Consider the following 276,240-nt stretch of genomic DNA (forward strand, 5'->3'; position numbering starts at 1 on the left):
GACCCCCTGTCTATTGAGGCCTTCAGGCCCTCCGGTGCAGCTGTGTTGTGCTGGTGCTGTTGTGGACTGGACTGGACTGGACTGGTTCAGCACACACACGTGCACACACGCACACAATCAGTCTGGGGGGGTGGGGGGGCTGCCAGTCATCTCCCCTCTATCATTGCAGGAAGACCCACCATGATGTACCTGATGAGAGCATTAACAGAGATTCCTTTACACCTGTTGCTCTTGTCGTCCTGAACCTGTATTTATGTGCGTCTACCAACCCACCAGTGTGTGTTTCAGCAAATAAAAATACATTTCATATTCTAATATAGACCAATTTTCTTAAAAGTGCTTCCAGGAGTCATGAATTTTGTGTTTTTCTCCGGCGTGGTGATGCAGGCTGCCGTTGATTTGGAGCAGAAAGGTTTACTCTCACTAGCGCCACCTTGCACCACTGTCCAGCGTGCACACTGGAGGATAAGGTGAAAAGGAAGGGGGGACTCCCAACCCCAAAAAAAAGCCCTCCATGGTGCCCCTCCCCCCTCTCCATTTCTCTTTGCAGGGCTGGATGAATTAGCCCGGGACAAAAGGCTTTGTGGACGGACCATGAAAGGCCTATTAACCATGCTGCATCCCCCAGAGGCTCTGCCCGCAGGACACCGCCTCCCAGAATGCCACTCTCTCAGCAGGCCGCAATCCCAGCATGCATCTCTTCCCTTCAGCGCTCACCCCTCCAACCCTCCCGAGCCCACACGGATTGTCATTTTGATGATTATAAATGTTGTTATGAAAGTATTGCGGCGCCAGAGCGTAACGCGGTGGTGTGCTGAGGGCGGCGCGATGTGTGCATTACACCGACAAACGCCCGAATTGTACGGCGTGGGACCGGACTTGCGTGGGTGTCGGTTGTCAGGTGTGAATGTACAACCTCACCCAGGGATGTTCACCAGAAGGCAGTATGATTTTTTTTTCCAGGGATCTGAACGGCGTCTCCTTTCCGACCCTCTCAAGCCATTGTTTGGCTGGGCGCCATGACAACGACCCGCGCTCTCCTTCGCTCCCTGTACCCTGCTGACCTTAGCAGCTGTGTCACTTCCTCAGTGTGAAAAAACCCCATATTGTGGCGCATAAGTACTAAAACCAGCAGGCTCTGCGCTAGGATGGCTAAGGTGCAGCTTTAAAAGTTTGGATTATGTCATTCTGTCTGTTTTTCTTGGGTCGTCTTAGGCGCCACGTCATGCATTAGGAGCTGAGACCAGCAGCCAGTCACCAGGAAACCAGTGGGTGAGATGGGGTTCATAAGAGAACCACGAGATTCGATGTCAAACGAGTCTTTTTAGATTAGAGCATTTTTTAAAGGACTGTGCTATTCTGCTGTGGCCAAATCAAATACATGATGCTAATGTGGTTAGCTCATACTTATAGGTAATCTTAATACTGCCTGTAAGTGTAGAATATTAAAATAGGCTATTCTTACAATTGGGTTAGCTACCGAGGCGTTTCAGTTTTGTTTTAAAGCTGGCATAAATGCGTCCGTGCACAAGGTGTGAGAGGGGGCGCAGAGATAAACACACATTCCGAATTAGGGTTAATGCCTTTTACACCAAGTTATTGGTTATTAGTGTAAAACACAATTCCACAAATGCCACCTGAGCAGCTGTTTGAGCTTCTAAAATGCTATTTTGTGCAATAACAACCAGTGTATGCCAATGACCAGGGACCCCTGCTGATATAGTTAATTATGTCATGAATGAAAACCACATAATGGTGCAGAATACATTTTTAACATTGTTAATCTGGAGAATTCGGGTTTACCACACCCAGGAACTGCCCGAGGCACCGTATTTTAGTTTGGAGAGGCGGAATAACATGAACCACTTTTCATTTTCAGTGCATGGATACGTGAGGAATGCAACAAGATCAAGCTTAAACATATAAACCTATTCTTTAAAACAACAAGCTCAAAACAAGCCAAACACTGTGGGAGTTTCAGGGTTCATCTGCGCTGACAGCAGCAGTGTGCCGCTGGTCTCTGCACAAACACCCTCAGTCATGGTTCAGCTCTCTAAAACAACCCACACATCCAACAACAGGTGCTTCTCAACCATCCCCGCGTTGGCTCCATCTAACTGTTTGCATCACATCATATGCATTTACAGTGGAAATGAATCTCAAGGGAGGGTAAAACAACAGTTCTGTGCATCATTTTAGCAGGAAGATCAGGAAATCAGACCAAGCTGCAGAGCTCACGTCCCAGCAGGCCCATCTGGGGTTCCGAGAAAGGCCTCGAATCTTCTGATTTCTCCCCGACGCATTTTCAGTCTCCCTGCATTCTTATATTTAAAAAAAAAAACAGACGGAACTCATGGGAAACTGTCTTCATAGAGAAATGAATGATGGTGTTCTGTAACCTCTGAACTGCAGTTTCAAAGACATGATTTATGTGCGGATCAGAGGAGAGTCTACACCGAACCCTTTACTTAAGACGGAGGAACACCTCCAGTTCTGCGCTGCAACTGGTACTGGTACCCAGTGGTGGGAAAAAAGTTGGAATTTACTGTATTTTTTACAAGAATAAATGAGCGGAATGTCGAAACCACTGAATTAGGCTCCACAAACTTTTAAAAATGTAACCAAACTGCAGGACTGTTTTCAACTTTTGGACCCATTTAGGGCGTTTTTTAAAATATCCTGACTCATATGTTTGATGGATTTTGAAGGAAAAGAGCATTTTAACATCAGGAAATAATATTCCTTAGACTTAAAAACTTAAAACAAGGATTTTCCTTCCCTTTATTTACCGAGGGCAGCACATTAAACCGTGGCATAAAATATTCATCGAGGATTAATAGACGTGATGACTATTTTTCTGAACTCTCCACTTTGTTTGTTCTTGAAGGCCAAAAAGGAAATGCGCAATCATTTCCACACATGTGCAGCAGAAATCTCAGCGCCAATCATCGGACGATATCACACGCCACTTGAAAGGGCAGGACAGATTTATGGCAGCGTTCTCTCAGATGTCTTCTGAACAAAAACACACACACACACACAGGCAGAAACAAAGAGTTCTATTTGAACGCTGCGCTGCTGCTGGAATTCTTCATATCCGGAGATTTGACTGGTCCTTGTCATGCTCTCTAATGTAAAGCACACTTCCTGCTGGGGTTATGGTGGGTAATCGGTTGTTATTGGTTCCCGGTTGCCAGTGATTGTGCTGTGGAAGCAGAGATCCAGGCTCAGGTGGGGTCGGACCTCAGGCGGAGTGATTGTGCGTGTCACGAAGAGGAATGTGATGTGCGACTGCTCTGATTAGATGTTGTTTTTCTGCAGAGACATGCCTCGAATCTCCCCAGAGACTTCTGCGACTGGTTTTTATTGCATGGGAGTTGCTTTTAAGAGCGCAGCATCTCCGTCTCCCCGTCAAGATTTATTTGTTTTTATTTTATTTACAGTGTTGACTTGTTTGTTCCAAGGAAATCTGGTATCTTTCCAGCGCGTCAGCGTGATTGATTGTCGATGCTCCGAGGACGGATGTGTAATTTTCCATACATAAAAGAGGCTCAGGCTGGTTGCTGTTTGGATGTTCCAATCAAATGGGATCCAATCTGATCCAGTACAGATCGTTTGCTGTTTGGGCCCCATCTATTAAAGTTGAGCTGCAATGGTTTTAGTGTTAAAGCAGCGACTGATGAAGTCAGAATTCTAGCTACAAACTTTGGCTAATTTTGTCCAAGCGCTGCCACTTGTACTGGTCCTATTTCTCAACAAACATCTAAGGGTCCTACTGGAGTGGATTTAGTGCAGAACCACCAAGCAACAGCACTGAACAGCAACAAACAGTAGAATTAGGGAATGATTTTAGAAGCCTTAAGGGTGCCCGCAAAGAGAAACTTCAAATTCTTCCATCCACTTACTTGAGAGAACCATTTAGATTAAAATTAATAACAGAATTCTACCTACTGCACAGTCTTTCCCAATACTCTTGCTGGCTTGCTCATAACTGTGGAATCTGGACCTCCTCTGACAAGAAATATAAATGCATTTGTTTGAATCCTGGCCGGGGCGATAACAGAGTTTATGCTACATGGATGCGGCGTATCAGTGTTTATCAAGGCAAATGTATACGAGACGCTCAAAGGCTCATGGTTGTTTTAAAATCTTGATTTTTCCAGTTGGAGGTAAAGGCCCCTCCAGCTTAACTCTGTTGCGGCATGAAAAATAAATCTTCCCGCTGACGACAGCTCTCCATCTCGCCGCCCTCTCATCGTGCTCATTTTATCTGCGCCGCCACGTGACAGCGCTGTAAATAATATCTGCTGTTCTAAAACCTTCGGCCCAAAAGCTGCGGGGTGAAGTGCGAGTTTTGACTCGAAGTGTAACTGCGTCCAGATGCGGCAGACAGTCCTAATTGGACCCGGAGCCAGTTAAATCCCAAACCCGCTCCGCTCAGCTCGGCTTGGCTCGGGATCGTCCCAAAACCTTAACGCATTCTGGATACATGTTATGTTTTTACTTTCCTTTAAGGAGGGTCCGATCGGGAATGAGCCATCGGTGAGGTTTAATGGCAACAGATGAAGGAAAGAAAAGGTTCCACACAGAGTAGCGCAGGGACCAGTGGAACCAGCCAAAAACCTGAAAGAAATCCGACATTCCAGCTTTTATCAAGCACCTGGTTTCATCATCCCGCATATGGTTCTATTTGGACCTGTCTCTCTATCACTCCCCCATCCTTTCTTAAACTCCCCTATCAGAGTTTTCCCTCATTCTTCCCATCATCCATCTTGGCCCCTGCCTCTCCTCCCTTATTTTGACTCCCTCATCATCTATCTACCATTCCTCCCTCTTTTCCATCTCTCCCTCTTCGACTTCCTGCTTTCCATCCTGCCAGACGGTCATAATTAACGGGGAAAACGATAGTCCCCACGGCCCTCGGGAGCCCCGCACACTCACTGCCCTGTGAGAGAGGGAGTGTGTGTGTGCGCGTGTGTGTGTGTGCATACACGGATCTCTGTTTCCCCTGTACCTCCAGACTTGGCCTATGATCCACACTCCACTCAATGCGTCTTTATACTCAGTGTCAGCGATGAAGCATGATCTCACCCCCTCCAAAAAACACACCAAATGACTTACAGAGACTCCCAAACAGGCCGCAAACAGCCTGCTCTCCAAGAGCAACACACGCGCACACACACACACACTATACATGGCATTCGCTGGCACTAACTTATTATGACTAATTTGACAAGAAAAGCAGAGAAACTTTAAAAGAGAGAGCAGAAAAAACATCTATTTTTTGCTCCATTTTGCTCTGGCCAAACTGACATGTCTTCATTTTCTTTATAGATTTAAATGCACCAAACAATTTATTGTTACAGTTGTCCATATATGCGCCTACGCCTACATGCCCGCTCCCCCCGCCATCATCCGTCTCCTCCTCTTTGCTGCAGCGCTGGAAGGCAGATCCCAGATCAGAGGCCCTGGGAGCTGATAAGAAGCAGGCCTGATGCTATCTCCCAGTCACAGTCATAGGGCGGCGCTCAGGGCCAGGAGGTCGCGGGTCCCTGGGCTCTTCTTTTTATCCAAACAAACAACCAAGCTCCTGGAGATGTTCTCGCATCTCTGACGTTCGCAATAAAAAGAAAGGCTGCAGCTCTCGCGCAGCTGATTCATTTGTGCGTTTGGCTGATTGTGTATCAAAACTGATCCAGAGCAGGTTTCACCCCAACACCTGCTTTCCCACCCAGATGTGTGTATCTGTACACACATCTGGGCGATTTCACCCCCGCCTCCAAAAGCGTGCAGGTTCACGTGCCGCCAAGTGTGTTGGTGCGCGTCGCTGCGGCACTGTAAATATTGTGTTGTGCTCGAGTAAGAGCTCTTCCTCTGTCTCCACGGTAGCAGCACGCCCGGCTGTTTATTTTTCTTCCTAACGGACGACTTCGTATCAAATAAGCAGATACTGCTCCGCAGCCCGCTGTCCGACCACGCGCTCCCCCAGGATGTCCCGCCCCCTCCGCCCTCACAATGCCGCTGCTTGTTCCCAAGGCCCCGGCCCTGGCACTCCGCGTGTACATGACCGTGATGACAATGGCTGCCGCCGTCTGCATCAACCCTCAGACATGAACACTGACGCGACGACAAACTGTTTTCCCCTCCATCACCATGGCAACCCAAGGAGTTGTGACAGGGCCGCTCCAGGCAGAGCACAAATTCATTTGAACTCTCTGCTCGGCATTCTTTTCTGTGGAACAGATATTAATGGGAAATCAGGGCAACATCTGTCGCCATGGATGCAGTTCTTCATCCCAGAAGCAGCGACCGATGCAGCCAAGTTCGCCAGAAGTTGGTCAGGTAACAAAAAAAACACCTTTTAACACATCTGTTTCGCGTCCGAGAGTCGAAAGTGTCCTGGAGCTTTTCAGTAAAAAAAACCCATCACATGATCTTTGGAATCATGTCCGCATGAACTACACACACACACACACACACACACACACACACACACACACTCAAATGTGGTAAAACATAATTTTAGTTGTGCAAACACAGAAATTCTACCCCTGTAATTCAGACACGCATGCTTGTTGGCGCTTCAGCCATTATGAACTCCGCTGCCAACCTAAACGAATATAACACAATTAAAGGCGATACAGCACAGCGCGCAAACCTGGATGGGGTCTCCACGACAAAACGGCCCGATGCATTGTGGGATGCGTAGCCTCGCGTAGCTATAACCCCCCACCCTCCCACGGTGCATCCGAAATTCGTTTTGTGTTCCCCGCACTCACAGATGTTTCGATTTATGCGTGTCCAATAGTGTAAAAACGCTCTCAAAGTATTTGTCTATCACATAATAGAGGCTGGATTTCTGTAAACTGCTGCACGCAGGATCGAGTGAAAAACCACCCAAGTCGAAGTTCTCGGAAACAAATACCTGGCCAAGAAAACGAATTCACCCCCCCTTCACTGCTCACAGGTAGAACACAAGCTAACAAAAACCACCTGGCCATTAGGATCCCGCTCCTCTCCATCACTCCTCCTCTCATCTGTGTGTGTGCGTGTGTGTGTGTCATAGATGAGTGGGAAAGCAGCCCGTGTATGGTTGTAATTACATGTTTATGTCCATATTTGTAAGTCTGCTGGAAGGCGTCTTCGTGTGTGTGTTTATATGCAGCGCTGAGGACAATGCGGGCCTGCGTGCATGAGTGCGTGTGTGTGCGTGTGTAAGCGAAAGTGTGTACGCTGCGAGTGCTGAGAGTAAATAAACGCGGCGCAGTGTGGACTCACGTGGCGTTATTATCCGAGCTCAGAGAAAAGACAAACTGTTTTCTCCCTCTGGTTTGATTCATCCCACCCTCTGCTGCTTCTCCACAAATCCTACCACCACAGCGCGCGCGCACACACACGCGCGCGCTCACAAATCACCTTATCCCCACAGCCCCGCCACTCCAAATTCAACACATGGCTTCAATCAGGGGATTATTTTTAGCACGATGTGTCTTCATGCAGGAATTCTAATCATTGCACGGTGATTGTTGAAGCTCAGGTTGCTACAAGAATAAAGATTTGGGTCCCCCGGCTACCATCTGACCCCCCCTCGGGGTGTCAAACATCAGTTTGGAAGCATTGGGGGTCACTTTCTGGTTTCTTTAGCAAACGTCTGCCGCTTGATTGCAAATGTATCCCAGCAGCGTTTGTGATAGAGGAATTCTTTTAAAATGGCCCACATGCAACGTGAACGCCAGCTCTCTGCGGAATCGCTTACTTTGATGATCCCAGGAAAAAAAATCCACAAAATAAAGTTTGGCTTGGAGACCGCAGCTGAAACACACACACACACGACACACACACAGGCTCGTACAGTACTGGAGCACACAATCGCAATTTGTGGTGCACTACGGCATTCCTCCTCCCTCCTTCTCACACACACGCATGCACACACACTAAGTTACACTCATTAATCTGGGCAGACTCAGGAAACCGCTCCAGCGAGCTGGCCGGAGGCCCCGCATGGGAGGGGTTGAGTTGGTAGAGAAGAGGCGGCGGGAGGGGGATCAAAGAGCAACAGGCTCGCTGAAAAGAAAGAGCAGAAGAAGAGAGGGAGAGGGGAGAAAAAGAAAGTTTTGAGAGGGAAGAAAAGAGAAAGGAAACTTTCTTCTGCTCTCGAGTGCTGAGGACACAGGAAAGAGGGGAGATCTGAAACCCCTCGATTTAATGAAGCGGGTGGTCCGGGTGTTTGTGACAGAGAGGTCTGTGCGAACATCTGCACTGTAAAAAGTACACAAAACTATAATCTGAGATTAATTTAGTCAATAAAAACACTACTCTTGTGTATTAGCATAACACAAACCCTTAGCTTGTTCCATAGCCTGCACGTGAGAGGAAAAAAGTATCCATTTAATCATTTTATTTACGATTTTATATAAAAATTCACAATCCATAATGCATAAATCCGTCAAGCTACGAGTGGCGAAGGTGTAATAAATGCAAAACTCTACTTTCAAATATTAGTTTTGGAGTAAAACCTTCCCTCAGAGGCAACATGAGTGTGTGTGGTTGGATTAAAGTCATTATTAGGATGAGAACATAGAGGATAAAGCATTTCTTTGCAAAAACACACTCAATGCACCCCCCAACACACACACACACACACACACACACACACACACACACACACACACACACACACACTTAAAAGCCCCACAGGGAGGGTTGACAGTCCTTAAGAAAATACTCCCCAAAGCACAAATTAGAAAAACGATGGTGCTGGTTAATAATGACCCCCCCCACCACCACCACCACCACCACCACCACCACCCCAGTACACACACACACACACACATGTGCGTATGTACGTACACAAATTCCCCCACTACCTAAACTCACTCCACCCTGCCCACCCACCCCCCAGTCTTGCAGAAGAAGAAGAAAAAGCACAAAAACAAAACAAAAAGATTCTGGCAGAGGGAGAGGAGAGCGTTCCACTGGCAGGCCCGGGTCAGGGCCCAATTTACCTACCGCAGCACCGCTCTCTCTCCCTTTCTCTCACTCTTTCTGTACAGCACTGAAATCTGACCCACCATCTCTCTCAGAAACACACGCGCACACACATGCACACACACATATACACACACACACACACCAAGAAATGGCACATGGTCTTGGTTAAAAAAGAGCCTTGGCTACAAATGAAATCCAATCTCCTGCCGCATTAATCCTCTCAGTACAGAAAATGTAAAACGGGGAAGAGCCACTCAAGAACAATTTTTTATTAAAAAAAAAAAAGACCCTGATCAAATTTCTTTGTCAGAGATGGGATGGATTTCTGGTGCCTTTAAAATCCCTTAACGCAACCAGTTTGGAAAATGGAGACAGCTGAAGAGTAATATCTGTCTTACAAATGAAACACACACACACACACACACACACACACACACACACACACATACGTATTGTGGATGAAATCCTTGCACGTCTCTGCACAATCAGAGCAGATGAGGCAGCACTCAATTTGTTTTCTCTCCGCTCTCTTCGCTCCCTATCTCTTGCTGACATTTCCTTCCTGTGCCATAGCCCAGCCCAACCGCCCATTACGGAACCGCACGGGCCCTTATTAAATGTATATATAGTCACGCTTCAGACCAGCAGACACTTTCTCACACAAACGCTCCGAAGAGCGAACGCGGGGTCATAACTCCTCTTATGAAAGAATACAGGAGCAGGGAGGGGGAATGCACCCGAGATCCAAAATGGCCTCAGCTGTGTGCAGTTTGTCGTGTCCAACCTTCCGTGCCCCCCCCCCCGTTACGCTCCCCTCCAACCCTCATTAGAAACATCTCACTTTGGCCGACTGTGTTATTTCAGTGTTTGTAGCTCGTTACGAGAGTGTTTTCCCTGTGGCGCGGCCCTCGCTGAGAGCCGGTGTGCAAAGATGGAGGGATGTGTGTGTGTATGTGTGTGTATGTGTGTGTGTGTGTGGGGGGGGGGCGCTTTAAATATGGGGTGAGAGCATAGAACCTAGAGTGTGATTCCAGATGTGTTTTTTACTACTCTGGCAGGGATGACAGGGCTGTAAAGAACCTTTCAGGGTTATGGGGGGAGGGGGGGGGGGGGCTCCAAAGCTCGGTGACTTCAGGGGCCTTTGGGATGAAGCCTGAGACAGGGGAACAGGAGACTGATTCGGGGAGGGTGGTGGTGGTGGTAGATGAGGTGGTGGGTTTGGGAGAAGTTAAGAACAGGGCAGTTTAAGAGCCTCAGGGAGTGAGATGGGGGGGTGTACAGACGCAGAGCGGAATAGCTTTTCCTGGCGGGAGGGTTTCACTTTACTGGCTCAGGTGTGTCAAACCGAGAGTCTTAGCAGGACATTCGAGTCCGATATTAGTGTCATAACAGGGAGCTGCGAGTGGAATGGAGAAACGGTGCAGTCAGCTCTTATTTTTGAAATCTGTTACATTCGAAGTGTGTCCGTCCTCCAAACTCATTCAGACCGAGGAATAAAATCCAATTACAAGGCGCTCGTCGCAGCCAAATCACTGTTTTCCCCTCTAGTGAGCTCACTTTGAACGTGACCTTCCACGCCAAGTGCTTCACATAACAGACAAACTTCAGCTTTGCTTACAACTTGTCGGATCATCTGACCTCCTGTGTGTTTTGCAGACTGTTGTTGACACAGTGTTTCCAGATGTTAGCAATTACTCCACCGAGCAGCCTGCAATCTTATCATAACCGATAAAAGCTGCGGTCGAAAGAGACTAAAATTAGCTCTTAAAAGGAGGATTTTGAAAAGGCTCTGTTGTATATCATGTAGCAAATGTGTGCAAAATACTGAGAAAAACATGTGTGTGTGTGTGTGTGGTGTGTGTGTGTGTGTGTGGTGTGTGTGTGTGTGTGTGAGAGAGAGAGAGACAGCTCTGGTTCTGCTCTGCGTTGGTCATGCTACTTAATACACTCTTTTGGAGGAGAGGTTGACAAGGAGGCATGAAATTCCTCTTTTTTTTCCCAATTATTGCAATAAAAAACATTTTTTTGAAACTATTTTTCATATCTTTGGGACGTTTCATGAATTAAAAGATGGGAATGTGAGCAACTTTAACTTAGCAGAGCATCTGCTTTCAATCTTATAGCGCCATTAAAAGTTTACCCAGAAATTTGCCAAAATATTACATCTTTGTCTTCTGGATCCATGAACAAAATAGAATATTACTTTTACAAGAACGTTCTGACAATATAAGCGTTCAAAACAAGGGCGCCACAGGAAGGAAGCACAAGCGGGAACGGTTGTAAAATGCACACATCCCATCACAGCCCAGCGTGCCCGTGTGCGTGTGACCACTCACTCGCCCTCTCCCCCCGTTGCACTTCCATACTGGCACGCCAGCACCTCCAGGGCCGGAGAGCAAGGCTTTCTGGGAGATCAGAAACAGATGTGCCTCTTGCCCCTCGTCTCTTATCACACAAAAACACACACACACACAGTCTTGTACACAAGAACCGGCACCGGGACCCAGTCGGCCTGTAGGGGCAGCGTGACCCTGAGCTTGACCCCAGCCCGCAGCAGCGCAGACAGGAAAGGGACGCAATTGGCTTCAGCTGTGACCCTCCACCCCCTCTTCACTGCCTGGGCCTCCCCTTCTCATTAAGACAAACTGTTTTTTAAGGCAAAGCAGCTTTCACTGCCATTAAAGCCAACACCCCGGAGCACGGAGCGGGGCAGGGGGGAAGCTGGAGGGAAGGTAAAAGAACAAGAAACAAATAGAGGCTGAGCAACAGGCTACAAAGGAGGTAATAAAAGAGAAATAAAGATCAAGGATGAGGGGAAAGAGAAAGAGAGAGAGAGAGAAGGGGGCAGAGTGTAAGAAAATCCAGGCTGAAGGGAAAGGGGAACGTCAGGCATATCAGTTGCAGCTGTTGCGGCCTTGTGATCCCAGAATCCCCTGCAACTCGCCACAGTTTTTCTAATGAGAGAGGCTGGTGTCATGGTTACACTGATGTCAAAACATCCTCAACAAAAGGCAGATGAAGCTGACAGTGACACCAACCAGCAGAGTTAGAACCAGCACAGAGGCGCGTCTTTGAAAACAGGGATTTATTCAGCTCGCCTCTGCTTTTGCCATCACATTTAATCCATCCACCACCCTGTCCTTCACACCCACATTCTTCATTTCCTCCATAAGAGTGTGCGTTGTTGAGACTCAGTGGAAACTCTGTGTGTGTGTGTGTGTGTGTGTCTGTTCCAGGTCGCAGCGTCTGCAAAAGTGCTGAAAACATTTGCACATTTTCATGTTTGGCAACCTGTGAAGGCCTGAAATCTCCAGCAAAGAAAGCAAACCATACAGAGTGTGTGTGTGTGTGTGTGTGTGTGTGTATAAAGTGAGAGTGGCAGAGCATGCTGAGGTGCATTAATACCACAGCTCAGAGGGGGGTTCCTGCATTCAGGGCTGACTGATGTGCATCCCAAATTGATTTATGAAAACAGCCCTTAATCAATTATGTGTGGAGAAAGAGGGAAAGAGGGAGAAAAAGGAGAGACGGAGAAAGAGAGGATCCGAGGGGGGCTGTGGGGAACCCTGGTGGGAAATAAAGGGGAGCTAGAGGATGGAGCCAGGGAGGTGGGGGAGTGTGAACGATGCGGAGGAATGTGTGTAATGGATGCCAGTTCATGCCACAGGTGTCCACCGCAGTGGACGTGACGGTTCGTCGGGGCGGAGGGATACAATGCGCCGCGTCCCGTCCCGACGCCTGCAGCAAATTCTTTAGGCAACAGACTGAGCAAAGCGTGGACGTTCGTCTCCCAGCGGCATTCAGAAGACGTTAGCGTCAGGGTTCGGCCTGTCCGCGTCCGGAAAGAGGGCAAGGCTTCCCACTCACCCGGCGGTAATAGCTACACGCGGACGGACACTAGTAATGGGATCTGTGCGGCAGCGTCATGCGTTTTTTTGTGGTTATAATCGAACTCTTCTATGCGGGGGGCAGAGTCAAGCTGCAGTTCTTTAAAAGCGCTTCCCTGTTTTGCCCATTGTGGGGGTGGTGGGGGGTCACGCTGAGACCTCGTTTCTCCTGCCTGTCAGAACTCTATCTGGGATCCAGCCGGAACTAATCAACCCCAATGGGACTCCCGATTACCCAGGGTGCAATGGGACAGAGGCTGGGGGGGGGGCGCTGGCCGGTGGGAAACAGAGAAGGGCCCCCCCCCCCCCCCCCCCCCCCATACACACCTCCACCATCAAAAGTACCACCTCTACACGCACACAAACGCTCCCACTGTGTAACACTGAAGCAATAATAAACACTTGCAATAATATTTTCTCAGCCCGCCTCAGATCAGAACCGCTGCACAGCTGTGTGCACACGGGCGCACACGCATAAACACACGTGCACGCCTTCTGACACACGCGTCACTCATCATGCGCACAGAAAAGCTGTTTATTTATACGTGTTCCGAATTTTGTGCCAGCAACACGTTGGAAGCAAGTCGAGACGCAGCAACCGACGAGCGGAGAGTTGCAGAACGCTCGTAAACACCTCCCACACCTCGCAGCATTCCACAGGTAAACAGGTTAACTGGTTACAGTTAATGTTTTCCTAACCAAAGGGCTTTTTGGGGGGGGTAGTTAAACACCGTGCAAAACTGCAAATCCGCGACAAATTAGATTTCAGATACTACACTCCATAATATCAGCCAAAGACGAAAAGCAGAACGAAATACTACAATAAATATTACATATACGGATAATAAACATTCCTGCCATACAGCCCATATCAGATATTTTGCTACTAATTCAAATAAATAATTTTGTAGGAAATATAAGCGAGCACTACATTAAAATAATGTGGGAAAATGGCAAATTAATGCTCTTAAATATCCATCACAAGAAAGATGCAGTTATTTTGCTGTTAATTATTTGTATAAATTAGTTTGCCAATATTTACGCGTCCATGACAAGCTTTCGGACCCAATATCGCCCCCATGTGGTTTTATTGCAACACTGCAGCACTGTACGGAAGAAAATAATTAAAAACCGTAATATGGTGATTAATTCAAGGTGTGAGGTTGTTTGAAGTCATGACGCAGAGAAAAGTCCGAAAACTTTTACCAACTTCTCTGCATTGCTGCACAGCAAAAGTGTCACATTGCTCATGTAACTCAGAAGATGCTTAAAGATGAACTTCCATATGAAGAGGGCTTGGTGCACACTTCCTGCTCGGGCCCCGGAGGAGCCTCTACGATGATCTGACAAAGCCTATGTCACTTTAGACGGTATCAAAGGCAACAGTGAGCAAGTGTGTGCACAAGCTTTAGTGTGTGTGTTTTTCTGAGCGACTTCAGCCTCCTTGACTGAGGTGAAGTGGGGGCAGATTTAAATGAGTAAAGAAAACAACCCCCCCCCCCCCCCCCCAATTCACCCCCTCCACTAACCGCCCACATCATTGTTGATCATTATTGTTTGTTTTCTCAGCACATTTCCCTCAAAATGATTCTTGTTTCACCCCTATTTCTATGTCCACATGGAAAGGTGTGTGAGGACAAGAGAGCCAGATAAAGGTGCTGTTGAGGAGACGATCACATGGGAACCCTGCAGTGGTCTGGAGGGGAGAGGGGCTGTCATTGAAAGCCACTGGGTTGGGGTTAATCCCCATTCACCCTGTCCTTCACTCACCCAGGCAGGTCACAAAAAGGCCCTCCTGCCTTCCCCTTCGTCTCCCTGGTGACCTCTAACCCCACATTTATGACCATCCTTGGCTTCTTTATGCCTCTATGCTGTTATTATCTCCAATATTTACTCCTTTTGATTTGGCTGCTGACCATTGTTGCAGCCCACAATGTGCTCTCGGCGTGACTGGAGACCAGAAGGGTTCTTCTTCCCACTCAGCATCACCTCCACCCCCCCAGCAAAAAAGGGAAAAACGCAAAACTCCCGAAAATAAGTCATCTTAATTTGGATTTCTAAAAGCGTTCGGTTACAGAGCAGCTTGTAATGACACCTGCCAAACGGTCCCATTCACTGGTCTGTGCAGCGGAACGTTGTGGAAGCAGCAGAACCGGTGGAACACAGCGCTTCGGCTTCGGTTTGGGAGCAAAGCGGAGATGAGAGGCGACACCAGACGGTGAAGCGGTTTCAGTTTGGAGAAACATGTAACGAGACAAAGTTCTTCTGTGGACAGCTTGTGCAGCGTCTGCGAGCCACAGCCGCCGCATCACACTCGCGGCTGTAAATATGATGCTCTGTCATTACACACCCTGTTTAATTTAAAGATGGTGCGAGCTGAACCGCTTCACTCTCCTCTCTTCTACACTCAATTACACGATGTTAAAATTACTGAGGACTCCTAAAGTGTCAACACGTTTACTAAAACTGTATAAGTATTTTACACCTAAGCACCATTTTATAACTATTTCGTTACTGTCAGGGAAAGAGGGTCTCAAATAGAATTCAATATTTAATAAAAGAATTTAAAAACATGAAAAAAGTACATTCGTAGAAGCTCCTCAGGTAGATTCTTCTTATCATCTCATGTGAGAAGACAGAGAAAACCACCCCTCTCGATGTCTCTCTCTGTCCATCTGTAGTGGGACAAAAAGGAGGGTGTGATATGGGGTTTAGGTGAGCCTGGCCAGACTGTACAGGTAGTGAAATCATATTAAACTTAAAACCCAATGATGTCAGTCAGTGTACCTGTGTTTTGCCACGTTGCTCTCCTCTAAAACTCTGCGAGGACACCCCAGGGATGCCAAATCTGAAAAACAAAGCAGATCCCATTATGAGACTTTCAATCTAATTACTAGCCTGATAGCGACACACACACTAAAATGGATACCAACTCTTTCGCATGTCTGCCGGTCTGTGACAGAAATGCCTTCTCTGGGAGCATCATGGACGCATCTGGACTTCTTCCTCCAGCTGTGAATGATTGCATAAGTGAATGTGTTTTAATGCAAATCCAGAATGCCAGAAAAAGCCGTTGTACCTGCGTATTGTGGACTGAATGCAGAGGCAGGGACGGGCGAGGCACAGGGAGAGACTACCGATGAGGCGTTTTGCTTCTGTTGCTCAATGAGCTCCAACAGTCGACCCCTCGCAGCGGCACTTTGCCTGTTTATCTCTAGGAGGCGCTGTTCGATACTGTTCACAGAGAGGTTAGACGATGATTCCTGCACAAGAAACATTAGGCTGCTATGATCAATCCGGAAGTGAGTGCCTGAGGCCCCCTTGTGGCTTAGTAATGCAACAAAATAGATTTGTATTTAATAAAAAGCCCAATGGATGCAGAAAATGTATATTTTAGAGGAAAAAAAAGAAATTTTACACAGAATGAGGTGTGTTACAAGACTCCATCTAACCTGTGTAAGTAGCATCTGTCCTTCGGTAGCCAGACCCTGGTGATTCTTCAAACCACCGCTCCTCTCGGTTTGTGTCGTGAAGCTTCCTGCACTGCTGGCCCTCTGCCCTCTCTGCTCACTGTCAGGTGCTCCTCCAGATGCCGGGCCAAGGTCTCTGGCCTGGCTAAGCTGGGCCTTGATCGCCTCGTTCTCTCTGCTAATTTTGGTGATCTCAGCCAGCATGGCCTCCGGAGAGAAGTCTGCAATCTGTGACACTGAGGAAGTGGGCGGCAGGCTGGCCAGACTGGGGGCCGACCCGCAGGCGCGGTGTGGTGGTGCAGGACCGGTCACTGAAGACGAGGACAGAGATGGAACTGGTGAATATGGCAGGATATAAAACTAAGATCAGATCTGAACTGGGCTCTTACCTGGCATCTGCTGCCATTTATGTCCCTGCCGAGGTGGGGAGAGGAGCACGGCTGGGGACGCACATGATCGTACTGATTGGGGATTTCTTTCAGCAGCCGGCGTCTGCTGGTAAACTACAACATGTAATGACAAAATTATGCACCAGTTAGGATTTAAACTGGTCAAAATGGTCCACTGGCTGATTGGTTGATTTCAAACGAAGAAAAAAAAAGGCAGGCATGCTGATGGAATATTGTATTCCTGTTTAACACAGACACACAAAACAGACCCGCAGCTTTGACTTTGGGCTCCTGGTGTATGTCATCTTGGATTTGCAGCGCTCCAAGTCCTCCCATCACCATTGCCATGGCATCCAACTTCTGCTCCATCTCAGCTGTCTGTTGTTGCAACCTGGCCTAGAGAGGAAGCAGAGAAAAGGAAGCAGCATTTGTTGGCTGTGTGTGGGCGCTGCAGGCCTGCGTGTTCTCAAATGGGGCAATCGTACCATCAGCGGTGGATTAAGACAATGCACTCTCTCACCTGCAGGGCGGCAACGTCTTTTCTCAGGGTCATCGTCTCAGTGGTGAGAGCATTAATCAGCCCTCGCTGTTCTTTCAACTCCTCCTCAAGTCTTTGTCTCTCCTGGACATCTTTGTGAATCACCTCGTCCCTCTGCAGACAGTACAGGGGGACATTTAATGAATGGATAAGTATGAAACTAACATATCAGATCAAAGAGGTCATGAGACAGTATGTAAATGCAACCTGCCATACCTGTTTGAGATGGTGCACTAAACGTCCCAGAGTGGAGACCAAGGCGACAGAGAACCCTGTCAGACCTTGTTTTGCATGTGTTCTTTGTCTATTTGGGGCTGATTCAGTGTCAAGAATCACAGTGTCCAATTCTGCCTCCACATGGCTCAACATGTCCTGCAGCAGCTGAAGACTGGTTTGGTCTCCGTTGAGAGATGAAACAGATGAGCCAGTCAATTCTGAACTCTGAGAGACACGTGTTCTGTTGATCCTGCGTGGATCACTCTGGATTTTTCCTGAAAAATACATGCAAATTTAGCCACAGGGTCATGATACGCCAATATATTATTGCACATTATGAATAAAAGATTCCATTCTAAGATTACCTGACTTGTTGAGAGTTAGCTCAGGGTTCAGGACTTGAGAGACCAGGTTTGATGGATCCTCTTTCTCTTTTTCTAACTGGTTTTGTCGGGGCTGAACACGCTGGACAGTCACTGTGGCGTTTAGCGCTGCCAAAAAAGTTGGGATGAGTTGTGCTATGGTCTTAGTTTAACTTCCTTTTTTTGAGGACACACTCCTACCTGTGGGATTTGGTGATTTGCCTGCTGTGGACGGGGTTGCAAGAAAATCCTCTCTGTCGCTATGTTCAGACTTGGGTTTGTCTTTAACTTGCTGGCTTGATTTTTTTTTGGAACGTGCCTTCATTTTTTGTAGATTGGCTCTACAAAAGCATTACAATCCCATTTTTGCAAAATGTGACACATTAGCAGTAATCAGGTTAATTTCAATTCTCAAATTGCAGACGCAGCCACCGTTTGCTAATGGAGACATCAGTACCTCTGGATTACATGACAGTCTGAAGAGGCAGTAGGGCAGGGATCTTCATCACTGCACTCTTCCTCCCAAACATCTACTTCATTTAGAGCCTGAAGAAAAATAATTGCACTTAAGAATATCAAAGTGTGACATATGTATGAATATGTCGAGGCATTTACAGACCTGCTGGTCTATCAGAGACAGTCTGGTAGGAGGTTCTACCCTCTGATGCTCAGGCGGCGGCAAGTCAGAGTCACATTTTGGAGCCATTGTCACACTGGGGTGTCCTGCAAAACCACATCTTTCAAATCTTCCAAACAAACAATTTAACAATAAAATTGTGCTTCTATTTCTGTGACTGAAGCAGACAGTTTCTACCTGTCTGCATGTGTGGAGCATCTCCGAATAAGTCCTTAACCACAGCCAGGGCTCTGTCTGAACGAGCGAGCACATCCTTTAACAGCAGCTGATCAGAGAACACCTGCAGGAGTAAAACCACATCATCATCCTTACCAATCAATCAGAAAGGAAAAAACTCTCTCAAAAAGGTTAATAGGAGCCCACAAACCTCCCTGATGATGCTGATGCTGGCCTGGTCTAAAGGAGCAGGGCTGCCAATATGTCTAAACCGGCGCTTCAAAGCTTTCTCTTTCAGTTCCCACTGAGCTGCAGCCTTGTTATGGGACTTGTGAATCTCGTGCCGGTGGTTCTGATGAAGAAATACTTGTTTAATTGTTTAATTACATAGGAGGTGGAAGAATGTAGTCAGTGTCAGTGGTTTGAGTCAAATGGCTGATGTCTGACTGGAGTGGTAGCGCTCCCTTACCAGCTCAGCATTTGTCAGCTTGTACACAGACAGGTCATTGACAGTGTTCTGAAACAAACAAGGAAGACTGTGAAGGACCACCTCGCTGGAAATTACGTTCAAAATGCGGTCGTTTCTTTATTCGAGCAGATTATGAGGATAAATGTCAAACCTAAATGGTCTGCAAGAAGGCCTTAATGCACCACTGGTTCCCAAGACAACCAAACTCTCAAAACTCACCACCCACTCTTTTTTAGGAGCTGGTGCCTTCTTTATGCGAACAACTCGTTTTCCTTTGCCGTGTGGTGGACGCCCAACTTTTGCAAACGACATCTGGTCAAAGACAACATTACATATTGGTTAAATCTCTGTAATAAACGCGTGGTCAGCTGTTTACTTGTGTTTGGTACAGAATCTGATAGAAAAGCGTCCCCCCAAAAGTTAGCAACTGTCGACCCAGCGATGCTAGTATTTGTTACTAGCCATTTACATAAAATATTCTTTTAACTGCAAGATACTCGTACACTAATAAAGTACATAAAATAGTTTTTTTTACCCTTACCTTCACGTTTCACTTCAGAGTTTTTTGTGTTCAAAAATTGAATGACGTTTTTCAAGGCGTCCATAATCCAACGTCACTTCCTCTACTGTTGCTATGGGCAACGCTTCACCGTGAAGCATGATGGGAAATAAAATACCGGGAAAGATAGGAAGCGGGAATACTAAACGGAAATACTAAATGTAGTTAAATAGAAATACATAACCATAAACGTGTAGATGTTTATATGTATTTAAAATATATAATATACTTGGAAAAAGTTCAGGGTCATTGAAGAACGTTGTGGTGTTATTACCCTGTAGCTGTATTCCTTTGTAAAGCCTCTACATGTAATACGCTTTACGTTTAATAAATATGTTTAAGAAAAATGACTTAATATAGATAAACGCGGCCACAAAAATGCTACAAAATTTTAGAAGTGTTTTTAAAAATGTTTGCAGAGGAGTGATTTCGTAATTGTCCACTAGATGTCGCCGTATCTCCTTAAGTAATCGCGGGTCAGGTGCCTGGAAGCGCAACTTTTGGTCTTCACAAAATATACAAGCTCACAGCTCATTAAGTAGTTTTAAAGTCTCTCAATTGCATAAATCGCATTAACTTCAACTGATAAATAGTTTGTCGGTTAGAATCGAATGTCAGTTCACCAGGTGACTAACGTGAACATGACGAATTAAAAATGATCGGGGGGGGGGGGGGATCAAAACCTTTTCAGTCATCAATAGAATTTTACTCCTGGTTTTGTGACACTAATTACAACAGTCATTACCACTTCTGCTTAGTTTAAATGCGTGTTTGCGTGACATTTAACACGCCCCTCTCATTCTGACGTAGACTGCGCGCTTTGGATCGGTCCATCTGACCCAGACCTGCCCCCCTCCGGCTTTGACGCTGAAGAATGCAAGGGGAGCCCGTAAAGTTTGAAAGGTTTTCTCTGCGCACGCTTCTGCCAGTGAGGGGTCCGTGAAGTGACAGCAGCCTAGATCAGAATACTGCGGTGGGTTCCTCGTTTGCGCGATTCCATTTAAAGAGGCGAAAGGAAACATGAATTCCTTCGTGACGGTATCCGAAGAGGAGATTATTCAGTTCTGGAGGTTTGAATAGACTTGTAAGATCAGTGTTTTTTCCGGGACAAATTTATTTGAGGTGTGGTTCGTGTAACTTTTGGAGAGCAACTTTTGCGGAGTCATTTGGAGACGTTGGAACTGAATTACGCACGGGATTTCTGCAAATACATGACAGCTTCTGAGTGGACCGCTTCTCCTTCACTTCATTCCTTCGACTCCCCATATTGCAATTACCCACCTTATTACTCCACTTACTAAGTCTGCTTGACGCGAGGAGTTAAATCCTTTCATTCTCCATCAGTGCGCCAGCGTGCGGCCACCTGGCCGAGGATGTACGGAGGAGGGTTCCCGACGTATGTCACCGTGATCGTGACCCTTCTCTTGGTCATCATCGACGTAAAAGCCAGCGGGGAGTATTGCCACGGCTGGCAAGACTCCCAAGGCGCTTGGAAAGAAGGGTTCCAGTGTCCGGAGAAGATCGACGCGGAGGACGCGATCATCTGCTGCGGGAAATGCGAGCTGCGCTACTGCTGCTCCAGCGTTGACGCGCGGCTGGATCAGGGCAGCTGCGAGAACGACCAGGAGGCTCAGAAACCCGGGGCAGAAAACAAGGACAATAAGGAGTCGGATGCAGGTACAAGGCCACAGCAGTACTATTTTAACTACTTAAGCTGACGTACGACTGTTTCATCCAAGATAGAGCATGTGGGGATATGGAGACTACCACAATAAAAGCACCAGTCACGCAGTTTTTAAAGGTGTTCAGAAACTGTTCAAAACTGTTTCGTTTTAGTTTAACTGAACAGGACATGTTTCTTGGGGTAAAAATGTCCCAGTTACAATGTTTTGAGGTAAACTTTTATTTCCACCCTTGCATGTTTACGCCATGCGTAAACGCAGAGCCATCACGGGATTTAATTTCCGCTCGTAAACCCAACAGTACGGCAGGATCTCCCAGTTTGGGCTCGATCTGCCGGCTCCTCCCGTTGGCAACGACAGCTGCAGGGAAGACAGGAGCAGACCCCCTTAAAAAAACACTTAACTGCACTCACAAATGGCAGACCGTGTCTGCTGCTGCTCTTATAAATAGGAGTGTTTGTTCCGGACCGTGGTGGTACAAGAAGGGGCTGGGGCTCAGATCACGCCGTCCCCACGGGGATCGAGTTTGGACTTGACCGGATCTTGGACGGTGGCTCACCGGAGGCGCTGACAGCTACTAAAATACACTGAAACACACACGCAAATTGCGTTTTGTATCACGATGTCCGATTTCCGTCAAATCCCAAACCCAGCAGTGATCCCGCAAGCCTGCCTTTAAAAGAGGCGAAAAAGGCGAACTCTTTATTCATTTAAAAAAAAAAATAACAACAACAACTTTTGGAGTGATTAGACTAAGTATACTCCACCCTGTTTGGGCATTCATCCTGCTTACATTCCTATAAATTAATCTACCATTAAGATCCTTGGAGCCACATCACAGCTGGGATTAAAGATCAACAAGGAGATAAGAGTCCTCCAGAAACAGAGCAAATTTTAGACATCTGAGAAAGGCCTTTTCCCCTGAAGGTAATCCGTCATTAATGATTCCTTATCGCCACTGGAAGACATATAAGCATTTCAGACACTGGCCCCCAGCCAGTGTGACTCAAAATAGCTCAAGAAAATCAGTTTTCCCAACAGTATTTTATTGTTCCTTCTTGCACTTGCAGCCAATAAATCATCCAGGGAAAGATACATGGGACGTCAGTGGGGTTTACAGGAAATTATTAATGTGTGCTGCACAGAGGAACATATGGTATTTAGGAACAAGAGAATGCCTGTGGGATACCCGCAACAGGCAAGGCAGAGTCCAGCCATGAAGGCTGCGCCCCAACTAGAGCTTAAGGGAGACAGGGCTGCTGCTGCAGCAACAGGTGTGCAAGAGAGAACAGCGGGAGGGTCTGCATGTGCTAATGATGAGAAACTCACACGTGGATGAAGCTCTGCATGCCCGAAACTGTAGGCTGCTTTAAAATGCCCTTTATGTTGCACAGGAAAAGATCTGTTGCCATGAAACTGATTTACTTCCCATCACTGTTAGGATTGTTTTTCAGCCCCTGACTTTAGCTCAAGTCGTTATTGTTAGTGCACGAAGCTAACACTGAAAATTCAAGCTAACTGCCAAACGGGAGCGTGAGGTAAGCGTTTAAACTGGAGCAGCAATTCATTCCTGCCTTGGACGTCAAAGACTTGTGACCTTCCAACATGCTGGGCTAATCGCCTTAGAGTAAAGCAGTTAGAACTCAGCGCTAGCAGCAGAAAAATGTTGCTTGTGCACAGTAGCATTAGCCAGAATCCAATAATGTCACATTCTGCATCAAGCAAAGGAGAGGATTCAGAGAAAATGTGGCCGTGAATGCATCCCCGCTGCTGCTTCATCAGCCCCTGGCAGCATTTGGAGAGTGTTCACAGTGCGATAAAAGACAAGATACTGTTTCTAATCACTAATCTTAGTCATCCATGAAGGGGGGGAGTGTAAGTTGAGATATTAAGATGGAGACGAGTTAAGTGCAGATTAAGGGCTCTCTCCGAGATTCCTTTCTCAGGACCTGTTTACAGAAAGGTGCGCAGATGTGAGGCGCTCTGAAGTCGACACCGCCAGGCCGGCGGAGGCCTCGGTCTGTTTCATGTGGCCCCTGGTCTTTGTCTTTTGTCACCTCGGCAGATGAACATCCCCGAGCTCTTAGCCGGCGTCATAAGTGAATCCTTTTTAATGCGCCGCTACTTTTGATGGCTGTTCTGAAGAGTTTCTCAGCGCTTTACGGATGCATTTCAAACAGACAATAGGAAACCGGAGCCGGGTGCCACCTCTCCCTCTCTCTGGCGTACGGTTACGCTTCAGGAGACGTGGGCACATTCAGGGTGGAAAACAACTGCGCCCCATGGGGACAATAAAACACTACTAATCACTTAGGTTGTAACACGGTCGTCATTGTGTCGGTGGGGTGATTGCACGGGGCCAGAAGGAGAAGGAACGGTTTATGAGGAACACCTCATCACACCAGTCAGTCTCTGCCAAGACCCATTTACTCCGTAATGATTTAAAAGAAAATGGTTTAGTGGGAGTTTGGTGCTCTGGCAACAAAGACAACAGAGAAACGAGCTGTTTACGGTGAAGAGCAGCGCATTTTGAGGTTGATTTGTTGATTTTACTTTGATTTTTTTTTTTTGCCGTCAAAGAAAGAAAAGGTCAGTGAAATAAACTTGGCCCGCCGCTGCTCGCCGCCCCTCCAGCTGCCTTAAGTCATTCAGCGGTAATTCCGTCCTTTAAGCGCGGGCCAAGAGCTGCGTTCAGCATGAGCGAGTGATTTTCAAAGAGTTGGTCATAAAGAGCCGGGGTGGGGGGTGGGATCTGCTAATAACTGGCTGTCGGTGTCACCCGAACAAACACACACACACACACACACACACACAGGTCTGCGGGGTCAAGGAGGCGGGGGAAACAGTAGGGGGCTGAGGATTAAAACAGATCAAAACAAAGTTAATAACTGCTAATGAGCCCTGGGCTCCCCGGGGACCCAGAACACCTTTCATTCTTACTCCAACTTCTGCTCGCGTCTTTTGTTCGGATCCCTGCAGAATTGTTTGATTTGATGTATGGATGTATGTTCTAACTGTAACTTCCTCTCTGTGCAGTGCCCATCTACGTGCCCTTCCTGATCGTGGGCTCTGTGTTTGTGGCCTTCATCCTGGTGGGCTCCGGGGTCGCCGTGTGCTGCTGCCGCTGCCTGAGGCCCAAGCAGGAGCTGTCATCGGGGGGAGGAACAGGAAGTGGGTCTGGCAGCGGGCGACTCCTGGAGACCATCCCCATGATGGCCAGCACGAGCACCTCCAGGGGCTCGTCATCGCGTCAGTCCAGCACGGCGACCTCGTCGAGCTCCTCTGCCCCGGCCGCTGTGCCCCGCCCCGCCGCCCCCGCCCTGATGCGGGCGCAGGCCTCCTGCTGCTTGCCCCCCGACGCCAGCGTCTTCGTCAACATGCCCACCAACTTCTCCGTGCTCAACTGTCAGCAGGCCACGCAGATCATGCCTCATCAAGGACAGTTCCTGCACCCACAGTACATCGGCTACGCCCACCCCGTGTCCCCTCCCGCGGCCTTCCTGGACGCCCAGGGAGGGTACAGACCCCTCCAATCCCCGTGCCCTCCACCTACCAGTGGATCCAGTGTCACCGGTGACCAGAAATACCCTGCAGTGACTGTGTGATGGGGGGGGGAGAGGGGTCGTCCTGCAAACCACTCTGTCACATCGTTGTGAAGCTGAGCCTGTGAGGCCTGTGCCAGAGATCAACAGAGTGGAAGCGGGAGGTCAAGGACTCACAGAACACACCCGGGCGCGACCTCCCCGGCTCTCGTGTGCGGCGTACGGTCTCCTGGCAACTTTAAGCGAGCCGAGCTCGGCCTGGGACGGATGGATAAACGACTTTTTTTCTGTGTTGTTGCAAATACAAAACTGCACATCTGGCAGCGGGTGGCGCGACGGAAACCGCGTGTGCGCGAGGCCTCGTCCGTACGCGCGTTCCCGGCTCACGCCTGAGTGAATGACGCGGCGCTGATTTATAGCAGCGGACGTGACGACAGTGGATACCGGAGCCAAACGAATGCGACCGCACGCCACGTTCACGCCGCGGCGGCCCAGACGTGAGAGAGGTGTAATGGAAAACGCAGGTGGCGTGATGGGGAAGGCAGCCTCCGTCTCCCTGCAGAACATTTAAAGCAGCCTATATCCTATACAAGACCCCCCCTATTGCCCCCCTTGACAGGAAAAACCACATAAATACCACAGCAGAAAAAATGAAAATGGCAGTTAATGGAGCTGACAAGTGTGTGTGTGTGTGTGTGTGTGTGAGGTAGCTCTGAGTTAATTACACAGCGAGGCCTCCATCAACTGCCCCCTTTGCTCATGTGAGAGGTGTGTGTATGTGTGTGTTTAACACTTCAAGCACAGTAACCTGGAACCAATTTTTCCCACTAAAAACAGTCCCAGTGAGTGTTTTTATTTTTTAACTTTAATCTGGGGGGGGGGCAAAGCCCATTTTGCCGTTGCATTTTTCCGGCCAGGGCGCTGCGCTCTCGTCGGTAACTCAGTAATGTGCAACTTGAGGAATGTGCTGCTCTGCTCCGGCTCTGAAACCACCGGCATGTTTGTGCACCTCGGCTGTGCTCTGAGCACAAGGATTTGGCAGATTTGTATTTGTAACAAAAAAAAATAAAAATCTGTATAAAATCTGTAGGAAAAGGCTCAATTGGGGGGCAGGAGGATAAAACGATGAACTTCTAAATATAAATTGATGCGTTTGGGGGGTTTATCAGCTGGATTCTATGGAACAAGTGGAACTGGGATGAAAGGTGGGATTGGTTTGGCTCTGAGCGGAAGCCCGATTTACACGCGTACACACGGGGAAATGCTGCTGCTGCTGGTTCAGACTCTCTAATTCCCCTGCAAACACAAACACTTTCATGCTTAAATGCTAATTACAGCCGTTCGCAGACAGCCCGCCACCCACAGAGGTCACAGCCAATGACGTCACCTCACCTGAGGTTGAGGTTTTTTTTTCTGTGCGGATTCCGCTGCAGCTTTTGGGGAGGGGAGGGGGGGATTTCAAAAGCCTAAATGGCATTCTGGCTCCTGTTCAGCCGTGACCTCCAATGGATCCTCCATCCCAGGGCAGCTGTAGTCGGGCTGTGGGCTGGGCGGCGTCCAGGAAGGTGGGTGGGAATGGGATCTCTAGTTGGCCTCCAGCACGCTGGAAGGAGAGGAGGGGGGTGGGGGTGGGCTAATCGGCTAATGGTCTGTCCGCAGTGACTCTCCTGAGCTCAGAGAGGGAGCGTGGGAGAGGTTTGATATCAAATCATATAGTCCAACCCTTCCCACAGAGGGGACGGCTTCTAATTAAGAGACAGAGACGTCGACTCAGACTATGGATTGATTAGATTTAATGATTAGGACTCAGATGGACAACCCCCGCCCTCCCAACATTTCAGCCTTGCATTCCTGAACCAAAGTTTTCAACAGGGAGCACAGAGTGGTCTCTACATTCAGACTGATCCCCGAGGCAGAAAAACACACGCTGGCGAGTGTCTCCATAATCAGATCCCTTTGGATGCCTATTAGCGCTAGTTCAAGTAAAATGCTCCTCTAAAACTCTCCGTGTATGAGTAAAAAAACAGACATGAATTAAAAGACCAAACGTACACTTTGAAGTTCACTTAAATAAACAAGAAGACAACGAAGAAGTCCAGTAAATAGTGGAAATCCAACAGAAAGGTGGAAGCTCTGATGTCAGGCTCGCCGTGTCAACAGGAAACAGAATTAAATATTTAAAGACAGAAGTTCTACAGAGATTACGGCCATGATAAGGAAGCAAGGGAAGGAAGCAAGAGGACGTCCCATTGGAGCTGGAGAGGTTGCGGCGAGGTGGCGGTCTGCTCTGGTGCGGGCGTTCCGCCTTAGTTGCATCTCTGCGGAGCACGGCAGTTTGGCGCAGCGCCGCGACGGGTCGAGAGGTGACGGGAAGCCTCTGAGCAAGGGTGCATAGCTCTGGCGCTCCCTGGTTCTGGTCCCTCCCTCCGTGCGTTTGGTTTGACCCCCCCCCTCCCCACCCTGCATATGATGATGGATTAGCTTAGCTCGAGACTTTAGATGAGAGGTAACCGTGGTAGCTAATGCATACACATGCACACAAACACAGGAGCGCCAAGGCGTGAAGACGGATACTGGGATAAACGCGTACGCCATCAGACACACACGCACGCACACACACACGTACACGCAGTGACATGAAGCCAACCCAGTCTGCAGGGTTATGAGCAGCAGTCTCTGGGCTCGACTCGTCATGCCTGTGTATGATTCTCATGCTTGTGCAGCTCGAGTGACTGTAAAGAATGTTAATTCCGTGAACTCGTCCCGGGTCCGTCTCTGGGTCAGTCCCTCCGTGCCACCGTGCCACCGTGACCCCCTCCCCCATTAGGTCATAGCTCCAGATAAGGCCACAGCAGGGGCTGGTCACGCGGCGTGAGGGTGTCATGTGAGTATTTCTGCGGTTGTCACCTCGACGGCCATCGCCAAGGTGAGCCAAAACCTCGGTCGGGGGTGGGACTAGATGCTGGGGCGTTGGCGGGTGGTATCATATGAGCGCACTACCTGGGACTGGGACACCACACCGTGTTCCTCCTGAGAGAAAGCATAACCGTCTACGGAGAGAAAGAAGAGACGGAAAACTTTTAGCGCTAATATACATTAACTTCCACCACATACCACAAAAAATATATAGAAAAAACAGCCCAACAAGGGGAACAAAGGCCGTATTCATGACAGGACTGTAAGGTTGGATTACCTAAGTATGTAAGGGGGTTTCTAATTTTCTGCTAACAATGCGTGCGCGCTCCTGGCTAAATACTGCTACATGAAATAAAAGCACTTCCTCCCACGCTTTCCCAGCCGAACGGTTGATACGCTTAATTAAACAACAGTCATAATAATTAACCAGTTTAGCTTCTCAACCACCACATCACCCTGCTTTCATCTCCTCCTCTCCAGTTTTAGTTTACACTGGCAGGGGCCCGAGCTGTGGTCGTGAGCGTTGGGAATGGCGCTCTCTTCTCGTCGATGACGGGCGAGCGGCGCCAGGGGGCTGCGCACGCTGCTAACGATACTTACGCGACACCGTCTGTTGCACTGAGTTTGAGCGTCCGACGCTCGAAGGTGTTTTCCTAAAGACTCTTGTCAGCAGACGGGCCCGTTCGTTTAGACTGCAGAGAGAAAGAAGCTGCGTTAAAGAGAGAATCCAGGCTGCAACGCCGCTGCGCAACAATCGCTCGCTACTTTCTGAACCACTTGACTTCCTTAACACCCAGTTATGAGCTGTGGCAGATTTAACCGCTCTTCTGAGACCTGACACAATATTTGATTTTCAGCTGCGGGATGATTAAAAACAGACCTTCAAAAGATAATCTTTCTTTCGGGCATTAGCACAGACACACGGCGCTTGTGAGTCAGCAGACCGGAGGTCAGAAATCCTGTAGGTGGCTGATGTGATTCTGACTGTACCTGACATCATGTTTAATCCAGCAGTAAGTCATAAAGGGGCTGCAGAGTAACTGGACGGCCGTGCTCCCCTATTCCCCCTCCTCCCAGTGCCCCTCTTTCCAAGAAGAAGACTGAATTCTCTGTTCGGAGACCACACGCCGTTGCAGCTCCTCTCCTCCAGCCACCAAAAATAACTAAACCTTTTCCAGATATTGCGCACTAATGCGCGCACACAGGCTTTATTTACACAGATACTTCTCTCTCGAGCCGTCACATCATCAATGCCGACATTTAGGTCTTTCCACAGAGGCGCTGCACAGGAACGCAACAATGCTTGCACCCCTGAGAGCGCCAGAGTTTCTCTTTTTTGGACTATTTAATGCAAAGAGATACATTTATCTTCTAATGGAGAGTTCCATTTACCCAAGAGGGGAATCAGAGGAACCCTGCCTTCATGGGGTTAATATTTGGATCAGGTAGTTGGATTTCTTGATAATTTATGTTACAGATGGGAATTTGGGTGAAAGAAAACAAAAGATGTCTGCTAGATAAATGGCAGTGTTGAAACTTGCTAAAAGACAGATGCAATGGTGACTGTACAAGTCAAATAAAGGCTCGTACATCGGCGTCACCTTGACGTGTCCTCTGTGGTTATATTTCTTCTGATTCATAAGGTCTGGAGAATGTGCCTCATTTGAATTCTTCCCATAAGACTCCCCCTGTTCTCATTCCCGTGTAGACCTCTCCGCCATCCAAAAAGCTACAAACACACATTCGCTTCTCTTTCGCTCCATTGCTTTTTGCCCACGACTATTTTATTTCTGTGTTTTTGTTACGTAGAAGGCCTGCGTGTTTCCGGGATTAAAGCAGGGTCAGCGTCATGGTCACCACACTTCAGTCCCAGACCTACCTATAATGGCTACTCCTTCACAGATTCCTAACTTTATTATAAAAACTATAATGATTAATTATTACCAACTTGGTTCCTCATGTTTTTTCTCAATTTTTAAAAAGATAGACACTCTTTATGATTTTGTGAGCAGTAGTAAGAAAGTGAAGTGCTAAATTAAGCTAATTAGCTTAGCTCAAACACTGGACAGGCTAGGCACATCGAATCTTCTTGGATGACAGGAAGGAGGCCCATAAAAAAACTACTTAAATATACGTATACTACGCTAAACTACACAACACAACCAGCTCTAACAAAGCTCTAAAAACACCAGGCACAGATAAACCGCAGTAAAAGAACTACAGACACATTCAGGAAACACACCAGGGCTGTACAGCAGCTCAAATTGATCCACCTGAGAAGCAACCCAGAGATGCAATGTCAGAAAAATAGACACACAAAGAAAAAAAATACAGGGAACAAGTGGCAAACAGATAAGAAGCATGAATGGAAACACACAAGGGTCATTCCAGAGCAGCCCGAGAACAGTGCAAACCCAGAGGCTACCTCAGTCAACACGTGACGGCTGTGGCGCTACGGCAGGATCTCAGTCTTGGCATCAGCGCTGCAGACGGCGCCACGCACACACAATCAAAGACTTGGCTGGTAATTTGAATCAGGTGTCCCTTTACAGTTTAATGTCCCGCAACCTTTATGAGGTTTAAAATGGCCAGTTTGATTTGAATCAACTCTATGACAGAAGGTGGAGAGATGATCAAATAAAAGTTCTTCAGCTTCTTTGAGTAAACTTCTTTATATACTGTATAAATATCACCTTTATGTGATTGTGCACATAAATGAATGCATTCATCCTAAATGTTAAAACACATCAAAGTCCCTCCTGTGGCCGTACCTGCGGCTGCTGGCGTCTCTGAGTACAGCTGCTCCTGGGTCGACGGCCTGAGCCTCCAGCTCCTGCACCTCCTCCAGCAGAGACTTCCTCACAGTGCGTCGCATGCTGCGAAGCAAAATCAGCGAGACAGACGGGCGAAGAGCACTCATTAAATAAAGAGTTGACACGCGCCCAGTGTGGGTAATGTAAACACGTCGCTGGGATGTATGGATTCCCCCTTATATTTATAAAAACGTGCTCCACTTACGCGGACCAAGTGAAGTCTTTGAGTAAACACATGGTGGGCACTAAGACCAGGCCCAGCCAGAAGTGCCAGCACTGCATCACCTTGCCAGCCTGCAATGACAGCACAGAAACTCCGTTAATTTTGCCGCTGAGTCATTTTTTCCCGAGCTCAGATAAACACATGTGGGAAAAAAGTGGAGCGAAGTTAGAAACAAAAAAGAACAGAGGCCTTTGCATACTTTACTGCCTTCTCAGAGGCTGTATCTGAGCACCTCCCGAGCTGAAACACCCTTCAAAACTACTAGTGAGTAATCAAAAATCCCCCCTACCTGATGCGGCCAGATGCAGCTGGCCTTGCTGACCTTTGACCCCCCCCTCCGTCTGTCTCCAGGGGTTAATCTGGTATCTAACCACTGTCTACATGTGTCAGTCAGTCTGTCTCCTCTCCTCTCACTCCTACAGCTCTCTTTATCCTGTGGCACCCGCCAGGCAACTATTGTTTTATTATGATTCCAACAATTTCCCTTTGACTCTCCAATTCCTTCCCTCCCAGTGCTAGTTTTCCTCAGCATGCACGTCATGTGTCACGGAGAGACAAATTAGTCTCCAGCTACACAAGGATAATCAACCGTAAATCTCTGGAATCTCTGTCCCCTTCAGCTGGATAACATCAGAAACAAAGTGGACGCTCTTGTCTTGACATTTCTGTTATCGACAGTGTGACCAGAACCTTCCACAACTGAATGAACCATACAGTCGTGCCAAAAATACCTGCCAGGAAAACTAAATGTTCAGCTATATAATGCACATGGTATACTTTACCCACTTAAAATACTTCTAGTTAAATTTGAATTCCACAATTAGACATTTGCTATAAAGATAAAGCTATAATGTTGGAGTTATATAACCCAGTATAATTTAAACACAGCATGTCTGTTTGAGTTGCTTTTCAATTATCTGTATCTGCTGTTTAAATCCAACTGCCGAGCGGAGATGAAGAACCGTAAACGCGCGACCTTCGTAAATGTATTTATTTACTGCGAAGCTGCACGGAACTGGATTCGCAGACACAAAGACTTCCCCTTCCTCCCACCCAGACAGATGGAAATATAGAATAGAGGAAGCTGAAATAAGAGAGTTAATCTGGTAGTTATGGGGGCTGGTGGTGTTTAATGTCTCTGAACTGGCAGCTGCGCGGAGGCTTGGCTGCATTCCTGATTTCGGACTTTAACTGAATAGACACTAGAACCTACTTCCTTTGCCCACTCCAAGGGCCTCCACCTACTTAGCGGGGGCACCTCTGTCCAGTCCCCAATTGCTCCCAATCAAGGACCTAACATCCCTTCCTCCCCCACCTCCTGACCCTCATCATCATCATCATCATCGTCATCAGCAGCAGCAGCAGCAGGTCCATCTCTTGAGTCAACACCTCCGCAAAGGGCCGTAAAAGCCCCGGAGCTCGGGTGACATGCAGCAGGTGCAGGGAGCCTGGTGAGAGGGGCCGGCGGACATAAATCTCTGCGATGGCTCCAGCTGAGGCGACGTGGAACACCCAAGAGGTGAGTCTGGAAGGCGCCACAGTCGCCGCCCGGGTTATAAAAAGCATCCTGAACTAAAACTTGACAAGAGATGTCTTAATATTAAATCCCATTGGAAAAGCCATCAGCCTGAATGCTGACGTAAATGTCTTGATTTGACCTTAAAAAGCACTGAATGCTTTTCATTCTGCTCAATTTCCTGACCCAATATCCGCTCTATAGAATCAGCAGCATAGGAATTGATTTTTCTTTTCCTGACCCCCAGTAATAAGTGCACCATTCCGCACCGTGACCAAACAGACCATAATTATGTCTGAACTCTGTTAAAAGAGAACTCCTTGATTACATGAAATCAGTAAATGTGCTGGCACATTTCTTCACTGTCCACCAGGAACAACTGAGGGGCAGATGATGGGTTATTTTAACCCCATTGTCTCCGGGTTAGTGAAACGTTTGACTTGCCTGGCCCCGCATGTCGGGGGCGATGGGGAGGGTGGGCCAGATGGCGGAGTAGAAGGCAAAGAAGACCATCCAGAGAATCATGCTTCCCCACACTGCCAGGTGAGAGAACTGCAAGGGAAAAAAGTGCACAGGGAGCGGAGATTAAGAGACAGAGAAGCGAGGTGGCGTGAGGTCAGGAACCTAGACGTGCGGCTCATCCGGATATGAGCAGCCTTTCCCTCCCGCCCTGGTCCCGCTCTCTGTGATCTGCTGTAAGGGGACACTGTGTGAATTCCAGTGGGAGTCTGCTTCATTACTGCCAGGCTGTTGGCTGTGAGGACAGCTGAACGCACAAGTGTCAGCGCCGTTCTGTCCGTACCGCAAATCTCCCTCCCTCCGTCTCCAACAGTATAAATGGTCCAATCCCGTCTGTGACGTGTTCATTTGGACACAAAGTGTCTGGATTATATGTAGGATCTGACGTATGATGATACTATCAACATAATCATTCAATTAAGCAAAAGAGGGGCATAAATCACAGTAAACTGATTTACTGCCCTTTCTATATGATTAATGTAACAGATGATCAGGCCAGAGTAAATATCCTGGATGTTGAAAAGTGTAAAAAGATATTTCTTATGAGTAAAGTGAACCATATTAAATCAAATCTCTTTTCGTGTATGTTTCTATACGCACTCCTCATCCAACAGATGGTAATCTCACTGTTCCCTGCTCTGTTTTTCTCCTTTTCTGGGTTTTAACTGAGCTACGATGATGTTCACTCATCTTTTGCATCTTAAGTTTCCACATTTAAAGGTTCCCTGTGGTGTTTCAGCGTTTTTGTTGTAACATCCAGCTGTTTTTTTGCTTATTTCAATCGTGTATTGATGAGTATTCTGTATGTTTCAGGGCACCAGTGAAGACCGAGGAGGAAAACCGGTGGCGCAGGGACACGCAGAGCTGCATTTATTCGGCCTTTATTTACCTACAGATGGCAACATACACAGGGCACTCCATACCCAACATGGGAAACTGATTTTAAACCCCCGAAAATCCCACTAACACCAGCAGTTAAGCACATTTTACCATTAGCTCTTTCATATTTTTATGAATCAAAATCATCTTTGCAAATGTGAGACATCTGTTAAAGCTTAGGACTTGACAAATGCGTGTTGGTGACTGTGAAATAGCACCGACGTCACTTTCACACATGCACTGTAATCCTATCTTTGCCGAGATTCCATCCAGAAGTATGCGACAGGCCGCCTGCATTTCTTTTAGCTCTCGTGTGTGAATGGGAGGACGTCCGCAGAGAAGCCAGCTAGCATGCTGGGCACTTGGACAAAAGTTTTAGGGTTTGTCTTTTTTCTACTTGAGAAAGGGAGTTTAGTGAAACCACCAGACGAACAGTGTGAGCCACAGCTCCCCCCTGCTTTTCCTGTCTGTAAAGCTTTTTATTTATTGGCAACCAAGTAAAATGCAGCACATGTGGCATAGTACATTAGAGCGTGTTACTGTTCTTACCCTGGTCCAAGCTGTCGTCTCCATTCCAGCCTTCAGACATACTGTAACTACCACATACTACACACAAACACACAAGGGAGGGGAGAGGGGGGCAAATAAAAAAATAAAGAGAATCATGTTTAGTTTGCTCCTGAGCGGAGAGATGATCAACATTAATGTTTTACAGCAATTTCTGTGAACACAGAAGCCCTAAGGACACTAATGCAACAAATAAACACCACATGAAATCCACCGGAGACTGTGGGGAGGAAACTGATAGTAAGAATGTGAAGGAGAGGAGTGAGCGGAGGGAAGAAGTGGATAAGTGTCAAGAGGAGACAGCGTGGCTAGACGAGACTGAAGGAGCCAATGCTGCTGTGAGTATAAAAAAATAATCTATAACCCTGCAGGGCAAAAGACAAAAAGGGGAAAACTGTTAGAAAAAGAGCAATTGCTTACTGTGTAGACCATGTTTCCGACAAATAGGTAGTCATTTCCCAGGCCGTCGCTGAAGGGCGAGTCTGTGAGGGAACATACATGAGATGTTACAACAAGAATTGTGAAATTTCTACGTCAGCGCTCCCTCTTCTCACCGTGTTCCAGCATTTTCAGAGGGAACCAGAAGAGAATAATGGAATGAATCAGTGCATTGATACAGTGACCCCAGAACACCTGGAAGACAGAGGCAGGAACACAGAAAAGTTAAAAAAAGGGAGGTCAGTATGGGCAAATGCCAACACACACATGTGCCTGTGCGGCCCCCCCTCCCCACGCAAAAAAAACAGCAGTTCCTCACAGTTACATATAACTTCCACTGTGTTCTTGCCATCAAAAGTTCTCTCCTGCACACACACACAGCAGGCCAGGTTGCTGGTTCACCCTCTAAAATGAAAGACTTCCTTATTCGGGCCCGATGAATCTCATTGCAGGTTGCCGTGGAAACATCCCGGGTTCCCCGCAAGTCTTGTTTACTTGCCGGACTCCCAAACAAACAGAAGGCATCACTCGGCAATCCCGAAGACGAGCCGCAAAGTGTGGCAAAATGAAGGCAGACGCGTAATAAAGCTTGGATATATGCTGCACGAGGTCAGCAACTGTGTGTGAGTGTGTCTGTTATTGGATCACAGTAAATAGGTGTGTGTACCTTAGTGTTGAAGCCCTCGGCATTCTGGGTGATTCGGTAGAGCTGTGGGAAGCGAAGCATGTTCTGCTGGCTGCACGGTCGGTCGAATATCCCCAGAGTGAATGGAGGCAGTGCAGTGAAAATCTGCAGGTTTCCACAGAAGATTCACCTCATCAAACTTGATTTTTAAAATACGAAGCAGCAGTTTTTTAAAAATATCAATATAAAGGGAAATGAAACACGAACACTGGATTATCATTTGATATCATGTGTCCCAAATGCTCCGACAGCTGTTGGACTTTAATTTTCTTACTGTAGTGGAGATTTCAAACACCTTCTTTGCTACTTTATTTCCCACATCGATCTAATTTTGGTCACGATGGAACAATAATCAAATTTCAAAGGGATTACTTTAAAGAGATTATGATTACAGAGATTAAACCTGGGTTTAATCTTGTAAAAAGTGGTCTGGATTTAGACTACACTGATAACAGCCAGGGAGAGATTAAAACAATAATGTTGGGGCACTTTGTCCTGCTCCCCAATCAGCATTCACATCAGACTGTCGGCACTAAAACACATTCCATAATGTTCCTGGAGCCTGAAGAATTCAAGACGCACACGGCTGTCAACGAAACGCATTCTTGAGCGCGCGGTCGTTTCGGGCATTCGAAAAAGAGGCGGCGAAAAGAAGACGAAGTCGAGTGAGATGGATGAAGAGATAGATGGGCGGGCAAAGACGGTGCTTGATGACAACGTTGGTGGGGGCGCACGTAGGGGGTGAAGAAATGGTGGAGAGTGAGAGGAGGCACGAGGTTGGGTACTCACCACATTGTAGAGGCCTATACACCAGCGCTCAAAAAGGATCTGCCCCGAGAACCCATTGACAAAGGCAAACCAGAGCTGGAACACAAACAGAGGGATGGGAGGCCATGGGAGATGGGGGGAGGGGGTCAGTCGGCCAATCGTGGTATGAAATTCAATCAAACAGCTGAAAAGGACACAATATCTAAATGTGACTTGGGCCCTGGGGAAGCCTTCAATTAACGTCTGCATTGACGTGCAGCTGACTGGTGAGCTGTGGCAGCCTGAGATGTTTGGGGGCTACTGGTGGGAGTTGTGGCATTCCTGGCTATACAGCAGTGTGCACACAGCCCAGGGGTAAGGTCACGGACACAAACACATGAACACACACGGCCACCACCCCCCATCCTTTCTTCATCGTGTGGACAGAGACAGCCTCTCACCTTTGACCTAGAGGGAGCCAATCATGTGAGATAATAATGGAAACCTACACACACTCACACACCCAGTGGTGATGTTTGCAAGACAGTATGGTCCCATGAGGACCTGCACCTGCTGGCATCCTTAATGTCAGAGGGGGAGGATTGGAAAAATACCCCTCATAGCAGGGAAGCCCACGAGTGTGGTATCTCTTCACCTACACACACATTAAATTGTTCAGTGCCAGGGTCTTGACACTGCTGATCTACAGACCCAATTTCTATTCCCTAAATGTGTGTGCGTGTGTGTAAAAACAGACAGAAAGCAGACACCAGGAGGGCACCCCATCCATCACTGTCAGCATGTCGACAAACAGCTGCAAAACATCTCTGTTAATATGACTCTGTGTGTGTGTGTGTGTGTGTGTGTGTGTGTGTGTGTGTGTGTGAAGCTTCTACCTCTATGATGTAGAGGACGACATTCTTGTAGAAACAGTACAGGATGCACTTTGTGACACGGTTGTAGCTCCATGCCCCGTGGACCAATAGCAGCTTCTCCAGATAGGAGAACTACCAATCAGAGGGAGGCAAATGCATTTATCAGGCGAGTACAGAGAAAAGGAAGGAGTCCAAAGTGCAGAAAACACCAAGAATGTGACTGGGGGACAAAAAAGAATCTCCAATTGAGATAAGTTGCGAGATGGATAAAGGCTAAGAGATAATCAATCAGCGAAAGTGTGAGACAAGACAGTAATTAGGAGAATCCTGATGATCCTCTTAACATTTTCAAACCGTGACTATGGGGAAACACAAACGTTAAGGACGACCTCTCAATTCAGGTTTACTTTTTTAATAATTTGATTGCCGGTACATGATTTTCAACAGTACAAAATTGCTATTTGATACTATTTACGAGTGACGTGGTTCCTGGTTGAACAACGGTGTGTTTAGGTTTGTTTTACCAACCGTGATACCTGAATGACCCTCAAATTTCCCCTTTCACGGAGATCAAAGATCAGGAGAGTGTGCCTTAAAATGAGCTGGTATGGCTGTATCATCTACATGGGCGGAATAATCTCCATAACCTCCGTGGCTGCTGTGTCTGCGTCCCACCTGTGCTATTGAGTAGTCGGAGGAGTTGGTGGCCTGCATGCCCTCGTTGCCGCTGATCCCCACTCCGACGTGAGCCGTTTGGATCATGCCCACGTCGTTAGCCCCATCGCCTATCGCCAGCGTGATGGCCTTCACGTGTTTTTTCACCATGTCGACAATCTCGGACTTCTGCAGGGGAGACACTCTGTGGAGGATAAAGAAAAAAGGGGGGAAAAACACCGGTTAGCATTCTGAGTGTGGACAGCTGGTTTCAACTGGGGTAAATTACACGGAGAGGTTGGCTGATTAAAGAATAGTGTGAGAGAGAACGAAAACAAAAAGTAGTTTTGGGAAGGGGGGGGGGGCAAGGATGGCAACCATTACCAAAGACTAATAAAGCCTGGAAATTTTAGGAATGGGAAACAGTTGAAAGGGAGAGAAAGAGACTGCTGAGAGCTTGTGGATGGCGAGGAAAATAATGATTTATTGTTCTTGTCATTAAATTGTATCATGTGTAGTTCAGGAGTAGTTCAGCTTGTCGTGTTGGATTAAACCTCCTTTTTATGTAAACTGTTGTCAAATTGGAGTTATTTAGTGCAGCTAGAGGCACAAGATGGCTTAATTAGTGTGTTATTTGTTACTCTGCCACATGTTTGTGGGTCTCGGCTCTGTTTCCACAAGCTCTCCCAGGTGAAAACGCCTGAATCTACCTGCGGGTGGGTCAGAGTCTGCCTGCGTGACAGGAAGCAGCTTGTAAAAGCTGGGAAAACATGACTCTGACCCCTGAATCATCAACACTGGATTCTCATGATGCTTTGTTCTGCCTCCACTGCACCAACAGCTGCACCTCCAGTCATCGGGTTGTCAAGCTCCTGGAGTCTGCAGGCACCGCTGCCCTCATCTCCGATGGCCGTGGCCCCACCCACAGGTGGCAGATCAACATCTGGCGTTTGATGGAGTTGTTCTTGAACTTCAGGCGCCCTCGCCATCCTGAGAGACTCCTCTTGGGGATCATCGGCGTACTATACCAAGGACACTGGCAGGCTGCACATATTGGAGAGGAGGACTGGCAGGCTGCATGGACCCCCCCCCCCCCCCATCCTCAGGTGGGACTGCAGTCCATCAAGTCCAAAGTGCCAAATCAGAAAACAGCTTCTTCCTGACAGCTGCTGGTCTCTTCAACAAGAACACGGCCCAGGTCCCCCCTGTGAGACAGCCTTCCACCCACATTCAATAATCTCACTCCCCTCATTCCTCCTTGGCATGACGATCCATCCTCATCCTGTTGTCCCGAACAACAGCGAAAACACAGCAGTCAAACAGAGAGGAATCGCTTTCAGACGGGGAGCTGATGGCTGTCCTCTGTCATCGGCCATTCGCACGTCTTTTTGGAGACGTTTGACAGTTTCCAGATGCAGGAGTGAGCTCATCAGGTGATCAGCCATTACACAAAACCTTATTTTGCTAAAACTAAGTCTTATTTCAACATAATTCTGAAACGCATTAACTTAAATACCAAGAATATCAAGTACTGATAATCTCCCCGTGTTGACGTTCTCCAAAAATGTAATTCTGGACTCACTGAGTTTTTCCTCTGTTTTCAAAACATGATTTTTTATGAGAAGGCGTTCCTGCTGCTGGACACGTGTACACATAACTGAAGCGCGCCTTGTCCGTGCTACTTGAAGCCTGTGTGGTGAAAACAAATATCTTTAAAAAAGAGAAATTTGATCCAGCCTTCTAAATTGAGGGTTATCACTCAAGGTCATTTATAGAGGACGTATATCTCAGAGCAACGTTTTGGGCATCCACTGTGGACAACGATCCAATTGAGGCAGTTCCTGAGAAGAGGAGGACCTATTTTGTGTGGGCGTAGCACACAGATGTCACTCTTTGCTCTCTTAATGACATTACAGAATTCAATTACAGGCAGCTGCATGATCCATCACATGAATGCAGTTGATTTTTTTTTAAATAAAAATGCAGCAAAATTTAATCAGCAGGAGATAAACGACCCTCCAGACCTGCAGCCCAAAGGTCATTGTCAAGAGGGACGCATCACTATCTGAGACCACTTGTGTTCCGGTCAAGCTGAAATCACTGAGCTGGGTGGTCTGGTTAGCGGTCATACATCCAAAAAGAGCCCCCTCCTCCTACACTGCCTCTCCAGCGTTTCCACGGGGAGATCTCAGCAGATGTTGCTTAAGGACGGGATCGGCTTCCGCTCTTTGTTTTTCCTGCTCCTAAAGTGCCGGGCTGCTCGTCTCGCTCTGATCACAAATCTCTCCTTTATCTGCCTCTCTGCCTCTACCTTCCCTCCAAGCGCCCGCTAACAGAGTCTGGGCCTGTGCAAAGTGGAGCCGGCGAGATGAAAGGCTCTTGGGGCAGTTTGTGGCAGAGCCGAGCAGAGAAAGAGCAGCCCACTAAGACCTCTGATAAACAAACGCAGTGAAGTCAGGAAGCCACCCTGAGATTTAAATTTAAGAGATGTCACACACGCGTGAGACACCGGCTCCCCTCTTGCTGTCCAGTGCCCACATGTTGGAAAATTTCCACAACCTCCAGCTAATGTTTCAGTTTTTTTTAGTTTTTTTAATTTTAAATGTCATTTAAAGACGACAGGTCACTGATCTATGCATTTACAGAGCTGTAACTGAACCAGCGTGGGGTAATTTTAAAGCTCACGTGATTGCAGATCTCTGCTCTTTGGCACAGAATCGGAGATTACTTCCAGATCCAGACTTTTTATGTTTGGCGCAGATGATGAGGGATAGAGGGACAGCAACAGATGGACAGAAAATCACGTCCAACTCAGCCACAATATATACCCTCCACTCCTACAGAGTAAATGCAACATGATTATAGGGAGAAGTACCCACATTATTCTCTCATTTCCTCTACAAAACGAACATAAGTTCATCGTGTACATGGATTGTTGATAGTGGACCCTACTGACGCCTTTTCAAGTACACACTCGTAACCAATGAAAGGGCTCTTATGAAAACCCTAGAGTTTGACCTAAATCTGCCCCTATGAATGGCCCCAGATATTTGAAACTGCTCTTACAGAACTATACATGTTTTCAGGTCTCCCTGGGTGTCGGCACAGATGACACTGATGTTTGGGGTTTATGCCTAACGCCTGAGAACCAACACTGATGACTGAAGACAATGAGAATGAGCCATAGTTAAACGAGGATAAGAAGAAAGACCTTTGAGTCCGGATGTGACCTGGATGTGCAGGGGAGAGCCAATGGCTTTAACTCCCGGCCGAGACGCATCCTCGCATACGTGGACAAGAGATGAGCGGAAAGACTTTTGTTAAACAGCACAGCTGGCGGTAAGGACAGCAAGGGAACACCGCCTGCTTTGTTCTGATGGAAATGTGAAAGGACTCAGGCTGTGTGTGCCGGTACAGCTAACGGTGCGTGACTCATGGCTCTGACATTAGCATGCAGAGCTGTGTATTCCACAGCTCCTGTGGTGATATAGGATACAACCTTTTCAAACATATGCACAGTAGGACGCAGGTCTGCAGATGTATGCACACATACGCCCAAATCAAAGTGAAAATTCATCTGTGTGTAATTACGGACATAATTGATCTCGTAAATGTTTTCTTTACAAGCCGCCTGCTGTGATTGGCTTAGTTTGCTGACTTTATTAAAAGGAAGTTTTTAGGCGATTTAAACTGCAGTGACACCCAGAATTACCCTCTCCTGCCAAAAATCACAGCAACCTCCTGGATTTGCACGGTTAAAAAAATAATATGCAGAGGTTAAATAAAGACGCAGGAAAGAAGCGCCATAAAGTGAGCCCTGTTGGAAGGCTGCAGCGTTTCTAGGCAACGAGTCGGTTTCTCACTCTGCCACCTACCTGCAGCAGATCACAGCTTTACAGGACAACGCCAAGTCCAGGAAGGCCTGGCGAAGATCGAAGGACAAAGCGTACTTCAGAGTCTGGCCGTCAATGATTAACGCTAGCTCATTTTCTTTCCCTAAGGAGTCGCCCAGGGACGAACAGTGAGCTGTGAGGGTGGCACGGGTTGCCTGCAAGGAGACAAAAACAAAGAAAATGAGTATCGTGTTTCTTAAAAATAACCAATTTCAACATTGTTTCTGCATACTGAATACATACACACCGTACATCAGGCAAGGCCATCAAGGTAAAAAACACCATAAACACACACCTCACCCCTAACTGGCAAAACACTTAAAATCCTCATCCAAAGATAACAAATCACAACTCTACATGTCAAATGGCTAATTACCTTGTCTTTCAAGTGGCACACTTAGAGATTTTGTGTTTTGAAGGAGACACTGCGGCCTCGCAAGTGCACACACACACCAAAACACACAGACCAATTTGTTGAAAGGTAAAAACCACCAGCGCTAAATAGGAGACATGTGTTTCCCGTTGCACGCACCGCTTTCATCTAGGGAAGGAATTTGCTTCTGAGTGCACTTAGCAATTAAAAATGGTAATATAAAGTTCACAGTTGCTCCAGACGTCATCCCAACGCATTGCTATAAGGTCCTGGAGGCACAAATGTGCCCAAATAAGGCCCCAACCGGGTGAAATGAATTATTTATTCCATGTAGCAAAGTGTATCGGTTAGCAGGAATGCCAGTTTGCCGGTGGGGCAGTAGTTTGGGGCAGTTTTGATGGAGCTCTCGATAATAGAGGAACAGGGATTAATAGAGAAAATAAACATCTCATGGATTTGTAATGAACTCCATGTGGAGCAGCAGGCATCTTGCGAGCTACCACAGAGGCCACACACCCACACACACACATAAACACACATGGGCTTTAAACATCTCAAAGTTCAACGTGCGCAGTGCTTCTCCTGTGGTCCATCTGTTCATCATGGATCTGTTCATTATGAAATGGATGACTTAGCCCAGTTGACTGATTTAGTAAGTTCAGGTTCAAGTCTCCAAGTGACGACAGGGGACAGCTCACAGGAAATGCTTGTAGAACCGTGGAGGATACAACCAAGAACAAACAAAAACTAGAAGAAATCGCTGATTTAAATCAGCTATTTTCCAGTGGGTTACTGGTTATGGGGCCAACGATGAGATAACCAGTCCTTCCATGATCAGGTCCTGCTAACAGACACCAGAGTGAGCGCTCACGCTCGTTTATACAAGCACGCACTGCAATCACATGTAAAAAAAAATCCTTATCTTCTATTTAAATCCAGACGCGCACACATTTGACTCTTTTTGAAAGTTCCCCGCTCTTGTTTTCCAAGGCTGATGGGGAGGGGGGGTTTTTCTTTGCGTGTCGGAATTCCTGTTTGCATTCACCTTTTTTTCCCGCAAATAGCGGAAAGGAAAACAAAAACAGAATGAAGGGATTAAAGGAGATTATAGGTTGTCAGAGTCCTGAAACTCACGCGTGTTTGTAGGGAAGCTAAACATGCGTGCGCACGTATGAGTGTGTGAACAGAGGCTGGGTGGGGGGACGCACACATGTGAGCCCTTTTTTCCCTCCTGTTTGTCCTCACCTCATCAGTGAGTAATAGCTCGGCAGGGTAACTAAACATGGAAAGAAACAAGCAAAAACTGTATGAAAACATGACTAATTCCTGGCTCGTGGCCTTTTATGTTGAAAAGCTTGCACAATGTTCCTCATATAACTGCAACAGAGCCCGCATGGGTCAGTGTTCAACAAATGCTAACTCCCCGCAGTGAGACTAGACGCACCACATGACTTGTCACAGCATGTTTAACACACACACACGCGCACACACACACACACACACACACGCACGTGGATACCCACTTTGTAAGGCATGCTCTGAGGCCCTTCTGTGCGGAATTTTATCAGTTTTATATTTAGATCACAAAAGTGGGGGTAAGAAAACTTGAAACTCCCCCTTCTCGCACTACATACGTATAATATAATACATAGAACCCTACATATGCATACATACATATACAGTATATAGGGAATATTAAACAGTGTGTGTAGCATTAAAATAAATTAAGTATAGCTATCGTTAAAATCTCAAGAGAAATTAAATATAGGGAAACATGGTAAATGAGAATGGAGCAAGAGTGACGGAAAAGAGTGACGACTATTGGGAAAGGAAAAGATCAAGCTGCTGAGTGAAAAGAGAAGAACATGCTCGTATCTGAGGTGCAGATTCTGTCACCACTGAGATTTAATACACCGTTTAATTATCTGACTGTGCATCTGTGTAAACACCCACATCCTCTGCTGCCTGAGCCAGCCAGCCAGCCAGCCAGTCAGACACATGCACACACACACACACCACACACACACACACACACGCACACACTTGTACCTTGGCCCTTCTGAGGACCAAATAATAGAAAGACATGTTGTCTTTACAGTGAAAGGGCAGATTTGTAATGAAATGAGCAACAGCAGGAGTGTGTGCTTGTGTGCGTGTTCTTAAAGATGATTAATGAGTGGAAAAGTGATAGTGTTTGTTTAAGAAACTTCAGTACGAGAGCAGATTACGGGAACTTTCAGGAAAGAAAGATTTTTCTAATTTCTAACCAGTCCTGAGCTGATCAGGTCAGGAGTGCCTGTGACACATTCACGGACAATTGGCAAAAAAACCCAAAAAACGGTAATACTTCCTGAGCCATTTTTGAACCACGCGGTTCAGCTTTTCAGGTTATACTGGTAACACGGAAAGCAACACAGCCACCGATCCAAACATTAATCACTGGCTGAGTTCAACCTCAGCGGTTAAAAAGGAAAGTTTACATTGGGACACTTCTCTGTTCTCTGGCATAGAATAAACAGCAGCGGACGGAGCAAAGTTGTGCGTCAGGTCTGTGTGTGGCGCTCGATCCGTGGGTGACAGATGGCGCTTGTCACAGCTTCAGAGGCCACAAACCCGTTTACCCAGGAGGCATTGCTCACACGCTTTGTTTTGATGAGCAGAAGCACCAAAAGGGGATTGCGTTACCACTCACTCATCGTCCTCACGTGGCTCAGCCAAGTCTCCCCCCCACCCGCTTTCTTCTTCTTCTAACCAGATTGTCCAATTCATATACTACGTAATCCAGTAAACACGTCCGTTGCTCTGTGCATAAACACTCTTCTGTGTTCACTGACATAAACAGGGATTTTCTTTTGCTTCCCCGTGCTTTGGTACAATTCCTTCCTTCCTGCCTGTAAAGAGGCTGTTGACAGATGCGGCGGCTCGGTTCGGGTGGGATAGGTGGCCGACACGGGGAGAGGCCACGGACACAGATGAAAGCGAGTCGATGGATGACATTTGAAAGAAAATGTTGTTTAAGAGGTCGGGTTCTGTTTTCACTCACATGCTGGTCACACTCTCCAACAGGCCCAACGAGCAACGCTGGGCCTGCAGTGGGTATTTAAAGTGCATGTCAGATAATGTGCTGCTTTGAAGCGGGTGTGATTTTTCATGCCCACACATCGATGGTCACAGCTAAAGGTCACGGTGCACACGAGGCAGCTACGGGATATTCATATACAGGAGGGAGCATTGTTTTATTTGTTTTATGTTGAAAGGGTCTTTACACTTCCTTCACTCTGCTCCCACGCTGATGTCCAATTATTTCCACCCTTCTTATGCACCAGAGAGGTTTGTACAGTAGCAGATTGTGTGGTTCTATTAGTACAAGTTACTCATTTTTGCACACGGTCAGGTGCAGACATGCGGGACATAAAGCCAAGATAAGTGTCCCTCTGAGGACAATAAAGAACATCTTATCCCATCTGAACTTAGTCTGCTGCAGTTTCGAGTCCAGCTCTGTCTCGTAGTACTGAAATATATCAATACGATGACTGTTTTAAGACCATAATAAGACTATTGGGAAATCAGAAGTGTTTTTTAAAGTGTTTGTCTAGTGTGTGTAATGTGTATGAATCATCACAGGTAAACACAGCAGCAATCTGATGAATATGTTTCAGTGTTCCATGTTGACTTCACACCTACTTGCTAATATGCTGCAAACACCGTACAGTTTGACGGAGAGCATGCAGACGCCACGTGAAAATTCCCACGCTTGGCTTATGTTTCCTGTGAACCAGCTGCCTCGAAAAACTCTCTTCCATATCAAACATATCATATAAACTGATTTCTAAGGATAGCACAATTCAAGATGTGCTCCTGGGACCAACAAAGAAAGGCATCATAAACTGCCTGAACTGCAAATGTGCAACTTTTACATTATCAGAGTCAAATGTTGTATCTTGTGACCCGCGTGGTCTTAGACATTATTGAAATATACAGTATGTGACCCTTCCCAGTGAGCAGATTTCAAAGAAAATCATCCCAAAAGCATTACAGATGATCCGATTATGCAAATGCCATTGCTCTTCTAACTTGCGTTTCTTACGAAGACATTCGCTTAGTCGGCTCGGTTATGTTAACGTCCATTTGGTCTCACACAACCGGAGCTTTGACTCTGCAGCTGCATACAGAGACACCTGACAGTAATACTCAGGCAGTCTGGGTTCAGAAGACCCATGTGAAGCTACACACATTGCTCTAAACAGCCACGGCAATGTAAAGTGCGTGCACGCTGCTCAGTATGTAAAGTGCTACTGTAGATGAATTCTGTCAGAAACAGAAGAAGCCAGAAAGAAGCGAGCGCTCAGTGGTCTCCTTTCATCCCTTTCTCCCAGGAGACACCAGACACTTTAATTACCTGGACCTGTGAACACACAAAGAACCCCACCTACCAATCTGGCTACGGAACACACCCTGGTTCCCACGGTTATGTGTTTAATACCCTACAATATATCAGACTCTCTCCTGTCTGCACACGGTCACAGTGTAATCTGGAGTACAAAAACCAACAGGTGAAGCGAGTGAGAGGAAGCATCTACTCACATCCAGAGAGTCCTCGTTGACAATGATATGGGACATGCCATGTGTCACCAGACGACACGAGTAACCTGAGAAACAGAGACAGATACTTGATGGGAGGCGGACGGGGGATGGGAGGGCAGATTAGATTCACTAAAACCCAAAACACAGGTGAAAAACTGGTTTTGCGTACGACCGATTCTGAAAATCCGGCTCCATTCTCACAGTTATCTGACTCCGTTCTGCTCCCCTCAGCCTCCAGCCATCGTCACACCTCATGTGGTCTATTAAACGCAGTAAAACGGCTGGCTCTCAGCTTTTATGAATGTTGATTAGATCACTCGAACGTTTGTGGAAAGTGCTAAAAAAATCTTTTGTCTTTTTGTTTATGTGGACATTTGACACCACCTTTAAATGCCAAACACACTAATGTCATTCCTGTGGAACATTTGCTGTTCGACCACTAAGACTGGAGAAATGTCTGGCATTTTCAGCCCACATAAGGCCCTTTATTCTAGCAGCCATGATTTAATTAACTCCACAATACTCTCTCCTTCACTTGTGCACATCGGGTTGCAGGTTCACTCGTCAGCGAAACCTCATAGTGTCATACAATATAGTTTTCATTTGAAAGGCTTTCACCTATGTTGATGGCCGTCTCCTGTTTGTCTCCAGTGAGGACCCAGATTTTGATGTCGGCCCTCATTAGAGTGGCGATGGTCTCGGGCACGCCGGCCTGGAGACGGTCCTCTATGGCCGTGGCGCCCAGCAACATCAGGTTCTGTTGAGAGAGACAAATAAAAACATTTAAAAAGCACATTTCAGAAGCAGAAAAAGCTCCAAATGTGTGAGCTTTTTTTTTGCAAACTTCCCAGGCATTCGCCGCTAACATCCTCAAAAACCAATTAAATATTTCCACAGCATCCTGACTTTGCATTTATTGGACACCTTAAGAGGGAAATCAGAGCATGTGCTGCAACTTATGAGTAATGAGAGCCTGCCACGTTTGGAAGGAGGTAATAGAACCACTCTGCCCCCTGCTGGTAGACATGTGTAAGAACCAGGCTATCTGTCTGTATTTTGGAAAAATACTGTCATTTGAGAAACAGGAGAGAAGAATGTGTTGACCTTCTCCAGCAGTTCATAACACTCCTCCAGTTTTTGACTACGGTCTTTCAGCACGGTGCTGGCACGGTTGTACTCTCTCAGCCACTCCTGGTAGGCTTCTTCCTCGAGGTCGACATAAGCAAAGCACAGCGTCCTCAGTCCTGCCATATGAGGACAAATCAGTCACCGATTTGGGACAACGTGGTATCTTTATATGGACTCTGTCTACATTTTTCCACAAGTTGTGCAAACAGCCACAGAAGATAAAGAACAATTCGATTACCCTCGGTAGCAAACTGTTCCAGATGAGCCACAGTTAATTCTTTGTACTGGGAAGCCTCAGTCAGCCGTTCAAAAATGACATTATCCTAAAAAAAAAAAAAAAACCAGAACCAGAAAATAGCTATTAAATTTGAAAATGTCAAAAGCATTTGAAGTTTTATGCTTAAATTTGAACAGCATAAACTTACAGCGCCTTTGCAATACAGCCGGAGGGTCCCGCTGGGGGTTCGGACCACCACAGACATACGTTTGCGGTTACTGTGAGAGACAGGAGCAGGTTGGGTTTCACAACACATTATAATCTTATATTACAGTGTAATTACCTAACTGGGAATGATATTTATGGGAGAACTACCTGGAAAACTCCAGAACATTCAGCAGCTCGTAGCTCATCTCCTTCCCCCTCTGAAACACACATATCAGCTTCTAGCATTTCAAAACGAAGCGGTTTCAGCTCTAAAACACAGACGCACACTCACAGCTTCAATAATGACTGAGTCTGGGGTCCTTCCGGTGAAAACAAAGCCCAGTCCTTTGGCCCCTTTGACCAGCGCTCCCTCGTCTGGTGAAGAAGCCTGGTAAATAATCTGGTTATCCTCCCTCTCCGGGACCACCGTGTGGCACACTGCCATCATTGTCAGGAACTCGCAGATTTGAGGTGAGGTCGGCTAAAGGACACACAGAATCAGCATGCGGCTTTTCTGATCAGTGTTCAAAGAGGCGTCGGCTTCAGGAAAACCTACGTGGTTCCCCTCGATGTTTTGGATGAGAGTCGGGTCGTCGAACTCGGTCGAGTTATTGCTGCTGGACGGCAGGTTGCTGCCAGACAACAAAAGAAACCCAATCAATTACAGAATTTATTAACTTTTTCACCATCAAAAGTCTACAGCAGGTTAAATCACAGCGTACAGTCCACTTACAAGTCATGCGGGGACTTAATAATAAATACTAGAAAGGGAAAAGCACCAGGGGGGAGGTCACTGACCTGAAGTCCTCCATTGAACGATCACAGTCTAGATCAGGGAAGTGGCTGCAGCGATGAATGAGTTTTTGTGGCAGAAAGAGTGAATCAGGTGAGCCGATTAGTGCATTTGATTGAGCGTGAAGGAATTAAATCAGCTGAAATAATAGGTTCTAATTCTGTAGTACAAGGCAGCGAATGGCATTAATTAAGTTCCGCCTAATTCTATTAGTGCAGGAAGGCTCTAGGTGCTTAGAGGAGAAGGCAAAGACAAAAGAATAACACACGTACGCACCCATATGTAATTCCTGCAATGGTACACTTCTTAAAGTGCATGATGTTACAGGTCAGAGTTCCTGTTTTGTCAGAAAAGAGATACTTCACCTGGAGGAGAAAATCATAAAAAGGATGCTTTATTATGCCTTCGTCAATCTAACCTACACATTTATGAGGAGGGGATAACCTGACCTGGCCAAGTTCCTCATTGAGGTTGGACGTTCGAGCCATGGCCGGTGTATCGGTCTCTGAGTAATACATCTCTACATCCTGTGGGAAATCTAGACAGTCAGCTGAGATATGTGGCAGCAGACATTGAGTGCCTTTAAACAAAACAAGACGTACCCAGTTAATGAAGAGAGCCTGAGTGAACTTGACCACCTCCAGGGTGACCAGCAGGCTGATGGGGATCAAGTTATTGTACAGGATGATGAATGTCAGCAGGTTGTATGCAAAATTAGTAGAGATGTCACCTGCACAAACACAGACACACAATGCTAATGATTATATTTCTATGTTGTGCCTTGTAATGGGCGTGTCTGTGTGTATTCCTACCAGCACGGGACAGGTACCAGCAGGCGTCTTCAGTGTGTTCTCTGTTCCAGATGGCGGCACCCACAGAGCTGATCAACGCCATCACCAGCAGGATGCAGAACAGAACCAAGATCTGCATGTTGGTCACCCGCTCCACGTTTGAGCGCTTCAGCGGCGCCTTGGTGGAGTTCTGGAAAGACGGTTAGTGAATGCGGAGGACACTCGCTGAGATGGGAAAATGTTGTGTTTGTGGACAGCATCATCAATTCCACCTGCATCAGTTTGGAGTCATGGCCGGTGTAGACAACAATTCCCACAACCCACTGGGTGTTTCTGAGCTGGGCACCGCGCAGCAACACCTGGTCTGGACCTAAAGGAGCTGGACTGAAGATGACAAGATGTAAAGGTTAATGCCAAATAAAGAGAGATGACTATCAATAAAGGAACAAAGAGGAAAAAATACAGGTACATGTGTCTTACTTATGGTTCTCCAGACGCAGTGTACCCGTGAAATCATACAAGTGTCTGTTGGGGCCTTCGCACTCTAAACGACCCGACAGACCCACCAAATCATCCAAGGTCTGAGCACCAGCTGTCAGAGGGAGACCCTGGAAAAATGTATCAAATGGAATCAATTACCCTTTTCAGGTAGAGACTAATGTAAAGTATTAGGTTACAGCAGAAAATTGTCCATTAAGGGAACAAAAAAAATGACCTGTGATGTCTAGCATCTTGTATCGATTTACTCAACTACACCACAAAACAAAAAGCAATTGATTTTGGATTTTTTTAGAAAACACAAACTATAATAAAAATACTGTATATCTTCTCAGATATACATACCTGTATACATACCTGTATCATGATACATACCTGTCTGATCTTTAGATTGGTTTCTCCATCCAGGTTGGACGTCTCTGTGTAACACATTGCCTGTGGCTCACTGTAGACAGATGACATCAAAACAGTTGACAGAAACCAGAAAATTTGTTTCTAAACCGATAAAATTCATAATTTGGCATTGTGGTTTACAAATAGATTTGTGATGATTAGTTGTGGCTTTAAAAGGCATTAAAATGTACAAACGATGCGTGTAGCACAAGTTATTTCACACACACGCACGCACACACGCACGCACGCACGCTGCCTGACCTGGAGGACACAATGACCATGTCAGCTGGAAGGTGCTGGCCATTGGTCACCTTTACAATGTCTCCTACTGCCACCTTACGGCCAGAGCGCAGCATTGCAGCAGCGTGCCATTGATACAACAGGTGGGAAAAAGCAGAGGCAGAGAAAAAGAGGAGAAGAATGAGGGGAAGAAAGAGAGGGAACATGAGTTACATTAATTAGTGACCAAAAGAGACGCAGCCAATCAAGAGAAAGCATATGACTTCATCTGCTTCTGTTGGGCTGCAATAGAAAGACAGAAGCTTTCAAGATGCAAGATGAATGACGTGTGGCAATATTGCAGCTTCATACACTTAGTAAACTCACTGACATGATAAACTCTAAGATGGTAACAGGTAAAGCAGTGCTCAAACGTGACTCAGACATGGCGTGGCTTATGGACATTCCTGCATTAGCAAAGCAGCACAAAGAAATCCCTGCACCTGTTGTGCCTCCAAATTATGAGGACAAATTCCTGCGCAGCAGTGATCTCTTCTCATAACGAGGGCGCAAATTCGATTTGATAAGACCCGCTGGAGCAGGACTGGGCACAGCTGGACCTCTGTTAATGAGCACGGCTCCTAAAAAGAACTAGCATGCTTGTTTTCCTCGAGACAAGGATCGACAACATTTGCTACAATTGCGACGGCCCAGTTCTGAGTGTCATTGAGACGGCACATCTGTCGCAGATTTCAGCTTTTGGTGATTTTGTACCACTGAAATGAATTGGACGGATGCATGCCCTATTGCAGCGGTACCCAAATCCAGTCCTCCAGGGCCGCAGCCAAGTCGGGTTTTTCTTCCTAGGAAAGGGATCCAAGGTAAAAGTGAGGTCTACCTGGTAGTACAGAAAACGAGGACTGGAGGTTAACCCTAATGTAAAAAATGACCAGTGGGGAAGCAGTTGCATTTGTCCTCCAGCTCAACGCTGCCACAGCCTCCTATATTCCGCACATGTAACTTTAATGCGGCAGAGGCTGCACTCGTAGCTGCAGGTCATTCGATCGGACTCGCAGGTTCAGATGATCTATGAACCGGCACAGAAAACCAATTACTCAACTAATACGATTTGCTGATGTGGAATATTGGACGGATCAAACTCAATTGTCATCTGGGCCAAAAACCTCTGTCTGGAACTTGAGGAGTATCCTTTTTCGAACAGGCTTTCGAGAAAAGGCTGCGCAACATACTTGAAAGTGTTGGAGCGATGATCTGAAATAATCAATCATCGCAGCAGCTTTTCCCGATAAACACTTGATGCGAGGTGATAATTATGTGTCAGAGGTGATCTCGGCGGTACCTGTTTCCAGATGATCGTCTGCCAAGCTCCGTTCCGCAGCACTGAAAGACGAGTAAGGCGCAGACGTTAGCGGGGCCGCTACAGTACGGCCGCGCTCATGCAGTATTCATAGCGACTAAACTATTGTGTGCGTACTGAGTGACAGACAACAGCTATTTACTCGGCCATGAAAGAAAAACAAAAAAACCCCACAAATAGATGCGGGCGCAGAAAAGAGCAGCCGACATGCAGACACGTGCATACGATACCTGTTGTTTTCTTCTTGTTGACCGTGTTGTCAGCTTTGTGCCGTTTCTGTGAGGACAGGGAGATAAAGGCGCACAGCTGTGGACGCTTTAAGAACCAGAGGCTGCTCTTTCCTGCAGCATGGGTTGTTTTTAACCTACGCATGTCTCGCTACGGACTACTCACGTAGTCCTCTATGATCTCTTTAATTCCAGCCACTGTCAGGATGAAGATGAGCGGGACCAGTGTGGTGTAGCGACCCGTCGGCGATACATCGGGGATTTGCTGAGGAGAGTCACGAGAGTTATATCTTTGCTAAGATTTTTGGACAACCTCCGTGCGTTTCCACAGAAATTACTCAGAAAACCTCAGTAATTTACCTAAGTAATTAAATTCCAGAAAATAAAAGTGCCGGGAAATTTTGGTGGAAAAGGGGCTAAAGGTCTAGCGCCTCGAAATAATGATAAGGAAGAAGCCGATAGAGCAAAGGAATTGATAAAAAAATCTGAAACACTGCAACAAAACGTCCTATAAACTGCTCCTACTGTATGGAAGAACTTATGGAACTTGCTAATTTACCTGCATGAGCGCGATGAACAAGAAGAAGGCGTTGGCGGCCCGTCTGATCTGTTCATACAGGAAGCGGGGCAGAAAGGTGAACACCCCGTACTTGGCAGTACTATAAAGAAGAAAAAAACATTTCGCTGTATTTCTGTTCAATGCCTACAATATGCATGCATTTTTATTTTAACATAACCACACAAGAGACCTTCAGCTGGGCTCTCAGACCAAAACGCTCACACAAATTTAGCCCCAGCTCCTCCAAAATAGTCGCACAAAACCCCTTTTACCTCAGCTGTGCCTGTCAGTCGGCTGTATTGATCAGGCCACTGTATTGATTCACCTTGTTACAACAAGAAGTTACAGTAAGTGCTTTTAGAGAGGCTAAAAATAAACATTAAAAAAAAAATCAACCTTCAAGTCAAAGTCTACTTTCCCCCCACTTTCCTGTCTAAGTGAAAAGTAAAAGCTCCCAAAGTGGCTTTTGTTTAATGGATAGTGTGTGTTCGTGTGCCTACATGGGAGCACGCATCATTATTTCCCCCCTTTTCAGATTTCACCTACAGACAAAAACTATATAAAACTATACAAAGATCAGGACTGTACACACACAGGCGTAGCCACAGCTGTCATCTGTGTCTTTTCCATGTTTTTCATATAGATGAACTTGCTGGTGGGTTCCCAGATGTGAGCTGCGGGAGCAACGCTCCCCTGCTGACGCCACTGAGTCCTGTTTTTTATTTTTAAGTGAAAAGGTCAAACTTCATTCGTTATAGAAAAGAAAGTGCTGGACTCAGATCAGAGAGGTTCCTTTTGTCAATATCATAGGGACTAAATGCATGTTGCGCTCTGCATTTGTGCACAGGAAATGGACGCTTTATATTAAAAAGAACTGTTGGGGAGGTGGGAAGATCCTGCAGAAGTTGGAGAGCAGCGGAGTGCGCGGATAAAAGCTAAAGGGCTTTAATCTCTGGGGGAAAAAATCAATAACGCTATTGAACCTCCGAACGTAAACTGAAAAGTTCCAGGAACGGGAGGGGCGGGGTGAGATGCTCTCGATGCTGCAACAAACACGCAGGAAGGGGCTTGAACGCCACGAAGGATCCAGGCAGGTGGGCCCAGCAGCGTGGGCTTTAATCTGATTTCAAGAGCTGAAATGGGCTCTTTTCAAAGTGGAATCAAATCTTCTAATGGTAGGACGCTAAATGTCAACTGAGTAATGAGGAGCCATCAGGAGAACATTAGCCTGGCGCTAATACTGAGGCAAGGAACCATCAGGCAGGAAAAATAAAAGGAAAAGACAAATACAGGTTGTCTTAGACCTCATCTGACAACCATCAACAAACCCCTAAAACAGGGTGTCCAAATCCAGTCCTCCACGGCGGGAGTCCAGCCGGTATTTCTGTCCTACCGGGCAGACGAGGCTTTCTCCAGTGTGAGCGTCATGGTAGGACAGAAATCCCGGCTTGACTATCACCCTTGAGGACTGGATTTGGGCACTGCTGCCCTAAAATCAGGTTCTTGGTGATGGGCTGCTCATAACATGCTCTCCATGCACCGTTTAGCCTTTGACGAGGAGGAAGGAACCAGTTATCAACCTCTTGCAACAAATGTAAGTAATTTTAATTGTAGCAAGGACTATTTACAACCTTCATTAGGGCATAATGATTAAGCAACATCACCATAAAGCCGTTCAGCCAAGCATTTTGCCACCGAGAGTCCGAGACAGGCAGCAGGCGGAAATAAGGCTCAGCCTTGCAAATAACCGCTTATTAGCTGAGTTATTAAATATCTGTATGACATATTTATGGACACGTTTTGGCCATTTTGTAAATGGAAAACCACTTGTTCGAGATTGAATTAATAACCTAGAGAACGACCGGGAGAGGTTCCAGGCGGTGCAAAGGTCACAGCGCTCACGAACATGAAAAAGAAACAGGTTGTAACGTTCTTGAACCCTGCACCATGGGTGTAAAGCCCCAGTCAGCAAACATCCACAAAGCTGGAGTTTTCTTGAACTGAACTCTGACCACATTATTAAGTTGAATGCAAATAGAACCAGAAAAACCATTAAATGCGGAGAGAGAATGTGGATCAATAAGTGCAGCCCGTAAATAATACTTTTGTCATCACCAATAAGGGTGTTCATTTGTCATAAAGAGCAAAGAAACCGGAGTTAAAGTTGGAACATAAGAGGACTCTACCTGACATGGTTGTCGCAGAACTTGGTCGCCTGGGGCCGGTTGAGCAGCACCGTCCTCGCCGAGGCGTCTACGGGCTCAGCCTGGGAAGTGGTTCCGGACATCTCATCATCTGCCTTGCGGTAACCGGCAGACGAGCACGCTGGTCCTGCACGGTTGGAGTGATGGGAGAGAGGCGAGGCTGGGTGAGTGAGAGGGGGGGAGACGGCCAGGCAGACACAGAGGAGGAGGAGGACGGAGACATAGACGCGCTTCACCGTCCCACCGCGTCCGAGAAGCCACTATATGCTGATGAGCAACGGGTCGATCCGGTGACGTTTCACCTACCAAAAAAAACCCCAGCCCCCTCTTCTCTGCCCGCGTTATTATGCAGGTACTGTCAACGCGTGCACGACGCGCACGTTCCGCGATGGACTCGGGACCCCCTCGTGTATAATGGATGTGCTGAGTGATGCACAATGGCGAACAAACACGCCGGGTTTGCTCGTTTTATCCGCGGAGGGACGCGCGTTAGGCACCGAGCGCAGGTTACCCGTTAAAGAAAGTGGGCGAGGAGGATGCAACACGCCTCTGCTGCACCCCCTGCCGCCCCCACGACCCGGCTTTGTCGTTTCCGACCACTGGCGTCGTGATCCGCGCGCGTTCACTCCCCCCCCCAGTTATCTACGTGGTTTGTTTCCATGTAGATAACTGATGTATTTATGTATCCTTCCGCTATCTTATGCGGTCGGGAGCAACGCAAACAGATCTCGAGTCCAGCTGCTACAACAACGGAACGGCGAACCTATGCAAGGATGGATGCGGCACCGCGCCTCTTCTCTCCTCTTTCGCTTCGGCTCCCGCCGGTCCCGGGGAAAGATCCCGGCGCACCAAGCTCATCTGGCCACCTGCCACCAAGGGGAAGCCGCTACCAGGCAAGATTTGGACGGTCGCCCCCCCTCCAGTTTGACGCGGAGAGGCTCAGTGTTTCGTGTCCAGACAACGAGTGGAAGCCATATGGAGCTCCATCCGTGGAGCGGAGGGGGGAAAGCCACGCCGGGGCTCCGCTTTTAAAGGGACAGGAGCCCGATATCAGGGCCTGTGGTCGGCTTGCATGGCTCAAGTGACAAATCCGAATGCGGGAGTCATGTATCGGGCATTTAATGCGTGCAGGTACGTGCAAGTTTACAGCAAACGTGCAGATTTACTTCCTCGCTACTATCAGAGAACTCCATGTTAAATACCAGGCTACCATTTACCTCTGGCGGCTGTCAAAGGAAGCAAATACCGGTTCAAACAAATAAGCTTTGCCTAGTCATACCTTTTTTGGAGTTTGGCATCGCGCTCGCCATTGAAAATTAAGTCCCTCTTAACCAACCGGTCTGCAAAATGTACACACATGTCAGGGAGCAAAGGTCAAAGTCTATCCACGTGAAACGATAGCAGCTGATAGCAGCTCATCTCCATATCTGTGACCAGGCCTTTACTTCCAGGACCTGACTGAACTACAGATCAGCCCTCCACACTGTTATCTGCTCTGCGTCTCACTGAAGATAATAAGAAACAATAAAGGACAACAGGGGTTAAAGGTATTAAATGCTAACGCACGCTGTCACCTTGGCGTGTTCGTTCTCTTTCATATGATTTCAGTACCTTGATGGGGATCGCACCGCCCGGTTTACATCTAACCTGCGGATCAATAACATCTCTCTCAGCAGCCCACTTTGTCTCAGATTCTTTCCCCAGAAGGGATCAATTCCTGGGTTACTCATCTCGGATGCAGAGGAGCCGCGGTCGCCCCCGTAACTCATTAGCGCTGCACCTCTGATGAGTCAGCGGCAAACCCCACCAAGACCCCACCAGGTGAATTAAAGATGAAGCAGAATCACACAGTCTGGTTCGAACCTGCAGCAAGAGCAGGTAAAGAAGACACCGGACCGGAACCGCGGGGAATAAAAATACTCCGATCTCATGCACTGCTGGCAAGTGGCCATTTGGATGGCGAGGCTTAAATGACAGGTGCATAAATGATGAGGATACAGGCCTCTTATTTTTAGCTAAAACAACATGCTCCAGTGTTGTTTCAGCATTCCCAGTGAATCATCCCTCATTATCAGCTTTGCAGCGATGTCAAGTGAAGTTATAGTGAAACCAAAACTGCCCTGTGCTCAACTTTACGAGGCTGGCTTGGCTGCTGAATAATGGATCGCAACAGGCTGCATAATTTATTTCCCAGTATGTCTCGAGCATATTCCACCAGTGAAGACACCGCTCGCGTGTCGGCTGCTATCGCCGCATCTGCCCGCAAAGCCGCACCGATTAGTGGCAAATTATTTTTTTCAAATAAAGCTTTACAGGGAAAATGCAACAATGAGCACAGATACTCCAAAAGTTTCAGCATTTTTTTTATTTCATTAATAAAATGCCCAAACGTTTTAGAGGCAAATGTATTGTACAAATGAAAAATGAATGGGTGAAACAATTGCCTAAATATTTCAAGTTTAAAATGCCCAAATTTTATCCCGGCAAGCAAAGTTCTGTCCCGGTGTCACGGTAACAAGAGCAAAACAAAGACATCTGTTATACTGCGCGTTACCAATGGAGTGTCTCCTGTCTGGCTGGCCCCTACGTCCCATGCTGTCCTGGTCTGCGTGACCCTCAGGCCTTACGCGCAGTTGACCTGGTCACATATGGTTCTGGCAGGTCCATTTGTCCCACTAATGGATTCGGGCTACTCCCTGTTCAAGAAAGCTTCTTATGGACCAAAGGAGCAAGCGATGATAATCTCCTCTATGTCTGCTCTGCAACTTCACCTGCTGCTAATCCATAACCTGCTAATCCCACAGGTGAGACTGCGACATGCACAGAAATGCATGTTACACTCAAGTAGGTCCACATATGCACGCGCACGTCAGTGGCATTATGGACACAGACTGGTGAGCACATATTTTGATGGTAGAAAACACATAATTCTCATACATTCGGTAATATAACTGCAGACATATGAGTGATATATGCATGCATAGCATCCATGTGCACGCTCCATTTAGGCATGGCATGTCCATGGATGCATGGATTATGATTGATTGCATGCATTTGAACTCTAAATGCATAGTGACCTGTCTTCGGTGTGCAACAGTGATCACCTATCTATAAGCACATGCAGTGAGATGTTACTTGCATCCATCACTCCTGGCCCCAAGTAGCTACAGATTATCCAGGGTCCATGGTAGGAATGTCATACTTCACCCTTTGCAGACAAGAAGTAGTCCATTTTGTAACGTTGTAGCTCTAAAGGGCCCGGGGTCGGGAGTCACCTGGTCCAAGCCAGCATGGCCACATGCATCTTAGGGCACATAAAAAAGGGCAACATCCACTCTGATTTAAGCAAACTCACGTTTGTCAAACGTGTCTGTGAGGCAGGCACGCATGGTCAGACCTTTGCCTTGGCCTTGGTCCTGCAGTTGAGAAGCATCTTGCCTAATAGGGGTCAACACTAAATGCTCTGTGGAGCATCAGAGACCGCAGAAGAAGAAAACAACACACATATATACAAGACAGCAAGTCAGCATACCTCACAAAAAACATTAATTGGCCTTTGTCTTAAATGTAAACTATAACATTTACGTCACGTCCTTGTGTCCTGAAAGATGTAGAGACCGAGAATTGCTTGTCAACGGGCGCCATCTAGCGTCTAATTGTGCGAACAACACCTAGTTGAGTTATTAGGCCTCTGTATCTCCCAAAAGGCATCAAGAGTACCTTGACGACCATGTCATTATCTTAGCAAAGCAAATGCTTTATTGACAGTCAGCTAAGATGTAGCGCTAGCATTAACTAAAACACACCAAGTGTAAAAGCACTCCTGCGTTTAAAAAAAATCCTTGGAAATTTCTGAGTGTCTACTCTGTATAGTAAATAGTATCCCAAGCTATGATAAAGTACATCTAAAATCTTTTTCTTTCTTTTTTCCTTTTTTTAATATTAAACTTGTCTTATCCTGTGTAATTATGTCTCTTAATATTTATGTATAGTAGAGTCTTTAGAAACATGAGCATATGTGTATGAATACAGTGGAAAGTATTGTTCCATTCATCACGTAATTGTAGCAAGCAGGTTACAGCATATGTCAAAGAGATGCACGGTGTACTAATGGGAACAAAGAATCAAGAGGTCAAGCTCCAAGAGATTACAGTAAAGGCCACACGGGGAATCCAAGGAGGGACGATTCTACAAACTGACTAAAGTACTAAAGAGGACTCCTCCAAATCCATCCCATACTTTAAATAGTGCAGCTGTGATCAGTCTTATACAGCTTTCCAACCATATAGACAAAAAAAATCCCCCAATACATTTACAACTTTGCAGTTATAAATCAATCATAAACTACTAAAAATTTAATTATTATTTTTTAAAGAACACATAGTTGAGGGTATTTTTAAACACGATTTCTAAACTCTGGAATGAAGACAGTGTGGCCCAGTTGGCACTGGAAATTTGCCCTGCTTTCTATTTCTGGAAGCTGCAGAAGACACGTACCTACCCCCCACCCCCACCCCCCTCCAACACACACATACAAAGCAATATTAAAAGCTCTGGATGAACAAAACATATGGTCCTCCCTTCCAGGACAATCTATCCCAGTGTCAGCGCGCCATATGTGGAATCATCTGCTTGGAACAGTGTAAACATCCGCTTCACATTGGGTCTGAGGGGTTGATTAAACATCCCGCATTAAAATGCACAACTCATACAAACCACGTCCTTGGTTTGGATTTCATCCATCGACCTCTTTGCATTATCAGGTTTATTATCAGGTTTATTATCAGGTTTTAACGCTCGGGTTCTTGTAAAAGTTGAAAGCGAATAAATTCATTTCCGGGAAAGCTGACAACAAACGCTCTCGCGACGGTCACGTGGCGGCGGCGGTAATTGGCTGTACTTTGATCTGATCTGACGCGTGAGTTGTTTGAAATAACTTGATTTTGCGATATTGTTTTACGTAGATTCTAAAAAAAACAACATGAAAGACCAATCGCACATATAAATAACCCAGGAAATCAACTCATAAAGGATTTGATACAGAAGCTCGTTTTGCACAATATTATGTAAGAGCAGCGTTGAGCGGAACCTTGACCCTATAAATGCTTAGGCGGTGCACCTGCGGGCTACCTCCGCATACCTGACCGGTGCCAAATGGATGGAGGCTGAAAGAGTGACCCCACATTCCTGCCGCAGTCCAGGACAATCCCCGTTATAATGCCAAGCACATCCAACGCGCCCCGTGAGATGCAGGCCGCTGTTCCAGCCCCAGAAATCCGAGATGTCACAAAAATGTAAATCTATCGACGGCTGATGGGTCGGGAACCAGCTGGCAGCCGAAGCCCCGAGTGTGTGTTTTTATTTCGACTGCGTTATTAATCTTACCTCCTTCACTGTGTATCTTCTTGGGTCTCCGGTTGAAATACATTTTGCCGGTGTTGAATGAGGGTCGCTGAGGCTGGGACGCGGAGGCAGGAGCGGTGTCATGCTCATGGGTCTCCGGTAAAGTAAACGGTCGCTGCTCTGGATCCGAACCGAGGTCGCTGCTGTGGCCTTGGGATCATCTTTCCCGACTGAACCGCACAGCTAACGTTGAGAAGGGCAGGTTTTAGCTAAGCAAGAGGAATATGGCTCTGCTAGTTCCGGTCAGAGATTTCAAAATAAAGCAGGCGATAACGGCGTCTAAAAAAACCATTTATATTTAATTTATGGTTATATTTTTTAAAAGATGTAATTTAGCAGTGCATCATACGTACATACATACACACACACACACATACATACATGATACAGGCAGTTAAAGGGTAGGCCAATAAAAAAGCCTAAATTTAATTTGAGTTGTGTATGTATGTATGTAAATACGAAATATTATTCATACGTATTTGATTTGGAGTTACAAAAACATTTTAAAATACTGACTAGAACTGAAGACTGTCGGATAAAAATAACAGTAAGTCTGATTTATACAAGCATTAGACCTTCCTTAGCAATACATTGGACTATATTTTCAATTAGAATGCAATGAGAAACTCAATGCAAATGTCCGTGGAAACAGGAAGTTTAGTTTTAATTAAACATTGAACATATACAATAAGCAAAAATATGACATGTAACTTTAAAATCTCTTGTGCTGCCACGATACGTCCTCTGTACGACTCTACATCAGTTGGGACCCAAATATTAACACTCACATACCTCTAGGCATAACAAAGCTGTATTTATTCTTGTTAAAGAGCAGAGAAAACCCCCATGTCTTCATTTTATTACATAGTAACATTTTCCTCTAAACAGCTTCATTTATTCCCATCATTGTAACATAATAGTATCTCAAAAGTTGATTCCCATCTTTTTAAATAGGAAAAGAATAAATATTCACTTCATGAGTGACCACAACACTTGTCTCACGGCGGCCTGTTGACCGCAACCTTTCCGAGAAACCTGCTTTACTGTTACTTTTCCTCCACCATCCACACATACACGTGCACACGCAATTCAGCCATATCATATCTGACCTTTCTCACAGTCTGTATTATACTGCAGCATTCCTGCAGTTGTATTTGTGACGTTGCAGCTCGTGTTGTGTCAGTGATGCACAAAGTGAGCAGGGTGGCAAAACACTGGTGGTGAAGCGGTCCATTTCAGCTACTCTAAAGACGGTCAGTATTTAATGGCATGTAAAAAAAAACAAACGTGTACATGAATATTATATTACTGTCTAAATTAGGTGATGCACTGGAAACTGAAAGACAGCAATCAATGCAGAGCGACAGACCAAACTGGAAATATATGGTTGAACAAACAATACAAACTGCAGTTTTACAGCAAGAGCCCCAAACTTCGAACAGCAGCGGTCATGACTCAGAAAGTTAGAATGAGCAGAACGTTAAACACTGTTTATTCAATGTGCAATCTGGGTATCTGCTCTGTATCAGAGTTAATGTTATCTAATAAATGTTATGCCAAGGAGGAAACAGCAACTTGGATGCCAAAAAAACAACAGCTGCAGGGTAAAACATTGTGTTTTATAGCGTGAGATAATAATAATGTATTACAAAGTAAATAGAAATACCACCAAAGAAACAGCTCTTTCCAAACTGGACAACTCAAACCAAATAACTGCTATGAATTGTAGACTTCAATTTCTTTCAAGCAAAGCTGCAAATATGGAAAAATTATTACACTTTTAGTGATGATTTCATGGTTGAATTCTATGGGGGTACCAGATGATAACTTCTCATACAGAAGTACAGAATATAACATAGTTTAACTTAAATAGAACGTTCATAAAAATCCATAAATGCCTCTCTTATTCAACTTAAAACTCAATTCAACATATTAAAATTGTGAACATAAAAAACAATTTCTCTGCTTCCATTCTAAACAAATTACATGTGAGGGACACACCGTTTCCTATTCTTTCAATACAAGTGGTGGAGACTTATTTACAGCTTAAAATACATAAACCATGTGGATGTTAAGTCCAGTAGCAACAGAGAGATGCCACACATGACACAAGAGTCTGAGATGAGCAAGTAGTGGCTACCGGAGCTCCTCCAAAGACATCTACTAACCTTTGAAGCTTTATGACAAAGACCAGAAAAAGCACATGAGAAAAAATAAGCTGGTGAAAACAATTCTAAAAAAATAAAGATCTGTTAATTCTCTGCATTTATAGTTCCTTTTTTTAACTGCACATTTGGTTTGACTTTCAACTTCAACACAATGGATATTTTGAGGAAAATTTAACCATGAAAGAGCTATGTATGTACATGCAAAGCCCATCTGGATCCGTCCTGCTCAACCGGCCGAAAGCGCCTTGGCAGTCTTCCTTGAGCACGTCGGTCAGTCACGATGTGCTGTAAGGATGGGCTGCCTACAGATGGGGCAGGTGTTGTTTTCAGAGAGCCAACGGTCAATACAGTGGATGTGAAATTCATGCGAGCACGGCAGACGACGCAACTTGTTGCCTTGAGCGTACTCGTTGATGCACACGCTGCAAGCCCGGCCTATCTCGCCCTCCAGGCTGGCCTGGCCGTAGGTACGCGTTGCTAGATTGTCAATCTGCTCCTTCGTCAGGCCTCGGTGATGTTCGTCATCCTCATCGTCATTAAGCAGGAAGAAGTGAGCCAGCCGCAGGATGGGTAGAGTACCATTTTCTACCAGGTTGTTCGTGTCCCTGCTGGTAGCCCGTCCTCCTATAGTGTTCACTACCTCTCCTCCCAGCCTGGCATGTCCACTATGGTCCTCACCGACCACCAAGCCCACCCTTTCGTGATCTACTGCGGCTGTATCAAACTGACCGGCGTGGCTCTCGTTTGGATTCAGACGACCGGCTGGGTTGGTGTTGCCATTGGCGCCACTGGCATTTGTGTGGCTAGGAGCAACAGTTTCAGAATCAGCCTCCGTCTCCATTAGCGAGCTCAGTTCTCCGAATCCAGTCATAATTTGACGTAGGATGGAACGCAGGGCCGTAGAGTTGGGCTCTCCCAGCCCTGTCTCACTGATGCGCCTCAGGGGGATTCTAATAGTACTTACATAGGTGCGGATCCCAGCTCGTTCTGAGCGGGAAATGGTGCGTCTAAATCCACCGCTCTCCGTTTCAAAAGTGACAGTGTTCTCAGCGACACGGGCACGAGAACGTGTTCTACTCGCAATGCTGTCCCGATCGCGGTTTTCACCAGGTCGGATGCGTCTCACCTGTAGATCCAGCATGATTGTAGGATGTCGTCGTACTGCAGAACTTCCTGCTCCAGTTACTTGAGATTCACTCTCACGTTCTGCAGTCTCTACTACCGGCTCGGTGGGAACTGCGGGTTCTGCCACAGCCACCCCTGTTTCCAAGGAAACCGAGCTCGTGCCGCTGCCTGGTTCAAAAGTATGGATTGTAGAGCCATTGCCGCTGCTGTTCGACGGTGAATTATTACTAGCAACGAGTAATCTGTGCAAGGGTGAACGGCTTCGTCTCGACAAGCGGGATGAAACGCTGCTCGCAGCTGTAGCTCTCCGTGCACGACCACGGGATCGAGTCCTACTGGCACGCGTTTCGTTTCCATCTGCTGGGGCCTGAGATGCTGCCTGAGATGACACACGGGGACAGTCTATAGAAGCAGACATACTCTCACTGCTTTGCTCCAACTCTACATTGGAGGTTTGTTGTTGCAGACTGGCGATCTGCTCCTCAGGAGAACTTGGAAGAGTCGGAGTAGGTGCTAAAGACGGCACGTTGGCACTTCTCTGAGCAGCCGTTGGGGTGACTGTTGTAGGAAGTACAGGGGGACTCAGAGGAACAGCAGTATTGCTGCTGCGTCTGCGCCGCGTCTGCATTCTCCTAAGGGCTGGACGGGCAGTGGAGTATGGCCCTGGCCTTGGAGTGCTTGAAGGAAGAGAGCTGGAAAAAGATGAAGAGGTACGTATGGCGGGGGAGATCGACGCTGGGACAGGCACTGGTAGCTCGGCAGTGTCCGCAGGATCATTATGCTCTCCTGGTTCTGGCTGATCGTGGTTGATGTTGATTTCTAAACTAAACCGAAATTCTCCACTGTTGGGGTTGGTCCGGCTGACAGCACGCCAGGTCTGGTTGCCGCTCTGCCCACTACGAGTGGCATTACCGGTACGTCTGAAAGTGTTTAACCACTCTAGCAATGAGTCGCCATTAGAGGTTTCCGCTCCAGGATCTGTACCCCCTGCAAACATAAGTAAGGGGTAAGACTGTCGTTTACCCTTCAGGCATGTATCCTTGTAAGACAGATTGACTTACAGTGTCTGCTTTATACATTTTTGCTCAGAAAAAAGTCAGGATATCACCTACAGCTAGTGCCAATCGTTGTGTCACAGCCTATCACAACTGAAAACCTAAATTGGGAAGGGTCCAAGAGAAATTGCTCCCTACCTGGGGCTTGTCGTCCTCCAGCCCTTCTCTCTTCTCCCTCACCGCTGCTACCTTGTTGCTCTTCAGCATTAGCAGGCTGTGGCTGCTGCTCATGAGGAGGTTGAGATGACATGCGTTCTTTTGCTCCATCAAGTCGCTGCTGGAGCTCTTCGGCAGTCACCTCACCTATGGTCAGGTACAACAGAAGCAAACAATGATGGTTAATGTGTATCTTATGCTGCCCAAAAAATTGGTTGGTTTTCTTTGATGTGGCTGTGCTTACCAGGAGTGCCAAGCAGGTTGCCATCTCTCATTAAGCGATACTCCTCTTCACTCAGGTCATTAATAAAATGATAGTAAGCCTCCTCTCGCTGAAGCCGCTCTGCCTGCCTCCTCCGTTCATCTCCCCCACCAGGAGGGTCCATCACTGTTAAAATGCTGGAGAGATGCATGGGGGTATCAGTAAACGTGAGATGCCATATAGACACATGATAAATCTAAGAACCAGGGTTTAAGACGACACAAAACACCACTGTTCACACGTATATGATAGACTGTCGTTTTATCTATTGGTCAAAACAGCACGCTAACAGCTAGTGATGCCTTTACGTAATTAAATAGAACGACGACGTTCGTTTCTACATTCATTTACGTATATAAATAGACACAACATGCAGGATTCATGGTAGCAGAAAATTGGCCAAAATGCAATGCAGTTCTATTTGTCCGATTACCTTGCAGTGACTAAGCTTTAACCAAGGGCAACAGTTAAGCCAACGCCATCCGTTTTTTCTCTAAACGCTCCATTTGTAACAGACCGAGCATGGATGCAGCGAATTGGCCGACGATTAGAATAACGTAAAATAACGCTAAATCATCCCTTATTAGGAAACGATAGTAATTAGGTGGTCCACATTAGCCAAGTTCCTGTAGCTACGGAAGGCCATGTTGAAGAGTGTACAATAAAGCAACAAAACTGGCGTTGTCATCGTGGGCAGCAACCAATCACCGGCCTAGCCTTAATGACAGACAGGCCGGGCAACCAATCTCTATTTTACAAAGGTTGAAAACTAAACGCAGGTCTACTCAATGGGGCAAACAAGAAAGACAAAGAATCGAATCTGTTAGCGACGGTTACAATGATATGAAGGTCCATTAGCATCACTAATTAATGAATAAATGTCCGACCCAAACAGTCAGTGCTGTGGACTGAGCCAAGTGTCATTATGAATGCGCAACGCTAAAGTTGCTAGCAGAGAACTAGCAAATTAGCACATCCTAACGCTAGCGGATAGCAGTCCATCGATACCAGGGCTAGCTGAGGGCTGTAATGCAGGTAAAGTCTAGATATACAAACGTGAAAACCCTTTCACCGATTACTCAGCTTACATGATAAAGTATGCTTCACGGTATGGCAGACATGACAATGACATTAAGAAAACGTATGGCTACCTGACAAGCAGCGGTAATATGGACGGGTTCCTTTGCTCTCTGCTCTGAGAACCAAGATGGGAACAGTGGTGCTACCCTACCGAGTCGGCCAGAAACATCCTCTATGCTACATTAGTTCCGGCGTAAAACCCGCTTGGCATCAATGTTCAACGTTTGTTGTGAAAATGGACACAGCTGGTGTTATCTATCAATTAGCTGTAAATAACGGTTGTATAGGATGCATCGAGCATTTTTAAAAACATTTTACTCTATAGTATTGACACTACCTCGGGACTAAGTTGTAATGCATTACTTTTTTATTTTGGTACTTTAAAAAATGTTCATATTGTGTGGTTGCTCATATTTATAGTGTCACTGTGTTTCAAAGAAAACAAGACGTTTTTTAGTCGTGTTGTCATTTTTAGAGTGTATGTATACAACTCAATATGAGCTTAATATTTTGTGGAAGCTAATTAGATGTTATATAAATGTACAGTCGCACTCTATTGCTTTTACTGCTGAGTGTGTGTGTGTGTGGGGGGGGGGGGGGGGGGGGGGGGGTTGACTTTGCGACACTTTACGACAGTGAAGTGCAAGAATACGTCGTCGTTACCGAGTGAAGTGCGTCTCTTTGGAGCAGATACCGGCTGAGAGAAACGCAGCAATAAGAGAAAGGAATATATTTCGGGCTACATCGGACCTCTGCAAATCCCCTCCAATGGTGCAAATTATTTGCCTCGAAAACTTGATGTAGTAGCCGGGCCGAAGAAAGAAGGGCCACGCTGGGGAAGGCAACTAGCCGAATTACCAAATCGAGCTCGTCTGAGTAGCTTAGTTGCCTCCCAGAACGCAGCTTTTAAAAAGAAAAGGAAGCGAGCGTGTTAAGTCCAAACAGGGGTGAAAATGGACTATGATTTTAAAGTGAAACTCACCGGCGAAAGAGAGCGTGTCGAGGACTTGTTCGAGTACGAAGGATGCAAAGTGGGAAGAGGCACCTACGGTCATGTATATAAGGCGAAGAGAAAAGATGGGTGAGTTGATGACCAGCCAGGCCTCTAGCCACTGAAGCCTTCACAAGCCCCCGACTGTAGGTTGATTGCAGTGTATTTTTTATTTTATTTTAGTTTGCCCACGGAGGCTGCCATTGTGTGTAACGGGCTTCTATCACGAGCCGCTAAAGATCTTTGGAAAAAATGAGCTCTGGAATTAATTTGCCAGCTGTGTCCTGATGCTGTGGCACACTTTGCCCGTTTTTGTTGAAACATTTCTGGGCTGTCATTTTTGCCAGAATCTCGGTTTTGCAGCTGGTTTTGTTCCCCGCGATTCAAATTAGATACCAGTGGAATTAACCTTCGGATAGAGCAGGTGCATGGGCACATTCTGTCTGAGGATTTGGGATTTTTCCATGAAGATTCAGTGTGAATGCTTAGAATTGCAAAACGGATTTATGATGCAACAGCTTCGAAGCCTTCTTTCCATTTTCTCCATTTAGACACAGCACGTATTGTGGAGGACAAATGGGGCATAAGCTGCAGAAGTCCCCAGCTGGACTTTAACTGTAGTTTAATGTCAACAGCATCATAATGTGCAGAATGCCATATAGGGGCACCACCCTCCATCATTTATATCCAGCTTTCATACCTATTACAAGCAGGGCTGGATGGAGCTGAAGGCAGCCAGAGCCACATAAACTGTATTTGGTGCATTATTGCAGCAGAACCACAGTAAAGTATTTAAAGATGTTTCTGGTTCTGGAGAATCTGCGTGCTAATTTGTGCTGCAGCAGTTGGATGAGGCCTGAGGAGACAAAAAGTGTGGGTTTATGAGACGTTCTAGTCAAGGTGGTGGGAGGGGTTGTGCACTATTCATTCAAGTGAGAGTGGGTCCCTGTGCTGCGTTTGTCCGCCACCAGCTGCCAGGCAGCGCCCGGTTTCTTTCCCTCCTATTGTCTTGAGCCTCAGAGGTGAGCTTGATTACACAAATCTGGAGGTAGTGCAACCTCAGCCTCACGGCCGTGCCGGCTACCGGTTCTCCGGTTTATGCATCTTTGTAAACGGCTCTCAGGGGTTCAGGTCTGGGTATGATATCGCTCTGCATCTGTTTTTGTAGGAAGGATGACAAGGACTACGCTCTTAAGCAGATTGAAGGCACTGGCATCTCCATGTCAGCCTGCAGAGAGATTGCAGTAAGAACTGTTTCAGTCTGTCCTTTCATTCCATCTCTATTAAACACTGAAAGTTTCATCATGTAATGTCAAAATCACCTTTACTAAGAAGCTTTTGTAGTTCTAAATATGCTGTTGGACATTCTATTACATTAAAACCTTTTTAATCATTAATGTATTCATCTATGTACAGTCATGACAATTCTCCCTGTCTGGTGAGGTAGTCACGGCAACGTGCCTGTTTGTCATTCATGATGTATGGAGTGGGACTATGTGGCCGATCCCCTAATTGAGTTTTTACCCCACAGCTGCTTCGGGAGCTTAAGCACCCCAACGTCATCTCGCTGCAGAAGGTTTTCCTATCGCACGCAGATCGTAAAGTCTGGCTGCTGTTTGACTATGCTGAACATGATCTCTGGGTAAAAATATACACGCGCCCGCACATACACACACACACACACACACTCACACACACACACACACACACACACACACACACACACTCCAAACGTACAGCTAGGCAGTGCTGAAAATGAAATGGTTGATTATGAGTTGGAATGCATGTGAATGTTTTCTAGAGTATTTGTGTCGGTCATATCTTTGTTATAAATCAAATCTCGGTTCCGCAACAATGATACAGCGCTACACATTCCTGTCTTGTGAAAATAGAAACCTTTCTCAGATATCCATCAACCACAATGACTCTTTTTTTTTTTTTGTTCTTTGTTTAGCACATTATAAAGTTTCACAGAGCATCCAAGGCCAACAAGAAGCCACTTCAGCTGCCTAGGGGAATGGTCAAGTCTTTGCTCTACCAAATCCTGGACGGCATCCATTACCTTCATGCTAACTGGGTTCTTCACAGAGACCTTGTAAGAGACAAAAAGAGAGGAGATATATTGAGACTGAGGCTAAAACAGATGAATAGATAATTATGGGTGGTATGTGAAGTTTAGTCAATGTGTATGGGTTAATTATAGCTCTGGTCTAACAGGTTTAAATCTTTTCAAACCTGTGCTACAGAGTAGGACTCATTAGTTTGTTTACTAAGGATTTCAAAATATGTGACATTCCTAAATTTTGTATATATGTCTGAGTAATTTACTGTTTAATTTAATGAACCCTTTGTTTTTCTGATATCTTGACTGCAATTGAGCCGTTTTGGAGCAAATTAGATTTGTGTTCCATTTCTGTGTGTGTAATTTATTAATGTAATATTATATAAATGTAAATAATTAAGTTTGATTTTTTTAGACCTGTCGTGAAGGGATCATGGTTTGATCATATGTCACATGCTCTTGACTAATTAAGTTGAACAGTTTTATCTGTGCATCAAATGAGACTTTGGAGATAACAAAAACAATTTTCCAGGATTATCATATAAACATGGGGTGGAACTTTAACACCCCTATTCAGGCAGCGGTTGACTTATTTGTCCACCAGAGGGCAGCAACAAAGCGTTGCAAGAGAGCTTTAAATTGTATTCCAGATTAATGGAAATCAGTATAATAATTCTTCCTCTTTGTCTCTTTTCCTTTCGTCAGAAACCAGCTAACATCTTAGTGATGGGAGAAGGTCCTGAAAGGGGTAGAGTAAAGATTGGTATGTAGCGAGTACTGTTTTATGTCACTGCTTACGGTATATTTGTCATTACATAACCCTCTCTAATTTGGCTATCCCTCCATCCTGCAGCTGACATGGGATTCGCCCGTCTCTTCAATTCACCGCTGAAGCCTTTAGCCGATCTTGACCCGGTGGTGGTCACTTTCTGGTACAGAGCGCCGGAGCTTTTGCTCGGGGCTCGGCATTACACCAAAGCCATCGGTGAGAGTCACTCCCACGGAGCAGCATTCCCCTGCGTAAACACAACCACTTATTCAGGTTTGACTGTTTTTCTTTCAGACATCTGGGCGATTGGCTGCATCTTTGCAGAGCTGCTGACGTCTGAGCCCATATTTCACTGTCGCCAAGAAGATATCAAGACCAGTAACCCTTACCACCATGACCAACTGGACCGCATCTTTAATGTCATGGGCTTTCCTGCAGGTGCTACAAGAGTAGAGGGGAAATTATTAAATTTGATACATTGGGATTTGTTTTTTTTAAATTAATTCTATTTTTCAGCATGTATTGTGTTTAAACTTGAGGGTTTTTTCATGTATAAAGAGCTCAATGTTGTATTTAAGTCCCCCTACATTAGCTAGCTTTGATTTTGATCCAAACTGACAATAAAATTAATGCTTAGTAAACATTTCTAGGGGGGGTTATGCATGTCTAAGATATAAAACTTGTAATCTGGATTTTACAATCCAGTAATCTGTTCTTTAAGGAGCGTGTGATGTGCTGTAATCCTGCATCTCCCTCACTCAACAGATAAAGACTGGGAGGACATCAAAAAGATGCCAGAACACTCCACACTAATGAAAGACTTTCGGAGGAATACGTAAGAGCAGAGCAGCACCATCCCAGAAAATAAGATACAGGAACACACACTTCTACTCTTTGGTCTATGTAAACGTTGTGTTGTTAAGAGGTGAAGCTTCTATACATTCTTCTTCTGAATATTTGTTCTTTCTTTGTCACAGATACACAAACTGCAGCCTTATAAAATACATGGAAAAACATAAAGTTAAACCAGACAGCAAAGCATTCCATTTGGTGAGTTGGAATAATTCTGGAGTAAGAAAGCCACGGCTATTTTTGCTAATTTTGCCCTCTTTTTTGATTGATTCCAACAACTGTTTTGAGGCTCATGTTGTCCATCCCTTCCCCTAAGTTGCAAAAGCTGTTGACAATGGATCCCATCCGTAGAATCACATCCGAGCAGGCCATGCAAGATCCTTACTTTTTGGAGGAGCCGCTGCCTACCTCTGAGTCAGTGCACACAAACCACACAGTGTACACTTCACTGAATAGTGAGGCTGCTGAGGTTCAGCCAAGGACCAAAAGAGTAGCCTGGTTGTCTTATTTAATAGCCCTGAGCCAAACAAGACATTTCCACAGTTGACAAGCCTTTTTGCGTTTTGTTTTGTCTTTAGTGTGTTTGCAGGTTGTCAGATTCCTTACCCCAAGAGAGAGTTCTTAACAGAAGAAGAGCCTGAGGACAAGGCCGACAAAGTAAGGAAGAGCAAAGAGGTCAGCATATTGATGAGAAACTGAATAATATTAATAAAAAAATAATCTTTGTAATTATTAGAAAAACCAGCAGCAGCAGGGAAACAACCACACAAACGGGGCGGGCCACACGGGCAACCCTGACAACAGCCATGCCCAGGGCCCCCCCCTGAAGAAAGTACGAGTTGTCCCGCCCACCACTACCTCAGGTGGCCTCATCATGACCTCAGACTACCAGGTAGATGCCCTTGGCATCACTGTATTTTTTTGATATGATGTTGCTTCATTGATGCATGTTATGACCTCTGCCTTGGGGTGGCGCCCTTGAGTAGATCTGGTGCGTTCTCAAGGAGATACAGGTTAATTATTATGCTTCAGTGGACAAATATTCAGGAGGTACATATACATAAAGCATTGGGTTTTGCTTGTGTTAAGGTGTTTTGTTTGCTTCCCTGCAGCGCTCCAATCCACATGCTGCCTACCAGAACCCTGGACCAAGCACATCACTGCCCCAAAGCAGCATGGGATACTCCTCTACCTCCCAACAGCCACCCCAGTACTCCCACCAGACCCACCGCTACTGAAAAAACCCCGCCATCATACACATGCACAGACCCATCCTCGTATTTTAACACGTACACACAATCACAGTCCTCGCCAACCCCACCTAAACGAATGTACTGAGGGATGCTGGGATATCTGCAACATTAACAATAAGAGCCTCTCTAAGAAATACCAGAGAGCACTTTGCTGCAATGCTCTGCTTGGGCACAGTGAAACAGTCTTCTTCACGTTAAAACATGGTCACCCCAGTATTGGAAACACAGGTTTTGAGTAAAATTCGATGGTGGGAGGATGAGAAGATATCACAATGGAATCCGGTCTGTTTCCTTGACTCAAACTGGATCTAACCAGCCACTTGTCTCCACACCTCTGCCTACATCCTACCCCCCTGTACCTGTTGAAGATCGGATGAGACTGAAAGCTGCTATGTGACTGCCAGCGGTGACAGATTCCCTGTCCGACTGTCCTCCTGTCTGTCCGTTTTGTCTGTATGTTTATTTCGTGTGCGTTTGTGTGAGTGTGGGCCCCTAGCCGGGGCCCTAGCTGCTGTGAAGCACGCTGGGAGGATGTAGGGCCCCTACAGCCGTGGCTTTGAGGGTTTTCGGAAAGGACAAGAAGTAACAACGAAAAAAAAAAAAAAAGATTTTAGTAGTTTATAAATTAATCTGTTTTCACGGTTTTGTTTTTCGAAGCGAGAGTCGCGACGCAGCCAGTGCTGACTGAGCGCTCAACTGCTGTATGCTCTGGGTAAGCCTTACAACACGATGACAAAACCAATCAATTGCATGGGGGATGGCAGACGGAACATGCATTGTACTGTATTGTAATGAAATATTTTACATGAAGCAAGTATCCTTACAATAAAAGTGGAAATGTTGGTATTGTTACATTGTGGTATTTTTGTTGTCCTCTCTTCCTCATTGCATTGCAGGCAGGAAATCATTTTTGATACATTGATATATCTAATGTTCTTTGCACAAGAGAGGCTAAGCTATCAAATGATACAAATGTTTCAATACAAAAGCCACAAATACTTACACTGTATCATCAAAATCACACATGAAATGAAGAATTCCTTTGAACCCTGCATTCCTGAACTGCCCTGTGAAATGCCAGAGTCACGCTTGTACTTTACTAGAGGGGTAGGATTAAATATATATGATAAACTGACAGCTGTATGACACATGGAGACCATTTCTGCTCCTTAAAACAACTGCATTTTAAATAATGGAAGTCTTTTGCTCCACGATGGACGGGTTCCACTCTCTGCTTTTCTGATTTCCTGAGCCCACCTCAGTATCGCTTAGATCTAAATATATCAGGGCCTTTCATTAAATCCTTTCCTGAAGGATGCTGCATGTACTCAATTGAGGTTATAATCATTGATTACAATTACTATTACTAAAACCAAGTTCTTTCAGGCGATTTTTTTTCTCTTGTCAATGAACTGGTGTTCCCAACATCAATCATTTGACAGGGAACGGGGCGTAGTTGCAAAAACACCGTTAAGCTCTTCAGCAACGCCCGACGTTAGCCCCGCCTCCTTCATTCTTAAACACGGCTGGAACTGACAAAGCCAATTGGTTACAACGGCTGTCCATCATGTGTTAAAGCCTCTGCTGCGATTTCTGATTGGTAGCTGTGACCAGCAGACACGCCCCCGGTTCCCTTTTTCCCTGGAGTGGCCAGACTGGCTGGGGGACGGATGGAAGAGCTAATGGGAGTACCTAACGGGACATGCGGACGAGCTGAATCCTTCTAATATTTGAAGTGCTGGTGAGGATCTTATGATACTTTTTCTAACCGCCACTAATATCGCCGTTAATTTAGACGATGAAGAATTTATCGCTAAGTCTTTTGACCGTAGCCTCGTTTGTCAAAAGTAAGAAGTCGAGCGCTGAATATGAGCTAGCTAACCGAGTGGTCAGTGGACCCCCCCCAGTGGAGGATAATAGACGGACTCCCCGCGGCTCAACTTATGAAAATCGAATATATTTTAATCCTGGCCAGCGTGAATCAGATCTATTATATGTTTCTGTCCACTGTCGCGTGTTATCTGATTAGTGCACCGGCACCGAAGCGTTGGTTCCGTTTCATATGGGAACAGACAGGAATTCACAAGAACCGGCAACGAACAGATGTGGGTCAGTCCATCAGTAACGGGAAGCGACGGTGCGGAACAGTGATTGATCGGGGCTGCCATTAGTTTGCGTGCGTGCGTGCGTGCGTGCGTGTCGACCAGCCTATTGAGACGAGATGAGAAGCGAGATCAACTTAAGCGTGGCATGCATGTGATAATTGTCTAGGATGTGTGCATCAAAACTGTGTCATGCATACATGCAGTCTGTGTTTTTATCCTAGTCGCCATCATCATCACGTGTTTCCCGACTTTACAGACAATAATAAAGTGATGGTCCAGATCTGGGGCCCATTCTGCACTCAGCTGAGACACTTTTACACCCCCTACATGCACGGCACAATTAATGTTTCATGACAGGTGCCCCTGAGTAATACTGGGATGTTCTTGGACATGCACCATTTTCTTTTTACGTCATATTTAGGGCAGTGTGACCTGACGTAATCCAGACTGCATTTTTCATCACATCAGAGCAAGCAAAACAGCCTGCAAGAGGCTCTACTAGGCTCATAAATGCGTAATGACCCCCGTCAGATCTTAATGGAGCTCTCACATCTGTAGTAAAAGCCTCTTCTATTGGTGTGTAGAGATGTAGGCATCTTGAAGGCATCCTGGGGGAAGTTTTTACTCTAAATGCAACTTGAAAGTTGCCCTAAAGAAAGTTCTTTCCCGACGCGGGGGCCGTTTACACAGTACTGATGGAACAGAGATTACCTGGTGTGTTTGTGGGTGTTTGCGTGCCTGAATGCCGGAGTAGGCGTGGGGCAATAAATTAAGCATCTATACACAAAAAAAAAGAAAAACAGGTAATGCTCAGAACTGGAGTGAGAATCGGTGTTTGGAAGGATCCGCTTATGTGCTGGTCCATGGCGTGGGTTTGATGGGTGTATGGTGCTCTCCTTGTTTTTGCCTGTCTTCCTCCCTGAGTGAGTGGAGGATGAGGAGGAGGAAGGGGGGGGGGGGGGTGAGCTGGGTATGTTTTATTGCAAGGGGGCTTAAAGGAGGCTGGAGAGGAGGAGGGGGAGGATGCATGGGAGAGTTAGCACTGTTGCCGTGTGAACGGAGCTCTATTGTCCCGGGAACCTTTCAGCGGTTTCCCCGATGTCCCTGCTCCAGCCCATCCCCCCATCGCACAGTTTTTAACCCTCGCACTCAAATTTAAAGCACACGGGGGAAGCGTTTCCCACTTCTTAATGTTTAACGCAGCCCTTTCGCTATTTCCCTCTGTCTCTCCTCTCTAAATACTCTCCTAATTTTACAGAAGCAAAGGCGGCCTCTCCCTCCCCCCTGCTCGCCCCCGGTTCCTCATTATTTCGCCTCATTGATGTGACTGTCATGCTGCACAAACCGTATGAGCCATTTAATTTCCACCTCCTCCTTATCCTACACTTCCAAAGCACAGTGCTTCCCACATGCTAATGTAGCCTGATAAATCCATCGCACTGGGGCCCTTTTGCCTGGACGGCGTCCTTTGTCGCAGCACATCATGACGTAATTTTACCCTTTGTTTACTCTTATTGGCACGAGGCTACGGGGTGTCGCAGGGGGTCGCTAGCTGAGAAAACAGTGCCAGATGAGGACTCGGCTGGTGGGAATTGGCCTCAGCGAACACAAGTGTCTCTTTTCTGTCTTTGGACAGCTGTAGAGACACAGGCTGCAATTACTGTCGCTTCCTGTCGAGACACTGATAGCAAAGCATTGAATTGTTGACTATTAAATGCATTGATGATCTAACCCCACGCCTATTTCGGTCTTTTGAGATAATTATTCACGTGTAATAAAGGTAAATATTTTCTGTTCCTTGAGACACCTATACTTAGTGATACATGTGATTTTTTTCCCCTAGGCTATTATTAGGCACTTTTTTTCATTGACCGACCTCAAAGTCACTTTATTCTGAGGTAATTTATTTATGTTTCTGGCGTGGCTGCAGAGAAACATTGGATTTGGGGATCTAAAAACGGTGTGAGGTGGTTTATTTCTGCCTCCGTGCATCGTTTCTGTGTGGTTCTTTCCGAGTGTTGGGACAGGAAGAAAAGATGTGACACAGGAGGACCAGGAAACAGGAGGCAGTCCAAGGTCACAAAAACAGGAAGCAGGAAGACGCTCCGATAAGATGGTCCTCGGCAGTGAACCCTTACGTTTCGCCTAGTTTGAGTGCTTGTCTGTTGTCCTCTGAACTTCAGAGAGATTGGAGCGATCAAAGGCTTTTCTCATTTACCGCCGTGCATGGGAAGCAGACGGGAGTGATGCTGCGGGTGCATTTGAAGCTTCAGGAGTTTGTCTTGCTCGGTGCAGCATATTTATTTATGTAAATCGTCCGTCGATGTGGTTTTCCCTTGTTTTCTGGTCGGTTTCGGTTTTTCCGACCGTATCCATGAAACGCTGTTTGTGTCGGGATTCCAGCTGGGCCTGTGACAAGCCGGCCTGGGATTAGCTGGCATCTTTCCTTCTCTAATGCTTTAATCTCTTTGCTGGTTGCCACGAGTCTTCTGGCTTTGGGACACTTTTGGTTATCTGTTAGTTCTCCATCCACAGGCCCATCTGTGTTTTCTTTGTGTCCACGCCCAGTGGAATAATAACTATTAACACAAATGGAGCCTGTCAGAGTGGAACTCGCCGTATAATTTTCTGTGTTTTTCCAACAGATCGGGACGGAGCGAGGCCTCACCATGCCGCTGGTGAAGAGGAACATCGACCCCCGTCACCTCTGCCGAGGGGAGCTCCCCGAGGGCATCGGCAGCGAGCTGGAGTGTGTGATGAACAACACGCTCTCCGCCATTATCCGTCAGCTCAGCAGCCTGAGTAAGGCGCCCACTGTTACAGAGAAGCACACGCGTACATTGAAGCATTTGGCTGGAGAACACAGCTGCTGCGAGACTCCCATATGGGGAAATAAAAGAAAGGGGAACGTCTGCGTGAGCATAAAACTGATGGAAACGATGGCCCCCGCGGCCTTTTCTGTGGCACCGCGTGGTTTGATCACATGATTGCATCATTAATCCCGAAACTGTGATTGATTTAGGGTTGTTGTGACTCGAAGCCCCTGGGCCCCGGCAGACTTAGAGCACCCTCACGCTGGAACACAGAGGATGAAATGTAATCCTTTTAGAAGGCTCTGCAAAAATGGACTTATCCTGACAGCTCTGTGTGTGGGTGGGTGGGTGTGTGTGTGTTTTTGACCTTTTGAGGACCTTTCCTGCTGTAAGTACAACCCCTGTCAGGACGCGTGCGTCTCGTGGGTCACCAACAGTCTTAATGCTGCAATGCATAATTTCTGACATTTGATTTGGAGTTAGCCGTGCACACTGAATGCACATCAATGCTCTCTTCTAACAAGGCTAGTAAGTGTGTTTCAGTGTTCTTTCTGGACAAAGGATGGAGGGCGCTACTCAGATGAACATTTTACACCGATGGGCCGATGATGTATAAATGTGAGCCGTCTGTTTTGCTCTCCTCTATTGTGTTAGGTTCCTGCTTTGGGAGTGGACCTTTCAGCAGCAGCTGCGGAAGTTGTAAATATAGAAAACGAGCGACAGAGGGAGAGCTACAAAGGCCCGGAGGGGCAGATCTACAGACTACATACGTTTGCGTGGTTGTGTGCTGATGCCTGCGTGTATGTGGAGCGTAAGATTCCTCAGGAAGGGTCAGAGCTGCCGCTTCTCAGCAGGCCAAGTCTGCGATTCCGACTTCCTCTTGGTCATTTTCCCGCTGCGCATCCTGTCAGCATGAGGGACACAAATAACCCCCAGCGTTCGCGTGGGTTTTCTTTAACACATTTTCACACAAATCTATGATTACGCAACACAGCGAAAGGGTTCCTGGTGGGTTTGACCCATTGACAACCTTGTTGATTTTTTTTTTGTTTCTTAGATTATCAAACATGACGTCTAAAGCTCACATAACCTCGGGTTTATTGCTCCATTAACCTTGAACAGAAAGGTGCTTCTTGCTTGCATCTTTTCATTTGCGCTACTTCCTCCCTCGCCCCCCCCTCAGTAAAACCTTTCCCAGCTTTTTCTGTTTAAACACAAGGTTACCACCTTTAATTTGGCAGTGCCGTCCTACAATTTCCAAAATGCGCTGTGATCTATTCTGGAAATATTAATCTGGAAGTCTTTAGAAACTTTAAAGCTTTTGCCAGATACAATTGGGGGGGGTGATTTTGTAAGAAATCCAACTGTGGGGGGGGGTTTATATGCAAGGCATTTCTGGGAACTTCCTGTGCTAATTTCCCAGTTCTCTTATATCACAGCTGGAGCAACAGCTTTTCATCCTTTAGGTCTTTACGTCCAGCAAAGGCTCATTTGTGATGGTTCGGCTCAGAACGTGCGAACATATGGGGTCTGTCAGGGGTCAGTAAGTCTGGAAGTGATTAGGCCATAAGTAAAACTTGAGAAGCGCGAAACATTTCTGCCGTTTCAGGCACTAAAACGCACAACTAGAATGATATAAGTGTGATTGGGCTGGATCTCTGCAGTCAGAACGCTTTCATTTATTCATGAGAATGCAATTTCCCGTACAGACTCCACGTCGTGTCACGTTACTTCCACCAGGTCTCTGCGGATAATGGATACGAGATAATGGTTACGAGCCTCCATTTTTGTCTAAAATTTCCCGTTTTTCTTTTTCTGTCATTCTATTCCAGGCAAACACGCGGAGGATATTTTTGGCGAACTGTTCAATGAGGCCAACACCTTCTATTTGCGTGCCAACTCGCTCCAAGACCGTATCGACCGGCTGGCCGTGAAGGTCACACAGCTGGACTCCACCGTGGAAGAAGGTGGGTCAGATGTTAGAGCAGCGGGTCGTCACTCGTCTTTTTCTCTTTTTTTTCCCCTGTCGCATTGGCTTTTTCCCTCTCTTATCAGTTTCTCTTCAAGACATCAACATGAGGAAAGCCTTCAAGAGCTCCACCACTCAGGATCAGCAGGTGGTGTCCAAGAGCAGCGTTCCCAATCCCGTACGAGAGATGTACAACGTTAGCGACAAGCCGCCGCCGCTCAGCATCCTCTCTGCTTACAGGTCCACGAGTTTAATACTCAGCACTGATAAAATAAGCTTTGATCAGGGAATCTGGGCTTTTCTGGACTACATTAAACCACATCTCTATGATTCTTTTGTGTCTTTTCATTATTAAATGTCCAGTTCTGTTGCTTTGATTTGTAACCTTTGCGTTTATATAGGGATGATCACAAGGAAGCGCTCAAGTTCTACACCGATCCGTCGTACTTCTTTGACTTGTGGAAGGAGAAGATGTTGCAGGACACAGAGGATAAGAGGAAAGAGAAGCGGAAGCAGAAGGTGCAAAACAATCCGCCTTGTTTTTTGTTTATTAATTCCATTTTGCTGAGCAGATTGAAGGACCAGGCCAGAACGCTTTCTATATATAGCGTCGTCTAAATACCAGTTTGTTCGTTTTACTCGTTAGGAGCAGAGGCGTTGTGTGGACGGAACGCTGCAGAGGGAGGTAAAGAAGGTCCGGAAGGCGCGGAACCGTCGGCAAGAGTGGAACATGATGGCTCTGGATAAAGAGCTGAGGCCAGACCATCGACACACTATACACCGGGACAGAGGGGCTTCCTCTGAGGGTTCGATGTCACCAGAGAACAGGTAGATCCCTATTTCTTATCACTTTCTATGTTACCACTGATCCAGCCTAATGGAGAAGGCATCAGCCTCCGGAGCTGGGGATTAGTTGGATCTCTGTGGGGTTGATAAAGTCCCTTTTTGTGTCCGTTTCAGGGGTCACGGACCTGATCAACATCACTACCCTAACTCTATGAACCATGCGGGCCATGCCCACACCTATTCCGGCCCACCTCCCAGCATCCTCGCTGCTCAGATGGCTGCAGGTCATGGCCCCCGAGGAGGAAGTGAGCATGATAGCCGAAGCAGAACTATGATGGCCTATCAGGGTGGAACGCTGGGTCGTACTCACCACCAACAAGTCCCACTGCCACCTCCTCCCACCGAAGCCATGAACGGTGGCTCTATGTCCCTCCCACCGATGGAATACAGGTAAACGTAAAAGACAGTGTCAAGGAGAGGCATTTTTAACCATTTTTAAGTTTGACCATATTGCAACTGAAATATAAATGCATATGCTTTGTATTTGTTAAGGTTTTCTTTTTATTTCTATAGAAAAAGTCATATTTCTTTCTTAATTTATATAATGGGTTCTGTAGTTATTCAACTGTATGACTTCATTTATTTGAACTGTGTGTTTATGCTGCCATCTAGTGGCAGATGTGCTTTATTTCTCAGTAAAAATGCCTCGCAAAGCAGAATGCAAAGTGCTAACGCTTCATTTTTTTAATTTACTTTTCTCACAGTATGGACGGCTATGCCAACACTGGCCCTCCTCCCCCTCCCCCAGCCCCACTCATCCCATCTGCCCAAACTGCCTTTGCCTCGCCTCCCGGAGGTCCGATGTCTCCAGGGCCAATGGCTGGCATGGGCGGCTACGCTCCACCTCCGCCACCTGTATCTGGAGCCCATGCTGCTCCGCCTCCCCCCGGCCCTCCTCCTCCTCCCCTCTCAGGTGGTGCGTCTCACCTTACAACACGCAAGATGTCCTCCACACCTGCCGAGACCACGGTCAACGACGCTCGCAGCGATCTCCTGGCTGCCATACGTATGGGTAAGCAGTCGCATGCACTTATCTGTCCTTTCCGTGGTAGCACAGCGAAACCTTTAATGTTATCTCATCATTACCTCGCAGGCATCCAGCTGAAGAAAGTGCAGGAGCAGCAAGAGCAGCAGGCTAAGCGAGAGCCAGTTGGAAACGATGTAGCTACCATCCTGTCGCGACGCATCGCTGTGGAATACTCCGACTCCGAAGACGACTCTGAGTTGGAGGACAACGACTGGTCCGATTAACCCCTGAACGTACACACCAAGCGTCATTTCACACCAACTTGATAACTGGCCCCAACATCCTGTTGGTTCTTATGTTCTAGCAACTGCTGTATAAATCACTCACCATGGAGAACCCACTATATATGGTATATAAATGAAATATTTTATGGTGCAAAGCTGTCGATCACCAAAGGGAGCTGGGTGGAAATTGTGAATACACACGCAGTGTCTACAGTAAATATCCCCGGTGCATCATCGTCGTTTCCCCTCCAGTGTGTTTCCGCTAGTCTCCCCAAATCAAGTTGGTGCGCAAAGGCCGTAAGACACAATCAACCTCACGCTCATTCAAAAGAATGCCCACAGTACCACACCCACAGGTCACCACGCACAACACGCCTACACACAATCACACACTGTTGGTTGATATAAGCTGAATGGTCCAAAACTGGAAACATGGGGGTGTATTCAAGATGCAAAGACGTTAAAATATATTATAATGGAGGACCACTTTCTGAAACACTAACATAATAACTTTTTCTTTAACGCATTGTGAATACACCCCAGTGTCTGTTTGTCTTCCTATAATAACACCATAGTCACCCCGTGATGGTGCTTATCTCATATATAGTCCATGCTTGGGAGTGTTAGAACAATTAGCAACTTTCCTCTTGAGCTAACCTGTGTACTTATTTTTTAAATGTTTTTACTGAAACGCTTTGGCAGAAATCCAAGGTGAATTTGTAATGTGACAATAACTGTATGTGAAGATAACGGAGGGCGATAATGGATTCAGGAAAGAAGAGAGCAACCCAAATGCTGGATGAGACGGGAGCTGTATATAAAGTCTTATTGGTCGTAACTATGAGATTTGATTGAGCCACTGCGTCTGCGATCGATCACTGCTGTGCGGGGGGGGGGGGGGGGGGTTGATGGGGGGATGAATATGAGTGCGTGAGCTCTGAAACCTTTGACCCAGAGGAAAATAAAATGAGGAATGAAGGATCACGGCTGGAATTGACGTGTCTTTACTTGTCTGCCCTCGTGCACACAGAGACATAACTGGCTTTAATTCCTGGGTTTCCGTGGAAACAGAGCAGCCCAGATGGGATCGCCAGGGAAACGGCGGAGTGAGAAAATGAGAGGCGGAAAAACAAATTAGCCGACACGGGAGTTTTATGCACAGCACGTTTTTCCTCTTTTTTTCTTTTTTTTTAATACAAAATTAACAAGATCTTTCGATTGAGTGAACAAACCAAAGCAATAAAAAGTACAACTAACACCTTGAAAAAATAGACAACCACGTTCACACACATTTTTGACAATATCCCAGTTAAGTTAGTGCATGTTGATTATCCTTTATACGTTTCATTTTGCAGATACTTAAATTTGTTGTGCCATTTTGATCCCAAAAAAATAAAGTGCATTTCACATTGAAAACTACACGTACGTCTACACCAGATGCACTCACAGGCCCTTGAGTGTTTTGATATTTAGCTCTATATTAGTAACCATTGAAAAGACAGCCAGCTCCTGCCTAATGGAACACTTATTTCTGGCTACACAATTTCTCAACCCCCCACCCCCTCCCCCCCAAACACCTCCTTCCCACCCATTGTTTCCTTTACACACAAGGTAGTGTACCGTCACACCTAGGAACCATTCATTAGATCAACAGGTGTGTGTATACAGACAAATATTACATCCAACAGCACAGTCTCACTATAATCGTGGATACGAAGCCCTTGTTCACACCTGTTCTACGATGCAGATCCTCCACAATACTGAAGAAAACATTCAGCAATCAGTAGTGTGTGTGGACTGGTGTCCCCCATCCCCCACCCCCCACACACACCTCACCCAAACATGCCTTATCAGTGGTGCTCCCTCGTTCTTTCACCAGCATTTTACACGCTGGCGCAGGAGGGGAAAAGAAAGAAAGTATGCCTTCAAAACGGGGCAGCCGGACTCATCCCATAATTTGACTGGCTTTGGTAGCACCATGCACGGTGTGTATAAAATCCCTCATCTTAAGCATGCTGTATTTACAGGGACAGACGACGCCGGGCGGGGATACCGATCAAACAAGTGATTATTACTACATTCAGAAGGCGTTTACAGTGCCGATATATCGTACAACATTGGAATGAGTCCAGGCCGGATTAAAGTGGAAAAAAATAGAACTTTTTCAATGAATATAACAAAATAGACTTTTATCCAAAGGTAAAGGAATAGGGGGGCTGCGATGGGGGTTTGACGTGCCAGCCTGAGCCGTTGATGCTCTTAGAACAACAGCCAAATACAGTCTGACACTGCATGAGTTCACACGCACAGGCTGCATCCCAGCACTCAGAAAAACACTCTCCCGTCTCCTTCATCAACACCTCAGCCACTGAGGCCAACTGAGGCTGGGGGGGGTGGAATGACGGTGGCAGCATTTCTCTTGGCATTTGGAATGGGCCTTTTGCTAGCTCATAAAATCTCTGTGAGGTCACTTAACAGACGCCTGCATCAACCAGACTGTATTGATTTAAAACATCAACAGTGGTAACGAAGAGCCAGGAAACACAGCAGGACAGTTCGCACGAGTCCATTTTTACTTTGGCTTGAAGTGCAGGAGCTTCCACCTTCCTGGTCCTGTCTACCAAAAAGCTCTTCAAACACAATAACGGTGGGGTCACTTCGCTTAGAAACGACCGGAAGACTGGCGGCATTGTCCTTAAAGGTCAGGGCGGGTCATGTTCCCTCATCCCATTTTTACCTCCCCTGCACAAAGGAGAGACTCGATGGTCTCAGCTGCTGAATCACGGACGCGTACCAGAGGCCACGAAACTCATACGGACGCACAGACAAAAGGCCCGGATCACACACAGACACCCAGGGTCACGACACTGCGTACAGGTTATACCGTGTTCTCACAGAAGGTACAGGCAAAGAAACGTTCAGGCTCGAACGACGCGGCGGCGGAGGACAAACGCTGACGAATGAGACAAAGGAACCGTCGGCTCGTATCCAGCCCTGGTGTGACATCTACCACTTATTAGAAGGTGTTATTGTGGCGGCGTACGATGATGTTATTGCTGCCTGAGTATTGCTTCCTGCCACCGATATTAACTCCTCGCGTCCCGGTTATTGCTGACGTGATCCCGTGGGCTTTGCTAACTCATGCGGAGCGCCGGAGGACGGCGGCCGACTCAGAGCAGCTCCATTTCGACTAAAAGCAACTCTATGGGAACGCCTCGGAGCTAGCTCCAAACGGGGAGGTTCTTCTCGAGACCACGAAGGAACGCAAACAATGCAATACACGTGAGATCCACTATTAGAAATATTAAGGTCATGCTGATGTGGGGGGGGCGGGGGGGTGACACAGCACGTGTCTGATTTATCACAACCAACGCATGAGGGATAGAGGAGATTTGTGCTTGTCGCATGCAGAGTGCACTTCAGGCTAGCATGCAGAGCATCAGTTTGTGTGGGTCTAAACAAAAGATCAGATTTGGATCGGATCAGATCAATAAATATAATCAAATTAGTCAAATCTCCTGTAGGGATTATTTCAAGGATGTTTTAATTATATCTAAAGAATACAATATATATATATATATATATAGATATTTTTATTTCTAAATAAATTGTGCAGAAATTGACATTACATTCCCAAAAATGTCACATTTAGAAAGTAAACGCAGATAGAAAAAAAAGTGGTTACCTAATCTGATAAACATATGCTATATTAGGTTTGGAGCCTGGGTTAATTATTAAAGAAGAAGGAGGGGTTAATAGGGGGGCGGTCTTGAGTGTCCCAGACGCAAACTGAACTGAAACGCATTCACGCACAGACCCGGGTGACGCGGAGAACACGAAACGGCTGGATTTCTTTCCCGGCGTCTGTGGAGGACGCAGGGCGCGGATCAGAGAGCGCCGGCGTCTATTTTTAGCTCGGCGCGACTGTTTAGCTTTCGACGCACGTTCAAAGTGCAGCAACAGCGCACCAGGATGCTGCTCCAGACCGGCTTTAAGTGGAAACGCACGAGCATTCATCCGCGGCCCCTCTCGCTCCTCCTCGCTCCCTCCGAACGCGCGTGCGGCTTCATTTACCGGCCGTGCGTTTTTACGCGCAGAGGCGAACGGACAATCGCGCCTTTTTTGACAAAAATGAGAACATGTCACCCCAAAGTATACCCGAACTGTGTACACGTGATATAAGCGGTGCTGTGGCTCACTGATGCTCTCTTTGCAGAACAGAGGAAGGGCGTGGCGCCGGTTGAACAGGAGGGAGCAGGATACAGCCCGCGCACTGACGGCCCTCTTTTGGGGGAAGACAGTGGTAAGTGCAATGGAGGGAAAACACTATTCGTTCATGTGGGCTGTGGATAGCTCACAGGCTTCTTTTGGAAGCCCCACCAAACAGAAGCACAGCCCCAGACATCTGCTGCCTCCCCTGACCTCCGCCGCTGCTGCTCTGTTTTACACCAGACAGATCCAGTGAGAAGCAGAGCTGAACCAGGCCTTCTCTTTCTTCCTGCTCAGGCCTGCTCAGTCACACGTCGCTAGGGGTCCTTGCGCGATGGGCCACGCTAGCTGGCACGCATCCACAGCACACCAGCCACAGCGCCTTCTGGATCTCCTGGTTCCTGAAGGCGTAGATGACCGGGTTGATGACAGAGTTGTAGGTAGCAGGCACCAGGGTAGCGTAAGTGTAGAGCGGGGGGTAGGTGTAGTCGGCGATGAGGGAATAGACGGTAAATGGCATCCAGCAGGCGGCAAAGGTACCCAGGATGATTGCCAGCGTGGACACGCCCTTCCGCGTCGTGACGTAGTGTGGCGTGGCGGCCAAGAAATGATGTTGGAGGGCGATCTGGTGAGCGTGGCGCATCACAATCTTGCAGATCTGGACGTAGAGTTGCAGCATGAGACCGAAGAGCAGCAAGAAGGAGACGGAAAGGACGGCAATGTTGTTTTTCGTCAGCGGCCGCACCACACTGCACGTGGCCTCCTCTGCCAGGCAGTTGACCCCTGTCACTGGTAGCAGGCCCAGACATAACGAGAGGCCCCAGAGCAGCACCAGCATGGTGTAGGTGAAGGCCGCCGTCCGCTCCGAGTTGTAGGTGAGGGCATAATAAAGCGACAGGTAGCGGTCGATGGTGATCGCCAGCAGGCTGAAAACAGAGGCGGAGAACGAGGCCACCACCAGGCCCACGGTCAGCAACTGTGCAGCATCGGAGCGGAGCAGGTAGGCACAGGTGAAGTGAAGCACCAGGCCCAGGCCAGCCAGCAGGTCAGCCAGCGCAAGGCTGCCGATCAGCAGGAACATGGGGGCTCTGAGCGCCGGGTTCTGCCAGATTACCAGCACCACCAGGGCGTTCTCACAGGCAATCAGAGTCCCAGAAGTGCACAACACGATGTCCCAGGGGTTGACGAACAGGGGCATCTGACTGGGCGCCAGAGACTCAGGTGGGAAGGTCCCCAGGCCGGTGCCGTTGTTCGCCAGTCCCCCGGTGCCGCTCACCCACGCTGTCGAGTCGGGGTTCAGCCAGCTGGAGGTGGCAGCTGGCGCTTCACTCATTGTGCCCCCCGTCTAAAATCCCAAAAGATGAAATACACAATATAAAACAACGGCGGCGACTGTTAGAGGCGCCACTCTTAAAGCATCATATCATGAATCCTGTAACATGTCTAATAAACGCGTTATTTTCTAATGTTCTAAAAACGCATCATAACAACACACAACAAACTCAATAGCCCTTTAAAAAACATCACCACAAATATAGTTTCTTAAAAGCTGTATAAAAAATGCATGCACGAGTGGCAAAAATAGCAAAGGCAGCCTCCCCCCATGCCCCCACCGCTGTGCGCGTCGCTGGATTGGACGTTATAAAGACAAGTTTTATTTATTCCACAGCACAAAACCCCCGATGACGGATACCCAAATAAAAATACAAAATTGTGGCTTTGTTCCTCTGGGTAAATAATTAATTAATGTGCCGGCATGAAAATATTCCTATTCCCATTTGTGCGGCCTGTGTTACCACACGTGATGATCATGACTTATTAATGCCTGCGGGAGGGAGATCTATTAAGCAGTCTATTGGAAATCACACCGAAAGCTTTGCGGTACATTTTAGGCCACGTTTCTATGGAATATATTGATAAATGTCAGGCGCTTATTTCCAAGAAAGAGGCGGAAGACGCCGCAGCCGCCAGGGAAATATACCTCCAACCCTATAGATGCCATGTGGAACTACGCCTGTCTGCATTTTGCATAAGAGAAACACAGCAGCTGCTCCACGTCAGCACAAGGATGCTGGAGTGGAGGGAAGATGGGGTGGTGGGGGCTGCATTTGCCATGCATGTGAAGGATGCTCGAAACACCCAACCTACCTTGAGTCTGTGAGGTGCGACTAGATGGAAGAGCGACAGTCTTGTATTTCCATGTTATTGATGAGGATGGTGCGGCGAAGCCGGGGCTGTGGTGCGGGCGGGGGGGTTTGCTGGTTCCGTCTGCCGAAGTGCCAGGAGATCGGAGCGGCTCTGTCGTTAAGGGCTGGTCGCCGCGGACTGCGGCTGTGCGGTAGGAGCGGCGAGGCGAGCGGCGAGCGGAGCAGCGGCGAAAGATGGGGAGGGGGAGGGAGATGGAGAGAGGGAAGGAGGGAGGGAGGGAGGGGGGAGTCGATAATGAAGGTGGAGTCCCAAACGGAACAGACCCAGGAGAGTGTTTTAAGTCCGCTAAATGTCTGACCGGCGCTGTCTCAAGGACAAAGACAGTGTGTGTGCGCGCCGCGTCAGCGCACGCACGCCACTTCCTCTCCGCTTTACTACCTGGTGAAGCTTCTGGCGCCTCACCTGCACGAACAAACATGCTCCTCCTGCGAGGCTCATTGGGACCCTTCTATTCTGGTCCATGTCTGTTCTATTAACAGCATCCCTGATGTGTGTCAGCCCCCCCCCCCCACGTCCACCCTACTCCCCTGTCCTCCATCTTCTCTGCCTTATCTCCACCCTCCCTGCATCGCCTCCCGGGCGCAATCGTGTGTTGCTGGTGGCGACTTCGTGCTCTTGCATGGACCGGGTCGTGCAGAATGTGACCGCCGGCGCGTTTTTTACGCGGCACCTGCGCCTGACTGGATTAAAAATAACTCCTGTTGCGTTGGGACAGGGCAGGTTAACACCGCTGAGGGGCGGTGCTGAGCTCTATGACTCATCTGTGGGATTAAAATAAAAAAAGAGCATCACACCCATCCTCAATCTTACTGGCTTTATTTCTTTTTCTTTAAAACAGAAATAACCGTTGCACAACAGGCCTTTTTAAGCAAACCCTCACATTAAACTTGCCAACACCTACAAAACGGTATCAAAAGTGCACCATAGTGTTAATACATCTTTTCAAGGTCTAACATTTTCCAATATTATCTTGTTATATTTATACAAATACCATCCTGTACACTGTAGAAATATACAACCCAGGGTGCCCGATCAGCTGGGATGCTAAACTCACACCCATCCACGATCGCAAATGGGATCTACTCAGTAAATGCCAGTGCAGAACAGCTTGGGGCGAGTTAAGACAACAGGCCAATGTTACACTGTATGAATGCTTAAATACCAGTACCCATTCAATCTTACATCCAAGGCAAAAAACAAAACAAAAAAACAATATGCAAGTCATGTGACCAACCGGCATCTGTACATCCCTCATTTGCTGCTTTGAAAAAAAGAATCGTGACGGTTTTTATTCGGCGTGGTGTCATTGTCCCAGCAGCAGCGCCATCCATCCAGCCAGGGGAGGAGATGAGGAGGCAGGAGGGGACACGGCACTACGTGCATAAAAAGCACAAGTATGATTTACAGCTGCTCCAGAAGGGGATCACCTGTGTGGACCGCTGTGGTGTGTTTATGGTCCTCTGCTTCCCATAATGAGGGAACTCAACTCTTAGTTTTGTGATTAAAAAAAAAAAAAACTAACTCTGCTTCTAGTCTCTGGACTGGTAAAAGAGTATGTAGCCCGACTCGGAGTTCTTGGAGATTTCGGACGTGAGACCGTAGAATTCTTCGATGGCCTGTGCATCAATTTTCTGCAAGCGGAGACGGAAAGTTTTTGGGAACAACATTAGGCTGATGTTGAGTACAAGACTGTATCGAAGGACTGACTCCCTCACCTCTACAATGTCGTCGTCGAAGAGCAGCCAGAAATCGTGACTTTTCACAATGGCGATATAGTGTCCCCTGTTTGGACCGCTGAAATTAAAAACACAGTTTTACTCTTCAGTGTCTCTGGTTGCTGTGGAGACAGTAATATAGGTGGAAATCGATGTATACCTGCCACAATGCACCACCACAGCGACTAGGTCATAGAGCCTCTCAGGATTGGTGGCGTCCCCAGAGGTGTTGAAGAGGCGGAGCTCCAGGGGGAAGACAACGCGATAGGACAGCTTGGTGTAGCGCTGCAGTTGCTCCATGTATTTAAAGCGCTTCAGGTGCAAAGCCAAGATCATTGGCAGTTTCTTTACACGCATCCTGCCACATGAACGACAAAAATCAGACACCGTGTCTGCTCACCACAAAGGCTGACCAAAAATAAACGTGCATTCTTACCTCTTGTGTGCTTCCTGCTTGCTTCTACATTCTTCACAGTAGTACTTGTATTCACTGCACAGTGTTTCTGTGTTGCTGAACCCTCTGAGGACGCATAAACAATGAATTAGTCCACAAACCCAAACGCACATCGCTAGAAAGCCCATTCATTAGCAAAACAATGCACTTGTTTCCTGCATCTTGGTAAATGAATTATTTCTGACCGCTCTTAAAAGACTAGAATGTTTTTCCCCCTCAAACTGGTCAAGCGTAATTACGTTTCTACAACCCGATCACGATAAAATAAAACCTACGCAGAGAAAATGTTGCAATCCAAACACGAGCTATATTAGACCGTCTGTATGGGTTCTGATGTCTTTCCTCTCAATGAAGTACAAATTGTGCATCTTTGCTGCAAGATACAGCTTCGCTTGGCATGAGCTTACTTTACCTGAGGCAATGAGTGATGGAGGTATTCTGTTCTACATCAACAGAAAGGTCCAGAAAGTCCTCATCTTTGCTGCTTATCTGAGGAAAGCAGATTTGTAAGCGGTGTAACAAGGTTAAAACTCAATCAAACCTTTAATACCGTGTGGTAAAATTAACTTTGTGTAAGTTACATCAAAAACAACAGGCAGCATCTTACTGTTTCACATGTAAGGCAGCGTGTCTCATTAGTCAGAGTGCCTTGGAAGATCTCGTGGACCCAAGTTGGAGCAGGAGTGGCATTGCTATTGTTGTTCTGGCTGTCCAATGTGCCGTTTGCGAGGCGGCCATTGGTCTTTTCCTGCTTCCTCTCCTCTTGAAGCAGATCTGCAATGGTGTTCAGCAGGTAGTTCAAGAACTCATGGGCATCCTGCTGCATGTAGTTGTCAAACAGCTCTGTGGAAAAGGAGAAGCAACCTGTTATTTTTATCGACAGAAACAGAAATCACAGGGTAGGAAATTGTTTCTTAAAGCAATGACAAAACATTCCACTCGTGTCCATTCTCCCTGCTCTCACCATTCTCCTTGCGTAGCCTTGTGATGAACTTTTTAGGTGGTATGACACCCACTTTCCTCTTCTGATTGGCAATACTATGGAAGAGGTCTGCCAGGCAGGTAAGCAGGTTCTCCTTCCGCCGAGGTTGACTCCGGTATGCCAAGATCTTCTCTCGGAATGGTCGGCAAAAATACAGAGCCTGCAGCACCGAGTTGCAGTAACAGGTGTTCCCAAACTAGAAAATCCCAATTAACAGCAGGTACAATCAATGTGAGTGTGAGGCAGGGGGAATTGAATATAAGTATATAATTTGCTTACATTGACCAGGCCAAAATAGTGCTCATTGACTGGAAACTGCTCAGATCCAATCTCTTTCTCCAGTGCAGAGGCATTGGCGCCCTGTAAATGGATATATAATTGCAACTATAGCCAATAACGTCAGAAAATGTTTGAGTTAAGTTTAAATGAAGAGGCTTTGCGTGCTTTTGAGCGACTTGTAGGGCGAATTGAACGAGTAAATTAATAAAACGACACGGTTTCTTCTGTCCCCGTAAACTACCGGTACATCCTAGCCCATCTGAAGTGTGCAGCTGCACACTTCCAACACAGTGGACGTGCAGCTGGAGCGGATCAGCAACTGCGCAGCTAATCTTAAACGTGTCGTCATTGTCTGCGTTCTCACGATCTCGGATGCGGTTGTCCTAACCACACACAACGTTGACCGACAGCGTCATAAAGTCTTCACTAATGAAGCCGCGTTCCTGTTAACCCGGTTCTGACATTAATAGCGGTTTAGCTTCAGTTCTAATTGCGCTAGCAACTTAGCCCGGAGTCCCCACTGCAGCAGGTGAGTGCCGTCACAGTTCTCAGCGACACTAGGGCGAACAGTGGCCGAATCAGCTGTCAACCTGTGATTTAAAACGAATCCCGCATTGCGGAGGATAAACCTACAACCGTTAGCAAAAACAAATCACAACAAAAACGGGAGTGGGCGGGTGGATTCTGGCTTTGATCCGGTCGGGAAACTGCTTGGCTAGCTTAGACAACACTGGCTGCTTTTCTTTACAATTCTCTGGTTTAAAAGCAGGCATCGGCATTCGGGTGGTTTCGCTATCACTATATTACAAAACCAATGCGACCACAGAGCTCCCGTAAAACTCACCATGGTACAAAAAGAGGTAAATTTGGAGACTGTCATTAGGATTTCCATTCGGCTAACGCCATCTTCCACCTCACAGCAGCGCGCTGACAAGACTGGGCTGGCTCCCCTCGTGAGAGCGAACAGGCGATTCCGCTAACGGAAAGTCCAGCAGTTTAAGAAAAACAAAGTGATCCGTCCCAGTCTCCGTTTTCTTCATTTGGTTTGGTATGGATCTCCTCTGGTAAAGGCACGTCCCTAAAAAACAATGTGGATAATCTCCACGAATTTAAGGAAAGTAACGACGTACATGATCAAAACATTTAAGATCGTTTCGTGGAAAATTGCGCATGCGCGATGCATTACGGCAAATCCTGCGACAGATAAAAAGACACTTTAGAATATGAAAATCCCCCCTACAGTTAAAAGACATGACTGGTATAAATTTAATGTATCTTTGTTTTGTTCAGATTTATTTTCCCATTTTAAAATTCCTTCGATTTTAATTTCTTTCAGGCGATATTGCTGCATACCTCAGCTGTGTGTCACAAGGAGGAGTTTGGGGCCTGCCGCTCTCTCTTTCCCCCGATCCGGCCATCTTGTATAGACCCGGGGTAAGAGCTTCTCCACATTAAATTACATTTTCTTTATTTTATCGTGGCTTCTGTATGAGGCTTTATCAACTTATTCGCCAATCGTCCTTTGATATATGTGAAAAAGTTAACATAAGTTGGAACGATGATCTTTATGCTGTTCTTTTCCGTTCAACGTGAATGGTGCTAGTAACGTGGCTCCCCATGTGGGCCTCCACTCATCCAAAGCAGAAACGCTGCTGTATTCTTCAGTTGGCACTTTCCCCTCTTAATAATTGTCATATATGTTCTGTTGCTTGATTAAATTTTGCAGGTAGTCTGCTTCAAGCAAGATATGCTCTCTATAATTATATCGTGTTAGCCTAAGCTAGCGTATTTCCTCCCGGGGTCTGGAAGTAGAAACATGCCATGTTCTAGCGAAATTACTTCAAAACGCCCAAAGATGTGTCGCTGATCAGGGTTTGACAGCTCTTCTCCCGTCTGGTGAATGTTGGGAACATGTCAACTTTCCACACATTTAGAGTGGTGAATTACGCCTAAACCTATTTGCGTCATTACATATGCTAAGTTTGTGTATTGTAAATGTTCAATGTAGTATGTTCATTTCTGTAAACCCATGTATAAAAGAATGTCATTAAACGTGCAACCATGCCTTGTTTGTGACTTTAAATTTGGTTTTACTCTTTACTAGTAAACAGCCACCATGACGAACACAAAGGGCAAGAGGAGGGGTACCAGGTACATGTTCAGCAGGCCATTCCGCAAGCATGGTAAGCACCCAAAATTGCTTTTAAATTGCTCTATTGTGTCGCATTTTCCTATGAAAAGTGCTTTATACACCTCAGCTTGGGCAGATGAAGATATTGTGTTCTTTACCTAACAGGCCCTGTCCCCCTGTCAACCTACATGCGCATCTACAAGAAGGGTGACATCGTTGACATCAAGGTAAGATGCATGGTTTAATCTTGCTGTTTTTGACATCCTGCTTGGTATTTTCCACATTTGATCATGTGCTGTGAATCTGGTGTTTTTAGGGTACAGGAACGGTCCAGAAAGGAATGCCTCACAAGTGTTATCATGGCAAAACAGGACGTGTGTACAATGTAACCCAGCACGCTGTTGGCATCATTGTCAACAAGCAGGTCAAGTAAGTGGGATATTTTGGTTCTTTAAATTATTCATAATTACTATTAATTTCCTTATTTGACACCCCTTTGCATCACTGGCCCTTAAACGTCTGGTTGGAGGAGTGTGACCCCATCTTCACTTTGCCACCAGGGCTGTTTATGTCGTGAGTGGTCATTCATGTGGGGTAAAGCATTTCACCCTTGAACGGCCCAGTCAAATGCTAGTTTGTTCTGGGTCTGTTATGAGGAAACAGCATTGTGAATATTAAAGTGTTTTTACAATAAAACTGCACATTTATTCTGTCGGTAATTTATTAATGTGTGTGTGTGGCTTAACTTATTGTGTTAACTCAAAGCAGCTTCATTTCTGAGCTGTAACAATTGCTTTGCATTTTAATCAATTTTTAGCTTAATATATAACCCTATCTGTTGCAGGGGTAAGATCCTGGCCAAGAGGATTAATGTGCGCATTGAGCACGTGAAGCACTCAAAGAGCAGGGACAGTTTTCTGCAGCGCGTCAAAGAAAACGACGCTAAAAAGCTGGAGGCCAAGCAGAATGGCACCTGGGTGGAACTGAAACGTCAGGTATAAAACCTTCACTTAGAACCTGATTATTATTGTTGAAATTAGTTTTCAAAAACATTAAGTGATTTTGATATTTTACTGAAATGTTCACGTGGAATCCAAAGAACCTTTATTTCTGTATAAATTGGCCATTGATAGTGATTACATATTGAGCTAAAATGTCATTTTAATCTTCTAACAGTTGACAATCTGATGTTCCTTTCTGTACAGCCCGCTCCTCCTCGTGATGCTCACTTTGTCAGCACCAAGAAGAATGCACCCCAGCTGCTGGAGCCCATCCCATATGAGTTCATGGCATAATGAGCTGAAAAAAATAAACGTATTTGTACACATGCCGCTTGTGCTCTCCTCTGTTGAATTATTGATATCGCCAGTGGGTTGAAGTTATTTCCCTTATTATATTTGCTCTTAGGTTATTCTCCTTTGTCTCAAAATGAAATCAATCTGTTCTGATCAAATCTTTAAGATCACTGTAGACTGGCGTCTCAGAAGTATTGGCAATCATTAAACCTGTTGTGATTGAAGCCCCTATTTTTGATCGAAAATTCACCTTGTTAATGATGAAGTTCGAATTTAAAGTTCAATCTTTCCATTTTAAGTTGATACCGGGGCCGTCGGCCTAGCAGGCGCTAGGCAGAAACGTAATAACATAATAGGGCGGTAGGTGGCGCTCTCCACCAGGTCACAACGACCAGATTTACCCGCAACTGACGTCATGGCGAGCATCTGCTGAATAAAAGGTCTCCATGAAAACACGTTTTATGCATTTATTTAAGCCAGGTGAAGGTAAATTTGAATATGAGATGAAAAACAAGCTACTTTTTTTTTTCTTTTTTTTTTTAGATCAGACCTAAAGGCTCCTAAATAATTATACATTTTAGGTCTTGTAAACTTCATGTTGCCTTTTGGAACCCACAAGAAAAGGTTTAGAGGATAATTTGAATAATTACTAGTTTTTACTAATTACTAATATTAAATAAAGTGAATATTAAATAAAGATGGGAAGAAGAAATCACAGTATATTTGTTTTTATGAATAAATTGAAGCCCAAATTATTCCAAACCATCCCTGCATAGAGCCCAGATGTTCTTGGTGCAGAAGAGATGTAGGAGAATAGACATCTCAGCTTCTTGGGTGTGTGTACATGTGTTCATCACTTGTGTGTGTTGTTTAATCAATGGAGGCTGAATGGCTGGCTGGTTATGTGACAAATAGGTTATCTAGTTGCCCCTTGGTACTTTACTCAATATTTACACGAATTAGCAGCAGTTTACAGAGATATGGTGAGCAGCTGACAGAAATGTGTGTGTGTGTGTGTGTGTGTGTGTGTGTGTGTGTGTGTGTGTGTGTGTGTGTGGTTAGGGTTAGGCATTTAGTTCTGAAGGTAGAGGCTTGGGTAAGTAGCTGGGAAGTGTGTTATTTCAATGCATGTCCTCACAGTGATAGAAGTAAAAATGCATGTGTGTGAAAGAGAGACCGTAACATTGCTCACTACATCTTCTACCAGCAAATGTTTAATATTGACATTGAGGAAAAACCTGGGCTGTCTTCCTTCACCTTTGACCTCAGAGGCCCGGGGTCAGGGGATTCAGCAACGGGCCTTATCAGCACAGAGTAATAAGTATCCAACAACTTGAAGAGTTTCAAAAAAATGCAATCAATCAATGAGTCCGATGGCAGCCAAATCCTCTGTTATTGATTTGCTGAGCCCTGGATTCAGTTTAGATGGTGTCAGGCTGGTTTGTGTCAGTTTAAAAGAATAACAGATTTGAGACCGTTCTCATTGGTTTTATAATTAGCGTTGCATGTTTTATAGCTCCATGCTGCCTAACATTGTACATCAATTTTGCAGTGAGACTTTTGTGTACGTCAGGTGAGGTGCTGACTCATGGAAGTTACTGATTGAAGGAATGAAAAGCAAACAGAGAGAAAGAACGCGGCGCAGAGAGAGGAGGTTTGTGGATAAAAGCACTATGGACTCCTTAATCACACACGTCTGACACACACAGATTGAATCTGTCAGCTCAGCCTGCAGCTCGGAGCAGCCGTATCGACCGGGGACGTTACATATTAACCGCACACTTAACACACACTAACACGGTAGATCAATGCCCCCAGCCTGGGCCTATGGGAGCTGTGCATGTAAAAAGGTGAGGGGAAGGGCAGAGTCAGTCCCTCCCTGAGACAGAACTGAGAGAGAAAAATAAATATTTTTCTGTACATTGAAGAAAAAGAGCTACCAGTGGTCTGTAGAATGTGACTGTGATTTGAATGTGTGTGTGTGTGTGTGTGTGTGTGTGGACAAAGGTCCAAGGAAGTCCCACTACTTGTCAAACAGACCACACGCTGTATCTGTGTGTGTGTTTATCAGATCACGGGCCCGGTCATATATGTGGATAGTGAGCCAGCTGTATTGATCCAGGCCCTGACAGCAGAGGTGGGTGCGCGGGACCGGATGAAAAGAGGAGGAGGCTGATAACGCTGACAGGTGACCCAGGCATGCTTGTCTGAAGCGTGGGAGGGCACCGAGTTAACGCCCAACAGGCTCTCAATAGGCCTCATTCACAAAAGTCAGTCAAAGGTTTCGTATGAGAGCATGGCACGGGCACGGGGGCCATCTCCCATGTTTAGACAAGCTGATAGTTTAATTGGAGTGACAGGGTCTTTCCACGGCTCTTTATTTTGCTTTGGAAATCCCAAAACCTTCCCACAAACAGAATATTTCTGTTCACAGAGCTGGGAAGTTAAAGTGAGTTACCTTTAGTTTTAAATGAGTTAAAATCCCTAATGTAAGTTTTAATTTGAAATATTCACTATTTATTCACTAGATTTTCTTTTATTATTGTCACCTAGCGGTGTGTTTCTGACATACATTTTAGGAAAATACCAATGCAAGATTCACATTTTTGATTAATTAAATCTCTTATTTTCTTGCTCTGACAAGTATTATGGTGTTGGTATACAAAATATTTGACGGTGTATCTTTTTGAAAGTTGAAAGTTCGCTGTATAATAACTTCCATGATCCGCCCATAATCATCACTGCAGTCTTGAGTTGTAAAATTATCTCAAGGCTAATGATGAATTAATTATTCATAATGAGTCTTGTAATTATCTTTCATGCTGCCTCGGAGCCTTTCACACGGCCCATGCAGACATAATTACTGAGTCATTTTTTCACTCGGAGGGAAGTTGCTTTCATTTCAAATTAAAAAAATGAAACCCTCCAATGACTGAATAACTGTGAGAAACAATAAATGGATGTTAATAAGAAGAGTGTGTTAATGGAGATGCACAGCTGCCTCTCTGCCCAGTCTGATAAGAACCCAAAACCCTCTAAAAGGAGCCTGTGTGAGTTTTAATGCCTGAAGCTCATGAAAAGGACATTCAGCATATTTAAGTATCATTGGAAGGTATTTAAATATTAAATGGGGTGTTTTAAATGCGCACAACTGCAGCACCCCCCTCTTTGGCTCTGATTGGTACATTCCAGTTAGTTAAATGGAGCCCAGGTGAGCTGCTGGTTGTAGGCCAGTGAATGTCCTGCACATGGATTATAAGTTTGGTCTGTGACCACAACACCACATCTGACACCTTATTAAAGATGGGGGAGAGGTTACAAAGTCAGAAGAGCTTTGTTTGTACTTTTTTTGACTGTAAAGCTAAATTCAGTAAGTTGTGGAAGCTCGAGGCTCATCTTTGCAAACACACGGGATTGGTAAGTGTAGGTGGGATGAAACGCCGGGGCTGCTGTGAGTGTTGTTGGGATCACGTGTCGACTCTCTCTCGCTGTGATGGCAGAAACCGTTCTCCTGCGAGAGCTGCGACAAGAGCTTCTGCACCCGCTACCAACTCACCAGACACGAGCTCAACCACAGCGGGGAAAGGCCACACAAGTGAGCGGCTCAGTTCCCAAATCCTGACCTTTTCCTGTGACTTGCACATGTTCTGGTCTTCAGGTGTCCTGCTGAAGGTTGTCCAGAGGCCTTTGTCACGCATTCCAGCATGAAGAACCACATGGCCCGAGTTCACCACCAACGGGAGCGACCATACCAGGTACGACACTCCTGCCCTGTTTCGATTTTGCTCTGTTTTAAAGCCCAAACTTGGGTGGCTTATTTTTGTTTCAGTGTGATCATCTGGGTTGTGTAAAGAGTTTCAACAAGAGGAACCAACTGAAAGCTCATCAGGGGGAGCACCAGAATGTCCTGCCTTTTCAGTTGGTGTTGCCACATTTGATGCTATAAAAATAAAAAGGAAGCATGAGACTAACTTGTTCCCCGTTACTGCTCATCTTTCCCAGCTGTTCCCTCAAGGGCTGCTCCAGAGAATTCCCCACTCATGGAAAACTGAAGCATCACGAGAGGGTCCACGCAGGTCGGGTCAGAACTAGAACTCATTTCTTTTAATGTCATGGGGTTTAACCTATAAAGACCCTCTCTGCTCAAGGTTACGTCTGCGAGACGAATGCATGTCCGTTTGAATCGAAGACATGGACAGAATATCTGAAGCACAGAAAAAAACATCAAGGTGAGTCGACGGGTTGGAGTTAACCGTTTAAACCGGATTTTTAAATGCGCTAATTTATCCCTACAGCCAAGGTGCCATGCCAACGGTGTCAAAAGCTGTTTAATAACGCCTGGTTCATGCACCAGCATGAGCTGCGTGTGCACGTTGGTGAGAGGAGAAAGCTTCTGTGCCCCAAGAAAGGTTGCAACAAAGAGTTCACCCACCGCTTCAACTTGGATAGTCACATAAAAGGAGACCATGAGGGGAAGAGACCCTTCGGCTGTGCCTACGCAGGGTGTGGGAAAAGCTTCGTTATGAAGGTAAACCTGCAGCTTCAGAGCTGAGATGCAAGGTAGTCTGCAGAGGTTATGGTGCTGTGGGACAAATTTGCTGTGAGGGTTGCTGTGTTTTTAATGGGAGGACAATTGTGCCAGATTTTTGGGTGATTTCTAAAGTGGAACGGTGAACCTTTAAACTCTTGTACCAGGAAAGCCTGTGGAGACACGAGGTGGTGCACGACCCTGCAAAGAAGAAAGTGAAGGTAGTGTTTTGGCTGGTACACTTGGAGGAAGTCCCCATCTTATGTGTTTATTTATTTTTTTTGTTCTCCTTCCCAGAAACTGCGTCCTAAACGGAATCAGCCGTGGCGTTTGGCCCTGCGGCGCAAATTAGCAGCTGCTGCCAATCAAGCGGAGACTAGCAAGCTCGCTGCGAAGCTGCGCGACACCACTTTAGAATGAGCAACACCGAGGCTGTAGTGTAAAAATGCATTGTTGGTGAAATTTCTGTTTCCTTTTTCTTTGTGTTTAGAAGTAATAAACGGCCTCGTTAATAAAGCACAGCACTGTAACGCATACCTGGTTTCAGTAGTGGACGGATACCCTGCAGACGTCAATCCTCTGAAGGAAATGTTTTAATAAACAAACACACATTCACACATGTATAAAATTCCAGCTGTTGTCATGGTGATTAAGCTTAAGGAAGGCTGAGTCCCCCCCGGGGAGAGGCAGGTTACCGATGAGGCCCTTTTCAGCTGGCTGCAGCGCTGGTGTCGCACAAAAAATCTGATTATAGGTTGTTATCCTAGATGACAGAATCACGGGCTAATTTTCTATTGCTACTAGCAATGACGCTGCCGCGACTCCTCCGGGGCACCCTCACCTGTTACCACCGTCCCCAGCATCGTCTCGTGAGGGCGAACGCAGCCATATGATCTCAGCGGCGCAGCGGTGAGGGCAGTCTGTCGAATGACGTGGCACAATCTGGTTCAGTTTCCCGCCTGGCTCGGGGCAGGTTTGGTCCTGCTGGGTATACTACGGCTCCGAATACTTTTGGTCCTGGATTAAGCCTGGTATGGAGTGATGTACGGTAGCGAGTACCAGTTCACTTTGGCCGAGGTCGTTCCTGATATCGAACATTCATCATTGACGTTGAGCGGCGCGACCCGGTTACACCAGGCTGCCGGGCCAGGAGACCACAGTCAGCGCCACGCGGCTGCGCTGCTCCTTCAGCATGGGCACCAGAGCTGAGTGGCTCATCCCCGCTGTCGACAGGCTGTTGACCGCGACGATCATGTCTCCGCACCTGCGGAGATGGTGGTAAACAGAACCCGCCCGCTTAGAGTGAAGTGTCAATCAAATAGATCAATAAGAAATGGACAAAAACTATGAATGGAGGTGGATGTTAAATGGACCACACACAATTAGGCAATTAGTTGAGGGGTAAAAGCAGCTGGAACAGATTATGGTGATATGAAGTCATATTTTCATGCAGTTTATTTACCTTCTAGTCACGCCACTGTTAATATAATCAACAGATGCTCTTCACTCACTTGAGCCGGCCATCGTAGTACGCGGGTGTGCCGAGGACGATGGTCTTGATGAAGAACGCCTGGTTGCTGTGGCTTTCCTCGTAGCCCCCGACGATGCTGAACCCCCAGCTGCCGGGGTGGCTCCGCCGCAGCACGATCTCGTGGCTGCTGTGCAGGTAGCTGCCGCAAAAAGAAAAGAGCTTGTCCAAAAAAAAAAAATCCTCCTGGGTTTATTTGTCTTTTAAAATGTCCCGGGCCTCACCTGGGTAAACCCAACCACATGACCCATGACGGGGACCAGTTGGCGTCGAAGTCGCTGTCATGCGTGTGAGGGAGCAGCTCGTCGTGGTCGTGCTCCTCCACCATGCTGACCTCCAGTACCCGCAGCTGGACTGAGGGCGAGGCGGCGCTGGCCTTCAGCGTGCCCACAGCCTCGCTGTGGCTCAGGTACGTCAGGTCCTGGCCGTTGATGCTCAGCAGGACGTCACCTGAAGGAGAGAGCGGGACCGACGCGTTGATATCGGGGTGAATTTGGTCCCAACGCCGTGAGTCGCGAGGGGGGCGTTTACCTCGTTTGATTCTCCCGTCCCTGGACAGGCAGCCGTGGGGCTGGACGCTGGTCACAAAGATGGGCAGCTCGCCGCTCTTGCTGCCCCGCCCCCCTGCAACAGTCATGCCCAGAGACTCCTGCGGTTCCTTCTTAACAGTGATGTGTTTCTCCTTACAGGTCACGCACTGGGAAAAGTCCTACAGTAGATCCACGCACAGCATCATTAAATAACATGCAATAAAGCGCCCAAAATTGATGTTTATATCCAAAAACACAAAATAACCCGAGTGCTCACTCTGTGGGAGCTGGTGCGGGAGAGGTGGGCGGGGACAGGACTCTGGGAGGAGCTGTGGTTAGGCAGGAAGTGATCAAGGCAGTAAAGGTCTCTGGCGGAGCTTGATTTCGGCGGCACCGGCGGAGTCGGCTTGCTGGGTCGACCGATCAGCAGATGGACTCGCTCGCCGCTGGCCTGGGACGACAAAGACGCTGCGTTTTTGATTTCATGTCTCAGGTGAGAAGAAAAAAAGGATTCCTGGGTTCCAACTCCTCACCTGTATGATCTGGGCCGCCTGTTCGGGGGTCCCGTGCCGTAGGTCCTGCTCATTGACGGCTAAAACACGGTCATTACTTCTCAGCCTGCCATCCTTCGCTGCCAGCCCGCCGTCCAGCAGGTCCAACACGAAGACCCCCGACTCGTCCGTCCGCCGCACCAGCTTGATGCCGAGCTGCTCGGTGGAGTCCCGCTTGTGCAAAGTGATTCTCAGCGTGTTGGGGCTGGACGGGGTGCCCTCGGGGGTGGAGCAGGGGGCGTGGGGCGCAGCCGGAGTGGAGGAGGAGGAGGAGGAGGAGGGGGGCGCACGGGAAGCGCAGCGGCGCTCTCTGAGCACCGTCAGCTGCAGGGTGGTGCAGGGCCGGGCCAGCGTGGAACGGGCAAAACTGTGGGGGACATTACTAATGTCCACATTGTTGACCTGCACACACAAGCACGTTAATTGTAGGAGTTGAGATTCAAAGCCGAGGCATCAGGGGAGTCATCAGATCAAACTGGAAAAAGATCAAAGCTCGCCTGTAATATTTGATCCCCAGCTAGAAGCCTCCCATCTCGGGCAATGACCCCGTCTCTGTACACTTCCTGGATCACGATGTTGATGAGCGGCGTCTCGTTTCCGCCAACAATGCTAATGCCCAGTTCAACATACGGGTTGGCCCGGTGCACCTCGATGGCCGTAATCTCCCCCTCGGGGAGCGAGGGCAGCTTCACACAGCCTTAACGAGCACACGGATGCATTTAGACCTTTCTCCATGCAACTCGTTCCAGCCTCACAAAAATGTGACCCGACACTATAAATCGGACCGTTTTATCAGTCACGCCATACCTTCTTCAGCGGAGAGAGGAGGCGACTCCGGGCAGTCCCACCCCGAGGAGGTGGAGCTGACAGAGCGGAGGAGGTGGATGCAGGGATTACTGAGGGGCCGCTTCACCCTGGGGACCACGCATTCCAAACCGACCACACCTAAAGATGGGAGGAGACAGAGACTGACTCTTGGACAGACCCGCCGTGACCTTTACTAACGACCCTTGACTCCACCCACTGTCTTCCTCTGTGCTCTCCTCAAAGGCGGGGTTGTCCAGGCCGGCATCCCGTGTCCACACGGGCCCATTGCTGTTGCTAAGCCTGGAGGGCGGTGATGGCGTGTTGTCCCTCAGGACCGTCTGCGGGGAACCGGGCGACCTGGGGGGGCTGGTCACCATCGCTCGCTCGTCCCCACTCTCGCCTCGGGAACCGTCCACGCTTGCCTGCTGACACCGCATCCCGGGACACCTTTCCATCACGAAACAGGCGTTCATTAGCATCGCTAGCGCAATACTGTAATCATGCTATTAGTGCAATTAATGTGTTCTTTGGAGAACAAAAATACCAAGCTGTGACCACCCAAGGCCACAAAGCCTCAATACCTATTATTAAAATGACTTTTATCATAATGACCTTGCTATTTTTACTGGACAAAGGAAGTCACTGAATGGATAACACGGTATTATATAGGCCAGTCCCAAAAGAGTTCAGCTGCAAATCTGATGGAGACAATTATATCAAGTCTGGCCCATAAATAGAAACTCCTCAGTGGAAAATAATTAAAAATACACACAGACAGAGACCCTAAATGGATCAACGTAGTCTCAGCCTTACTTGACTCTAAAGTATTTACTGAAAGTGGCAGCGACAGAAAGAGCAGGCTTAATTATTTAAATGCTTCTGAAAGGGGGGGGAAATTACCGTGGGTGACAGATAGCGCTGCCCCCGCCTTGACTGGTGTGGCAAAATGCGAACTGACATTGAAGTAGGATGATATCGCACTCTTGCCTGTCATTTCCATTTCAATCTTTAAGCCATGTTGACCCATAGTTAAATCAGCATAAATCATAAACCACTTTGGTTCTGCGAATATCTTGGGTGGAATGTTAGTGGAGGTAAAACCCACAGCTCAGAGGTTTAATCTGCATTCACGACTGTCACGTTGGAAGTGAAGGTAGCCCAGTTTAAACTTTATAGCCACCTTTCCGCGTCTTTCCGAGATGACCTGGTCTTGTCAGGGATGTGTCCCACTGCTGATGTGATGGACATCGACATGATGTAGCGTTCAAATGGGCTGCAGCGGCAGAAAATCCCTGAATCTGGAGGACAACTGAAGCTGAGGATTCAGAATCTTTCCATCTTTTCTTGGATGTGCCTGGATGTAATATCCAAATAAATGAAAATTCTTCCCTCACTAATGAAGAATATTACCTTTGTGAGTTTTAATAAGGACTATTGAATGCCCTTCCTTATTTTAATCTGATAAAAGTTGTGCTGTGTAATCGGTAATTAGTTTCTACCTTTAATATTTGCCGAGCTAAAATGAAATTACCATTTATATCTGACAGTTCTTTTGAAGCTATTGTTCCACTACATCTATCTCAACTGTTATCCTGTGATTATCACTTTTCTTTTTTTTTCCTGTATTAGGATTGCTTTAAAGGGGATCCTACAAAAGCAGCTAAATCAGAAAGGCTTTAAACAGCCTGTTAGCATTAGCCTGATAGCATGAGCTTGTTAAAGACTTAGCGGAGGTGTTAGAGGTCACGGGATATCCTAGTGCAAATGCATCCAACCACATATGTGTTGTAAAAAAGCATGTAACATACAACTAGCATGTCATTAAAGATGTTTGCAAATTGGATTACTTCTTAGAATGTGTCTGCTCATCTCTGGGCTACATTAATACATTTATAGCATGTACTCAGCAAATGTTTTTAACAGATAAGAGATTATTCTTGCACTCCCACACCAATGTTGAAGTTCTCCCACATGCAACATTTATGCCGCTTCCATCTATGGAACGCAACCTGGTTCCCCTATGGCAGCTCTGATAGACGGAAAAGGGGGAAGAAAAGGCTACATCCTGCATTTCAAGGCAAGGCGTGGCAGCGGCAACAGCAGAGCCTGAGTCAGAAGTTAGAAATGAGAGGCAGCCGGATGGAACCGGACTGAAGATGCTGCACTGCCCAGCCAAGACACACTGACTTCACGTCCCGCATTTGACTCACCACAGGCCAGGGTTGCCCTTGGCTGTTTCGCAGAAGAAATGGTTGAAAAGGTCTCTGGTGTTGAAGTTGCTCAGCATGATTGCAGAATGAGAACATAGAGCTCCTGGCCTGCCAACCCATGACTGCAGTAGGGAACCACTAATCCCCTGTCACATGACCTGCAGCCCAATAATCCCCTCAGGGTCTCATTGCACCTGGTCCAAATGGGCCAAAAGCCAACGTGTATGGATGGAAGCCCCAGACGCTGTGGACTGGACCACTAATAAGTCACTGAATTGGTTTCCTCAGATTTGCTTCCAATCATCCATCCAAAACTGTGATTTTAGACCGTATAAACCTGTGAGTCAGCGCTGCAAAGCCAATACGTAAGTTAAATGAGCAACTCAGCTTGCCTCCGTCCAAATGTTTTACTGAAATCACAACTTCTTAAGATCCTGATATCCCTTTTCTGCTGATCGGCTTATCATTTAATTGACTAATCATTTCAGCTCAGTGGCAACTAATTAACTTCCCGCTATCAGTCGAGTACAGCTGCACGAAACGCCGGGTCTCATGCGCTGAACTCTATCAGTGAGCACGTGCGCTCGCAGCTGGGAAAGGACTTTACGACATCTGCCTCAAAGCTTCATTACCTGTGCTTGAGGTGTGCCTCCAGGTCACACCGAGGCATGCTGAGAGAGCAGAGCGGAGTCAAAGGGCAGGAGACCGACAGCTTGTCCAGCAGCTTGTTCACCAGTATGCTGGATCTGCGGCATGCCTGCAGCTGCAGCCGCGTCCTGTCCAGGGGACAGAAGTCCCTCTCCTGGAGGAAGCTTCGCAGGCAGCGGGCGCAGAAGGTGTGCCCGCACGGCGTGTCCAGCGGCTGCACCAGCGGCTGCAGGCAGATGTGGCACACCAGGTCGTCGTCCACCTCCAGGCGGTAGTTGTAAAGATGGTTCTCCCAACCGCGGTGGATCTGGCCACACTCGGGACACAGGGCCTCCGTTGCTGGCTCCACCGGGCCCACCTCGCAGCCCGGGCTGCCCATCACCACCGCTTCGATGCAACTCATCTTTGGCACAAACGACTCCGGCAAAGCAGAACACACGCTACGATCCCATAAGCTCCACAGTGCGATGATAGCGTTGGAGAGAACAGCTGCCCCCCAGTGGCTGATGGCACATCACGCTGCGGGTCAGAGGGCAAAGCAAGAGGGTTAAACAGCTGTTTCGGAAAAACAACAAGCGTCTGATTATGGACTCGTGCATTTATTCATGTGGCAAATGCTTTGTTCACGTGTACCACGTGGCTGAGAGAGAGCGGCTCCAGAGTGACGCCGAGTGCTAGTCTGTGTGTGCGTGCGGGTGTGTGTGTGTTGAGATTATGTATTGCTTCTCCTGTCCACTAATCTGACAGTATAATCTCTCTTTTGCTCTCGCCTGCCGCAATCTTTCAATTCCACAGAGAGGGAATTATCTGGGATTGAGGCAGAGAGAGGACACAGATCAGAGGAAGTGGGATTGGGAGAGCAGCAGAGAGGGAGAGCAAAGAAAGTGAGAGAGAGAATAGGAACAGAGTCAGGATGAAGAAAGGGATACAGAAGAAGTCTTTTATTATTTTAGTTATTTATATCTTGATGGAAAGGATGGCCAGATTACAATCCTAAAATCTTCAACAGACAAGACAGGAGAGAATGGGCTCGGAGAGGCAAATAACGAGAAATAAGAAGTGGAAATTCCTAACATTCCTCACAGCTAACTTGATATTTCTGGCTCAAGCCATGTACAGTAGATGCCTTCACTTTCTTCCACACCAGAACAAGAACATGCCTGAAGCAAAGTCTTGAAATGTAGCACTCGGTCGAGGGGAGCGAGTCCCCAGAGTATTTGCTCACTGATCGTTTCTAAGGCGTTTTGCTTCAAGAGCTTCAGATGCTGTGTTCCACCAGCTTTCTGTGCTTCAGATGCTGCTCAGTGGACAGCAGAGGGCATGCCTGAGCATACAGCAGGCCAGCCAAGCCACAGTGACTACCTGCCTCTGTTCCAGTGGGGGTTGGCTCCTGTCTCCATGGCGACCTGGAGGCAGCTCTGTTTAGTGGGGCTTGACATTCAGAGAGGAGCTGGAAAAGGATGCACGGGAGCCACGCAGCAGATGCACTTGCCTCAGTGGGATACTCATCCTCTGCGGTACAGCCTGCAAGCCTGTCAGACAGCATGGCTGACGATAAGACTCCCACTGGCTCTTTTTTTTCACACCCTGTCTCTGCAGCTACCCTCTCTGTGGCAGTCTGACTCTCCTGTGACTGGTAGTTACTTCTTGGAGCCTACTTTTAAATACGTGCTCCTGTTTGTGTGTGAGTGGATGCCTCTGTCTCTATCCCGCAGCTGGACATGAATTAATCATAAGGACACAAGGCTTCTCTGTTCTTATAACAAAGCTGTGACATCACCATATCACACACTCCTGTCTCACAGACAAGCTATACAACCATGCACACTGGTTTAATGGTACGAGAGCCAGTGATTATTGCATATCAATAATTAAAATGTTCAGCAGTAAGGGCCCCTGACACATTCCTTTGCACGTGTCATATGAGTGTGTGCATATGTGTGTGTGTGTGTGTGTAAATAAGTGAGTGAGAGACAGACAGAAAGAGAGAGTCCAAGGCCATGGTGGTATTGTCATAATGTTGCTTTTTATATTTAGAAATATGTCTTGACCCTGCACCTGTCTCTGTTCATTTGTGTTTTAAGGCATGGAAATCTAGTTCTGACACCAGACAGTCCAGAGATGATATTGCATGATATTTTCAAATAAGATGCGATGTTTAAGGCTACAGATTTAAAATCTCCGGTCCTATTGGATTAGCCCACATTTCCATAAACCCATCTTTTAGCTTGAAAAAAATATATATCAGTAGTTGTGGATTTTGACTTGCAAAAACAGGCCTGCTGCTGTTCTGATGGGTCTATTGTGGCAGCCTCTTTTCCTACAGCAGACATATATGCAATGATAATAACAAAAACTAACGTTGCTGCTAATGATTCCCATAATCCCCCTGCCTTAATTTAGCTTGCCAACACATCCATTGAAATGCAGTCATCTATAGATTCAATAACAATAACGACAATGATCTTAACAACGATGATAATAATATTAAATCATTGCACCCATCTGTCTGACTTCATCCCTCCCTCCCAGATGACATAGATGAAGCGACAATGGCAATATCAGTGAAAAGCCATCCATCCACACACTGCCACCGTGCATGCAGCCACCGGATCATACCGATCTAACATTACCTATTCCGGATGCTTCTCCGCGCCGTGCACTCCGGCCCCAAAAGGGGGATGGTTATTAGCTGCGGGACCTCAATCACGCATTCACCGCAACGGTCCGTTCCGCAAACCCGCACAAAAACGCCCCCGTGCCTTTGGCGATCGGGGCCACGCCCACTGTTGTCCGTCAACGCGGCGGGGCGGATCCTCTGGCTGTCAATCCATCGCTGAATCAGAGGTGGCTTATAAATCGCCCGTCCTTAAATATTTTTGAGGGGTTTTTTTTCATATAAAATGTCTCTGATGAAACATGAGTAACTTTATAAGAATGCCTAGTAGAGTGTAATTGTTTTTGTAAGCAGTCGCCATTTTTGTTATTGTTTATTGTATGTGCTTAAAAGAACATTATATGCTCATTTTTGCAGTTTTTACCAACTTATTTTTTCTCTACACGGTGGATTAGATTACATTTATTTGCCAATTTGGTATGACTAATATGTAAGTAATAAGCAGTTAAATGAAATAATCTAAAACGGCTTATCTGTTGCCACGAAAATGCTAAAACTCAAATTTTCTTGTCGCTTTATATTGACCAGCAATTTTGATAAGCATAAATCTTGCAGATATGATTTTAAAAGCAGCTGTTATTTTATGTATTTGCTCTACTGCCACACTGGGGTCGTGGCGATCAGGCACTGCAAAGGACAACCAAATCCACAGGGTCCTTTGTACAAGGGCCTTGCATTTCAGTAAACAGAAAAAAAGATGTCCTGATAATCTTACAACCTTCGAGTTTAGCCGAAATAATTGCTTCGCCAGTGGAAAACTGACCACTACGCGATGGCAGAGGATAATGAACTGGAGAAGTATGTACCAACTGTACCTTGTTTTGGATCAAAAACGTGCGCAAGAAAGGCCCGAGTGCCCGCGGTGCTCTCCCCAAACGCTCGTTCTTCGGCGTGCGACTTATTTTTAGCAGGCAGCTGCTCTATTTAAGATATTGTACAGCAAGTGTGAGACTGCGAGCCTGTCGGATCTATTATGAAACAGTCGGTGGCGTGTGTGGCGAAAGGTCGGCTATTTTTTATTTTTTTTTTAACTGTGATCGCTGATTCAGCAGCTCGGGTCAAACGAGGACACTCGCTGTCTCTCAGTTACCTATAATGAGAGACTGTATCATTCGGGGTTCTCTCCCTTCATTAAGTGATTCATTTTTTGTCCTCAACTGTCCCCCCAGCCACATGATTAATGCTCATTTGTCCACGCAGGCGCGCCATAGAGGAGCTGCTGAAGGAGACCGACAGAGCTCGGATGAGAGCTGAGACCATGGGGCCGACAGGATGGTGAGCACTGTCTGCTGTCACTGTTCACATCACATGTGGGGCAATCATGGAGATCTGAGAAAGATGCAGGTTTGATCTACAGCACATGGTTTCTGATCTTAGATTTAACGTGCAACATTCAACTCCTCACTCCTTTAAAGCAAACTTATGGCTTAAACGTTATCAGAATTTGTGGACCAATTGTTGTTGAATAACAATTCAATCTCATAGAATTTATTAATTCCATAAATTTATGTATATTTATGGCATGCTATTGAATCAAGGTGCTAAATTATGTTTTATGTTGCAGTTATCTGCTTTGGTAAAGTAACTACCTTTTTCTTTATGCTTGACAGTTTTTTTATACTAATAATTTTCTAAACTTCTGATTAGTTAATATTTCCCTTGAAATTCAAGATGGCTTTTAAGGTTAAGAATTTTAAGAACGATCAAAATGATTTGTTGTCAAAATTACATTACAAATATTACATATTACAAATTATTACAGTTATAAAATTCTATTTAAATGTTCCAAGATATATAGGGGATGTTTTCTTAGCGACAGAGGAGCCCTTGACTGTGGAATTAGGATCTCCATAGCAACTTTTGACTTATAGTTTATGTAATGTTAAAATGCAGATTGTGTCTTGTTGCTGAAATACTGTGGTCCCTCCTCTGGCAGGTTGAAATGTCCACTCCAGAGCACCAACAAGCGCTTCCTCCTCAATACTTTGCGCCCTACAGGCACGCAGAAACACACCGCTGAGACTGTGGATGATCCCGCCGCCTCTAGGCGGCGCTCAAGAAGCAATTCCCTGGACAGAAAACGCGACCGCAGCAGGTCACCTTTCAGAGATCACACAAGCAAAGGGGGGAACACTGATCATAAACACCATCAGAGGGACAGCTGTAATAACAAAGATAAGAGGCGGGATGGAGACAGAGAAAGGAGTTACAGGCACAAAGACAACAGAGAGTGGAGACATGGGAGGGACAAAGCCAAAGACTGAATAAAAAATGTCCAGAAGAGGAACACTGCTTCTTTTACAAGGACCACTCCTTCTATAGGGAGACGGATAGGACAGTGTGCAAAATGCTTTCTGGGCAGCTAACACGCCGAGAGACATGATTTATGTGACTGGTTTAAAAAAAGTAACACTTATTCAGTCATGATGTGAGGCTTTTGTATTTTTGTGATTTGTTCACGTAAGTCAGCTCCTTTAATATTGATGCCTGCAGCTGGAGATGAACATTTACAAAAAAAGGAAACATTTTTCATTCCACTATCATTTGAGATAGGAATTTATATAAATCTGTTAAAGTTGCAGTGAAGGTTAGATATCAATTACAATGTCATTACAGTTTCTCTGTATCTACAGCGGGGGGGTCATAGTGTTTACATAAGCCGCGCTGCTGTCGCCAGTGGGTAAGCACAGTTTATCACCTGTCTAAGTTTTTTTTTTGACATGTCTGTACTGGTTATCATAAATACTTCTCTGTGTCAAAGGGAGACATGGAAACTGAGCTTGCCCTCAAAATCATTATTTCATAATAACGGTGTAATGACTGATTCAGCTGCTTATTTCTGTGGTTTACATGAGTCACGGAGGTTCGAGCACAACAGATGGATATTTGCTCAGGCGTTGAAAACGTACAGCTGTTTATGTCTTTCCCAGCCATGTGGCACCTCTTAAAGCTCACAGGTTTTATTGTCCCACGGCTTCTAAAAAGGCTGCGGGTTTAATATAGATGCAAACTTTAAGATGCTTTACTTCCCCCTTGCGCCATTACAAAAAAAATTCCTCGTCTACTATGACGATTAAAATGCGTTTAACGCTCTTCATGCCTCATAAATCACATTGCGCAGGGGTCACCACAGTGGAGCGCAACCTCAGGTTAACCGTTTCCTTCCTTTTTGAAAGAATGATCATATATAAACACCATTAAAGCCGTGGTGCGGCTGGTGATAGCGACAGAATTGGTTTACTCGAACTTTATTGCGTCGCTGAGTGCCCCATTAAGATATAGTGGAAAGTGCTTTAATTGCCTTTGAAGAATTCAGCGCAAATAGTGCATGTGATGGTACACATTGTGAAGGCAAAAGCCTGTGATACAATTTATATAGGTCTGTAAACCGCCCTTATGGCGCTCAGACTGTTGGATAAATCCTCGAGGTGAGCGCTCATGTTGCGGGAATCAGGCGCACCGCTTAATTGGGTTCTCTTCCCGCACTCCAGCCTTAATTGATTTACCGCGAGAGCAGTTTAATGGAGCGGACACGCACCTGCTAATGGCCTGCAAACACAGGGAGAGTGCTGCGAGCGACGCGGCTCTGTTTGCCGTCACCGAGGGGCCTTCGCGCTGGGACCCCCGCGAGGGTGTTATAATTGTGTTAAATGATGCAGTTGGAGACGCGTAATGGGTACTTTTAAAAAATCAGAAAAGTAAAGGTACATGCAGAACCTTTAGGAGATGCCATGCTTGTTCCCATGACAACAACCGCTCCACGCAGGACTCTTTTCTGGCAGATCGAGCAATGTTTGCATCCCGTACCTGTCGATTTAGCAGGTGTGTGGAGTTATATGCGTATGAATTGTGAGAACAGTTGCACATGTTTCTATCTTTTAACAAATTGAAACATTCTGTACGCGCGTGTGGACAAGGCTTCCCGGACTCACCTGCTCACCTGTCAGTTTCTACTCAGCCGGCAAACACAGGTGGGTGCCAGGTAAACGTCGCGGTATTTACAGATTGGCATTGATTTACTGAAAGCTGCAGAATATCCTGGAAACTGCAGCCATATGTCGGTGGTTTTGAAAGAGCGCTTAAGCCAATGGCTTTGACGCTGCGCGGTCACATGGCGGCCGAGTGACACACCTGTACGGAGCAGGAGGCCTCGCACTTGCGTGAGGGGACAGGTGGGACAGAAGGTCCACTCAGAGGCAGGGAGCAGGTGCTGCGTGTGCGGCTCCTCGGGAGACATGAATCGGGAAGAACACTATTACCCTGCTCAGGTTTTTAAAGACTCCTGTGCGTACCAGAGATCTCAGGCGGAGGACTACAGTCACAGTCCGCCACCGTGCCTCTACATGAGCAGGCAGGTTCACTCGGTCTACACACCTCCGACCATGGGAGCTTTGGAACAGACCAACCTTTCTGATATCGTCCCGTCTTACTCTCTACCCATGCGGGAGGATCCAAGCGCGGCTCAACTTCATCACCCTCTGGGCCTGCAGCAGCAGCATGTACCCCCGGCTGCAGGGTACTCTGACACGGGGGAGCAGAGCAGATATACCCTTCCTTTTCCCTGGATGAAAACCACCAAATCTCACTCACACACCTGGAAAGGACAGTGGACAGGTAATTTTTCCTATAACTGAGCTTCCTAAACGAGATAATATGCAGCTTCTAATATCAATTCATTATTTAAATTTGATTAATAAGAGATTTGAGGCCTGGCACTATGTTCTTAAGATAAAACTGTGTTCCAATTTACCTTGTAAATTATTTGACTGTAATTATTAAGTAGTATTGTGTAAGAAATAGAAATGTATTGATATGTAATAAATATTTAATCTATTTAAACGTTCAACATACCCAGGTTTATTTTATGCAGGCTTGTTAAATGTTTGTTTTTTTAATTACTGGATTCCTAAACTGCAATACTGATTTGTGCTGCAGTTTCGGGGTTTTGAGTTTTTTCCATGCTCTTTGGTGCCAAATGTGATTTGGTTTGCTGTTGGTACAGTACACATGTTGTTACTGGCACTAAACTTCAAAATTACAAGAAGCAACTTTTTGTTTCAGATATGGAATTCAGTGGCCCAAGGGTCAAAGCTGCTAACATGCTAGTGGGTGATAAAGCGTATAATACATGCTTTAAATTTTAGCAAAATTAAAAATCAAACAAACAAACAAAAACTTCATCTTAGTTTTAATTTCCCCTTTATTTTGATTTAATGCATACATTTGAAAGAGGACATATTTGCAATACATTGCAGTGTCTAGATGTAAGAAATTTGAAATAACACTGGGCCTATAGGCTCATGTTATTCTCTTTTTTAATGCTTTTTGTTTCTGACTAACTTATTGTCAGCAGTAAGTACTGAATCTTACATTGATCATGTTTTTCCTCAGAATATCGGGGCTCCTGAGGTAGATTAATCCTCTGGTGTGAGAATAGACTTGTGAAAAAAGGACTTTGTCCGCTGGTCTCACTTTATCAGTAATAACTATTATTTACAGAGATCACACCTGGATTTTAACCAGTTTATTCTTGTACTTTTATGGTGAACAATAACTTTAAAAAAAATCATACATTGACACTAGGCTGCATAAAAACCTTTCAATTACTGCACAACAGTTTGCTTACAGACTGATTTTTCACATTTACTTCAATTTTAATCGAAATATTTCCTTTTAAATGCTCCGTAGTGTTCAAATTTGGGGATTATACATTTCAATTAAATCGTCAATTTTTATGCCTTTTAAATGAGGGTAAAGAAATGGCTCAACCCATATTTCATACAGGTTTATGATGGAGTCATATTATTATCATTATTATTACCTAAACACAACCACATAAATGCCATAATTTGATGAGGAAACTGTTTTCTTATTCTTATTTAGGTTCCTACGTGATGGCGGAAACAGAGGAAAACAAACGCACGAGGACAGCCTACACGCGCGCGCAGCTGCTCGAGCTCGAGAAGGAGTTCCTCTTCAACCGCTACATCTCGAGACCGCGGCGCGTGGAGCTCGCGCTGACCCTGAGCCTGACAGAGCGCCACATTAAGATCTGGTTCCAGAATCGACGCATGAAGTGGAAGAAAGAGGAGGACCGCCGGAGGGTGAGGGGCACCGAGCCGGACCAGGACTCCTCCATCACCTCCGGAGACCAGGCGGACGTGGCCGCCGGGGTCACTTCCACAAACGGACCCCAAACCGCAACACCCCCCGTGTCGCCCCTCCGCGGTCACTCTCTCTCCGTCCCGAGGTCTCAGGAGCCCGCCTAGACCCCGCAGAGGGGTGGAAACGGACGGGGACGCCGTCTTTCTCAGCACTATCAAAACCAGGGCGGATTTATTAGGAACCAAACCAGACAAGAGTTCAATCTACCCGCCAGTTTTGGCCGATTTAATGGTTTCACGGACCGAACTTGGATCCACTTTAACACGCATTATTTAACTTTTTCATTATCATCCCCAAACAAATTTCTCAAAGACAGTTTTTTCCCCTTTTGTCATGCAATGGCCGTTTACAATATCTAATAGTCCATAGTGTCAATGTACACTTGTACATATATGAGCTTTAATCTTCATTGTAAAATCCTAACTGTAATAAATTAATCAGCAAATATAAGATTGTGTGAACATTTACAAATTAAACCGGTTTAACCGTTTTTGAGTTTATAACCTGGGTGTGTCTACCAAAATGATACTGTGGAGACGCAGGCTGGAGATCTTCTTCACCTCCTCGATGCCACGCAGGGTCTCCAGTGCGGGTTCATTCTGGCAGCGCTCCGTCATCTGGTGCAATATGGTCGCCTTGTCGTTCATCCGTGCGCAGATGACAAACGGGAACCCGAAACGCTGCTTATACTCATCATTGAGCCGCTCCATGCGGGACGCTTCCTCGGATCCGAGCGCGTCCAGCCCGGCCGCTACCTGCTCTACGCGGGACTCCTGCGTCAAGGTGCCGCGCTGGAGGTCCCTGCCCGCCAGGTCCGGGTGACACCTAAGGAGCCCCTCTTTACCTGTGCACCAACACACAAAAAAAGGATTTTGTGGTATCAAGTGCAATGGTGTTTACACCAGACATCCTTGGAAAAAGCCAATTCAAATGCAAAAAATGTGTACCTGATTGTGGAAGATGATCGATAAAGTCGTTGATCGCTTTCTCCAGCGCAGTAAAACTCCCAAAAGGACGTTGCGACCACACAGTGGCCGCCACTATGGGGCATTTTTCCACCAAATTGCCAAAAATGTTCACAAATTCCTCAAAAGAGAGGTCGTTCACTGCTCTGATGTCCATATTCCGAGGTGGCCACGCAATATAGGGCGACGTTTGTAAAAGTTGCTGCAGAGGTTCGTGTCAGTCAGAAGAACCTGTAGCCTTGTCTGTCAAACACACACTCACGCACGCACACAACGATCACTTCCTGGTTCCAGTGGGATGAGAACGTATAACACAGTGTAATCTGGAAAAGCCCTTTTTAATATCACCAACTAATTCATTACAAGTCTCCAAACGCATCATTTAACGCAATAATTATTTTCTAATCAGGGATTTTACCGTTTAACTTAAATGTTATTTAAAAAACACACACACAGGCCTTCCTTAAAACACATAACTATGATTTACATTAGGGAAAATGTAAAGAATAAAGTGATCTTTTATATTTCTAGGCTACCGTTTTCTAATTTTATCTTAATTTGCATAAATTGTGACTGTAGGCTGAAGTTGTGCATTAGTGGGGTGAATGTACTCTTGGACATGTCCCCTGTGTCCAAAGCCTGGTCAACATTTTCTTTCATCAGATCAACTGTTGGGGAAAAAAGGGATGAAGGTCAAAAAGCGATAGAATTTTCAGATGTTTTCCACCAGAACGGGTGTTTTTTTTTTTAATGCAAGCTGTCCGCCATGCAGGGTGAAATATGAGTTACATTTCTGTATCAGTTACACTTTATTGTATAAAACAAACACTCACGGTTGTAATACTGCAGTCCAAAGAAAGGAATAAAAATATTGCTTATAAATGGTTGATAAAAAATAGCTTGATAGTCCTGAGAACGTCTGGCATTCTGTGATGAAAAAATATATTTCTTTTTAGATTCAAAATAAAGTAAGAAAAAAGGTAAAATCGCCTTTATAAACCTGTAAAGTATTTACACTCAGTCCAGAACATTCAATCTCACTGACATCACTTAACAGAATTCATGCTTTAACTCTCAAGAGCAGTATAAAACCCACATCTGTGGTTAAAAGGAAAACTGGTTTTAGCATCACTGTGCATCAGGCTTCAGCAGCTTCTCCTCCTCTGCGCTGGTCTCCAGCTCTTTGCTCTCCGTGGCCGAACGTGGTTGAGAATATTCGTTGGCCGCCTTGTTCTGGTTCTGTGTCTCCAGCGCAGAAGTGGCCTTGGTGGCCGCTGCGTTGGTGTGGACACACTCCTTCTGCTCCAGTATGTTATGGTAGAGCTGGCGGAGGGAGAGAGGAATCAGAAACGGATAACGAGATGAAACAAATGGGACGAGTGGGAGCAGCCCACCTTCTCCTCTCTGTCCGTCAATTGGTTGCACATGAAGGACACCAGCTCTGAAAAAGACGGTCGGCTTCCTGGATTGAGGGCCCAGCACTTACACATCATCCCGTACCTGCAGGAGGGGGTAAAGGTGAGCACATTGGGCAATTTAGACTCTCCAAACAACCAAATGTACTTGTCATTGGACTGGGAGCGCCAGGAAAACACCGGGACTAGGGGAGAACATGCAAAACTTGGAATGTACTGTAGCATTTTTGAGCCTACACAGAATCACTGGCGTAGTACGGACACTCCATCTTAAATCCTCTTTCAATCATGGAGTAGAAGTTGTGATCCACTTTTATTCCAGGGTATGGAGTCACGCCTATAGAGAGAAACAGGAAGCGTTATTCGTTGTGCTGGATTGGAGTTGTTTTGTTGTTTTAGCTAATGTGGCATAGGCTACCGAGGGAGAAGACCTCCCAGAGGAGAATCCCGTAAGCCCAGACGTCGCTCTTCGTGGTGTATATTCCCTGAAACGTGCTCTCCGGGGCCATCCACTTCACGGGCAGACGCACCTGATGCAGAGACCACAGATGGACAAAATGTTCTCCAGCACACGAACGATGCGTGAATAATACTTGCACGTACGTTTCCTCTCACAACGTAATTGGAATCATTCTCGATGTCCCTGGCCAATCCGAAGTCGCCAATCTTGACCAGCCTGTCCTTGGTCACCAAGATGTTTCGAGCTGCCAGGTCTCGATGGATACACTGTTGAGAGAACATTTGCTACTTACTTTTATACCTGGAAGTTAAAACAGTTCATTTAGAGTATCTCCCTTACGTTCTTGGAGGAGAGGAACTCCATGCCTTTGGCCACCTGGAATGCAAAGCTGAGCAGATCATCGAAGGTCAGGGTCTGCAGGTCCTCAGGCCGCTCATCCTCAAGCTCCTCGACAATTTCTGGATCTGCAGATGAACTCAGTTTGGACCAACGTGAAGCTGACATCGTGATTCCAATGCTGCGGTTTTCACCTTCAAAGTTATTCCCGTTATCAGAGCCGAGTGTGAGGATGGCGATGTTGTCCTGCCCCCTAGTGGCCGAAGGGTACATGGTCACATAATGCTCCTGCGATACGTGCTGTTTGCTGAGAAAATGCAAATAAATTTACAACAGGTTGCCAATAAATTAATAAAATGCCTCTTTAAATGCAAAACTATTCACACAATTGTTAAATCATCCTTTCTCACCCCGGCTTTGTCTCCAGGTTTTGGTAAAGGCTGCTGAAACGGTCCTTGTTGAAAGCATCGGTCACAGATTTGTGGTAGAGCTCTCTGTTCTTCTTCAGGTAATTCAGAAGATCTCCATGACAACAGTACTGAAAGATCAGGTATGTCGGCCCTGCTTGTAAAACAGCACATATTTTTGGTAAAACCTTTTGAAATAATCAGGCAGACACTGAGAGATCCAGCCATTGTTGTACCTGATTCGGTGCACGCTCCGAGCAGGTTTACGATGTTGTCGTGAGAGCCGATGTGAGTCAACATTTTCAGCTCGGACACCAGGGCCTCCTTCTCCACAGAGTGGTGCTTTTCTGCAGCGTTAACACGCCACATTAGCTACTACTCACATTGGACTGTTGCTCTGTCGTAGAAAATTCAAATATGTGAACTCACAGACCTTTGAGCATCTTCACGGCCACCTGCTGTGGCACTCCAGGCTTGCTGATACCATAAGCTGTCGCCTGGACCACCATTCCAAAAGCCCCAGAGCCCAGCTCCTTTCCTGGGTAATACAAATATTGACGCGCTGATGACACCTTCATCTTCCTTTTCTACTGATTATAACGTAGAAATTCACATTTCATATCTGTCTAATGGGATTCGTACCCAGTTCCAGGTTCTCTCTGGGAAACTCCCACTTGGTGTCGTACTCGAAGTCCTTGAAGTTTATGTAGATGTAATCGTTGTCGCTGGGGCCGACCATCTGGATCATCTGAAGCTGGGGCTGATACTTGGGTTTCTGTGGGGAAAAACCCAAAGGTTCCACATCACTTCCTGTCTGCGTGAACAGATACAAATGTGTGATCTGTAATTGTTACCTTCTTCTTGATAAAGTAGAAGAGGGTCACGCTCACTACTACTAGAGCCACAAGAAGAAGCAAGCTGCTGACTTTCAGCAGGTTAAAGTTCTCATCTGGTGATACTACAGCAATGAAAAAACACGATTTCCAGTCATCGTCCCTGTTGTTTTCCTTTCCTCATTCAGATATTACACCCGTCTTCCTACCACTAGAAACCCGGAGCAGCTGTGGGTGGAACTGTGGGGATTTGCACCAAGAACCCACCGAGTTAGTCAGGCAAAACCTGTAATGGTGTCCCTTCACCCACGTTCTGTTGGGGGAAGACAGGATTTCCTTCTTGCAGGAGAAGTCGGTGACTGTCACAGAAGTGTCCGGAATCACAGTCCAGGAGGAATCAAGCTCGCAGATGCTTGGAGACAGACAGCCTTGAAAGGAAATCTGGAGGAATAATGGAGCGAGAAGGTCTGATGGGGGACATACCTGTCGTTGGCTGAAACACAAGACATCCATGTGTAGTTCGCAGGCACAAGACTCGACGTCTCCACCATGATATCGATGCCCGTCCCGAATGTGAACATCGGCGTGTCTGAAATGAAGCCCGGAACTCTGAGCACCTTCAACCAGAAGGTCCACAGACCAAAAACAAATCATTGCCTCTTACCTGCAACGCACACAGACACCGTCCGTGTTTCCTCACGTCCTCCTGCCTCCAAGAGCAGCTTGTAATCACCCGCTTGGAGCGGATTACAGAGTTTGACAGTGCTGAGAGGGTACAACCATGAGTTTATTCTTGTCCCTTCAAAATTGACGCATGTTTGTTGTGTCTACCTGTGTTTCGTCACCCAGGTCTGCCTGATGCATTCAGTCACCATCTTATTGGGAGCTTCCCAGGAACAGCGACGGAGCACTGGGTGGTAGGAGACTCTGGCTTCCAGACAGGTGTCGGAGACGTCATTAGCCGAGACGATTTTGCTCTTTTCCAGCTCCACGGAAAGGAAACCTTCAGCTGGAGCCCAAAAGATGCAGAACGAGTGAAAAGATTTCAAGACACACTTGCTGATAATGGCGCTGAGATGGATTTTTACCAACCTTGGACATTAACGTAGACGTTCTTATTCCTGTTATCGTCCCTGCAGGTGTATGTGCCGCTGTGGCTCACATTCACTGATTTGATGAACAGGTAGGTCATCCTACTATTGCTGTGGTGATCCGTTTTAATGCAGAGCTTTAAAGGAAAAACAAAACCCAGATGATGACAGTGGGAGTAATTCATGCTTTGGTAATGTGGCGTGTGTTGTACTGATCAGGCACCTCCTGGGAATCGGAGTGGCAAGCTAATTTGTTCTCATCCATTTCTAGGCCCCCTTTGTCCCACTTAGGGTAGGGGCCATAATAAGCCTTTTTCCGGCAGCGGAGCAGCAAGGACTGATCGGGCTGAACGGTGATATTGGAGAGCTCGTCTTCCTGCATCCTCTCCAGATCTAACAAGACACTTTTATTGGTTTACGTCCAAACATCCTCATCTGTTATTGTTTTATTGGTGAATTAATGCAAAGGAAACACTACCATAGTCATAGAGTTGGGTGCATTCTTGTCCGGCAGCATTTTCAGCGCAGCACATCGCTCCCCTGTTAAAGAAGGCGCTACTGGATTTTTCGCTACCTGAATACCCTCTGAGAGAAGAGCCAACATGTTATTGTTTTACAGAACACATCGACAGACGTTTCAGAAGCAGTTATCGTCTCACCCGGAAAATCCAAGCGTGGGCTCTGGGCATCCTCCAGAGGTGCACAAGAAGTAAGGGGAACTATTTTGCTCATTGAACTGGCTCAGTAACAGCCTGGGGGTCGTGGGACGACCTGTTTAAATAGATCATGTTTATCACCACAGAGCTGGTGCGTGGTTTGTGGTGATCAGACAGTTTCTCACTTTTCACAACCCTGAGTGACACAGACACAGAACTCCGGACGCCATTGCCGGTTTCACATGTCAGCTCATACTCCCCAGAATTGGCCTCCGAAAGAGCCGGCAGCACCAACAGCCGACTCCCATTTCTGGTCAAGGTGCGAAAGCACTCAGTGAAACACGCACACATGTAAAAGAGAAGAGGTACTTGTTCCTCATAAACACCGGCTTACACCGCGTGGATGGGCTCCGCTTCGCGGGTCCAGGAGCATGCGGGGTTGCCAGAAAGCTTCTCCAGGGAAATGTTGAGAGTCTTGCCAAGGCAGACGTCCACCCTGACTGGAGCAGATGGACTCAGATCATCAGCTGGAACAAAACACGCTACCTGAAAAACCAAACGCCAAAGAAATGGATTTAATGCGCGTATTTGACCCGGCACCACCAAATCATCATCATCACTTTTCTGAGCCATTAAAAGTGACTCCATCATCAAATTGTGAATGTTTGCACATCTGCAGCATATTCAACTATTAAATCTCCTTTCCTGATGTTTGAGCTTGTCATACCCTGTGCATTCATTGACCAGTTACCTTTCACTCTTAAGTTTAAGGAACAAACAATGCTTCACATTATTATTATTATTATTGTTAAAGTAGAGGATTTATTTTTATCTTACCTTCTGACTGGGTACGCAGAGTTGGCTCGTCTTTGCTGCAGCAGTACAGCAGACGCACAGGAGGAGAACTGCTAGAAAAACACAAACGTCTCATTTAATCACAACGGGGACTATTTGAGCAATCAACTTAACTAAACAGTGTAATTTCAGAACAAAAATATGTTAAAAAAAACAAAACAAAACCCCAACTTAACTATAGATTTGTGTCCCCTCTGGAGTATTTAAGTATATATTATAATACTACAACTAACATTATCCCAATATTATAACTACTAATTACGAAACAAACAAAAAAAACACCAAAACAATATGATTCAAAATATATTATCGGATCATGTTTAGAAAAGATAACACTTAAGAAATATGAATAAATCTGTCGAAATCTAATTTATTCCAATCGATTTTGTGTCAACTATTGAAATGTTCGGACTCACCCGCGATCATATTGATGCTTTATTTCTGTCAGTGTCACATAGTGATTAACGCACCCTGCTGAGAAACTACCTGTTTTATAAGGGGGAAGTCTGGACATGACGTCAGATTGTGAGGAGAACCAGACATCTTATAAAGATTTACGAGGCTTTTACTTTGATTCGTCAAAGATTCTCTTTAGTGCAGGGGTTTGCATCCTTTTAGGTGAAGTGTGTTTTTTTCTAATCACGTTTTTTAGACAGAATTACGTGCAATAATCGTGCAAAAACGGTGCAAAATCACATACATTTGCATGCGCGGATATACGTCGAAATTACCCAGAATGCACAGCGAAGTTAGCGGGCAAGAAAAAAAAACACAGGCTACTCTGCGCGGAAGGAGGTTGGTGCATGGATAACGACAACAACAACAACAACAACGGGATTCCACCGAATGCTGCAATATTTTCTTCATCTGAAATGCGATATCGCCTTATAATGTAACTCCTGCAACATCAAAGAAGTTCTTTGCCGTGAAGCGTCATTAACGCGTCCCGTTAGGGGGGATCTGTTTGCAGGCTATCTTGCTAGCTCGTTAGCTTTGCGTCTCTATGCGTGAGTGTCTTACGGCAGCAGCGGCGGCAGCAGCGGTGCCATGAACAGTGGACTCCCAGCTTCAGCTGCTCCGCTCGGGGGTGCCGGGATACCCAACGTCAAAGTTAAGTTCTGCCGATATTATGCGAAAGATAAAACATGCTTTTACGGAGACGAGTGTCAGTTCCTCCACGAAGATCCGTCCATGGCTAACCTGTCGCTGCACGGCGGCGGCAGCAGCCCCGTTCCCTTGTCCATGGCCGGGGGTGGCGGGACGCCAGCGGGGTATTCTCTCGGTGGCTCCGCAGCGGCCTGTCCGGGCGGCGCAGGGACTGGAGTGCCCAAGAAGAGCGACGCGTTGGGGCCTACAGCGACGACTCTGGACGGGCAACTTTTAGCCAGTGAGTAGCACTTTATCGAGGCCCTGCATGAGATCTCTGGTCATGACTTAACTTTGGGGCCTTCTCGGGCTTTGTTAAAATTTAGATCGGGGATTCGGTGAGGCCTCTTTAACTTAACCAAAACAGTCTGGCACCACCTGCGTGCAGCTAACGACGAGGATGGCTTGAACACCGATACTGCGTGTTCTCCTGCAATGTTAATTATTTTCAGAATCACAAGAAATTAAAATTCGTTTAACAGTATCCTTACTTTATATGACAGCTGTAAGTGTGCAGGCTGCGCCGACGACCATAATTACCAAGCATGAGTTCAGCTAATAGCATGCTAGCGTTAGCAGACAGCGTGGAATTGATTGTTGTGTTTACGGCGAGCGTTGCAAATTCGAGTGGTGCAATCAATTTAAAACTACGAGTAAGATGTCATGTTTGGTGCTGGGGTGTTAACGATGTACTTATTGGTGCTTGCTAACATTAGCGGATCAATGCTAACTGTTACCTGCTAACAAGGCAGTTGTTCTTGCAGCCAGGTGTAAACACTGCGAGCAACTAGTTCTCACCTGCAGCGTCAACTGTGTCCTCTAACATGGACCAGTTGCCATATAAAAAGCCCGCATTTGAGCAGAATTTCAGGGTTACCACTCACATGTTTGATAGCAAACATTTAACACTTTTGTATTTATCATACAGTTTTACTACTCCTTACTTATTAGTCCCAGTTAACACGTCCTAAACTTTGTTCCTCTTATCCTCAGTCCCAGGGATGGATGCTGCGACCTTAAGTGATGCTAGTCTTACCAACTCTTACTTCAGCAGCAGCTTTATTGGCGTCAATGGCTTTGGGAGCCCAGCAGAGCCTAAATACTCAATGATGCAGGTACACACTGGTTGTTACTGAAATGATTGTCTGATATTTAAAAAAAGATCCAATCTGACGTGACCAACATTGTTTGTCCTGACAGCGAATGACTACCAGCAGTAGTTCTCCCAGTCTTCTCAATGAAGGGGTCAAGAACTTCAGCCACAGCACTCATGGTAAGTTTCTCACGCGACCTGCTAAGCCCTGGTCATATTGTGGTAGTACTGATGCTTCGATCCTCACAAGGTTTGCTCTCCTGCAGATCCAGTGAATTCTCCGACGTCATCGCTGTTCAGTGATTTTGGTGGTCTTAGCATGTCCCATAGGAGAAAGGTGAGTTCACAATCTTCCACACAAAGTGAGTTGCATTATTCATTAAGTTGTGACTAAAACCTCGACAGGATGTGTTCAGTTTTTTTTCTAAGTTGATTTTAATGCGATTCCACATCTCTCGTCTCATGTTTCAAGGCTCCAAACCCAGCAGCAAGTGAATTCATCCCAAAGGGAGCTCCACGTATGGCAACCATGGCCCCGTCTGCTGTTCAGGCCTTCCCCTCTCCTCTTTTTCCACATCCTGGTCTTAGTAGCTCCACAGCTGCTGCGCTAGCACCAGGTGAGAGGTTTTTTTTTTTGTTTTTTTTTTTTGGATGCACTGGTGCATGAATGTATACCCGGTCGCTGCACTTTTGCGGCTCAGTTTTGTTTTCTGTCACAACCTTTAAAAATTCTGCAGTCAGTAAAAGTTTTGGGATTCCCTCACAGGTGGTACGGACAAACCCAAGCCTTTATTTCAAATTACAGGCATGTCTCTATCTGCTGGATCCTCCCCTCTCCACTCCCCAAAAATCACCCCCCACACGTCGCCGGCACCCCGCCGGCGCAGCCACACCCCAAACCCCGCCAACTACATGGTGCCCACCACTGCGTCCGAACAGAACACCCAAGTCATTCAGAAGGAGACTGTTGGGGGGACCACCTACTTTTACACGGACAACACGCCGGCCCCGATGGCGGGGATGGTACGTGCCACACAGCAGCAAGACTAAAACTCCAGCTGCTCCTTAGATCACTTTTCATTTAGCCGGTATTAGGAAGTTGTGCGTTTCTATTTCCGTCCCAGGTGTTTCCTACCTACCATATCTATCCCTCCACTGCACCCCATGTGGCTTACATGCAGCCCAAAGCTAACGCGCCTTCCTTCTTCATGGCCGACGAGCTGCGACAGGTATTTTCCATCGGATCCTTCCATCGCTCAACATCCCCTTTTCTTCCTCTCTTCCCATCTAAGTCATACTGAGGTTTCTTTGTTCCTTCCAGGAGCTGATTAACAGGCATCTGATAACAATGGCCCAGATTGACCATTCAGAAAACACAGGTAGCGGGTTTACTACATATGAACCCCGCTCCTTTTTTAAATTTACATAATCAATAATTAAATGCATTTTGTTTAAAAAAAAAAACAAAACTCTGTTGTAAAAGAAGTGTCAGTGCATCTCTGCCTTAAAAAAAACTTCTTTTTTGTGGCAGACGTACCATCTGAGGTGGACAGCTACCACAGCCTGTTTCCCCTCGAACCCCTCCCTCCACCCAACCGCATGCAAAAGACCGGAAACTTCAGCTACATCACCTCCTGCTACAAGGCAGTGAACAGCAAGGACGACCTGCCTTACTGCCTGAGGCGGATACAGGGTGAGAATAGACATGAGTTAAAATATCAAACTATACAACATTTATACTTCTAAAATATAACACGTATAATTAATTTCAATACGTCCTGGCATCCCAAAATCCCTCCCTACTCCCTTTATAGTGTACAGATAATTTGTCCAGGTATCTGAAGCACTGTACAATAGATAGTGTATCCCATAATGCCTTGTGAAAGGTGGCTTACAACCAATGCTCTCTGGTCCAGGGTTCCGCCTGGTTAACACCAAGTGCATGATGCTGGTGGACATGTGGAAGAAGATCCAGCATTCAAACTCTGTGACGTTAAGGGAGGTCTTCACCACAAAGGCCTTTGGAGACCACTGTGAGGGCACGCTCGTACAATGTTCTTGTGGTTTTTGGAAGCTTTAAATCAGTGGATTTGAGATTTCTCTGGTTAAATGTTGTTTTTGCTCAGCGTTGGTGTTCTCCTACGACTTCCACGCTGGTGCAGAGACCATGTACAGCCGACATTTCAACGACCCAGCAGCAGACTCGTACTTCACTAAGAGGAAGTGGGGTGAGTTGTTGTTTTCCTCCCTTCCTCCTTTACATCGAAATAGACCCAGCACCTCTTAGATTTAGCGCCAGTGTTTTGCACGTTTTTGCACATCTTTTAGCGCTTTTCTGTAGAACATCACAGGCGATCATTTGCAACTTGCGTTTGTTTCCATCGTCGTTTGTGTTCGCTGTTTTATGCATCCCAGACTTCTCGCCCAAGCGGGTGGATGTTTTGGTGCTTTGGGGCTGGTTTGAGTGTCTGGAAATCTGTCGCCTCCCAGTTTGACAGTTAACGTGTGCTTCTATTTGAGAGAAATGAAGGGACTTGGAGGAAACTGTGGTTGAAACTGATCCTCAGACAGGTGCTGTTCAGCTCACCTACTGAAACGTTTACAGAGGAAGCAAAACCATTCAGACCAGTGGTTAGGTTTTGCTTAAAGAAGACACCAGCATTAAGCTAGTTGCATGTTTACTTTACTAGTATTTAATGAATCCCTTTTTTTAGGGTGTTTCAGCTGTTAAAATGGAAAAGAGGGGCCGAAAATGTATTTTTAGAACTCTCCCAGACCTGGAGGAGGCATTCTTTTGTCGTTGTACTCCAGAGGAGATGACATAAATATTTCAAATGCTAAAATATTAAATTCCCTTCTCCTAACACCAGCTCAGGTACAGAAGCTTTGTGACTAAAAACCTAAAATTGATCTGGTTCGGCTCAACGATGATGTGCTTTATTACATGGTTCTTTATCTGAGTTAAAGGAATTAACAGTTTTTGTCTCACGTGAACTCAAGATGGAGTCGGCTTTACCGCAAATAGGCATTGTGTCATCTGGGGCCTTTTTGGTGTAAAAATGTGGTCACATGTTCCCACCCAAGTCTTCGCTTTGAGTAATGTTCTCAACCATGTGTTTACCATCAGAGACCATACGTGTTATATTTAGTCATTAGTTATCATTTGTTTCCTTTTTTTTAAGCGTTACAGCTTCTGTCTCCTCTAACATGGTGACTTATTAAACTGTTTGGTGATCAGTCAAAGTGAAAACCGGTCAGGGGCCAAGCTGGCCGATTCCACACTCACAGAAGAAGTGAAAAGAACACTTAGCAAACTCACGGCAGCTTTTTACAGAAGTGATGCTTAACCGATAGACTTTTGCCCGTGTACAGGTCAGCACGAACCCCCGCCCCCCCGGCAGCACGCGGGCCTGCTCCCAGAGTCCCTGATCTGGGCCTACATAGTCCAGCTCAGCTCGGCGCTGCGCACCATACACACCGCCGGCCTGGCCTGCCGCGTCATGGACCCCAGCAAGATTCTCATCACTGGCAAGACCAGGTACACCCCCCCCCCCTCCCCCCAACATGTCACCGAGCGCAGTCCGACACAGACGACCACATTCAGTGTTATACGGAACTCCTCAAATATCACTTCATGGCACATTCGGAATCGAAATATCTGCTACCTGTAAGCGCTTTAAAAGCAGAGAAAGATATCGAGTTCAGGCTTCCTTTTTTTAAAAAAAACAACAGAAATGTGGTTCAGCCGACCACACGGTTTGAGCTGACCATATTAACTCTTGTCTCCAAAGGTTACGGGTGAACTGTGTTGGGGTTTTTGATGTCTTAACGTTTGATAACAGTCAGACAAATCATCTCGCCCTAATGCCACAATACCAGGTACCTCTTGTCGTGATTAAACCCGGTCGCACAGTCTGAATTATTCGGGTCCCCGTTAACGTGTGCTTCTGTATCCTGTGGTGTTTGTGCAGCAAGCAGACCTGGTGTCCCTGGGAAAGGTAGTGCTGGCACTGGCCTGCAATTCCCTGGCTGGCATTCAGAGGGAGAACCTGCAGAAGGCGATGGAGCTGGTGTCTCTTAACTACTCTTCAGACCTCAAGAACCTCATTCTGTAAGCAAGAGATTGCAGTAGAATGCTGAGATACCAGAAGATCTGTTAGTAATGAACAGCAGGTTCATTTTAAGACTCAACATAATAAGCTTTGTTGCACTACTTCATCCGTTTTCTGTCTTTGCCTTTGAACAGTACATGATAAACACAGTTGTTGCCGTATCCCTTTCATCCTCGTTTTTGTGCACGTGTAGGTATCTGCTGACCGATCAGTCCCGCCTCCGCAGCGTCAACGACATCATGCCCATGATCGGAGCTCGATTCTACACGCAACTGGACGCGTCGCAGATGAGGAATGATGTCATCGAGGAAGACCTGGCAAAGGTGTGTGAAGGCTGTGGTACAAAAGCAACAGAGAGCAGGCACAATTCACTCAGCTACTTTTCTCACAGGTTAGGGCTCAGTTTGCAAGAAGGAAGTAGTGAAACAGGATGTTTTAAGTTATATCGAACTTAGTTTCCCCATACACGAGTGTGAATGTGACAAACAGCCTTTTTTATGGCTCAACTTCCCTTTTCCTGGATACCTCTGCATGCATCAAGAAATATAGCAGGTCATGAATCTTTATTGGAAATGGTGTGTTTGTGTGTTCGATGGATGCATAGGGGATATGAGGTGAGAGGATCAGCATGCACGCAGATAACAGGAAATGCTAGAAAACAAATGCATGTGAACTCAATGCTAATCAGGCGGGTAACTCGCCTTTGCAGGCCACAACAGCCAATTATAACTGTGTGTATATATATATTTTGGTCATTTTAACCTCAGTGAAGCGCTTCAACTCGCCACACAATCCTCAGTGTTTTAGAACCTTAGCCTCTGCCCAGCTGATCTGAATTTGGTCGATAAAGACCGCCAGGTCCTTGTGATAGCTGCTTTCGCGGTTTGTTGTAGAATTTTGGCATGATATCTTTAGTACTCCACCATTAATTGGAGATAATTTGTGGCGGTTGAGACACAGTTGAACCAAAATCTCTGTCTACAGGAGGTCCAAAATGGCCGCCTCTTCCGCTTGTTGGCCAAACTGGGCACCATCAACGAGCGGCCCGAGTAAGTATCACTTCCCAACTGTCACCGGAATGCAGCGTCTTGCCGTCACGCAACTGTAACCATGTGTTGCCTGGATCAGGTTCCAGAAGGACCCAGCATGGTCGGAGACCGGAGACCGCTACCTGCTGAAGCTCTTCCGGGATCACCTGTTCCACCAGGTGACAGAAGCGGGAACACCCTGGATCGACCTGAGCCACATTGTTTCCTGTCTCAATAAAGTAAGTCTCCTTATTTTAGTATTTAGCTTCAGTCGTCTGAATTTGTAGACCATTTTTGTAGACCAAGAGAGGCTATAAAATTATGTATTTTTCCTGTTCCCCCAGCTGGACGCAGGAGTTCCTGAGAAGATCAGCCTGGTGTCACGGGACGAGAAAAGCGTCCTGGTCGTCACCTACTCGGACCTCAAGCGCTGCTTTGACAATACCTTCCAGGAGCTGCAGTCCGTGGCTTCCGGCTCTCTGTAGCACCCCCTTTGGACCCGGAGTGGGACTGCCCGGTCCTGGAGCACACTTGCACTACAGAAGAAGAGCAGGCGCGTGGCTATGACATCAGCACGGCGGTGGGCGGGGCTTCGTGAACCTCAGTCACATACACTGACCCTATCGCACCAGGAAGTCTCTTTTTCCTAAAGTGTATATTTCTTTTTTAAGTTTTCCAAAACCCTGCAGCTGAAAATCCTAAAAGACAAACATGGAAGCTGTGATCTACAAGTATGATGATTTTTTTAGATTTTGGGAACAAAACAAAAAAGGAACCGAAAGGTTTTGGACTCTTTTTTTTTTTTTTCCTCCTGTTTTTAAAGTTTATTTCTACAACTGGGGTTTATTTTTCAGATGAGGATGCACTAAGATTTTAATTTTTTGGTTATTTTTTTTTATTTTTATGAATGTGTGAGTGGCGTACAACGCTGTACAGAAAAAAACTCAAGTCACACACACACTCAGACCTACCAGAGTCCTTAACAAACCAAGAAATTCAACCTTTCTATCAACTGCGTCTCCCGACCGGAGCGTCCTCCCCACCGTTGACGCGCTGGAGGAGAGACGCGCCTTCAGACTTCCACTTTTGTGAAAAAAGAACCAACGTCTGTCCCGGTCTGTTGCTCCCACCCAGAAAGGACAAACCACTTGTGTACTTGGTGACAAATAATTTGTGCTTCAAACTGGAATATAAAATTATTTCTGACATTTTAGTTCACGAATCTGCGAAACACCAGGCTCATTTTTGCGGGTAGGTGGGCTACCATGGACTGGGGGTTGGGGGTGAAGCAGCCTTTTCAGGCACTGAAGGAAGTGTGTGTGTGTGGGGGGGTCTTCTCCTGATGCCAAGTGTTCATAATGTAAGTGCAAATGAATTGACTTTGAAAAACTGCGACGGGTCACCTGGTTTGACGGTTAAGCACTTGTGTGTAGCCGGGGGGGGGGCTTCTGTTTTTGTGTAGCCACAGCTGCCTCTATCAGGAATGTCCTTATTCTGTCCCCTTTCTCTCCGTTAGTCTCCCTCATTCTCCCTTTGTCACAAACGTCATTTCCCCTCGGGGGGAGGGGGGGGGCGCATTTGAGGGAACGAACACTTTTTTGTGATTCTTCCTTTTTTTTCCTCTTGTGTAAATGCAGAAATGCCTGATGGGAGGGCGACTGATTTCGGAAGCTAGGAATCCTTATTGTTCTGTGGACCAATCCAGCAGGGGTTTTATAGAAGGGATGGAGACATGGGGGGGGGGGGGGAGGTCTGGTGACAGGCGGTGACAGCTTTCGTTGTTTTTATTTGATTTTTAAAGATAAGAGACTCACTCTGGACGCTGGCTCAATCGAACGGCTTGTGTTTTTTTTCTCAGGATGACACCGACTGGAGGTAGCCAGTGATTGAATGTGTTTGGCTGTCACTGGCGACCCCGCTCAGTCAAGGAATTGGGCTAAAGTGGGAGTGGGTGGGATGTCTTCAGACGGAGGATTTTTTTTCTTTTAAGGGAACTAATGCCATTGTGGGGATCATGCTATAAGGGGGGTTTCATGTTGCCCCTAAGCACAGTTCTTACTTCATGGACGATTTGACGTTTAGAAAGAAAAGAAAATGGCCAAAAGGATTTCCTCGACGATCCACCCAAGCTCTTTCGGACCACTGCAGAGTCATGGACCATTCACCGTCTGAACCACACCCTCTGAAGGTCACTGGGGTCTCAGCTGCAGCTGGGTTCCACAAATGTCTGCAAAGCCTGCAGCGATCTGGCAGCGTGGGGTGGGGCCCACACATCTGCTGTTTTAGTGAAATGAACAAACAAATGTTTGGTGAATGTGGTGCTTTCGAAACCCCTAACACACACACACACACACAGTGCCCACTTCAATTCAGACTGCACAACCTCGGTGCACTAAAACTTCCACAAGACGCACTCCAGTTTACATCGGCGGTCATCTTCTCCCCCCTACACATCCTCACAGCTACGTTTGCCATCAGTATGTTTTATGCCCCTCTTGTGTTCATTGTCTCAAATTTTGCAATATTTGTGTGTACAGCAGTATTTTAATAAAGAATACCAAAACTAATCCCGTCTCAGTTGCTTTTAATTTTGATTTAAGCAGAATGCTCAACTTTAAACTCTTAAAAAGCACTAACATTGGCTCCACAAACTTTAACGTTTGCCTTTTTAACAAATATTTAATACTTTTGATGTACAGTGCTTAAAAAAGTACAGAATTAAGACATAATACACAATTGTCAGTGTGGACTTGCCAGTAGTGATTATTTTGCTGTGATTCAATGGTTTCTCTTCTGCTAATCAATCAAATAGTTTGCAATGACTTTCAGCGATAACGTAATAAGACTAGTGTTTTGTAAAAATGTAGCAGAAAACGCCACCAGTACATAAAGTCAGTCTGGAATGATTGTATAACGAGAATTAAACTCCATTCCACTTTAATTAGGCCTAAAATAGTGTTAAAACTAATTAAGTCAATGTTATTTATACATCTATTCCTATACTAATGAGTGTCTGCAGTGCTGATGTTAGGTTGTTATTTTAGCCAGCTGCACCTAAAAACCAGCCACTGAAGCTTCACTTACATTAAAACAAAAATAAAAATCTGATTCAGCAGGACAATCAAGTGACTCGTCCACCATCTGATTCCAGCACACGATATAACTGCGATACACCCACGCTAACACACTACTATAATCCAGCGATAATCCAGCATATAAGAGCCGTGCAGGAGAAACTAATTCCATACAGCCGTGTTTCCCTTCACGAAGCCTAACGTATGTATCAGGTACCAACACGGGAGGTTTAGATACTTGCAGGTCAGTAAATACATTCTGTATAACAGGCGATGATCTCTGTGGTGGGTAAAAGGGCCGCTAAAGGGCGGGATAGAGAAAGGCAGAGTTGTAGTCGGGAGGAGGAGAGCCTTGCTCAGGCTCCCAGTCACACTGCAGGATGGGCGGCTTGTTGCCACGGTGACCGGGCTTGTCAGACAGCACCCGTTGGTCTTGGCACATTGCGAAGGAAAAAAACCTGAAGCGGAAAAACAAACCGAGTTATGGAAACTGTGTCCAAGCCAGTATACCTAGACGGAAGTGCTGCAGTGCATGATGGGTGATGGTCAGAGGCGATGGACGTCACCACCTGCTGGGTTTCGTGTCCTTGGCGCCGTTGTCGAGCGTCAGATGTCTCAGTTCCTCTGATGGCAGGACCATGCCACTGTCGCTCTGCTCACCCTGGAAAGGAGAAGACGCAGGGTCATCAGCTCCGTTCTTCTCTATTGAAACCTTCTTTAAGGTGTCTTACGTCAAGAGAGTCCAGTTCCTTGCAGGGTAGTTCCTCAAAAACCTGAAGTGTGGCCATACTCCGCATGTAGCTGGAGATGGAAAAGTCAATTCTGTCTGTAGAGTTTGGTTTTTTCAAACTATAATGTTTCTATTTTCATTCCCCTACCTTAGATTTGTGACTGCGAGCGGGTTTTCCTTAAATTCCTGACTGTGAAGCGTCTTCCCGTCTGCGTAGGATCCCAAGGGGATGTAATCCTTCCCATCCTAAGGAAGAGAACACCTCAGCCTCGAGAAAGCTATAGATCTAAACTATTGGTGGAATAAGGGAGTAGATCTGACCTGCTGCACCCTCGCTTGCAGCAGGTCCCCCAACATTTCCACCAGGTCGGTGAAGGTGGGCCGATCTGATGGACTGGGCTCCCAACAGGCCAGCATGGTGCTATATCTGCACAGCCACACGAGTCAAAGCGTTACTTCTCAATTCAACATCAAGGCTGCGCAGCAACCGACCGACTCACATGTCCGGCGTGCTGCACTTTGGCGCTCGCATCCTGGTGCCCTCCTTCAGCCTTTGGCAAAACTCTTCATCTATGTGGATGCCAGGATACGGGGAAGCTCCTGTCGGGGCACGAAAAGACCCACATTGGTTACAGGAACCATTTCCTGGTTTTGATTTCAGTATTTTTGGCAACTTCCTCTTCGAGTTGCAGGAAAATGTTATGGTGTTTCTCTAACCCAAAGAGAAGATCTCCCACAGTAGAATGCCGTAAGACCACACGTCGCTCTGGGTGGTGAACACCTTGTCAAAGATGGACTCGGGGGACATCCACTTGAGAGGGAGACGCGCCTGTGAGCCAATCAAACGGCAGGAGAAGGATCACAAGTGGACCTTAGAGGATGTTTCCCACCCATGTTGCATTATGGATTATGTTGCAATGCGGCGCTGCTATCGTGATAGTAGCGTCGGACGTTGCGATCCTGACACTCACGTCTCCTTTGCGGACGTAGTCGGGGTCTTTGTAGATGTCCCGGGCCAGGCCGAAGTCACAGATTTTGACCACGTTGTTGTCAGAGAGCAGAACGTTTCTGGCCGCCAGATCTCGGTGGATGCACTGTGACGCACCGAGAACACACACAGGGAAGGATGAGACACACGGTAAACCGTAACTGGCAAGCGCGCATCAAGAGTCAGACCTTCCGAGAGGCAAGAAACTCCATCCCACGGGCCACCTGGAAGCTGAAGGAGATGAGGTCCTCCAGGAATAAAGGGGAGTTGGTGTCAGATTTAGGATCTAGAGAAAGGAAGAGAGTGTGCCTATCAAGTGGTACGAACAATCCCAAATAACCTCTGACCTCCTGTCCCACCTGGATCACTGTCTTTTTTGTCTCTCTGGGGGTCTGCCCAGTTTAGATGGTCTGACCCTCCATCCTCTCCTCTGATGAGCTGAGATAAAAAAAGAAGAAGAAAATGGTGTTTGGATGGAAAGATAATGTGTCAGTCATGAGATTGTGTGAAATATAAAAGGTTGTTTAAGGTGACTGTTTTCTCAAGTCGTGTCTAAACCTGTCCACACATTAAGGAAGTGGAAGGTTCTGTTATTGCAGGCAGAGAAGCAATAACACCTTTAAATTCTGATGGGCACATTGCAGAAGTGAGTCTTTGGACGTGGTATTTGTTAACTGCTTGCTGCTGCAACTGTCTATGCTGCTGTCCCGGCTGCACGGAGACATGCGAACGTGTCCTGTCACGGTGCCATTGTTGTCCTCACCGCGTGGTGCATGAACACCTCTCTCTTGCTCTTCAGGAAGGTGGAGAGATTTCCATAACGACAGTATTCGACGATCACCATCAGTGGTCCTGGGCAGGCAGAAAAGCCACGTTAGGCATGTTCTGATAAATGTGGGGGCGTCCAAACGCTGATAGTTACCTCCTGGCTTGGTGCACGCTCCCAGAAGGTTCACCACATTCAGATGATGTCCAATGTGGTTGAGGATCTTCAGTTCCGTCATCAGAGCTTTGTGTTCGCTGGCTGTAGCTCCCTCTAGTGGACGAAACGAGGAACATAAATAAAGCCGTTCTCCACATATTCATCTTTTTTTTCCCGGAAGCAGCAGTCACGCACCTTTTAGCATCTTAACCGCCACGGTGCTGCAGCTGGCGTTGTCGATGCCGAACGCAGATGCCTGCATCACTTTACCGAAGGCTCCGCAGCCCAGAGGCTTCCCTGGAGGAGAGACAAGGAGGGGTGAGACTGACAGGGAGGGAGGAAGGTGCCCTACGTGCCTCAATGGAGCGTCTTTATTAAAAGGCCGATAAGAGAACATTTCAGAGCCCATCAAACAAATCCCACCCTGATGAGGGGAGCTCATTAGCCGCAGTCAACACAGATCACACAGCCGCCACTGGTGCTGATTAGGTCCCCACACAGAGGACACAGACACAGCGTCTGATTAACGGAATGAGAGTCACTCCCAATAATAGTCTGATAAGACCTGTGAGAAAATCCCAGTATCTGTTGCAATCTTGACCACTTTCCCTTGTTATGGTCACTGAGGCGCAGTCCCCAAATCCCCAAAGGTTAAAGTCAGTCATGCTGGGAATATGATAGACAATCCTGAATAAAGAAGTGCACCTAGTTTGAGCCTCTCTCGGGGGAACTCCCACTGGCTGGGGTCATACTGGAGGCGCTCACACTGGTCTTCTATCGGGCCCTCTCCCGCGTCCACGATGATTGACAGGTATTCTGCTTTGGAGTCGGAGTTCTTGCGTTCCGATTTGTGAAGAGAACAATGTAGACTGACAGTTAAACCGGCTTTCTAACACATTCAAACTGGTTCAGGAATGTGAGACATATTTTTTGAATAATCGACTTGCTTCCTCTTACCTGTCTCAGTTTGCGTATGAAGAGCGTGAGCAAAAGCCAGAAAAAAGTGGCCACCACGCAGGCACAGGTGAGAGCGGGGATTTCCAGAAAAGAGGCCTCCAACGCACCTAAACAACATAAAGCACTCAAGTTTTCCAGGTTGTCTCCGCCCCCCTTTGTCCCTCCAAACACAGGCACTGTGCTGTCACCACCGTGGATCCCTCCTCATCAAGCTTCAACTTTATTCACTTTTTTAAGCACAGAGGAGGAAACTGTTCCAAAATCTCTGCAGCGTGGGGCTGAGATGTGGGACGGGTCCTTCCAGAGGGAAATAAAAACAGGAGACGGCTTCCTTCCTGGCTGATCAGAGAGCAACAAAACACACGCACAAACACACACACACAGCTGCTCCTATCTGTAGACCCGGACAGGGAAGCACGTTCACCATTTCTGGAGGCAAGTGTGTGTCCACTACTGTGACTTTTACAGTATTACACACATCACTTTGTTCTGTTTACGCTGTGACACACACATCAGTGGGACACCCTGTGCTAAATCCAGCTGAATCTGAGCCTATTTACAGGTCTGCAAACAATGGATATTCTGACAGGAAGCAGATCAGACAAAGCCAATCATAAATATATTAGTCTTTGACAGCTACCGTTGACCCATATATAGGCACAGCTTTCCGCTGATCCCCTCTCGTTGGTGGCCCGGCACATGTACAGACCCTGGTCCTCCCCTGTGATTCGGTCAATATGGAGCTTCCCGCCTTCTGCAATGGCGATGCCTGGAGATGGCCGTTGCAGGTTTAAAGCAGGAAAAAAAACAGTCTGTCGATTTATTTTATCGTATCTTTATTTATTTTTTACCTGAGCCCTGTGAAAGAGCGCGCCCGTTCTTGTACCATGTGATCTCTGGGGTTGGGATGCCCTCAGACGGACAGGTCAGGGTCACGGAGCTGCTAACGTTGACCGTGCAGTCAGTCAAATTGTTAAGCAGCACTGGAGGCTCCAGAACTGGCAAACACACACACACACACACACACACTGCATGTTGACCATATCACTTTTGATAATTGCGCAGTCTTTTGACCACTAGGAGGCAGCATGAACACATAAACATATCATTGATCAAGCTAGCTCATTAGCTAACTTTGCGTTCAATAATTCATTAAATTTCTTTAAATGTCTTCGTCATCTCATGAGAAAACTAAGAGTTTTGCATTCTTGTAGTTTCGAGCTGAACATTTCACAATTTAAAGAAAAGTGTTAAACAAAAGAGATCAGCGAGACAAACCCTAAATAACTGATAACTGCTAATCACTTTCAGAGATACAAATTTAGAATCAAGCCATTGAAGTTAAAATGAAAATGATTATTCATCTTCCTGTGCAGCAGATGACCGAGCAGCCAAATATAGAAAAGTGAAATAAAAGTTGTGGATTGTTGCCAATAGCAGTGATTGCGTGACGTTGACACATTTTTTCCAGAGGAATCAACTCAGAGTCAGCTGAGGACCTCGTACTCTCCCTCTTAACTCATCCTTGAGACAGCGATTTCACAACGGGTGATGCGCAGTACCGGTAATGGCCGTTTTTTCCTCATGCCCTACCGAAAGCCCATGTTACACATTCCTGCCTTGTGCCTCTAACCTCATATTTGACCTTTTCCTTCTCCCTTTTCTCTGCTTTTTGGTCCCATCTCTCTAGCAATCCCCTAATAAAGGTCCCCGGGGAGGAAACTGACGTGTTGGGTGCTGATTGTATCGAGCCCAGCAGTTAAACACATGAAGAAAAGTCACTTAAGTAAGGCAACTGATTGTTGTTTCCCCTATCTTCCTCCTGGACAACAATCGATGATTGTCCGCGGGGGCTGGGGCCTGACAGTGTCTGATTGGCTGATTGTTCCTCCAGCCCTGTGTGGGGGCCTGTAAATGTGGCATTGTGGGAAGTGCCATTGTGTGCTCTTCCTTCAGACCAGAGCTCATTCCCACGTGAAAGAGGTGCTGCTCTGGAGCGCAAGAGCAAAGACAGGGTGGGGCCCCAGGAAGTCAAGGGGACCCGATTCCCAAGCAGAGAGCCTCGCCGAGAGCGTGCGGGTGTTTGTTTGCATGTATGTATTTAGAAAGTATGTGACAGAACGCACGGCACGTCCCTCCAGATGGAGCTGAACCTAACTGTGTGGTTAGGGTTTTGGGGGGGCAATTTGGGGGGTTGAGAGCCCATAAACCCTGGAGCCAATCCGGAATAGTTACAAAGGCAAGGACAAATTGGAACCTTTGAGTTTAACATACAAACAAATCATGTTATTTAAAGATTTCCAGTTTTATTCAAGATGACCTGAACCAGTAAAGACCAGACATCCACCCACTGGATTCTTTATCCGTAGTTGAATCCCTGGTCTACCTTTCAAGTTCAAGGCTTTTATTCTGACGTTGATTCTGGGTTTTTCCTGTAGTCTCGAGCACAACACCCTGATGGATCTACTCACCTCTGACCGACACCTGCGTGTCCAGGTGAGTCTCCTGTCCCGTGATCAGGTGCTGGGCGGAGCATCTGTACTTTCCCGAGTCTCCGGTCGTCAGGTTGTGCATCAGGAGGACCAGAGAGTCGGAGAAATCCCCCGTCTGCCCCCTCAGGGCGGACCCGCGGGTACGAGCCTCCTCCGCGTCGCCCACGCGTCGCCATGACAACGCGGTGTACAGGTACTTATTGGCGGCGCAGGTGAGGTGGAGGTTGCCACCCTCTCTAGGCTCCCCCCTCTGGCTCACGCTGAAACCTCCCGGCACATCTGGAAGGAAACACAAACGTGACGTATACAGCTGTCGTTGGGGGGGTGATGGGGGGAGGTGATGTTTGATACTGAGCCCTCTCTGTTTCTCGACATGCGCCCCCGGTTCCTGTCAGGTGACTCAACCCTGCAGAGCCGATTATACAGGACCTCCGCGTTTTAACCTTTGACGACAATGCCGAACGGCTATTGTGGTAAAAGCAGCCAGTGGAATACAGTGAAAAGCCCTTTTATTTACTTTAGCCACTTGAAACTTCCCGTGGAAACGGCTCGAGAGTTTCCTGATGCCAGATAGTGTTTATCTTTCTCGAACACCCCAAGGCCTCCCGAAATAAAGCGGACCTGCCAGTCCAAGGAAGTGCGCTGCGCGGGGAAGTTAAACGATAAGAAGCCCGGGTTCCTGTTTCGTTCGGGCTCGCACTCACGCAAAAACCACACAAAGCAACCTTAACCTGTGCACCTCACCGCAACACTTTAAAATAATTCCACCTGTGTCCGTCCGTCCCTCCGGTTCCACTCCATTTTTCCCAAAATAAATCCCCGACATTTTCAAATGCGCCTCCCAACTTATTGACTGTAAAAATACATCATAATGAGTGATAACAGCATATGAATATTTGACATATTCTTTAGTTAAAAGTGGGGGGAAATGTTGATTTTATAAGTGTTCATTTTGCATTTCTTTCCGCTCCTTTTTTTGTTTCTGTTGTTTCTTCTGCAAAGTGACTCTTGGATTTGACTCTTTGATGTTGGGAAATATCCTTTTGCAGCATGAACAAGAGCGGGTTCAGTGCACTGACACGCGTCTAAATGCAACAGATCATCCTGTGCATCCTGTCATCGATCATTCAAGATTTGCAGGGAAAATGGGGATTTTAAGCAGACGTTCGTGTCCGATAAAACATCAGTTCTGAGATCACCTGAGACGTAGAAGTGATGGTCCAGCTGATCGGTGCCTGCAGCGTTGGAGGCGACACAGCGATACACTCCAGACACAGAGGCCTCCACCACAGTCAGGACCCCCACAGTCTGAGAACACAAACATGGGCTCAGAATGAAAAAAACTCAGGCTGGGGAAAGCTTAGACTGATTACAGCCTTTTTTATTGACTTTAATGACTAGTTGCTTTACAAATTACTGCTTTATCTGCCAATAAAATGGTTTGGTTCTGTTTTTTTCTGAGAAGCATTAAAAGCCAGAGCCTTGGAGAAGCTACGGTGTCCTTCGTGGCCAAAATACATTGTCCCAAAACTGCACCCACGAGTATTCTAGAGCAAGTTCGCACTGTTGTAAATAAACTCAAGTATTATTGGGAACAACCACTGAGGTTAATTTTTTAGTTTGTCCATTCTACGGTAAAAACACTCAGCAAAACTTTTAAATGAATTAATTGGCCTCAGCTGATGTGGTCAAACTTCTGTGGTCCACCTACCTTCTTCTTCCCATGAAGCACTTCCTGTCTCTGAGTAACACTCAGGATGTGGTTGCTTGTGGACGTCGCGGGGACTCTTTCTGTCACGGCGCTCCAAAAGGAGGAGGATGTTGGACACACACACCTTGAGGAGCAGGAGGAGGAGGAAGACAGGACAGGGACTCAGCTGTGTTGACACAAGTCATTCTGCGCTGCCTCCAGGTGTGTGTGTGTGTGTGTGTGTTTTGATTCCAGCTTTGGGGCCAGAACATCGGGGCCCGTTTGATCGCCGCCCTTTGACATAATCTCCAGCCTGTTTTCTCATCGCCAAACCATTTATGTATCAGAAGCATCACATCCTCTCACCCATTCCTGCCGGCTGACAATAGCGGATCGTTGCCGTGCTGTGTGATGCTGGATTGTTCATCTATAGAGGATGCAGAGGTGGTCTCGTCATCCTGTGGATCCACTTCCTTCCATTCTCACTAAATCATCCCACATTTCCAGGACAATGCTCACTGTCCCCTCAATACCTCTCACAAGACCAAAAACCATAAACTACACATGTCTCACACTGTGGGAACTGGGCCATATCACACGAAACCAGTGCTGGGGGAATTCTGATGGTGAAGGGAGTAAGGTGGTAGAGGCGCCATTGGACCACGATTAAACGAGCTTCTATACGAGCTATACTGACTGAAATTACTCATAAACAACGGTGCAATGTCTGTCTCTCTCTCTCTCTCTCTCTGTTTATTGCTCTGGCTCCGATCTCCTCCAGCACCCTGATCCCTCTTTCTGATCAGTCGTGCTTGACTGCCCCGTCATACACACCTACACACATCTACACACACACTAGCATTTGCAGGAAGCAGCCATCACTCCCAAACTTTCCAGGAAGCGTTTTCTTCATTTTCTGCCACAAAGTAACACTCACACTCAGAAATATCCTGTTGAGACCCAGAAAAATGTGATGCAACTCCGTTTTTCTCTGGACTAAATAGGGTGAAAACAACAGGTCCTGGGTCAAAACCGTCGTCCCCGAGAGAGGACAAAAATGCATTGCTGGGTCTCAAGAGGGTGAGGTTAGCGGGGTGGGTGTGCAGACATGTGGTTAGAAACAGAAAATACACATACATACATACACACTCATACCTTGTGCATGCTGTGAGCATGTGTGTGTGCTTGTGTGTGTGTGTGGAGAGCAGCAGCAGCAGTCGCCTGGAGATATGAATGAACGTCTAATGATATATGAATGGGGGTGGTCTCTTGTCTTCTCTTCCTGTCCCTTTCTCTGCCTAGCATAGCTATTTACCAGTTGGCCATTCCCATTTCAACCCCCCTCTCAAAAAAACCACAAAGCTATATACACTATTACACAAATATAAGTAGAGTTTAATGAAAACAAAAAGAAAACACACAAAACAATGATATTACACTTTAACAGGTTCATAAAACGTTGGCAAATACTGTCATTCCTCGTATGTAAGTTAGTCGTATAAAATTATTAAATATTAGATTCATATATTACTCATAGAACATCTGTATACAAGGAAGGAATCACATTGGGAAACACCCGTAGAATGATACGCACACGCGCACACACACTCACACACGCGCGCCCCTCACACATTCTCACACTGGATTTAAATGAAACGCTTGCTCATTCCCCTAAAATGGTTTGTAGTATCACGCATGCGTTTTATGTTTTAATTAACTTTCAATACAACATGACGTTTGGACATGGGATGACACTGTGATTCAGGGCAGTCGAAGTCTCTGATTCATGGAGACGTCCTACATAGTAGGCGTCTGCTGACCACCAGTCTTTCCATAGAGAACTATAAGCGTCCCGTAGTGAGCATCATAAAGCTTGTCCTCTTTCCTGTTTTTCCCGTCCAAGGTGAGCATACTTGACCTTTGACCAGTAGCTACAAAATTGGTATAGAAACTCACAGCTTTTGTGGATGTCAGGAGCAGATCGTGGGGGCTTGAGACAGGCATGGTTTATGCACCCATTATAGTACCAGTCTAGGACACAAAACACAGGCAAAGCAGCTCCAGAGATGTGGCTGGTGAAAAGGTGGAATTGCACTTCTTCTGGCTCAAAGGTCCGTGAAGCGACGACTGGATGGTTGAGTGTGAGGGGAGGCGTTAAAGGGGGTGGATGATAGAAAAAAAATAAATAATCAGAGAAGAAAGTGTCCCCATATCAGGCGTGGCGTGGCTTATCTTAATCCTGCTCTCCGGTGTCTCCTGGTCATCACTGCTCAGCAGTGTGCCGAGTCACCCTCCTCATTTTGCACATCAGTTTAACAAACGGGGGTGGGGGGTGGGGGGTGGGCAGGTAACTGGTGCTTCTGGTGCAACCGATGAGTGTGGGGAGATGGAGGCGGCGGCGGCGGCGGTGGTCGTGGTGGATGTCTCCACGGCTGCAGGAAATGAGACGTTCTGCAGAGTTGGATGCTGCTGGATCAGGGTAAAGGCCAGTGCTGGTGAGGGAAGGGGGTCAGGGAGGTATGGGGGGGGGCAGCAGTGGAGGTGGGGAAGAAGTTTTGTGTGGGAGCGAGGAGGGGGGAGCATCTCAAGAATAGATCAAGCTCTTGAGGAAGCGGACTGTGCCACGTTTGAAGACGAAAGGACAATCACGCTGCTGGGAAGCGTCTCGCGTCGGAGAGGAAGCCAAACAACGAGAGGAAAAGCACTCTGATTTTTGCACAGGAAGCCCAGCGCGCCTTCTGCCTGGGCCAGATAAGAGGGCTGCGGTTCCCAGGGCCGGACCCAGGAGTTGGCCCAGGAACCAGGCGCTAGGGCCCCCCCATCAGCCTGGCCCAGCCTAGTCCACTTTCCCTGGGCCTCCTCCAGCGCGGCGTCAGGCTCGTGATGCAGCAGTGCTGCAAAGAACAAGGGCCTGGTGAGGATCCAGCCAGAAAAACTGGTCTACAGAAAACACACTCAGTACAGACACTGAAGCAGAACCAGAACAGAGCTTTCCAGAGGACCACAGAAGAGCCAAATGTAATCTGCTTGGAACTGAATTGAATGAACCTTTATTTTCAGCCAAAAGCCGCAGCGTCACGCTGCAAAATGTTGACTCATTTCTTACAATTGGAGCGCTTATTTAGCAAAATCAAAAGTGTTATCATCAAGCGCTGATTCACCTTCTCCGTGCAGATTATATTTGACTCTATTTGATGGGAAAACTTCTTAACTTTTACATCGACAGGTCATCTATAAAACCTTTGCACTTTCCCACCCCACCAGTCGCTCTAAAGCCTTGGTTAGCTCGGTTAAATTCGGCATCGCTGGACAGTAGAAACAGGGCTGATGGAGCTCAGGCGCCAAGTGCGCTGGTGATGTTAGCGTGCCTCAGAGGGAGGACACAGCAGGGGCGGCTGCTGCCGCTCTCAGGTAATACTTAACCTTTCTGACTCACTCGTGAGCGGCAAAATACGCGCCCGACCTCCAGGAATAGCCGGCTCAAAGCTTCTGCCAAATCCCTGCTAGAGTGCTCTTTGCTGTGTCCCAGCGCGGGCTAGTTCAGCTACATGCTCGTCCCTGGGCTTCAATGGGTCGGGCCATGTCTCATGAGAACTTTATGTATAGTAAGTGTCAGATATAAGAGACAGCATCACAGGATGTGGTGCGCAATCACAATAATAAACAGGCATCTAATTCTGCACGCTGGAGGGGAAATTCATTAAATCGTAGCGTTTGATTTGGAAACCAACAAATTGTGACTGAGAACACGGAACTTGCTTCTATTGAAGTATGTTTTTTTTACCTCCATCCTTTCAAGTCTGAGATACACTGTGTACTGTGTTTGTGAATGTACCGCACTCACTCACTCACACACACACGCACGCACGCACGCACGGGCTGCAGTATGCAGTTGTGTGCACTTAAACAAACATGGAAAAGGAGACATGGACAGTAGGAGAACAAACACGGGGGAGAGGGCTGCACAAGCAGGCACATAAACACAGACATACGCGCGTGCACGCAAGCAAATAAACACGCACACGTTTTCACACATTCTCGCACATGAAAGGCCCCCAAAGTCATCTGTTCTGGTTACAAGAAGGAAACGCCGTCTGAACACATGCCGAAATAGACAAAACATGTCTCGTTTAATAAAGGCGCGCACGCACACACACACGCGCGCGCACACACACACACACACACACTCAAACAAAGCATCTATTCACAGCTGCGTCTTATTTTCAAGCCTTTACGTCAGTAGAAATGTAACATATGCTATATATGTAACATAATTATTGCTTTGTTTTCAACATCAAAATAACTGAAGTTTTTTTTTTTTACTGATGTCAAGACAAAAGCTTTCACGTGCACGCTGAGTTTCTTGGACTCCGCTACTTACAGGCCTTTGGATGGGCAGCGATGCCACAGCCACTGGATGTGTGGAGGTGGGACCCCGTGAGACGTGCAGTGAAGAGTTTGTCTGCTCCCCCGTCGTACTGAGCGGGGGTCCTGCAGTGACACGGCTTTCTCCCCTATCTGAGGACTCACTGCACACACACACACACACACACGCACACACACTTAATACTCCACTCTGTAACAAAGCCAGTGCTTGAGATATTAGCCTGTGTTTCTCACCGTTCACCACAAGCGTGAGCGTAAGATTCCTGTAGAGTCCGTGTTCCTTAATCTGGGCAAGGACGGTATATTTCCCAGCATCCTCCTCTGCTACATCCCTGATTACCAGTGAGTTGCCTTCGATTCTGTATCTGGAGCACTGCTCTGCCGCCAAGATCCCATCCTTCAGCCTGGAATATCAGACAGATATGCAAACACCTTAGCAACAAAGTCAAACACTATTAAATTCAAGTCAGATTTCTCCAATTTCTCAAACAGAGGATCAAATTTTAACCGTTATCAGTGCTTTATCGCTCAATTATGCTTATTTTATTAAGGCCTTCCCAAGGAAATAGTCCTCGCAAAGGTCAGGGGTTAGATTAACATTATGAAGAAAACAATGATGGGGTTTAGTCTGATATTAAAAACACGAGGTAATCTTATCTCCGGAGGCCTCTGAGCACAGCTGCTCTGTGTGATGTCAGGGATCCGGGGAATATCTCACCAGATGACTTCAGGTGCAGGGAACGCTCTTATCTTTGGAGTAATTCTGTAGGACTTTTGTCCTGCCTGGACTTCAATCAAAGACCCACGTCTGGGCTTCAGGCGAATAAACGGGTGGTCTGAAAACGAGAAATCACAACGGCATCTTTTCATGACATCCAGAAAGGCGACGTTGGAGATTCTAAGCGGGCGGCACTCACCGTGCACCATCACCGAGACGTTCCGCTGCATGAACTTGTCCCCGCTGCTGACGCTGCATTTGTACAAGCCGCGGTCGGAGCGCCGAAGGCTCGGGATGGTCAGGATGTTGTAGAACAGAATGTGGGTTCGATGTTTGACGAGCCTCTTATAGGTGGAGCTGGCGGCGTTAGTCTGAAGGTGCGGAAAGAAAAAGAGCCAAAGACTCAAGATGTGATTCCTTAACTGGCAGAAATGAAGGAGATATCACATATAAACCAAGAGTTATTTGTTATTTGTATTTATGTAGCACTATTGAGACACAAGGCAGTTTACAGTGCTGGTTTCTTACAGGGGTGACATCAACTGGGGTGGGGGGGGGGGGGGGGGGTTTCACTGTAAAGAGCTTTAAAATCAGACAACATAAAGCTAAAGTGGCATCTGTTGGCCTGTGGCCTGACTAGTAAAAGGGAGATCCTGGGTCCAAATCCCAGCGGCGCCTTTTCATATCACATCTTTTGGTAGTCGGAGGGTTCAGAGAAGTGGTAGCAGGAGAGGTTGCGGGCCTTTTTTACATCGATGCCGGGGTGCTTTTGAGCAAGTTAACAAACCCCCGAAAAGCTCAGAGCAGCTGTGGAGTGTGTGAAAGCAGCAATCACACCTTTGTGGGGCAAATAAAGGAGTCTTGTCCTCACCTTCCCGGGGTAGTCCCAGGAGATATTCGCTCTGGAGTTCAACTCTGCTGTGGCGGTACAGTTGAGCACCAATCTCTGGCCTTTTAGCGCCTTCACGTGTTCACTGCTGTTCAGTTTGACGTCAAAGATGTTACTCACTGCAGAAAACAGAGGAAGAATAAGCGTTAAGGTCTGCCGACAGGCGATGATTCACTGTTCGCCGTCCCACTGACCTGGTCTGTGTACCAAGTAGCTGCGCGATTTGTACGTGACGTTATTGACGCTGGTCTCACAGAAAAAGATGGCAATGTAGAAGAAGGTGGGGCTTCGGACAGTGAATCCTTTTGTGCTGTTCCAAATGATGTTCCTCTGGTCTGGACTCACGCTAATGTCACTGTTCTGTAAGAAGAAAGGTGACGTGCATGTTAGGCTAATGTCCCCACACCACGAGGACACTTCCTGATATCACAGGAATGTCCCTATCAATGCAAAGCCTTATGACAATGTCCGATTTTAAATGTGCTTTTGAAACGCGGGGTCCAGTATGTGAGAAAGTGCGCCGCAAAAAGAGAAAAGTGAGGCGTACTTAGGAAATGTTTACCAGACTCGCAGTGCAGTCTCCCGCCCACTCTCCTGGGAACAGGTGGACCGCCACTACACACACGCAAATTTTGGGTGTGAACCGAAAAATGCCTCCCCTGAAAAAATTGATGAGACATTCGGCATCATCATCATCATCATCTACCACCTTGACGGGTAGAGGCGGCGGGGAAAGTGACAAAGTAGGAGCAGGAGTTGGTGGAGTCAGGATGTGACAAACGCGACTCCGGTCCATCTCTTTGCATCCTGTTAACACAGGATATAGACATTTTGACTCGACCCGCTGGTCGACCCTGTCATCCTCAACCTCCCGGCCACTCTGAGGGTGAGAACAGCAGAGCCAGAACCTCCTGAGCATTGTTTCCAGGGATAAGGGTCATATTAGAGATCCAGGTAAAGTGCGAAATCCTTCCAGGAAAAAACACTCCAGGGTGTGCGGATTGGTCTTGAGCAGCCAGATGAGGGAGCAGACAGGGATGGAGGCCAAGGAAGGCTATTTTTAGAACAAATACTTGGTGGCTCCAGACATTTTTCGTCACCTCTTTGGCCCAGACTGAAATATCTCAGTGTTAAATTCAAAACATTGTTCTGTCATTCTTGTTTCTGAGATGATGAACCCTCATCCTCTGACGTTTGCAGGCTCTTAAAGCAGCACCTCAGGTTTAGCACCAAGGCTCAGTTCCTCTTGTTAGCATGTTTTAGTGTTTGCGGGGTTCAAATTTGAGTTGCATTCCTAAATAATTAAACAGGCATTAGGGGCTTTTTAGGGCAACCCCAAATTTCCATGGCCTGAAAGCAATCTGCCAGTTTTTAAAGCTTTCCCGACCAGTTTTACATCATATATCATTATTTTTCTGTTGTTACAGAAAGCGATTGAACATTCTATTTCTTGCATGGGGTTAAAGTTAGATAACGTGATAAAATAGATAAAACTTGCGGTCGGCTGCATGTCGTTGAAGTGTTTGACGTGGCCATATCATGCGAATATCCTTCCGCTGGGTTTGCACATCGATCGTGCACAAAAGTCCCGCCTGTCTCTGGGCCGCCTCTATTGTATTTACAACAATATGATCCTTACAGTGACGCAGAAGCGGTTACATTGGTGACATGCATTCTTGTTTCCATCAGGGTCAAAGGGAACCAAGGAGGACCAGCTGTTTAAAACATCACTTGGGGGAAGTTGGCAGCCAGAACTCTTACTACAAGATGTGGAGGGTCAGATGTGGGAAATGGTACTGGCTGGGGTCCAAAGGGGCAGACCCCATGTCCTGTCTCTGGAGGTAGAAACAGTGCCAACAGGACGCTGTGGGCGCCACTCAATCGGAAAGACTCCTTTTAAACAGGGAGAACTTTGACCAGAGGGTTCGCTTGTGTATTTAAGTAACAGATGCAGGGTTGTTTCTCAGGAGAGGATCATCAATAGCGCAACAATCGGAGCAGGCTCATACACACACTTACGCAAAAGGTGCTCTGGGCACGTCTCCCTGCCCTCCGTGCACGCAGACCCTCACTCAGCAGTTAAGCGCCGACGCTCACAAACACATCCGCACACACTTTCACACATATCCGCTGATGGACGCAAACAAATGGACACACACGCCACAGCGTAATGGCTGCCAAGATAAGAACAATGTTGTGAATGATCCGGAGAGGGGAGGGCCCGGTGGTGGTGCTGGGGTACCGGGACAAGTGACGAACTGCAGAGAATGTGTTTGGTGCCGTGTGGAGGAGAGCGGCAAAGAAACCGCCCGAGCGGCGGCGTCTGGCGTGGCGAGTGTCTCCTGCGCTCACCTTGACCAGGACGGCGGTGACATTTGGGTGGGTGACCCGCAGGGGAAGACCAGCGGCCGCTTCTCCTTCATGTACAACACATCTGTGTCCATTCCTTCCTGCTCCACAAACGGCTGCTGGCTGTCTGAAACCCAAACGTTGTGGTCAGGGACGTGTTTGCAGACGACAAACCAGTCAATTCTTAGAGTAACACCGCACGTCTCATTTTCTGGGCAGGAATATATTAATATAACCATTCAGTTTGCATTTCTGTGCCCTGTTCTGATGTCAGGTGTGTCTCTGCCAGCCCCCCCATGGGGTATAATCGGTGTGTTCCTTTTAATCATTCTCTGCTTTCAGCTTCTTTAGTTTCACACACCATCAATGCACCGACACACAAATGCGCACTCCCAAGTATCATTCTCATCAGTAAACAAAAACAAACAGCCACACACTCCTAAACATACACACCCATTCACTCAATACCCATTCAGCGAAACGGCTGCCCCCCGTCAACAATAAACAGGCAGATTGTTTAGAAGTAATCAAACGGGCTCGCTGGGCTTTCTCCTCCCGGCTCCTGTAACGGTCCCGCGCCATTGAAAAGTGTGGGTGTTGCTCGCTGTATTGTTTGTTACCATAGGGTGTTATTCAAGGAAAGCAAATCTCTGAACATTCGAACAAAAGTACCCCAAGGACTGGAGGCTTCCTTCTCTTGCTTTGATTCCTAATGGAGGAGTCGGGGAGGGAGTCTGAGCAAGGCTTGCGGGGCCAAGTCTGATGCTTAATGGACATGGTGACCTGAGCGATTGATGGCCCCCGAGGGCCCTGTTTGCCAAACAGTAGCATGCCCTCTGACCCTGGCCTCCGGCCCAGCTCCATGCCCAGGCCCGGACGACGTCATCCTACAGGACAGAGAGGAGCCGGCTGGGCAGACGTCCATACGTCTGCCCCTGGATACCACTGAGACACCGGCCTTCATCTTATCCTACTCAGCTCTTTAAACACACCCAGACACACAAACACACACACTTCCATCCCCTTCCAGCACAACGAGCCCTTCCCCACCCCCCCCCGCCCCGAGCACAGGATGCTTCATGCAAGGCTGAGGAGGGGAGATAAGGCTGATGCCCTGGGAAACTCTGCCCGGGCCTGAGCCTTTCAGCAGTTGGGCTATTCCTGGCCTCGAGGTAGCACGTAAATGAAAGTATAAAAAGATTTATATTTAGACAACGGGGAGGTAGGTCCCGGTTGAGAAAAGAGAGTCGGGAGGGGAGGTGAGACTATGCCAGAGACATCTAGAAGGATGTACTGCTGGGACAAACAGTGTTTAGATATAATGGGTTCTCTGGCATTGGTCTGTATTTAGCACCCACTGCATCCTGTTTAACCTGCGGATCTAAATACGCAGCACTGGGTGAAGGACAGCTGACCTTTGTAATGAGATCTGGAGGGTGGGGGGGGCACCACGGCTTCTTACCTGCAACATACACGTAGACCGAGGTCTTATTTTCAGGCTGGTTGTGGTATTGGCAGTGGAACCGGCCGGTGTGCTGCGCCTGCATGCTGCTCACCGTCAGGAGGCTGCAGTGCTTCCCTCTTTTCCCCCCGCAGCGCGACTGCTCCACCCGCACCTGAGCGTCGGACAAGCCTGACGGGAAGGTCCAGGACAGCTCCCGGTGACCCCTGGGCCAACAGCGTTAGAACACAGTCACGGGCTATTTAGTGAAGAAACTTTGAAAAGGTGTCTGTCTTTTTTGCCACTGTTGTTCTGGCAAATGAGAAAGAAAATGTGGTAACACCTTATGCAAAGTCTGATTTATTAACCCGGAGGGGGTCCGACGCTGGGTTTCCACCTAGAGGTGATTTTGATTGTAACAGACGCTATATAAATAAAGTTGAGTTGAACTGAATAGGAAGGAGTGACAAGGAATCCTAATAAATAGTTGGATGGAGTCAACGTCTGTATATTTGGCCCCAAAATCTAAATATAGCAGGAATACTGTGTAGGCAGCAGGGGACCGCGTATTCCCCCGACACTGGAGGAGAAGCACTGACCATGTGTCTTTTCTCACGCACACTGACGGCAGTCTGAGGAGCACGTGGCTCCATGTGTACCAGCTGACCTGTTTGTGCTGAAACATTTTGGGTGTTTTTCAGCAGGACTTAAATTCCGGCCTCCCTCGATCTTCCTGAAACCCACCTGCAGTTGAGCACCAGCGTCTGGTTGACGTTCAGAACCAGCTCGGATTTCGCATCCAGATCGGGGATGCCTGATTTCCCTTTGTGATCTAGAAGGGAGAAGATGAACGTGATTATCACTGACAAAAGCACAATGAACTGCAGATGAACTGTGACCTCAGACCTGCATATTTTAAAGCGCTTGACAAAAATCTATATTTCTGGGCCTGTATTAAAAACCACAACTCTAATTGCAGAACCACCCTCACGCCACCCTGCGTCTCCTCGGGCCTCCTGCCAACTTGAGTGGAAATGCGTAAGCAGTGTCCCTTCTGCTTGTTTATCAAACGAAGGCATTTCTCCACTCCATCGCTGAGGTTTATTAATGACAGATAAAGATGACTGTCCGCCCTTCCTTCCTCCCCTCACTTGCAGTGGAAACACCGTTCAAGGAAGTCCTTCTTTGAGCCTGACTGAGTCGACGGAGCGTGACATCCAGGCGTGCTTGGGACCAGGGCTGCGTCTTCGTTTGGGAGGACTTAAATCACTCAAATGGCAGCGCACACGTTTATCATCAGACATCCATTATAAGCGCTTATTGTCAGCATCATTGTTCCCAGTGGATGCCCCATTCAGAAGATGTAGCATTACTCACACTTCCTACACCATTTCCTAAGCAGTTGATGTACGAGCTGGCAAGAACCACACACACACACACATGGTGGTGAAGGAAAAGGGGAGGTTTGGAATGTCTTTCAGGCCCTCAGACCTTTTTTGTAAGCTGTAAAACACATGAAGAGATGAATATTCTCAGAACTTTTAAAAGTCATGTTTCCAACCACCTGAAACATAAAGTTTCATCATGATCTTATTTCCTTTTTTCCTTTTTCCCACAAGACACATACACACCCTCTGGTGATTCAGTCAAAATTCTGAAAAATTAAATAACAGAATGTTTCCTTTGGATTGGCCCACTTTTAAAGAGACAGTAAAAAACCCAAAAACCCCAATGATGCCATTTAATCCTAGAAGCCTGTAAATTATTGCTGAATAAAAAAAAACCCCAAAAACATGTACCGGTAATCAAATTTTCACACTCTTAAACCAAAGATAAAATTAGTTTGCATGTTATTCTATTATAGTTTTTATTCTATAACAGTTTAAAGAGATGAATTATCCAACTATGTCAATGCAGTGAACTTATACGTGTGTAAATGAAAAATAAAAAAAGAATAAGTGTCTATAAGTCTCTCAACACATTATTGCAAAGATTATCTTAAAACAATTGTGCGTCTAGATTTAACTAAATTAAACCGTTGAAAGTGGTCAAACCATACGATTTTTAGGGCAACATGTTAAAAAAAACCAAAATGAACAAAAACTTTACATGAGAGGTAGTTTAAACAACAAGAAACATTAAAATATATTTTTTAGTCTTGTCATATGACAAATCACGCAGTTGGAGGCGCTGATATAAATCGCAGACGCACAAAACAGGGTCTGTACGTGCCAAGAGCGCACAAAAGAAGCGTGCCAAACACAGAAGCAATTAACCCCTGGATGTTGTCCTTCGGTGGGTCACGACCCATCCTTCACTTATATCAGAACTTTCATTTGGCAAACTCATCAGGCTCAGGAAACTGCGCCCTGCCTGTCTCCATTCAACAGCGGCCAAACGCACAAGGAGCCTGGCCGCAGAGGTCCGCGATATCCAAACACACGTTCCGCAGGATGGAGCTTATCTCCTCCACCGCGCGCGGTGTTAATAAGGTCTACAACCGCAGACACGTGACAGCAGCAGAGTAATTCACCACAAAATCGGCACCGCGAGAACAGAATATTCGTCTTTTGGGTTGTTGACAATTGTGCACAGTGGTGATGGAAAATGCGTACTTATTCATGGAAAATTCTATTTATTTTTTTTTTGGACATTGATTTAAATATTTACATGAAAAGATGTTTGACATAAAAGGTGGCAAAAATGGGAAAACCAGGTGTTCAACCGGTTTTTACTCACCTTTTCCAAAGACGCCGTACAATCCACACAGCAGGCAGAAAAGCAAAAAATTCATCATGTCTGGCGGCTCCGATGCTTTAAAATGTCAACACGAAATCAACTTTTAATCCTGCTCCGTTTCGCTCTCCGGACTGAAGGCAGCGCGCTTCTGTGCAGGAAGGCCGAACCCAGACGCCTGCTCTCCTGGTGATGGTGAAGCTTGCAGGAGATTACGCAACAGGACAGTGCGCCTCGACTCCACTGCAACTTTTTCCCAGCGTTTTCGGGACGGCGGGCGAATTTATAGCGTTCCCACACTGCGGCTACCGGATGTCGGATTTCCGTAACGACCATCGACACACCCACAGTGCGTAAAAGCAACTTTTCAAGGAACAAGATGTTAAAATAATATCCAAGTTTCAATGGTACGGTATGGCATTTCCTGTTTCGAATCCACTTTTTTATTTTTAGAACAGAACCGGATTTCTGACATGATGCGCCCGTGATTATCGGCACGTAGACACCAGAATAATGAGACAGTTACTGGGAAATAAGGCGATTTGTCTCTTATTCCATTTCACGGGAACTACAACGTCTTTACAAGAGAATAAACAACCTTCCCAAAGTTTAAAAACGGGTCACTTAAAGTTTGAGTATTTAAGAATCATTTTCTGTGACATAAAGTGGAGATTAATAGACTTTAGCCTGTATATTTATTCCTGTCCCAGGAAAAACCCAGCGTCGCACATTGACCGCTGGGCGGCGATGTGAGACGCGCAGCCTCAGCGACATTGGGACGCGATGGCGCTATTTTATGGCGCGTAAAGCAGCGCGGAGGCATAATAAACCTAAATTAAATCACAATAAAATACTAATGCCAAATATGTAATCACTTGCGGTTGATGGATTATGACAGATGAACTCATAACGCACATAGAGCATGAATGAATAACTGTAAATACCAATATATTATTCAATATCCTCTTTAATATGAATGCTTTAAAAACGTTAAAATTCTCCTTACAGCTGCTGTCAAGCTCCAGAAATTATTGGCAGGTAGCAGTTGGACTCCAAAAAAGTTTGTTCTGAACACTACTATTGATAATACAAAATAAATATTTATATATATATATATTTTTTTTATTAAATGGACATTTTTATTTATTTATTGTAGCTCATCAGCACGGTTGCTGGACAAAATTGGAGGGAGCTGGTTGATCTGGGGCCAAGATGACGCCCACCCTAGCTCAGTTTAACCACACAGCGTTAGGACGCCGAGGACACGTGCGTGTGTATCTCTCGTTTGTTCAACGCAGCCACACCTGCCCCTTAGTCTGCTGATGGATCCAGTCAGCGAACTTCACCACCTGCGTGTAGACGCCGGGGCGGTTCAGCCTCGCGCAGCCCTCACCCCAGCTCACGATCCCTGCCAGGAACCACCGCCTGCCACGCTCCAGACACACCAGCGGGCCTCCGGAGTCACCCTGGGTGAGAAAACATCCCACATTAATTTATCAGGCTTTACTGAGAGCTGTTTCCTGCCTGAGAGGACAGAAAACCCGACTGGACTGGGTTCTGAAACCCCTGCACTGACCTGACAGGCATCCACTCCACCCTGCAGGTTTCCAGCACAAAGCATTCTGGGAGTGACGGCGTCGTCGTACATCTTGTTGCACGTGTTTCTGCTGATGATCTTTACTGAGGCCTCCTGTAAGCGAGTGGCGAGTTCCCCTAAAATAATAAGTGGAAAATGGAAACAAATTTAGCCTGAAAACAACCGATTTGACCCAGCCCGTTTAGCAAACAGCTCGCACCGTCCTCCATCAGGACGCCCCAGCCTGTGACGTAGCAGCTGGTCCCGGTCGTGAAGGTGTGTGAAGGCGAGGGAACGCACACAGGCTGCACCAGGTCGTTGAAAGCGACGGAGGAGCTGAGCTCGAGTAGAGCGATGTCATAGTCGGAGGTGAACTGGTCATACTTTGGGTGAAGGAGGATCCGGCGGATCAGCCTGATAGTTGCTCCGCTGCTGCCTGTAGTCATCAATCGCATCCCCATGTACGCCCGCCACGCACGTGCATCCGAGTACCTACGGAGACGGCAGGCGTGAAGACGGCGCTCCACGTATTGTGATGAGTGTTGTGACTGGGTCTTTTACTTAATGAGATCAGAATCCTGGAAACAGTGAGCTGCAGAGATGAGCCAGCGGCTGGCGATCAAGGTGGCACCGCATACGTGACCATAGCGCTCCATCTGGAGGCTGACCTGCCAGGGCCACGATCCTGCCCCAGCGTCAGCACCGCCTACGATCTTAGTGCGCTTCCTGGGCCTGATGCCGCAGCCTAAGGCAGAGAGAGAGAGAATGCAAAGCGAATCCGTGGAGGCGGGAGCACGGACGCGCCTGCGCTCGCGCGGGAACTCACGGCAGCGCATCTCGTCGGAGCCATCGAAACAGTCTTTCACTCCATCGCACTCAGGGTTGACCTTGTTCAGACACTTTCCGTTGGCACATTTGTAGGAGGATGGGGAGCAGCCTTTAATGTCTGCGGATCAAAGACAGAAGCGCGGGTCAGCGGACGCGGGTGCCTGTAAGCGGTGACCTCTGGCGTCGGGGCAGCTCACAGGCTCTCGTGCAGTTCAGCTCGTCGCTGCGGTCTTTGCAGTCGACGACGCCGTCGCACACCGACGACTTCTTCAGACACATCTTGTTGGGACACGTGTGGAAACATCGGCCTCCGGAAAACAAACACGTGCCGTCAGAAATTAGCGACGCTCTCAGACCTGCGCGTCTGTTTCGGGGTCTGCTCACCACAGGCGCCTTCCTCACTGCTGTCTGCACAGCTGCCCACACTCGCACACGGGCGACCTTCAGGCCGACACTCGCTGCCGCACAGCACCTGACCTGGCCTGCAGGAGGCTACGCAGGGAGGAGAAGACACAACACCGCAATCAAGCACTTTGTTTCATCTGGTTATAATCAACCAGTCAATTTTGAAACATCTCACTATAACCAGTCAGTTTAGCCTCTCTGTCCTACTATAACCAGTCCTTTTGGCCTCTCTGTCCTACTATAACCAGTCAGTTTAGCCTCTCTGTCCTACTATAACCAGTCCTTTTGGCCTCTCTGTCCTACTATAACCAGTCCTTTTGGCCTCTCTGTCCTACTATAACCAGTCAGTTTAGCCTCTCTGTCCTACTATAACCAGTCCTTTTGGCCTCTCTGTCCTACTATAACCAGTCAGTTTAGCCTCTCTGTCCTACTATAACCAGTCAGTTTAGCCTCTCTGTCCTACTATAACCAGTCCTTTTGGCCTCTCTGTCCTACTATAACCAGTCAGTTTAGCCTCTCTGTCCTACTACAACCAGTCAGTTTAGCCTCTCTGTCCTACTATAACCAGTCAGTTTAGCCTCTCTGTCCTACTATAACCAGTCCTTTTGCCTCTCTGTCCTACTATAACCAGTCAGTTTAGCCTCTCTGTCCTACTATAACCAGTCAGTTTAGCCACTGTACCATTATAAACAGTTCATTTGGCCTCTGTGTCCATGAGCATCCACTCCTGTCATAGCAACAGACTTACAGCATTTAGCCTCGTCACGGCCGTCAGAACAGTCTTTCACCCCATCACACACTCTCCTCAGAGGGATACAACGTCCATCTCCACAGCGAAACTGGCGAGGACAGGCTGGAGAGACAGGAGGGAGCCTTACATTCCTTAAATCATATATAATCAAAGAAGCGATCGACTCACCGCCCTCTGGAGAGAAGACTCGGAAGGTCAAATAGAAACCCTTGTGAGTGAGAGATTCATCCGAATGGAAGTGGAGGGACAGCGGGGACGAGTAGACGCGCTTCTTACTACTGTGTGACACTGGATTACATAATCTGGAAAGAAATGAGCCAACATTAATGACATTTTTATAACAATCACAGCAAAAGTCTGTTTATGAAATGCTAGGCCTACATTCAGACTCACTTGACCCCTCCAATGTCCAGCCAATCTTTCTCACAGCCATCCGACGATGGGGAGTCCTGAATGTCCATCATCACAATCGTCATGGAGATCAAATAACCAGGCAATGGTGCCTGGTTAAGCCAGGGAAGATGAAGATGGAGGTCAGAAAGTGCTATGATTCTGCATCTTCGTTTAGTCACATGACTCACCTTCACTGTCCAAATGCAGTCAATATTTGGAGGGTAGAAGGAAGGGTAGTGCGGCGAATAAATGGAGCCATTCCACGAGGAAATGGACCCCCCACATCCTGCAAGGTGATGACTATTAATGTAAATATGCAACTTTGCATAGGAATTATGATGTAAACTGCTGGAGGTGTTTATGTGATGACCTGGTCTGGGGATAGCCTGGAAGTAGGCTTTAAAGATCGCTCCATCCCTCTGCCTGCTGAAGGAGAAGGTAACCAGCATCACGTTCCCAGAGGAGGTGAGCTTCATGACAGGGGATGAACTCGAAACAGGCAGGCCACACCACCTGAGGGACGGGAAACACACCCGGGGTCACAAAAGACAACGGGCGCAAGATGAAACGCCCCAAAATGTTTGTACCGGGCGATGATCTTGTTCTGCAATGGCAGCAGGAAGTCATAGGCTGACAGCTTGTGGGCAGTACAGCTTCCCGGTGTGGCACCGTGGAGGGTGAGGACGACCAGCTGAACCACGTGACCTGACGGCACACGGAGACGCCACTGATAGTATGGCTTCTTGGGGCTCACCAGGCTCAGGGTGCGGTTGTTGCCATATTTAGCGTAGAGGTCAAAGGACATTGCTAGAAAGAGGAATAAATGAGAGAAAAGGAAAATGTTCACATTGAAAGGAATAAATCAAACCCTTTGATGTGCCTGTAACAAATATCAGACTGTTAACATTATAAAATAACAGCTTTTAATGTTTAGCCATATAAAGTCACCTTGAAAGCCAAGCTGCCACTTTCCGCCTTGGATACTGTTGGAATTTTTACTCTTGTCTGATTTTTCCTCTGATTCAAAATCATCAGGGTCCAAACCTACACACACACACACACACACATATTGAAATGTGCTGACTGAATCCAGTGGATATTCTACACACTGCATGCGCAGCAGTAATGTGGACCACTGTGTCGTGTACCCAGCAGGTGCAGTGCAGCTTGATCTCGCTCCATGTAGTAGCTCTGCTCATTGCGGCCGCAGCGCAGCACCTTGTTGCTGCAGGGGAGCCTGCGCTGCAGCCGCGCTGGCCTGGACCTCTGCATGGCAACTGCGACATGTTCCGGGGCTGAGAACTTACTCCAGTAGAAGGCTTTGAGCCCTTCCGCTCCTTCACTGTCACACAAACGTTGACATTGTCGTTCGTGGCCATGCAGCTAGCGTTGTTGCATGCGGAATTATCAGGTATTGAGATTGATCCATAATTGGCTGAGCCTACCTGAAGGCCGTAATTCCTGAGTGCAGATGGTAACAGCTCCACGGTGACGACTCATAGAGTTCTGCAAACTGTCAAAGGATAATTAGCAACATGCTCAGAGTACAGCATGATCACATGCATGTTTGAAACGCCGCTGTGCGTATATGTTGACTGAGTCGCACAGAGCTCCATTGTGCCTCTGACCGCTGGCTGTGTAGAGGTGAGGCTCTGGGTGGTATGGGCTCCCGGCCTTGAGTTCACCTTTCCTCTAATGGACAGGTGGCCAGACAGATATAGTGACCGCATAACAAGCCCGACAGCTCGGCCTCAGAGCCGATCAAAGGAGCGGGACTGCTGTCTTTGATTCCTCCTGTTTTCCGGCTTTTAATGCGAACGTGCAGCAGCGTTGGCGTTCACTTTGCTCCAACCCCCCCCACCATCTCATTTGTACAACCTGTCATCCCAGCATGCCCTACTGCCCTCTCTCTCCCCTTCAACACCAGCATCAAACCGCACCTCTCCTCCACTCGCAGCATACAGAGCGGCGGATTGTCTCCACGCTAGACAGACAATGTTTTTATTGAAGGTCTGCTCTTCCTCTCGCTCTCACTGACCGGGGCTCGCCGGACTCACAAACGCCGGGCTTGTCCTCGGTTCTGAAAGGGGCCTGTCCCACGGGGTCGGGGAAACTCGCGCACATGCACACACACACTGTGCCGTGTCCTGTTTCAGCTTTACATTTAACACCAGTACAGACAGAGCTGGACAGAGAAGCTGAGGAAAACAGCGAGAGACGGGACAAAGAAGACAAAAGAAAAGAACAATAAGAATAAACGCTTGGGGATGGATAACGTGGAAGGGAACCACAGAAGAAACCACTTCCAAAGTCAGAGTGGAAACATCAGGCTTAAAGATGGAGGGTCTCACCGAGGGGGGACGGGGGGGGGATTCCACTTACATAATCGTTCAAAGCCTGAGCCTGCAGGCGGAACTGAGGGGAGGTGGAGTCAGCAAGCTCCGAGGAGAAGCTCAGGTTTGGGAACTCCACGCTGCCACCAAGGAAGAACACTGTGGAGGGAGGGGGGGCTGGAAAGGTGGTAGATGTGGCCATCAGAACACATCAAACTAAAGGGATTTGGAAGAGGAGAGGTTTGGGAAAAGAATGAAATTGCCAAACATGTTTGTACTCACATATCAAGTGGATGCTCAGTACAACTGTCGCAGCAAATGGAACGAACGCCAGAGCAGCCAACGTCCGCCTCCTCCAGGAGCCGCAAGCCGCCACCTTCTGCTTCACATCATCTTTAGGCTCCTTGGAGGGGTTTCCACACCGAGAGGTCCCCGACTCCACCTCTCTCTTCCAGAGACAAGGAGGACACAAACAAATTGGCCTTTTCCTCTTTTGCTGCCTCAAGTTTCCTCTGACACGTGTTATCTTGATGCTCCTCCAGTTAAAAACCTCCCATCTAACAATGGGAACCCATCATTTTATGGCTGAGCAGACCCAGATTTACAGAGAGGAGCGGTGAGCATCTCTGAGCTGAGACGATCTCCTAAGTCATTTAAAGGGTTGGCAGGAGTCCCAAACAGACAATGCGTGGCTTGAGTTGTCTGCTTTCCCACGGCCGACGTTGCGCATTTAGCACACACGGACAACTCAGAAGAACATAAATATTGATCATGGCTGCATTAATTACGCGCCATGAATCGCATTCCCTGACAAACAAGGAGATAACTGCATTTAAATAAGTGAAGATTTCCTTTTGACATCGACCGTTACGCGCAAGCCCCTGCGCGTACGCGCCGCTTACCTGCGCAGCAGAGCTACCAGACGGTCCATTCCCGGAGATGCAGTACACTTCACAGGCTTTCCTTTCGGGTTGAGTCCTCATGGCACCGTCCAGCTCAGCTCTGGAGAGTCGATATGCAACAATACCTCGGGCATAGAACCGGTGGAGTGAGGAAACCCCCACTGGCGCATTCTTTGGAGAGAAAAAAGGCGCAGAAATTCGACCTGAGCGGGTCGGATGCGGAGGACTTTCACCGCCTCCCGTTCACCTGAACTGGGCGGCAGGTATCACACGGATGCCCCCAGAATGCAGCGCGGTTACAATGAGACCACTATGGAAAGGGTACAACAGATAGCGTGGATAAACCTTTTTTACCTCTGCATCCGGGTGGAGATAGTCATAAAAGCGTGCTTGAGGGAAACGTGCACGAGGTATTAGCCTGCCCCCGGGACTCCCGTGTCCTTGGATGCTCGTATTTAGATTCAATCTTGTTATTTCGGCTGATGCTTCCCCGATTTTCATTGTTTTAAGAGACAACATATACATAAAACCTCCTATTATAAAAGTGAATTTTGCTTTTGACATTAATAAATGTATTTTCAACAAATAAAGCATAGGACTCAGGGTCGGATCTTTATTATTTGGTGTAAATGACAAAACAGTGAAATTGTTTGCTGGCAGTTGATGGATGATGACATGTCAGCTGATGTGGCTGTAGATCCAGGAGGTGAACTTATTAACCCTGGTATAGACCCCAGGCAGGTTCGGTCTGCCGCAGCCTGAACCCCAGCTGACGATGCCAATGAGGAACCAGCGACCCCCTCCGGCTGCCTGACAGGACAGGGCCCCCCCCGAATCCCCCTGACACGCAAACAGAGCAGCTGATTCTCTGCCACCAGGCTTCAGTTGGATCACAGCCTGAGAAGATTGCAGAACTCACCCTGCAGGCGTCCCGCTCCCCAGAGGAGACGCCGGCACACAGCATGCGCGGCGACACAGGGCCGTAGCTCTTCTTACACTCAGTTTGGCTCAAGATGGACACCTCTGCTTTCTGCAGCACCGAAGGCAGCACTTTATCTGGAAGGCATCGGCATTTATCGGGGGGAGGAACACTTGTGAGCAAACAGCCCTCTATTATAAGTAGTGCTCACCCTCCTCGGAGCGGTAACCCCAGCCGGTGACCCAGCAGCGGTGGCTCCCGGTAACAGTGTGAGACGTTGGAGGCAGACACACGGGCTGCACTGAGGGGCCGGTGGAGGGGGGCCACGGCTTCTTCAGCTGCAGCAGGGCGATGTCATAGTCGAAGGTGTGCGCGTTGTAGTACTCATGCACTACGATTCGTTGGATACTCGCCACGTGTTTGGCACTCCCCTGTGTCAGCATGCCAAGGTGGGCGCTCCAGTGACGAGGGTCAGAGAGTCTGGGGGGGAGGTGCAGGATAATGGCTAGCAATGAGTGTGGTAATTACACAACTTTTTAACAAAAATTCATAAAAAGGAATGTAAGGAGTGACTGACTTTTCTTTGCTGAAGCAGTGGGCTGCTGAGACGAGCCAATCGGAGGAGAGGACAGAAGCCCCGCAGTACATGTGACCAGAAAAATGGAGGCTGACCTGCCAAGGCCACTCCCCTTCCACGGAATCAACCCCACCCACAATTCGTAGCGGTCCCGTCAACGACTCCACATTCTGGACCAAAGATGGGCGTCCACAGTCTAAGGAGGCAGTCAGTGGTTAATATTTGTAGGGTTTTATTTACTAGAATGTTCTGAAGTAAAAAAAAAACAACCAAATAAACAAACATGTGAAATGATCTAAGATATTAGATAAGGTATTGCATATCTGCATAACCTACGCTAGTAGTCACCGTGATAAGAGCCTTTTTTTCCTCACCACATTCCACCTCATCACTGCGGTCCTGACAGTCGACAACGCCGTCGCACTTTGCGTTCTTCTTCAGGATGCAGTTCCCACTCCGGCACTGATACCTTATTGCGGAGCAGGTTGTTTCTGGCAAACATAGGATGTTTCCTATTCCTCAAAGGTCAAAGGGCGAACAGGCTGCGGCCGTAGTGCTTCCTACCCTGAGTGCAGTTGAGCTCATCCCTTCCGTCGACGCAGTCGGCCTCGCCGTTGCACACGAACAGTGGATGCAGAGGACTGCTGCCCCCACAGCTCTTGGTGGGTCTTGCTGTGAAAATATTGGCGGATAGCCTCACGCGTGGGAAGGCCGGGTGCCAGCGTAATCTTAAAGCCAACATGTCCCATCGCTTGTACACGGGTGTTATATAACCTGTAATCAGACTTACAGCAGAAGACCTCGTCACTCTCGTCCTGGCAGTCATCCAGGCCGTCACAGCGTCGGCTCTTGTCCACACACAGGCCCGTGGAGCACAGGAAGTGGCTCTCTGGACAGGCTACGGTACACAACAGAAGTTATGATGGATGTGACAGAAAAGAAACTGGTTTAAAAAAAAGTAACCGCGCACAATGAATCGTCTATTTGTTTCTGTGTTTGTTTGGTTTGCGATACGTCTTTGGGTGCTGTAAGCCATTCACACGCGCTCTGTTATTTCCTCTTGTGTATCCTGGCGCTGGGTGATGCCCCCGCTTACGTTGGGTGATGTTGTAGCTGCTGTAAGTCGCCTCAAAGGGCTGAGCGGAGTTACGTGAGCTGCAGCGAAACTCCACCTCGGCATGCTGGGACGCAATCCGGAACACCGTGTGGTGCCCCACGTAGCTGCCACAGAATCTGTGAAAGGAAAAGCAAGTGTGTGCTAACTGCCACAGGATGTTACTGCCTGATAAAATACCAGCTGGACACAGTGCAAAAATAGTTTTGCAGCTCATAGGACAGGTTAGATTAACACTTCATTGGAATAAATTCGATTTTGAGACTGATTTGTCTATTTTTAATAAACTTGCATGTATTTGTAGACACATACATGATTTCACTAATCTTCCACCAGCCCTGATCGCAGCTCTTCATGTCTTTTGGTTTCAGCTCATAGTTCTGAAACTGCAGAGCAACTCCCAAAGTGCTGCTGGGTGTCTGTGGAAAAGTGACGAAACGGCACAGGAAACATGCAATCAGACCATTTAAAAGTCACCCGAAGAGGCTTGAACCCGTGCTACCTTAAACCTCCAGGTGCAGGAGCACTGTGGGGGCAGAAGGCTGGGGTGGAAAGGGCTGTAGAGGTGACCGGAAACGTCTGAGTCTGCGTGGGTCTCAATCTGAGACAGGCAGCCTGAGAGTGCAGGAGACAGGGGTCACCTCAGAAGGTCAATTTTCACATGCCACAAGCACGATGACAAATAGGCGCGGGGATCATGTCTCATACTTTCCTCAGCGAGGGTCTCAAAGTATCCTCTGAAGCTCTTGTTGCCATTAGTCATCCTGAAGGACAGCAGCATGACATTGGAGGTAGACACTAAAGAGAGGGGGACGGACACCGGCTCGCACAACCTGCATCGGCACAAACAGAAAACAAAAAACCAACGCACCCTCATAAACCAAGGAGGTCTTGCTGTTGTGTGGAGGAACAGGCCCAGAGAGGCTGCTCACCTGTGCAGAATGCGCCCCCTCATGGGCAGGAGGGCGTCGTACATGGTCAGAGCGTCACTCGTGCAGTCGGTGGGCTCGATTAGAAATGATGCGACGGTCAGGCGGATCAGGAATCCCGGGGTGGTGGTCAGCTTCACGTGGCAGCTCACACCACCCCAGGAGGAAAAGATGTTTAATGGGACCCTCGCACCAGGAAGATTGGCGTAAAGCTTATCGACACACTCGGAGCCTGGAATAAGAGGAAAAGATTAGGGACACACTCAATCCTGATTTTGGATCCTCACCTACCTGCACTTGATGTGTAATCTGATCTCTGAACGGCTGAGAAAAAGCACAGTAATCAATGTCTGGATCGAGAGACGGGTCAAGGAAGATCATCTAAAGGTGACCCACCATTGATAAGGATGGAGTCTATGTCCACAGGGAGACCCAGCAGGTAGCCCACAGAGGACCTGTTCTTCATGCTGGTGTGTACAGAGTCTCTGAAAATGGCTCCGACACACTCTTCACACACTGCTGGGTTCTTGAGTCGAGGAACCACGAACACCATCCAGAAATGGACCAGAACTCCGCCTTTGTTGTTACTGCTGCGAGAACAGCAAAGGTTGAACAGCTTTATCATTTAGCGGTGACGGCTAATGGCCTCAGAAGGTACCTGAGGTCGGAGATGACCGCCTGCTTGTAGAGTCGGGCCACGGAGGACGTTCTGTACACGGAACTGACCTACACCAGGAAGGCGTCGTCAATAAAGGGGAAGCCTTTCCCATGTCTGCTGGAAATGACATCAACACATACCACATGCTGTATTTTGGTCGCCATGGACACAAACTCGTGCGACTCTTCCTGGCGATACTCGGGGATGAACTCCGCGTTGGCGACACGGAACATCCCCGCAAAGTACACGCCGCTGTTGCTTTCCCTGCGAACTGAGGAGAACAACCAGGTCTCACGAGGCCCCTCATTGGTAGTGAATGACGCTAAACAATCCAGGCCGCTTACAGATGAAGACCCACAGCAACGACCACACGATGACCACCACCACAAAGACCACAGCGGCGGTGATGATGGCGATGTGCGGGACATTCAGCAGGCGGGCCCACAGCTTCTGGAGGCCCTTGGGCTTCCTTCTGGTTTTCCTGTACTTCCTGCAAATCTTCCGCAGGGTGTGGTCGACGGTGGCCACCTCCACAGACACATCTGCAACCTGCAACGAGGAGGAGGAGCAGGAAGAGCCGGAGGAAGACGTGTGGCGGGGATGTAGGTGTCAAGTACATCTCATTGTTTGACATTGGAGTAGATCAATTCGGTGGTGCCTTCACTGGTGCAGACTGGAGGAGGATGAAGAACAGCAGCAGTAACTCCATCAGGAGCAGCACCCACCATTCATCGAGTTACCGGGGCGACATTTATTATTCATTGTGTCATCCCATACGGATCTACAGGTTAGACCATAGGTTCTATATTAAGTGGGGATGGTTGAATGTCTGAACTAGATCGACAGAAGCGGTTTCAAAGTCAGACGTGGACACAGGTTAATCAGGACTGAATCAGGCTCAATGACTGACCGAGGTGCAGAAGCTTTACTCACGCTGGCAGCCTCCTGCTGAGAAGTTTCATCATCGCGGCTCGTTCGCCCGCTGTCCTGGCCCTCCGTAACCATGACAAAGCATCCCGTCACTCACCCGTCATCTTCCTGTTTAGGATCCATCGGCTTTTTCCTTCGGATGACAGTCGTTCAGCCGGAGCTCCGCTGCAGGCTGCTGGGACGTTCCGTCGCCAGGTGCCTGAAACCAGATCCTCCAGCAGCGGCGAGCGCTGGAGACACGACTCACTGGGGGAAATGCATCTGCTTCGCTCGAATGGCTAATGTTTCATGCGCCTGTCACATGACCTCATATTTAAGGTCTGCCACACAACTGAAACAACTGGTTAAGCTGTGAAAGCAAACAAGTATTCTAAAGCAAGAACAATTTCTTGGGTTTGTTTGTACAAGGCTTTTATTTACAACGTTAAGAGGAAAGTTGAATATGTCACTCAATTCAACCTCTGGCTGAACTCAGAGCCACACTCAAAGCCAAAAAACTCCAATCTTTCCAATAAAATAAGAGCATGATGCAAAAGCAAAAACAACAAAGTTGGAATTTAGACAATAAAACGGGCGTTTCTTTTTATGAGTGAGCAGCATCTTTAAACACACCGACACACTGGACAGACAGTAGTTTAACACTTTAGTGTGGCGCCTAAAACTGCAGGCACCAGATTTTCACATGTGACAGAAGACGGACATGATGGTGGTAAAGACACGAGGCACGACAGGACAATTCAACAGTGCATTAGGTAGCAAGAAAACATAAATGTCTTTAAGTCTTCAGGATGGACGGACGCGCTCTCGCGCAGGGGGAGAGAAAAGATCATTTCCTGAAAAAGGCGTTCCGGGTGATGCTGTACAGCAGGTGATAGGGTTTCCGCTTGGGAGGCTCAGCCAATGAAAACACCTGCTGCTGAGGCACGCTGGTTGGGATGGTGATGTGACGCTGGTGAAGTGGGTGAAGGGTTTGGTGATGTGGTGGGACAGAACCAGAGTAGCCAATGCCTGTGAAAAAGGACAGAATTCCACATTACTTATTAAAATAAAAGCAATAAATTCAAAAAGTGGAAAACAGAAACTTACTGTTGCTCTTCCCTTGTTTGACCCGTCTGGCATTAGCAATAGCCTGTTTTCTTTGTTCCTCGCTGATTTCCATTCCTGCAAAGAAAGAACGCACCTTAATATTTTCAAACAATCACTTCCTCCTCTGAGCCGTCCTCCTTTTAACTTGACATGAAAAAAAAGGAGCCGCATGACGAACTAATTATTTTAGCGTGACTCACCCATCTCCTGGTCTTCCTTGACTCTCTGTCTCTCCCTAGCAAACGCCTGCAGCCACCTCTGCTTGTCCTCGGCTTTTCTGCAGCACAGCACACACATAAACTCCAGAGTGGAGGCGTTACGCAGACGCAGGGCGTTCTTTAGGGTCAGGCCCAGGTCCTGGTCCCGTCCGTCAGGCACGTCCAGCACTTCTGTCTGGTCCGTGTCCATCCGTCCGCGGTAGTGGAGAAGGTCGCGGCGCAGGACGTCTTTCTTGCAGTATATTAGCTGGTGGTCGAAGAGGAAGAAGCTGCGCTGTTGCATTTTGCCTTGTCGGACGATCCGGGTCAGCTCGCCAGAGTGGATCAGCTCTGAGCTGCGCTCCAGCACATCGCTGCCCTGCAGCAGCACATTGACAAGAAAAGTTAGTTTTAACCAGCAAACAATGCATGGAAAGAGAAAAATGGACTGGCTGTCATCACCTCCCAGTGCAGAATGGCAACCTGCCAGTGAGCGATGGTGTCAATGCTCTCCAGCCTTCGCTTCCTCTCATTTATAAGACTCGCTACATTCTTCATGGCTTCATATGCTTTGCTTACTCCAGTGTAGTCACTGAAACAAAAACAACCCATTGCAATACCTGATAAACACTAATAAATGTAAGAAGGGAGATAAGTGTGAAGAGTGATTACAGGAGGATCCGCACACCCAAATGTACACACCTGTGGTCTTTGGGGGTGTATTTCAGCAGTTCTCCTAGCTGCAGGGGGTATTTACAGATTTTCTGGACTGGGGTGAGCAAAAAACCAGCAATTGAAATGTCAATCATCTGCTGGAGGAGACGGCAGGCCTCAAAGAAATGCTTAAATTTGCCCAGCTTCATGAAGCGCTGCAGCTCCACACAAGCAGCTGGATGATTGTTACAGTAGTCCGAGTAGATAGAAAACCCTTCTCCCTTTGGACATAAAAAAAGAACATGTGATGAAAGTGAAACTGCAAATAATGGAGTTACAGCTGAATGTGTAAAGTTAGTTTTACCTGCAGTAGAAAGCAAGCTCCTATCTCGCTGAGATGTGGCTCCTCTTTGTTGTAATTCTTCTCCAGGTCTCTGAGAAACTGCCTCTGAAACTTGTAGATATCTTCTATGTTGCTGAAGATGGTCTTCAGCTGCAGCTCGGTGAACATGTCCGGGTGTTTGCGGCACTGGCGGATGTAACCCTGAAAGAATTCAACCGGTTCACACACTGGCCAGCAGGGGGAGCTAGTCGGCTCGCTTAGTTTTGGTTTATACTTGTTGCTGCACCTACATCACAGATGTCCTTCAGGTGTTTGATGTAGATGCGTTCAGTGTTCATGATTTCCTGAACCACATTGGTTCTCATCTGTTCCCTGTGCTGAAGGTTGTGAGTCTCCCTGGAGCTTTGCGCCTCCTGGCCCGCTACACTCTCTGTGCTCTCTGCCCCCGAGTCCTCCTGGTTCACTCGCACCTGGAACACACCCAGCACGTGTGATGTGAACTCCAGCCTTAACACATAAATGTATAAACCTAGCTTTCACTCTTTGAAGTTCATTTTAGAATCACAATGTCACTGTACTTGTCATACTCTGTTGTGATTTACGGGCAATAAAAACAGTAAATTCAGAAGACTTCAGAAGACTTGGCTCGTTACCGTAGCAACATCATTTGGTCCTCTGCTGTGCACAGATTCTGCTATAAACACATACCCCCGTCTCTCAATCACTGAACTTTCCTCCAAGTTAAAACAGCCCGCCTAATTAAGACGCAACTGTCAAATCAGCTCTGGTAACCATAGAAACCAGTTGAACCTCACAGGACTGAGCACTTTAACTCTCTTACACACATATACAGGCACACATAGACACACACACGGTTAATGGACTAATGAGGTTTGTCTGGAATCGAGCCAGTTTCCAAGTCTTTTCTGTGCTTCTAGAAAGCAAACATGGCTCTGACTCAGGTCGGGACGTCCACTTACCCTGACAAAGCTGGAGGGGAACCAGGCCTCTCTGTCGCCCCCCCTGCCCCACCACCAGTCTGGGTGTGACGCATCAACCACACGGATAACATCGCCAGCTTTGAACGCCAGCTCCTGCTCCTCCATGGTTACATGGTCCCAGAGCGCCTCGGCGTGCACCGCGCGTCCAGAGCTTATCCACTGAGACACACATACAGACGGAACTCTTACAGGCCCAAACCCACAATGATCATGAGCAATTATCCACAGCTGGCAGGGTTGTCTGCTGTGTTAAACATGTACAGGTAGTTGCAATGAGGCGAGTTTACAGCAGCAGAACGGCTGCGGCTTCTATTTAACAGGTTAGTTACTGAAAAGGCTGCAACGTGACTGCCCTCCCCTGCCTCACCTCATTGAGCACGGAGAGTTCCACCCCGGGCTGGAGGTAGGGTGTGACATCTGTGAGCTCGTCGAAGCTGCCCTCCTCCTCCTCTTCACTCACGCTGTCGTCCAGCGCCATGGAACACTCAGCCATACCACCTGCCAACATATACAGATGATATTTCCACTCAGCGACAACAAGTGCCGTCGCTCAACCGAGCCACAGATGTGGCCACACCTGGGTACCGGAGCACGCACGCTGACATTCCCCAATTCTTGTTTCCCACAGGCTGGAAAACACCAGAGCGTAAACAACTTTGTTCTCACCGCTGAGCACTCTGTGCAGCTTTCGCCGTCCGACTCGATCCAGACCGATGGGGGTGCTCTGGGAGAACGTGGAGGGGCGAAATCTGGCCGACACCGCCTTGTAGGGGGGCACCTGGTGGGAGGGGATGGGAGGCCGCGACAGAGGCTGCAAAGAGGGCAAGAATCCGGGGATTTAGGAAGGGATCAACTGCACTGCTTCCTCACAAGACATTTTAGTAGGAAAACCTTAAGATGGCTGTTAATCATCTCGATATTTAGATTTTTCCTTTAATCGTCTTGTCTGGTCTTCTAACCCTTTACCCCAGACGATAGAAACAGAACAGGAAATGAAGGATGAAGCATTTCAACTGGGAGAGCTGGGTTTTATGACTATTCAACTCCAGGCCTTGGGCATGTGGGATCGTTTGTTTTGCTTTATTGGATCTTGTGTCAAAAAGTTTTTGAGTAAAATTCTGTTTTAAAAAGGAGGAGATTGTGACTTTAAAAGCTTACGGAAGAGAGATGCTCATCCTTATCCTCAGCATTCGGGGGGTAAACATCCAATCCTCCGATCACAGACAGCGGTCGATGCCTCCTGTTCCGGACGTCCCCGTTGATGCCGTCGCAGTTCCCGTGAGCCTCGCAGGAGCTGCCGCCGACGCAGTCTTTCTGCAGGAGTGCATCCGACGTCCCGTCTTTAGCATGCTGCTGCGCCGCTTCCTCGGGAATGGAGTGGGTCCTGGAAATGAGCTGTCCGTAATCAGAAATGGGCCGAGGCCTTTGGCGCCCGCTCCGTTGCCTGGGCTTGACCGGAACAGCTTCCGCAGAAGACGTTTGGGCTTCGTCAGCAGGGGGAGGAGGTGAAGGAGGTTCTGAGACGCATGTTGGGGAGCCTGTGGGGGTACTGCTGCTTGTTGGGGAGACATCTTCCACTTCTAGAAGAGCTTTTTTCACTTGCTGCTCAGATGATTCCTGTGATCAGAGGAAAAATTCAATACATAATGAGGAAAATGATCCTGTGATGTACAGAAATGCAGAACGTGCGTGCTGGAAAGAACATTTGTTAATCAGAAACAGAGCGTTTGGAACAGCACCAAAATAATTTAGTCCGAAGCCGTCAGGATTCTCATGAGAAACGTTATCATCGTGTGGAAAGAATTCCGACTTCTCACGGTGATTGTCTCCACGGTTTTCCACAACAATCTATTTGCTCAAATATAAATATTGAATGTTATCGGCCTGCACGTAATTCAGTGGGCCGAATTCAGCTGTCAAACATTTGCTATCGATTCCATTTTTCTTCTGTAAGTCAGGTAGCGATATTAGGCCTCACCTCTCTGTCGTGATCCGGGTCTGGTCCCCGACAAACACACTGGAAAGGCACACAGAGCAACAGCACCATTGTGAAAGACACAAACAGCCGTTTCTGCTCCAAGGCCAAGCACCTAAAGGCCTTTCAAAGCCTGTAAAAGCTACTTGATTTCTAAAAAAAGAAATCTGATTTTGCCCGGTCATCCCCAGCAACAAGAACCTGTCTACATCCAAAAAGGCACTCGGCTATAGACGTGCACTGAGGCCGCATCTGGCCGGTGCTGCTAATAACTCTCCAAGAGTCCCCGGTGGTGGACTTTGGTCAACTTTCCAGTTACAGAGAGAGACGCGAGGCAGTGGCCGTACGTACTCTGAGCGGCAGCAGGGCTGTTCTGTGCAAGGATCGCTAATCATAAACAAAGTCTAATGATTAACTCCGTCTGCTCCTTCAGTGCACATGGTAGCACACACCAGCCGGTCCAGCATGTGACCAGGGACAGTGGGAGTCAGTATATCAAACACGAACGAGAGGAAAGAGTACACTGATGAACATTCACGACTGCCTTGCTGTTTACTTTATGATCATGAGACTTTGAACACACACACTGACTCACTCACTCTCTCCGAGAAAATTTAGAGATAATCACTATCCAGCTTTCTCAATGCACGACTGGCAAATAGAAGATAGAAAGCATCCTCTGTGCATTATTAGGGTCATTCAATTCTGGAATTAGAAATGTAATAGATTACAGGTTATAGATTGTCATTTTGTTCTTTACAGGTCTCAACATTAGCAACTTGCTAAATAGGCTTACCCACTAGAAGTCAGACACATGGTGGTAGACACAACAAAGACAATTCCCTTGTATCATCGTCTCTTTTGATGTTTTATTTTGCACATAATTTCTTCCTTACCATAACTGGTAAATTGGTCATATCAGCTGGTTCTTGTGGGGACTCTTTCTGGCTCAGGGCAGATAAATCACATTCTTCTTCAGGGTTTGGGGCTTCGGTTGGTGATTCATTGAGACCAGAGGTACCAGGTGAGGTCGACCCATTTGTCTCTGATGGGTCCAAAAATACCGGGATAAAGACCTCCTGGTGCTCCTGGTTGGCGTCGCCTGTAGGCTGTGAATGGACCAGAGGGGCGTGTCCGACAGACAGGGCACAAGCTCTGACGGGTGAGGGCCTCTGCTGTCGCTCGCTGGTTGTCAGCCAAGACGCCCGTCGGGAGTAGTCGTCATGGAGGCGGCTCAGAGGAGACATCAGAGATGGAGATGTGGGGCTCGGGGTGGAAGTCGACCTCCGTCGAACAGTCAGGTCTGTGACGCTGCCTACTAGCTTTAGCATTGGCCCCTTGGGCTTCACAGGGTTCTTCCTGTTACTCAGAGCATTATCCTGGAGGTCTACTGAGGAAGCGCTGGCTGTCCTCTGAATGTTTGTAGCCCTCTGTGCCTTTACCGGCCTCTGGAGGAGCTCTTCGTCAGGAACAGAAAGCCCTGAAGCTTGAGCTTTGCGTCTGAACGGTGCCTTAAAAATCTGAAGGTTTTCAGCGCTTTTGCTCAGTCTGCTCAGCACCTTCACATTGGAGGTCTCGTTTGTTTTCTCCTGCTGTGGGTTCACATTGGTTGCCTGGGTTGGTTTCTGTCCGTAAGCCGTCGCACTTGTGCTTTTTTCCATCGGTTTCCCATTCCCCGTATCAAATAAAGAGATACGGCCCGCTCCGTACGCTCTCCTGATACTCCTGGAGAACACCGTGTTGCGCGTGAGGCCATCTGCATTACCTTCTTCATCATCACCGTCATCGTAATAGTCCTCCATATCTGAGTCACACAGGCTCATCCCCATACTTTGGTGAGCAGTATTTCCATTAGACACACTGCATCCCTCTGGGACATGATTATTTGCTCCATGGCTAACACCAGCACCAGAAGAGAAGGCCTCTCCATCACCGATGTTGGCCCCTTTGCTCTGTATACCTTGGAGCACAGAAGATCGCAGCTTTTTGAAAGAGTCAATGACCCCCAGCCCTGAGAGCCCCGCCCAGGAGGCCTGCTCGGCGGCTGAACTCGGAGCAGCAGCGGGTCCTTTCTTTGAATTTGAAAAAAGCTTCATAATTCTGGAAGGCTTTCCGTCAGGCTGGCCTATGACGGGGCTGGACCAAGCGGAAGAGCTGAGGCCGTTGAATCCATTTTCATCTGGACATGTGGTTATGGGCTGCACTTGGGCGCCACACCCAGACAGCAGATACGTGGGCCCGCTTCTCTCAGCTTGGCTGTAAAACGGGTATGAATCACTGAGGGGTCGGCTTCGGATGGGTGCGTCAGCTCTGGGGGCGTGGAGGCGCGGGAGGGGATCTTCACTGGTGGACAAGGCCCCATCCCTCTCTTCTTCCTGGAAAACAAAAAGACTCATTTCAGGGACCTTTTTAATGTTGTCGGAAATTCACTGTCCTGTTGTGGTGAAGAAATTAAAAGACCGATACAGCAACAGGAAACAGTTCTTAGAAGTAAAAGTGTTTTTTTAAAAAGGCAGAAAGCAATATCCGTCTGTGTGTGCAACTTCCAGATGAGTGTCACTGAGACCACTGAGCACATTTGCTCTCGGTGCTGTATTTCAGCCTCCAAGAAGGGCTGAGGCCCACGTTTGGGGGGCGTTCAGCTTTAGGAGTGCGTGATACAGACTCGCGGCTAATGCAACCCAGCCTTTGAAGTAGGCCAGTGTGAGCGTGACTAAGCAATGAAACTTCCTAATCCGCTGTGATTAATGTAATAAATTGCCTGGTTTTCTCCAGATTACACTGAAGATGGTGGGGGGGTGGGGAATGGGGTTCCCAGCCCTTTCTCCACATGTGGAAAACCCTCATTATTTTTTTTAGATTTCCACTTCATGTTCCATCATGTTTTAACCTTAACCTGGAGCGGTTTGAATGATCTGCTTTGCAGTCTGAACAGTATTCGAACGGAACATTTAAATAAACTTTTTCTTAAATAAATTGTTTTGAACTATATGGAGTCTGAGAAAGCATAAAATAAAGTTTTACCTTCTTTATCTACAACATAACCATGACTGAGAGGTGAGGAATGCTGTCTTCATGTCTCCTATGAGGACATTTTAATTTGCCTGTTCATATATGTTAGGAGGCTGATTTGCTGAAGCATTAACATTACCCCCCCCCCCCCCCCCATCCAAGTCACTCAGAATTCAAAGGGGTTGGGGTTCTCTTCACGTTCTCCCAGACATGACACAAACTGAGGTCACCGTATCTTTGAAGGTCGTGTTGTTTCCAGTGAATGATGCTTATTGTGCACATACTTGATCCGAGTGCATCCACAGCTACCGTGCGTGTGAGGCAGCACATGGGCTCTCTCTGTCAATCTCTCTCTGGAATCTGCCATCACTTCAAGCAGCTCGCTCCATCACAGCGAACACTTATGTAAACAGAGCCACCGCCGCCAAGCACCGCTGCTGACCGACAGTAAACACCCCCCCTCTGGGAACAATGTGCCACTATCAGCCCTAAAGAACTCTCTTTTTGTACTTTCCTCCTCAGAAGGTAAAACCGAGTCAATTCTTTATATTGACAGAACTTTCTCTGCAGCGATAAAGAGAGGATCTACATCTGGAGAATGATCATGTATCACGCCATCAGCATGTGATCCTTCAACGCCTCTCTGCCTTCCAAAACTTGGCTCCAGCTGTCACAACCCCGTTGGTGTGTAGGAAGACTTGGCAATGCCGTTTAGTCACAACTACATGTGGGAAAAGGACAAACCGTGACTGGAGATTTTATGCTGAAGGCTTTTGTACAATGATTGTATAGTTTATGGGACCGTGGCTTTTATGGTGTTTACACGCTGACATCATCGGTCTCGCTGATCTTTGAGTTGCAAGATATGCACACTTTTTTTTCACTTTCCGATTTAATAATTACCTAAATTACAACCGGCGCAGTTTTTGAAATGACAAGAGGCAATTCGGAAGTTAGCCTTTTTCCTTGCCGAGCCATTGAACCTTAGAGGAAAACACCTGACATTTCACATTTTCATTTGATTCAAACATGAACAAAAAAGACAGAAATGAGTAAATAAAACCATAAAACCCGAGCAGACAAATATTACTCACGTATAAGTTGTGATGACACTGCTCTGTGCATGCTGATCACTCTCACTATCGTATCCTCACTCTGCAGTGCTGCTCTCTGCCTTCCTCCAGCTAAACTGGATGGGAGTGGCGCTCTTGGGCCCTGGTCCAGAGTTAATTAAGAGCTCAGGGTGGCGCCCCCCCCCACGCACACGGCAGCCTGCTGAAGCCAGCTTCAGATTAGACTCCCAGAGACAAGGATGAACATGCACCGGGATGCATAAACAAGTATATAAGGGCTTATCATGCGCATTCCAAATGCACACGTGCATCCTATGTAAACGTGCATGTGTTTGCTAACTTAGATGCACCCTCAGCTGAGCAGGGAGGGAGGCATTTAAATGATTGACTCCCTTCCTGTTTAGCAAGAAAGCCCAGGAACTTACTCAAGAATTCATATGTGTGCGGTGATGCGTGACCTCCTACCCATAGTTCACCTCTGCGGAGGCACGACCTGCCCGAGGGTGGGATAGAACTAATTAGGACATAATGAAATAAGCATTAAAGTGAAAGACTGGCTGAGAAGGAGTATCAAAAAGAGTGATTTACTCCGTCTGGCCCAACTCAGAGACAGACTCCACCACCCCGTCGCAAACCCACCATTTCTTTTTAAGCGGTCACCTGACTGGTGTCTCTTTGTACGCGAATAGGAGCAGCACCGTGTCCTCCAAGAACACCTCTCTGTTTTAAAGAACAGATTGTCTGATTAGCTAAAGCACTGTGGGTAAATAAGATACTGTGCAACTTAGGTTGAACATATGCTCAGCTGTGGCTTAAAAGTTCACCGTCTCCAGTCTTGCATATGAAATAGCAAAAAAAACACTGTGCTGAACCTGATAATGAGAGCACAAGTGTTTAGGTTTGTGCGTATACCCCGTTCTATCCTACTTATTATCTGATTAGCAGAGCCTTACCAGTCTGTGTTTAGGACTTGTTTTGTTTACACTTGATAGCCTAATCACAGACAACCAGGTCGTTTTATCCACTGGCTGACGCTCAAAACCCGTTAACCCACAAACTTAAGCTGGCTGGTGTTCACTCAACACCGCAGAGGTGGAGTTTTAAGAATAAAGAGCAGATAAAATTCCATCAACAACCGTCATGGTAACGCGTTGCTTCGTTTGTGGTTGCAAAACACACAACACGTCCCGTGGGATCATGATAGCGCACAAGCTACGGCATGGGCCAAATTCCTGACTCATATCTGGCATTGATCTTATTTCCTCATTTTTGTCATATGACAGGTACAGAGGAGATTGGAAGAGGTCCCGCCTCTTTCTATAGAGCGTGGGAAGTCCAGGTACATGCGGAACCAGGGAGTGTCGCCGTTCCAACAGAGAGCTCCTCACCTGAGCGGCTGCAGGCTGCCAAAGAGACGCAAAAAGACATTTAACACCGCCGCGCACGCACGGCTCGGGAGAGACAAAACAACACCTATGTTCGCTGTACACAGTCAACAATGTAACCTGGCAGACATCTGACAGCCACAAAAAGGCCCAGAGCAAAACCAAGACTATCCAGACTATCTTAAACACTCATTCCCATCAGTCTGCGAGACATGATAAAGGCACAGTAGATTCTGAAACATGACACAGAAAGTACAAATTATTGGCCACAACAATGACGCAAATGATTGCTCATTAGAATTTAACCGGCACATCTAGATAAAACACAGAAGCGTCTTATAATAAATTATCCTACAGCTGTTAATGCGTTATTCAGGAAACATTTCGTAAATCTTCAATGCATCATATATGAATTTAAGTACTGTACATACATCCTGGAGGTGGGACACTTTGTGCAGGGTGCCTGAACAAACCTACATAAAGTGGAGTCAGAACACACTAAAGAAGCAGAGTGGGAAAAGATTGAACTATGGAAAGCAGATTAGACTAAGTACTTTCTTAAGCTGGTGAGGAACTTGCAGGAAAAACTGCTTATTTATTTCTGTATTAATTAACTTTCTCTGGCCAGAGGGTTCTTTGTAGTTGGTGGGCCCTACCCCTCCTTCGCCAACTCCCTGTGCAGGCTGGCATCTCCCTCATCACTATAACAACCAGGGCTGTAATGCACTACAAAAGCCCCCCCGGTCCTATTTCCACCGAGAACTCAGGAGGGGAAAATCAATGCAACTGGCAGATCTATAAAGCTCCAGAAGCAAGATCAATATTTTACAGGCACGGGTTTTCTTATGTATCACGTGTTTTGAAAGGAAAAATAATATGATTACATGGTGTTAATGGATGAAATCAAAACTTTTGCTCACCTTGCTCATCGTCGGCGCCGTCCTGACTTCCCCCCCTCTCGCATCAACCGAACAGCTGCTTTTGTGGTTTAGCCATAATGAAATAGTCCGGGTTCGTCCGAGCACCGACGGCTCGCTGCGTCGCACGTCTCGTTCGCTCGGAAGAACATGTCGGTTACAAAAAATAACCCATGCAGCTCGGAGTTAATTGCGGTCGTCGCCCCGCGACATACCGGGACCAACGGCTGGCTGACTCCCGCACACTCGGCTAGCACCCGCAGCTAGCGTCGGTGCGCTCAACTTCTTCGGAACTGCGAAGGGTCCGAATTTCGGTGTTGTCGGCCGGAGAAAACGGAATGTAGCCCAGAATTTGTCAAGGTTAAAGTTCTCCAGAATACCCTAGGAACAATTCGTAATTCCGGGTTTCTATTCCAATCAAAAGAGAGTTTCCTTGGGAAATCGTACTGGGGAGCATCATTAATGCACTTGTTGCAGTGTGTGCGAGGGGCGGGACCTCAAAATGCCTGTAATCGCGGTGATTGGTTGACCGGAACCTGCCGAAAGTGCACACAGCCAATCATAGGTCAGGAGATATATGTTAAAAAAAGGTCAGTGACCACCTCAAAACACGCCCACATCGGAGCTGCTCTTCAATGAAGGAAAATAAGGAGACCACAGTGCTGCATTTCCTGCGTCACTTAAAAGCAGACCAGACCTTCCAGTTGCTCGCTGGCTTCCTTGTCTCACGTCATCGTGACATGACAAGACAATCTAGGTCGTTTCGGAGACTTGGCCCTTCCCCAGATGGGTCTTTACCATTACAAAGTCGTTTTTAGGACAACAAAATGCTGCAACACCTTAATTAATTGTATTTCTCTTATATTAATTTATTTATGGGCCGAAGCAGATTGAGTTATTAGAGTACAGCCATGTGTAGGGATCGCGCAATTTGCCCTTACATTTCACTCCCCCAAACACAGAATCAAGGTCAGAGAAGGGACGAGGACATAAAAGGACACCGTCATATTTAATAGAAAAACACATTTAAGGCCCAAAAATTAAAAACCCGGTGAAGGTCGTGTCATCATCTTCATCAGCATACAGGCCATTAAAGAGCTCTCCCCCGGTCACCTGCAGCCACACCTTGTCCCCGACTTCCAGGTGCAGTACAGCGCCCCCTGTTGCCTGGTCCTCGCTGCTCTGGTAGCTATCAGTGGTGTGGATGAGCTTCTCACCGTTCTTCGTGAGCGCAACTTTCACGTTTCTTGAGAAGACGGTGATGTGGTAGGTAAAGAAGTAGGCTCCTGCTACAGAACAGGTAAATCTTCCCGTTTGTGGATCGTAGTGATTCTGCTGATTGTATATGATCTTGTCAAAGCGGATGGGCCCATTTGCGGCTGGGAGTTTAGATTGTGCTGTAAGTCCCACTGTGAAGGCGCTTTTGGAAACTACAGATGCATCTCCTTTCTCACCCTTCTCACCTTTAAATCCCTCATCCCCCTTCTCTCCACGATAGCCGATATTACCTTTGTGGCCTGGAACACCAATTTCTCCCTTGGGACCTGCTCTACCAGGGGGTCCAGGAGGTCCTGGAATTCCTCTGTCACCTCGAAGTCCAGTTTCCCCCTTGAGGCCCACCGGTCCAGGAGGTCCCAATTCACCTTTAGGTCCTTGAAGTCCAGGTAGCCCGATTTCTCCCTCGTTTCCTTTTAGACCCATAGGTCCTTGGATTCCTTGGGGTCCCATTTTCCCAGGATGCCCAAGTTCTCCATTTTCTCCTCGTTTTCCTTTGAGACCAGCTGGTCCCACTGTACCTATAAATGGTATAGGTGTTAGTACTCACAACATTATTTACATTTGAACATATGACTATATAGATGTGTGGTACATTTTGGTTTATAGTTTTACTTGAAGATACATACCTAGTTCCCCTTTGTCTCCTTTTTGGCCATTGAGTCCCGGTGGTCCAATAGGGCCAAACTCACCTTAATGAATATTTTAATATTTAATATATTTATTATTATTACACATGGACATCTTCCTAACTCACCTTGATCTCCTTTGCCCCCCTTAGGTCCATCTCGGCCGTCTCGGCCAGGTGCACCATTGTGTCCAGGGTCCCCTGGTATTCCAGGGTATCCACAGACACAGCTTTTGTTTGGGATTTCCTCCTGTGCAGCAGACCTGACCATCAGAAGGCTCAAGAAAATGCCCATCAACTTCAGCTGCATGGCGCCAGATAAAAAAGAAATTCCAGATAGAATCCTTTAGAGTAAGATAAGTTTTGACCTTTCACCAGCACTGAAGAAATGTAAACATGCAGCAATGGAAACTGTCCCAAAAAGACACAAGCAAGAGGAGACCAGACAAACAAAGACACAAACTGAACAAGAACTTTGGACAAGAGTGTCTTCAAAGACATTTCATTGGTCTGAGGGTGTTTTCAGTTTACTTATTGAGCCCGTCAGTTACACATCACCTATTCCCCTTAAGATGCTTCTCTACTCTGGAAATGGCTAATAATAGCTATGCATGCAGAAAGCATGTGAAGGCCAGTAAAAGACCACATGATTGAGCTGCCCGTGGCTTATCGTGTGGAGCAAACCCCTTCTAGTTTTGATGACAGAATATCTAGTATGACCATAAGAATTTGGCATTAGAAATTGATACACTGCACAGATGTGGGCTCTGTTTATGAACTGGATGCTAATGGCTGAAATGTTCATTCATGCATGCATTGCACGCCCACTCTTTAAAAATGCCATCAGTTGGAAACAACTGACCCCATAAACCGGATGCTTGACATAAAATGTGCCCTTTCCTACACCGAAACCCGACCCCACCTATTGAGAATGCTTTTGACTGAAGTTCTTATCTTAAAGATAGCCTTATCTATAAGGAGGGCTTATTTCAGTATTTAACATATTGAGAGTTGATGTTGACCATTTGGTTAATAAAAGCTAGAGGAAAGTATTCAAGTAAAAAATAAGACACCCATTTTCACTTCCCATTATATTATATACACTTTAAACTGAAATTACAGTTTTATCAACTTTGTACACAATGTTGTCAGGTGGCATTTGCATTATCTGGTAGCTTCCAGCCAAAGTCACCCAGACTAGTAATGACTTGAATGAAGACGAGAGGATCCATTAACCTGATCTGTTTCCCATTTATTCAATTGTGTTCCAAGAGGGGGGTTTACAAGGGAGGGGCTGAAACAGCATTAAACTGAGATAAGGGGGAGAAAAACACCCACACAGCAGCACAGGCCCCTTACCTTGAAGCTATCAATACGCCCAGCTCATGTTTTACACAGACTGACACAAAGCCGTGATCACACACTTTATTCTATATCTCCTATATAAACGTATTTAAGAAAATATAAACATGACGGCACGTGACAGTTTATTATCTTCACTGGGCACCAGAAATAGAATCTACTGCAACACACAACTAACAGGGGTATGGCTCAGAAAGAATAAAATTGTTTTGGTATTCTATGTATCAGGAACAATTCTGTGTTGTCCCAGAACCAGGCACAACGTGAGGTTCATCTGGTCAAAGAGGACGTTGCTACAAGCCTTCAGAGAGGGCAACATAGGCATCATTTATGAGCTTTGAGGCTGAGGAAGTGGGCAGAACGTTCACACATGCATGTAAACAAAATATGGTGTAGGATGGAACACTGATGGCTTGTGGTGTCGGTTACATAATTAACATCAAAGATAACATACAGCTCAAAGGGGAAGCACTTGCTCAGGATGTGACATCATTTCTTATAGCCAGAACACTGTTTTGGAAAGCAGCATTTTTAGGGAACGTGGGATTAACTACAAGGGTGATGAGCGTTATGGGCTTTAAAGGTATTAGTAGAAAATACAATGAGGAACTAGAGGTGCAGGTGAGCTAGAACCTGGTCTACATAATCTGACGGTGCATCCCGTAGCCCGTCATTCCAGACTGGGACGCCCCGCGGTTGCTGCCCATCTGCAGGCCGATCAAGCTGCGACCTTGGCGGAGCTGTTCCTGGCTGAACTCTCGACGATACCCCTGGGCTTTCCTGAACAACAGACACAAGGTGAGGAAGAGGAAGCTGAAGCATCGCGAACATGCCGTTAAGGCTAATGTACCTATGGAACCATTCGCGGTCGCCCCTGTAATGGCCGTCGTCCTTAGTGACAGCCAGACTCCCCAGAGCCATAAGAGTTCTTTGCACTGTCGCCATGTCCTTTCCTGTAGATATGATAAAAGAATGTTATGGTGATTTAAAAAACAATATTTTTAAAACAGCATCAATGATTACAGCACTCCGACCTTCCCAGAGGTCAACAGTTTGAAAAATATCAGTGGTTATGACTCCATATGCTTCAGCTGCTCGCAGGAACTGGGAGATCTTCTCCATTTGTTTGAAGGCCATCTGTGTCTCTGGAATCTTCTTGATGGGCTCTTCCCCTTTGGGATACAGGCTGTTGATAAGCCTACAGAGAATCTAGGATGAGACAAACCCCAAACTGAATCAGCGTTGGCTTAATTATACATATATGTAACAGGGATGCAGAGATATTAATACCTGCTCAAATTGTACTGAATTACACAAAAATGATCTTATTGTGCATGTCAAATTAGAAAAATAAATGATCAAAAGAGATGTTATGTAGTCACTGAAAAGATCTTCTTTGTGCAGTGATCCAGAACACATAATTTATGTTCTCTTATCCTGAAATGTACATAAATCTGCTTTCTTATTTTAGTCATCTTTACCCCACGGGCTCTTTAAATCTGAGAGCGAGGCCCTGTTTTGTTTAAATAATTTAATATAATTTCTATTCTGAGTACAGGCCAGCCGCTCACCGTGCCGTCCATAAGCCACTTTTGGAAGTCGTCTTTCCCCGGTTGCGGGCGCTCCAGATCCCCCCCACACTGCACAAGTATCCAGTCCACCAGACGCTGCTCCAGGTCTGGGTCGTACTTCTGCTCGATCTTCTCCTGTACCTCCCGGCTCAGTCCATAGCTGGGCCCTCTATTCGCCATAACAGCAGTCTGCTATAAAGACAACAAGCTGGAGAGATTCTAATATCAATCTGATGTCACTGATCCTTTATCTTGTCTGTTTCAAACGCTCTTTCCCCCTAAAAAGATAAATACTTCATCAAGGTATCATTAAAAACAAGTTATCATGGTGTCATCGTGCATCTTTCCAGCTCAGGCTCCACCAAAGAGGAGGATGTTGCAGGGATGGGTGTGGTCCACGGCGGCTGTCCTGAACATTGACAAGCCCTCTTATTACTATGGCAACAATCAAGGGGGTTTCCGGCATTCTTTTTCCGCTGATGCGATGCACGAGACGAGAGTTTCGCGTGGAATGCGACCTATAGGATCCATTAGAACGTGAACCCTATTTTCAAAAAGTTTGCCCTCTTGTGAATGCAGCTGTTCTATTTTTAGTGAAATCACATTTGGCCGCGTCACGCCGCGTGCGCTGCATGCGCTTGCGATGTCGGCCGTTAATTTCCTCCGCAGCGTTTGTTAAATTCCCATCTTTGTTTTCCGACGTAGTTTTACTGAACCACAGCGCCGACCGTGACATCACACACCGCACTCTGCAGCTTCACAAAAAAGGCATTTGGAAGAGGCGCCCACGACGCATGAAACATTTAAAACATGCGATAGAAACTGCTGTTCAAAAATAAAGAGAGTGCGTACTTACTAATAGAGGTGATGCTGGTCAAACGTGTCCGTGTCACCGCCTCTCAGTTCCGCTGATGCGCACAGGGCTGAGGATGCTGACCGGATGAAGCATCCATGAAGCGCTGCATAAGCGTGTCGGACCGGCCAGGGTCTGGATGGTCCGGGAGGGGGGAGTCTGTCCGTTTATATTGGCAGCCTCTTCCAGGAGGGGTCTCTGGAGACATTCTGGATGCGACATGACGCTGTGTCCGGAAGACAATCAGTGTATTCAGCTTTAAAGGTGCCATATGAGCCAAGTCAACCTAGTTTTACTTGTAGCTCACAATTATTGACCCGTGTTGGGAATGTTTGTCCTCAGCCGTGGAACCGTTATGCTTTTGTTTACTAGTTTCAATGTCTGAGCCAAATTAATTCAAAAAAATAAATCAGGTTCATCCATAACAGTGTGTTCTGAGCTTATATCTCCACTTGCCTTGCTGGACGCTCCCATAAATCCATGTTCAATTTCAGTTTTGACACAAAAGTGGCCAACTTGTGCAAGTTAAAGGTCAACGTGGTGATTAAGTTGACTCGAGACATTTAGGGGATGGATTCCAGCCCATTGAGCACAGCCCATTGAGCACAGCCCATTGAGCACAGCACAGTGCGAACAATTCCACATTAATAAACAGTCCAGTGACTCATTATGCAGCACTCTATACTCGACGGGGAATCTTCCATTAAATACAATTTTTAAAAAGCTTTTCCACTTAAGAACTTAAATAATCTGCGTGAAACAGGCATAACCTCCAAACTTTAAAAATCGTAACTTGAAACTATAACTCACATCTTAATAAAGAAATTATTCTCTTGACGAGAGACTGGCAGCAGTCTATTGTGCAGATGTTTTATTGGACAAAATGGGTGAAAAGTGTTTTAAAAAGGCACAGGAATCTAAGTAAAAAGGTAAGAAAGAACAAACAAGAACAGTAGAGTGACAGCAGCAACACCGGAGAAAAAGGCCTAACACTCCATAGGACAGCTCGGGACACATGCAAACGCAACCTGAAGATATATGGGAACGGGTCCCTTTTGACAGCTTACACTGAAAAAGCCTGTTGAAAGGGGAGGTGACGCACGGGGAGAGCGAAGGGCCAGATTGGGCGGGGCACACGTCGTCATTTGGTTAATTTCTTGAGTCTCGCTTTCCCGGTGCGCAATTCTTCTCCCCTCTAATGTCTCAAGAACCTTCCTCCACCACTCGCTCAGACCATGGTGGTCAGCTTGTCTATGAGGTCATCAATGGTGTAGACCATCAGCTTGATATCATCCTTATCGGACATGCGGTGCTGGCCGTGTCGCCGGAGGATGATGTCCACGTCGGGGCTGAGGATCCGCTCGGCAACTTGCATGGAGATGTGCCAGGGGACGTCCTCGTCTTTCAGCCCATGAATAAGCCGTACTGGGCAGGTGATTGGGATGGGGCTGTGGAGAACACAGTGATTTTCGGCCTCTCGCAGGAAGTCCATGCTGAACTTGTAGTGACCCTCTTCTGCGTTCTTGGAGGGTACTGTCCATTCCCCCTTTGCCTCGAACTCCTTGCGCGTCTGTTCGAACATACACCGTCAACCCGTTTGGGGAATCGATTTAAAAGTTAAAAATCTCACGCATATAGTAAACGTTTGCAATCCTCGTACCTCTAAAGGGAGAGAGTTGAATGATGTGACGATGTGATCTGCCGCTGAGGAAATACCAACAAGTGCTGCAGTCTTCTCTGGTCTTGCAATGGCTGCCAGCAGCATGAGCCAACCACCTATACTGGAACCTACTAGTATCTACAAATAAACATATACCATAAATACATTGTAAATGTAGTTGAATATTCAAGTTAATTTTCCACCTCACCGCAGCGAAAGGTAATAAATGTGACATTACAAATACGGGAACATGGCGCCATCTTGTGGACAAACGGTGGAACATACAACGAAATTGTAGACTGTTCAACCATTTACTGATCTTTAGGCCTTATTATTTCACTGTTGAAATAAGCAGAAGACCCAGTGAATCCCAGCCTTAGAATACTGCCTTATTGCTAAAAATAGCATTTCTGAGATACAGCAGAACATTTGATGGATGAGCGGAACTGACATACTTGACCTCGGGGATGCAGTGCCAAGGACACAGAACGCACAGAGGTTCTCTGCTCGGGTTCTGACAAGTGTGAGTTTAGATGCAAAAAAAAATAGACACTTGGTGTGTGAATGGTGTGTCATGCTGAATCAGCATTATTTATACGAGTATGCATACACACACCGTTATAGTATAAAGTACTGTATATGTAAATGTACCAATAAAGTGTTTAGCTCTTTTATACAGAGATTTGATGTACCTGTGGTCCTTCTGCTAACTCATCCAGCACATAGAGGACATCTTTTTTCCAGGTACCAATAGTTCCTTCTGAAAACACCCCCTCTGACGCCCCATGTCCTGTGTAGTCAAACCTGTAAAAATACAGAATTTATTCAATAATACTTTAACCTAAACACATTAGACATTACATCTTGTAAGATGAGTATCACTGTAAGCAGACTCATAAGACTTTATCAGATTTGAAGAGAAGTTTTAACCAAATAAAATGATCGCTCAGTTAAACCCAGTTACATCCTGAATGAACAGATCAAATTATATTTCACTTAGTTTGAACTCTGCTATGGTGTTTAAAAAACTTTCTTCATCCCTGTGAGGCAATTAACCACTTACCAGAATGGTTAATTTTTGAGAGACGACATTAAACACGAGCTAATCATTATTTTTTGGGCAAAGAATTTTGTCTTGTCACGTGCTTATTGAACAGAGTCACGGAATCTTTTGTGAAATGAACATGTGGTGTATATAAATAAAACATTTTCTCCATCTTTTGTTTTCTCTTTCCCTCTGAAGTCTGAAGGTGTGTCGAGGGTTTGAAGGTGTCTCCTTTAGTTCTTTTGTTTGACTTAACCATCCATCTTGGCTGTTAACAGGCTTGGCATCAGAGCTCAAGATGCACGTGCTTCAGAAAACAATACCACTGGAATTTGAGCAAAATAAATGTCCGACTTGAAAATATGCAGCTGGTTTACTTTGGGCAAAACAAGCTCTGAGTGATTCATAGCATTGTTTGTGTTGTGGATTAATATGGATTCCTGCCAGTGGTTTGCAGGAATTGCACAATTGTTGCAACTTTAACATCTCAGCTCCCTTTTTTCACACTAGACACTAGAATCTAGTTGCATGTCCCACATCAGGAAGGTATACCGTGTGGAAGGTAGAAATATTCTGTGCTATTTTCCGTGATTATTACCTGAGGTATGAGTGTCCCAGTGACTTACAGAACTCCTCCAGGGATTCGGCTTTGTGACCGTTCATGTTGGAGCCCAATCCTGGCAGGAAAACAACACCTGGGCTCTTTCCCTTCAGCCTTCTGTATGCCAGCTTTGGAAGGTCTGGTCGTGAAGCATACTGAACCGTGGACTTGTGCCTCCTGTCACCTAGTTGAGAGGATGCACGACATAATCAATATCGTGAACACGTGTTGCCAAATGTGCGTAACCCCAACAGCGCGACGGTCCATTTTAAAGACTTCCCATGACACAAACTATAAATCTCACAATCAATTCACAACCCAAATCAAAGATTGTCTACTTGTTTGTCAGTGTGATCAACTGGTTTTAACTGCATCAGTTAATATTACGCATGCTACACAGAAAGGCAATAACAAAGGCAACACCGTTCATAATTTGGAAGACGACGGAATGTGGCTGCGCCACACCCCCTCCCGTGGTCGTAAACAGCCAAGTACGAAAACTACGCCCGATGACAAGTTTGTATTTTAGGTAAAGACTCGAACAAACCCTCCAAACGCTTTGGAATTGAAGCTGAGAGTCCCCCATTACTTAAGATCTGCGAAAGTCCTCTGCGGCAGGATCTCGCCGCGACGGCTGCCATACTGGTTGTGACCTAACACGCAAATATCGCGAGAGTTGCATAAACGCTTCCCAAAGGACCCCTCATTATAACTTCAAATAATCACTCAGACGTTATTCAAACGCCAAAAGGAAAATAAATCACGTGTCATTGCAGCATATGTATTTGTGCAGCTACTCCAAAGGTTTATTTATACATATAGGATGGCAAATGTGACCAGAATGAAAGAAAACCACTTCAATTTGGCAACGTTTGCATGCCCCCCCCCTCCTAATTATTCATCAGGACAGCCAAGGAATGGGAATGTACAATTTGATGCAAATTAGCTGAAACGTGTGTGTTTTGCAGCTGTCATGTTTCGTGTCAGTGTGTAACATGACTCGGAGCGTCACAGGCGGAAGGTCACGGAGCAGCAGAACGGAACGGAAGCGGGAGTAAAAGCCTATCCGCCATTGTGGAATATGGTAGTGGAGATTCCAGTAAGTATCTAGCCAGTTTCAGATTAAACTGAACGGCTAAACACGGTCCGTGGCAGCAGCGGACCCGTTTGTGGACGCCTTCCCTGCAGACCCAAAGTCTCGATTGTTGCAGCCGAGCAGAACCGGATCGTGGCGAGGGTCTGAACCACAGCAGGAAAACACCGCCTTGTTCCTGTTCCAGTGATTGGACACCCCCCGTGAGACGATCCAGGAACGCGCCGAAGTGCGGAGCCAGGCAGTGGGGTGGGGGGGAAAGCCGCGGACAGTCTCGCAAACAGCGATCGGTTCCTGGAGGATGTCTGCGACCACCGTCGATCAGGTTTGTGCTGACAGCGAAAACCTTCCCCGCTGTCGCGGCGGAACGAAACTTTTATAGGCGGCTGGCGGCGGCTCGCCTCGCCGGATCAAACAGGCTGAAAAGTACCCGAGAGGTGATAGCTGTTAGCCGAATTTGTAGGCCGATTCTGTTGCCAAACAACTCCAGATGGAGCCGGTTGCCGATGCGGCGGTGTTTACTGGATGTCGGAACGTTTGACACCCGGTCCATAACGCGAAGCAACCTGTAAATGTTACCATCCGGGCTAATGCTTTTAGCTTAAAGTTACTGGGGTCGGCTGCTTTATCTATGTAGCATTAGCTCTGATGATACAACCTTGTGTGTGTGTGTGTGCACGCGTGTGTGTGTGTGTTTCTCCTGTCGTGATTTGGCAGCATTCTCACCTCTTTCTTCCTTGTTGCCCATTATTTCAGAGACCTAAAGGACAAGGAAATAAAGGTGAGGTTTGAAACTGTTCCTGGGTAATGTTGCACAAACCAGTGTATTCCAGTCTGTCATTAGCAGCAGAATAGCGCCCAGGAGTGAAGTGAAACTGTGATAAGTGTTTGTTGTTATACATATTTCTTTTTTTTTAAAATATTGATGTGATGGTTTAATGTCGCCTCTTTCCAACCCCAGTACAGAACGGATCGATGCATCAAAAGGATGGTGTGAATGATGATGATTTTGAGCCTTATATAAGCGGCCAGACAAATCAGGTAATTTCAGGAAATAATACAGTTTTAGGCCATTATGCAATTTTTACTATGCCCAATCAAAGATGTTGACATTATCTCCACTTACGGTTATGTATTTCTGTTGTGCAAATCTTAAATGTGTCACATGTTGAGAATGTGTCATCAATGTTCTCAGTATCTCTGTTTCATCTGTCATGCAGAATAACAGCTACCCTCCAATGTCTGACCCCTACATGCCTAGTTATTATGCTCCATCCATTGGTTTCCCTTACTCTTTGGGAGAAGCTGCTTGGTCAACAGCAGGAGATCCTCCTATGCCCTACCTAACTACCTATGGACAGATGAGCAATGGTGAACCACATTTCATCCCTGATGGCCTGTTCAGCCAGCCTGGCGCACTGGGGAATACCCCTCCCTTTCTGGGCCAACATGGCTTTAACTTCTTCCCTGGCAATGCAGACTTTTCCACCTGGGGTACCAGCGTCTCTCAGGGTCAGTCCACGCAGAGCTCGGTGTACAGCAACAGCTACGGGTACGCCCCCAGCTCACTGGGTCGAGCCATTGCAGACGGACAGGCGGGGTTCGGAAGTGACACCCAGCTGAGTAAAGTCCCAGTGCTAAACAGCATCGAACAGGGTATGACGGGGTTAAAACTGGGTACAGAGATGGTGTCTGCTGTCACCAAAACTGTGGGGTCACCCATTGGAGGCACTGCAGGTATGAGCAGCTTGGCAACCAACAGCCTCCCCCCTTCGGTCAGCTCATCAACACCTAAACCCGCCTCATGGGCAGCCATTGCTAAGAAGCCAGCCAAACTGCAACCCAAGGTCAAACCCAAAGCCAACATGGGGATGGTGGGCGGTGCCACAATCCCCCCACCGCCTATAAAGCACAATTTCAACATTGGTACCTGGGATGATAAGGGCTCTCTGAACAAACCTCCGTTAGCTCAGACGATGCTGCCCCCGCAGCCTCTGGTGCAGCAGCCTCTACTTGCGCAACATCAGCCCCTCCTGCAGAACCCCCTGCCCCATCAGCCTCAACACCAACACCAACCCTTCCAGCTCCAGTCACTCCAGTCCTCGCAGCACCACCACCCTCTGCCCCCCGGTCCTCCTCACCTTCAACTCTCCTCCCAGCCCGGCCCGCCACTTCATCATCAACATCCCCAGCAGCCCGGCCCGCCCCCTAACCGCTGGGTGGCTCCCAGAAACCGAGGCGAGGGGTTCTGCCTCGGCGGAGGGGTCCCGCTCAGTGCCTCTCTTTGTTCCGGAGAACTGCATCCCATGCTGGAGAAGCTGCAGGCGCTCAACAACTACAACCCCAAAGACTTTGATTGGAGCTTGAAAAATGGCCGCATTTTCATCATCAAGAGCTACTCAGAAGATGACATCCACCGCTCCATCAAGTACTCAATCTGGTGCAGCACAGAGCACGGCAACAAGCGCTTGGATGGCGCCTACCGCTCCCTGGGCAACAAGGGGCCCCTGTACCTGTTGTTCAGCGTCAACGGCAGCGGGCACTTCTGCGGCGTGGCGGAGATGCGCTCGCCGGTGGACTACAACGCCTATGCTGGCGTCTGGTCTCAGGACAAGTGGAAGGGCAAGTTTGAGGTGAAGTGGATTTTCATCAAAGACGTGCCCAACAACCAGCTGCGGCACATCCGGCTGGAGAACAATGACAACAAGCCAGTGACGAACTCCAGGGACACTCAGGAAGTGCCTCTGGAGAAGGCCAAACAAGTGCTAAAAATTATCGCCACTTACAAGCATACGACCTCAATCTTTGACGACTTTGCACATTATGAGAAACGCCAGGAAGAGGAGGAGATTCTGAGGAAGGTGAGGTAAACACACATTGATTGGATTCGTTGCTCAGTGTATAAATGGTAAATGTGAGCGACTCCAGTTGAGGCTGACTCCTGACTGAGTCATGACTCCAGGCTGCAGCTGGATTATTATCGGTCCATCTTGTTCCACCTGCTCCTGGAGCTGTGTCACCCCCGAGCTGAACGAATAGTCTGGTTTAAGGTCATTCCCCTGGGGGGGGCCACCAGATTGACCTGCCACGGTTACTCAGTAGCTGGCAGAGGAAAATCTGACTCTCCATCAGCCATTTTATGCTGCTGATAACTCACGCGATGTGCCCAAGTGGAGGCAGACGAGCTGTGGTTTTCCTGAAATAGCCTGCATTCTTGGCATTCATCCCCTCAGACAAAGGCAAATGTAGGCTCAGATCTGTCTTTGAACAGAGGTGCTTTCTGCTCACCAGCTCACCACAGGCTCCTCATGCTTTATTAGTCTCTAACAACATAAGCCCCTGCCCCTCCGTCTGCAGACTGGCTGCTGCACGCCTCAGGGAAGGCATGGAGTGCCTCCTATTTTCTAAAAGACTCACCAAAAAAAGTTCCTGAATCTTGAAAACGCACACTTGTGATCCCGAACGTTAATCTGGGAGTGAACAACATGTCATCAGGCCTTGAATGCTGCTGCATCTGCCGTGATGAACCAGTTCAGCGTTATGCTAATCTAATGGCATTCAAACCCCCATGAGCTACTTCTTCCCTTTTTTTTTTGCCCTCTTGGGTGCTGCTGGTGCCTCAGCTGTGCTGGATTAGCGCCTCGCTGCCGACCTTGTTAATATTCTCTGGGTTACCTTCTCATAAATATTTCAAGCTGGTGTTTTCAGGCTTCTGAAAACAACCTGTCAGGAGAATGCCTATTTTCATCTGGCGTCGTGGAGATGTTGCTCACCACCAACCCTAATGAGACCCTGCCCACCTTTGCCTCGGTGACCTTTTAGAGGTGTCTAACCTGCATTTAAACCTTATATTATGTTGCAGGTTTGTTTGTGTTATCATGGCTAATTCTCATTGTCTTTAATTAAATACTAAACACCAGTTTAATATAATGCCATCCGCTTGCAGCAGCTAAGAGGGAGTTTTCACCAGAAGTGTTTTATTTATTTAGATTATGCAAATGCGAAATTAAGGGTTCAGGCAATTATTTAAAATATAATGGGGCCCTGCAATCATTTGTGCAGTTTTATGAGTGCAATATACATGTAAAAATGGTGTCCAAACCTGCCGTTTCCTCTGTCACCAGTGTGCAGGTGGCACTTTGCAGTATTTGTTAATAGTGTGTTATCACATTTTTAAAAATGAATTTTATCTCAATTATTTTAAACGAATTGAGTGCATTTGGCATGGCTGCTGATTGGCAAACATAAAATAGATTAAAGTTTGATGACATGGGAGTTATTTTCACTGAATGGTGATTGTGCAGTGGGGACCCATTACCAGCATGTTTTAAAATAATCCATGACACAACTCTATCTTAAGTCTGAGATTTGTTTTGATGGCTCATTCTCTGTAGCCTTTTTATCATCTTGTACTCCCAGAGGACTGACTGGTCAGTTAGTGGCTCTGTGTCTGTTATCCCTGTCCTGAACTAATCCATGTGTTACCATGGCGGGAAGAAATGACTTTGTCCGACTGAAAGTCCCAGTACCCCCGCAGATCCCCCTGTAGTGCACACTCCACGTTATTAAAATCTGCGTAATGACTAGCGTGAGTGTTGGCAAACAGACATTTCTCACTTGTCTCTGCATTTCTCGTATGCCTCAGTTCTCTCTCGTTAACACCAAATAGAACCTCGGTGTATTGTTTTCGTCTAGTTGCTCGGCTGTAATAACTGCAAACCTGCCAGGAAACAACTATACGCTTCCTATTTTAAAGGGTTTGGAGGCCATTTGCAGAGTAAAGACTGCCCTCACAATAGAGCCATTGTTAGTCCAGCAGTAAATGAGACGGGACTAGAAGTTATCCTGAAGAAGCCATTTATCTTAACATAACAGCAGCAGAATCACAAGAGGAAATACCACCCCCATAATGGAGTCCATAATTACAACGGTCTTTGAACGCATCTGTATGTGATGATGAGGCAGGAGATGTTCTATAACTTTGAATTTGCTTACCTTTTGCAGCTCTAATGATGCATTTATAACTCTGGTGCTTGCTCCTTTCTCTGATGTCATCCACTGATCACCTCTCCTCTGTTGTTTTCTCTCTCTCTCTCGCCAGGAACGCAATAGAAATAAACAGTAACCTTCAAGCAAGCTCTCTGCTAGAACTGCAACACTAATGATGTAGGACCTTAAATAATAAAAGAAATTGCCTAACTGCAGTGAGGAAAGGCTCTCGCAGTCTTTCCGCCGAAGATGACGATGTGTCTGAACACTTGAACATGAAAGTAGACGGACTCATCATGTATCTGTTGACTGGTGCATCAAACCTATGTGTTCCTGTCTCAAAAAAAGCTCATAACCCACTTCAACAGCTGTCTCTAAAGCACTTTCAGACCCGCTGAACAGCCTCTACCAGTACCCTTAACTCTTTAACTTGTGTTTTCCTTTTGTGTTTTTTGTTTGCGAGCAACTAACTGACTAACCTACGTAGTCAGAAGATTTCACCAAGTTTTGTTTGTTCTTTTTTTGTAATGCTGCAACTGAGGTTAAAATTGAGATTAGAAGGTTATACTTGAATCTGTATTTAGCCGTTTGATCCTCCTCAGGCAGAGGTTTGGATGATTGACAGGTGAGGTGTAATAATTGGGAAAACAGCCACAATCATGCCAATCAAGCATTGTCTACTCCTATCTGTTCTCCTTCTTTCTGTGTACCAAATGATGATAATTATGCAGAAAGCTGGCCATCACTGTGCAGCCAGTGCGCATCTTTTCTTTTTTTTTCATTTGATTGTGTCATCCTGAAGTGCATTTGTCTGAGGAGAAACCTGCTGCTGTGGGAGAACTAGCAGCGGGCTCCTGGGCGCCCGTCTTAGCTCCGAGGGCGACGTATTCCAACGTACCTCAGGCTCAATCAGACTGTCTTTAACAAATCTGGGGAGAACCTGCTCCGGATTTGACCCGGGTTCCCGCAAAACTGCGAGAGCGTGGCAGTTTTCTCCTCAAGGTAACTCACTAGCTAAATAAAAATGACCCATGTTTAGCGCAAAAAACCTTGCCTTGGTGTTTTTACTCCTGAACCACAATATTGCACTGCACACCCCCAACTTCTCAGCATTACCCAACGGCTTCTATTCTTGCCACTAATTTTTTAAATCCTCAAAAGTAAAATGCAAGTTAAAGTAGGTTTTGTATATTAAATGTGTTTAAAAAGCAAAAGCACTTGTGAAGTGTTCCCTTAATACACATCTAAAAAACAGCACTAGTCTGCTCTAAACAAACATGAACTTCTGCTGCAGAAAATAACATCAGCAAGGAGATCTGGGACATTATCTAGACAATATCACGTTCATGGCGTGTTTAACACTGACTCTCATCGTTTAAAAATAAATGGCAGCCATATTATTAGGTACATTTCTCGATTATTTTTGATATCACTCATTTCAATCAATTCCACACTCTGGCCGCCAGGGTGCAGCATCGCATCATCTCCAGGCGCATTCAGAGAAAAACCTCATTCACCCCCTCCCACCTCCCCGTCCTATTTCTCCCATCTCTCTCCAACTCCTCCAGACACAATTACACCAAGCTGAGAATCACTTGTGCCTCGGCAGCGTGTTTGGTGCAATTAATGCCAGGTCGCCAATCTGTGCAGTGAGAGGAGGAGAGGAGAGGGAGACGAGGATGCGAGGCAGGGATCGAGATTTAAAAAAAACAAAAAACAGAAAAGAATCCCCCTTTATTTTTCAAGGAGGAAGAAAGAGCTGTAATTATAACAGTGGAGGCTTTGGATTGCAACTTGCCTCCTCTGTGTGTTAATTTGTGCATCCATCAGGTTTTCACAGGCAGCCTTTGTAAGGAACCACGCTCCTTCTGCCTCCGTTTGTCTGAGAACACAACAGACAGGCTAGGCAGGGAGCTCGCTATTTATTCACCTCACAATGCATTCACAATTACTTGTGGGTGATGGTGCTGCGATGTACAAACGCTCAAATAGGCAAATGGCTGATTTAATTAAGCCTCCGATGGGTTGTTGAATTTACCTTCTTCAGTGGACGGATGAAAAGCTGTGTAGGAGCTGCTGGGATTGTACACACTCCTGTAGCTCTTAAGTAATGAGAATTAGACGGGATAAAACATGCACCGCAGGCTCATCCTTTCTTTTCTGCCAGGGAGTCGGGGGGTTATTAACTGTAACATCACCAGCAGTTCATTTTGCTCCCATTCACAGCGGCAGGAGCCGCACCAAGAAAGTGCTAAGTAAACTTTTCTCCCTTTTTTTCCATTCTCCATCCTTCTGGAATGTGCTGGGAGAAGCACGCTCGGCCTGGCGAGCTGAAATGCCTTTGATGCTTCAGTCACACCGAAGACTCATCAACGCGCGGCTCAAGGCAAGGTTGGAGCAGGACTCAGACTTGGAACTTCTTCAGTGTTTGGAAGGATTTCACTCTCCAGGCCAGGGGCGTGTCAGTCAGGAGGTCCTCGCTGATCATTAGCAATTACTGACGCGCAGCTGATCAGAGGGCCTGAAATCATTCTGATATGACTGTCGTAGCACATTTGGCTTCAAAATGCTCTTGAAATGCCAGAAGATGAGAAATACTTGACATAAATGGACGGGAGGGGCGTATTTTCCAGAAGGCCAGCTAAAAGAATCAGCAGATCTTAATGTTTTCACTTGACTGACAGTCTTGTCTTAGTTTGTTCTTGCCCTTTTCCAGCGTGTCTCTGTTGCCATGGTTACGCCATTATTGGCCAAACGTTAGTCTGACCGTTTTGTGTTATGATAAAGATCTCCCCTGAGAGGACTTTATCATTCTCCACACAATAAAAGAAAGGATTTTATGATATTTTTTTTGCTTCTTTCATTCTCCTGGTATGACCCTCTAAGGTAGGAGGTTCTAGATTTCCACTACGGTACAAGTAACTGGGAGTCTCCGGGGACTCCATGGGCATGTAACGCATTTCCCGAGTTCATCTTCGACTGATTTAAAGGAAAGGAAATAACAAATTCACCGTGATGGTTGGCAATCTGGAGCAGCGTGCCGTGCGGCTGCCTGGTTGTCAGACCAGTAAAATTCTGCTTATAAGCTGCATTCAAAGCAGACGAAAGTACTTTCAAGGCCTGGCGTTATTAATCTCTTTAAATGTCTCCAGGCAACAGTCGGCGCCTGTCAAATGTTGATGTAGATCCTTGAGGAAAAAGAAATAGAAAACTGAACACGGATAATAAGCAACTTAGTGAACTGGTCTGGGTGTAAAGGTGTATGTCTGGGACATTTCGCCCCTTCCCTTTGTCCTTTAGAGACAAGAGACAGAAAAACTGCAGACATGTGATGCTTCAGAACATTGTGGGTAATGGAAATCATAAAAAAGAGGTTGACTCATGTGTACATGAGGGCAGAGAGATCATACCTCATAACCGGACTTTAATGCTGCAGGGATGACCGGGGGGAGACGGGCCGGGTGTGGTCAGCGGCTTATTGAATCGAAAGGCTGGAATTTCGTCCTGTGCCGGCTCGGAGCGTTTGGATGGAGGGAAGGCGTTGCGGGATGGGAAAGGTCTGAAATGTAATGCATTTGAAATGAAATGGTACCGAGCATTGATTGACGTGGTGGGGGGGCCTGGCGTCCGGCAGTCACCGACACTGGTCAGACGTATACGCATATATATATATATATATGTGTGTGTGTGTGTGTGTGTGAGACTCTACAGGCCTGTGTGAGTGCAGCTCGGCTGTGTAATCTGATGCAGGGTGCTTTCGCTCCTGTGACTTCCTCTTCGAGCCTCCTCTTCGAGCCTGATGGAGATTAAGGGCCATTAAAGGCTCTCTGCTGCATGTGCAGTTTCTATTGATCACATCGACTCAGGCCGCTGCAGCCAGTGATCCGATTACAAGTGTTGTACCCCCGTTCCTTATCCCCTCCGCTCCTCCTCGCTCTTCCTCATCCCCATCTGTTAGCGCGCGGGAGTGCGCAGGGGTCGCTACCATATGCCCCCGCTGATGTCAGCACTGGGGCGCCGCTCCGGAGAACCCTCTGAGTATCTGCTGTGTATTTCTGTCTCTGTGGCCTCGCTGCCCTCGTTATCGTACCTATTCATCGCCTCCGTGCTCTTTCCATCTCAGTCATCTCCAAACACAGCGGGGTTACGATGAACCTTATTCCGAGATGAGAGCGATGGGCCAACCGAAGAGATGGATGATTCCAGACAGCCTGAGAAGTCTCTGCTCAGATCCCCTCCTCACGTCCACACCCCTCCCACCATTACTCCCTTCATCGCCTACATGGTCAAATAGCCCTGAGGGAGCTTTCTGGAAGACTGCTGTGGTTATTAGCGCCGAAGGAGCTTCATAGAAACCTTCCTAATTTCTGCTCCTCCAGTCATCATGCCAGTTTTTGCACAAAAAATGATGTCATAGAGTACAAAATGTGTCTTTAGGCTTTCAGAGTCGCAGTCCCCTGACTGTACCTTATCCTCGAAGAACCCATCTGCTTGTTAGCAACATCAGTCGCCACGGAACTGGATGGGGGCTTTTCTGAGCTAAATCACAGTTTTAAAGACTGACGCGTAGTTTCCCGTTGCACGGTTTCAAGTTCTGACATCACATCCATTGACTCCATTGTCCCAAATGTTTAGCAACAGCCGTTATTGAATTGTCCTCCAAATATATGCTAATGTGGTGCTAATGTTCTTTGCTTCAGCTGTGTGTTATCTTGTCGCCATCAGCCTCTTTTAAAAGAAAATCTGTTGACTCATTGTTCCGAACAGTTACACAGGCGCTGTAAAAATAACGATTCTGCTCCTTGTTCACCATTGTTATTCATCTGTGACCACATAGCGTTTACATTCGGTGTTCGCGTGTTGCTTACGAACCATTTCAGACAATGTTGCCATAACAACCAGCTGAAGTGGGACTGTTTGTCATGGGAGAAACAGGCACGCAATGCCAACAGCAAGACAAGTCAAGAAGACCTGAGGTGAGTACAGTGACCAAACAAATGTGACTATTTATGCTCATTTTACAAATCTAACATCGATAGCTTTGTAACATCACTGTGTCTGTCCTTCATTTGATGTATATGGATGGATGGACTCCGCCCAGCTGAGGACCCATTTGCAATATCATTAGTATTCTAACTCTTCTTTAGATACACATGGACTCAAAATAACTCAACTCAAACTCTTTGGTCATGTTCAAGCTATTCTTTTAGGTCAAAATTCAACACTGCCCCCCATGGCTTATTTTGGTATTGCAGCACCTGCTTTTTAGATAACCTGGAAAAAGTACTTTTGTAAGAGTTTGGACAGACCTGATCTGATCTTGCTAAAAATGATATAAAATAGAGCGCACACAAGCGTACCCCACTGCTGTTGAGAGCAGTTTTGTCTTTCATAAGAAAGTTTTTATCACTTTGAAGGCAGAACTGCAGCTCTGTGCCTGTGTAAAGACAGACAAGCTCTCTAATACCTAGAGGAGAAGTTCGATCCAGTGCTAAATACTGTAATATATGTTGCTAACTCAAAAGTAAAGCAGTTTTAGTGGTGACAGAACTGGGTCTGGCAGCAGTCACACTGCAAAAAAAGTTCTCTGTCCTGGTTCTATCAATCAGCCAGTGACAGATACACAAGAGTTAAAACAACCAAGAAACAATACAAAAAGAATAAGTACATCAACTCACAACAGGGGGGAAGCAGTTACAACCTTCCAACAATATATCTGTGCAACAGATCTGGAGGAGAAATTGATAATTCATTTTTTTTTTTTTATAAAGCTTGCTTTGATTTTGGGTGGAATGCTTGGAGCCGGTGCTGGAACATGAATAAAAAGACAGTCCATTATATTCAGTAGCAGAAGAGTCATGTAAATAGAGCCACACAGGCAGGTGGGAGGCTTTTAAGCACCCTCACTGCCTGGATGAAAGGTTCACAGTCATGTTGATCCAAAGAGAGGACACAATAGCGCAACAATATGCTGCAGGTTAGACCCCTGAGAGCATAAACCATTTTGGTGGCAACGAAATTAAAGGGAGATTTTCATCTATTTCCAAAAACCTGCCTGTGGAGGAGTCGTCCTCCGTCTTCAAAAAGGACGGAGAGCGCCGCAAGGAAACCTAAGTGTTGTGTCCACATCTGAGCTTTGATATATCGCACAGGCTGGGCAGGGCGCTGACCTTCACCGTTACTGCAATTACATCACAGGCTGGTTCCTGCTCTCATGCATGTTAATGCAGGTTCCTCAGGCATCTCCAGCACCTTTGATTGCCCGCTGTCTGAGCTCCATGCTGCATGACGAGGATATATGGATGTAAAGTGTTTGTAATGGGTGCTTTTTTCTGCTTCAGGTGAGACACGGACCAGGCGTGCAGAACAGGCGGGCACACTCACACACACATATTTCTCTGCAGGGCAATTACAAAGATACAGTGTGTTTGTGTGGCAAAAATGGATGGCACGTGTAAAAATGGGCTGTAGATTCTCAGACACATCAGACAAAGAGCCACAACCTTTGTATAATGTTAAATATTAGTGTAATGCATCAGCTAGGTGTTTAGAATGAAAACAGTAATAATTCCTACTGCTGTGTTGTAAACCAGTGTTACCGACACAGGACGAGTGCTCGTGCTGAATGCCAACACTGTAAATATTCACAGCTGTGCAGAGACGGCTCTGACCACTAGAGGGCCTCGTTGGTATAAAATAAATCTTGATACTGGGTAACATTTCTGACCAGTTTCCTCAGACAAAGTGGTGCTTTAAAATGTAAGTAAACACGATTAAAATCTGATCAGCGGGAATTAATCTATGCTGTTCATGCATGTTTGGGAAGGTATCTTTAAAATTCCTTGTATCGACATTTTTATTTTATTTTATTTTTTTTACAAATCTTGTTTGAAAACAGGATTTGGTTTTATTTGGAATGCTGCATTAAATTCCTCAACAGCCAATGAGGCGACAGTCAATCAAGCGTCCCCTATTTGCCAACATGCTGGAAGCAGTGTTAACTTTTTTTGGAGCTGTGGGAAAGCAATGCTCACCAGGGAGCCAATATGGGACTAACCCTCATATGAATTGGTTCTATTTTTGGCTGCTGCTTCTGCTGCACTGGATTGTATCACGCGCGGGCATAAAATGAAAGCATTTCTATGAAAACATGTCATTGAGGAAGTTGGGAGAATTTCATGCTTGGTGAATACCTGAATGTGAACACTGCTTACACTGAATTTCCATTTGAAATATGGCTGACGACGGTGTGTATTAGCTACAACTGATCATTGCAGGATTCTCTATTGAGGCCGAATGAGTTAATGAGTAGGTCTCCATCTGTGGCGACGCAAACTTACTGTCGCACATGCCGGCTGGATCCACGGACCTCCTGCTGTGTGTCAGGATGGATTAAACATACACAAATGATTTCACACACTGATGCATCACAGCTTGCATGTAATTTTCAGTATGATGCAACTGAAACGCCGGCTGAGGAAATGATGGCACAGCGATCGTCAAATGGAAATGCTATTGATCTGACTGGTTACCACCTCGTACCCTCTGCCCTGTCACCTCCCTCAGGTTACATTTCTTCCTGTGTCATGGAGTGACATATATTTCCTTTACCGTGCCTTCTGCTTATAATGCTAAAACGCAGCAAAATCCTGCACAGTGCCAAGTAGGCTTACATAAATAATAGAAATAAATAAATAAATTAGAATTGGGGGGGAAAGTGCTGATGCACTGCTTGTACATGATCTTTTATCTGAGCTGTATATGGAACTCAAATAATTAAAACTGAATGTACAAGACATTATTTTCCACAGTGTTAAATATACAATTTAATGAGCGCGCCTAAAGGAGGCTGGGAGTAATTACAGAAAAATTGCCATCTATAATTATGGTCCTGGCCATTAAGACTTTATCTGGGAAGAATAAAACAATCACATTTTTTAATAACCCAACCCCCCCATGAGTCCCTGTCTCTGTGAGGAAATATATATTTGGATCCATGTTAAGACATAAGTATATGCAGGTACACATATGCTATGCTTAAACACACACACACACACACACACACCACACACACACACACACCACACACCCACACACACACACACCCCAAACATATCATCTGCAGCCATCTGCTCTAAATGATAGGTAATTAACTCAGGCCCGCCTTTGTTTCTGCTGCTCCTGTGCCCGTTGACATATAGGGACCTTTCAGGAGGATGTATGTGAATCAAGGACTTGACAGGAGCGAGAGGACACGAGAGTGAGAGTCCAGTGGTGGTGGTGGGGGGAGGGTGTCTGTGAATGATGCTGCATCAACCCGGAGAGGCAGTGGTGGACCATTACAATGATGGGAGGGGGGAAAAATGGAGATGATGGAAAGAGGACATGCTGGGTCAGAGCGGATGTACCTGCTTCATGCACTGGATGGGTGTGTGTGTGAGTGTGTGCACGTGTGTGTATTGTAGATGAAGGTCAAGCTGTATATAAGGAAGATTTGCTCTGAATAGAGTAGAAAGAATAGAAAAAAAATCCTCTTTCATACGAGCAATGAAAAAAGACAACATTAAATATTGGATTAGTGTTTGAAAGGAGTCTGCTGTTAATTCCCTTATTTCCCTATTCTCGTCTGCTCCCCCCTCCCCAGTCTTTACTGGTCAGACATCATTACAGCCACCAGGTATCTCCTTCAGTCATTATGGATTCCTGCCTCCTCCTTGTACAGCTGGAGACACCCTGAAGCCGGATCAGCCGCAGCAAAAGGGGGCCCGCGTTTCTCATCAAATGGGATAATTAGCGTGAGCGTAGGGATGTGACTCCTGGTAAGAGGTGACAGAAAGCAAGGAGGGGGACATTTGTCTACACGCTCACCTCATCATCTCAACTAGCGAGTGGTCAGGGGTGGGGGTGTGCAAGGACTTATGGGAAGTACAAGACGTGACCATAAAGGGTAAAACCTCCATGGCTCAATCCACTTAAGGCAGCGTATAGGGTGTGGTGTGGTATGGAGGCTGACAAATGACCTGATGCAGTAATCCCCCAGTGGCTGCCTCAGTGTGAGAGGAAGTCAGAGCCAAGCAGAGGGGCGAGAGAAAGAAAGGGAGAGAGAGAGAGAGAGAGAGAGAGAGGAATGATCAAGATGATGGGGCTGATGTTTAAGATAAGGGTAATGGCTCCTCTATCTCGATCTGCAGTCGGCTGCAGCCTCTAACCGCAGTGTCCCTCCCCAGACACCCACTCGAAGCGCCCGCCCTGGTCAGGGGGATCCAGACGCGCTAATGCGCCATTCCAGTAAACAAACAAACAAACAAACAAACAAACAAGTGTTGCTGGAGTAATTGCAGTGATTAGGAGATAAACAGAGGGAGTGAAAACCACACGTTAGGGAGGAAGCCCCCCGCGTGACCTTGCAGAGCCAAAAACGGCAATCGGAATACCGACGTGCACGACAAAGTGCCACTGAAGCGTCTCCAGATTTAAAACTCAAAAGAACCTTCTAGTTTGCATTTCCAGCTGCTGTCGAGGGACTCTGGTGTTTTTACAATTGATTAGAGAGGAAATGTTTCCAATAATCTCTGGAGAAGGTGGATCAAAACTGGCCGCTATAAATCTCCACGAAAATCCTTTCCCACAAATCATATCAGCTCTTCGTAGAACATTCACGAGGATCTTACCACTCCCACAATCAGCTCCTTGTATACCAATAAACCTGCACTATGTCCTCAGGGTGATTATACTTAACGTTGAATTGTTTTACAGTCATTTCCTTAACTATGCGCAGTAATTTGCAGAACCAAGATCAGGTTTAAATCCTTGAATGAGACTTTCAAAGCCACAGAATTCACTATTGGCTTTAATTAGACTTTTACAATGTAAACTTGATGTTTTAGTACAACATTGGTCTAATGTATTTGCCAATAAACTGCACTTAGATGCACTAATTAGACCCTACACAATAAAAAATAATGAAATTGCCAAGGTCGATCAACCCTAACGCGCTGAAAGTTTTGTTCACTTTGTCTCAAAGGTCTGGAAAACAGTGAAAAATGAACTTTTTCCAGTCTGCGTTCTAATTTCTTGTCTTTATAGACAGCGGTTGGATTCTTGTGTCGGCACGATCAAGGTTGTGCATTAAAATTCTCGCTTTAAAGTAGGTAAATTGGTTTTCTAGACCTGGCTTATATTAATTTGCGGCGTCTTGTTCGATGTAACCTGGGAATTGCTGCGTGGATGAGGAGAATAATCAAAAGTGTGCGCCACAGCCAGATAACAAGTTTTCCTGTTCTTTGAAAACACTGATGAGCGCATGAGAGCGGAGACAACACCAGGTATATATTTATGCCTCCTCTGTTTTTCGCTGCAATGTCACGGCCCGTAAAACTGACTTAGTCACACGCGCAGAAGCTGAAGGTGTTAGAGGAAAATCAATGGTTGGACTGCGGCGCGAGGTCCGCTGGGTGAGATAAACACAGTTTGTTATATATATTCTGCCTGAGGAAAGTTGCAAAAAGCCCTCAAAGATAGAATTATGGTGTAAACCCCCCTAGAAAAATGGAAGTACATAAGTTGCAAGTGGGGTTTTGAGTGTATCAGTTCAATATTGGGTAAAACATGTCAGGTTTGAGCCCATGTGACATTTACCCACACTCCCCTACCCCTCCCTGCCTCTCACTCTTATGCACACACCCCTCCCTGTGTCCGCGCTGCTCGCCAAAAGGACATCGCACCTCCGATCCGAGGGAATTTCACCCCAAATCCTTCCCCTGAATTATTGAGGAGGACCAAGTCAGCTTGACTCTGATTATCCACCAATCAATATGCCTCGGCTCTCCTCCTATAACATCAAATGCCTCTTGGGATCGATGTGGCCAATCAGAAGGGCCGCCACCACTCGAAATACCAGACGCGAATTGCTCTGCACTGTTTACACTGACGCTGCTTGACGCCTGTAATAGTTGTGTTTATGCTCAGGATGGAGGTGACTGTTGATTGACTAGGACGCTCGTCCGCCTTTTTGCTGTCTGGGACGCGTCAAAGATAATTCCACCTGCTCGTCTTGCGTTGGCAGGGCAATCAAGTTTAGCCGGATTTTTCAGCAGATCCGCATCAGAGCATTGTCCGTATCTGCAAACAACACGCTCCAGCCTGCGAGACTGCATTATAATTAATCCACGCTCTGTCGAACGCCCGTCGATCACATGTTCCAGGGACCAGACGCACTAAAGGCCGGGGATATTCTTTTATCAATCATCTGCTGAAACTTTACCACACCTTCCAACCTTTTAACAACGGGGACAAACCCAAGTATACCAGTGCAACCCCACAATTACATGAGACACACGATGCCCCCGCCTGCAGGCCTGTGTAATGACTGCTGAAGGCCCTGCTCTATTATTTGGGAAAATGGAATAGTAGATGTGTGATTGTTGTCTGTCTCTGGTAAAAGCTGTCACTTCCTCTTTAAGATGCTGGGAGGCTGCTGCACCCCCCACCACACACACGCACACACACGCACACACACACCCCACCCCCACCCACCCATGCACATGCCCAATCTGCACTGATAATCATGTTATTACACAGCTTACATGGAACGGGCCTCCCGCGCAAATGAATTCGACGAAAGAGATAAATTCGATCGTTTCTTTTCCTTCTATTGGGGAAGCGGACCCGACGACTCCTTCATGGACGCAGACTCGCACACAGGTCGGCCACTTTGATGCTACGGCCATACATATTTAAATAGCGTGCAGATATGCTGTTGCGGCTCCCTCTGCGCAGGCCCGACTGCAAAGGCATGGATGTTTCAGCTGGGTCCAGACGATGGCACTCTTCTCTCTGCGCCGGGATGCTCCTGCCCCGTGCTCCGACTGCTGATGCGGCTGGCCTCATTTTAATGATTTAAATCACTTGAGGTCCGCCGCCACACGTTTTAGAGGCTTGACTGAATTTATCCTGGTTGATAGAGATCAGTGCCCTCAGCCCCGGACGATGTTGCCAGACTACAGTAGTGGGAGAGACCTCTCTGAGTGACACGATTGGATACAGCTCCCTGCTCTGATTTTACTTTTGATCCCGCCGCTCCGACTCGGGCCCTGGGGACAGATGAGCGGAACGCAGTGCTAGAGATAGAGCAGAATGCCGTGCACTTTTCTATCTCACTGGCCAGCCTTTGGTACGGATGCAGAAGCACTGTGGGCTCCTGTAATCTCGGATTAATCTGCGCACGAATGCATCCGCGAACTACTCCTTTGCAACTACATTAGATGGGATGACTGTGGTTATTAAATCATGGACGTGCCTTTCCGAGCTCCCAGAATGGAGGCACGTATTAATAGTGCACGGGTGTGCGTAGAGGTTAATTCTACCCAAGACAGAAACAACCACAAAGCAACAAAAACAAGCAGGTCAGCAGCAATTTTGAGTCACGGTGAAAAAAAAAAAAAACCCAAGGTAGGTAGAAACAAACACACGGGTGTTAAGTGCTCCTCCTACAGCAGGGCAAAGCGAGGTGGAGGGGGAGGAGTGGATGATATAAGTGTAACCTCTATAGAGAAGGTTTGGGAGCTTGCACGAGGCTAACGCGCTCAGCAAACCAGAGATATGATCAGAAAGCCCGAGTGCGCAAACTCGGCCCAGTGCCATCATTAAAAATTCACTTTTACCCTTTGCGCCCCTGCTGAAAACACACACAGGCAGATGTAATTACACAACGGGATAGAGTAGTGTATATACACCCCAGCCTACATGTGTGACCAGTAATAACACCGCACAGCCAATGATTTTTCCCAGAGGTCCCCTCCACCTGATTGGGCACGCTCAGTTAATTCCCTGTGTTGACCCGGAGCACGAAGCACTATTGATTAGCAGGCTGGCAGAGCGAGCATGTGTGCGTTCCGCGTGCGGGATGGGCGGCGAGCCACCGAGAGCACGGTGGCAGCAGCAGCAGCGCGGTGACACAGGGCAGCGCGGCAAGGTCAAATCAAGGACGGCGGTGAGTGCTGCAGAATGAGAGCTGGGAGCTGGAGCAAGGGCCGCGCTGCAGAGGGAGAGCAGAAAATAGCACAGCCGAGGGAGACGGAGACACATAAATAACAGCGCTGTGGCTTCACACTCTTCACAGGTAGGAGCGTTGTGTGCCGAGTACCCACACATCTGTGCCGCGCGAACACTTTTGGGTGGTAGGCGAACGCTGAAGGATTTGGAGCATGTTCTGATACGGCCTACAGTCATTCCAACACACACCGAGCAGAGGGTTTACGTAACCAACTTTCCACGAGTTGCAGAGCAACATTACTCTGTTGCAGTCAGTTGCTTGTCACATCAGCAATGACCCAAGGCTGCTATTACATCAAAAGTCAGAACGTTGCAGTGTGTGTGTGTGCGTGTGTGTGTGTGAAAGAGAGTGCGAGCAAAACTCAAAAAATCTGCAGTGGTGTTTTAGAATATTATGGTTTATGTAATAGAATCAAGACTATTCAATTGTATTGATGTCATATTAAATATTCCATGGTTTCCAGTAAGGTTAATGCTTCATGGGAGAATCAGTAACTTCTGTTCTGATATTACTATACTTGTGGAACTTTGTCTCATTCTATTTCACATCATTCTGGTCTAACAGTGTCATCTGTCATGGGAAATTTAACTTATATTGTGCAATTAAACGATCAATACAACCGAAACTGTTGGGGATATGTCAAGCTTCAAACTCCAGCCACCATGACTGAGTAGAGCCCGTTGAAGACGACAGCATCAGTAGTCCCTCTGTGGACACAAAAAGTTCTGCAAATGGAAATCTTTGTAAATTCTTCGAGCCTCCATGTCCAGCACGAGTAAAATGCTTAAATCCAATTGGAAAAGCACTTAAGTACAGTCAAAATCAGACACTTACAGGCTGATTTTTTTTTAATTTATTGGTAATTTTTGTTGCATTAATGATGGATTACATTGATTCTAGATTACACTCCTGTGCTGGAATCGACCACTGGTTCCTCCACAGGTGTGTTCGTGTGTGTGTTTCTGTATGTTTATTGAACAAGCTTGTGGATGACACAGAGTGAAACTCCAAGGGAGCCATTAAAAGCCAATTCCAAGGTAGCCCAAAATGCCAACAGTCGTTTATAATCTTACATCACAACAATTAAGACTCTTTTCAAGGTAAAACATAATAAAACATAACGAATTAAGTGTACACTCTTGGGTTTCCATAGAAACCTCCACAATTATGGTAATAAGACCATTGTGACAATCTATTCTGTTCAAATTAGACAGAGAAAAAAAACATGGCTGTTGTTAAACTGCAGTAAAAACAATGTTGTTGACGCTCAGTACAATGATAATAACTCTGGATTGTATTTCCAAGTGGCATTTGTCTCATTTTAGGCGTGTAGGTGATTTAAATATTGGAAAATTCGGAAATACAATAGCATAACATTTTAGGAAATAATGGGAATCAAACTGTGAATTGTGAGCAGTGCTGAAACAAACATAAGGGCCTAGTTGTTCTCAGTAATGTGTAGTAAAATGCTAATGCGTATGTAATAAACCTGTTATTATTAAGAGGCTTCAATAATAATAATCACTGACAACTGCACAGTTCTTAATTTGTCAAAATTTTAGTGGATGGGATTGTTGAAAGTGCACATTGTCAGACTAAATTTAAGGGTTTTGATCATAAAACTGTATTTGTAAACAAAAACTGATGGTCTGCACTTTGGTCACGTGACTGTTTGATTTTAAACCCCATTAAACTGTTCCTGCAGACCAGCAACAACAGCTGAATACTAATCAGACGACAGTTTGAATGTGGCATTGTGGAAATATCACCCACTGCTGCACATTTAATTGAAAAATAATCAAACCAATCAAATGCAATACGGTTAATTTCAGCATCCCCGTCACAGGCTGTAATTATTCCATGGTAATAGACTATGGCAGCTGTGTAATAATCAAGTAACAATGCATGTGTTGACATGAAATGTGCTTTTTTTTTCCAAACTAAAGGTTAAAGGTCACTGCTACGGCATCAAACACAGGCGTTACTTGTCACCCTCCTCACCCTCAGGGTGCAGCGGGCCGTTCCATCTCGGTCCTGCGATCGCCGACGTCTTCAGCGTGAAGAATAATCTACAACCGCCACACGGCAACAAAGCCCGGCCCGATGAGCCACTGCAGCGCCTACGAAAACTGCGCGAGGACTCTGGCGTGCTGTGATCGATGGAGGAGGCTCTGTTTGTGACCCGCCGCCGTCGCCTTCTTCAACGCTCCCCCTTCAGCCGTGCCGCTAATAACATTGATTTGCCTTCGTCGTACTTGTTCAGCGTGAATATTGCGCCGTGACTTTCTGGATTGATCACGCTGAAAGACGAGGGAAACGTTAGCTCAGTCACAGTGAAGCCATCGATCGGCGAGGTGATAGATAAAGGTCGTTTATCATTTTGAAGTGCTGGCGATAATTAATTGATTTCGATCGGCCGCGAGAGCTTGGGAGACGGCTTTTTGTGGCCCGAGAGGAAGTGACGACGCGACGGGCAGGCTAGCCTCGAGGCTCCACAGCCTAATCCAGGCTGGACACAGAGGAGAGAGACGTGCAGACATAATTGAACACTATTATCATAATGCACTCTACCGTGCGTACCATTGATATTCAAATGGACAGATTTGGGTTGGAAATATTTCACAACCCTCGGCGTTGATTGCGGTTTGAGAGCCGAGAACGGCGACCGCTGATTCAAATTACGCGCGTGGAGAGGGAGGACGAGGGCTCGTCTTTTGTCTCCATCTGGAAGTTCGTGCAATTTAAGCATCAAATTACCAAGTTCAATATTTGATGTTTCCACTATTGCTGTTAAGAGGAGGATATGAGATCCACTTGTGCCTTGTTAAAGGATGGAGGCTCCAATATGCGCCAAATTCCCATGTATTATCCTTGAACGCGCGGTGCTAAGAGGACGGTCATTTGAACGAGGAGCCTTTGCAAGAACAGCCATTAGCATCATTTAAGCTGAGAGAATAATGCTGCCATTACTGTAAGGAGTCTCGTTTTTAACAGAGAAGATATTGTGCAGGACTTGGACGGTTCAGAAGAACACGTTTTGTCCCCAGCTGAGCTGCAGTTGTGAATGTACAAGCCACTCTTACTGTCTTTAACCCTTAACATCTAATTTATGCAGGTGAAATGTAATTATTTTGCTGTTTTCAGTTATTCAGCGTCTCAAAGTGGCCATCAACTGGCCAGAAAGTTCCCTCTAATTGCCTCAGTCTGTGTGTTAGCATCTATTTTGGTCTCCTTTGCTTACACACAGAGCTTTGCCTCCTATGTCGGAGTTTCAATTACCCTACTTTTCTCATATTCCATGACTGTATCACTGCACCTTCTGCAGATGGTTTGCAGAAATGTGGCTAAAACAGCTTATTCCAGTCTCAATTTGCATCTTTGCAAAAGTCAGACTCTAAAAGTCAGAGTTTCACACCAAAGGTGACGCACTTCTTTTACAGAATGCACCCAAACTACTGAGGCCGTTGAGACGGCAGATTAAAGATGCCCCGGCCTTTAATTCATCTTCGATTGTCGCCTCCGTACCTGCGCCTCAGAGCTTTTTTCAGGTCAGTAAATCGTTTCTTTGCCTCGCCAAAGCCAAAGGTGACAACACAGTCTTGACCACGGCTTTGTGATCTTTAGATATCCAGACACATCTCTCGGTCCTGTTTTTTTAAGCTTTTTTTCTACCTGGTAAATATGAAGGAGCTCAAACCTTGCTCCCGCTGACCCTCGGAGCTCCACAATCACACTCTGCAAAGCACCCAGTAATTACAAGCACATCTCTTATTCATCAGAGGGCAGGATGAAAATGACTGTGAGCATGTCTGAAGCTCGGGATCCCAGATTCTCCTGCAAGCAACCAGTTTCTTTGCTTTCCTTTTGAATTTGGTGCGATGAAAAGGCAATGTTTGTTGTTCTAAACTAGATTAAAACCACAATCCAGAGGTGGGGCGACGTTATTACCAATTCAATAGACTGGTTTGACATTTTGGAAAGGAAGATGATATTCGTTCTGATACAGACTGATACAGCGCTCTTTCAGTTGTTAGGGAAATGTTATAGTTTTAGTGTTGCAATCTATTAGCAAATGAGTACATACCAGAGCCCAGTGTTTACTGATGCCATATAGGAGGGATCTGCTAATGTGCTACACTGTGGAAACCTTTAAAAACAAGATGTTGCATCATCAAACATAAGCTTTTTCTTGGGTTACATGGATACGTCGCTGCATTCTAGAATAGAGTTGCCTCTTTTTCTTTTAAGACTTAAGAGGTTCCAGCACCTCTGCAATGCTACTCGTGCACAGCTGCTGGTGCGGCGCAGCTGCACGAGCAGCGGACGGCTGCGATGTAGGCAGATGTCAAAAGGAAAAGTCGCGCAAAATCCACTAAGTCAAAGAGCTGAGGAGCTCGAAGACGGAGACAAAAGGGAGAAGGAGGCAGAATTTAAACTTGTGAAAGGGAGGAAGAATGGAAGGAAAGGAAACATAAAGAGGCGTCCAAATTTCTCTGCGTGCTGCCCTCCGATTTGCTGAAATTCCTAATCCCCTCTCTTCTTTCCGACACCCAGGATCCTTTCCCAGCATCCATAACTCCGAGTGCTAAACCAGTCCCTCTTGTTCTTTTTAAAACTCCATTGTTTCTTATCGTGGTAAAAGCGGTTCCTGCACAGATGTGACGAGCTTCTTTTGCGCCCAGGCAGCAGAAACAGCATCGTTTGCTTCTTTTTTTAAATCTTTTTTTGGGCGGGATGTTGGGCACCTACCATGGCCATATAGGAGGGAGCTGCAAATGCTAAATATATGCCGTTAGGCTCATCCCTTCTTATTCTTTAATGGCTTTCTCCAGCCTCTCTGGGCCAGATTTCTCTCTCTCTCCTCTATGGCCCTCATCCCTCTCGCCTCAGGGCACTCACGGGCATGCCGAAAGAAATCACCTGCGCATCACTGGAGACGTGCGGACTCCCCCGCCCCACTGCTAAAATAAACCGCTCACCTTCCCGCTGTGTCGTGAGCTCATCAGTCTCGCTCCCAGGTAACCAACCTGCTTCTCTTATGTGTTGCAAATTTGTAGCGTCAGGCTAAAGCGATGATTTTTCCTTCCTTCCTGCACGTGTTTCTAAAGTGACTATAAGGACATGCAGGCGGAATGAAACGCCGCGGCCGGATCTGCAGCTATCCGGGACGCAGCTCCTCCATTACACACAGCTCCAGGCAGCAGTTCCAAAATGGCTGCCCCTGCGTTTCCGCTTGTCTGGCATCAAGAGGAAAGAGCAAACGGGAGGAAGTGTGTGCTGCTGCGGATGCATACAGATTAGGATTAGTGTGAGCCGCAGCATTGGGGCCTTTGTCATTAACGGGCTGGTTTAATCAGGGTCTGTCCCAGGGCTCCGCCGCTTGCCCCACGAGCCCCGCAGACCTCGGCGCCGAGCTGGAGGGGAAAGGAGGAGTGTGTGAAGGGAGATACTGGGAGAAGAGGAGTGAAAAGAGGAAATGAAGACCAAATACCATCCTTGAGATGGGGTGGGGGAGGTGCTGGATGTCTTGCTCAGTGCATCCTGCAGGAGGCAAGATGGCTGAAAGACGCGGATCGCTTCTCATCACACATTCTCTAGGCGCTATTGATTTTGCTCACAGTGTGTGCGTGCGCGTGCGCGTGTGTGTGTGTGTGTATTATTTAAATATAAAGGTGTCAGTGCTGGTAATTGCCGGCTCTATTAAAAAGGTGGACGAGAGCAGCAGCTGCAGACCTGCAGAATAAACCCAAGCAGGGCAGGATGAATTATTGAGGAGAGGCTGAGGCGGTGGGACGATTCCGACATCTCTCCGGCGAACGGCGTCCCGCTCAGCTGGGAGACGCACAGGCGAGCGCAAGGCTTGACAAAAATCGACAGTGACTCCCCCACCCCCCGAAACTGGAACTGGTTTGATCCTGATTGCAGATACTGCAGCTGGCAATTCCCAGAATAATCTGCAGCTCCGACCCTGCCTGCAACGAAACCCCCACCACCACACACACACATGCACACACACACACTCACCCAGCCCTCCACACGGTGCTTCCAACCCCCACAACCTGCCTCGTGCCTCAGCATCCTCTGTGGCCCTACAGCAGCATCAATAATATGAACTTGAGGAGAGAGGCCCTTGATTTGCTGAATCAGAGAATCCCACCTCATCACGGTGTGCGAGTGTGTGTGTGTGTGTGTGTGTGAGAGAGAGCGCAGTGAAAACAATCTTTTAGTGGGTGATCACACCAGTTTTCATGTCGTTGCAGCGATTTAAACGTCAGAGCAGCTGAATATATTTTATTTTGTGATGTTTACGGGCTGATTATGGTCATTTACTGACATCGTCGGCATGATTATCGTTGTATTATGTTCATCGGATGCATCTGGAATCACGTTGGCAGCTGATTAGGGCGCCACTGTGCAGCTGTGCAATTAGTCCGGTCAGAATTTTGATGTCAGTTTTAGCTTTGAATGATCACAAATTCAATTAATTAAGCACAAATATTACTCGTGCCACATTTCACAAGTAAACCCAGATTGCGGTGTTTGAAAAATTAGCCTCCACAAGGTGTTTCGCACACACTTTGGGTCTTCCAAGTCTAAATTTAACAGGAATCCCCCCCCCCACGCCATAATGGAACAAGTGATGTGCACACAGTTTGAATATTAAAGTTCTCATTGTCCGGGAAGTTAAAGAGAGATAATGTCCACGTCTCCGTGTCACTCTAAAAGCGTTCTCTATCATTTAGCGAAGGCCCTCCAAAGCCTCATTACGATGCATTATTTTAGAGGCGCCGCTCGAGGATCGATCGTGAGCGGCAGCAAAATTGTAGCTGCTTTAATAGACAGGCTTTGTCACTCACCGCGGCTGAGTGGCAACCTCGAGGGTTGATGCCGTCCACCCACACGCAGGCTCCTTATAACAAAAATTATGGTCCTATCAACGGGCCTTCCCTTTCCCTCAGTCAAGTTTATTAATACGGCACTTCATCTGAGAAGCGCGGCCTCGGCGCCAAACATTCCGCCATATCACTAATCAGCGGGTGATTTTCCATTAGTATTCGTCATCGAGGATGTTGGCGTGCTGGAATGAAACAACAATAATTATCATCCGCAGGTCACCCGATTTAAAAACCATCAAAACATAAACGTTACACATGGAAAATGGACAGATATTTGTCCCCCCATGTACAAATATTGATTTAAAAGCCCTGTAGTATATCATCACCTGTGTTACATTTTAGGGGGTGAGTCCAGGGTAAAACGGGGGAGTCTTTTCTCTCTGTTTGAGGCACCAGGTCTGAGCAGAGATCAGCATAATCAGATGTAAATTGGCTGAGGCCTGAAACAGCGGTGGGGGAGCTACAGATGGACTAATGTGACCGGCGGTCAACCACGGGGGAGACAAGTGCGTGTGGTCCCCGCGTATGTGTGCTTCACATGCTGCGTTACCCCTAAAATAGACCAGTGGCTTCTTCACAGAGGTCCACGTTGCTGCCTCTTATTTATTTTGACTCCGTTAGAGAGTGTTTCATCTTCAGCAGGTTTGGCTGTTGTCACGGGACCTTTGAGGAGTCTATTTTCCCACTCTGTTTAAAGCGCTAAGGCGCTGATATCGGTTATTTCTGGAAGACAACGGCGTGTTTTAGGATTTCAAATGATAATATATAAATATGCCAATCCATTCTTTTGTCAGAACCTGACAGTAATAAAGCACGGCTCGTTCTCTTTTCTCATCTAATAAATGGAGTAAGGGATGTTTCCTCGAACTTACATAACGTCTCTGTTGGACGGGAGTGGTAGCGGGGACATGGGAGTGAGGGAATTCAGTGGGGGAGTCACGTCTTGAGCACGGTGTCTCTTTAATCCTGGAGGCAGGGAGAGACGGCACAGCAGGACCACCGCACCACTCGATAAAAGCTAAACCTCTCTGGATGACAAGCGATGAGGTTCAGTAATGCAGGAAAACTCTCCGCTCACGACAAGACCCCGATCTAACCAGGAGCGAGCGTTTTGCTGTGAAAAAAATAAAAACCTGTAAATAATGAAGCAAAGTGTACTAGCACGTTTATGCTAGCCACCCAACTGTGAGCACATAAACAACAAATTGGATATTAGCCTGTTGGCTGATATAAAGGGGTAAAATATAATACAGGTGTAATAGATTGAAGGTGTAGGAAATGTATGACGAGGATGTGGGAGCTGCAGACCCCTCAAGTACCTCAGCAGGACAATAACAGCATTCATCAGAGTTTCATCAGAGATGAGATCAGAGATCATTAGAGTTTGTTATACAAGGTCTATGCAGATCACATATGTGTGTGTGTGGGCTGGAAGTTCCAGCTATTCCCAGTGACAGTAACATCAGGAAGAAGGAAGCTAAAGGAGGAGCTGGAGAAGATGTTGGTGGGGTGGGGACCATGGAGGCACCACAGGTCGTCACTTTTAGGGAGCTGTAACCCCCCAAAGTGGAAGAGAGAGATTCCAGGAACAACAACTGAGATCCCTGTCTATATACATGCATAAATTATGCATGTATGCATACGGGTAATATAATTAATGCAACAAGCAGATGTGGAGTTTGACTACCAGCACTAGCAGGAGACTTCCTGCGTAATCAAATTCAAGAAGAGGTGATTGGAACCGCCCGTGGTGTAATAAAGCAGTGACTCGTGTGTTCATTACAGATTACGTGATGTTATTTTCTATGGTACACTGAAAATTCCAGAAAGCCGGAACGACCAAAATGATATTATGTTAGGAAAGAAGGAATAAGGAAAGGTCGCCAGAAAAATAAGAGCAAGGCACGTGAGGCCTATCCCTCTGCAAAACCGGGGTTTGTGCTGTCATGAAGTGAAATCTGGAGCCGAAGGATGAATTTAATAGATTTTTTGAGGAGTGTCACATTTAATGGAGTGTCACATTTCTCGAGTATTAAATGAAGAGACACAAACAATTCATATACGAGTATGCTGCTTCCAATCGTGAACCTTCATTACTCTTTGGATTATCAAGAACTCAAAGGGCAACAATAATCGCCTCTGCGCGCGCCTCTGATGTGACAGAATGTGCACTCGAGCTATGGAATTTAGATCTGGTAAATTCATAATTTGGTTAGACCAACTGCTCTGAGCCTGTTGGAATGCTGCCAACGCCATCCTGTGTTTATGTGTGTGTGTGTGTGTGTGGTGTGTGTGTGTGTGTGTGTGTGTGTGTGTGTGTGTGCACGTGCGGGCGTAGTCTTACTGCTGCTGTAAAACTCGCCCATAGCCTCGGCCCGCCAGCCCAAGGTTATGACTAGCCGCCCTCCGCTGCAACATGACAGCAGTAAAAGCAACCGTTCCCGCAACAGTCGGAGTGACACTCACGCACAGACCGCCATCTATCGCTGTCCGTCGCCGCTAACAGACCTGCGCCGGTGTGCTAACCTAGATGGATGGTGTTCAGTTTGCGGGAGCTCCGCTAAGGTAATCGGATGGACTGCTGGCGCAGGCAGAGGCGCACCTGCTGCTGAGGGGGGTCGCCGGCATTAATCGCGGGCGCTGCGCTAGCTGCTACGCACGCCACTGACAATTCAGCTTAATGCAATTAGCCGCCATGTTCTCCTCCAGCAAAATTGCATTATGGTTTTTGCATTTAATTTAGGCCGCACAAAATGAAATGGTATCAGAGAAGAAAGATAATGAGAGCCAACTGATATTGAAATCTGCACTGTGTTGGGAGGCTATTAATGAGACAATGAACCGCCGTGGTCGGCAACATGGTAAACTGTGGTAAAACAGTTTAATAATGCTATTAGGAAGATTTTGCCTTGCTGTAGGGCTCCCTGCCCGTGGAGGTGGCAGTGAAAGATAATATATCCTCCTCCTCCCCCTCCTCTCTTTATTGCTTCTTTTCTTTCAATGTCAATTGACTATTGATCACAAACAATTTTTTGTTTATTATTTATTACCAAACCCATCGAAGTGCAGGTTTATGAGGGTTTTCCACTGATCTTCTGAAATGACTTCCGCTTGTCTTACGGCTACAATGCTAACACTCCTATTAGCAAAAATAATCACTTAGGTGTGCAGTTTTACTCCCCTCATATTTAACCAGGTAACAAAGATTAGCAGTTTAATGACACTTGTTGTAAAGGTGAGAGCACGGTCTTGCCCTCATTAGACCCCCCCCAGATTTTATTTGTTTGGCTGAGCTAAAGTAAAAGCATCTCAGAGGCAAACTGCTGCAGTGTGACTTTGCTCCTCTCCCAAGCTTTGATTCATTATTCAGCACCAGAGAAGCCGGTCCGCGATCCCACAGTAGCACAAAGAAACACAGACGTGAGCGGAGGATAGCTGCACGTGCGCGCTCGTGCAGGAAATACACAGATGAGACAAATAAGGAATTTAATCAATTGAGAGAACCTGTAAATAACCTGATATTAATGCTACGTCTATTTAAAACACCCACAGAGGGACTTTAAACACACACACACACACACACACACACACACACACACACACACTGCCCCCTTCTGCCAGGCTGTTGGCCTGCATGGACTATGGAAATGTTTCTCCTAATGACTCCGTAATGACAGCGACTTATGTCCTCACCATAGCTGATTTGTTTCCTGGGTTTTAAGGGTAGATTATTTCCATGGTACAGACTTAGCATAAGCCGTTCAGAAACCACAAGCACTGCACTTCAGCCCGGGTTTGGGATTTTAGCCAGGTCTAATCAGATTAAAACGTCGGTGCCCTCCCCCACCCCTCGCCTCCTTTTTTGAAACAACACGCCACACCGAGTCTGTCGGTCCTGCTACACGAGCCCGAGAAAACGGGCCAAAAACAAATTGGTTTCAGTGGCGGTTGACACATAGTTGGTTGGAGGAAAATAGAAGGTTGTTTGGAGCAGATTAATTCTCCTCCAGAGATGCCGGCAATCACGGGGATGGGGAGGAGATATTCTGGGGCTACAGTAGCCGGGTCCGAGGACGCTCCGAAAAAAGAAAAGATCCAAAAACTACACAAACAAGTTGAGCTCCGCGGCTAAACCCGCGCAACGGTCGCGGCCATTTTACACCCGTATCGTCCAGATCCTGCAGAAGCAGCACGACACGGATTCCGAATCTGTCTCCAACCTGCTTCCTGGGCGCCCAACTAATAACCACCCTTGATATTCTCATCTCAAGTCATATCAGCTCTTGGCGCTGCAAACCCAGTTGAGCAAATATAATTTCAGAGACGTTCTGTTCTCATTAGTTTCACAGTCATATTACAAATGGAAGAGAAACAGCTGTGGAGATGTGTTTCCAGCGGATAATAAGGCAGCGCACCTCTGGACTTGAGTGGTTTTGTTCTTGCCTGTGGTTTATTGGAGAAAAGTCCTGACTTCTAACCTGCGAAGGGCGCTCGCCGGCCTGACCTGGATCCTTCAGCATGAATTAAGTGAACAATGGGAGAGCTGGGCTGAATGATGGCTCGGCGGGCCTTTGTGCCTCTGTTATAAAACCACTCCTATAAGGCAGGCCTGCGATGGCATACTCTCAAGAAATCGATCACATTTACTCAGCCCCCGAGCGTTCCAAAAGCTGGATTTAGGATTTAAAAAAGAGCGAAAATGGAGAGAAAACAGCAGAGGGTAAATAAAACACAATCCCCTTTGCATTCAAAAACTGAATGGGACAAAAGTGTGGTGAGTCCACTCTGATATGCATTCATGCGTCAAATTTCATCAGCAATAGCCGTATTGATTTTTAACCCTTGAAATATAAGACCGGGGGGAGACTGACGGAGAGGAATCCGCGGCTGTTGGGGCGGTTATCGTTTCCTGCGCGGGTTCGTCTCCCCGCACACGTCGCTGGGTCAAAAAGACGGAACTTTGGATCCGGCACTCGGTGGGATTCGTATATTTCTACCTGCTGATTCTGATACGATCAAAAGGAACGGAGGCAAATGCATTAACTTTGCCGGCGTCACCGTTGTCAAGTCGCATTCAAAGGCTTTTCATATCAAACCCGATCGCCGCGCACAAGTAAATAAAGCAGAAGCCTCTTACACCTGTCAGGAGCCACCTCAAAGTGAAGCCTGAATGGAGGCGCGAGCCTTTAGCACAGACCCGGCGCACTAGATGTGCCGCTCGGTACGCTCGTGCGATCCAAACGCTTTAAGGCCCAATCTCCATGACAGGCCCATCTCCAGATAATGGGCCGCAAAGCCATTAAAGCGGCGGGTGGGGTGGGTGTCGGATCAGCTGCTCTGCAGGTCGGACTGCCTCGCCGGTGTTTGTTTCTTTATTTTTATCTTTGAGCCTTGAAGGTGGTGAAGTCCACTCAACGGAGCTGGAGTTTATCCCCTCGGAAAACAGCGCGCGCGCCGTTTTAACGGCTCGGATTTAACTAAATGAGTGTGAAAACCTGCCTAATGGGAGTCCCCTGATTTACTAATGCCCTTGAAAAAATGAAAGCAGCGTGACCTTAAAGCAGGGCTGGGGGCTGCGGGGGCGGGGTCAAGGTGAAGGAAAGGTGTTGGCTTCCGTTTTCAGACGCAAACCCTCGTCCATCTGCTCCAGGTCACGGAACACAGGGACACAGGGAGGGCCTCTGAACGGCCCCGCCCTAACGAATAAAGGGAAGTGATTTCATAATGGCGCCCCCGTCTGCCCTCCACGCGCTGGGGTTATTTCTATGACAAAGCAACTGTTCTATGCAGCCAGGAAAGGTGGGTGAAAAAAGAAGGGCTGTTGGTGACCTCTGGGTCAGGGGGTAGAACGCTCCAGCTGGTCCCCCCCCCTCCAATGATTGATTCTGCACCCAGCCCATTGTGTTGGGCGCGTGCCTATTGTTCTGCCGCGCCATTAAAATGCATAGATTTCTGCCAGCCGTTTCGCTGCTAGTTGACCTTATTAGTTAAGGTGTATACATAAAACATGAAGTTTAGGTCCTGGTGACTCGATCGCTGACATCCTATCAGCAAGATGATCAGCGATCACAGTGGGGATCAATAAAACATCCTTTCTGTTTCCACGACAGGTGACGCCACGCAGACGCCCAATAAAGAGGCGCATTAATGTGAAATTCCTTCTGCTGTGTGGAACCTCCAGGCAGCCTATTGTAGGCACCCCGCCCCCACCTTCCTCCCCATTTTCCTCCTCTGCACTCGTCTTGTGGAGCACACGCAGATGCGCTGCAGCGGCCCGACCGGGAGACAGAACGGAGGGGGAAAAAAGGTGGAGTGGAGCTGCAAAGGAGGTGCTGATACTGAGTAATTGAGGGCCGGCGCTGTCAGGGCTGACCGGGGATGAAGGGTCTTCCATTTTCTTTGTGCTATCCTGGGACTGACGGCCCGAGAAGACCCTAACTGAGGGCCGCCACCCCATGCCCACCTCCCTTACAGCATCTAAGGCTCTTCCACACGCCCGCGTTCCTTGGATACCCGTCTAAAAGTAGCACCGTTTCGTTCTAAATGTTCTCAACTCGTCCACGGAACCAACCTCTGTGTCTACTTTAGGTTTTACGTTAAAGTGAAGCGGCCGGCTGTTTTAGAGGCCCGATAAAGCAGAATCACGTTGCTCGTGTGCAGAAGCGTATCACTGAAAACTGGGGCTGATGCAGCGAGGGATAAAGGGAATATATTTAGACCCCCGGTCCTGCCCTTTTGGATCTTCCTGATTTGTTCTAATGTGGGCGCCTAATCCAGCAAAAGCAGATTATACATGTATTAAATTCCTTAAAATTGCAGTATTTTAATACCACACTAGCAGCGGAGATGCAGCAGAAGCAGCTTACGCAACATAAACCTCCCCGGACCGCGTCTCCGTGGCAATAAAGGAGTTGTGACGGGCAAACAAACGCAAGTGTTTTTATGAGATTTTTTTGGGGGGGAGGGATGTGGCTACAGTTATTTTTCTTCGCAAGAAAGTGAGGAGAGAAACTCTTCCCATCCAGGAAGCAGAACACGCTGCTGACACCAGCGCTCTGCCCGCGCACGCCATTGATTATGCATTGTGACCCAAATGCTGGGCGAAAACAAGAAAAAAGGCTTTTCCCCGTCTTGCCTTTCGCTACTTTTTTGCGAATCGATATCGCTTTGCCTCTTTATGAGACTTGCGAAAGGCCTCGAGTGGATTGGGTCTTAACAGGACCGCGGTGGTGGGCGGAAAGAAGACTCCGACTGACTCCGTTTATTAGAGAAACACTCGACTGAATCAGACGCAGACATTTATGCCACGGAGTTTCTGAGACATCCAGCGAACAATGGAGGTCAAGGATGAAGCCAACCGCCGCTCAAAATGGCCGCCTCCCTGTAAAACACCAAATTTGTGCTCCCGACCCAGAGCGCGTCCTCTCAATATCAACACGGACGCCCCCTACAAATCTTAGTCCGGCAGCCATGATGACACAACATAACCATCTGCCCTCTAAACCAGCCCAGTAGCAGCGTGTGTGTGTGTGTGTTTTCCATCTGCCCTTTCAGCCCGACAGGCAGCATGGCGCTGACCTCGGACCCCGCAGGATTATAGTTCCTCCGTGTGCCAGTGAGCAGGGCGATGAGATTGACCTCTGTGGGCTGCCGCCGCGTGCACGTGTGTAAATATAACAAATATCTGCCACATGGCCGCTCACACGCCCCGCTTCTTAATTTACGGTGTTTGTTGCGGACCTCATGGGCGTGAATTCTCCGGCTCCCGTTATTACGCCTTGACGTATACGAGCGTTCTGATGAGGTTCTGAGGACAGCCTGAGCCGTGACACAACCCATCAGGGCAAAACCAGCGTGATCGCCTTGGCGATCCCTGTCACCGCTGAGCGCCTTCCAATCAGGTGCCGCGGCTCCTCCAAGCTCCTCCCACTGGGGGGGGGGGTCGGGGGGCGGTGGAAGGAGGTGGTGTCGAGCCCGCTGCATGTTCTAATCTGGTTCCAGTTAGGAGCAGGTCACTAATCCCAGATTACGGCTCTCTGGGATTAAGACATGCTGATGCACGGCTTTGCGCTCACCTCCAGGCCACAGACCTCAATCTGGATCTAAAACCTGTCCAGAGCCGTCTGTTACCAGGTTCTCACCCGGAACGCGTGTTTGGTGTGGCGCCAGATGTTGAATGTGAATGATAGAACACAATAGAACCTTCAGTCTTCGGCGCCGTTGTCTGCCTGAGCACAGGTGACATCAGGAAGGTAAACAAATCAAAGCGGACCCTCCACCTCAGCAGGATGACAGATCGCCGTGGCGACACAAACTACATGACAGACTAAAAGCCAAGACGGCGCCGAAAAGAGCTCAAACGAACGAGCCGCCGCCGATCTTTCTGTCATTTCTAAGAGCCCCAATCTCCAACCGAGTGATGCCAGAAACACTTTTGAGCCCAAACAGGGAAAAAAAAAAAAAAAAAAAAATGCTAAAAAAATCCCGGGAAGTTTCTTTGATGATTCCCTCAGTTGGCGGCGCTTGATGCGCGATCGACAGCTTTCCGGGATTAAAGGCCCCGGGTTTGTCGCGTGGCCTAAATTATTTCTGCGTGTTGAGAAACGTCAGGAGGAAGAAGGCGACAGACGAGGAGAGGCGGCGAGGACAAAAACAACTCGTACGTCTCCCCGTGACATGTAAATTAGAACCTTGCAGTAAAGTGGGCAGGAATAATTAAGGGGAAATATTAATGATGGGGCAAATATCAGATGGGATTTCACCAGATGTGGATCTATCCTGGTCCCGCTCCTCTCCTTCCTCTCTTTTTGGGCGGCTAGCTCCACCAAATATTAGCTGTTCTGTTTCTATTCTCTGCGCTGGATAATCCATCTCCACGCTGAGTCAGTGAATGCACCAGGGGTCGCCTGGGGGGGGGCTTTATGAAGGTGTTATTGTTTGTGTGCATTGGTACCGCACGGCGGTCTCGCTCTCTTTTACTCGTTATGGACCTTCCCTCTATTCTGACGCTGATTAGTCCTGACCTGAGCAACCTAGCGCTGCTATATCCAATCATCCTAATCACTCAAACTGCAGCCCTCCCCCACCATCTTTACGCTAATGGGCTTTCCTTGCTCTGGTGACTTAGCACTTAAGAGCTGAAGAAGGAGGGGGTGGGGGTGGTTGGGTGGTTGGGGGGGTGTCTCTACTTTGGGAAAACCCTTTTAAAACTTCTTAACTGGAGCTGTCCTTCAGCCGGCGTGTGGCTTGTGCAGCGGTGGCGTCCATGTTTTTATTTACTCATAAGAACAGCGTTTGGTTGGATTTGCATCGGGTCCTGAGGGACCTGCTAGCGAATGAATATTCACACTTAATCTATAGCCCACGGCAGCCGTGCATTATTCATGTGCCGCTTCTTCCTGGCAGCGTGTGCACGTCTCACTTTTGTCACTGCAAGTCCTAATTTCATTTTCTCCTCGCCGCCGTTTTGAGAAAGGGCCTCGCTAACGTCTTTACCTCCCCGCGGTTTTGACTCCGGTAGCTAACGTGGATCCTCTGGAAAGGTTCTCGCACGGTTGTCGGCAGTCCCGGCTTTGAATTCAGCCTGGAGTTGTCCTGTCGGCGCCGTCGCTGAGATGCAGAGCTCAAAACATCAGCAACGGCCGCCATCTTGAATGATCACGCTAGACTTGGACTCCTGACTCGGCCCGCGTGCGTCAACCCTCTCGTTCGCCAGATATCGCCCATCGATCAGAGCGAGCGAGGTTCCGGAGCGCTCTGCCTCTGGATTCTGAAGTTACTCAGCAGCTTGAAATCTAAATCAAGATGTTCACACGCCACTGTCCAAAGCAAAGGAGCTCTAAAAGGTTTCTGTATGAAGGCCAAGTGACAGTTTAAAAGCTTTTCCTGACACTAAGTGAAACGGGTCCACCGTCTTTCACACAATTGCACCGGCGAGTCAAATTGCATTAGCGGTGTCGCGCGTTATTGTGGGAAAAGAGAAAAAGGAGACGGGGAAAATTAAAAAAAAATAAATATTGTGATATTGAAATATTGTGTGTTTCATCGCATATGTTCGGTCAGGGCGGCACTCTTTTACCTTGACATAACAGCGACATAACCTCTCCCCACTAAGCGAACGTCGATATTTCAGCTGCGGACGAAGAAAAAAAATCCTAATAAAACAATGAATCCCCCCTCCCCCGCTGAAAAAAGCCCAATGTGATGGTTTCAGTGATAATAATAGTGATAATAAGCCCAATCAAAATATCGTTAACGTTCACTTTAGCTCCTTGAGCAAATGCATCTCGAAATGTTGGTCTCCACTTCAAGAGTTGCCTCTTTATTCTGGAAGTTTCGAACTGCGGAATAAAGCTTTAAAATGCACACTCAGTGGTATTCCGAGCGGTGGAGAAATAATTGCCCTAAAACATGAATATTCACAATCCCAGATTTTTAGCTGTGAGAAAATAATTAGGAGTTTATTAGCATTTGTTTATTTGTCCATGCATAAAACCTCTTAATGAGAGTGTATTAACAAGCTCGCCACTCAGGGGAGGAGCGTTCTCCGTGTTGCCTTTTATCTTCGGGAAATGGTTCCAAACAAATAACAGGAATGGAAAGTTTACCATCCCAAGTGCGGGATAAATTAGCCACACGCGGCTAATCTAGCGTGACATGTCCTCAGCAGACCTCCACTGGCGGGATTTGCTCTCCATGCATTGAAACGTAAAGGGGAGGAAAATACCAGCGCGCAGTAATTATAACACATACAGTGACTTGACATTTAGGGCACAGCGAAGAGAGGGGAGATAGTTGGCCTTATCAGACGCTATAATGAAAGGTCAATGGCCTCCTCGGTGTTTACCTCCAATCATGTGGTCTCAAGAAGCTTCTTCAGTCTCAATTGAAAGAGCACCAGTCTGGTTGAGAGATAACGTGCTGTTGTTGGCACGGTTGAAACAAACACAGCAGCTGGTTTTGTGTTGTTTTTTTTGTCAAACTGTAGCAGAAGGAAAAATCTCACTCCATCATTACACCCGTTTATTCACACATATCATGCCGCAGCGGTTTTCTCCCTCTCGCTGCATCTTTCTGCTTCAGTCTCCCAGTCACTGGAAGGAATACTCTGCATTGATAAATAGGTCAGAGAGACACCCCCCCCCCCCAATGGTTTCAGGCCCAGCTCGGCAAATTGGACATAATTAAGGCCCAAGGCAAAGCTTGCACTTTCCTTTAAATAGCGTGAGGAGTGGTGCGGGAGGTAGCCTGCTGCAGGAAGAGCGTGCTGCTGTGCATGTTCGGTGCCGTCGATGCTTTGGTGCGGAGCATCCACAGAGGGGGAAGGGGAGGTTGATATTCTGGGTAATTGTAGGAGTATTAGCTTAGCATATAGGCTACAAGGTCAATCGCCACCTCATAGCAGGAAGGTCATGGGTTATTTGTGACCCGCAGAAAAATTGATTTTATTTTAAATACTTTTGAAAAATATAATTCTGCTGTCATCAGTGCTATTTTTGGGTAACGTGTCATGTCTTTTAATTCCTCCTATTCCTTAACCTTCTCAGGTACAAACTAAGGCTAAACACTGTAAATATCTCATTGTAATAAGCAGCAATCTGAGTTTTTACGCTTCGGCTTTGGTGCGGCTTAAACATAAAAGTGTTATTTGTGAGCTGTCACGGTGCTAATACAGCCAGAGCCAGGCTAGCAGTGTTAGCCATCTTCTGAATGTTTGGAGTGAGCTCTGCTAACAGTTTGCTGATTCCAATGTTTACTGTATGCACATGAGCATTATATGGATTTCCTTGGCTGCCAGGAAGTGAGCAAATGATGCTGCTGTTACCAAACACGGCTCTCAGTCATTAGCTTTGAGGCCCGGATTCTGCATTTAGCTCTGGAGGTTTCCCCTCCTCTCCAGCCCGAATGTCCCGTTATGCAGGGAGATGGGATGTCAGAAACCATTAGCATCCCCGGGAACCTCTGGCTCAGAGGGCTTCACCTGAGCAGGGAGCGGAGCCACGCGGGGACGGGACAGGTTAATGACGGGCAGGCGCCGGCCAGCGTGGGGGAGAGGGTTGAGGTGAGGAGAAGCGGCTCACTCCGCTGTGAGGCTGTGGCGGCAAAAGCAGATTAATACAGTTGGCAGCGTGTTAAGGATCAGCCTCCTTTCACACCACAGCACCATCTCTGATAATGAGAACTGATGGAGGGTGAGGCCCCCCCGCAGGAGCCTTCTACGGCATTATCTTTAGCTACCAACGTCATTAGCTATCTCATTAGTTTAGCCATTAGCGTCCACATTAGCAGGGGCTTCTCGATGACTATTTAGATGCTCTACGCACATATAACGCAACATTATAGGTTGATGGAATAAATTAAACGGTCGAATGAAAAGAAATGTGGTTGTGAAGCGGAACGGTTATGAATAAGCAAGGAAATAATGTCAGGTAAAAGATTAAAAACCTCTTTTTTAAAAAAAACATTTATCTTTCTGTAGCAGACATGACTGCGCTTTACTCGGGTTTGAGAATTGAATCATTGTTTGCAATCAGTCGAATATAGACTGAGAATTCTAAGCGAATTGAATTAGCAGCAAACGATTTTGAAGAAAAATATTTAAAAAAATAAAGAGAACGGCGTATCAGTAAAAAGAACACTCAAAGCGAAATGTCAAAATATAATTATCGCTACGGCTTCAATTCTGGGAGCTGGGGAAATCGCTTGCTTCAGAGGAGCACGCTGGGCTGGACAATGGAGAAGGTATGGAGCAAGGTTCACCATGGCGATACCAGTGGGGGGGAGTTCGAACTCAGCCCGACGTCTGAATGTCAAGGAATGTCAGGCAGCAGCTGGAGGAAGATGACAGCAGAGGACGGGAGCAGAACCGGCAGCATTGTTCTCCACAGGCTCAGCTGGTCCGAACCGTCCAGGTCCCCTCAGCCTTTAAGGCTAATGGTGGACAAACACGACCTGGGGATGGTGGTGGTGGGGGGGGGGGGGGCTTGATCCTCTAATGGGCCTCTGAGACCCGATTAATATGCAGCCTTTTTGCGTAAAGCACGGACAAAAATACGTGTTTGGAGGTGCAATATGGACAAACGCCGGCATGTAGATGGTGTGTAGACGCGTGCACGTGCTGCTGTTGCACCGCGAGGGTCCTGCGAAGGTGGTAAAAGCCGTAATAGATGCACGGCTGGTGGCTCGGTGCCGTCCCGCTGCCCAAAGCGCCACGTCTCAATGTGCTGTGCAGGCATTTTCTCCCATCTCTGTTTTCTATGTATGGCCTCCCCTCCCCCCACCCCACTCCATCATACTGTATCCTCCTCACCCACGCAGCGGGCTCCCTTCCCCCAGCCCGGTCTCCCTCTCTCTCTTGCTGCCTCCCCCACCCCTCCTCCGGGGAGCAGCCGGAGAGAAATTAATTGAAATCTAAACCCTGATGCAGGATTAGCTAAGTAGGTGAATTCCAGTTGTCACATAATCGCGGCGAGCGTATTATTTGACTTTCGCCAAACGGGGCCAGATGAAACACGGACCGGGGATAATGACAGAAAAAAAGGAAGGGGGGAGAAAAAACCCCGCCAGCTGCTGAGTCCCCCCCCTCCCCTCCCTCCCTTGCATCCCGTCCCCTCCCCCCAGCCCCTCAGCATCTCTCTATCCATCCTTGCTTCCTAACCTGAGATCTAAATGTGGGATCTTTCCTGTTACCGGAGCACCCCGGCGGGGTTAAATTCCCAACGCGACGGCGTAGCTGCGTCCCTCCGCACGCTTCACCCAGAAAGACCAGCGAGGAAGGCAGCTGTCATGGCTGCCAGCCTCCCACCCACGTGACACGTGCCTTTACGTCCAAATCCATAGACAAAGACGCTAAACTGTGGCGCTGGGCGCTGCGGCGCTTGAATCGTCTTCCCTGGGCCGACGAGGGATGAAGCGGCCAACTAAAGTGGGTCAACCAGCGCGGCGCACTGATGAAGCATGACTTCCTGCGAGAGAGAGAGCAAAGGAAAGGCAGGGGAAACCGAGAGCGCGTCAGAAGATTCGTCTTTCACCTCACAGGGGATGACGCAGACAGGTCAGCGCCGTGCCCTCGACTCGCCGTTTACCTTCCAAACTCCTGGAAATGCTCTTTTGATTGGCACGATTTCACGTGGCGCCGTCAAGAACGGCAAAATATTAAAATCCATGAATCTTTTGGGGGGTTTCTGTTGGAATATTTTGACAACTGTAATGACCTGGTTAAGGAAAACGCTTCATTTATGGACGGTTAAATTGGTGCGGAGATATAACGTAATAATTTAGAGCTGATTGATGTTTAAGTAAAAAGAGAGAACTGATAGCTTTTTCACCCATAAATGAGTGCGCTTTTGGAATTAAATAATGTCACTGCACCAACAGGAAGCCATTTTTAAGGATTTTTCCATGCGCCAGTGTGTGTGTGTGCGTGAGAGAGAGAGGGAGAGAGAGAGAGAGAGAGGAGAGAGAGAGAGAGAGAGATCAATATGTATGTAGGCAGTAGCATCAGTACAGCAGAACACGCTGCCAGCTACCCAGTTGATAATATAGCTTGGGCGTATGCCCGGAGAGGTGGACTTCAGCCTGTTGGCTTGCAATGTCATTTACCACCTGTCACACACACACACACACACACACACACACACACACACACACACACACACACACACACACACACACACTATGATACTGTTTGTTCTCCCTGCAGTCACACATGCTTGCAGGTAAATCGCTCAGTATTGAACAAAAGCTATCGAATTTAAGTTTGAGAACACACACACACACACACACACACACACACACACACACACACACACACATTAGGACCAGCGATCAATCTCTACAATAAACACACAGACGACTCGTGTCTGAATTAATCCTCTTCATGTGCACAAAAGATGAAACTGGTATTTTGAAAAAAAGAAAACACACACATGATTGTTCGCACACGCGTGTACATCATGGCAGGAAACTGACGAGCAGAGTTCAGCCTATTAGCGTGCGCTCTGACACCTGGATTCATTTCGTCCCATTCGAACACCGTCGATTATTTCATTTTTTTCAGTCACATGTTAGACAGAGGCTGTGAATGATACACCCTGTCTGTTGCTGCGTCTTAAACACACACGCGCGCACACACACACCCACACACACGCAACACACCGCCTGTGAGTCAGTTGTCCCCATTACAAAGAGGAGCGATGGTTCGAGTGGCTAACAGACTACCAAAACTCACTGCTGCAGCCTAAATCACATTTCAAAGCATGAGGGAGTCTATTAGAAGAAATTAGAAAGGCCTTAGATCACAACAACCGATCCTTCAATTTTATTGAGTCTTCTCTGTGGCTCTCGTGTTTTTCTGCATGCTTGTCGATAGCCATCGGTCTAAACGTGTTGACAAATGGCACGTGAGGAAATGCATCCACAGCGGTTCTTAAGGCAATAAAGCACAGAAGGGTTTGGTGCTGCTGCAGCGCTTCAATTCATTTGAATCTAATCAATTAATTTGATTAGGACACATCCCAAGACACCCATCACAATACTTCCCAACCAAACCGGTAAAATAAATCAGTGTTTTTGACTGCAAACGCTGCCGTCGACTGTCAGATTCCAACCAAATCGAGACAGCTAGCGTGATATGCTATGATAAATTCCACACTGAAGAGATATTTTATGTCTGCAGTAAATTTGTGCACACAGATGCAAAACATCTTTTTGTCCACAAGCTCCGCCCCCAATCGGCGGCGCTACATAGGAAAACGTCGCGACTCCAGATTCCCGAACGTCCCTCCATGAATTTCCTGCACCAGTCTTTGGGCCTGGGTGCATAAATCCCCTCAATCCTCATTCCGGCTGTCGGGCTGCACCTGCAGAGAGCTGCCGCTGCTCATAATCCACGTGCATCGTGTCAGATCATTTTCGTGGTGGCGAAATCAATAATGCAGCCATAGCGCTTATTTAAATAAACATCGGTGGCCTACTTAGTTAACGAATGCTCATCTGCAATTTGTCTGCATCAAGAGTGCTAACCTCTTTGATGTTGCTATGAATATTCCTTTTCAGAAAATGAGGCGCTCGCGCAGTTAGCACTTAGCATGTTAGCCTCGTCGTACCTTCTGAGCTCACCGAGAGCGCCCTGGTTCTCCAGATTAGCATCGCCGGCTTTGCCGGGGAGGACAAGGCCGTGCAAAAGGGATGGATAGAGGCGTCGTTGGGGAATATCTAAAGGATCTCATCTACATACAAGCAGCACGGTCAGATGCTGGAGCAAGTTCAGAAGCTATATATCACCTGGTACATGACGCTAACATCAAATCAATATCTGTGAGGTCCACACACATCACACATAACAATGAACATTAATAACCTGCAGGGAAACCAGAGATGAAGAAAGGGAAACATACCCAACACAACACTGTTCTTAGCAGACTGCAAACGTGCTCCCCACTGACACAGTTTCAGGCGGCTACGTGAAACGCCAAAACATGACCCAACCTACTCCGGCGGCTACGCACGCAAACCCCTTTTGTTAGCGACGAGAAGAGCTGGAAACGGCTCCTCTGACCTGAATAAGTCAAGCTGATCAGCTCAAGTTGATGCGTTTTAAAAAATTCAAGACGGTGCGTAAAAACTTCTGGCTCGTTGTGCGTGAAATTAAAACGAGGCGGGCGGTATAATTAATGCAGAATGCGGGAGAACGGCGCATTAAAGGTCGCTGTTTTCGGACAAAAATTACAACAGTGTGATGAGAGTAAAGGAAATTAAATGAACGGTCTGCGTTCACGCTGTCTCACAGCTGGTGGCGCCTGCATCCGAATAGAAGCGGAACGTTCATGCTGCAGAATGAACGACGGTCCGGAAAGGTCGACGCCCCCCGCAGCTCACTCGTGGTCGATCCTGCAGCCGCGGACCCAGATGAGCTTGTAGCGAAGCCGAGGGAAGAACGAAAGAGGAAATCACCGCCGTTATTTGGGACGCCTGAACTAGGCCAGAGGCTGATTTCTCCCTATCGGAGGAGCCCAGGGAAGCCTGGGAGACCTCAGGGAAAAGAGGATTGAGAGGAGGTGGAGGGAGGAAGGGAGTTGGGGTGGCAGTGGTGGTTTGGGGGGGGCTCAGCGGGGCCTTAAGTGCGCTATCATAAGCGTCTCTTGTGCCTGCCTGCTTTATTTGCAGCAGTCAGGTTAATGAGTCCACCAGTCCACTTGATGTTGAGAGGCCTGCCACAAAGAGTTGCCTCATTAGAGCTAGCCTGGCACACGGCTCGCAGACAAAGGGACATTCACGCCGCTGAATGCCTTCGCGCTGCTCAATGCTGCCAACCCGTGAGGGCCAGCGCCATGGCATGGCCCCCTGCACACGTCCTGGCGACCGGCCAGAGAGACCGCAGCCCGTTGCTTGGCTGGCTCTGCAGAGCTGGGGTGAAGGACGGCTTCGGTAGCTACTCGCTGCTCGTGCCTAAGCCGCGGCAGGAGGCTGGCAGACGCATTGCATTATCGATGAGTGTGATTCGTGGCTGGCAGTCAGAAGCTGTGCTGCCATCTCTGCGTTCCCTCCTAGAGACAACCACGCTACTCCTACAGACGCCACGTTGAACACGGGCGTCGGAGAACAGGCGGGTCGATGCTGCGCCATCAGCCCGCGCAGAGGTCCTGTTTATACGCCGCCGCCACGTAGCCAAATGTCAGCGCTTTGTGTAATTTCATGCTTCGTGACAAGAGCTAGCAGGAAAACACGGTTCCCCACGTTAATTGAGTTGCGTATTCAATCTGGAGACCTCTTTAGAATGTTTCCGTTCAGCTGCACCATGAAACATTTCCTCCATCTTTAAATACTCTGCCCGGCTTTTCGACGCGCTGCTTCACGGAGAGCGTGAACAAACACTTCAGGACCGAGGCGCCGGAAATTCAGCCGTGCAAGAAGCCGATTTTTCCTCCTCTGTGCTCAGGGTCAGGAGTTAAATATTTTCTGCATAGGCAATCCGCTCTTTCCGCTGCACTATTTATAGCGCAGGCAGAAACAGCTGAGCTGACTGCAGTGATGTCACTCGCACTGATGGAATGCTTTGTTCCGCTGCGTGTGGGTGCGCGAGCGCGCGCCACCTGCGTTCCGAGCGGGAGCCAAGATGGCTGACAGATCGGACGGGAGAGAAAAGAAGAAACGTGTCCATCTCCTCGGAGCGAAGACGGTCCTCAGCTCCACGGAGGCGTTCGGGGGTTGTGCCTCTGCATGCAGATGTGATTAAAAGGTATTAGCATTTTCTGACGTCCCGGTAACGACAGGCTGCGGCCGCACGCGCGGCGTCTCCGAGCGTGTCGCCGTTCGTCGCTCCAGGCGCAAACCTGCGCGCATGTACGATACCCACGTATATTTTTAGTAAGCCTTTGGGCTTCTTTCAGTGTCCCTAAAAGAGCATGGTTGCCGGGCAACCATTATTGTTGCCATGGAGATTCATGTGTTGGCAGCTGCTGCAATCAGCATTAACTCAAGGCACATATTCTCATTCCGATAGTCAGGCAACGGGAAAGACAAGCAGGACTCGCCGACGGAGCGGGGATAGTAATCAGTGTGAAACATATGCTCATCCATTACTCGCTGCATTAATACAATTATATCAAAAGAAATTTATGGCCGCGCTTTGGCGCAATGATCACATTCCAGGCAGGGACATAAAATTCCAACTCATAACCGATCCCGGCGTTCATTTAATAGATGGCAGCAGGCTGGAACCCGATTGAAAACAAAGCTGTTTAGGCTCTGGCAAATATCTGCTGAAAAATGTCTTTGTTTGGAGCCTCCGGAGGATTGTTGCTCTTCTCAGCGGAGCACCAGGTTAAAGGCTACACACACACACACACACACACACCCTGATTTGGTAAACACAAGCCTTCTTTAGAGAAGGAACGTGTCGTTTTGGTTGTGTTGGTGTGAGATAATTTCATAAACAACCTCCCGGTCCCGCTCGGTGGGAAACGCGCGATCGATATTTCGTCAAGCGCTGCCGTTCCTCTCTGACCCGTTGAGGTCGGATGACTGATATTCACCTCTTCTCCATCCTTCACACGGTACAGTTTATGCCCACTGGAACAATCGCGTGGCTGCCGAGGCACGCACAGGAATTACAATAGCCGCTCTCCCCCTCCTCCCCCCCTCGGGAGCTAGCTCGCGCCGTCACTTCCCCGTTGACATCGCGGAGCTACGGAGGGATAAAGAGGCAGAGAAAAACAATAACAGACCCATTGACCCTCATTTCACAAACCTCGGGGAGATGGGAGAAATGCACTTACAGAGTCTGGAGCGGATCCGATGATTGGGCCTCTGCAGGCTTTTTTATTTTCAGAGCAGTGGGGGAGGGGGGCGCGCATAACCTCAAGGCTCCGACCGATGGCGAGGCGTCATGGCGGACATCTTCGCGCTTAAACCGATGTGGTGACGTGCAGAATCGGCGGCGTGATAGTGTAACTCCTGCATCTATTGGGGGGGAAGGGGGCGGCAACGCCTGCAGCGAGCCGTAGCAAGGAGGAAAAGTGATTGTCAGGGGTATCAGGACCTGTGTCCAGAAGGGATGGATCCATTTGTTGACCCGTTGTAAGCGACGCCGCCACAAAGAGCGCGAGTGTCCGTACGAGACGCAGAGCTGTGGGGGCAATTTCTGCTCATCTTATCGTGTCTCAGAAGGTCAGAAGCGAAACTTTGGGTGTTTGAACGGCAAAAGTCAACCTTTTCCCGCGACTGGAACCGGGAAAAGACGAGACGAACGCGGCTTTGGGGAGGCGGACGTGACAAATGGCCCGGCGCGGGCATCAGAACGGAGGCTCACCTCGCTTCTTCTGGATGCTGCTCGTTGACATTTAACATCACAGAGAGGAGGGAGGTGCAGAGCCAGGTGCCCTACATGCACATTTGACCCCCCGCTAATGTCAGAGGGGGAAGGTCACGTTTTCACTCACACACGCCAAACAGCGCAAGAGGAAGTGATTCCTGCGTTCTAAAGCGAACGTATGCAAGTTTTTAACAGCCTGAAAGTCAATTGAGGCTATTTATATCAATGAGTGTGAAAACGTGCTTTTATATGATCTCAAACACTAGCTTGAAGAACACAACGTCCAATTGCTTTTTGTAAAAAAAAAACGTGCAAATAGCATTGAGTCAAATGTGTAAATTCCACAACAGCCAAGGCAAAGCAGAGAGCCGGGCGTGCATGTGAGGGAGGGCGCACGCTTTGGAGGACACTGCGAACACAGCCAGCAGGCCTGTAACCCGGCGCAGATGACCTGGTTCTGCTTGCACGCAACCATGAAATAACAAACCGCTGTTTGGTGTTTGATGAGGGCTCGGGGAGCCTCCGACCTGCTCCGGCTAAACTACGGCGCGGGAGAAAGAAATCTATCATAAAAGAGAAAGATAAAAGCCAGGATCTGGAATTCAGCGAGGTTGTGTCCATGATGAGGCGGGGGCTGCTGGGTAATGCCCTTATTTGGCACGTTTCTTTAACATGCAGCACACACTTTGATCACACAATGGGTATATTTCCTTAAAAAGGTTTATAAAATACTTGTTGTGTGCGACACAGCGACGTGTTCTACGCTGATCTTTGTGCTTCCCCTCAACTCTTGTTTGACATACAGCATCTGTATGAAGTCAAATTGGTTTTTGTATTTATGTTTTTAATTGCTGCTTGTTTGAAAATGGTTTTCCCAAACGTTAATTTGCCTGCTTAACAAAAACAGGACAATTGTTTCATTTGAAGTGAATTTAATTGATTCAGGATAAACAGCAACAGAAATATTCTGCAAGCTGGAACATGGAAATACCTGAAAATACGAGCTGCACGTTACAAGATCATTATTTTTTTTATTTTTTTAAACAAACAGGTTCGACATTACGCGTTTGAAATAAAAAAATGTGCCCCACCAGTTTGCAATCCAGTGGGGCAGCAAAATATCTGCTGATCTCAAGCAGGAAGCCAAAACAAAGGAGCTTTTCCTCCATCTCGACATGAATATTCAGGCTCCAGCTGATTGCGTTTCAGTAAATGAGTTCAGGACAAATCAATAAGTGCAGGAAAATACATTGGAATGATTTAAAATAATTAGACTAATGCAGAAAAAAATAACAACACGCTGGCTCCTTACATCACAGACACAAATGGAGGCAAAAACACGAGATTAGATTTAAAAAGGTCCGCAAAATCAAATTAGAATCAAGCTCATTTATAAAATATCTCTAGATCGGAAATAAGTGAAACGCGGGTTCTCTTCGGGCGGTTCTGTTTTTAATCCACCCCTGATGCGGACAGTTGGGTTCCTCACAGCGGCTCCAGCATGGGTGCACATTTTAGGGAGAATATTACTGTACAAAGAGCAGCGTCGCTCGGGCTGCGGGGGGAGGCCTGGCGCATGATGCAAAATATAAGGGGGGCTGATGGAAGATCTGCGGGTATTAAAGCGTCTCCAGGCTGGAACTGACGCAACGCCGAGCTTTTGCAGACGCTGCATCAGCCGGGACGCACGTTCTCACGCCATTTTCGTTTCCATTTGATTTTCAATTCGTTTCACCGCCGCCACTAAAGCGGCTTTAATGACGCCCCGCGCGCGTCAAATGTAACTGGAAGATTATTTTTGTCAGTTGTTTTTTTTAATTTTTTTTTTTAAAAATCCGAGTCTAAATAAATTGTTTGGTATCTGAAATTCTATTTAACAGAGCGCCTGTCAGAGGGCCTAATTTGGGGGTTTCTTCGCCATAAACAACAGGGCTTCCGACCAAAAACACGCGTAAAAGCCAAGCGTTTGGAGGTCGCCTCTGCGGTTCAAACGGACTGCGTGAGGAGGGATGATGAAGGGCGCTGCGGTCCTGCAGCCGCGCGTGTTCACCTAAAATATCGACTAATGGCTCGCAGACACTTGCGTCTCCACCAGTTCCCTTTCGCGCAGCGCTGCCACTTTTATCCCCGCAGGGGTGGAGAATAACGTGTCTCTCTGCAACAGAAATCCCAAATCTGGGCGTCAAACGCGCAACCAGCGAAGAGTTTATGAAGAACTCGTCTTACTTTGCTCTGCTGTTTCCGTTCCATAACTCCGGGATCCCACACAAAGCCGGAACTTTTTCAAACTTCCACCTCTTTCCAAATGAAGGAATTTGCCTCTGCAGCCACTTATTATTTCGGGTCCCCCCCCTCTTTCTCTCCACTACCTTGCCCCGGTATTACCCCCCCTTTTTGTCTTCCTCCCCAAACAGGGGGGCCCAGTGACTGGCTCCTGATTTATAAATGTTTATGTGTTTTGAAGTCCAGGACAAAGGGAGTTGGCCTATGACCCCTAGGAGTCCGGACCCTGCGCAGGTTCATTGTGAGGCGCTGGGAAAGGGGCTTTTGGACGGAGACCCCGGTCCACTGACCCACACACACATCCCAGGGCCCTGCCATTCATTTGCGCACCGCTGCATGTCGCCCCGCAGCTCTCATTGTTTCAGAGGGGACAATGGAGTCACCCCCTCCCCCCTTTTTTCCCGTCAACTTCCAAACTTCCCTCTAAAAGTCGCCTGATGCAAGCTCGTGCAGGCTTTCAGGGAAACAAACTAGAAAAAAAATGTTGATAAAAGGCCATTAGTGGTCCTCATGTTGCATCACGCATCAGTCTTGCATCACTGCACGCGCGGCTCCCGCACTCGTCAAAGGCCAAACAGAACCAAAAGTGGGAGTGTGAGAGCGAGTGAAGGGATTTGATGACAGAGGGAGAGAACTCAAAGAAACAGGCTGCAAATCTGCCTAACGGGGCCTGCAGGTGTTCCAGGCTGCGCTGCCCTGTGCCTTAAGTTGCTTTCAAGGTTTGAGGTGACACAAATGACACCACTGGATCTTTGTTGGGGCGTCAATGACAGCGGGAAGTGCAGGAGGCAGTTATTGCCCCCCCATCAACAGCTGCATGCCTATATGATCAATAGGAAACCATCTCCGTTCCCCTGGTTAAACCCGAGAGAACGGCACCGAAATCCCAACCGAATGCAGACATTATCTGATCACATGTGTCCGATCAGGCCAGGCCAGGCTCGATGGCATTAACGCAGCCCAAGTTACAAATGGGTCGGCCCGGTGCACGAAACTGCAACGCACTAAAAGAGCTTTCAAGACAAGCGGCATTAAACGTGATTAACAGCGTTCGGCGACGCAACTGCACCCGCTCCTAAAGTGGAGCATCACTGGATTATAGTTATTGCCGCACATATAAAACCGTAACACAAGCCTATGGCCGCGCCGCACGAGACGAATGGAGCGGCCGCTGCGTGCGCGGAAACGATCAAATTAAATAGGAATTATAGTATAAAACCGCTATAGGATTCATCTCGGATTCGGGAGCGCGCACAGGCTGTATTTGCGTGCCAACGTGGGAGAGCGAGCGTGTGCATCATGTGAGGAGGAGAGAGAGAGAGGGAGAGGGGGAGGGGAGGGGGGGATTTTATTGTAATGCACAGAGCGACCTGCCCTCTTTTGAAAAAAAAAAAAAAAAGAAGCGAGAAAGCGCAGCCATGCTCTGCAGAGGCTCCGGCGTCGCTCTCATTGGTAATACGAAGCTGTCGCCTAACGGACTCTTTGCTCGTCCTCCGCTGCACCGAACGGAACCAGGAATACCAGCGGTCTAAGAACACCAAGTCAAATAACAGTCAAAACAAAGAAGCGGCGCGGATAATTACGAGGAGGGCGCAGTGCACCGGGACGCACCATATGGCGCGGAGCAGATTGTGGTGAGTATCTGGTGCCCGGGTTTGCTTTAGGATAAGATGGGCCGATTGATCCATTGTTAATCATATGCGTTTCCATAACGCTCACTGGAATATGTATCATCAGATCCGATGCCAATAAAAGTCGTCTGCTTCTGCGATGCGCTTCTCCGTGCACGATGCACTTGCTATTGTTGTTGGGGGCTTCGGGGACTAAACCATTTTTTTTAGGAGGTGAGATGATAAAAGCGTGAGACACTTCCAAACACGCGCAAAGCTGCACGGCCGTTTTCTGTCGACGGTTGCATAATCGATAAGAGGACGGTGCTTGAGGACAATAGGGGTCGCGTTCCCGTCCGGGTCGACTTTGAAGGCTTTGCGGCGCGGTTCCGTTGGACGAGCCGGGGTAAGAACCGAACCCGCCGTGGGTCGGAGCGTCGCCTGGATTTTCAGGAGATAGGGACGTTTCCATCTAAAATGGCGTTTCCCTTTGTTTCTCCATCAGTCTCCCCTCTATCCGACTGAGTGGGTAACGCATGACAACTGCAGCCTCCTCCGCCTGCGCCTATTTGTTGCCCCTGCGCCGCCTTTACGCAGCGGATGGTGCCGTTCAAACATGGCTGTCCGCGGTGGATCCGCTCCTCAGTGATGATCCGAGGGATCTGTCAGCCGAGGCTCGAGCGGCGAACGCCCACCGATTCCATCTGAACCAAACTGGATCTGGCGTCTTTTGGAAATGGTCCACGTTTCGTGACAGGCCCGTTTAATAGACGCTTGAACTTCATCTCATGACGAGTCACTTTTTTTGTATCATTTGTTTTTTTTGTTTTTTTTTTTGGTGGGATCAGATTCTCTCAAATCCATCAGAGACTCCGGATGACAAGAGCATCCCTCCCTCTCCGAGCGTGTGCGGGGGAAAGAAAAAAAAAAACCTGCGCGCGTGCCCGAGCAGGAGCGTGAGTGAGTGTGCGGGCTACTTGTGCATACGCGTGTTCTCATTTTTGAGGAGTACAGTGTTGCGTAACTGTTCATCCTCCATCCCAGGTTCCTTTCTTTCTTTCTTTTTAAATTTTTTTTTGACTGGCTCATTATTGGCATTTCCTGTGCCCTCTTGCACGCACGCACCGCACACTCACATCGCCCTCACAGAACCGCGTTACAACGTTAAACGATGCTAATCCGAATGGGAAGTCGTCGATTTCCCTCCTGGATTCAAGGACACGGCGTCGTCACGAGAAGGACGCTCGGTAATGTAGAAGAACATCTGTTTGCCCGGTGACGTCACCCCCCACCCCCCACCCCCCCCCCCTCCCCCAGCTCCCCATTTGTTTGGCTGGAGCGCCATTAATCCCAAAGTCAGAGGAAAAGACCCGACGCAGGCGGATCGGTCCCATTGAGGCGGCGTCGGTGCGGCAACCGCGGCGCCGCTCGGGTTTGCGTCAGAAGGAAGAATCAGGACACCCGCAACCGAAAACCGCCATTTGCGGCTGTAAATATCTGACCCGCAAGTAAGGACTGCAGGTGTGTGTGTGTGTGTGTGTGTGTGTGTGTGTGTGTGTGTGTGTGTGTTGGGAGGCCAAATTCTCGAATGGAAAATCCATGTTGGGCGCGCTATCAGCTGATTTTGTGGGTTTTTGTCAACTGTCAATCTGCACAAAGTTCATCTCAAATATTTCCATCTATTTTTCTTTTCTTTTTAGGTGTTTGATGGCTGATGAGGGGACGTGAACATGTCTTCAGCCTTGGGCAAACCAGTCAACGAACTCACGCGCAAAGGCGAAATGGGACGTATAGATTTTGTGTGCAACGCTATTTACGTTTAGAACCTGAAACCATTTTTATTGGGGGGAAGGGGGGGGGGGGGGGGTAATAATTACAAATGCTAGGCCAGTACACCAAAGCTACAAAGGATTTGGTATTTTTGGAACACTGCGGGATATTAGTTTGTCTATTTTTGTCCGTGATCTTGATCAGGTTTCAGGCTTCAGAGGCTCCAGAAACGTTTGATGTTTTGTGCAATAAAAGATGTGTGTGTTGGAAGCGATGTAAGGACAAATACGCGCAAACACACACACACGCGCACCCCCCTCACACACACACACACACACACGCAGAAGCGGGTTGTGTCTCTCCGTGTTCACAGCGGACCTTGATTTAATGTCTTACAATTAAGGCACGCGGTGAATGCCAAGAGATGATCCTCCTTTCCTCGGCTGACATGTTTGCACCCTCATGTTGGTTTTCGAGCCCCTGTTTTATGTGAAATGTCGATTTAAATCTGCAGAGATGAATAAAGATGATATAGACACGGAGTTTTTTGAGCCTCGCTTTAATGCAAGAACGCGTATGTGTGTGTGTGTGTGTGTGTGTGTGTGTGTGTGTGTGTGTGTGTGTGTGTGTGTTGTGTGTGTGTGTGTGTGTGTGTTCCGGGAGCGCTGTCCACCTTCTGTGGTGCTGAAATCCGCGCACCGATCAGCCTTTTGTTTCACTACAGCAGCGACGCCGGTGACCACAAAGGAGCCGAGCACACGCACAATCACGTGCGGGTACAAGACGCTGAAAATATCGCAAGCGGAAGCATTTGTGGGCTCTGGTTATCTGATCTCCTCTATCACCGAACCGCCGACACGCTTCCATCCAGCCGGTTCATCGAGGCGAATTCACTGGGTCTAAAATCTGAAAAGAAGATATGGGGGGGGGAATTCCTCCACTGAAAAATATGATTTATTTAAGATCCTCACAACGAGGCAGGCATTCTCCCAACCCTTTAAAAGTCCACAGCTGACAAGAAAATTATTACCGATTTACATGATCTGCATATTAAAGTTTCATAAGGTGCTGTTATGGAATATAAAGGAGCAGGTGAGGCGTGTGCACGGCTGAGAGGAAGCAACATTCGGGGTTAAGACCGATGCTAAGAAGGCAGAAAATGTTTCCGAACAAATGTTTTAAATTCACAGTGATGCAGTCCAGGAGAAGACGAGTCTGATGGCATTTTAAGGATTAAAGCGAGGTTTTCTGTCCTAGTCTGGCGCCTGGTGGCTATAAACGGTACTGCATGGGAGTCGCTCTATAACCGCGTCTTCTGTTATATTGTCACAAAAAATAGCTTGCATTTAAACGTGCTTCTTTAAATTGTTTAAGTAAAGACTGATCAGTGATACAACCGTGCTATACAATTTTTAAAAAAAAACAATTTTAAATTAATTCTCTTTTTAAAATAGGGAATAAAACACTAAGCACGACGAAGAATCCGAAAACGATGCGGATCCACCGTTAAAAATGCACCTTAAAAGGTCACAAGTTTATTTTGGAAATCTTAAATGAAACGGCCAACTTGACAGCGTACTTGTCGTGTAATGGATGCGACACAGTGAGAGGGCTCTGTATGAAGCATCACACGGTAAAATTATTTTTATATCAGGTCTCCACAGGCGGAGAGTCTGTCTCCCGCTGATAACCGAAATCTTCAGCGTTGACTCAGGTCCAGCAGGCTGTCTCAAAGCGTGTTCATCATGCTTTCTGCTTGATCTAAATCCCTCCTTTCATATCAGTGAGCACACGGCGCCCTCTAGCGGAGAGACTGGGGCACTGTCAGATTTATTTAACCAAACAGTATTAGTGTAGCAGGAAGTAAGGCTGCACAATTTAATCAGGTGTTAATCAATCTAATTACATTAAGGGTCCATGTAAATATCTGCCGACCCCTTGTAACCATGTCTGTCCAGTTTTGAAGATGGACAGCAGGTCCATTTTGGAAATTGGTTGAAATAAGCCTCAACTCAGATCCTTTTTAGGATCTTGTGGACATCATAAACAGGAAGTTCTCCATCTAAGCATCACGTCTTTGGAGGAGAGAGCTGGAACCAAAAAGATATCCACTGAGACCCTCTGGCCTCTGAGAAGAGTTACCCATTATGACAATCTTGTTGAAATACTTTACGTTGCTCTTCGATGAGCATCTGAAATGAGGAACCACAAACTAGCCAAGACCAGGGGAAGGGGGGTTTGTGGTATCCTTTGAGGAACATGGATCTAACACCCCCACCCCCACCCCCATAACTTGTGGTCTTAAATTCCAGAACCTTTTCCATCGTGTTCCCTGTCTTAAGTGGAGGCAGGACCTAAACGAATCCATGTACTTTTTCCTTGCTCCATTTTCCACCCACTGCTCCCTTCATTAGCAAAATGCTGACAGACTGTGGCTGTAATGGCCGTAGCCCCGTCCTGGCCCATCTTGTCTCATTAGCTGGGCCTGATTGGCCATGAAGGTGTTCCCCTGCCATCTGAGGATAGAGTGAGTGTGTCGGCTGCCCGAGAGATCATAATTTACTGAAGTTTCCTGCCCTCTTATACAGCTTTAGCGGACAGACTGAAAACATATAGCTGAAATGTTACCGCAGAGACAGTGGACGCACCGAGTCAAGTGGAGGGGAGATTTTCAATCCCACGTGTCAATAATGTCTTTTTTGACTACTGCAAGCTTCTTTTTCATCAAACTCAGCAACTCTGTGCTGCTGAGAAGTCCCTGGTGCTGCCTGTAACCTATACAGCAGATGATAACAACCTTAATTGCTCTCAAATTGCCTCACATTGGGACCTGCATGGTCAAACATCCGCCTCCATATTCAGACATTATTACACTGCTCTGAGGTCCTCTGATGTTTACTGGCTGCTTCCTTTGATCAGAGCCGCAAAATCAAAGTTTCGAGATGATTTTTGAAGCCAGTGTTCTTAAACTCTGAATGCTGAAAGCAGAATAATTGAAGCTGTATGTCAGAGCTTGCATCCCCAGACACCTCGAAATGTCGAGAGCATCATGATATAGTGGGCTTATAAAGAGCTGGTGGTGATTTTTGTCATCCGAAATTTAATTACCGGTAATTTCATTATTATTCATCATCTGTATAGGACGGGGAAAATATTAAAATGATATATATCGGGCTCAAAAGTAATTACCGGTACTCGCCTTAATTTCCATTTATGTGTACGTCTGCATATTTACCAGTAGATGGCAGTATAGGCATGCAAAAGTCTGAGACCGCACGATAACAGAGAAAACTAAATATTCGTTCCTAAACATTAAAATAGGGAGATTCGTGCTTCTATAGTCACACGTTTAATTTAAACTACACGCTTGTTAGTATCAAACATAAATATAAATGTTATGGAACACAACATTGTAACTTGCAAGTTGGAACATAACGCCCATAATTGTGATCCTAAAACAGCGACAAAAACACACAAAATAAATCCCCCACGTTAAAGAGTTCAACATTACTGTAATTTATTACTAATACGCGCAAGTCCACTCAGATGAAACCACTAAAAAAAGACGGAGAAGGTTTGGATGGAGAACACGCGGGATGTTTGTCATCGTGAAAATGTCGTTAATTACAACGTTAACCTGATTGGGTGAAGGTGTGAAGGGGGGAGAGGGTGCCTCTCTTCCAATAGGCGAAGCCTTTTAATAACCCGCCTCGGGATAATGATGTAAAAAGACTCGGGTGTCCGGTGCGTAACGAGGATCTTCGTGGAAATCCGGTGAAGGTGAATCGGACCACAAGAAAGAAAGGGAGAGGGAGGAAGGAAGGAAGGAGAGAGGGAGAGAGGGAGAGAGAGAGAGAGAAGCACCGAATACACCAGCCTCCTCCTCATCTCCTCACCTCAGATGACAAGTCGGGCCAACCAGCAACTTCGCCACTGACGCGCAACTCAACTCACCACGGAGGAGAGCAGGAAGAAAGTAGCCCAAGCTGCCTGAGACGACCCCGAGAGCACCTCAGCATGGACAGAAGGATGAACCTGAACGGCGGCTCAGGGGACATTTTCCATAAGACTCTGAGCGCTGTGTCCACCAAAAAGATAGACCCTTTCAGGCCATCGGCCGGAATTGAACTAGCAGCCAGAGGCCGCCAGTCGCCGATCAACTGCTTTGACCAGAACGACGCGGACCCGATGCAGCCCGGTGGGCTGGCGGGAGCAAGAGCCGGGTCACTGGGTCTGCCGACCGGATCTCTGTGCGTCAATTTTGGCGAGAGCGCGCAGAGGACCTCAGCGGCGGAGAGCAGCGGCGGCGAGCAGAGTCCCGACGACGACAGCGACGGCAGGTGCGACATGGTGCTCCGGACTGTGGCCGGTGGGAAGGGGGAAGGAGGTAAGAAAAGCAAAGAGCAGAAATTACTGAGGCTAAACATCAACGCCAGAGAGAGGCGAAGGATGCACGACCTGAATGACGCGCTGGACGAGCTGCGGGCGGTCATCCCTTACGCGCACAGCCCGTCGGTGCGGAAACTCTCCAAAATCGCCACTTTGCTGCTGGCGAAAAACTTTATCCTGATGCAGGCGCAGGCGCTGGAGGAGATGAGGAGGCTAGTGGCGTACCTCAACCAGGGCCAGGCCATCTCCGCCGCCTCCATACCGGCCACCACCGCGCTGGCGGCGCCCGGCCTCGGCGCGTACGAGCAGCCGCCCGGATACCCCCCGTTCCCCACCGGCGTGGCCGCGTCTTCCTGCCCCGATAAATGCGCCCTGTTCAACAACGACACATCCAGCCTCTGCAAACAATGCACTGACAAGCCTTAACTGGGGGAGAGAAAGACTCATAATAGAAGCACACAGACAAGAAACATCAGACTTCACCGTGGAGAGTTGGGGAGGGGGAGGGGGAGGGGGGGGCAGAGGCCAGGGCAGCGCCGAGCGAGACTTTTCTATTTACCACATCCAACAAAACACCTTTATTGTTCAATCAAAACTTGATTGTGTATATAATCATCTCAAGTGCTGGTATCGATGACAGTCACGTCTGACGACCTGGACCTGTTGTTCTGGAGAGACCTGACAACCTGAAACTCCTGGAGCGTTCGTTTTTCCCGCTGCTTTCCATCTTCATTTCCATTTCCCCACCTCACAGACGGTGTGGAGGCCTGTTTCCATGAACCTTTTCTTTTTATTGAGTACGTGGAATGTCATGAACATGGAAAAGTGAAATGAAATAGACGACGAGTCGTTGCATAAGTCACATATTTATTGTCGAGATTTTCGGTCCCGTATTACAGTTTTGTTTTTTTCTTTTTGGTCACTGTGATATAATAAATTAAAATAGAACAAAGGAAAGAAGGCTTATCAGGTGTTTTGATGTGTAATTTATCCATTTGGGAATTTGCTTATATTGCACATTGTGTTGGGATTATTTTTCTTTATGTCTTTTTTCACCCTCCCACACACACAAGGTCTTCGGATTAATCGCGTTGTCAGGTCGACATGTGGATTATTGTTGATACTTCGGTTATTCTTTGAGTAAAGGGGGACATTTGTATGTATTTCGGTGTTAAAAAGCTTTATTAAAATATTTTTAAGAACTAAAACAAATGAACTCATTGTTCCGGATGCGATCGACACGCGACAAATTATTATATTCAAACATGTTTATTTGTTACTACTTTATTCCCATCGCCTCCATTGAAAGAGGAATAATCAATAGATTCTGACCATTAATTAATCCGGTCACATCCCAGGAGAAAAACCCCACAGAGGCAACAAAACAAACTGGGATTATTGGAATAATTTCCTTGAGTGCGTGTGTAATAATATGCTAATTTGAAAACAAGTGTGTGAGAACTGTCGACTGTAATACCTGACTTCACATAATGAAACACGTCGTTAAGGCAATTAGCCCTCCAGAATGTGATTAAGGGATGTAATTACGACGCTCTTCATCGCCGTAATTTGGCGTCTTTAATCACGACGCAGCCGTCAGATGGACCCCCCCGACTCGCCCTTTGTCCCCCCACCCCCCCATCTGACCACACACCAGTCACCTGAGGGAGGGTCACAGGGGGCAGGAGTCGGGGGCAAGAGGGGTTTTTAGGTTGTTTTTATTTGATAGAACGAAATAATGAAGACGCGGATGTTTCGGGAGGGCTGGAGGGTTCAGCACCATGGACAGAGGAGCAGCTTTGAAACTGCATAACAGCATTTATGCTTTATTATTTCGCCTGCTTTTCTAAATTTTAGTATATTTTTTTTTAATTAACCCATTTTTCGCCAGAACATCTGAAGGATGAAGGCCGGTTGAATGAAGCAGCTTTCTCAATTTTTAAATATTTAAACCCAGAATCTGCTTCGACAATTTAAAATTCAGCTGATTGCTTTGATTTAGGAATAAATACGAAAATAAATCCAATCCACTGCCACTCAACGTTAAAATAACGCAAATATAACAACAGTTTTAATCTTATTTTGATTTGATTTTTTTTTTTTTTTTACGTATTTGTGATTGTTTGTCTCCAGTCATGACAAGCGGGGATCCCAGTTCCTCACGATTAATCCCATCACACCTGGATTATTTCAAATCTCCAGAGATTAAAACCTCTCTTCAGCTTCTGCCTTTTTTCCTGAAGTTTGATCAGGAAAACGTTTGTTTTCACCGCTGCTGTTTTACAAGTGAGACATCACCAAAACGTTAATTATACAACACGCATTAATGCACAAACGACTGCAGCGTTTAACCCATACTAATATTCACATTAGCCCAGAAGAGGAGGGTCCCCAGGGGCTACTGAGCCATATGTGTGGAAAACAGAGACAAAAATCATAAAAAGGGCAGAAAATTGCCACAACTCAGTTGGAGGACAGTCAGGTGAAGGACTGTAGCTGCAGGAACCGGTCCCAGCATCCTGATGACGGGCACATGGGGTCTCTGACCTGCCCCTCTGCAGTGACACAGCAAAGGAGGGGGGGCAAAAACCCCGTCCTGACTGTCCACCACCTCTGCCTGGAGCTTGTCCCCCATGAGACAAACACAGCTGAACCTGCCTCAAAGGTCTGCATGAGGCTCATGAATAAAGGAGGCCGATAATACCAATAATAATAATAAAAAATCTCCTTTCACCAACCATAAAATGTCCAATTTACCATATCAAGAGCCACCAGGACGGCGATCCATAACGCCGAGCGTGATGTATGCGAAGGATGATAAACAGCAGCGTCAGAATAAACACGGGAGGATTGAAACGTCCCCGTGGTATCAGTAGCAGGTCGAACTCCGGCGGCGGAGCCCGCCATGCTGTGTCACACTAAAGTGTAAAGATATATGTGCTGCGGCGGCTCAGGCCCCAAATCAAGAGCAGGGGGACAATTCGCCTGTCAGGATCCTGATAGCCGTGCACAACGTTGACTTTGTGCGGGAGCAGGCTAATAAAAGGCTGGACTCAGAGTTCCGGGAGAGGAGCCGTGCAGGCTCTCATCTCTTATTAGAAAGGTCAGGCCTAAACCGGAATTACTCCACAGTCTGGGACTTTTGGGGTTTTACGAGGCGAGGGACATTTGAGTAGATTAAACCAGAGAATAGGAGATGTTCCACAGGGAGGAATTTCCTGTTTTATGAGCTTCCGAACTCCTGGCAGGTGTGTTGGTGCACGTCGTCGTCATTGGTCGAGTTGGTTTGGGTCGTCCTGTATTTTAGATCTGTCCCTTCTAACGCCTGCGTGTTCAGATATAATTGACCTGTGTGCCACAACAAAGAGGCCAGCGCCACCTACTGGCCCGGAAGTCCGAAATAACGAGCTAATTTCTTCTCTGCTTCTCTCTTGGTTCCACCAATTCCTGTTTTCCGCACATGAGAGGTAAAAGCAGGCCGAGCGGTCTTTGTGTGGACATTAAATGAGGTAGTGATGTTTGGTTCTGCTTTCATCTGGGGGCAATTGTTGAGTCGCATCTCGAATATTCAAACTGCTTCCATATTAATCAGATTACTGCGCTGCTCCTCTAATCCCTGTTTACCCACGGCTCTGTTGTTGCCCTAATCTACTGTTCTTTTATTCCCCCCGGATGAAAACATGTCAGTCTAGAGCGGCGATTTTCTCTTGTTTTTGGACGGTTTTTCGCTTTGACCAAGAGGTTTTAAATATAACAATTCAATCTGGATTAAAGCTGCTGCTTTGGTTCTCGTCTGCTGTGAGTTCAGAAATGAAGAAAAGTATTTGATCTGTAAGAAATCTAGGATAGTGTTGTAGTTTTAAATAGGATTCTTTTTAAAGAGCTGCGCAGTTAGGCGAGATTTTCTCCAAATTTAGGTCCAATATTTGCCGGGTGTGTGTGTTTGAGTGTGTGTGAGTGTGTGTGAGGGAGACAGACAGAGAGAGAGCGAGAGAGAGATCACTTGTCCCGATCAATATGCAGATCCTGACCCTCTCAGGGTTCATTAAAGCTAAAGCGAGGTGGATTTCATCTCCCACTCTCTGATATTCATTAACTCCAGCTTCCAGATTGAAATAAAGACACGCGGATGACACAATAACAGCGTGAATCACTCACTGCTCCTCTCTCACACACACACACACACACACACACACACACTTTTCTTTGTCTCCCTTCCTCACAAGACAAATGAAAACCCCGTCCAGTGGAGCTTTGAGGTTAAAGCCTCAGAGATGCAGAGTGAATTGTGTGTGTTATTACTGACAGATTCTTGTTTATGTGTTGTTCAAAGGGGCGCTCATTACTCGACGGCGGACAGAGTTCTGATTAGATGCGAGTGTAATCTGAAAGATTAAGGGCCACTTCAAACAAGATTAACTATATTAGAAACACGGGCATAAAAACACTTTAAAGCTTTAAAGGTCATTGGCTGAGCAGAAATCAACAGCATCTTTTCTGGAAGATATTTCTAGTAGATTTTAATTTAACGGATGGCTTTAAAAAAAAAAAAACAACAACAACTGATGGCCTCCTTTCGCCACCGGAGCATGAAAGCCACGGCGTTAGCGGAACACTTGCTCGGCTGATCATCCCGATGCACCGACTTGCTGCTCCAGACCTGGGTATCTGTCTGAGCACAGGTCTTTAACAGCCATGAATGCCAAGCATGGGGGTGGGGGGTGAGGCAGGCCAGTCCAAGCGTAACCGCGGCGGCCCGATGTCCTTGGCTCCGCGGCGGCCTTCACCTCACACTCCCTGCACAGTGAATTTTATGGCTAATTTCCGGCAATTTATCCTGGCACTTTCAGAAGAGAGATTCCTGCGGGAATAATGTGCATAATTTGCATAAATCATCCTGATAGAATGCATATCAGCATGTAACCCCCCCCTCCTACCACCTCCCCTGTCTGATGCTGCGGCGTTTACGTTGTAATCAAAACTGACTGTTTTCCCGCAGACGCGCGCACGAGGACCGGGGGTGAGGCGCGATCCAGTTTGGGCCGGTAATTGCAAAGGAATGAAGCGCAAAAAGTAAATAAAGTGAGAACAACAGCCGTCGGAGGAGACTGAACTCGCCACAGCAAGACAGGAGCCACTTTGGTCCACGGGTCTCTTTGCAGGAACCTTCCTATCTGACACAAGGGGATGAGGGGGGGTCAGCTTGTGTCTCCCCCCCCACCACCGCCACCACCCCCCACCCCTCACTGTGATCTAATTTGACGTACAGTGAGAAGGCCATATTCTCTTAGACTTTATTACTTTAATCAGCCGCCATCGTCAACGTTGCTGGTCGATGAGGTGCGAGGTGGAAGAAGGATCCTCTAGATCCTCTAGATCCTCTAGATCTGCTTCCCTCTGTGGAGGCACGCCGCACGTGCACCGAAGGGGAGGTAGTGGGTCAACTAATGTGAGCGGACAGACGGACCAAACATGGCGGCGGCGGGAAAGAGCAATGCGCTCGCCGCGTGCGGTCGGTTCTGTGACTGACATGAAAGAAGTTGAAGTGTGTGTGAGCGCGCGTGTGATTTAGAGGAGCAGCCTTTTGTGCCGCCGCTCTACCAGGTTCCTCTACTGGCCCTCATCCCAGAGTCTCCAGATCTCAGGCGGCATCGCTGGTGACAACGGGACGGTCGTCGACTCGGCGCACGTTAATCACAATAATCCAGGGCAGGCTAATCACGATTCACCGATCAAGCGCTAAATGACGCGCCTGCCACTGTAACCAGCCCGCCACGGCAAGGCTGGCCTTCTCATGGAGGGGGGGCAGGCGCGGAGGAGGACAGTGGTTACGAGGCTGGTGCACAGCCATCCAGACAATAATTACCCGATGACTGTGGTCACATTAGGGATCAGTCAAAGCAGATTAATTTCGACTGATAGCATTGGTCCCTCCTAAATGCAGATTCTCTTAATAAGAGTGAAATTGTGTCGCTGAGATGGTTAAGGTGGGGGGGGGGGTTCTTCGCTTTATCGGGTTCTTCAATTATGCGTTGAGACAATGTCTTCTTCTTTCCGCAAATCAAACTGTACTCCTGGCTGTCACAGCGCGAAATTAGCACGCAAATGTGTTTTTCAAGTGGCTTGATCTGATCGGTGTTTGTGTGTGAGGCTTTAATGAGGCCGCGCGTGTGTGCGCGCATGTGTGTGCGGCTTTTCCCACAAAACACCCAGAGACCACGAGGATTACCCAGAGCAGAGAGGACAGCATCTGTTTGCGAGCTTGTGCCGAGCAAACAAGGCAATTTAGAGAACGCCGAGGGAGCGTCTAATAAACACAACCTTATTCCCCTTTCTTCCCACACCTGGCTCTGAATAATGCAGCGAGGACGCCCGTCCGTTTCCGTGCGAGACCGTGCGGGCCGGCACCGGGTCGACCCGGGCGGGAGGATTTACTGGTGCGAGCCCATTCTGTACCCCATATGTCTGCCCTGGATACCTGGACGCAGCGTTTCACTGTACACAAACAAGGCTGAGAGGTGCCATTTGTCTACCACGGATGCTAGCACGCTAGCTTAACGGGCAGTTGTGACTTTGATTGGACATGTTTTAACAAGCTCGGCGTTCGATTCGGCACAGCCTTCCTGGATGTTCCACTCAACTGTTAGAGCAGAGGTGTTAGCTAGACCTGCAGCTCGGCTCACCGCCGCCGCGCGCTCTGATATGGAGCCAAAGTGACACCCTGTGCAACCATGCATCAGACCAGACACAAAATGGCTGTCCGTGCCACTACTCTGCCTAGGATTTCACCGCATATCACAGTGAAAATTATGTGCAGGTATAAGAAATTTCATCTCTTCACGCGCTTTCTTTCATCTTGCTTATTTTGCTTGTTTTTGCTGACAGAGTCCAGTCAATCAACGCGCTGGTCCAGTTTACTCTTCAACCGTCACCTTTGGAGTTACACACTGGCCTCACAGTAAGAGACCCAAACCAAGAATCCCCCTGGAATGAAAGTGTGGGAGGAAATAAGAGCAAAAGGGGGAGATTATCCTGAGTTATTACAATGATTAGATTTCCAGAATGCTAATTAAAAGATGTTAGAACATGGGCCCAGCCAAGGATCAGTGGGTGTTAATGAGGACCAATAGGCTTCTGTAATCAGTGCCGTGATGAGATGGTTTAAATGTTAAGTTTGCAGGGGACAGAGTGGAGAGGAGGATGGACCACGACGACCTAGCCGGAGCGGTAATTCCTGAAAACCAATCTCACACCGCCATTACGTCCTGTAATGGTCAAGATCCGCAGCCTCGGTGCAAAGATATAAAAATAGATGTAAAGCGGAGTGAAATTCAATTACACTAAAGAGGTTTTGCACAGTAAAAATATTTTATCATTTGACGATTAACAGGATGGTTTAATGGCTGAAGGTCACACGCCCTCTTGTCTTGCACTCAGATCAGGCCTCTGTAAAGTAACAGGGGGTGTGTGTTTAATGACAACGTCCAGTCAGGTCTTGTGATTTTTATACCGGTGGTGTTCATCGTGAAAGGGTGAGTTCAGCGTGTTCGCCGGTTCCACTCAGACGTGTCATTAATTGCGAATATTTGAGTTAAAATAAGCATGGAAAAAAAAAGAAGGAATCATTCTCATCCACTAATAATTCCACAGTAATGAGCATTAATTTAACTTCCTAAACTGCACCACGTTCAAGATGTTGCGAAAGAAGACCATCAAATAGTCCAAATCAGCATCATTGTTACTTATTTAGCATCAGAGGTGCAACGTGCTCGTTTACAAATGAGGACGCATCGCTTTAATCAGTCAAGAGACTAATTGATCACAAGTAATGGCTCGTGTTGAAAACAGACCAGCTAATGCCGAAGGAGAACATTAACCTAATGGCGTTCGCTGCTAACGGCTTCTGCTGTGCGCGTTGGAATGGGTTCAAATAAACGTGATCAAACTCTTCTGGAGAGACGCAGCAGCAGCTGATGCTAACTGTCTGGAGGAGCCAAAATGCTAAATAAAAGCAGATACTTGGGAGAAAATGGCCAAAAACCACAGCGAGAACCAAATATTTGGCTACATCAAGCGTGATCCTCATCGCCTCATATGACACGGGGTCGGATTTACTAGTTTCAGCGACCAATATATCAGCTAATAGCTTTGTATTAAATACATTACACCGTACTGTACATAAACCCTGGAATAGCATTTCAAGAGGCACGTGATGCATCATAACTGCTGTGACACACGCCATCATGGAGCGCCGGGTACGACACACTCCCGTGTTTAACCGAGCTTACGGCCAAACAGCCGACCTGTCTCATGGTGCAGGGAAAAAAAGAAAAGGCTGAAATGAGAGTGTGGCGTGACAATGCTGATAGGCTATAAAACCGTGTCATTTAATGCCCCCCCACCCGCGCCGGCTCGGCTCTCTGGTTTACTCCCCATTAAGCCAATTCATCAAGCCTCCAGGGAAGGCCGTGAGACAGATCCAACCCATCAGTCACTCTCTTTAGGATGTGGTTAGTATACGGACAATCGAGGTTCTCTGCCGTGTTAAACATGGGCGTTAGCGTCGCGGCTAAACCCAAGAGCAAAACATTATTATAACAAGCGCCACTGAAAGGTGCTGATATCTGACATTAAAGGAAGGAGCGATGGAGAAATGTCCCCCACCTGAAGCTGGAGTGTCACTTTTGTAATGGCCTCTGGAGATTTGCATGTCGGGTCCCTGTTCCTGTAATGGAAAAAGGTACAGTACAGCGTATTTCACAGAGCCTGTCAAACCCACTCACGCCCCCCTCAAAGCACTCAGGAACTTCATTTCGTCGCCGCCCGTTCTCACGGCCACTAGGAAATTGACTATGACCAAATTAGCAAACCTGGAATGTTTGGACGCGTTGTCGGTGCAGCGGGATTTATGTACCTCTCTCTCTTTTCCAAAATGCAATCAAGGCCCGCGACATCAAACGCAGCGTCTCCTTGAAAGTTGGCGCGACAATAACCCCGAGCGGCCATACATTCACGTAATCGCTAGCTTGTTAGGGAGATTTCGTGGCCCCGCTGACAGTGACGCGCGCCTGGGTTTGGCGGAGGTGACAACTGGGGAGCGCAGTTCTACTACCCCACCACGCAGAAGCAATTAGATATCTATAGTCCCGGACAGGTCTGGACCACTTTCAGTGGTGTGTGGGGGGGCTACAGACAGGTTACCATGTTTATTAACGTGACACATGTGTCCCTAACGCGGCCTTGATGTGACAATCACATGGTTATCGCGGTGAAGACTGAAGAGTCGTGGAAAGATGATCACCGAGTACATCTACTGTATCAGGATGGTTAATTAGAAATGGTTCAGTCCGACGGCTGTGCTCACACACGCCACTACATTGTTTAATGAGTCTTTACTGGCAATGGTAATTAGTTCAGCCTATTAATTACTATCAACAGCCATTATCATGTCAGCCTTCGGTGTGACACGTTTCACGCGTGTCAAGAGCAAATTCAGAGGGATTCCTCCCTGTGAATTGAAGACCATTTTGGAATTGAAGGATAAATATTGGTGGATATTGACTGGTGTTACACTGAAGTTGGCCAGGCCCGTCCTGTCCATCCATCATCATCTCCGCTGTCACACAATGAGGTTAAAGGTTTCGGATAATCGGGTATCTTAGCAGGGCACAGGTCCCCCTAACCCCAACCTTCCCTAAGATAATGCCTGCGCGATGCTAACACCAGACTGACGCTAATGGCCGACGGAGATCAACCTGAGGGCGGCTCGCGAAATGCCGGCCGTGCCAGTGCGGCGGGAGCTTTATAAAAAATGGAGCGAGCTGCAATGAAATAAGGATGCGGCTGGAGGTGTCACGTGGTAAACAAGGCGGCCCTGCTCCCTCGCTGTGAAGGTGACACGGGGACGTTACACACAGAACAAGCCCGCTTGATTAATCGCAGGAGGTTTACTAGCTCGGATCTAATCAAGGGCCGCAGGGTCTCGCACGCACACACAGCTCGCGGCGGCGCTAACCTGCCGCTCGCCACCGTCCTCTCCCTCACCCACAAACAGCACTCGGGAGGCCGTAGTCACGCTCCAGGAGCTGAAACGGCGAGGAGTGATTGTTTTATCTCCTCTGAAACAAAACAAGCTCCGGTCAGATACTCAACACATGTCGTTTGATATAAAACCTTATGGCCCAGGGGCAGAAACAGCCATTTATCTGAAGGTGGTCGCCGTAATAGGACACGAGAATTTGATCGGTTCACTTGCACGGTACGCTAGGCCGCCACGGGGACGCGCTGGGATTAGGAGCAAAGAGTCAATTGTCTTCTTTTGGATCCAGTCTGGAGTATTTATTTAGCTGGATACAACAGTGGCTCGGAGATCAGTTTAAATCTTTTTAAAAATGGATCTAGACGTGGCCTTTAGCGTGACCTGCGAGCTGCCCGTTGTCGTTAGCACGTCTGCGGTAAATGACAAAGCGTTGCTATGTGTGTATACATAGGCGCCGGGAAAGTGTGTGGTCTGGAAAATGTCACTCCGTGGGGGGGCCGCCAGGTTCAGAGCCAACAAAAGGGTTCCAGACAACGAAGTTGCGCGGGCGCCACCCTGGAGTCCGGACGAGCTGCTGTCCTTCATCCATACAAATGCGACGGAGCCCTCGGCGACGGTCGCAGATGAAGTGCTCATTTATGTCGAATCACAAGTGATCGGCGGTGTTTAAGCGACAGAGCGCTAACCGCCACCGAGCCACAGAGCTGCCCCGGACAAATAGTCGGCCTATTAGACGAAAGCGTTTCTGTCAGCGTCCCCGACTCCCAGATATTCCCTCTGAGTGACGAGTCGCATTAGACGCCAGGAGGAAGAGTAATTTCTGTGTCACATCACTTTAGTCCGACCTCACTTAAAGCCACCAAGAAGGGCGCTTTCTCACTAAAATTTAATCACATTTGCCTTTTTAATGGCATCACTGGACCCCGAGCCAAGAATGCACAATCACCTCCTCGCCGCTGTGTTGCTGTCGGGGCCTCCCGTTTCACGGCGGCGAGCAGGCGGCGGCGGCGGCGGCGGCGTCCCGATACGGTTATCAAGCTTCTGGAGGCCTCAGCGACAACGGAACTTCTTTTTCCAAGTCTGTCTTCTTCCCAAATCCTGGCGCCACCAGGCCACGGAATTCATCCGGTTTTGGTAGAAGCCCCTTAGCTAAAGTCCGAATGTGGAGCGAAGCTCCTGGACGGCACAAACGGTCCCTGCTCCCATCAAATATTCAGACAGACTTGGAATTCCTTGTGAGCCGGCGTTTCTGTAAAAACAGCCTGGAAACAAAACGCCGGTGGTAAAACATCGTCCCGAGCACATTCTGTCAGATTCCCGTCCTTTTTACAGCGCTCATGGGCGAGCCGCTGTGGCGTAAATGCTTTAAAGCGCTTTGACATAACGTGCTGCGTTCGGAGACCCTCAGCTCCTGCATAATGAATCTGCAGTATGTTTCAAACAGCTGTCTCCTTGCAAGAAGTTTGTGGGCTTCTTCCAGGCTTTCGGTCGCATCTTTCGGATTTACTCGCCCCTCGACGTGCCAACGACCGACCAATCAGCGACGCCTCAGACGGCTAACTGTTATTAGCAGCCGGGTAGGTGCGGCGCCGCCATCGTCCGCCATCCATGCGGCCCCCAGCGCGCTTCATATTTAATTCAGAGGCGGCGTCTTTCTTTATGATTGCAACATCTGTTTGCTCCCAGCGCCAGCGCGCTCCGCCAGCCGCCCTCTGTTCAATAATTCCTGTCCCGACCCGTAAGAGCCTCTGACATCACGGCGCCAACTTCAGCCGGACCAGACAACAAAAGGACAGGTGGCCCAGAGCAAATCATCAGGATTATCAGCCTTAATCAGATATAATATGTGACAAATATACAACAAAAACCACCGTCAGGGCCTCAGTGGATCCCAGGTGACCCCAAAAAGCTTCAACTTCAAAGGTTTTGCATCTGAAATGCAGGATTAGTTTTATTTTTTGGTCCCTTTGAACATCTGGGAACCTGTTTACTAGTTTAAAAATTATGTGGATAGTATGTTGCTTTTTGAATCTTTTGTCCCGGTAATATAAAGATGATCCGGGTAGAAATTCTCTTATCATTTTTTATAATTTACCTTTTTTCGTTATGTTTATTGTTTTTATTTTTAGTATTTTTGTTGCCTTTATTTTAAAATCAGTGTTGATCTTCAAAATAAGTAAAAAATAATCAGTTTGAAATTTTTAAAAAGCAATTTCTCACAGTGGATGAGTTTAAAAGAAACATTTTGCTTGAAATTAAAATCTTTAACAAAAATACAATTAAGTGAATCGTTTTATTGAGTTGGGCTGTGTTTTATTGCTCTATTCTGAATTATCTGACCGAAGATATTGTCGGTATTTTGGCTCCAAACTCTGACAATGTAACGCCTCAGGTCTGCACAAATCCAACAAAAATGTTTTTTTTATCTTCCAAATTAATATTTTTGGATTTGAAGTTAAAAAAAAAGCGTTTGAGGGGTGTCATTGTGGCGGTCCTTGTTAGAGTGACTGAATGTGTTGGGCTCCACAAACAGATGCTACCCACTGACCTCAGAAAAGATGGCGTCGGGGCCAGATGTTCAGACGACCCCGCGACCTTGGTACCAGCTGATGTGGCAGTGATGGAGATGGGATCTGGCAGAAGAAACTGATCTGGTGGCATCAGAAGTCCCCATTTTTCTTGTTTTTGTTTTGAGTTGTTTGAAACCTCTAATCCGCCCCCAAACTGGGCAAACCTGGAAGGCAGGGTAAGATGGAGGACGGGACAGATGTAAACACGGAGGAGAAAGGGAGAAACGGGCGGATGGAGGACTGGTCAGCGGCGCTGACAGTTGTCACAGATGTTGAGTTCAGCACAAACCACTGCCAGGAGCCATCATGTCAAAGCTAACTTAGCTGCTTGAACAAGAACAACTCCAGGCTCTGCCACTACGCATCTCGCTCAAGTCTCAACAGCTGTTTCTTGAACGAACGCAGATGCAAAATAATGAGAATAATGCCTACTTACAGCTCCTGTTTAGACACAAACAAGCTTTCTTGACCACACCCTGCACACGTGCCGCCCCGTTAGCGCTACGGTAGCTCGTTCTCGGGGATCCCGGGTTAGAGACAGACAGCGAGTGTCAGTGGAGCAGGCGGTTAAGCCTTTATTTAATATTCAAGATTTTCCAGTCAAGTAAACGTCTGAGCTTTTGCAACTGTCAGGAAATGAGAAACCGCCGCTGTGACGCGCGTCCGAGGCTCCTCTGACATCATCTCCCCGCGTATCAACGCCTCGCGCTTGTCGATTCTGGCATCTGAAATTCTCAACGTTTTTGACTGGGTGAATCTTGGCTCCGAGCGCCATCACTCCACTCGGAGAACGTCTTTGTGCCAAGGCCACAGCCTGTGGCGGATTAGCGAGTGACAGATGAGCATGTCAACGTGTTTGTGTGCGTCTGTGCGTGCTCGCACGCAGGGCGGAACAATAGTACTTGAAAGCTGCGAACTGCCAGATTATAAATTAACAAGCTACATCACGTCACGGCACAGGAAAATACATATAAATAAAACCATCTGCACGTATGGGTGTTAGCATAGAAGCTGATAGCATCATTCAGGCCTGAGCCGAGCGGACCAATCAGCTCACTTCAGGAAGCAAAACAGTCTTAAACAATCTCTAATGTCCAAGCACAAATCTCCTTCAACCAACGGTATAAAAACTGACCACCAGAGGAGGTGTGTGACATGTGGGTCTAAATCCGTCCGTCCTGTCTCCGGGCCTGTTGGCAAAGGGCAGCTCAGCTGTAGCGGGCGGATTGTGTGAACACTGAACGATGAACATCTTTCCACTGGCCGTACCGAGGTGTCTAATCCAGGAAACACTGGCGGCTCCCGCGGCGTAGGCCCGAAACACTGCGACAAATCCTCCATCTTGTGAAGTCAGGTAAGTCCTTCAGATATCTAAAGAATTAGGGGCGGCTTGGAGCAATTTAAAGGGTTAAATCTGTGACTAAACTTCTTTTAGGTTGAGAGAAAAAGGAGGGAAAATGTTATCATAAAATAAATAAATCACAGCACGCAAATTTTAAAAATCACGGCCCGTTCGATATTATCGCGGGCATTTCATTTACGCGTCTCGTCGCTCCACCTGAAGAAATATTGCCGGCTCACCAGGGATTGCATCTGCTGGCCAGCAGCCGTCACATCAGCTGAGCGTCACCCACATCACAGGACGCGGCGAAATGACAGCCCCCGATGTCTGCAAAGATGAAGCCTCGGGAGGGGGACGAAAACTGATGGATCCCAATTTCATGCTCCCGAGTGGATCAGAAGTGACTCCTGTCAAAGCGTCAAAGCGGAGGAACGGGAAACTGTTCACTTTTACAGCAGCGGGCTGAACTCTAGAGGGGGATTTCTGGGGGTAAAATACGCCGCTTGAGTCACGCAAAAGAGGTAGCTTAGCAAACGTCGCCCACCATTATGAGAGCAGATGAAGCCATGAGAAGATGAGGAACGGAAGCATGTCCTCCTTTACTTGTATTTTGATACACACTGTATATTCTTTTAAATAAAGGAATTGCACTTGGAAAAAAAAGATGCTTGGAAAAGCAAGTAGAGAGCACTTAACACAAAACAACATGGACAGTAACCAGGGGGCAAGCTTTTCCCCATCAGCACTGCGTGGCACGTTCTATCTTTGCGGCAGCCTATAGTGCTACGAGATATATGCACACGACTCGTGCGGCAAAATATTGAACGCTCGAGGATAAAATAATCCAAGGCGAGCGATTTTTGGTTTTGTCCCAGGGCCAAACCCCGCGCTGCACTGTGGGCCACTTCTGAGTTCAGCACTAGCTGGTGTAACGCAACAAGCCATGCATTAGCATTGGCCCTGCAGTTATTGCAGGCTCTAAGGATTCTGTCACCCGGACTTATCATGCACCCCCGCATGTGCGCGGATATGGAGCGAGACACACTGATGCAGACGTATGAAAAAAAAAAAAAAAAGCCCGAGCTTCATTAGGCTAACCCGCTTCTTCTCGTCTCTGGTGCGCTAACGCGCTGATGCTACTTGTTCACACAGGCCAGTGGAGCCGCTCCAGAGTGTCCGCTGGTCAAACACGTGAGCGGCGAAACCAGAAAGAGGGACGTCCGTTTATTAAGAAAACGCTAACACCTCTGTGAGCCGGCACACAAAGTTCAACAACTGTGAAAAAAGGAACTATTAAAGAGGACACACAAAGCAGTGACCTTGACTGACAAGTGCTCTTCATTCTGGCCATAAACAGCAGTGGGGCCTGATAAGTGTTCATCGGTGCAGGAAGTAATGACCTATCTGTCAGCAGCAGTTGGGCCGTGCGAGGTAGTATAAATGGAACATACATAATGTACAGCAATAATACCGGCGCCCTCGCAGCCTAATGTGTTATCATTATTCCCGGGGACCTGGGGTCTTTGCTTCTCCTCCCCTAACCCTATAGCGGAGCGTCAACCTAGCCGCGATAATTTCGCTCTAATCTTTGTTCCATATTATAATTTTCATGGTCAGAAAACACCAGGAAGCAACGACGCGTTTCTAGCGGGGGCTAAACAGAACATGAGCCATAACCGGAAGGTTTTATGCGACGGATGATAAGACCAGAGGAAGCCGTAAATTTACGTGATAGGCCAATTTAAACACAAGCTGCAGCCTCCGACTGGGATTTTTATGTAATCGTATGTAGATTTTGCATCCTATTAGTACCTGGATGAGCCAAATGTGACTCCATTGTGCCTTTTAAGGAAATAAAACACAACTGCCCTCATTTCCTCGCTGCCCTGTACGAGCCAAAAATATCTCAACATTCCGAAATACTCTGAATTCCCCTCGGATTTGTAATGATTGCAAACTCATAACGAGGAATCATTAATTAACAGGCATTATCCGAGGCCTCCCACACACTGCGTGCATCAACCTCGCAGCCAGTGGCGTCGTCCAAAACTTGATTTTTGCGCCACAGATACTAGAATATGCAGCACCGCAACACACCAGAGATTTTTGTAACAGATGCAGTGTATTCTTGGAGAGCAAAATCAACTCCTTTGGGAATACAAGAATAGTAGAGAGGAGAAGTGTTGATTTCCTGATCACACACTAGCGAGGAGCATGGAATTATTCTGTGGGTACCTCAACGTTCGGGCCTGTCAGGAATGTGCTAAATGCAGCTTCCCGGCCTGTCTGGTTTCTCCCAGGTTTCCCCACAAAGCCGAGGGAATATGACGGACTCCTCCGCAGCTCGGAGACAGTAATCATCCCCGTGGAGGTCAAATCTAACATGGCAGGTTAGTGTCTGCGGAGATTGACAGCCTGGAGAAACGGCGCTGCCAGGCACCCACAACGCGCAGTGACAGTAAACACCTCCCAGGAAAAAGGCTGGTTACCAAGGCTCATAGAGCTGCTGTCAGAGGGCGCCGGTCGTCAGAGCCCCCGTCAACTCCGCGGTGACAGCCTCTGTTCAGCCATCATATCCAAACCATCCCCATAATCTGAAATATCAAACCCAAACAGGAAGAACCAACATTGGTAGACATCATCGTTAGCATTAGCATGGTGGGTTACGAAAGATTATCGATTATATAGAGCTCACGTTGTGATTGAAATGCCACTTATTCTATTAATTCAGCTTTTTTGGATTATTTTGCCTCTGAAATGTGAACGCTATTCATGCAACAAATGTAAGTGCCCTTTTGTAACACGCTCCTGGAAATTCCATTGGTTCCATCACCGTTATAGCTTTAAAAAATAACCTTAATGCGGCAGATGATCACAGTGCTTGATGCCGAAAACTGTTGTTTACTGTGTGTGAATTCCAATTGCAGTGCCGTGCCGCACACCACTAATTGCATGAAATATGTTATCTTACAGGCTTGCGCTGTCTGCCTTTCATAAACAAAGGCTGACAGAACATGCCCTCAACCGGTGACCCTGCTGTGAGCATATGCACTAATGCAAGGTCACACTGGAGACTGGCCACATGAGGAGAACACAAGCATCCAGTTTGCCTTCTGAGCTCACCACAGATGCCACTAAAGTAGTCAGGAAGTGTGTTAAAATGGCTGTTTTGTCATTAGCAGCTATGTTGGATGAGGTTCTGCTTTTTTTTTTTACTGAAAAAGGAGGGAATGAGTCATTTTATGCTCAGATTGTGCAGCAACACTCTGTTCTATTTAACAAATTAGTTGTGCGAACAGTGAATCCGGAGTAAAAATTGTTGGCCTATTTAACTAGAGTGTTAATGGGAGTCTGCTACCAGGGTTTATGAGGGGGCCGTGGTAGGGAAGACAGTCAGACAGGCATTCAGACCTCCAGCCTGACGCCATTTCCCCCTCATCCTCTGTTTGCCCTTTGTCATGCACCCTCCTCACCTCTGTAGCTGTCACTGGCCTGTCAGAACCAATCACGGAATGCTGCGCTGTCTGCCAGCCATGTACCAGTTTGGACAGGATGACATCAAATTTCTGGTGCTACGTGTCAAGGACCATATGAAAACAGATGTCCTCATTACAGGGTCACCGGTGCTTTAGATAAAGCACATATTCACCTCTGATGGGGGTCAGGGTCTTAAAAAAAAACAAGGTTGCATCCATCAAAAGTAATCTTATGAAGTAGCTTAGCAATTAGCGAGCAGGAACAGTCTGCAATTGTGGTGAAGAAAAATCAGGATTTTGGTGAAGACAGGTTATAAAAGTGCAGACAGGCGCACACCTCCATGATCCAAACAGGAGTGAGATCACAGCATGATAAAAGAGTGACATGTCCGAGCCTGGTGTTATGCAGATATGAGGCCCTCTGAGATCCGGCGTGACAAAAGTAACTTTATTGAATGGGACAGATCGCTGCTTGTCTGACTGACTTAATCTGTTTGATTGAGCAACGGGACGCCTTCGGCTTCACAAGTCCTTCAAAGGCCGCAGATTCTGCAAGTGTGAAAAAAAATAGAGGGAGGGGAGAGAAAGGAAAAGAGAAACACCCCCGTGACATTTCCAGTGCGACGGGCGCGGATTTGCACACACTCGCGCGGCTTCTGGAGGGATTTATTTATTAGCTTTAAACTTATTCACCGCCGCACCGTGCAGGCTCTTTCAGGTCATCGGCCGCCAACAATGGCCACAAGCTTGGAGAATCTGTCAACTGCCGCCGTTATTGATCGGCAGCAGAACTCAGCAGATGATGGGAGTCCATTGAAGGCAGCTGTTGGGATTGTTTTAGCCTGACAAAAACACAGCTGATGCAGTTTCCCCCTCGGAATCCACAGTTTAAAGACCCATACATTCATTCGTTCATGCTTTCACGAGCTCATTATAGCGACCTGATTCTCTGCTCCGCCCCTTTTCTCCGCCGCGGCCTGTGTACACAAAGACGAGCGCGGCTATCATTGTGCTTGATTTGAATTTTATTTAGAGCTCCATATGCTTCTCCAGCCTCCTCTCAAAGCCCGGTGTTAACGCCTGGCCCCTCTTGGCCCGTTAGCCATTAAAGAGGGGGCCACTCTGTCACCTAAGCTAGCTCGTTGTGGGCCCTCGAGGTTAAAAAGTGTGACATCATGAAAGAGTGCTTGGGAGTCTATTGGCGGGTTTGATGCAAACAACTCGTCTGAGCGTCTAAGGAAAGGCTAATGCTTTGTTGCCATGCCGATACACGATAGTGCACGCTTCGGTATCTAACCAGACGTCGTAAACATGACTGCAAAGGGGCTGAAAAAACAAAAATAAGCAAAAAACAAAGCAAGAAAGACCCTGAACCAGCCGTTTGGGGTGGGGGGGTAGCTTTTTCAGGACACATCTCCCCTCGAAGAAGCCTGTGTTTCTCAGTCTCCAGGTCCCCCCTTAGTGACAATTTGTCCACATCAGAGAGCCGTCAACCCTAACGAGATCTGACTCGTGACACGCAGATGGGGAGGGGCCGAGCGCGGGCAGTGCTAACGCTGGGTGCCTGCCTGCCCCCGGGGCTACAGAAAGAACCACCCCGCCGTGCTCGGGCTGGCGTGTGAGAGAACACAACTGCTTTCTGCTGAGCTTCACCACCACAGCCTCCACCAGCTCACATTACCAGGCAATCAGACACAATAAAAGGAACGTTGCTCACGACAGGGGAACCGTTTACACACACGAGCTTGATTAGCATTAAATAAAAACCTCGTTGTTTGACATAAATAAAGCACCTTGGTTGTCTGTGGCTCTCAAACTCAGGCAGCAAATTGATATAAAGTTGACATCAGATGTGAAATAAAAATGAAACCCAAAAAGAAGCGGCCCCTTGCTGCACACACAGACAATAAGCCTGTGACTAAACAGCAAATCATGCAGAATAAGCTTTTATTTGGGACACAATGAACGGATGGACGCTCTCCGCTTCTCCTCCACAAAATTTTGCATAAAAAGAGCCAAAAAACTCGGGTAGCGACTCTATGAAAGGTTTCTGTGCACCCTTCATTGCAGTTGTGGACATATGTCTCCCCACACTGTCAGGTGAAACAAAACACACACACACACACCCCTACAGAGCAGACCTAGTATCACACCCCCTCACCCCAAATAAAAGCACACCCTCTCTCTTCCGGTCAAGTGCACCAGCTAGGCTAATGTATGCATTTAGGTTACTGTGTGACCCACACAGGGGACACGACTCGGTGCCAATCTTTTAATATGATCCTATCAGGACAAAATGTAGGACAGAAGCACCTTAATGACCTGTGTGTATGTGAACAAAGCAGAAAGGGAGCAATAGTAAAATATTGTTTGGTTAAGATATCCTGTTTGTGTTATGCTAATTTATTTAGAGTCAGTACATTATCAATGATGGCTTATGTGACTGTTTCATGTCAAAAATAGAGTTTTCTTTTCTTCGGTTGCTCAGGCTGAGCATTTGTGACAAACTTGGAGTGAGAAACATTTCTCTGAAACTACTGTGAGCAAGGAAATGCCATGAAAGCTAACCAAAACTGCACATTTCCTCCCTCATGCTTTCACTCTCCTCAGCTGGCTGCCCTCACCTTTCTCTCCTGGCCCTCTGGCCCTCGTCCTTGGCTCCGGCTCCTGACAACCTCACCCACTGAGCTACAGATTGGCTGGCACACAATGCCCCAGATCCTCATTCAGCGGCACAATGCACCCACCAGCCATACACCTTCCATCCTCTTTAACTCTGGCCACATCCATTCTGTCCATTCCCTCGTTCATTCTCCATTTAATTTCCTCCAGCTCTCCCCGAGTCCGCCTCAACTCGGCCATCCTGGCACCTCGGTATGACGGTGGGCCGACGACATCTCCCACCTTGGAGTGCGGCGCGGCGTGAGCGGAACGGGTCAGGGCTCACAAAGCCGCCGCCGCCGAGAGAAACAAAGGTGGTGCGCTCCATCATTCAAACCGGGGCCACTCCGACAGCTGCCTCCGCCACACTCACACTGACAAACGGCCAGAAAAACAGATGGTTTGTGCATTCATGACCAGTTTAGTGGAAGCCCAAGAGTCTCCCCTATTCAAGGGAGGGTTTTTGTCAGCCATTCCATAATAAAGCTCCTCAGTCTGGTAGAAAATTAGAAATGCATTTTAAAATTGTCACCTAATTATTGAGGTCATCGCCGGCCCCACAGAGGAGAGGGGAGAGACTTTGTGACACATGACCGATCTGAGAAGATGGGCTGCCTCCCTTCGCCTTTCAAACCCTGCCAACACATTAACATATATTTGTCAGTGTGTCGGAAAAGCGGAGGCACTGAGTTTGGGGTGCCGGCCGTCCTCTACGGGGCTGAAAGTTCACCATATTTACATCCTCGCTGACGCTGCATCTCACAGGCTTCTATCAACATTCTTTTCGCCATCCCTTAATTTCCAGATAATCGACACACTCTCGTTTGGTCACGATGACGTGCCGAATCCCGCTGTTCCGTAGCCGGCGCCCTCACATCATGTCAATCACAGTCCCACGCACATACGGGCACATCTGCATCATAATTGAGAGCAGATGAGGGTGTCCGGAGCACTGAATGTTTTATAGCCCCCGCTGTTGCACACCCACACGGTAAAACAATGCCCCAAGGACGAAGGGCAGCCAGCTTTTCACCCGGGGCAACGCCGTGAAACTCTTTCTCTGCTGAGCCCTTTGTTTGTCAATATCAGATCCATCCGTTGCGAGCTAGTTTTAATAAGTACATGTTCAGGCTTCTTAGACTTGGAGCGAGCCGAGAGTGCTTGGATAAAGCCAATACAGGTAAAAGACCAAGTCAACCAGGCTAATAATGAGTGTCGTGTCATTAAAAAGAGCTTAGCGGCGGCTCTGGAGCACTGAGGCGTTAACCATACTGGGTTTCTGAGCATCATCGTCAAGCTCTTGGCAACACACCCCAAAAAGTCATTCCCAATTGTAGGAGAAAACATTGACTGTGTTGCACTATATCATACACAACACTGTTCACACGGATTAGCCGGAGTGCCAGCCAAAGTGACACTGACTAAACTTAGTTTGTTTGTTCCCCCATATTAAATTAGCTGCACATCTCCCAGCGCTCGGCGGCGGGGGCCTAACGACGGCACGAGCGTGGCTGAGCAGATATAAATTAAAGATAAACGGCAAGCCATCGCACGTCTGTCTCTACTCAGAAACCATCTGGACGTTCAATATTACATCCTTGTCTGTGCTTTTCGGCTTGATCGGGATCAAAAGTTTTGTGACGGGCCTCGGCGAGGCGTCAGACGGGGACGACGGTGCATCTTTTCAGCAGGTGCGCCGCCGTCTCAAAAATGTTGCCTGTAAAAGAAGGCGGATCAGAGTCGCGACAGGTCAGGCTCCCATTTCATCTGGAATATACTATCAAAATCACGCAGGAAGCCTTGAGGCATAAACACTGAACATGAGCAACTGTCTGACTGGAATTTTAAAAAAAAAACAACACAGAAGGGTTTAAAATCAACAATTAAAGAATGAAATAGGTATTTCTGATTAATGCGACAGACATTTATTATGACCACGAGCATATCTTAACTATTATGTGATCTAACGTCTTGTGATCCGGTTAATAATCATGCATGCTCAGCATCACCGAGCTGGCCTGCTAAAGTCAAATTAACATAATCACTGTCATCATTAGCATAATCTCTGTGCTAGTTTGTCTGTGTTACTTACTGTAAAGTATCGCACAATAGAGACATCCAGCAGCATGTTACACACTGCTGATAATAGCGGACCGCACATTCATACTGACCTGTGAGGCAGCCATACACACGGCACCTTCTCACACACTCACACACCAAACAGCCTCTGCTTTGTTTCCATTTAAGCACTGCCCTCCTCTGACTGTAAAAGGAAGCACACACAATCAACAACTCGCTGCAGGTCGACAGCCCTCTTCAAAGCAAACGCTCGAGTGCCCACAGACTGTAGACCCCCGGTCCGGCCCCCTATCCGGTGCCATTTGTTGTTGGACTGCACCCCTTTTGGCAGGAGAACCGGATCGCCTCCCCTAGAACATGATGTGGGAGGTGTTCAAAGATAGACACTGACAGAAATCTGCCGCCGCTGCCAAACGCGCCGGCATTTCAAGTGACTGGGAGATGAATGCGGTCTGATCAAATGAACGCGACAACCAGAAAAAGTGTGAATTTGAACAGAAAATAGCGAGCCGATTAATAAACACACGAGCTAAAGGAGGGCACAGACAACTTGGGATGATGCAGTATGTTGCTATGTTACAAACCAGCATCCAGGAGTAAAAATGGACATCCGTGCTGCCAGCACAGCCTTTTAGCAACCATTTAAAGCTGAAGCAGCCGGTAAATATACTTAAAACTCTTTGTTTGGCCACGAAAGGCTGATTATTATTTTCAGTTCCTGCAGAACTGCATGAGTGGTGACGGCCCAGTGTAATTAAAAGCTGAGCAGACCCTCATCAGAACACACAGACATCACTGCTGATGTACAGCTTAGGCCCTGTCACGCTGATTTCTCACTGCTGTCGCGTGCTAGTCCCTCCCAAATTAATACCCACCAGTGAAACCGTGACCTGCAGAAGGCAGCCCCGACCTGCAGTCCCAGAGCTCCACCGCCTCCCCTCCTCCGTCTGTCCGGTCCTCCTCCTCCTCCCAATAGAGCGGGCAAGGACAAGAGCATAGCCCCCGTGTTGGTCGCCGGGACGACGTGTTTGAGCGGCAGTTTATGCCTGAAAACAGCTGTGTTTTGTCTGCTTTCTGGGGAAAAAAATGATACAACAGTGCAACAAACTGGCGCGCACTCAAGGATAAAACTAAAATAAAAAAAAAAAAACCCACCAGCTGGGGATTTTGCGAATGTCACCAGACAACACAACACCTTCCGAATAATGATTTCGCACTTGCATCCGTCGTCCTACGTCGCGCCTGTTTAAATCCTCCTTTTTCTCTTTTACACTTAACGCCGGTTGTGCGCCAGCTGCAAAAAGAGGACAGCTCCGCGGCCAGAGAGTCACCACATGGTGACTGCTTGGTTAGCCGTAAGCTCCATTTTGGGACCTTTGGTTCCCATATTTAATTAAAAACCCATTATCACCTCTCAGTGTGGGTGGCAGCAGTACAGCCAGCACCGACCAGATCTCCACCCCTAATCGCTTTTAAACGACCGAGAAGCATTCGGAGTAATCCTGCGAAAAACAAGAAGTTAAAGTTTCTAAAAAGTGTTGAGCTACACCCTAAATCACCTTGGTGACCTGGTGACAGGCCTTGCAGGGAAACTTGTTTAGGAAGTGCATTAATATACAAAAGGTGACGCTGCCAAAGCACCTTGAGCAAACGCGCGCTGGCACGCTGACGGCCTGAGCGCGGCGAGAGCTCTGCAGGGCAGGCTTTACACCAGAAACAAAGGCCTTTAAGAATGGAATAAAGAATATAAAAGCAACTTAGATTATAACATGTGCAAATAAGGATAGCGTAAAGGGAAGAAGAATTATTCTCGTCAAATCCAGGCAGGCCCGGCTCCCCTGGCAGAAACTAAGTGGCTTGCTGGCATATGGTGTAACCTCCATTTGAGTGCTAAAAGCTGGATATTGTTTTTGTGGAGCAGATGTTGGCAGGCATGGCGAAAGGCACAGCTGACTGAGCCGCACAGCTGGGAATGGTGTCTGTGACCCACATACAGGAGGAGCGCTGTTCAACCGAGTGTTACAACCTTAATGGAGAGAGGCGAAACAGGTTTGATGAACGCTTCGAGTTTAGATGTGTAGAAAATGAGAGACTGAACTGAATGTAGCGCCATCTAACGGTCAAATGTGCAACAATAGTAGGTATAATCTTTTTTTTTGGTAAAACAAGACCGCACACCACTCGTGCAGTACCGAATCTCGCCAGCAGGGGCGCTCACGTGAGCCGTGATCATTCTGATCATATTAAATAGTAATAAATTCATCAAACTCTGACGTTATTTACAGTCAGAAGCAGACTGGGGTGTTGTACTTTTATAGTTTTGGAGTTTGCCTCCTAGAAAAAAGAACAAAATGATTAAATTAGAATAAATTGAGCTTTTATGCCCAGATTGGTGCTAATGAAAAAGGAACAAGGACACTTTGAGACCAGACCGATTTACCAAACTCAAAAGTGTCCTGATGCCAGAAGTGGACAAATGAAGATTATGCTGAGATTATAATAAGGGTGCCAGAGCCATTATCCAGTCTACTTTGACAAATGTTGTGCCTCTCTGTGAGCAGATGGGACCGGGAGTTTGGGTGGGGAAGCAGGAAGAGTATCCTTCACCCAGTTGGCTAGAAAGGACCAGGATAAACGGCAAGCAGGGACGCTGTCAGGGCTCCTGATACTGCATGTAATTACTGACCAGATCCTGATCTTTTTCAGCTTTTGGTGCCATAATTAAGAAAAAGTGACAACAAATGGCACAATTATGTTATTGTTTAATCACCGTTAACCACCGTTTCTTACCGTTCTTTGTTTATGGATGTTGGCATCCTTTATCTGCACAATTTCCAAAAAATCCAATGACTCTCTCTGCTCACAACAAACTGACCAGAGGCAGCAATAGAAATGTAGAAGCGGTTTCCTCTAGCGAAAAGGGAATTGGAGCGGCCTGTCACTCTGCGGGGTCATTCGGAGCAGAAGAACTACTTAAAAAGTCATTTTGAGAATTAAGACTTCCCTAATTGAGCCTGTAATCACAAATAAACCACATGCTGAATAAATACCCGCGTCCGCCCAAAGGAATCTTGTTTTTTTCTCTTCTTAATCTGAAAAGGGTTCAGGCTATTCAAATCTAATGTCTCTCGAAGGTCAAATGAATTAACAAGCGCCTTTTTTTTTGACAGAATGGTGATTAAATCTGGCCCAAGAGGAGGGGAGGAACTAAATTTGCAGCAAGTATACGAGGCAAAAAACAAACTGATGACACCGTTTCCATCCTTTTACATCCCGGGCAGGTCTCACCCTTCACACGTCCCCCCTCTGATCGGCAGGACGGTCTTTTGACAAGCACAACAAATACTCCAACAGGGCCTGAGCCGACCTGCGCGTGCTGTACGTGTGCCATGCTGTCCAGCTTCTGTGGGGACGTACGTGCTTCAGTATATTACATGACTTATAGGGTCGATGGAGTCTTTCCCAGTGAGGGGAACAGCACACATGCGCTCCTTTCAGTCACACCTAGAGGCGACCTAATGTAGGTCCAGCAACAAAGGACCTTCTATAGCATCTGTTGTAAACATCTCGTGTGTCTGGCAGTCTTTAAGTGATGTTATGGCTCTGTGTCCTTCTGTAGATGACTCGGAGCACCTCCACTAGATACAGTAATTGTTGATTTTGTCTACTAAACATTGAGGAATTCACATTCCCGGTGCTGTATTTTGATCACCTACGTCTTGTAACATTTTTATAAGCATCTAGAGCAAATTTATGAGGGCTTATGAATAAAACGCGACTACGCGTCCCATTTAAGTGATTAACAGGCTCCCGATTACCAATAAATCGTTATTTTGATGATGACTTTCCCAGTTGGGGGTTCCAGATGCTCAGCTGTCGTGCTAAACTCAACTCTTCATACTCGACTAGATCAAGGTATACTCCCGCGCCCACACACAAAGGGAGTCTTCAGTACGTCTGTGTCGGTCTGCACATCCCATTATATCCACTCTGCTGCCCCCAGTCATCAGCTATGATGAGCCTTCACCTGAGTTGACAGGTGACTGTCCTGTGGCAGCACAGAGCCCAACAGGGGAGCTTTAACCTGCCAACTATCTGTCAGGCCCCAAAACCAGCTCTGTCATGTCATCTCCTCCACACCGATCACAGTGACACATCAAGTTTGTGTCAGGAAACGGCGTTGGAGATTACAATTTAATACAGCACGGCCTGGAGCCAACGGGAAGACCCAGGCAATTATTACAAGACAAAGATGATAATGTAACCCTTGGTTGGCCGCATGCAAACAATTACAAATAGGCAACTTCTGAGGCGTTTGTTCGTGGTATTGCTGGAGGAGACTCAAGGGGACACGTTTCTGAGAAGACGATTGAAAGTAGACGCGCGCTGTAGGCCATCTCTTTAATAAAGTTTCTTGTATGCTTGTAAATCCTGATGAGAAATTGAACATCTGACGAAGCAGCCTCTACAAGATCATTAATAATTTAACATCGTCTCCTCGCATCTTCCAGGGTTTCGTCAACAGATGAACCAAGCATTAAAATTAACATCTAGGATAGAATAAAGTCAGCACAGGTCGACGCTAGCGGGTCTCCAGAAGATGCTGCGTTCAAGGGCGGTCTGGTACCGTGCTGGCCAGAATGAGCTGTTGATGGAAAAGAAAAAACCTGCATGGCCGTTATAAATCAATTTGGTTAAAAAAAACAACACCCAAACAGCGCTAAAAATAGAGTTTTAGCAAATATTAGCAAGCATCGTGTATGACAAAGATTAGCATGACCTAGCTCTCATCATATGTTCAAAATGTTAGAAGGGTGAAGCAGCTTGTGCCATATGGCTAATGATCGCAATAATAAATCAGTTTCAGGCGCCCTCTCATCAATTATCAGGGGTTTTTCAGTCACTGTTTTGTTTAAATCTTGGGGGAAAAAAACTGCAACAAGGCATGAAGCACGAAGCAACGGCTGGGATTTTGACACGGGACAAATAATGAAGCACTGATTGATTGAAGCGCCGATATCCCGACCACCCCCCACCCCCCCTCCATGTAAATGAGTAACCTTTAGGAGGTCTCCGAGTGGCAGCGGCGGCAGATGGGCAGTAGCTGTAATGGGGTTGGAGGTTGGCTTGAATAAATATCCCATGGATTGGAATTTACCAAGCCTGGGAGGATACATGGCATCAGAAAAAAGGACCCCTAGAAGTCAAAGTCAAGGATCCAGAGCTCACCTGTCTATTCAATTAAGAGATTAAAATAGATTAGATTAGATTAAATTAGATTACATCAGACATATATCTATATTATCTTTTAAATACACAAGAAATAAAATCTAATTTTTTAGGTTACCTTTGTATACGGAGTAAATTGTTGTATCCTTTCTGTGTTTTAGGGGTGAATACAACACAGTTTGGCTCCTGACTTGGGGCGGAAATGGCTAATGGGACTGTTGCGCAGCTAAAAACCCAAATTAAACATCCCACCATCTACCTGTAATTGATCGACCGACTGGTTTGATCCTCCCTCCGTCTTCCTCCCCCCATTATCATCTAATCCTCATGATTCATATGAATGCTTTTCCTTTCAGGGGGACATTAAACATGGAATCACTGCTTTAATCTTTGAGGAAAGGGCTGCGACAACATCTTTAAAGCCCAGGTAGTTGCGTAGCTGCTCGCCAAAGTAAATTGGGATTAAAGCAGGCAAAGTGAGTAAGTAAACAGAAATTGGAATTTTATAATCATCATGGAGGGATTGGGTGTAACAGAGAGAAACTGAGGTAACACGCAGGCGCGAAGGAAAACAAGCAAAGGTCGACCTTCCAAAGTTCCAAACTTTATGAATTTGTGAATCAAATCTTGAAATTTCCAGCTTTAACGCTTTGAATTAACCTACAATGATTCCCAATCTGCTGTGGTATGTTCCCGACATAGTTTACAGCAAATCATTTTAACATCAATTATAGCTTCTTTGACACTCACTAATAAATCATTATCATCACTCAGTTACACTACAATCTATTAAAGGCCTGTTGAATGCTTTAATACACATTTTATAGTTAATAATATTAGCATTACAGCCTGTTCTTAACAAACAGACCTGTTTGAAATGCATGCGTTGGAGATTTATGACAAAGTTGCAACTCATTAACTAAAGCTACTCCGCTGTCATATTGCTGCAGAACAACAGGCAGAATGTGTGAAGACGTGAGCATTAAATGGAAGATCATTCAGACTGACGGCAGGTAAATTATATGTCAGCGAGGTCTGCGTCTCAATAGATGTATGTGTTCAATGGGCGCCAATAAAAAGTCGCCCGGCATTTCTGCCTACAAACAGGCGGTCTGACCGCTAACCATTTATGATTAAAATGTCAGTAAAGCTGTGGGCACCTTTCATCTCTTGGGGCCCAAGCTGTCTGTCTGCGCCCCCCCGCGCCCCAACCCGCATGACTGGGGTCCGGCTTGTGACATTTATCTACTCTGAGGATCGTGTCATGCGTTAAGCCTCGTCTCCCGAGAGCATTTAGCCCGATAGGAAAGGCCGATTTGTGCAAGAGGCTGCAGAGGTAAACGCATCTCTCAGGGGAGGTTTCAGACAGTATTCTTCCTCCACCACCATCACTGGGGAACATACCAGCCATAATGGAATCAGAAACACTCTCAATCCTGCACATCATTGTGCGTATTTGACAAAACAAATGACCTGAACTGGCGTCAAAACCAACTGGATCTCTCAATTACGACCCCTGCTCAGATCAGCCTCGCAGGGCTGCTGCTTCTGTTGGAGGGAAAACAGAGAGCAGGACAGTCGGAGTGCAGCTGTATCCACAGATGCTCGTGAGAAACATCCTTATTCACATGTTCCCCTTCCGCTTGTTTGTTTCCTGGTAATTTAGCTTTTCAGCGTGAAAAAAAAAAGAGCCGCGTTATTTTCATACTAACAAGCCAATTAGCAATCATTACGCGTTTCCACCCCGGGTTCGCCTACAGGTGGGGTTTGCTGATGATTTAACCGAGCTAATCTCTAATTTGGTGTTTGCGCGGCTGCGAGTAGACCTGAATGTCCAGTAATTACCCAACAGCATTTGCTCTGCCCCATTTCTCCCAGTGTGCAACAGTGTAAATGGCTGTGATCATCAGTGGGGACGAGCACGGGGCCAGAGACGTGATGGAGAAATCGGAACGCTTAAAAAGTCCGCAGAACGTCTTATCTCCCCATAAATGCTGAAAAAGACGGGAAATAATGGAGCTCGTATGCGCAGACGTGCATGTGGAATTGTCATGCATAGAATATAAAATGAGCATTGACCCTCCGCCTCCCCCCGTGTTCATGTTCTCTGCCTCCCTCCCGCTCTGTGGCCTCATTTCCTATGCAGGTTCATCTGGCTCGGGACGGCGTGGGCCTCGCTGCGGAGTGACCCAACAGCGTCCCCGGGGCCAGGCCCTCTGTTCCAGTTCCCCCAGGGTCCAACCCCCTGCCTCCCGTACCTGCTTCAGTTCATATGAGCAGCAAGGCCCGCCATATGTGAGGCCTGTAGGAAAGCAGATGCTGTTTTTCCATTTGTGAAATCAAGTTTTTGGAAAGCGGTCACCATGTCGATGGCCGTGGCTGAGGGAGTCATGGAGTGGAAAGGGGACGGCGCAGCACACACACCAACACACACACGCTGTACTGCTAACGCTGCAACATCGGACCGCCGATAAAGGTGCCGACGCTGCGAAAAGAGTCAACTTCTGGAAGCGTTTCAAGCACGTGCGAGGCGCAGCCACACCCTCGGTCCTGATGTGGGCCCGTCTGTAGCTGAGCAGTTTGCTATTGTCGCTCCTCCGCCAACGCCGATAGACAAATCGGGGGGTTGCGGGTGCGTGTCAGGAACAGAACACTCTGAACGGAATGACAGACTCTCCCTCCACAGCAACCCGCTTCCGTCTCTCCCTGTCCCAGCACATCTCATCCTCCGAGGCCCAGGAAGCCATGACAGGCCTGACACCTGTCAGTCAGATGGGATGGAGAGGACAGCAGCATACACAGCTCCACATGCTCTGAAGTCACCGCATCACTCACACACGCGCAGCAGGTTTCTACCCACGCTGCACGGTGACTCTGCCGACGTGACCCGGGAAGGTCAAAATAAGCTGCTTGTCCAAACAACCGGTGGGATTGTGGAAAAGTGAAAAATGTTGATGATCACGTTCGCAATGGAAAAACCTTATCAGAGGGATGATTTCCTAAGTGCAATTTGGCGGCCTCTGGTCAGGGATTTAAGACGGAGGTCAAAAAGACAGCACACTACAGTCAGGAAACTAAAAGCCTCTTTACGGCTTTCACTCCCACTTATGATAGTAATTAGAGTAATTGATCTAATTATTAGTTGAAGTGCACATATTTAATTTTTACACAAATGTTTAATAGTGTGTAAGGGCATTCCAACACACCCCTATAAAACACAGGGGGTGAAAGGAGAGACCACAATGGAATTTGGCCAATGAATCAGACTTACATGGCAATTAACTAAGTGCGTGGAGGGTTTTCCATGGAGATGGGATTGATTATCCCTGAAAGTACTCAACACCTCTCATTTCATTAGAATTACCGAGTGACGACAGTCAAGAGTGTGAAACTGGATGTAAAATGTACGATAAAAGTGCCTGCAGCCGAAGTAGTAACACGGCGGAGTGTCAGTAGGTGCACGACACCAACAACGCTTCTTAAAATGGACAATAGCCGGGTTTGATTCTGCACCTTGTGGCCCGGGACCTCAAAGACAAGACTCACAACCAATGGGGGCATCCATGGAAGCGGCTCTCTCCCTCCTCAGATGCGTTTTATTGAACAGATGGCGTTTCCATTTTGAACTTTTGCACTGGTGCACAAAAAGAAAAAAGGAAAGAAGAAAAAACCTTGGACAGTCAGGCTGTTTTTCTCACATCAGTGACAGAAGCTGCGCATCAGATGAAGGGGATGTGTGAAATAGCATTCCCAAGCATTTCTGTTTCCATGCTCAGGACACTCGGATTCATGCGGAGGATGGACCATGCTGCTCCATCAGATGTTAGGGGAAAAAAACCAAAAAGGGTGGTAATTCCGCATGAATTAGCTAGAGCTATTGTGCAGTACGACGCGCCTCGCGATCACTGTCTCCATGCAGGTTGCATGCGTGTAAATCTGCAATTAAATACACAAAGAGAGGGAAATCGCGGGGGGTCCTGTCACATCAAAAATAGAGCACCAGTCGGTTACTTAATGTCTCCCTGCCACCATCCGCTCCTATTGCCCCACATTAGGGGCATCATGTTTGTCCCCCAGTCGCATTGCTAGTCCTGGCAGCCAGCTCGCCCACGCCGGCACGAGCCGAGAGGACAACTGGAGAAAGATCACAGTTCAGGCTCAGTCAGACGGAAAATATGGAAATCAGGCGGCGGACAGTCGGACCGCTGTGAGTCCCCCCCCATTTCAGCAAGCTGCCCCAGTTTGACTGACAAACTGACTTTTTGAGGGGTCCTGTGCCCATTCCAGTCAGAGTTTATTGAAGGTGATTTTGATCTCCTCCATGAGGCCACAGCAGTGGTGCCGCCATCTGTCACCTTGATTGCGCGGCGGCCTCTCTGGAGGGAGCGCCATGGCTCCTGATCGTTTACAGATTGTGCTGCTTTCGCCTCCATAAGGGCCACATGCACAGGGCCAGATGGTGAGCATACACGCTTATTATGAGTCTTTATCTCTGTGCAGGAAGGAGTGGAACCATTAGGCCTCCCTCAGGATCCCCTCTCCTCTCTGCAGCCATGCTGTTCCTCCACAAATACAGTCCTCTTCTTCAGCTGTCACTGGCTCAGGACAGGACACACAAACACACACACACACACACACACACACACGCTCAGGGTACGATATTTGCGTTCATACGGCACAATACACACGCCAACACCTGTTCCTAATCATGAATAATGGGAGGCTGTGGCATGTGGCAAAGTGCTGACAGGGAATAGGTGATGGTTGTTGTCTTGGTAACCCACTAGACGTTTGATGCGTGACACCGAGGACTACGGACACACTCTGCATGAGCCAATTAATAAAGGACGATGGAAATGAACACTTCTGAGGAGATCGCCCTTGCGTGCGCAGCCCTGGAAATTGGCATAATAAAGTAATCGGCGCGGTGCAGCGTGCAACAGAGTGTGCGCGCACAAATGTCCGTCCATGCATAAGTCTGATTCAAGCGGATTCCTCTTGGTATGAGACATTGGCAGGAGGCTGTCGTCCCCGTCCTTGACATATGTACCACATGACCAGGAGGGTGAGAAGTATGTTCGGGATTAAAAACGGACATGTGTAACGTCACCGCGCATTTGTCACGCTCCCCTAGAAAACTGAAGTTCACTCACTTTAACGCCACTCGCCGTTTGGTAAACTGTGAGGATTTTCTAAAGGGCAAAAATGTAAATCATAATTATTCGGGCATTTGCGGCGTAATGCCTTAATGAGCGTTTACCAGGCTCTTCATGAGAGGTAATATCCCACAGTTCAGAGATTAACAAAGAGCATTTCGGCGCACGCTTTAATGTAAGAGGCTTAACCGCTCGAAGCACAGCTTCGTTTCTCTCAATTACATCTAATCTAATGTTTGGTTTCCCTCAGCAAAGATGCACTATTCAAGCGCATAGCTTCTCTAATGAATGAAGAAACACACCCCGGCGTAAATAAAGGCTCACTTCAACATTTCGGCAGAATAAAAAGTCCTGGAAACCCACCGCATCGTTCTCACTTTGACCAGAGTGGGTTGATATCAACATCCGTTTAAAAAGCATCATCGATGCGGCGTGTGCTCTACCGCCCTTCATCGCCCCTTATTTTCCATCCTGGGGCAATTCGGCAATGTGCTGCACTTTTAGGACAACAGCCGGTTATCTGGGAGGGTTAACCCCCCCCATACACACACACCATCAGTCTCCAGCAAAGTGCGCAAAGTGACATACTCCACGCCAGTCTGTGGTCACGTTTCAGCTCGGGGCAGAGGAAAAACATTCTGTGGTCACAGTCTGTGGCATGGATTTGGTCAGGCGGAGTCAAAGCATCCTAAAAATGCAGATTCATAGAGTAATGCGCGTTACATAAAAACAACCGGCCATGTTTGACCTTAGAGGCAGCTTTAATAGGACAACGTGTTATCTGAATACCTGTTAGGATTCAGGCTATCACAATTATCAACATAATGAGCTGGGATACAACCGCACACGATAGAAGGTCATCCAGGCCTTCAGGGGGGAGGTGTAATGTGCCGAGTGGCACCTGAACGGGACCAGTAGTGATCGGTGAGCGCCACGACCACCTGGCGCTCGCAGGGCTGTCACAGATTGAAGGTGTCACCCAGGAAGCAGCAGTTAGTTTAACCTCCAACCACACGCAGCCTGCAGCGGGCCAGCCGTTTTCTGGTAGGTTTGTGGTGAGTATGGTGCAAACGTCAGGCAAAAAAAGGCTGAAATTGCCCCCCCAACAATCCGTTGGCTTCAGGGCTGCTCTGATGCCCAAACCTTCCTATAATTGAAAAGGCGACACTGGACCCCACTGGAGACGTACCGTCAGAGCACAGCGGAGCTAAGTTATTTAGAAAAGGCGTCCTCTTGTTTGTCTTGGAATAAGTGCCGAGATCATCACATAGACACAGACACGCACGCGCGCGAGCGCACACACGCCAGCGTTTCAGCACAGGCGTACACTCACTCTCAGCCTTTTGCACCCTTCTGCATCAATCTGTTCCCAAGCTGTTCCCATATTTTGGTGAATTTCCCAGGCTTATGTCTTGGCACAAGTGGATAGTGGGGCTGATTACTTTAGCATGAACCCATCAAGTCTGTCCAGCGCTAGCACACTCAAAAAAAGCAATGATCATCCGTCTCTTGCGGGGAACTTATTGAATAACTCAGTATGGTGTGTGCCAGCCTAATGTCACACCAGTAGGATAAAATCCCCTGAATAATCTATTATGAAAAAGCAAAAACCAGCAACAAAACCCAAACCTTGAGACAGAGTATAAATTTGAAATGTCCTCTGGCGTTCGGGCCGGTGCTGATTTTCTCCATCTCCCATTCTCATAAATTACAGTTCTGGTGCCCTGTGCAAATATTACCAAGCTGTAAGACAGCTGTGTCCCATTAAAATGTGTTATGGTTGCTGATTTCCTACAGCACGCGGTCCTCGTGCCAAGTCCGCAGCCAGCAATTAGCAGAGATGAAATGTTTAATTGTGCTTTAATTTTTGGTAAAATTTATCCGTCGCCCGTGCTATAATCAGCCATTACGCTCACAAATCAGCATCAGCAGATTTAGGCGGGGGGCATCAGCTAAACTGACGGATGCGGCGAGATGTTAGTGCCCAGCAATCAGGATGATATGCCAGTGCAGACGGGAGTAAGGACAGATCTACCGTTTCAGCCACGTACCCGGTTACGAGGTGCGCTATGCAGGGTAATTCTGTCAGGACCACGGGACGGCAGGAAGACAGCAGATGGATGACAGGAGCGAAGGAGCGGGAGAAGGTCAGGATGGGAGGAACACAAAGCCTTCCGCACTGATTGGGAGTGCGACTGTAAGGGTGCTAAAGCGTGTAGCGCTGCCAAAGCACATCCCGGGCAGGCTGAGAGGGGCTGCTATGGCTCTCCTGGGGATACCAGGCCCTCGATGAGGCACTGAAGAGGACCACTTATAAACTCTGACAACCACCGAGGGTGAGAGTGATGGGTAATGGTAACGTTACAGAATTCTGATTCCCTGTGTAATTGATTGTACATCCTCACACAGGATCCTAAACCATAAATGACTGTAAAACCTGACTTCAAATGTGTGAATTCTTTTAAAATAGGCCCATTTTACTGTGGAAGAGCAACGTGGAATCATAAACAAAACCTGTTTGTGAAATAGGAGGCAGTAAAGGCAGCAGCCATTTTGCATATTTATAGCTAATGTCATTCCTGAGAGAGGCTTGCCCCCTCCCTCGGGGCATTATGGGTGATAATTGTCATCTCAGTGCAGCCAGTTATTCACCAACATGCGCCGCATAAAACACATCATTACAAAGGGCCGCGACAGGAAATGAGATGTGGGGCAGGGCTCCAGGAGCAGCCCTCTCTAATCACAATGGCCAACTGTCGCCCTCCGCGTCCGCTCGTCTGCTGCGGATTTAAGCGACG

At 47.2% G+C, this 276,240-nt stretch overlaps 25 protein-coding genes and 3 long non-coding RNA genes across 49 annotated transcripts; 12 read left to right on the forward strand and 16 right to left on the reverse strand.

Annotated features, from left to right (window-relative positions):
* Positions 1-15,416: 15,416 nt before the first annotated feature.
* On the reverse strand, positions 15,417-19,758 carry spice1 (spindle and centriole associated protein 1). Of its 3 annotated transcripts, XM_057013418.1 has the most exons (18): positions 19,657-19,758; positions 19,335-19,427; positions 19,116-19,163; positions 18,858-18,998; positions 18,668-18,770; positions 18,473-18,576; positions 18,311-18,399; positions 18,055-18,194; positions 17,857-17,982; positions 17,492-17,766; positions 17,258-17,389; positions 17,007-17,133; positions 16,738-16,851; positions 16,331-16,659; positions 15,958-16,141; positions 15,812-15,890; positions 15,666-15,726; positions 15,417-15,553 (listed from the first exon to the last, which is right to left on the reverse strand). In XM_057013418.1, the coding sequence occupies exons 2-18, from the start codon at positions 19,425-19,427 to the stop codon at positions 15,497-15,499; spliced, it is 2,202 nt and encodes a 733-aa protein (XP_056869398.1). In that variant the 5' UTR covers positions 19,657-19,758; the 3' UTR covers positions 15,417-15,496. The 3 variants fall into 3 exon arrangements, with proteins under 3 accessions (XP_056869398.1, XP_056869399.1, XP_056869400.1); XM_057013419.1 differs by lacking the exon at positions 19,657-19,758 and having other exon boundaries at positions 19,342-19,427; XM_057013420.1 differs by lacking the exon at positions 19,657-19,758 and having other exon boundaries at positions 19,267-19,363.
* Positions 19,759-20,516: 758 nt separating this feature from the next.
* Positions 20,517-25,983, forward strand: LOC130513769 (protein shisa-2). The gene is made up of 2 exons (XM_057012790.1): positions 20,517-21,351; positions 24,393-25,983. The coding sequence occupies exons 1-2, from the start codon at positions 21,048-21,050 to the stop codon at positions 24,959-24,961; spliced, it is 873 nt and encodes a 290-aa protein (XP_056868770.1). The 5' UTR covers positions 20,517-21,047; the 3' UTR covers positions 24,962-25,983.
* Positions 25,984-26,674: 691 nt separating this feature from the next.
* Positions 26,675-60,822, reverse strand: atp8a2 (ATPase phospholipid transporting 8A2). Of its 4 annotated transcripts, XM_057012786.1 has the most exons (37): positions 60,580-60,813; positions 58,550-58,657; positions 55,177-55,321; positions 52,991-53,090; positions 52,598-52,696; positions 52,435-52,480; positions 52,187-52,227; positions 50,869-50,942; positions 50,590-50,659; positions 50,197-50,324; positions 49,989-50,100; positions 49,738-49,906; positions 49,528-49,655; positions 49,375-49,452; positions 49,202-49,290; positions 48,931-48,975; positions 48,689-48,764; positions 48,425-48,613; positions 48,301-48,350; positions 48,134-48,203; positions 47,947-48,031; positions 47,685-47,824; positions 47,199-47,337; positions 46,581-46,645; positions 41,606-41,778; positions 37,752-37,935; positions 37,098-37,208; positions 36,244-36,318; positions 35,437-35,559; positions 34,886-34,964; positions 34,752-34,813; positions 34,314-34,370; positions 32,811-32,918; positions 30,833-30,921; positions 30,586-30,690; positions 28,415-28,506; positions 26,675-27,948 (listed from the first exon to the last, which is right to left on the reverse strand). In XM_057012786.1, the coding sequence occupies exons 1-37, from the start codon at positions 60,620-60,622 to the stop codon at positions 27,854-27,856; spliced, it is 3,642 nt and encodes a 1,213-aa protein (XP_056868766.1). In that variant the 5' UTR covers positions 60,623-60,813; the 3' UTR covers positions 26,675-27,853. The 4 variants fall into 4 exon arrangements, with proteins under 4 accessions (XP_056868766.1, XP_056868768.1, XP_056868767.1 ...); XM_057012788.1 differs by lacking the exon at positions 58,550-58,657 and having other exon boundaries at positions 60,580-60,822; XM_057012787.1 differs by lacking the exon at positions 48,931-48,975.
* Positions 60,823-62,197: 1,375 nt separating this feature from the next.
* On the reverse strand, positions 62,198-66,632 carry rnf6 (ring finger protein (C3H2C3 type) 6). Of its 2 annotated transcripts, none has more exons than XM_057013181.1 (4): positions 66,515-66,632; positions 65,346-65,500; positions 65,084-65,248; positions 62,198-64,877 (listed from the first exon to the last, which is right to left on the reverse strand). In XM_057013181.1, exons 2-4 carry the CDS (start codon positions 65,485-65,487, stop codon positions 63,037-63,039), a joined length of 2,148 nt encoding a protein of 715 aa, XP_056869161.1. In that variant the 5' UTR covers positions 65,488-65,500; positions 66,515-66,632; the 3' UTR covers positions 62,198-63,036. The 2 variants fall into 2 exon arrangements, with proteins under 2 accessions (XP_056869161.1, XP_056869162.1); XM_057013182.1 differs by lacking the exon at positions 66,515-66,632 and adding an exon at positions 65,797-66,013.
* A 452-nt stretch (positions 66,633-67,084) lies between these two features.
* On the forward strand, positions 67,085-73,222 carry cdk8 (cyclin dependent kinase 8). Its single transcript, XM_057013324.1, has 13 exons — positions 67,085-67,524; positions 68,603-68,678; positions 68,966-69,076; positions 69,389-69,529; positions 70,202-70,259; positions 70,350-70,481; positions 70,560-70,703; positions 71,031-71,100; positions 71,243-71,315; positions 71,434-71,531; positions 71,696-71,774; positions 71,854-72,009; positions 72,230-73,222. The coding sequence occupies exons 1-13, from the start codon at positions 67,397-67,399 to the stop codon at positions 72,353-72,355; spliced, it is 1,392 nt and encodes a 463-aa protein (XP_056869304.1). The 5' UTR covers positions 67,085-67,396; the 3' UTR covers positions 72,356-73,222.
* A 748-nt stretch (positions 73,223-73,970) lies between these two features.
* Positions 73,971-82,192, forward strand: wasf3b (WASP family member 3b). Its single transcript, XM_057012720.1, has 9 exons — positions 73,971-74,111; positions 77,121-77,277; positions 79,121-79,255; positions 79,344-79,497; positions 79,659-79,776; positions 79,904-80,085; positions 80,218-80,493; positions 80,808-81,115; positions 81,197-82,192. Exons 2-9 carry the CDS (start codon positions 77,145-77,147, stop codon positions 81,352-81,354), a joined length of 1,464 nt encoding a protein of 487 aa, XP_056868700.1. The 5' UTR covers positions 73,971-74,111; positions 77,121-77,144; the 3' UTR covers positions 81,355-82,192.
* Positions 82,193-82,504: 312 nt separating this feature from the next.
* Positions 82,505-87,969, reverse strand: gpr12 (G protein-coupled receptor 12). The gene is made up of 2 exons (XM_057012723.1): positions 87,712-87,969; positions 82,505-86,908 (listed from the first exon to the last, which is right to left on the reverse strand). The coding sequence occupies exon 2, from the start codon at positions 86,894-86,896 to the stop codon at positions 85,871-85,873; it is 1,026 nt and encodes a 341-aa protein (XP_056868703.1). The 5' UTR covers positions 86,897-86,908; positions 87,712-87,969; the 3' UTR covers positions 82,505-85,870.
* Positions 87,970-88,570: 601 nt separating this feature from the next.
* Positions 88,571-92,389, reverse strand: usp12a (ubiquitin specific peptidase 12a). Its single transcript, XM_057012721.1, has 9 exons — positions 92,046-92,389; positions 91,202-91,282; positions 90,905-91,118; positions 90,548-90,783; positions 90,353-90,429; positions 89,923-90,006; positions 89,647-89,844; positions 89,487-89,565; positions 88,571-89,402 (listed from the first exon to the last, which is right to left on the reverse strand). Exons 1-9 carry the CDS (start codon positions 92,091-92,093, stop codon positions 89,301-89,303), a joined length of 1,119 nt encoding a protein of 372 aa, XP_056868701.1. The 5' UTR covers positions 92,094-92,389; the 3' UTR covers positions 88,571-89,300.
* Positions 92,390-92,537: 148 nt separating this feature from the next.
* On the forward strand, positions 92,538-94,663 carry rpl21 (ribosomal protein L21). The gene is made up of 6 exons (XM_057012734.1): positions 92,538-92,635; positions 93,306-93,384; positions 93,498-93,559; positions 93,649-93,761; positions 94,177-94,327; positions 94,538-94,663. The coding sequence occupies exons 2-6, from the start codon at positions 93,318-93,320 to the stop codon at positions 94,625-94,627; spliced, it is 483 nt and encodes a 160-aa protein (XP_056868714.1). The 5' UTR covers positions 92,538-92,635; positions 93,306-93,317; the 3' UTR covers positions 94,628-94,663.
* Positions 94,664-97,843: 3,180 nt separating this feature from the next.
* On the forward strand, positions 97,844-99,689 carry gtf3ab (general transcription factor IIIA, b). The gene is made up of 9 exons (XM_057012722.1): positions 97,844-98,044; positions 98,128-98,222; positions 98,286-98,382; positions 98,457-98,545; positions 98,630-98,703; positions 98,776-98,856; positions 98,923-99,155; positions 99,323-99,376; positions 99,453-99,689. The coding sequence occupies exons 1-9, from the start codon at positions 97,865-97,867 to the stop codon at positions 99,573-99,575; spliced, it is 1,026 nt and encodes a 341-aa protein (XP_056868702.1). The 5' UTR covers positions 97,844-97,864; the 3' UTR covers positions 99,576-99,689.
* A 41-nt stretch (positions 99,690-99,730) lies between these two features.
* On the reverse strand, positions 99,731-109,073 carry lnx2a (ligand of numb-protein X 2a). 4 transcript variants are annotated; one of them, XM_057012711.1, is made up of 11 exons: positions 108,922-109,073; positions 105,414-105,948; positions 102,789-103,018; positions 102,572-102,709; positions 102,262-102,461; positions 101,747-102,166; positions 101,491-101,664; positions 101,215-101,392; positions 100,908-101,133; positions 100,667-100,825; positions 99,731-100,419 (listed from the first exon to the last, which is right to left on the reverse strand). In XM_057012711.1, the coding sequence occupies exons 2-11, from the start codon at positions 105,830-105,832 to the stop codon at positions 100,284-100,286; spliced, it is 2,280 nt and encodes a 759-aa protein (XP_056868691.1). In that variant the 5' UTR covers positions 105,833-105,948; positions 108,922-109,073; the 3' UTR covers positions 99,731-100,283. The 4 variants fall into 4 exon arrangements, with proteins under 4 accessions (XP_056868691.1, XP_056868690.1, XP_056868693.1 ...); XM_057012710.1 differs by lacking the exon at positions 108,922-109,073 and adding an exon at positions 108,063-108,223; XM_057012713.1 differs by lacking the exon at positions 108,922-109,073 and adding an exon at positions 103,752-103,869 and having other exon boundaries at positions 105,414-105,543.
* Positions 108,742-110,884, forward strand: si:ch211-140b10.6 (protein POLR1D-like). The gene is made up of 3 exons (XM_057012735.1): positions 108,742-108,904; positions 109,307-109,381; positions 110,043-110,884. Exons 1-3 carry the CDS (start codon positions 108,879-108,881, stop codon positions 110,368-110,370), a joined length of 429 nt encoding a protein of 142 aa, XP_056868715.1. The 5' UTR covers positions 108,742-108,878; the 3' UTR covers positions 110,371-110,884.
* A 163-nt stretch (positions 110,885-111,047) lies between these two features.
* pdx1 (pancreatic and duodenal homeobox 1) lies at positions 111,048-114,721 on the forward strand. Its single transcript, XM_057012731.1, has 2 exons — positions 111,048-112,720; positions 113,990-114,721. The coding sequence occupies exons 1-2, from the start codon at positions 112,342-112,344 to the stop codon at positions 114,373-114,375; spliced, it is 765 nt and encodes a 254-aa protein (XP_056868711.1). The 5' UTR covers positions 111,048-112,341; the 3' UTR covers positions 114,376-114,721.
* urad (ureidoimidazoline (2-oxo-4-hydroxy-4-carboxy-5-) decarboxylase) lies at positions 113,289-115,507 on the reverse strand. Its single transcript, XM_057012733.1, has 2 exons — positions 115,219-115,507; positions 113,289-115,115 (listed from the first exon to the last, which is right to left on the reverse strand). Exons 1-2 carry the CDS (start codon positions 115,391-115,393, stop codon positions 114,769-114,771), a joined length of 522 nt encoding a protein of 173 aa, XP_056868713.1. The 5' UTR covers positions 115,394-115,507; the 3' UTR covers positions 113,289-114,768.
* Positions 115,508-115,945: 438 nt separating this feature from the next.
* On the reverse strand, positions 115,946-121,781 carry flt3 (fms related receptor tyrosine kinase 3). 2 transcript variants are annotated; one of them, XM_057012706.1, is made up of 23 exons: positions 121,706-121,781; positions 121,272-121,342; positions 120,829-120,980; positions 120,620-120,744; positions 120,438-120,549; positions 120,257-120,363; positions 120,002-120,171; positions 119,780-119,915; positions 119,519-119,696; positions 119,352-119,452; positions 119,171-119,276; positions 118,897-119,099; positions 118,709-118,812; positions 118,497-118,629; positions 118,288-118,392; positions 118,091-118,201; positions 117,858-118,008; positions 117,451-117,700; positions 117,255-117,377; positions 117,070-117,181; positions 116,889-116,988; positions 116,631-116,736; positions 115,946-116,559 (listed from the first exon to the last, which is right to left on the reverse strand). In XM_057012706.1, exons 1-23 carry the CDS (start codon positions 121,713-121,715, stop codon positions 116,365-116,367), a joined length of 2,961 nt encoding a protein of 986 aa, XP_056868686.1. In that variant the 5' UTR covers positions 121,716-121,781; the 3' UTR covers positions 115,946-116,364. The 2 variants fall into 2 exon arrangements, with proteins under 2 accessions (XP_056868686.1, XP_056868685.1); XM_057012705.1 differs by having other exon boundaries at positions 117,451-117,754.
* Positions 121,782-122,044: 263 nt separating this feature from the next.
* pan3 (poly(A) specific ribonuclease subunit PAN3) lies at positions 122,045-131,235 on the forward strand. 2 transcript variants are annotated; one of them, XM_057012708.1, is made up of 18 exons: positions 122,045-122,676; positions 123,429-123,550; positions 123,636-123,708; positions 123,795-123,865; positions 124,001-124,145; positions 124,295-124,551; positions 124,653-124,757; positions 124,850-124,907; positions 125,060-125,221; positions 125,445-125,561; positions 125,655-125,756; positions 126,901-127,066; positions 127,320-127,407; positions 127,500-127,639; positions 127,834-127,963; positions 128,625-128,689; positions 128,769-128,907; positions 129,013-131,235. In XM_057012708.1, exons 1-18 carry the CDS (start codon positions 122,337-122,339, stop codon positions 129,151-129,153), a joined length of 2,421 nt encoding a protein of 806 aa, XP_056868688.1. In that variant the 5' UTR covers positions 122,045-122,336; the 3' UTR covers positions 129,154-131,235. The 2 variants fall into 2 exon arrangements, with proteins under 2 accessions (XP_056868688.1, XP_056868689.1); XM_057012709.1 differs by having other exon boundaries at positions 124,334-124,551.
* Positions 131,236-152,308, reverse strand: flt1 (fms related receptor tyrosine kinase 1). Its single transcript, XM_057012699.1, is given in 31 exon segments — positions 131,236-132,200; positions 132,312-132,403; positions 132,474-132,543; positions 132,621-132,718; positions 132,794-132,899; positions 132,973-133,072; positions 133,190-133,301; positions 133,444-133,566; positions 133,649-133,746; positions 133,820-133,898; positions 134,224-134,312; positions 134,383-134,496; positions 134,578-134,679; positions 135,088-135,217; positions 135,340-135,446; positions 135,980-136,108; positions 136,191-136,337; positions 137,811-138,110; positions 139,031-139,139; positions 139,543-139,666; positions 143,903-144,050; positions 144,142-144,311; positions 144,626-144,743; positions 144,825-144,996; positions 145,497-145,633; positions 145,709-145,874; positions 147,867-147,904; positions 147,907-147,990; positions 149,326-149,531; positions 150,049-150,136; positions 152,044-152,308. Coding segments are annotated over 31 exon segments (3,771 nt in total). The 5' UTR covers positions 152,102-152,308; the 3' UTR covers positions 131,236-132,043.
* A 681-nt stretch (positions 152,309-152,989) lies between these two features.
* On the reverse strand, positions 152,990-159,766 carry LOC130513728 (suppressor of tumorigenicity 14 protein). The gene is made up of 19 exons (XM_057012707.1): positions 159,229-159,766; positions 158,609-158,774; positions 158,376-158,503; positions 157,439-157,506; positions 157,142-157,335; positions 156,942-157,037; positions 156,581-156,800; positions 156,364-156,506; positions 156,182-156,279; positions 155,994-156,103; positions 155,769-155,902; positions 155,598-155,702; positions 154,829-154,936; positions 154,642-154,752; positions 154,443-154,562; positions 154,178-154,361; positions 153,837-154,108; positions 153,617-153,753; positions 152,990-153,506 (listed from the first exon to the last, which is right to left on the reverse strand). Exons 1-19 carry the CDS (start codon positions 159,307-159,309, stop codon positions 153,330-153,332), a joined length of 2,652 nt encoding a protein of 883 aa, XP_056868687.1. The 5' UTR covers positions 159,310-159,766; the 3' UTR covers positions 152,990-153,329.
* Positions 159,767-159,827: 61 nt separating this feature from the next.
* Positions 159,828-164,034, reverse strand: tmprss7 (transmembrane serine protease 7; the record flags this gene model as incomplete). Its single annotated transcript, XM_057012736.1, has 17 exons — positions 159,828-160,068; positions 160,148-160,284; positions 160,359-160,627; positions 160,725-160,920; positions 161,099-161,215; positions 161,289-161,396; positions 161,515-161,622; positions 161,821-161,957; positions 162,151-162,257; positions 162,341-162,453; positions 162,547-162,671; positions 162,771-162,999; positions 163,059-163,091; positions 163,164-163,357; positions 163,426-163,493; positions 163,566-163,696; positions 163,770-164,034. Coding segments are annotated over 17 exons (2,499 nt in total), but the record flags the coding sequence as incomplete, so codon positions are not given.
* Positions 164,035-164,749: 715 nt separating this feature from the next.
* On the reverse strand, positions 164,750-176,482 carry spata13 (spermatogenesis associated 13). 4 transcript variants are annotated; one of them, XM_057012700.1, is made up of 13 exons: positions 176,002-176,482; positions 170,508-171,986; positions 168,795-169,253; positions 168,303-168,447; positions 168,004-168,134; positions 167,616-167,795; positions 166,926-167,105; positions 166,657-166,836; positions 166,341-166,573; positions 166,101-166,230; positions 165,642-166,017; positions 165,442-165,516; positions 164,750-165,363 (listed from the first exon to the last, which is right to left on the reverse strand). In XM_057012700.1, exons 1-13 carry the CDS (start codon positions 176,008-176,010, stop codon positions 165,182-165,184), a joined length of 3,759 nt encoding a protein of 1,252 aa, XP_056868680.1. In that variant the 5' UTR covers positions 176,011-176,482; the 3' UTR covers positions 164,750-165,181. The 4 variants fall into 4 exon arrangements, with proteins under 4 accessions (XP_056868680.1, XP_056868681.1, XP_056868684.1 ...); XM_057012701.1 differs by lacking the exon at positions 176,002-176,482 and adding an exon at positions 173,718-173,859; XM_057012704.1 differs by lacking the exon at positions 170,508-171,986 and having other exon boundaries at positions 176,002-176,479.
* Positions 176,483-176,868: 386 nt separating this feature from the next.
* Positions 176,869-178,211, reverse strand: c1qtnf9 (C1q and TNF related 9). 2 transcript variants are annotated; one of them, XM_057012724.1, is made up of 3 exons: positions 178,031-178,211; positions 177,903-177,965; positions 176,869-177,794 (listed from the first exon to the last, which is right to left on the reverse strand). In XM_057012724.1, the coding sequence occupies exons 1-3, from the start codon at positions 178,209-178,211 to the stop codon at positions 177,025-177,027; spliced, it is 1,014 nt and encodes a 337-aa protein (XP_056868704.1). In that variant the 3' UTR covers positions 176,869-177,024. The 2 variants fall into 2 exon arrangements, with proteins under 2 accessions (XP_056868704.1, XP_056868707.1); XM_057012727.1 differs by lacking the exon at positions 177,903-177,965 and having other exon boundaries at positions 178,031-178,197.
* A 921-nt stretch (positions 178,212-179,132) lies between these two features.
* On the reverse strand, positions 179,133-182,259 carry tagln3b (transgelin 3b). The gene is made up of 5 exons (XM_057012732.1): positions 181,691-182,259; positions 180,835-181,042; positions 180,298-180,472; positions 180,114-180,216; positions 179,133-180,043 (listed from the first exon to the last, which is right to left on the reverse strand). Exons 2-5 carry the CDS (start codon positions 181,012-181,014, stop codon positions 179,902-179,904), a joined length of 600 nt encoding a protein of 199 aa, XP_056868712.1. The 5' UTR covers positions 181,015-181,042; positions 181,691-182,259; the 3' UTR covers positions 179,133-179,901.
* Positions 182,260-182,532: 273 nt separating this feature from the next.
* On the reverse strand, positions 182,533-186,849 carry abhd10b (abhydrolase domain containing 10, depalmitoylase b). 3 transcript variants are annotated; one of them, XM_057012730.1, is made up of 5 exons: positions 186,813-186,849; positions 184,991-185,177; positions 184,040-184,151; positions 183,348-183,485; positions 182,533-183,257 (listed from the first exon to the last, which is right to left on the reverse strand). In XM_057012730.1, the coding sequence occupies exons 1-5, from the start codon at positions 186,832-186,834 to the stop codon at positions 182,916-182,918; spliced, it is 801 nt and encodes a 266-aa protein (XP_056868710.1). In that variant the 5' UTR covers positions 186,835-186,849; the 3' UTR covers positions 182,533-182,915. The 3 variants fall into 3 exon arrangements, with proteins under 3 accessions (XP_056868710.1, XP_056868708.1, XP_056868709.1); XM_057012728.1 differs by lacking the exon at positions 186,813-186,849 and adding an exon at positions 185,541-185,688; XM_057012729.1 differs by lacking the exon at positions 186,813-186,849 and adding an exon at positions 185,583-185,676.
* On the forward strand, positions 185,890-193,920 carry ythdf3 (YTH N6-methyladenosine RNA binding protein F3). 5 transcript variants are annotated; one of them, XM_057012715.1, is made up of 6 exons: positions 185,891-186,092; positions 186,205-186,411; positions 186,843-186,867; positions 187,048-187,127; positions 187,307-188,947; positions 189,049-192,123. In XM_057012715.1, the coding sequence occupies exons 2-6, from the start codon at positions 186,388-186,390 to the stop codon at positions 189,115-189,117; spliced, it is 1,839 nt and encodes a 612-aa protein (XP_056868695.1). In that variant the 5' UTR covers positions 185,891-186,092; positions 186,205-186,387; the 3' UTR covers positions 189,118-192,123. The 5 variants fall into 5 exon arrangements, with proteins under 5 accessions (XP_056868699.1, XP_056868695.1, XP_056868694.1 ...); XM_057012719.1 differs by having other exon boundaries at positions 185,890-186,411; positions 187,053-187,127; XM_057012714.1 differs by having other exon boundaries at positions 185,891-186,411.
* Positions 193,921-208,464: 14,544 nt separating this feature from the next.
* On the forward strand, positions 208,465-210,436 carry LOC130514078 (uncharacterized). The gene is made up of 2 exons (XR_008946904.1): positions 208,465-209,147; positions 209,238-210,436. It is a non-coding gene; the product is annotated as an uncharacterized LOC130514078 (long non-coding RNA).
* A 21,314-nt stretch (positions 210,437-231,750) lies between these two features.
* On the reverse strand, positions 231,751-234,252 carry LOC130514074 (uncharacterized). Its single transcript, XR_008946903.1, has 2 exons — positions 233,065-234,252; positions 231,751-232,993 (listed from the first exon to the last, which is right to left on the reverse strand). It is a non-coding gene; the product is annotated as an uncharacterized LOC130514074 (long non-coding RNA).
* Positions 234,253-234,501: 249 nt separating this feature from the next.
* On the forward strand, positions 234,502-237,043 carry LOC130514073 (uncharacterized). Its single transcript, XR_008946902.1, has 2 exons — positions 234,502-234,755; positions 236,432-237,043. It is a non-coding gene; the product is annotated as an uncharacterized LOC130514073 (long non-coding RNA).
* A 3,184-nt stretch (positions 237,044-240,227) lies between these two features.
* Positions 240,228-242,102, forward strand: bhlhe22 (basic helix-loop-helix family, member e22). The gene has a single exon (XM_057013424.1). It carries the CDS (start codon positions 240,519-240,521, stop codon positions 241,314-241,316), a length of 798 nt encoding a protein of 265 aa, XP_056869404.1. The 5' UTR covers positions 240,228-240,518; the 3' UTR covers positions 241,317-242,102.
* The last annotated feature ends 34,138 nt before the right edge of the window (positions 242,103-276,240 follow it).

The sequence above is a fragment of the Takifugu flavidus genome, chromosome 17, assembly GCF_003711565.1.
Source record: "Takifugu flavidus isolate HTHZ2018 chromosome 17, ASM371156v2, whole genome shotgun sequence".
Taxonomy (NCBI): domain Eukaryota; kingdom Metazoa; phylum Chordata; class Actinopteri; order Tetraodontiformes; family Tetraodontidae; genus Takifugu; species Takifugu flavidus.

Bases quoted from the DNA above. Each gene is read 5' to 3' on its own strand.
- spice1 (XM_057013418.1), bottom strand. From the start codon at position 19,427: ATGTCGTTTGCAAAAGTTGGGCGTCCACCACACGGCAAAGGAAAACGA. The intron at 16,142-16,330 runs GTTAGATGGAGT...TTTCTTGTGCAG, and splicing joins GACAGATGCTACTTACACAG to GAATCATCGTCTAACCTCTC. The intron at 15,727-15,811 runs GTTGGTATCCAT...TTTGTTTTTCAG, and splicing joins ACCGGCAGACATGCGAAAGA to ATTTGGCATCCCTGGGGTGT.
- LOC130513769 (XM_057012790.1), top strand. From the start codon at position 21,048: ATGTACGGAGGAGGGTTCCCGACGTATGTCACCGTGATCGTGACCCTT. The intron at 21,352-24,392 runs GTACAAGGCCAC...CTCTCTGTGCAG, and splicing joins CAATAAGGAGTCGGATGCAG to TGCCCATCTACGTGCCCTTC.
- atp8a2 (XM_057012786.1), bottom strand. From the start codon at position 60,622: ATGTATTTCAACCGGAGACCCAAGAAGATACACAGTGAAGGAG. The intron at 34,965-35,436 runs GTACACACACCT...TCTGTCTTCCAG, and splicing joins CCGAGGGCTTCAACACTAAG to GTGTTCTGGGGTCACTGTAT. The intron at 32,919-34,313 runs GTAAGAACAGTA...TTTCCCTTGCAG, and splicing joins AGACGACAGCTTGGACCAGG to TTCTCTCACCTGGCAGTGTG.
- rnf6 (XM_057013181.1), bottom strand. From the start codon at position 65,487: ATGGACCCTCCTGGTGGGGGAGATGAACGGAGGAGGCAGGCAGAGCGG. The intron at 65,249-65,345 runs GTAAGCACAGCC...ACCTGACCATAG, and splicing joins CAACCTGCTTGGCACTCCTG to GTGAGGTGACTGCCGAAGAG. The intron at 64,878-65,083 runs GTAGGGAGCAAT...TTATGTTTGCAG, and splicing joins TGGAGGACGACAAGCCCCAG to GGGGTACAGATCCTGGAGCG.
- cdk8 (XM_057013324.1), top strand. From the start codon at position 67,397: ATGGACTATGATTTTAAAGTGAAACTCACCGGCGAAAGAGAGCGTGTC. The intron at 69,530-70,201 runs GTAAGAGACAAA...TCCTTTCGTCAG, and splicing joins GGGTTCTTCACAGAGACCTT to AAACCAGCTAACATCTTAGT. The intron at 71,775-71,853 runs GTAAGGAAGAGC...TGTAATTATTAG, and splicing joins CTGAGGACAAGGCCGACAAA to AAAAACCAGCAGCAGCAGGG.
- wasf3b (XM_057012720.1), top strand. From the start codon at position 77,145: ATGCCGCTGGTGAAGAGGAACATCGACCCCCGTCACCTCTGCCGAGGG. The intron at 77,278-79,120 runs GTAAGGCGCCCA...ATTCTATTCCAG, and splicing joins CCGTCAGCTCAGCAGCCTGA to GCAAACACGCGGAGGATATT. The intron at 80,494-80,807 runs GTAAACGTAAAA...CTTTTCTCACAG, and splicing joins CTCCCACCGATGGAATACAG to TATGGACGGCTATGCCAACA.
- gpr12 (XM_057012723.1), bottom strand. From the start codon at position 86,896: ATGAGTGAAGCGCCAGCTGCCACCTCCAGCTGGCTGAACCCCGACTCG.
- usp12a (XM_057012721.1), bottom strand. From the start codon at position 92,093: ATGGAAATCCTAATGACAGTCTCCAAATTTACCTCTTTTTGTACCATG. The intron at 90,430-90,547 runs GTAAGATGCTGC...TGCTTTCCTCAG, and splicing joins GCTGCCTTACATGTGAAACA to ATAAGCAGCAAAGATGAGGA. The intron at 89,403-89,486 runs GTGAGGGAGTCA...CTCCGCTTGCAG, and splicing joins TCGACGACGACATTGTAGAG to AAAATTGATGCACAGGCCAT.
- rpl21 (XM_057012734.1), top strand. From the start codon at position 93,318: ATGACGAACACAAAGGGCAAGAGGAGGGGTACCAGGTACATGTTCAGC. The intron at 93,385-93,497 runs GTAAGCACCCAA...TTTACCTAACAG, and splicing joins CAGGCCATTCCGCAAGCATG to GCCCTGTCCCCCTGTCAACC. The intron at 94,328-94,537 runs GTATAAAACCTT...CTTTCTGTACAG, and splicing joins GGGTGGAACTGAAACGTCAG to CCCGCTCCTCCTCGTGATGC.
- gtf3ab (XM_057012722.1), top strand. From the start codon at position 97,865: ATGTCCTGCACATGGATTATAAGTTTGGTCTGTGACCACAACACCACA. The intron at 98,223-98,285 runs GTGAGCGGCTCA...TCTGGTCTTCAG, and splicing joins AGCGGGGAAAGGCCACACAA to GTGTCCTGCTGAAGGTTGTC. The intron at 98,704-98,775 runs GTCGGGTCAGAA...TCTCTGCTCAAG, and splicing joins TCACGAGAGGGTCCACGCAG to GTTACGTCTGCGAGACGAAT.
- lnx2a (XM_057012711.1), bottom strand. From the start codon at position 105,832: ATGAGTTGCATCGAAGCGGTGGTGATGGGCAGCCCGGGCTGCGAGGTG. The intron at 102,167-102,261 runs GCGAGCTTTGAT...TTGTGTGTGCAG, and splicing joins CTGGGGATCAAATATTACAG to GTCAACAATGTGGACATTAG. The intron at 101,134-101,214 runs GTAAACGCCCCC...TCTCTCCTTCAG, and splicing joins GGACGGGAGAATCAAACGAG to GTGACGTCCTGCTGAGCATC.
- si:ch211-140b10.6 (XM_057012735.1), top strand. From the start codon at position 108,879: ATGGCAGAGGATAATGAACTGGAGAA. The intron at 108,905-109,306 runs GTATGTACCAAC...TTGTCCACGCAG, and splicing joins GAGGATAATGAACTGGAGAA to GCGCGCCATAGAGGAGCTGC. The intron at 109,382-110,042 runs GTGAGCACTGTC...CTCCTCTGGCAG, and splicing joins ACCATGGGGCCGACAGGATG to GTTGAAATGTCCACTCCAGA.
- pdx1 (XM_057012731.1), top strand. From the start codon at position 112,342: ATGAATCGGGAAGAACACTATTACCCTGCTCAGGTTTTTAAAGACTCC. The intron at 112,721-113,989 runs GTAATTTTTCCT...ATTCTTATTTAG, and splicing joins CTGGAAAGGACAGTGGACAG to GTTCCTACGTGATGGCGGAA.
- urad (XM_057012733.1), bottom strand. From the start codon at position 115,393: ATGGACATCAGAGCAGTGAACGACCTCTCTTTTGAGGAATTTGTGAAC. The intron at 115,116-115,218 runs GTACACATTTTT...GTTGGTGCACAG, and splicing joins CGATCATCTTCCACAATCAG to GTAAAGAGGGGCTCCTTAGG.
- flt3 (XM_057012705.1), bottom strand. The intron at 118,393-118,496 runs GTACGAATCCCA...TGTATTACCCAG, and splicing joins CAGAGAGAACCTGGAACTGG to GAAAGGAGCTGGGCTCTGGG. The intron at 117,182-117,254 runs GTACGTGCAAGT...TCTCTGCATCAG, and splicing joins ATTACGTTGTGAGAGGAAAC to GTGCGTCTGCCCGTGAAGTG.
- pan3 (XM_057012708.1), top strand. From the start codon at position 122,337: ATGAACAGTGGACTCCCAGCTTCAGCTGCTCCGCTCGGGGGTGCCGGG. The intron at 124,146-124,294 runs GTGAGAGGTTTT...ATTCCCTCACAG, and splicing joins AGCTGCTGCGCTAGCACCAG to GTGGTACGGACAAACCCAAG. The intron at 128,908-129,012 runs GTAAGTCTCCTT...CTGTTCCCCCAG, and splicing joins TTGTTTCCTGTCTCAATAAA to CTGGACGCAGGAGTTCCTGA.
- LOC130513728 (XM_057012707.1), bottom strand. From the start codon at position 159,309: ATGAGGACTCAACCCGAAAGGAAAGCCTGTGAAGTGTACTGCATCTCC. The intron at 155,903-155,993 runs GTGAGTCTGAAT...ATTTCTTTCCAG, and splicing joins CTGGACATTGGAGGGGTCAA to ATTATGTAATCCAGTGTCAC. The intron at 153,507-153,616 runs GTCAGTGCAGGG...TTTCTCACCCAG, and splicing joins GTGGAGTGGATGCCTGTCAG to GGTGACTCCGGAGGCCCGCT.
- spata13 (XM_057012700.1), bottom strand. The intron at 168,448-168,794 runs GTAAGCTTTTAA...CCCTCTTTGCAG, and splicing joins AGGATGAGCATCTCTCTTCC to CCTCTGTCGCGGCCTCCCAT. The intron at 166,574-166,656 runs GTAAAACTAACT...TTATGTCCAAAG, and splicing joins GAGCTTGCTTTCTACTGCAG to GGAGAAGGGTTTTCTATCTA.
- c1qtnf9 (XM_057012724.1), bottom strand. From the start codon at position 178,211: ATGCAGCTGAAGTTGATGGGCATTTTCTTGAGCCTTCTGATGGTCAGG. The intron at 177,966-178,030 runs GTGAGTTAGGAA...ATATTCATTAAG, and splicing joins GGGGGGCAAAGGAGATCAAG to GTGAGTTTGGCCCTATTGGA. The intron at 177,795-177,902 runs GTATGTATCTTC...TACCATTTATAG, and splicing joins AGGAGACAAAGGGGAACTAG to GTACAGTGGGACCAGCTGGT.
- tagln3b (XM_057012732.1), bottom strand. From the start codon at position 181,014: ATGGCGAATAGAGGGCCCAGCTATGGACTGAGCCGGGAGGTACAGGAG. The intron at 180,473-180,834 runs GTGAGCGGCTGG...GTCTCATCCTAG, and splicing joins AGTGGCTTATGGACGGCACG to ATTCTCTGTAGGCTTATCAA. The intron at 180,044-180,113 runs GTACATTAGCCT...TCTGTTGTTCAG, and splicing joins GACCGCGAATGGTTCCATAG to GAAAGCCCAGGGGTATCGTC.
- abhd10b (XM_057012728.1), bottom strand. From the start codon at position 185,634: ATGGCAGCCGTCGCGGCGAGATCCTGCCGCAGAGGACTTTCGCAGATC. The intron at 185,178-185,540 runs GTTTGTTCGAGT...CCTCTCAACTAG, and splicing joins AATTCCAAAGCGTTTGGAGG to GTGACAGGAGGCACAAGTCC. The intron at 183,486-184,039 runs GTACATCAAATC...GTTTATTTGTAG, and splicing joins AGTTAGCAGAAGGACCACAG to ATACTAGTAGGTTCCAGTAT.
- ythdf3 (XM_057012714.1), top strand. From the start codon at position 186,388: ATGTCTGCGACCACCGTCGATCAG. The intron at 186,412-186,842 runs GTTTGTGCTGAC...CCATTATTTCAG, and splicing joins CTGCGACCACCGTCGATCAG to AGACCTAAAGGACAAGGAAA. The intron at 186,868-187,047 runs GTGAGGTTTGAA...TTCCAACCCCAG, and splicing joins TAAAGGACAAGGAAATAAAG to TACAGAACGGATCGATGCAT.
- bhlhe22 (XM_057013424.1), top strand. From the start codon at position 240,519: ATGGACAGAAGGATGAACCTGAACGGCGGCTCAGGGGACATTTTCCAT.